Source organism: Lissotriton vulgaris, chromosome 3_1 (genome assembly GCF_964263255.1).
Source record: "Lissotriton vulgaris chromosome 3_1, aLisVul1.2, whole genome shotgun sequence".
NCBI lineage: Eukaryota > Metazoa > Chordata > Amphibia > Caudata > Salamandridae > Lissotriton > Lissotriton vulgaris.
Window position 1 is genome coordinate 1,134,853,209 of NC_141689.1, and position 288,358 is coordinate 1,135,141,566.

The window sequence follows — 288,358 nt, forward strand, 5'->3', positions numbered from 1 at the left end:
GGGGGCCCCTGGAAGTGCCAAGCCCCGGGCCGCTGCCGGTGTTACCACCCCCGCTTCCTCCTCTTCTCAATGACTGTCTGCCCTTGCCGGTTGGTGGTCGCCTCCAGTCCTTCCGCGCCCAGTGGTTGTCGGTTCCGGATGCCTGGGCGGTTCAGACTGTTTCGGAAGGTTGCTGGATAGAGTTTTCCTCTCCTCCTCCTCCGGGTTTTGTTCAGACTCCCTTGCCGCGTCTTCCTCTGCGCAGGGATGCTTTGTTGACAGGTGTAAGGCTCCTGTTGGAGAAGTGGGCTATTGTGGAGGTCCCCCCTCTGGAGAGGGGCAGGGGTTGCTTTTCTATCCTATTTCTTGTCTCAAAGAAGGACACTTCGGATCTTCGTCCTGTTCTGGATCTGAAGCGGGTCAATCGCTTCGTTGTCCACCGTCCGTTCAAGATGGTGACGCTCCAGTCCATCCTGCCTCTGGTCCTGCCAGGGGGCTTCCTGGCTTCCCTGGATCTCATGGATGCATATCTGCACGTTCCTGTACATCCGGAAGACCAGCGTTTTCTCCGATTTGCTGTGGGGGTCCTTCACTATCAGTTCCGGGTGCTCCCTTTCGGCCTTTCCTCGGCGCCCAGAGTGTTCACCAAGCTCTTGGCCCCTCTGGTGGGTATCCTTCATTCCAAGGGTCTTCTGGTTTTTCCATATCTGGATGACTGGTTGATTGTCTCTCCTTCTTTTTCGCAGGCTCTGTCGGATGTGGACCAGGTGTATCTTCTGCTGGGTTCCTTATCAACCACAGGTAGTCGTCCCTGGTGCCCTCCCAGTCCCTGAAGTTCCTGGGGGCTCTCTTCCGCATGGACTTGGACATGGTTTTTCTCTCACAGGAGCGCCAGTTGACTTTGTTTCTTCACCTTTCCTGGCTTCTGTCCCAATCCCAGGTGTCTGCCCCTCTCTGGTTGCGGAGTCAGGGGGAGATGGCTTCCACTCTGCATCTCCTTCCTTGGTCCAGGCTCCATCTGTACCCCCTGTTGCATCATGTCCTGTCGCACTGGGATCCTGCCTCCTTGGACTACGAGACTCTGATCCCCGTCACTCCGGGGATTCGGGCGGATCTCCAGTGGTGGTTGTCCCCTCTCTCTCTTTCCCGGGGGTTCGATCTCCTTCCTCCTCAGTCTGTGGTCGTGTTGTCCACGGATGCCAGTGCTTTGGGGTGGGGTGCCGTTCTGGGTGCCTCCAAGGCTCAGGGTCGGTGGTCCAGTTTTGAGTCCCTCCAGTTGTCGAACTGGAAGGAGTTGAGGGCAGTTTGGCTGGCTCTTCTTTGGTTCGCTCCTCTCCTTCGGGGTCGGGCGGTCTCTGTGCAGACGGACAATCAGGTGGTTTGTTCTTATGTGAATCACCAGGGGGGCATGTGTCGTGCTCTGTTTCTCCTGTCCCGGAAGATCGGCCTTTGGGCCGAGTCGAGTCTCTTGTCTCTGACGGCAGTCTATCTTCCGGGGAAGGAGAATGGGCCTGCGGATTCTTTGAGCAGGGTGTTCTCCTCCTCGGTGTCCCTTTGTCTGTCCCCGGATCTGTTCGACCTGATTGTCCTCCGGTTCCGCCTTCCTTGGCTGGATCTGTTTGCCTCGGAGGCATCCGCCCTTCTTCCTCAGTTTTGCAGCATAGTTACCTCTCCATTGGCGTGGGCTACCGATGCTTTCTCGATTCCTTGGTCGAGGGGTCTGCTGTTTGCCTTCCCTCCGTTTGCCTTAATTCCGAGGGTCCTCCGGAAGATTCGTTGGGATCGGGCGGAGGTTCTCCTGGTGGTTCCGGAATGGTCTCAGCAGTCTTGGTTTCCCCTTCTGCTGGCCTTCTCGATTTGCCCTCATTGGAGGTTTCCCCTGTCTCCCTCCCCGCTGCGGGCTCCTCTTCTCTGGGTTGCCTCCCTGCGTCGCCTCCGGCTGGGGGTTTGGCACTTGAAAGGTTAAGTTTGCTGGGTCTGGGTTGCTCGGTTGAGGTTGCCCGTTGTCTCCAGCTTTCTAGGCGTCCTTCCAACTTGAAGTCGTATGACTGTCACTGGAAGAATTTCTCCTCCTGGTGTCTTGTGAGGGGTCTCTCTTCTGCCTCCTGTGAGACTGTGAAGGTTTTGGACTTCTTGCAGGATGGTTTCATCTTGGGGCTTGCGGTTTCTTCCCTTCGGGCCCAGTGGGCTGCCATTCTTGCTTTCTGGGGTTCTTCTGTTTCCTCTGTATCCCCGTTGGTGGCTCGCCTTCTGCAGAGTTTCTTGCTTCAGCGTCCTGTCTCTTGTTCTCCTGTGCCTCCTTGGGATCTTCCCTTGGTTCTCCGGGCTTTGACGGGTCCTCTTTTCGAGCCTTTGGATTCCGTGGCCCTGAAATTCCTTTCTGCTAAGGTTATTTTCCTGGTGGCCATTACTTCTGGGCGGAGGGTTGGTGAGATTGGGGCGCTGATGGCTTCTCCTCCCTTCTTGCGCTTTTGCGATGATAAGGTCATTCTCCGCCCGAGTCAGTTCTTTCTTCCTAAGGTGGTGTCTTCCTTTCACTGTCAGGAGGATATTGTTCTCCCTGTATTTTTTCCGGCTCCAGTCTCTCCTGAGGAGGTGCTCCTCCATTCATTGGATGTGCTGCGGGCTCTCCGCATTTACTTGGAGCGTACGGCTGGCTTCAGGAAGGTTGATTCCCTGTTCGTCACCTATGGCCTCTCGGGGCTGGGGCTTCGTCCTTCCTTGTCCACTTTGTCTCGGTGGGTCAGGGGTGCTGTGGTTTCTGCTTACGACTCTGCCCACTGTCCTCTGCCTTCTTCTGTTCAGGGTCGGTCGACTCGTAGCGTGTCATCCTCCTGGGCCATGTTCAAGGGGGCCTCGTTGAGGGACATATGCAATGCTGCCACTTGGGCCTCTCCACATACTTTTGTTGCCCATTACCGGCTTCAGTTGGGGATGGCGGCCTCTGCTGCTTTTGGGGCTCGTGTCCTTTCTGCGGTGCATGATTTGTGAAATGTACTGTTTTCTTTTGATTAAAACTGGACCTGTTTTTTCTCGAAACTGTTTGGTCTGTTTTTATCTTACAATCACCGTGTGCTTGGGTATGGGCTCACATGTAAGGAATGGGACGGGGAGACAGGACGAGGAGGTAATGTCCGGTTACTCACCGGTAATATCCATTACTCCGAGTCCTGGTCTCCCCGTCCCATTCCTGAGCCCTTCCCTCACTCCCTGGTTTGGGTTTTCTTTGGGTGATTGTGTGTTTTTTTGTTCTGGTTTCTTTGGTATTCTCAGGATGTTTGGTTTCTGCACTTCCCCCTTTATAGTCACGTGAGGGTGACGTCATCCTAGGGGGAAGTGCAAACAGCTCAGCTAGGTAGGGGTTTCTGTAGTGCAGACTAGCTGCTCACATGTAAGGAATGGGACGGGGAGACCAGGACTCGGAGTAATGGATATTACTGGTGAGTAACCGGGCATTAAAGGTTAAGAAGGTAAACATTTAAACTGTTATAGTTGCTTCTTCCAGTCAATCCATCAATCAATAGAATCTTTATTTGATTCATTAAATACAGATCATAAAAGCACAAGCTCCAGTCGAAACAGAGCACGGGCACTGGCAGACTGACAGGGATTCCAGAGCCCGAATTTCAACCTGGGATTACATTTGTATGAGGTAGGGGTGACATCCGACCCCTCCAGTCCCGTCCCCCCAATGAAGCTAGGCCACTGTTAGCTGTATGTGAGTGTTGCAAACGCTGGCAGCTGCCTCGTTTGCCTAACTTTCAGGTTGCCTTCCTAACCACACGGTTCCTGTTTTCTTTCCCACCCCAGGCTCGTGGGACCGCGCCTTATTTTTGGCGGATGATTCATTCCCCATTGCGGGATACAACACGGACCACTGTGATCCTTACGGGGAATCTCCCTGCTGCCCAGAAGTGCTGACGCGCCAATTAACCAAAACCCCCAATGCGGGCCGAGTTATTTTCTGCCACGTTTTAACAGGTAAGCCTCTGGCTGCTGCCCGTGTAATTTCCATTATATGCATTTGCACGCTTCTCTTAATTATTGTTCGTCCATTTTCCCCAGTATCGTCCGGATCCTTGTGACTCGCCCACCTTCAGCCCTACCCTGGTACCGACTACAAGGCAACCCACCGTGGTTGGTAAGCCACCCTTCGTTATTGTGTGAGCCTTTCCACTCGCCTCGCTTGCATACAGCTTATACCTGTGGTTATACCTCCTTAGATGCCGTGCAATACCTCCTTATCTGGCCTCACGAGACTGCTTGAGTCCTTTTATCAGGTAGCTCGTTTTACCAAAGCTGTGTCAACTCCTTAGACCATCACTTGTTTAAGCCTTTCACTTGGTAGCTCGTTTCATACAAGCAGTGACAGCTCCTTAGACCTTCACTTTTATTATCACTGGTTGATCACCCATGCCGATATCTCTTAGTCCACTGTGCTTATTGTACCACTGCCACTGCCGCTGCCGATGCCCGCTCGTTCCACCTGCACTGCATTTCTTCGCGCATCATCGTGATGACTCGTGCACGCCGGTTCTATGCACATACTTTTGCATGTGACGATTGATGTTTGATGTTCCTTCATAGACACTCGCCGTATTCTCTGATGATTCCCACTTACATTACTGCGCATGTGGTTAGAACACTGTTTCCCTTGTGGAACTTTTAACTCACATTCACTGGATGTCACTTTCGATTTTTGCTGTAAATTCTCTCTTGATGAAATTTCCTTTTATATATTTTTCTATTCCTCCCTCCTTTTTCCTTAGGCTATTGTGTCCAAAACTCTTTAGGCATAATTCATGTTAAAGGGATCGAAACGCCGTCGACTTGTTGAAACACCATATATTTAAATGTATACCAAATGTGATATGCGTATAATGGTGTAATTGAATTTCTGTCATTTTCTCATTTTCAGAAATCGTTCACTCTTTGCCTAAAATCTCTCCTCTCTGTCTCTTTACTACCCTATCACTTTGCCAATTTGTAAGCGTGAGGGCACAGGCTTGTGTCTCACTCTTTTGAATGTAAGGTATTACTTTGATTACTTTATTTGATAGTAAAGATTTGTGATCCCTGTCCGGGTGGACAAATCACCTTACTTAATATGGGTCCATTGTGTCTATATTTATTTTTCCTTGAACTCATTTATGCATGGGACCACTGTTGCTTGAGAAAAGTGTTCACGTCCTAGCAGCGCCAGTTTTACTTTTAGGGCGGTGCGACTGGTGCAGCTGCACCTGGTACTGACCTTGGTTGGGGCGGGGGGGTGCTGCTTTTAGACATAATTTATGTTTTTTAAAATACTCTGCAGAGTTCCTTGTCTGACCAGTATTTTTCAGGTAACAATAAGCTTGTCAAGATAACCCTGGTGATCACTGTTCCTGCCGAAGAGAGATTGGAGATTTGTCTACTGGCAGTTTTGACTCAAAATTCAGGACGGTGAAGCTCTCTCTTGGACTGCTAACGCTGGGAGCAGGATTTTTTAACTAGGACCCTCGTCCACAACTTGCAGGACCCACTTCGCGGGTCCCGCTGCGCCATCAGGGACTTTGGGGCTGCAAGGATTGTGAGAACAACATCGACTCCAGGAACCCGCAGGGATGCGAGCAGTACAGCAGGGACTCAACTTCCCAGGAGTCCCTGCTCGCCACACCTGAGGCTGCTCTCCCTGACGGCAACGCCCCCGCCCCTTCATAACCCCGCTGGTGGAACCGGACTGCGGGAATCACTTCACGAGGACGGTGAAGCTCTCTCTTGGACTGCTAACGCTGGGAGCAGGATTTTTCACTAGGACCCTCACCCACAACTTGCAGGACCCGCTTCGCGGGTCCCGCTGCGCCATCAGGGACTTTGGGGCTGCAAGGATTGTGAGAACAACATCGACTCCAGGAACCCGCAGGGCTGCGAGCAGTACAGCAGGGACTCAACTTCCCAGGAGTCCCTGCTCGCCACACCTGAGGCTGCTCTCCCTGACGGCAACGCCCCCGCCCTAGGTGTACATAAGCAATAGAGGTCACCGCTGTGCGGAAGCGCGCGGGAGCGCCCGGGGCTAAGCCCGGGCAAAGGGCGGGCCCTCTAAGGCCCTCATAGGCCGGATAAGGCTGGGCTGGGCCTACCTTCTTTAGTTTGTCCCTTGAACATTGAATTAACATTTTTTTTGTTACATTTTCTTTTAAGTTTGCACCCATCACAGTTTGTTATGCCTTCCCCGGCCAGGGAGAGCACTCCTATGAAGTTGGGAGGGGTCAAAAATAGGACTCTAGATAATTATTTCCCCCGGGCCGCGGGAGAAAGGGACAAGGAAAGTACTTTGATCAAGCTCAGGGCGGAGCGTAGACGCTCTATAGAAAATCTGAAAAATAGGCCCCTTGGAGATAACTCTAGATCACTTAGTGAGGAGCCATCCCCATTGGATGATGTCCCCCTTCTGCTGAGGGACTGTACCAACAACCCGACTGAATCAACCACTAACTTAACCCCCTCTATTAGCCCAAGCAGTGTGACTATTGATCTAATCTCCCAGCCCCCACCGGCTATTAAAGCCAGGAAAGCTGAACCTAAGCCAACTTCTGTGCAAGGGGTATATGGGCCCCCACCTAACAAACGCAGGAGGAAGTCGAGGGGTGGCCAGGGAAAAACCAAAACAAAAATCCCCCACTCTGATTTTGGGAGGAAAACAAAACCCCCCCCACCCACTGAGAGGTTATTGGAAGATGCACACACAACACCTCCTGAAAAGGTTACCACTGTTACCGATTTGGCTGATGCCACGGTAAACATGCCACCAATGTCCCTCTCTCTGTTGTTCCGTTAGGAAATCTGGAATTTTTGCTTAGGTCACTATTATTGCCGATTAGCGAGAGTATTAAAAAGGTTGAGATTAGACTCACTATTCTGGAGGCTACATTAAGTAGTATGAAATCCTCGGTTGGCCCCCAGGGTAGATCTCTTGAGACTATTCCCTCTCCCATGGTCCCTCCCAACTCCTCCAACATGCCAGTCAGTCTAGCACCCCCCTTGGTGACCACTGTTGCTCCCCCCCCACAACCCCTTATGGCTAATTTAGCCCCAGCTCATCCACTAAATCTTAACAGGCCACCTTCACCTGTAGGCCTAGCTCCCCCTATGCCAAATACTGGCAGTATCGCTCCCCCACTCCCAGTGAAGCCTCCTCCTTGACCCCGTAGGCCCAATCTCCCCCCAGAGGCAAACGATCTCATGGTAATCATGGCCGGAGTTCCCCCACTTGAAGTGGGCGAAGGTGAGAACTTTTGCTCACTGAAAAGCAAGGTTATCAAGTGGCTGAATTGGAACAGACCCCTCCCGGCACACCTCAACAGTGAAATCATCATGGTGAGAAGGGTACCTTGGGTGGGTAAAACAAACAAATCTATAATAGGGGATTGTATCCTGGTGAGTTTTCGAGACGCTGGGACTGTTACTCGTATATGTCTAGGGAAGAATAGATCACTCGAATCAACAATTCAGACCCTACAAGTGTCGTTTTTCTTCCCCCCTACCCCTATGTATGCCAATCAAGCCCACGATAACTGGACGAGGGTCGCCCGGAGGGGTAGACACCACGATTTTAATGTTCGGCCAGTTTTTCATCGCCCGGTGTTACCCTTCCATGGCTTTAATCGATTTAGTTGCCTGAATGGACTTGAGGGGGTCGATTGACACATGGGCAGATATACCAATACAATGGGAAATGTATGTCCAGGAGCTGTAAATATAGGGGACCCAATATTGGAACCTGGGCAGCAAAGCCCGCTGGCACAACAAACTTCACCTGGTAGGGCTAGGGGGATTGAGGCAAACGAGCCCATGGTTACAGCTAACGAACCCACAATGGGAGGAAATGGGTTGGAACTGGGTCGGGTGGAGATTGTGGAACAAACTGGGCTCAATGGGGGAATAGAGCATGTCTATGACGCACTGAGAATCATTTCCTGGAACATAGCAGGCTTGGCAGCCAAATTTAATAATAAAGAGTGGCGCAATTATATTAGTAACTTTCACGTAATTAGACATGGGCTCTTGATAATAGTAATTTCCACATGCAGGGGTATAAATGTTTTTTTGTTCCGGCGCAAAAAACGAGATCGGGGAGAGCCATGGGAGGACTATCCATATATGTAGATCTAAACCTTCCGGGCAGCTGGTCCATTACGGACTGGAAATCTCATGCCATACAAGCAGTACGGTTTAACGGGAAGGGGCTAAGACTTACTGTTTTCAACATTTACAACAATGGGGCAGGGGGAGACCATACCTCATTTGTAGGAGAATTGGACGACAGATTGGGTCAGGAAATTATAGCTCGGAAAGAGGGACAGGTACCTGCTCTGCTGGTCATGGGAGACTTTAACTGTCACCTATGCTCGGCACTGGTGCCAATAGATGCAGAATGGTCTCATTGTCCCGTAGAGAAAGGGCCGCATTTCTCCCACACGCCGGATGGTTTAGCTTTTAGTAAACTCCTGCTTAATCACGACCTAGAGCACACTATTAATATGATGGGTGTGCAGAGGGATGGCAGCCTCCCACCAACATTCAAGGGTAGAGGATGCTGCTCTTTTATTGATTATATCTTAGTTTCTAGACTTTTAATAAGTAGAGTCATCAGCGTAGGGATAGAATGGAGCAGTTTTAGTGATCACAACCCCCTTGTATTGGGGTTGTTGCATCTGGCAGGTCCAAAAAGTAGATACCAAGGTACAATTACTGAGAAGTTAACAGACCAGGGAAGGAGACTAAGGTGGTGCAAAATAGATGGGGAAACCTTTTATAAATCCTTGATGGACTCTGGTAAACCCGCCATGGATGACTGTTTAGATATGGATGTTCAAGGTCCTAGGTTGCTCGAAGCCTTTGGCCAGATTGTTGACCTTATAGACGGTCTACTAAAAACTAGTGCGCCCATAAGGAACCACTGTAACCCACGTTGGTTCGATAGAGATTGCTCAAAGGCTTTGAGGGAGCTCAAAAGCAGCCTTAAAAACAAACCAAGAGATATCCTACAAATCGCTGTGTGTAGGAACAAATATAAGAGGGAGACTAAGAGGAGGAAATTAGCTCTACAGGGAGAAGCGTGGGCAGACCTAAGAGAAGCGGGGGAAAATAGGGACATGTCCGGGTTCTGGAGAATTATCAACCAACCAACTTTCCAGGAAAATAACACCCCGGAGATAGGATCAAATATCCTACCAGAACAGTGGGTCTCTCATTATAAGGGGCTGTACAACTATGAGCCAGGAACAACTGAAGAGCATGTAGAGACCTCACATCAGGGCACTACAGTAACGTTCACCATTAAGGAGATCACTGCTGGAATAGAGGGATTGACAAAAAATAAAGCCCCTGGCCCTGACGGGATCCCCCCTGATTTGTTTTTGAGCTGTGTAGAATTCTGGGCTCCCATAATGACTAGGGTCATAAATACTGCCATTACTTGTGGTCTGCCGCCGTCCTGGTCAAAGGCCATAATCGTCCCTATTTTTAAGAAGGGCAATAGGGAGGATCCCAAGTGTTATCGACCGATTTCCCTGATTGATGTGTCTGCCAAACTTCTGGGAAGGGCGATCCTCAATAGACTGTCCGAGTGGACCGAGGAAAATAACACCTTCTCGGACACTCAATATGGATTCAGGACGGGGAGGTCCACCAGTGATCAATGCTTGAACCTCTATATGCTGACTGCCAAATACACCTTGGCCAGCAATGAAGCCATCTATATGGGGTTCATGGATCTGGCAGCGGCATTCGATCATGTTAATAGGGAGAAACTTTGGGTCATGATGTCTCTCATGGGGATTGAGGTTGGCCTAATAATATTTTAAGGGAACTCCACAGTGATACCTCTGCTAAAGTCTGTTTTAATAGGGAGGGTGGGCTGACCGATTCATTTCCTTGCAAGAGTGGGGTACGGCAAGGCTGTATTCTTGCCCCATTTTTATTTTCCCTTCATATAAATAATTTGGAGCAGTTCTTGTTAAATCTAAAGACAGATTGCCCAAAGGTGGGGACGCGTCATATTCCTGTTCTGCTTTACGCAGACGACGCGGTCTTGCTCGCACGTACGCCTAGGAGCTTACATATTTTGATTGATGGATTTGTTAACCAAGCCGTAACCTTAGAGGCCCTTGGCTACAGGAACCTCTTCACCAACCCGGTAGCAATTGTACCCCAGCACAAGGTGTTAGTAAAAAAAGCTTTTTTAGATCAAAAAGCACTACAGAGAGCTGAGGCTGAAGGGCCCAAAAAGACAGTGAGGGCTCATAACTTGGTTAAGAGCATCGAGGGAATGGAGCCATATTTGTATCTCATGCATAATGCTCAGGACAGATTTCTGATGTGTCGCTTTAGATTAAATCTACTTCCACACTTATTGGCATCACCAGCAGGGTTTTTAACTACAACTGAGCAGAAGGGAACCTGCGGCTGCGACAACAGGTCTCCGCAGGATTCCCTTCACTTTGTACTCCTGTGCCCTTTTTACTCTATGCCCAGGCGTAGATTTTTAGTGAAAATTTTAAAACAAGCCAACCTGAAACATGCTAAAGAGGCCCTAACTTACCTACAGAAAGCATCCGACCCTTTAACATTGTGCTGCATAATGAATTTTATTAAAGTGGCGGTCCGATTAAGGGTAACCAGAGGAGAGGAATGATGCCTAAAAATTGTTATTAATCTTTTTTAAAGTGTCAAATCCCCTTTCCTTTTTTGCAAGGTGTATAAATAATTATTATAATTAGGATCCTGACAATGATTTAATGAATTTTTTAATCATGTATATATGTATGTGCTTTTATGGTGATTTTTAATCATCGAATAAAGAATCCTTGAATTGAATTGACTCAAAATTCAGTAATGCAGAGGGTTATTTTGCCTGCTCTGAAGACGGCGCACCTTGGGGATAACAGAATTGTATTATTATTATTTCTTTTTTTTATTGATTTTATGATGGTAACAACATAACATTTTGCAAATCCCTTGGGCATTTATCTAGTAAACCTCTCAGGTCATTCCCTGCAGATGTACACTTATCTGGTATCACTTAAAACATTTGCTCCTTTACCCACTGTTGTGCTATATAAAAATCCCCCTTCCTCTTTCCCTGTCATCCATTATCTATATATCATCACCATTCTCGGCTTGTGTGGGCTTGTCTAGTAAGTCCAGTCCATAATGTCGCATCCAGTTTCCCCAAACCTTTCGGAACTTGCCCGGGCAGTGTCTACTCTTGTATGCTACCCTTTCGACTCCCATGGATTGATCCATTCCTGTCTTCCATTCCTTTAGTGTAGGTGTGTCCTGTGGGCCCCAGTGTCGTGCTATATCTCTTTTCACAACCACTGTACCCAAGGAACTAAACAGTAGTTCTTGTCTCAGTATATCTACCTTGCTATTCATCCCTAATAAAAGGAATTTTGGATTTAGGGGAGGGGTGCCTGGATCACCCCACTTAGTTCTCGTGTGATCTTTTCCCAGTAGGTCTGTATCTTGGGGCAACCCCATAGTGTGTGGTAAGAAATCTCATCTCAGACAATTTGGATTACCCACCTATCCTATTCTGTGCAGTTTGTCCCTATAGTAGTAGATCCTATGCAGTATCTTATATTGGATAAGGCATAGTCGTGCCCTAATCGCCAGCTCTCCAGGGTGCATAAGAGCAGCCTCCCAATCGTTGTCTTCCATTTCCCCCACCTCAGCCTCCCATTTATCTCAGAGATTACCCAGGTTTTCCGGCATATTATTATTCAACAATTTATATGTGAGGGCTACTGCATTGTGGTAGAGTGGCGCTTGCAACAAGCGTCCTTCTAGTGGCGTATACTCTAGGCCACTTTTCAAAGGGTATGGGGCCATAGGCCAATTACTTGTGCCAGTTTACCTTGTAGCATGAGTGTCTACCATATACTTTGATGGTCTGAAAGATAGTGGGGGTCGTATTTTCAGGTTCTGTTATGTATAATAAGATATCATCTACATATAAAGGTATTTTTTCCTCGTTCGTATGTTCCTGTGTGATTATGAAGCCCTGAATTCTTTGGTGTTGTCGAATACGACGTACCAGTGTCTCCACCATCAATGCAAACAGCAGTGGAGACAGGGGCCACTCTTGCCTGGTTCCCCTGCCAATTGGGAATTCCTGGGATGTTTTACCCTTCACTCTCACTGTTGCCCTTCAGGAGTTATATAATAGGGCCACCCAGTTTCAAAATTTCGGTCCAAATCCGAATTTGATCAGGGTTGACTCCAGAAAAAGCCAGTGTACTGAGTCAAACGCCTTCTCAGCGTCTAATGATATGAATATGTGTGGGTTATCTCATATACTAGTCGCCATCATCCAGTTATGGGTTCTTCTAAGGTTCCATCTGGTTGCCCTACCTGGCATGAAGCCCGATAGATCACAGTGAATCAGTGATGTTATGACTTTACTTAATCTTGTGGCCAGTATTGTTGCAAGGACCTTCACTTCCACATTTAGAAGAGATATTGGGAGAAAAGACTCGCATCTATTTCTCATCTTACCCTCCTTGTGTATTGTCACAATTGAGGCCGGGGGGATGTCTGGTGGACTTTTCTGTTCGTCATATGCATTTTGCTAGAGGTTGAGCATATGGGTTCCCAAGAGATCTGCCCATCTCTGGTAGAGTTCAGCCTGCAAGCCGTTCGGGCCAAGGGTTCTCCCTGTGCTGAGTTTTATTATTGCTGACCTTTACCTCATGTAGGGACAGATCCTCTTCTAGGTCCTCTCTGTCTGTCCCTTCCAGAGACAGGGCCTGTATTCCTGAGAGGTAGTCCTCTATCTCCGGGGTGACAGACAAAGGTTTGGCCTTATAGAAGTCTTGATATAATGTGGCGAACGCCTCCACTATCAATCCGTCTGCTGTGTGTGTCTGTCCTTTGCCATCGAATATTGTTTTGACCCATCTACTCTCTATTGTTTTTTGCTTAGTCATGCTAACATTTTTCTGGCTTTGTCCCCGGTGTTGTATAGCCGGTGGAGGGTAGCGGTGTGCTGGTCTCTGGCCGCTTTATGTGCTAGATCTCTGTACTCCTGTCTAAGTGTCTCCAGTCACATGTTGAGCTGCAGATCTTGCTCTGTGATTGTCTGTTCTTCTAATGCCAGAAGCTGATGCTCTAGTATCTCTACCTGGTCGGCTTCCTTTTCCTTTTCCCATGCTATGCAATTTTGCGGCTTGCCCCGTAACACCACTTTATATGCCTCCCAGAGTGTGACACTCAACCCCACCGTTCCTTCATTCTCTTTAAAGAATATCTCAGTGTCAGCCCATAAGCCCCAAAAATAGTCTTGTTTTGAGGTCCCAGGCCGTGAGTATCCCTTGAGGATGCCTTTTTGGTTCTTTACCCCCAATCTTGAGCCATAGTGGTGATTTGTCGGACAGCCCTCTAGCTAGGTTGTCTATTTCTAGGACCTCTCGTACTTCTCACACTGGAATAAAAATACAATCTAGTCTTGAGTAGACCCTGTGTGCCCCAGAGAAGTATGAGTATTGTTTAGCCTGTGGTTTCTGTGCCCTCAATACATCCACCAGTCCCAGTGTTTTAACAAACCTGTGGGTGGAACTGCAAGAGGATTTACCTACTTTTAGTTAGTGTGTGTAGTATTCCCATTTAGAATGTTTTCTAGTATTGTTAAGTTTCCTCTGTCTGGCTACATTCCATTTGTGGGAGTTGGGCAGAGAGAGACACACTTCTGTGGACTGTGGATGTCTAAGCTGTTATCTACAATAAACTTACCTTTTTACTCAACCAATCTTCATTGTGATTACTTCACAATTTTGGCGACGTTTGGGATATTTTTTTTTTTAAAGAACAGCATTCACTTCTCTCCAATTATTTTAAATTTGGCATATTGATGACTTACAAAGGTATCCAGTGTGAAAAATCGTACCATGGACTTCTTCACTTGCCTGTAAACGGATTACAATTTGCTGTTTTCGACAGAATATCCACTATTTCATTGTGAGTACCTTTTGCGGATGTTTACGTGCATTCTATGCTGCTACATGTGTATCCAGCTTTTAACATAAACGAAGTTCGCCGTTTCCCTTAAGTGATAAAACTACTGGCGAAACCCAAGGGGAAGACTCAACAGGTTCAATTATTTTTTTAGATACTAAATCAGATAAAATTGATTTCAATTTTTCGCGATACGCTAAGGGTACATTCCTAACTCTGTGTCGTACAGGAACAGCACCCTCCTTAAGGACAATCGTGTGCTTGAAATTGACAAACTCACCCAAATTATCAGAGAAAATTATAGGGAATTTAGTTCTTATTTTACAAACAAACTCATCGTTCTCATGAGAAACAATGTAGACCGGAGGAGAAGCGTTGGGATCAAGCTTGATTCCCATTTCTTGCTGGTGGGGCCAACCCAGAATTGATGCTCCTTTGGTTGCAACATAAACCTTTCCCCTGGTTGTTCTGTCTTTAAAATTAAGGTCAGCCCACATGAATCCATCAAGATTAATTTTGTAACCTGAGTAACCACCAGGTTGTATATCAGGAGGAAAATGTTTTGTGGAATTCCAAAACTTATCAAAAATATTTCTGCCAATAATGCTGTACCAAGCACAAGAGTCAATCAACATAGACATTTCCTTCCCATTAACCAGAATTTTATTGCTGGGAAAACCCTTGCACTTGGTGTCGCCGACACACAACAAACTATTTATTTCTGAAACTTGTTCCTGATCTGCTTCAATATCCTCAAACGACACTAAATTTACCTTTTGGAAGGATCTGCACATTTTGTTAAAGTGACCAGATTTTTTACATTTGATGCAAATTTTATTCCAAGCGGGATATCCCTTGTAACTTCCAACATGGTCAGTACCCCCACATCTATAACAAACAGTTTGGGTTTTCTTAACAAATGGCTTATTTTCTTTAGCAAAACCTCCCTTTTTAAAAAAGGCAAAAGGAGGCTTTCTAGGATTAGAATAATCCTTTACAATGGCTACTTCATGGAATAATATCTTTGTTTTTAACAACCTGTCCTCTGATCTCACTGACAAAAATTTCTGATTGTTCAATTCCCTTAGCGATATTAAGTACTGCACTAAGAGAAGATTCTGTCCCCATCCACAAACGTTCCTGAATTTCTTTACTTTTGGTTTTCATCATAATTTGGTCTCTCAAAACTTGTTCGAAATTAATTGTTTCAAACGCACAAGAACTAGCTAAAGTGCGTAAAGCAGACATATAATTCTCAATCGACTCATCCTCTTTCCGAGCCCTCGAATAAGACTTAAACCTTTCCATGACCGTACTCATTTTTCTGCCAAACCTAATGCTCATTTGCTTAACAGTGACCTCAAAAACATTATTGTCACCACAACCATCTATAGGAGGAAGATTCGCTACCTCCTTTAAACCTGTCCCCCAGACAGTTTTTAAGCAGTGCCAACTTTCTTTTAGGGGAACAGCCATCCTCTTGTAAAACATCGACATACGCCAAAAACATTGGGTACCACAAATCCCATTCCATTTTTAGCTCACCAGCAATAGGTAGAAAGTGTGGAGGAGCAACAATATTGGACATGTTAATGGAAATACTACACACCTTCCCCCCTTAAAACAAAAAAAAATAATAAAATAAAATAAATAAAAGAATAAGTAAAATCAATGAACAAAATCCCATAATTTAACAGGAGAATGTCTGATGCGAGAACTTTTCCTTAAATTAACAACATTGCCAGAATCAACACAAACATCATCCAAACCACTGACATTGTCAAAAGAATCAGCATTCATGGAACCAGAATCCGACGTAACAAAATATGAGCCACCAGAGCCAAAGGAAACAGAAGTAGAAGCATCACTACCAAACGTGTCCAGCAAAGCCGCACAATTATCCTGATCGTCATAAGGTTTGGAAGAAACAGAGTGTGTGAGCAACTTAGGACATCCAGTTTTACATAAAGAAATGCGTCTAAAATTCCAAATCTTACCTCCTTCAACCTGTACAGCTTTACTAAACACTTCCACCACTTTGCATGGATCGGACCATTTAGCCCACCTTATTACCATAAACACCACCAAATTTAACACGAACCAAATAACCCACCTTAATTTTAGAACAACTGGTAGAAGACCCTTGGGACATTCCTCTCATTTTGCTCTTATACGCCACCACTTTATTTCTGACTTTTGAAGAGTCAAGCAAAGAATCATATGGGATTTTACTTTTAATCCACCAGGGTAACAATTTCGAACCTGGCTTCCTACCACGCAACAACTCAAAAGGGGATAAGCCAGTGACAGAATTGGGATAGGTACGATACAACAACAAAGTTGCAGGAAGAGACTTCTTCCAATCTAAACCACTTTTAATAGCAAGTTGAATAGACTCTTTAATGACTCGGTTAAAGCGTTCTATTTGACCAATGGCTTGAGGGTTATAATTACATGCTCTCTTATGAACAACCCCACACCTCTCAAGAAAAGAAACAAACTCTTTACTGATAAACTGAGGGCCATTATCAGAAACAATTTCTGCGGGAATGCCCTCCCTACAAAAAACCTCATCCAAAAATTCAATAACTTGCGCTGATCCAATTTTATCCATAAGCTTCAACTCAGGCCATTTAGAGAAATATCAATCAACACTAAAGCAAAAATATCCCTGTTGGGAGATAAATTGAGTGGACCAACAATATTAATACCAGGTTTTTCCATGGAGTTGAGACAAAATCAACAGGAGAAACACCTACAACCAAAGGCTTTGCCAATTTGTCACTATGGAAACAAGGAGGACATGACCTGACCTATTTGTCCATCATGCAATCAACTCCAGGCCACCAATAGAATTCCCTAATGCGCCTTTTGGTGCTAGACATACCCAAATGTCCCTCATGAGCCATAGATACAATTTTCTCTCTCAGTTTAAATGGAGGAACTATTTTGTCACCACGAGTTAAAAACCCTTGATCGAACATTAATTTTTCTCTTACTTTCCAAAAAGTAGATAAATCACCAGATAACTTACGTTCTTCAGGCCAGCCCAACTGCATAAACTTCACAATATCGGAAAAGATACTGTCATCACACATGACTGTTTTCCATTCAGTTTCAGAAATGACCTCAGAACTAACTTTGGAAGATTCACTATTAACATCTTCAATAGAAAACACTACATCCTTATCGGAATCAACAAAAGAAACATCAAAAGAATCTGACAACGGCAAACGGGACATACAATCAGCATGCACATTAAAACGTCCAGGAACATATTCAACTTCACATTGAAACTCTTGCAATTTTGCAGCCAAATGAGCCAAACGAGCAGTCAAAGTTTTCCCCCACCAGCAGCTAACATATTGGATTAAAGGTTTATGATCTGTTCTCAAGCGAAATTTGGTACCCCACAAAAATTGCCGAAAGAGTTGAACGGCCCAAGTACACGCCAGCAATTCCTTTTCGATGGTGGAATAATTATATTCAGCACCACGTAGAGTTATTGATGCATAGGAAACTACATATTCATTTCCTGAATTCTTCTGCATCAACCCAGACCCTAGACTGACATGGCTGGCGTCCACTGACACAATACAATCTTTGCCAACCTCAAAGGGCCTCAAGAATGAAGCGTTGATAATCTCCTTCTTGAGCGAATCAAAAGCAAGTTGTTGTTCATTGTTCCACACAAACTTTACATTTTTCTTCAATAAAGATCTCAAAGGATGAACCTTGGTGGTGTAATCTTGCACAAATTTGCTATAAAATTCTGTGAGGCCTAAAAATGACACAAATTGCTCCTTAGTAAGTGGAGCAGGAGCATTAGAAATACTCTTTATGTGGTTGAATTTAGGCTTAATACCTTGTGATGAAATTTCATGTCCCAAATATTCCACCTTATCACGTCTGAATTTACATTTAGAGAACTTCAGAGATAACCCTTTCTCTTGTACACGTTGGAGAACCTTCTCTAAATTCTTATTGTGATGTTCAAAGTCTTTCCCAAAGATCAGGATATCATCTTGGACAGCAATGGCACCATCACAGCCGTCTAGAACTTCCTTCATGAGTCTCTGAAAAACAGATGCTGCACTGGCTAAACCAAATGGCATGCTGCGATACTGAAACATACCCTCAGGTGTAATAAAGGTTGTTAGAAATTTGGATTCATTATGTAAAAGGACTTGGTGATAGGCACTGGCTAGATCTATTGTGGAGAACACACAAGCCCCAGAGAGTGTAGAAATTAATTTGTGAATGTGAGGTAAAGGGTGCCTATCAATCCAAATCTCCTTATTTAAACTGCAAAGGTTGACACATAAACGAAGTTCGCCGTTGCCCTTAAGTGATAAAACTACTGGCGAAACCCAAGGGGAAGACTCAACAGGTTCAATAATTTTTTTAGATACTAAATCAGATAAAATAGATTTAAATGTTTCGCGATACGCTAAGGGTAAATTCCTAACTCTGTGTCGTACAGGAACAGCACCCTCCTTAAGGACAATATTGTGCTTGAAATTGACAAACTCACCCAAATTATCAGAGAAAATTAAAGGGAATGGAGTTCTTATTTCACAAACAAACTCATCCTTCTCATGAGAAACAATGTAGACCGGAGGAGAAGCGTTGGGATCAAGCTTGATTCTCATTTCTTGCTGGTGAGGCCAACCCAGAATTGATGCTCCTTTGGTTGCAACATAAACCTTTCCTCTGGTTGTTCTGTCTTTAAATTTAAGGTCAGCCCACTTGAATCCATCAAGATTAATTTTGTAACCTGAGTAACCACCAGGTTGTATATCAGGAGGAAAAAGTTTTGTGGAATTCCAAAACCTATCAAAAATATTTCTGCCAATAATGCTGTACCAAGCACAAGAGTCAATCAACATAGAAATTTCCTTCCCATTAACCAGAATTTTATCGCTGGGAAAACTCTTGCACTTGGTGTCGCCGACACACAACAAACTATTTATTTCTGAAACTTGTTCCTGATCTGCTTCACTATCCTCAAACGATACTAAGTTTACCTTTTGGAAGGATCTGCACATTTTGTTAAAGTGACCAGATTTTTTACATTTGATGCAAATTTTATTCCAAGCGGGTTATCCCTTGTAACTTCCAACATGGTCAGTACCCCCACATCTATAACAAACAATTTGAGTTTTCTTAACAAATGGCTTATTTTCTTTAGCAAAACCTCCCTTTTTAGAAAAAGCAAAAGGAGGCTTTCTAGGATTAGAATAATCCTTTACAATGGCTACTTCAGGAATAATATCTTTGTTTTTAACAACCTGTCCTCTGATCTCACTGACAAAAATTTCTGATTGTTCAATTCCCTTAGCGATATTAAGTACTGCACTAAGAGAACATTCTGTCCCCATCCACAAACGTTCCTGATTTTTTTTACTTTTGTTTTTCATCATAATTTGATCACTCAAAACTTGTTCGAAATTAATTGTTTCAAACGCACAGGAACTAGCTAAAGTGCGTAAAGCAGCCACATAATTCTCAATAGACTCATCCTCTTTCTGAGCCCTCGAATACAACTTAAACCTTTCCATGACAGTATTAATTTTTTTGCCAACCCTAATGCTCATTTGCTTAACAGTGACCTCAAAAACATTAATGTCGCCAGAACCATCTATAGGAGGAAGATCCGCTAACTCCTTTCAACCTGACTCCCCCAGACAGTTTTTAAGCAGTGCCAACTTTCTTTTAGGGGAACAGCCATCCTCTTCTAAAACATCGAAATACGCCAAAAACATTGGGTACCACAAATCCCATTCCATTTTTGGCTCACCAGCAATAGGTAGAAAGTGTGGAGGAGCAACAATATTGGACATGTTAACATTTTAGATAAATTGACACTTTTCTGACCACTTTTTGGAAAGTAAGAGAAGAATTAATGTTTGATCAAGGGTTTTTAACTCGTGGTGACAAAATAGTTCCTCCATTTAAACTGAGAGAGAAAATTGTATCTATGGCTCATGAGGGGCATTTGGGTATGTCTAGCACCAAAAGGCGCATTAGGGAATTCTATTGGTGGCCTGGAGTTGATTGCATGGTGGACAAATGGGTCAGGTCATGTCCTCCTTGTTTCCATAGTGACAAATCGGCAAAGCCTTTGGTTGTAGGTGTTTCCCCTGTTGATTTTGTCTCAACTCCATGGAAAAAACTTAGTATTGATATTGTTGGTCCACTCAATTTATCTCCCAACAGGGATATTTTAGCTTTAGTCTTGATTGACTATTTCTCTAAATGGCCTGAGTTGAAGCTTGTGGATAAAATTGAATCAGCGCAAGCTATTGAATTTTTGGATGAGGTTTTTTGTCGGGAGGGAATTCCCGCAGAAATTGTTTCTGATAATGGCCCTCAGTTTATCAGTAAAGAGTTTGTTTCTTTTCTTGAGAGGTGTGGGGTTGTACATAAGAGAGTATCTAATTATAACCCTCAAGCCAATGGTCAAATAGATCGCTTTAACCGAGTCATTAAAGAGTCTATTCAACTTGCTATTAAAAGTGGTTTAGATTGGAAGAAGTCTCTTCCTGCAACTTTGTTGTTGTATCGTACCTCTCCCAATTCTGTCACTGGCTTATCCCCTTTTGAGTTGTTGCGTGGTAGGAAGCCAGGTTCGAAATTGTTACCCTGGTGGATTAAAAGTAAAATCCCATATGATTCTTTGCTTGACTCTTCAAAAGTTAGAAATAAAGTGGTGGCGTATCAGAGCAAAATGAGAGGAATTTCCCAAGGGTCTTCTACCAGTTGTTCTAAAATTAAGGTGGGTGATTTGGTTTGTGTTAAATTTGGTGGTGTTTATGGTAATAAGTGGGCTAAATGGTCTTATCCATGCAAAGTGGTGGAAGTGTTTAGTAAAGCTGTACAGGTTGAAGGAGGTAAGATTTGGAATTTTAGACGCATTTCTTTATGTAAAACTGGATGTCTTAAGTTGCTCACACACTCGGTTTCTTCCAAACCTTATGACGATCAGGATAATTGTGCGGCTTTGCTGGACACGTTTGGTAGTGATGCTTCTACTTCTGTTTCCTTTGGTTCTGGTGGTTCATCTTTTGTTACGTCGGATTCTGGTTCCATGAATGCTGATTCTTGTGAAAATGTCAGTGGTTTCGATGATGTTTGCGTTGATTCTGGCAATGTTGTTAATTTAAGGAAAAGCTCTCTCATCAAACATTCGGCAAAGCCTTTGGTTGTTGGTGTTTCTCCTGTTGATTTTGTCTCAACTACATGGAAAAAACTTGGTATTGATATTGTTGGTCCACTCAATTTAACTCCCAACAGGGATATTTTTCCTCTGCCCAACTCCCACATATGGAATGTAGCCAGACAGAGGAAACATAACAATACTAAAAACATTCTAAATGGGAATACTACACGCTCCATAGGCAGAAAATTGTTACTCTAAAATAAATGTTCTTCTTCCTTAATTCAACAAAATAACAGTTCGTTTCAACAAGTTCTTGTTCAACAAGTCCTTTTCTTCTTTTACTTTAAAGGTCACAGTTCATTTCCACATATATTTTAGACCAGCACATTCACAAACTCAAATCAGCCGATGCGTTTCGTCCTATGCAGACATCATCAGGGCTGAAATAAATAATAAGATAAAATATATCAACCAATTGCCGTCTTCTTGCCAGATTGACAAAGTTCAAAGAAAACTGATCCACAACAATTTATTCAATGAACATTTAAGATCCCCCTTTAAAGGTTCAATATTTCTTCCAAATTCCCACATTCTCATTCTACCTGCCTATATCCATTCTAGAAAGAGATGAACCAACCCTTTATCATGAAGACAGAGGACAAAAGCATAAACATTTTTTATCCCTTTCAATATCCGTGTTCACATACCTCCAGTAATTGATTTCTAATACTGTGTTCTTAATTCACTGTAACATGTTCTTTCAGTATTCCTATGATGCCAATATGTTCATTCTAAGTTTGGTGTACAGACATCTGCAGACCTAAAACAATAAAGCATCAATCATATAGTTGCCCAAGTTGTCTGACCAATGTAGCCCACTGATGAACATTTAAACATAATAAAGCTCACCTTAATTTTTATATTCTCTACTTTCGAAATTAAAAATTGTAGAGCCGAATACCTCGTGATAATAATCTCTATGTGACAAGATTCTGCAAAAATGGGACTTTTGCAAATGTCTTTGCTAATATATTGCAAATGAGGAAATACGGGTAACTAAATTCAAAAAACTAATCTTGAGCCTATTACAAAAGAGCAAAGAATAGGTGAGAGGAACTGGCTCATTTCACAAATAATATGACAGATTAGTCATCGAAAACTAACATATTTTTAGAGGTTATGATGATAAACTCTGTTTAAAGAGACTTCATTAAGATAGGTGCACCATACAAGGATTATAAGGAAGGAAAAAATAATCTTTATTGACACGCCTTCCTTCATTAATATTTCTTGCAGAATCTTTCCACATAGAGATTATTATCACGAGGTATTCAGCTCTACAATTTTTTATTTCGAAAGTAGAGAACATAAAAATGAAAGTGAGCTTCATTTTGTTTAAATGTTGATCAGTAGTCTACATTGGTCAGACAACTTGGGCAATTATATGATTGATGTTTTATTGTTTTAGGTCTACAGATGTCTGCACACCAAACTTAGAATGAACCTATTGGCATCATAAGAATACTGAAAGTAATGTTACAGTGGATTAGGAACGCAGTATTAGATATCAAATACTGGAGGTATGTGAACACGGATATTAAAAAGGGATAAAAAAAATGTATGCTTTGGTCCTCTGTCTTCATGATAAAGGGTTGGTTGATCTCTTTCTAGAATGGATATAGGCAGGTAGAACGAGAATGTGGGAATTTGCAAGAAATATTGAACCTTTAAAGGGGGTTCTTAAATGTTCAATGAATAAATTGTTGTGAATCAGTTTTCTTTGAACTTTGTCAATCTGGCAAGAAGACGGCAATTGGTTGATATATTTTGTCTTATTATTTATTTCAGCCCTGATGATGACCGCATAGGACGAAACGCGTCAGCTGATTTGAATTTGTGAATGTGCTGGTCTAAAATATATGTGGAAATGAACTGTGACCTTTAAAGTAAAAGTAGAAAAGGACTTGATGAACAAGAACTTGTTGAAAAAAACTGTGATTTTGTTGAATTAAAGAAGAAGAACATTTAATTTGGAATAAAAATGTTCTGCCTATCAACTGGTTATTGGAAAGATTCCAAATATTGGCAACATTTGTTTTCAGAGATTGTTAGGCGTTCCTCTTGAGTGTAATTGTTTATTTCATTGCAAGGTGGACCGAGGGCGGTGAACCACCAGGGTTGTAGCGCCTGTTCTTAAGTTGAAAGTTTACAACGTGTTTAGAATAATTAACTTGTGCACCCTAGTGCTAAGCCCTTACAACTGATTGATTCTGAATTGTGAATTGAATTTTAAATTGGAGGCCAAAAATTAGGATAGGTAATTAAGTGCATCAAACAGAATATACTATGGAAGATAAGTGGTCTGAAATTAATTTGGAAAAGCCCCAAACTTTCCATTAAAATAAACATTTTTGATTTATTTATATTTGTGTGTGAATGAAATAAAATATTTTTATAATTTTTGCATTTTTTTGATGAATGTTTTGTCTTGTTTTGCAATTCAAATCAAATAGGCTTAAGACAGGGATTTCGACTTCTAGTAATGACTACCCTTGGATCACCAGGATTCCTATAATGATACAGTGGGCTTTCCCGAGTTCCAGTAATGATAAAGTGAGGGTCAACAGAAGTCAAAAGGTTAGGAACCATTATCCTATACTGTGGTTGCAAATGCCTTTGCTAAATGGAACAGGATGTGGCTTAACGGCTAAGGCGGTTGACCTTAAATCTGGGGAACAGGGTTCAAGTCTCGGCAACAACGCTCAACATCCCCGTGATTCGGGCAAATCATTTTATCTCCTTGTGCCTAACAGAAATAAATGTGTCCTTATGTTACACAACTGGTGCTCATGCAAAGTGCTCTGATACCTTCGGGTCAAGTTCGTGCTAAATAAAACTCCTAAAAAAACAAGATTCTGCAAAAATGGGACTTTTTCAAATGTATTTGCTAATATATTGCAAATGAGGAAATAAGGGTAACTAATTTCAAATAACTAATCTTGAGCCTATTACTAAAGAGCAAAGAATAGGTGAGAGGAACTGGTAAATTTCACAAATAATATGACAGATTAGTCATCGAAAATCAACATATTTTTAAAGGCTATGATGATAAACTCTGTGTAAAGAGACTTCATTAAGATAGGAGCACCATACAAGGATTATAAGGAAGGGAAAAATAATCTTTATTGACACGACTTCCTTCATTATTATTTCTTGCAGAATCTTGTCACATAGAGATTATTATCACGAGGTATTCGGCTCTACAATTTTTAATTTCGAAAGTAGAGAACATAAAAATGAAGGTGAGCTTCATTTTGTTTAAATGTTGATCAGTAGTCTACATTGGTCAGACAACTTGGGCAATTATATGATTGATGTTTTATTGTTTTAGGTCTACAGATGTCTGTACACCAAACTTAGAATGAACCTATTTGCATCATAAGAATACTGAAAGTAATGTTACAGTGGATTAAGAACACAGTATTAGATATCAAATACTGGAAGTATGTGAACACGGATATTGAAAAGGATAAAACATGTTTATGCTTTTGTCTTCTGTCTTCATGATAAAGGGTTGGTTCATCTCTTTCTAGAATGGATATAGGCTGGTGGAATGAGAATGTGGGAATTTGCAAGAAATATTGAACCTTTAAAGGGAGATCTTAAATGTTCAATGGATAAATTGTTTTGTCTTGTTTTGCAATTCAAATTAAATATGCTTAAAACAGGGATTCCGGCTTCTAGTAATGACTCACCATTGGATCCCCAGGATTTCTATAACGATACAGTGGACTTCCCCGAGTTCCAGTAATGATAAAGTGAGGGTCAACAGAAGTGAAAAAGTTAGGAACCATTATCCTATACTGTGATTGCAATTGCCTTTGCTAAACGAAACAGGATGTGGCCTAACGGCTAGGGCGAATGACCTTAAATCTGGGGAGTTGGGTTTGAATCTCTGCAACGACGCTCAACATCCTGTGATTCGGTCAAATCATTTTATCTCCTTGTGCCTAACAAAAATGAATGTGTCCTTATGTAACACAACTGGTGCTCATGTAAAGTGCTCTGATACCTTCAGGTCAAGTTCGTGCTAAATAAAACTCATAAAAAAGTGAAAAATTGTGGCGCACCAGTGCAATCTAAGTAATCTGGCTCCCTAACCTTATTTAGTCCTACCAACAACTAAGAAATCTATCACAAATATTTAATTTTTATACTACATTAATAAATGGTAACAGAAACCTCCTGCAAGGTTGGCTTCAATTTTATCTGGCTGCCATTTTATTCATTAATTATTTATTGGGACGCACAAATTATTTGTACATGCAAACAATGGTGTAAGGTTAAACAGAAATGAAGTTTTACTTCTGAACAAGTTTACTCCTGTTTACAGAATGTTTAAAACAGGCTGCCATCCTCGTTCAAAGCAATGGAGAAGCGTAATTTTGGCTTCACCCTATCCTGTTTAATCAGGCCACATATTTGTTTACATATGCCTCATGTACTCTGTTGATGTAACATTATTAATGTAATGTAGTTCACTTGAATATTTACAAAAAGTGCATTTACTGTGTAATCTCAACATTTATATTAGTGTGCATATTAACCTTTTCTCTTCCAGTAATAATGAATTGCAGGGGAAGAAAAGAAATCTTGAATGTAGTTGCAAAGTTTTGTTGCTTGAAGATGGAAATTAATAAGACATGTGACTTGGGATTCTTGAAGGTTCTGTTGTAGGGACATTCTTTAGCTTGATTCAGATTCCCTTTAGACTCTGAGACTCTCTTGTGTAGCTTTATGCTATACAATATTCTTTACTTTTGAGAACTTTTAGGCTGACACCTCTTTATGCTTTGCTGACTTAAATAGGGATTCCTGATTTTTTGTTTAGAATAGGGCTTAATAGTTTTTTTAGACAACCTCATGTTTTGCCAGGAAGATGGATGCTTTCAATCTAATCACTAGACTTTTTTTCTCATTCTTTGCACACCAACTACAGAATTCCTCATTTGCTTTTTTGTTATTGAGGATAACGTTTGTAAGCCATTTCGGGTATCCCTTACTGATTCTGTATTTTTATATGATGTTCTGCACCTGATTTATATCAGCTTGGCTTTGAATTTGTAATGAATCCATTCCTAATCCAATCAATCCACTCTGAGTTTTACTGTGTGACCAAATGGATTACAAAGTACTTGGTAAATGGTAGTTGAACCAAGCTCCTTTTATTCCTCAGGCACTTATAACCTTCAATCGCAGGGGTTCAAGGGAAAAGAAGCCCAAACTATATGTATTGTGAGATGGTAGCAGAGGATGGTTAGGTTCTGAGATAGGGAGTTAAGAGACTTTTATATGAGAATAATTAAAATCTGAGTCCCGGAGCCCATTTTCGATTAGGGAGGATCGGTGGACTTCCAGTGGTCTGTGGCGTAGTGGTAACAGCGGAGGAGTGAGTTTTGATAGGGTTGTGCATGTATGGCTTATGCTTAGCTTACGGTGTCATAGTTGTTTGATGCTTGGCGGAAGTATCTTGAATGTTGTGTGAATTTGGTGTTTCATGGTAAGAAGTTGAAGTTGTTAATGGGCCCGATGTGGCCTAAGATTCCGGAATGATATTAAAGGTGCAGAAGACACTGTATTATAATCCTCTGCTAAGGTTTTGTGAGGCATGTCATGAGATGACGATGACAGTCCATTTGAGATAGGAACATTTATCTTTATGTGCGAGAGTGAGGGATGATTACTGTGGTAGACCCTTTGCTCAGAGGGAAACTTTATCGACTAGGGTGATTCCTCACAGGTTGAGGTTTTCATTCGATATGTAAGTCAGAGTAGATCGGAAAGCTTTGTCCCGAATTATTCCTTGTGTGATTGAATTCAGTTGAGTCCTTATTAAAGTAGACAATTGTTATTAATTGCTATTGTACTGTATTTGTACTGTATTTTTTTGGATGCGTATTGGTGAAGACAGTGTGTTTGTGAAAAGGATGAGCCACTGCAAGGAGTTATTTATCAAAAAGAGAGAGGGGGTTGGGACCAAGGAGCTTATAAAGGTCCAGTGTCCGTGCTCCTAATATTGATATTTAACCAACAAAGAGGACAAAGTTCCTGTGCCAGGGTGCAAAAAGTCACCCATGCATCGTGGTGCAAAATGTCACCCATACTTAAAAGATTGGAAGGAAAAGAAAAGAAAAAAAGAAAGGGATTCCAAGGTATAGAGGACCCAAAATTATGAGAAGGAAAGACACTTTATTTCCTCTGTTGCTCTCACACACCCCGAAGGGTGTCATGCTTCATCATCGGGCTTTGCTCCTCGTAGGGCCGGTGCTGCAATTCCCTACGGGTCCCCCGAAGGGTCACTTTATCGGAGATCTTTTAGAGGAATGCCAGATGGTGCATGCTGGTATGCGTTGAGTGGGTCAAGAGGAGGGTAATGAAAATTCGTGCCAGTGTGATAGATTAAAATTAATGTAAGGGTAAACATGCAACGATGTTTAAAAGTATACACTTGGTAGTCAATACTGCTAAAAATTATTGACCCAAAAGGCTTATTTTGTCTAGTTGTCAATTGTCAAGGTCAACATGTTTTGCGCTTCCGTTGCCCATAGATCATTAGCGCTTTGTCAGGAACATCAAGTAAAAAATATATAAAGTGCATGTGATTTAGTGAGTGTGAAAATTACCCTCTTATCTCAATCAGGGCGGAGTAGAACCTGTATACCCTTATCATGGTCACAGCTACTAGGTGGAAGCCACTCCTGAATGAAGCCTTGAAGTGATTTGGGGTTTCAACGCCGTGATGCTTGTCGCTGGGGGGCCTTGCCAACGATAATCCTCCTGGATTTCTTGAAAATGCTTGTTTCCAAGCAGTGTCTCGTTTGTAGCAGCTGAGCCCAATGTCAAGAGGGGGTCCGTGGTTAACCGGAGGAGTCAGAACCGGCTACTATATGGTGAAATACTCCGCTTTGCACTTGTTGCTGAAAGTATGAACAGGAGCACCGACCGAGGAGTGACATTGATGTGTTTGTGGAAAGGATGAGCCACTGCAAGGAGTGACATTGATGTGTTTGTGAAAAGGGTGAGCCACTGCAAGGAGTGGCATTGATGTCACAGTGTGCCGTGATGGGATTGATCGGTTAGTGGAAGGCTGTGCTGCTATTGGTTATCTACATCACAGAGTGCCAAGCTGTTATTGGCTGTTGGTCTGGAATGAGAATTATGAGTTAATTATCGGGCACTAATTTGAAATAAACAATTCTACTTGTGATTATAGATATTCTACTTGAAAAATGAAATGCTTTAATGTCATTCGAGGTTTGATTGGGGAAGTGCGACGATCCAGGTTAGGGAGGAAGAAGAAGCACCACCAAAGATACTGCAGGTCATTATATGGTGATAAATGCAGAGCTACACACTTGTATTTAGCTTAAAAAATGGCACAAGAATACTAAGACAGAAGGTGCACTGGCCTTGCCCTGCTATGGTCCATTTAATGTGAGATTCATTGAGAACTTGAGGAGGATTATATATGTAATGAAGCCTTAGCCCAGACCTACACAGTTTGAAGTCAATGCTTGGGCGCATGAGGCTCATGCCAGAGACAAAGAGAGGTATCAGAAAAGAGCTAGAAAGACAGTGCCCACTTATGTAGATGCAAGGTGGGAAGCAGAACAGAAGAAGTGGAGAATGGACATGATAGAGGGAGCTAATGTGTACCAGACATTGATCGGTGATAGGTTTGAGAAGGGTAGAAAGGAGAAGAAAAAGAGAGAGAGAGAGGAAATGAGGCAAAGGAAGCAGCTGAGGGAGGTAAAAACAGTGACAGTGTTACAAGTGATAGTTTCTTAGATGTGTTGTTGTCGGAGCGTCCAACTCCATACAATGAGGGGAGGTGGAAGTGCTAATTCTACAGAAAATTTTGGAATTACTGCTGCACCAGTAAATGTGAGTTCTCATGCAATGGGGGGTCACAACTGTGAATGTGAATCAAACCACAACGGGAGGGAGTTTGGGGATTTGTGCTCCTTGCCTGTCCGCAGCTTTGAATTTTCCTGATGCTCTCACAATCCCGGTCACAATTGGCCCTCTAGTCTCTATATATAATCCCCCCTTCACAGAGAGTGCAACACATAATTTGGCTGTTCCAACTGAGTCGAGAGTCCCAGAGAAGTCTCCTACAAGCTTGGATGTGAGATTTATTCCCTTGGTCCACATGAATGTGAGTTCCCCTTGTCGTGCAAGTGCCGCTCCAATGGGAAATCTAACCGGATTTGGAACTTTAAGGTCATTTTAGGGTTTGCCAAATTTAGATTCACTTATTCAGGAGCTACCCTTGATTATGCATAGTAACACTCTCAGAGAAGAACCAGTACCAAAGACTTCCGAGGTGCCACATAGACTAGATGCTCAGGAGCTAGACAAATTGCTGAAGGTTCTCAATATCACTTCAACTGACAGTGGAAGAACAGAAATAAGTCAAGCAACGATTAAGTCAACATTGAAAGTGAATTTGATAGATGTGGCTAAATTAAAACTTGAATTAGACTAAATGATGAATGGAAGTCTTGAATTGGCTTGAGTAGACATGTATAAGCAAAATTTGCTTCTGTTTATGAGCCAGGATGTTACTAGGAGAGCGAGACAAGCTCATGATAAATTATATGAAATAGCTCAGATATATAAAGTCGATTTGGAGCGGACAAAAGCTGTACAGAAGAGCCACCGGCTCTACTTTTACCATCAGGACTTAGAAAATATGAGAATACCAGGGTTGAAAATGCAAGTTCGGGAATTAATTCACATCGTCTAGATTTGGAGTGTGCTGGAGATAAGTGGGAGGTTGAAAGGTCAAAAAAGGAAAAGTCCCAAAAGGTCAATGGGGTGACCACCTACTTTCAGAGAGGAAGAAGTTGGAACTACAATTTTACGTTTACGAAAGGTACCTAGCGGAGTTTATGTTCATGCACACTGGAGTAGGAGTGATCTTGCATCATCCACTAATGAGTTCCCTAGGTTAAGAGAGAAACCTGTGGAATGGTACAAACATGTTGAGTGGTTTGTGAAAGTTTTGAAGGTGTTTGTGGACTGATTTGAATGCTCTATTTGATATTGTGCTTCCAAGTGATTTGTGGAAAGCATTTAAAATAGACACTGTGCTGCCTGAGAGAGAACCAGTGAGTGACCCTTTGACTAATGGTCCATCACCTATAGTAATGCGAAAGTACAACCAGGTGATGATATGGTTGAAGTCTAAAGTGTCATATTGACTGGGTAAAGATTGATCAAATGACCCAGGAACCCAAAGAGATGATTCATTCATATTATGACAGATTGCTGCAGCCATTCAAACAGTATAGTGGAATGGAAATATTAGAATCTAAGGACATTGGACACTTTGCGTCTAGGTTTGTGGCAGGATTAAGACCTGAGATTAGTATGATGATTCAACAGCATTTGATAAGTTGGCAGAATAGTTGGTTGATGAGATCTTGCGGTACGCTAAGTATTGCAATGATGAGATTGACATAAGGCAGAGGAAATTGAAAGAAAAGCTCATGGTAGCTCAAATGAAAGTTGCTCAGAGAGGAAGTAAAGGTCCGCCATGTGTTAGGAACACACACCCTATGCAAGGAGTGTACCTGCAGGGAGCTCCTGCCATGCAAGGTGCAGGCGGTTTTCAGTCACAAGATAGGGGTCGGAGTACCACAACAAGCTGCCAATGGTCCAAGATTTGTTTTGAATCAAGTTCTGAATGTGAATCACAGTTCTTTCCAGGATAAAATTGCTTACCAGCAATACCTCATTTTGGAGACCATTGAGAATTTTGGTTCAGATCAGGGGAGGAAGATTGCATGCTTGGCGCAGTCTTGGAAATTGACCAGAGTGGCCCATATGCAGATGGCGAGGTAAATGCCCACACTGTATCATTCTTGTTTTTTTCTGGTGCTACCCGTTCTACTGTGCAACAGTGAAAGTTCCAGACCTACCCTTCTCAGGAAGAACTATCCAAGTTTTTAGAGTTGCTAATCAAAAAATTAGGAATCCTTTACCTGAGGATGTGCCTGTGAGAATAGAATACTTTGAGGATAATCATCAGTTTGTGGAATTTAATTCAAGCCGGGTGAGTTTGTTAGGAGGTGACTTATTGTGCATGCTGAATGGCACCATTTACTGCACACTGAGTGGTGTGGCGTTTCAAACCCACGATGAGTATGTTGCCTTTAAAATCGTTAATCAAAATCTAGTTGTTGCATTGTACCCTATGATGACAAGTGAAGAATTACCCTTGGATCTTAGAGTACCGTGAGGTCCGAAGTTTGGAATTTTTTAGGAAAGAACATTGGACTCATTAAAGGAGTTGAGCCTGTCCATATAGAATTAAACCCAAATACAGAATATCGCATACCACATATAATCTGACCTCTGAAATGTTTGCCGAAATAACTCCAGTAATCAACACAATGATTCAACAAGGCATTTTGAAAGAGGTTATGTAGAGTCCATTTGGCTCACCCATCATGGGCCTGCAGAAACCTAGCAGTAGGTAACACATAGTGCAGGACCTTCACAGCATAAAAAAATAGTGTGATTTCTTGTTGTCTTGTGTTACCAAATCCTGTTGTGATATTGTTTCAAATTCCATGTGCGGCTGAGTGGTTCTCTGTCATTGATTTGTGTCAAGAGTTCTTCTCCATACCCTTTGCATGGGAACAGTTAGTTCCTCTTAGCATTGAGGCTCAGCAGTCGTGTTTTGGTGTGGTGCTTAGTCCCTCAATTTTCAATCAGATCCATAAAAAGAATTTGGAGACTTAGGTTATGCCCTGTGACTCCGTCCTGGTATAGCATATTGACGACCTGCTGGCTGTGTCAAGTACTCGGGAAGCTTGCAAAACTGGCACTTTTGCATTGTTGAACCAATTGCCTGAGAATGGACATAAAGTGTCCCCCAGCAAGCTGCAGTACTGTTTGAAAGAAGTCTTGTGTCTTTGTCATCATATTGAGAAGGACGTCAGAAAGGTGTTGCTGGAGAGAATCTAGACGATTTTGCAAATGAAATGAAGTATATTGTGCCCTATTTACAAGGAGGTGGCTTAACGTCGCCTTGTAGATAAGGCAAAACCCCTATCGCCCAAGGAACATCACTAAAAGTCACATTCCTGTGGCTCTAGGGCTTGTAAGTATGCCCCAAAAATCTTGAGAAAGCATGTCCATAAAAGAGCCTCCTAAGGCACAAAGCATCATCAAATGTTTTGCTGAAGCATTCAGTCTATCATCATTAAAGATGGCAATGCTAAGTTCCTTAGACATAGATAGCAGAGTGAGAATGGCTAAATTCTACTACTTTTTCAGCCTGGTCATGCCCTAATTTAAGTGAGGTGTTGAACTCTAAACTCCCTCCCAGTTGTAACTCTAAAAACGACCCTTTCAAACTTCCCCTTGCCTAGAGCCTTTATTACCCTCACTCCCCAAACTCTCTCTACTCCATTTCTGGTCCACATCATACCCTTTGGAGCAGAAGCGTGCCCTTAGCAGGCCCCATTCTGACCCAGTGCACCTGGTTCCCGGCAAAAAAAGCATAGATCCCTTGTCGATGCAGTCACTTTCTTCTTCAGAGGTCTTTATAGTATCTCTACGCTACCACTAAAGGCTGATGCACTATCATTGCCCAATGAATCGCTGCTTTCGACTCTTCTGTTCTTGGCTCTAAAGAAGGTTTACCCGCTGTCCCTTTTCTCACCATGAGTTTACATTTTACTATTTGAGGCTCCGAAAGGCTATCTAACCCACTAGTCACCTCTGTCTCTTTGTTGTTCTGTGTTTCATCTTGCTTTCCAAGGATGCCTTTCCCCCTCTGACAGTGATCTCAACTGATGGAACTGTTACTGCTAAGTAGATATAATCCTGATTGGGTTACGTTAATTATGTCACAATCTTTAAGGAACTCCATGATAGGCCAAAGAGCTATCCTCTTCTGGAGGGTTGGTGAATACAAATCTTGGTAAATAGTGATCAAGTGTCCCACGAACCTGAAGAAGTCATTCTTCCTTGCAGCTGCCCTAATTGTTCTTTTACTCGCTAAAGGTGTTTTCTGGTCATGATATCAGGAGGAAGCGAGTCCCATGGCAGTATTTCCGTTGACCTATTAGTTCTGTTCATGTTGTCCTCTACTGCAAGAAGAGAGTTAAACAGTTTGAACAAATAGCTTGTTGATATTGACCTCTGCCCCTTGAGGGACCCCTCTGATTCTCATATTATTACACCAGAAGCAGTGCTTTAAATGGACAGACAATTCTAATGGGAGACTACAAATATTCTCTCTTTAGAAATGCCTGTCCATTTAAAGCACTGCCAAGAGGCAGTTTTCAAGGTAGGTCTTTAAACGTTTCATGGCGGATTACATGTGGCTCTTAAAGGCAAATTGTTTCTTTCTCTAAGAAGCTTTGTTCTAGGGATCTATGGTCAATTGATTTATTTAGTGGAAAGGCCCTTTGGCCCAGCTTATTGACATCTCCTGTGACTTCTTGGAGATCTTTGTCTAACTCCAAACCTATTGCTGACAGTAAGTCCTTGGAATAGATGAACTAGAAAGACTTTGCAAACCTCAGGGTCATCCTCATTTGAATGATGTGTAGTAACCCATCGATCAATGGAGTGTTATTTTTCATTTTGTTTGTGGCTCATCTTTTAGGTCACGTTAGCATGCCAGAATTTCTTTTACAACTACTTCTTTATATTTTATGAACTAACCATCTTTATTGTAGTGGAGGTGTCCACCAGCCGCAGGCTCTGCTGAGCTTGAATTATGGACTGAGAGTTAAAATTTCTAAGGTTTATTTACCTCACGAGGTGGGGGTCCACTTTCAAAGCGCCTTTACTGGACCATGGAAGTCAATCACACTTTATGCAGTCTTGGGGCCTCACCTGCCGATAAGTAACAAGCTGGGTTATTACATCCTTTCTCTGTTTGAGGCAGCTGCATCACTACTCAGGCTAAAGATATTTTTCAAGAGCTCCTGGCGCCAGCCTGCATCCCTCCTCTCCGAATGGCATCTTTTGGGGCCCACTGTCTCCAACCACATGCAAATGGAACCAATGGGGAATCCGCGTGCCTCCCTACCCTCAGCTCTCCACAACATGCTAAGGCCACTCTGTCGTCTAGGGCTGACTTGCTCTCCTCACCTTGCACCTCACCGGCCAATCATAACAGTGCTTACTCACTTCCAGCAGTCGACAGAGCCGCTAACGGACTCCAATTTTTGTTCCCCAGGAGATTATCAGTAGATGCCCTCAGCTACATTCCTTTCAGCTCTGGAGTGCATATTAGGATGTTCCAGTCTATCACTCTGCCTTGAAGGGCCACAGTTCTGTTGACCGGAACTCTCATGTGCCATGCTCATCAGCTCACTGTCCCCAAAGAGAAGGACCATTCCTCAATCCCACTCATCATGTTCTTGAATCAAGGATGGTTTTCAGTTAGGCTTTTATCACCACAGGCCCCTTAGCCTTTGTCACCATCTTGGTGCGCTACAACTCTTTTGGCTGACATTCTCCGAGGTCTGAGTGCCACTTTGGCTTTTCTGAAGGTCCCAGAGTTACAAAAGACTACAGGGCTTATTTACAAGAGGCATGTTCTGATGCTGCAGTGGCGCAGGCCTCTCAACCATATCTGTGAGGCAACGCAAAGCCACCCTCCGTAGCTTTGCATGGACTCTTAGTTATGGAGTAAGGCAAGGCAGTGCAAAGAACTGTGTTGCCTTACTCTGTGTCAAGGAGGTGTTCTATGGGCGTTGTAGTGGGTGTTCCCAAGCAACACCTATGGATTTTGACACTGCACCATGTTTACAAAATTATATGAATCTGGGAAAGCGCCAAAACCTTATGCCTCCACAGAGCAGGTGTAATGAGGAGAGATGTTTTCATTTTGCCTCTTTTTTTCCCCTATTTCCATGTGTGCTGCATTCTGCAGCACACATGGAATGAGGAAAACGCCACCATGGATCAATCCTGCCAAAAATGCAAACAGCTTTGGGTGCCTGCTTTGGCACTAGGTACCAAATTGTGCGCCGGCGCTGACTGAAAGGACAGGAAAGCACTATATCTTGTAAATACAGTGCATTCCTGCCCTTTTAAATTGGCATAGGGCAGCGCAGCAAAAAGACTTGCGGTGCTGCCCTACGCCAATTTTTTGTAAATGAGGCCCTGAGTGACTGGGCCATTATTCCATCATTGCTTGGTCATCGGCATTCAGGGTTGCTTTGTGGAACCAGGCAAACTGCTGGACAGGAATCTAGGATGGGAGGTGGCCAACACAACTCCTACTCTTTTTCCGTCTTTGCCTCTCCCTTCCTAGGTTTATTTTTTGTCATTGGCAGTGGAGGTGAAGGCAAGGAGGAGGAATGGAGGGCAGCTTCAGAGGAAAAACAAAACCTATATATTGTGGCAATACATGCAGTAGGAGAAGGTGGCAAGAGAGACAGGATTTGTTTGTGTTATTCTTGTCTGTGAGCTGCCATTACAGAAGATAGTGGCAGTCAGGGGTTTACGTTATATCCAGCAAAGTGGCAAAAACACAATTGAGTCTTTAAGTATCTGTCAATAATATTGACCTGTAATTAACTAAAGAAATTAACTTCCACAGAATTATTATATTTTCTATCCCTTTAAATATTAATGGCAGGCACACAAGTTGTGGCAGTACACTGTGAACATAATGTGCTTGCTGAACAGGAGGCAAAACATTATTATTATTATGAACAGTAATATTACATTAACGTGAGGCAAAAAACAATAAGGAAATTATAAATTATATTGGAAGTGTAAACTAAATAGACTTCCAAAATGTGAATAGCAGACACTCAACTCGTTGAGCCTAAGTTGCTGATTAAGCAAACAATATGGGCCTGATTTAGGGTTTGGTAGGTGGGTAATGGCAGAAAGGTTGGCGTAGCACTCATCATCCGCCACCATGCCTTTACTCCGCCTGCCAAATTTAGAGATGTCCACTTCCCCACAAACATCTCTATACATTGACCTTTCAAACCTTTCCAAAGGTGAAATTAATGTTACTCTGTCTACAGAATCCTGGCCATACATTCACCCACCTCTGCATTGGGAGGGCGGACTGAGAGTTTGGCGGAGAGGGTACTCCATCGTTGTGACGAGTACCACCTCTCCCTAACTCTACATCAGCCGCTATGACTTTTCCAACAAACCACCTTGTACGACCTTGTTCTCTAAAATGAATGATAAAAAAACTGATAAACTAGAGATTTGGAAATGAGACACTAATAAATCATTATGCCCAGTAGCCATGGATCATTTTTATAGTCAAAGCAGGCTCTGCGGGGAAGAGCAGCATCCAACGAGCCCCTCGCTTCTCCCTGAGGCTATCCATTCTGAACACCTAAAAAAAAAAATTCTTGGGATTTACTTTCTCCCAGGTTCCATTCATGTGTATTGAATTGCGTCCCCACAAAGTAGCACTCCACTATATTTTTCTTCAATCCCACTAAAGACAGAGGGAAATTATATTTTCATTACTTTGTGATATAAAGAGTGACAATCAACATTGTAATAAAGGCAGATTAATCATCATTTGTGGTTGTTAGTCAAAGAAACTCCATTTTAGCATTCCAGATTCCAGAGCTTGTACGGGTGTTTTCAAAGACGGAGATTTCTGCCCAAAAACATGTGAAGCTAAAAAGGAGGAAAGCACATGTACATCCTGTGTGCTTCTAGCACACAACATCCTCGACAAACCACCTTGTCTAGGGCATGATAATTTTTTTTTTTAAAAAGTGCAATACGGTTGTAAAATGCTGTTGGCAGCTACCGGGATTCCAATAAGAGAGACCTGCAGTGGTCTCATGGGTATCGATAACCAAATGGACCACCAGGTTCTCCACTTGAGCATGTCATTATTAGTTTCAGAAAAATCTTGTATACTAAAGGTGTTCATTGGAGCTATGGGTTGAAAAAAACAGGTGTACCTGACAGAGTGGCATCTTAGGGTTTTGCACTTTAAAATGTTTTATGGATCTGAAGATGTTTGATGAGACACTGCAATAGAAGGTGCTTGAGAGTAAAATTAAAATATACATTGTTACCAAAACTGTACTTGAATGACTAGTACCACCTTTAATAAGTTGATGATGCAGTAAGAATGGCGGCAAAGTGAAAAGTAGCAGAAAACCTAGAATTGTACACAACATCATATCTAGCTATCATGGAAGGATATGAGTAATGTGCTGGAGGGCTGAGACCGCTCCATCGGTGGGGGCAGACCACAAGCCCCAAGTCTCCTCGCTACAGGAAGCCGCCGATAACTTCTTCTGCGCCCGGAGGGGCTGTTTAAATATCGAAAGGCAGCCCCGCACCACGGGTCGTGCTCGGCCGTGGCCTGGGCACAGACCAGGCCAAGAGGGAGCCCGTCTGCGTCAGTCAGCTGCCCGAAGAGGCTGGGCGGAGCCCACTCTCTTGGCTTTACTGCTCCTTCAGTCAAACCCCCACCTTCAAACATACTTGGCTCAGTGCCAACGACATTCCTTGCAGCAGGGGACATCAAAAGGTTCCACTGTAAGTAACTGTAATGTTGCTACCATGCACACAGCCTAGAAATCATGCCAGGACACTCTCCAGGGGATTATGGGTGTTTATTCCACCAAATAGCTTAATTAACTATATTTTATCAGGAGCGCCGGATCGGGCTTCTGACGCTCTCGCAATCCGCGCGCCAATCAGAAAACATGGCCGCCACCGGATATCCGCCCTGCGTCACTGCCGGGGCTTGCACCGCTAGACAGCTACACCACATCTCCCCCTTTTACACTTTATAACACAAAACAGTCTTACTTGCTCTCCATGTTGAACTCCTCAAACCTCCTGGGTAGCATGATCTTTCTACCCCTCCGAGTCTGCAAGTCTTGCTGGGTATTAGTGGGTGACAGTCTTGATCTTCCAGGACTAGGCCCAGCTTCACTACTTTCGCCACTTTCCTCTTCTTTCTCCAGTCTCTCCTGTATCCGGGTTCCTTGCACCTCTTCTCTCTCTCTCATCCAGGGTGATTCCCTTTGGGTGGTTATCTCCTTGCTTCCCGTCGAGGTCCTGGTTGCTCCTTCTGTCCGTGACGTACCTCTCTCTCTCTCCTGCTCAACGTCCCAGTTCTCCACACGATTACATTTTGCCATACGGTCTTGTGAACACACTCTGCCATCGCTGAGTAATGCAGATCTGGAGTACGGTTCCACGACTTTGAGTGGAGGGGTGAATTTGCTGTCCCCCTTCTTCCTCTGGATAGGTTGCTTTACTCTCACTCAATCTCCCTTTTCCAGGCTGGTTTCTTGAGTGTTGCGTCTTTTATTGTAATGTTCGGTATATATTGTCTGGGCTTTCTCTAGGTTCTTACGGACTACTGCTGGTGACCAGTGACTCTGGATTGTGAGGCGCTTCCAGGCGACATTGTCCTTAGTGAACGGCTCATGCCCTCTCAGTATTCTGAACGGGCTGTATCCCGTGGCTGTCGGTGTTATGCGGTATGCCCATATCAATCGTTTCAGCTCCTTCTCCCAGTGCTTCCCTTGACTGATGGCTGCTTGGATGGAGCCCATGATCACCCGATTAAACCTCTCCGCCAGTCCATTACATGCCAGGTGATAAACAGGAGTGTGTCTGACCACAATGCCATTTCGTTCCATGAACATGGCCCATTTTTTTGACGAGAATTGGGGTCCATTGTCGCTTAGTATTCCTTTGGGTATTCCTTCCCTTATGAAAATGTCCATTAGGAACGCCAGCACCGTATCTGTTTCGGTGTCTTCCGTTATATTTACTTCGGGCCATTTCGAGTATCGGTCTACTAGCATTGTGATGTATTTCTGCGTGCCTTGTAAGTCCAGGACAGGCCCTAGGATGTCAATCGCTATCTCCTCCCACTGATTCTCGGGGTATTCATGCAAGCCAAGGGGACGGCGTAATAGTCTCTGTGTTTTGTCAGCATTGCTGCAATGTTCGCATGTCCTTACATATCTTTCAATGTGCTTGTCCATTCCCGTCCACCAATAGTCTTTCTTCAACCTCCATTTTGTTTTGGCAATGCCTTGGTGCCCTTCGTGTCCTATGCTCAAGAGTTGTTCCATCAGGGAGTTTGGTGGTATCACTTTCTCGCCTCTCAAAAAGAAACATGGGTTGTCCCCAATCGATAATTCTTCCCGAACTTCCCAATGCTGCCTTAGTTCCTCGTCCAACATCCTCTTGTCTGGCCACCCTGTAGCCACATAGGATTTCACGGCGTCAAGCTTGTCGTCTTTGATATACTCTGCTTCCCACTCCTGGATGCTCATGGCTTTCACCGGGTTGGCTGTTGTTGCTACTACGAAATCTTCCCATTCATTCCTGCCTTGCTCCTCTGCGCTTTCCTTAGCCGCTGCACGACTCAAGAAGTCCGCCACTTTGTTCTTGTGTCCAGGCAGGTATTCCACATCAGATACATAGTCAAGTAGTCTCAATTTCATCTTCGCAATCTTTGGAGTTGTGCGCTCGTGGGCGCTCGACGTAAGCACTTTTATCAGCGGTTTGTGGTCGGTGCGTAACGTGAATCTTTCTCCCCACAAGAACTGCTGGAATCTCTCCATTGCCCACACGGCCGTCAGCATTTCCTTCTCGATGACGCTAAACTTTTGTTCATTGGGGGCCAACGCTCTTGATGCAAAACTAACCGTTGTGGTAGATCCTTCTTTAGATTGATGCGTGAGCACGGCACCCAATCCATGGTCACTGGCATCTGTGGTCAGTATCGCGAGCGCCCCTTGGTCGAACCCGTGTATGGGCACCGCTTCACAGACGCTCCGTTTCATCTCCTCGAACTCTTTCTGTTCCTCCTCAGCCCATCGGAACGCAGACTTGTCCTTTAGTATCTGTCGCATGTGGTGGGTTTTAGACGCGAAGTGTGGGACAAACTTTCCGTAGAACTCTGCCATTCCTAGGAAGGTTCTTATGTCTTCTTTACTTTCTGGAGTGGGGGCGTCCTTGATGGCACTTACATTCGCCGCCTTGGGTTCAATGCCTCGATTGCTTATCTCGTGCCCCAAGTATGTGACTTTGTTCACACCAAAATTACATTTCTCCCACTGGGCAGTGAGCCCATTTCGCTTCAGCGTGGTCAGCACATCTCTTAGCTTTCTATCATGGTCCTCTCACGATGTTCCCATTACCAAGATGTCGTCCTGAAAATATTGGATGCCATCCATTTTGTGGAAGAGTCGATACATCACTTTTTGGAACACTGCCGCTGCGGAGGCCAAACCAAACGGCATTCTCAAGAATTTGTAACACCCAAAGGGCGTGATGAACGACGTCAAGTGGTTGCAGGACCTGTGTAGCTCGATTTGGTGGTAGGCCGAAGTGAGGTCAATCGTGGAGAACCATTCCACCCCCTTGGTCTTTGCCAGCATCTCGTTTATTTTGGGGAGGGGGGATTTGTCCACCACTATGCATTTATTGAGTTCACGGAGGTCCACACATAATCTCACCTTCCCGTTCGGCTTCTGCGCCACCACCAATGGCGCCAACCACTCCGCGCTGTCAATTGCTTCTATCACTCCGTTCTCCTCCAACCTCTGCAGTTCTTCTTGCACGGCTGTCCTGATCCTGAATGGAATGTTGCGCACTTTATGACTTTGGGGCGTTGCTCCCTCCTTCAGACAAATCTTGTGCGTAAACTTCGTTAGGCGACTATGGTGCTTTTGAATACTTCTGGGAATTCCTCTTTCCAGCTCTTCGCTTCGTATATTCTGGCGTCCTCCGTTGCAGGTACTTGAGTGCGTTCCCCTGGGTTTAACTTTATCCCAAGGGCTCCTTGGTCTTTCCATCCCAGCACGGATGGCCCCTTCTCAGCGACATACAACTTTCCTCCTGTCGATCTGCCCTTGAAGGTAAATGCTAATGGACAATACCCCACCATGGATGGGTTCCCCGGTGTACGTTACAGGGTGAATGTCTGACGGTAGGAGTTGACGTCTGACTCTGGGTGTGAACTCTCTCTCCCATATGCTCCTCTGGATGATCGTGTAGGGTGACCCTGAATCGGCAATCATAGTCGTCTGCACTCCGCCTATTTCCACCTCGCATTTTGGTTTTTTGTCTGTGGCGCTTTCAATCTCTAATATCTGATATTCTATCATCAGAATCTCGCCGTCTTTTCTCCCGTCCACGTCTTCGTTCTCCTGGTTCGACTCTTGTGCTACGTACTTGACTTCGTTCCTTGACAGTTTCCTTCTGCACACTTTCTCGTAGTGCTCCACGAGACCGCAGAATGAGCACTTCGCTCCAAATGCTGGGTATCCTTTCTCAGTTGCTGCATGCGTGGTGCTCCCACACCTGTAGCACGAGTTCTTGCTCCAATTCCTTTGTCCTTGAGTCTTGTATACTTTCTGGTTCTGTCTTTTGTACGTGCGTGATCCTTGGTGTCCTGATTGTTGCTTGGCCTCTGTACCTCTTTTGTCTGCTACTCTGCATACAGCTGCATTTTGCGTGTTTTCTTGCTTCTCCGCTTCGGCACACCTTTTGGACATCTCCTCTTTCTTCACCAACGCCGCTACCTCCTTCAGGGGTACGTCACCATTTACCCACAGTTTTTCTTGGATAGACATGATGACTGGGTGCATGATTATTTGGTCGCGGATCAACTCTTCTTGCAGAACTCCAAACTTGCATGTGATTGCTAACTTCTGCAACGCCGCCACATATTCGTCCACTGTTTCCCCTCTGGTCTATTTTCTTTGAAAGAAATTGTACCTGTCGATGGCTGTGCAGACTACTGGTCTGTAATGGGCATCCAGATTCTCCAACGCGTGCTGGAACACTTGCGTATCTGTGGCTGGTCTCTCTGGTTTGACTAAGTTCATATATACTCTCTGGCCCGCTGGACCTAAGTTGTGCAGCAATATCTTCTTGCGCCGTACTTCCGTATACTCGTTTTCGCCTTCCTCCTCCAATGCCGAGAGGTAATTTAGGAAGTATTGCTTCCAGTCCTCCCAGGGCATCTCCGGTTCGCCCAACTTTGATAAGAACGGCACAGGGTTCGTTAATGCTGATGTTTGTGTGCACATGGTGGGGCCTCTGGTGCTACTGACCTCTTCCCCGTCTCTCTCTTCTGGGGTGGAAGTGCCTGGTAACGCCTCGCCTGGCTCTGTGTCCCCTGGTTTAGTCTGATCTCCCCCCTGCGCTTAGCTTCCGCTTTGGGGCTTCAGCGCAGCCGTCCCGAGGGTGGCTCAGTGCCCACGTGTCCCTCCGGTGCCTGTAACCCGCCTGTTGCAGGTTTCTGCTCTTTGGTAATTGTTGAGGGGTTGTCAGTGTTGCCTTCTATTGCCGCCTATCTCTGTCACGCTCCCGAGTGCCACAGTAGGTGCCTGGTGATGTTTCCTGGCTGGTGCTGCTCTTGTGGGTTCGGGCTGTAGGAGTAATCCCGTCACCTCGTCTCCATTGTAATGTTGCTACCATTCACACAGCCTAGAAATCATGACAGGACACTCTCCAGGAGATTATGGGTGTTTATTCCGCCAAATAGCTTAATTAACTATATTTTATCAGGAGCGCCAGGTCGGGCTTCTGACGCTCTCGTAATCCGCGCGCCAATCAGAAAACATGGCCGCCGCCGGATATCTGCCCTGCGTCACTGCCGGGGCTTGCGCCGCTAGACCGCTACACCACAGTAACTGTTCTATTGTGGTTGTTTATCCTCATTGGTGTGGTTCTGCAAGGTCTGCACCATTGCTGTTTTCAAGCCTGTTGTTCCAAACCACACAGTGATTATGGGGAAAAAGAAAGCCATGCTCGGCCCAAATCCCTCAACCATTGACTCCTCCTTGGCAAAAGCAGTGGCGGCCATATCAAAAGAAATCTTTACTTTCGATATTTTACACAGGTCCCTTCAGCGACCACAACACCTGGCTGGACTCTGGAGTTTGAGTGGGTGGGGTGCCAGATGGAACTTTCTCGCATGCCACCGGGAATATTATCTACAAAAGAACAGGGAAGGTGCCTACGCTGGTCACAGATAGACGCCAAGGCCTTTAATCGTTACCCTTTTCGAAGCCTGTCAGCAGGAGATATCAACCTACTTAGACCCTCTAGACTGTGGCGAAGAGATCTTAAGTTCTTTAGTCTCTATCACCCAATCAGTTGCTGGGCTATTAACGGTTCCCTAAACACCCTAAATGGTTTGACTCCTAGTGATCCCCGGACCTCTGCCTCCTGAAGAAAGCCCTGAATCAGACAGAAAGTGGGTGGCAAATTGCCGACGCACTTATAAGGGGGCTTTGAAAGATCGGAGACATTTGTTACAGAGACAGGCATGGGGCGAGCTATCTAAAGCCAGTGAGCTGAGGGATAGCACACTCCTCTGGCAGGTCATAAATAGACGCATTTTAAATGCCTGGCTCAGACTCAGTCGATGCCCAAGGTGTATTTAACCAATAAGTTAATTTGTCAATTAACCACCTGCCCGCTCATATATATACAGAGCTGCCTCCCCTAGCCATTCACCAGTGGGGGAGCAGCGAGGAAGGACCCTGGGAGCATCGTCAGGGATGCACCTTGATGCAGTATGGGGATGAATGGATGTGTGATTGAGTTACATAGTGGAACAAGCAACCACTATGAATAAGTGTGAATGCAACATTATGCATTTCTCTAACTTTTACACTTTTGATTCTTTCAAAAATGTAACCTGGCATTTAGAGTTTGACTACAGGGGTCCCTCTACCCCTCCATTCCCATGAGACATCCCTACACCTATAATAGGGTAAAAGTGTGAGCTGATCTCACAACTGTTTTACTATTAAGCATCATGTATGCAGTGACACGTGTGCTCACCACTTGCACTTTAAATGTATCAGGTGCATGTTGTTTATTTGTCTGATTCGTTTCTGAGCAGTATGAGTGTATGTTTAACTGTTTCACTTATGCTGTGATACCTCATTGTTTTTCAGGAGTTCTGAAAAAAGCCTTGGTAGAGTTCGACTAGAAGCCAGCCTACGCTAGTGCTTTTATCTTTGTCTGTTAGAAACTGGATAGGAGCCCTCTCTCTCACTCACGCCCTGATGAATGCCATGGACCCTCCTGGCTGTAGTGGCAGAAACATGTTGGCAACGCACATGGAGATGGGGTACTAGACCCCCTAGTCTCCACCATTACTTTTAATATCGAGCACACTCTGCACCATTAAAATTTCAAGCCTGACTGCATCGATTTTTAAACATCACTCATTCACTTTTTCAGCACAGCCGCCCACTTAGTTATAGAAGTGCCTCTCTGTCTCCAGGTGTAGGCCTGCCCTTTATCAAACGTGGTTTTTGAAGGGCGAGGACAGCCAATGATGAAGCATGACACCTGGTGGTATGTGAGGCCAGTCCGTGCATTTTTTTTAGATGTCCAGCACCACCTTGATCATCGGCAAATTGTGCCTTAACTTTTAATAAGAATCAGCCACTGAGTAAGGGTAGCTTCTTGTTGTATTACAGGTCATAAATAGACCCTCCTTTTCAGAGACAACAAGGCCCATGCTATGCCCTCACATCCCCCATGAACAGTGGGTTGACCACTTCGAAGGTATATACAACTTTGTCCACATCAAAGAGTCTTCCAATGTGAGAGAACTCAGCCCGGGCAAGACACTTGTTACTCTTTTCCTGGAGAAGTTTACATGGGCATTGAGGCATTGTCCCGGAACAAGGCACCTGGACCCGATGGGATGCCTCCGGATCTCTTTCAGGATTATATAAATGTCTGGGCCCAGGTCAGGACCATGGTACCAAACGCTGCAGCTAGGAAAGGGATGCCACCTTCTAGGTCAAAGGCCACTAGTACACCGATTTTTAAGAAGAGGAATAAGAACAATCCCCAATGTTACTTCCCCACATCCCTCATTGATCCCACAGTCAAGGTCTTGGGTCAGGTTTTACTGACGAGATTTACAAAATGGGTTGACACAAATCAAATCATTTCTAAGGTGCAGTTCGGTTTCCACCCGGGTAAATCAACCACTGAGCAATGCCTTAACCTCTATTTATTAGTGAATAAATAAACAGTAGCCCAAACTGATGCCATGTTTTGAGCTTCTATGAACCTCACGTACGCCTTTGACAGGATGAATTGAAAGAAATTGTGGGACCGACCTATTTCCCCAGGCGGCGAACCACCATTGTATCCTTGTTAATGAACCTTCATACCTTACAGAACATTTCAACTGCATTGGGGCGGGGGGGGGGGGGGGGGGGGTTAGGGGTCCGTCAAGGTTGCATTTTAGCCCCTTTTTAGGTCTTGCACCTGCGACGCATCGCAAAGCGATTTTGCAGCGAGGCCTATTATCGGCGGTTCTGCTTACAAGGAGCCAAGACAAGAGATGGGCACGCGCAGCCTGGCGGAATCGGATCAGGTCGCGCGCGCGTTCACCATCTCCTGTCTCCCTTTTAGCTCCTTGTAAGCAGACACACACAAGCTCACACACAGATGCACACACACGCACACACACGAGCGCACATACACGCACGCACACAGAGACACACACCACACCGCCCCCCCACCGCTGCCGCCGCGCGCGCACACACACACGAGCGCACACACATGAGTGCACAGAGACACACTCACCTCCCTCCTCCCCCCCTACAACTAAGCCCCACTCACCGCATCAGCGCCACTCCGGACTTCTGCAGCCTCCGCGGGGCTCTCCCTCGGGCATGGGAGCCCCGCGTCACCAGCACTACTTCTCTGGCCAGCCACTCCGTGGGTGCGGGCTTCTCGCAGAAGACGGAAGTCCCGCCCCACGACCGGTTTCGTTTTCGTCAGTGCTGTGCATGCACACGTCTTGTTATACTTATCAGGCTCTTTTCTACATCCTCTCCCCACTCTACCAGTGAATAATCAAACCCACTGAAACCGGAGATTGCACCAGCACTGGCAGTGAGGCCTCGGGAGTCTTTATCGTCTGGGCTTACGGATCCGGCAGACTGTCTTGCACAACTCCCCGTGCACAAGTATGACTGTATATCGGTTTTAAGCAAAATGACGAAAGGTGCAAGAGCACTGATCCCAAAGGTACTGTCACCAGGTCCATGTGAACTAGCGTTAATTAGGATTGCAAAGGGCAAGTGTGGGTACTGGCAGTAACGGGCACATGCATTAATAATGATGGCAAAGGACAAGTTGGTATTGGTAGTAACGGCGCTACCACTGGGAACATGGGCACATGCATTAATAATGATGGTATCGGCAAGTGGGTACTGGCAGCGCTGCCAGCAATACATAGCACACACAATCCCTGAAGCACTCACAAACGTGATTTAACTCCTGGGGGAAGAAGATAGGCTGCATTCATTCCACTTTTTTTTACATGTAAGAGACGGAACAAAAAACAGACCCAAAGTCTTGGAATAGTGCCACAGGAGAAGGAAAATGAGACATTCTGTAATGTGGTTATGGCTGGTCATGAGGACACTCGTATGAGTCAGACGATGTGGAACACGTGACAAGCGTTCTGAAGTGATCCTAAGCTGATCTTGCTTTTTGCTAAGCACTTTTAGTTTTGGATATTAGTCTACTGTGCAAAATATAAGAGCCTATAATGATGGCCTATTTTAATATAGTGTGTTGTGCCACAATTCTGCCATGTGTAAGCGCTTTGAATATTGCACATTACGGTTAGTCAGTACTCTGTCCCTATCAGAAGAGTTGGCTGTTATCATTTGTGTACTATTTCTGACTTACTCCTGAAATGTGATCACATAACAGCTTCTCATAACATAATATTTTTGAATTTGTGCTCTCAAGGTTAATTAAACGCCAAGCAAGTTCAACACATCAGTGTATAAAGGCTTAAAAAATGCAATAATATATGTGATAATTTCCTATATTTAACAGATGTCTGTCTTGCACTGAAAACTCACTTTGGAAGTAACAGTGCTGGATAGAGGCGCGTGACCAACAAATTAATAGGGAGACTGTGCCAACGGCTTGGCTCCAAGAACTGGTGCCCAAGCCAGGCCATGGAAATCGGTGGAATGTAAATCATGCAACAAACATGTGATAACCTCTTCAAAATTTAAGAAAGGGTATTTCTTTAACATGCAGGACGGTTTCACTTTAGTGCATCATATGATATCACCACAGTGAGAGGCATTTATTAATAGTAATAGTTTTTAAACATGAGCTTAAAACCGTTAACACGCCCGCCCTGTGCCTTGGCCTAACAAGAATGTCATAAGTGAACTAAGAGACAAGGTTGTTGTCATGTGACCCGTAGATGTGTGTCCTAGAATCTTACTATCTATGGAGCAATTCTATAATTTATTAAATCAAACACAAGAGACGTTTTTGTACATCACACATCCTGAACTCATGTATTTCAAGGTCCTCTCTCAAGTCGTGATAAAGAACAAGCACTGGCACTGCAAATAAGTCTTGCTTTTGTAACCTATTGGTTTTGCCAATGGTTTTTAGTTACTCTGCACAGTATCCAGGATGCTGTGCAGCGTGGCTAAAATTAAGTTTAAATAAACAAGCATTTGCAATGCAATAGGTCTCCCATTTACGTGAGTTTAAGCTATTGGCATTGTAAATGACAATGCCTTCTATTTATGTTTTAAAAACAAAAATAAAAGGCATTGTCATTTGCAATGTAAATAGCTCAAACTCATGTCAATGCGAGACCTATTGCGAAACCTATTGCATTGCAAATGCTTGTTTTATTTACCATCTATATTAATATCCTAGAAGCAGCCCTCTCTACATTTGAGTCTGACTGCCCCAGAGTTGGTAGGAAACGATTGCCAGTTTTATTATACGCTGAGTACACTGTACTTATGGCACGTACACACTTGGGCCTGCAGGTTTTAATCGATGGGTTATTTACCTTTATGGCCAGGTTGAACCTGATGGTCAATTTCACAAAATCGTACATTGAGGAAGTTGGCCCTCGGACAACTCGGTCTAAAACTTTTAAAGTAGGTTCCCACACCTTGGAGAAGGTCCCCGCTTTTTCCTACCTGGGAATCCTATTTGATACAAAACTTAATTGGAAACAATTGATGGAGGGAAAGTTGAGTGACATGAATAAATCAATAGGGGCCATTCATTGCCAACTATGCCCACAGATTGGGATCATGGTCACAAGGCGTGATTTTAAAGTTATACCACTCCATATGTATTGCCAAGGTTTTATACGGTAGTGAAGTTTGGGGTATACATCGGCTAATAAGTTACTGCTGGCTCAAAAGAAGTTCCTGAGACGAATCCTGAAGGTTCCTCAGAGCACCCCCTTGTTTACCGCACATGAAGAACTTGGAGCTAACTACATAGTTGACCTGCTGGCAGTGTGGCCCCTTTTGTGTTGGGTGAAGATATGGTCTAGGGAGGAAGCCGAGTTAAACTGTCTGATCATACCAGATTGCTTGTTACTAGACCATGCACTAAAAATCCCTTGGTTACGATATTTAAAAGAGCCTCTTTCTGTAATTGGAAGGGCAGATATTTGTCTTAAACCAGACTCAGTGAGGTCACAGGACCACAACACAGTAAAGGAGCTGTTTTCTAAACATGCTGCTGCTCATTGTGAAAACAACATGCTTTTGACACCAACTGTGAGCGGGCATGCCTTGCTGAAATCAGCACAGTGTATGGAGAACAGTCTCTCTATCCTCACAAAAGCTAGCAACAGGGTTTTATTAACTCCATCTAGATTTAATCAGCTTCACCATCTCCTGACGTCCCAACCTGGTTTTATTCGTTCAAATGTAAGCGGGCCCTGTGGCTGCGACTATAGGTCTCCACAGGATACCCTACACATTGTCCTCCTATATAAATATTTTAGTCACCCCAGAACACAATTTCTCTGGCCCTTTTTTAAAATGCATGAAGTTTAGGCAAGCCTGTGTAGCGCTCATGTACTTGCATTTTGTATCTAATGACCAAACTCTTTTTATAGTTATGAGTTTCTTGAAGGCTGTTATTAGGTCAAGATGCTCAAGACCTGAAAGATTGTCATCTGGACTATGCTCCTTTTGTACATTGTTTTTTATCAATAGGAGTTTTGCATTCTTCTCATTTTGCAGAAATGGATTTGTAATGAAGTATTTTATTGTATGTTTAGGTCTCGCAGAGAGACCTATTGCGGTGAAACCAGAAAGTTAAACCATCCAGATTGCGAGTGCGGATTTTCAACAGTTCACGTGAAATCACGTGACCACAAGCACGCGCATTTCTCCACCTCAAAGCCAGCCATCAGCCTCCCTCCCACAGGCTTCCCCAGCGTGCGCAGTGCGCGCTGGCTTCCCTTCTCCTCCCCCTAATTGCTTGTATTCACAGCCGCCAGGCCGTGAGCTACATCAAAGGGTTTGGCTCCCCGCCCCCTGCTTCACGGACGCTTCTCAGGCCATCTGTTGGTCAGCTTACTGAAGCGAGCAGATCCCCGGCACCAGCGCACTCACTGTGACACACTTACTGGACCGCAGATTTCTGCCCGTCATCACATCATCAGCCTCTCTCCCACAGGCAGCCATCTGTTTGTCCCCGAACCTCCCCCCTAGTTTCCTCGTTCTCTTTCTTCCTTTCCCCCACCCAGGCCCTCAGAAATCCACCCCCACACCGTCGAGTCCTTCCCCCTGCCGCACTCTGTGTCGCTTATTTCAGTTGTGCAGCTCTATGTGAAAAGGATTGTGTCAGCTAAGTGAGTTAAACGCTCGCCATCTGTACTGTAGTGGGTTGTGCGTTCACTTTCCAGAAAGGCCAACTCAGCCTCCCATCCTTCAAGGCAGCTAATTGATTATCATTCATTTTCGTAATTACATCTATTATTTACAGGGCTGACAGAAGACAAACACTGAGGTATGAAGCGCTATATCAACAAGTTGATATTAATGGAAAGAGCGTCCATTAGCCGAAGGGTTATCGCGAGTCTGTAGGCTACTGCAGCAGGTTTGATCTGGAGCAGATGGCAGCGCTCAGAAGGAATGCCTTGGCTGAGAGCAGCAGGCGCTGGGAGGCAGATACCAGTTGTCAGGAGCTGCTACAATCAAGACACGACAACAGTCACCACCAGGGATTCCAGAGAGTGGAATTTAAAACTGGTCATTGGAACAATTTTAAAACTATTCGTATGTCCGTGTGTGCAATCGAAAGCACACTATTATTGAATGTGCTGTATTCCTCATAGCGTGTTGTTACTCCTGATTTTTTGTTTTCGCCAGCAAACTGCGAATGTTCCTTGACATCTTGTGTATTGAGCCTTTCATTTGAGAAATATCTGCAACTATGTTTAAATATTTGAAAATACAAACATTACAAACTTTTTTGTGCGAGCGAAAGGACATTTCAAGGTATAGGGACAACTTTCATGCATGGTCTTTAAATGTCTAATTTTCCAGCAATGCTATATTTCTTGTACACTCAGGAGTCACTTTCAGAGCTGCTCTGTCGTCTATCTGATCGGCCGAGCCAGTCGTTCACAGCTCCCACAGTCCTGTGAGGACGTTTTCTGAGCCCAGGTCAGAAACCGCTTCTGTCACGGTCCTCATCGTTCTACCTCCGACCTCCTGGTCAATGGTATCTTTCTGTGCGGCTGGCACCACTCCCTCGTTGTATTACTCACGGAAGTGCGAGTTTGAATCCACTGTCATCATACTTTATTGGAATTCACGTACCTTTTGTCTTTGATAGTTTGCAGCTATTATCAAATAAGCCTTTTCACCGCCCCATTTACCAATGTGAGAACCATCTGACCATGCAACCACTGTGACTTCAAGCGCTCGATAGTATTCACAAAATTAAGATCAGGATCCCTATTGACTCTATTAGATACCTTCCATAACGTTTTGCCTGGCGTCATATTTCACTGCAGGTAGACTGTGTCCCTACATTGAAAGTTACCCTCAGTGGAAGCTGTTTCTACCTCCTCGCTTGGTCCATTGAAATTCTTCTGGCCAGCGCACCCATTTTTCAGCTTGATATACCTCTGTGGCTCTCCTGATGAAGGCACGTCCTGTGCTGAAACGCACGTAGAGAACTTTAACAGTTGTTACCATCTGCCACAATATATCAACTGTCCAGTTTTAATAACCTTTTTCTAGACTCTATTCCATGTATAACTGTTGTCTATGTATTTTTGTATGTCTATATTGTTTTGGACAAAGTGCTTACCGCTCGTAACTCATGGTAAATACGTTAAAACTGATGTATATGCACCTGTATGTAAATGTTTTGAATTTTTTGCTTTTTCATGTTTGAATTCTTTAGATAAACACAAATAAAGAAAAAATAATATGTTTTAAATAGTTGTTGATTGATTGCACTGAGCTTGGGTCATCCCCCATATCATGTTAAATAAATCAATATAATGCCACTGGTATTCACTGCCTAGGAAAGTGTTTGTCTTTGGTACTCCACAGAGTGCCAGAGAAATTCCTGAGATCCAGGACTGGTGTAGATGGGAGCTTGTCACCCAGAGGTAAAGGGACATCCTCTGGAAACTAAGCAAGGAGTGTGGTACTGCCTCCCTGGGGTAGACTACCTGTCCTGCAAAGAGAGGGCAACAGAAGGTATCACTGCAAGAAAAGACTGCCCAGAGGAGCGGCGATGCTGTGCCAGAGTGGACGGGAAATCCCAGAAGTGCCAACTAGTGTGTGAGTGATGCAAGAGCTGACCCAAGTGCTAAGTGTGGGTCTCCCTGTCTTGCTGACCACTGTTAACCATCTGTGCAGTGCACCTAAGAATGGGAGGGTGTGACACAGGGGCTGACCTGAGTGCTGGAGAAGATTTCCTTGTTTCTAAATGAATACTTAAACCGTAACTGGCAAGCTGTGTCAACCATGGGGAAGGAGAACACAAGAGAGTGCGACCAAGTTCACACCTTGCAAAGACTGCTTTCAACTCCAGTCAATCGTGTACTCATTCTGCCAGCGAGTGGAGGATTGCTTTAGACTAAGGATCACTGGCACCGGAGGATGGATTCTTTACTTGTTTGGTGGGGCGTTTGGTTTGGGCGTATTCCTTGCTAGCACCAGCAGCTGCACTCACTGACCAGTAACAGTCTGCACAGAGCTACTGAACAACTTCAGAGGATGGTGGGGATGTAGTACGCAGACGCCCAAATGAGGGCCTCCTGCCAAGGACCCACTGCATCCACATTCAAGTAACTCCAACACCCTTGAACACATGCGCACCAGACATTAGAACTTCTTGGATTTTCAGAAAAGCTACAGTGAGGGTTTCCAGTCACTGGGGCATTTAAGATCAGGTCTATGGGCCATCAACATAAATGTCTGCTTATGCTTATCAAGGTGAGCCTGCACATGTGAGATTATCATAAACCTGATATGCTTTTGCCTATTTTGTCTGTAGTATCTATTAAACACTCGGTGGTATTTGTATAATAACGAACTTCTCTTTTCTAAATAGAAAAATAAGTACTGGAATGGACAATCATTATTGCATGCTAGCTTGTAACTGCTGAGCTGTGAGTCTCTACCTCCCACACTACCGCCCTAAGAAGCCTTGGACTGCTAACCTCACTACTCTGAGGGTCATGTACGAAGCTTCATATCTGGTGTTCAATTTGCAGTTCCATAGTAGGTCAGGCTGATGGATAGCAGTAGTTAAGGGCCTCAAAAACCAGTGGCGGCTCGCATAGGGCGTGCTTCGGGGTGGTGAGGTGCGGCACGGGAGGGTCAGGGTGGGGGGGGGGGTAGTAAACTCGGACATACGACGGAACATAATAATTACTTCCCTCCGATTCGTCGTATATCCGAGTTTACTACCCCTGCCCCGCCTCACCACCCCGCAGCACGCCCTATGCGAGCCGCCACAGTCGCCCAAACAGGTTCTGACAAGAGGTAAATGATACACTGGAATATACATTTATATTATTTGTAGTCAACAGAATCTCATTAATAGAATTTAAAGGAGTGAAATCAATCAATGCTATTAAAAATATGGAGTGCTCTTCAGAAGGTCTAGAACTCCATATAAGCAAGGCCAATTTTAAGTCAACTTTACGTGGCTTAACAGAAAATGGCCTATACCTTCCTCTTTCTATCAAAGTAAACATGGACATAAATCCACTAAAATGCCAGGGATAGCAGAAGTGGCACCTTGCATCTCTTCATACAGGACTGACTCCTTGAGCCACCTGTCACCCCTCAATAGCCTTCTAAATGCTGCTGAAGCTCTGGTGGAAGCACAAAGAATAGAAACTGTACAAACTAATCAAGGGTATAAGAATGTTTTTTACTTTCTGTTCCTACCACTACCTTCATTGTCCTCAGATCAGGAGTAGCAAAGGCAGTGCCAGGGTACCAATGAGCAAGACAGACTTAGAAACTGGTACTCCCAGTTGACATATGTATAGTATCTGGTTTTGAGAATGTTCAAAATGTAAGTAAAAGCAATTGCAACCACACAGTAGAAAAACGTGCTGCCAGATTTTGGCATATCTTTTCCTTGGCTATTGGGCTAATGTGAGTAAATGACTTGACGCTGCCTTTCAAAGTGTTTTGCTTGTCACTGAGTTGTGGTTGAGGTAGAGGTGTCCATGGGTAGAAAGTTGGTAATATTTATCTCCTTGTGAGACTGGCAACAAATCATGGAAATGATTGCCCTCCGGAACCTGAAATGGGAGACATTGAAAGTAGGTTAGTATGATAGTTGATGGCAATGCAATCAGAATTAATTAACATCAAAAGGACAGATTTTCAGATAGAACATCGTTTGAGATAGGCTGAACACTTCCTGCTAGATTAAAGGTAGACCGCAATGATTTGATCAATAGATTAAAATTTACCGATTTGATTTTGCCGTTTGAAATATAGACATATATATTGCATATGCAGGTGAATACAAAGCACTACTAATGTAAAATTAAAGGTTTTGTGGTGTTATTTTTATATACTAAAAAGCACAGTTAAAATAAAGTTATGGTTCAGGCAGTGCAATCACTGCAACATTCATGTGAGAGAAAAAATCTAGAGCATTCGCTGACTTTAAAGTGACATCATGGTTCCAAAGCAAAACCTATGAAATTCACCAGTTATTGTCCACTATAACTCACGCACCCACCATGAAAACAATGACTAGCCCCCAAATGAACTGTTCCAGATCTCACAATAGGTATCGTCCCAGACTTTCGTTATCTGACTATTGTCTGGCATAAATATAATGTTCTAAATAGTGTTTACCAAAGTATTACCCAGCTGAAGTTAACATTAAAACATTTATATCCACTAGAATGATATTTTTAAAAAGAGATTCAGGCACGCTATTTATATCTTAAAGCAATACTCATAACATAATAACAACTATCCTAAGAAAGTTGTCATTGATAATGTCATCAATTAGGTCAATGTTAAGATAATATGTAAGGTCACCAGTAATGTAATTTTTGATGGAATCTGTCACATCATTTGAGATCAGATCACCTATGTGCCTGTTGTAGTTTTTATGTCATGTGGTTTGTGAGATTCATTTCGAGGGTATTTAAGTATTGTCACATTGAGCGTGTTTTATCAAGTGCATTTCACTTTTTCTTTCACCACATGAATGTTACGGTGTTTGCACTACCTGAACAATAACTTTATTTTAATTCTATTTATTCTGTGAATATTTTAGTCATTTTTTTCAAATTAAACATTAGAGGTGAGGTGGGATGAAGGGCCACAGGCGGTGCATCCATGCCATTTCACCAAACCCAGTTCCTTAGGTGTGAATGGAATGGTTGGACTCAGGAGCAGGCCTGCCACAAGACCCTGAACCCTCCAACCTCTGCAGTGCTTGGCAGGAGATAGACTCAAGGCCTGGCCTGCAGCCAAGTTCTCTGCACAACTATCCCGCCATCTTAACAGCTGTGCACAAGGCCTGGCCTGTGGCCACGCCCTGCCCCCAACTATCCAGTCTGTTTTTTTCAAGATTTATTTCAAATTTGTAAATTTTCAATTGCATGCTCACAAAACTGCATCTGTTTGGGGGCTCATTCTATATTAAAGTGGTCGTTTTGCACCATAATGATTGTTTTTTTTTTTGTATGCTCTTATATAGCGCTCGATCACCGGGGAGGTATCTCGGCGCTTGCCTTGGGAACCCGTCCTGGCTTTTCCCTGTGAGATAGCCCCTACAGGGCATCCCCAAGGTGAAAGCCAGGCATCCCGCCGCGGGGGGCCATTGTGGAGATTAAGCAAGCTTAATGCCCAGAGTTGCAGAGTGTGAACCCATGATTAGGTCAGGCACCGAAGCGAGAATTGTCGAGTCTGTGGACATTTGAGCTCAAGACCCTGCCGCGTCTGGAATTGAACCCTGGTCCCGGGTCTGACTTCTGCTTCAGGGTCTGCCTGCTCTAACCAGTGAGCCACACTTCTCCACTTCTCCACCTTTGCCTTTCTTCACCCACCCTCACTCTGTCGGTCTTCAATTCTTGATTACAACGATGCTTTATAAGTGAATTTACTTTTGTTTTTGTATTCATCACATTCACAGATTCACCAATAGTTATGAACTTGAGAAAATGTTATCAGTTTCTGTATAGAAAATGGAGGCAGCAACCCCTCAATTATTTCGGAATTCGTAAATTTACAGTTCAGTAAATGTGTTTTTCACTTTTTGCATTATTTCTAACAGTTATGTGTAATGACTACCTTCTTTTCTGACCAAGAACTCGTCATCAACTCTCCTCTTTTCTCATTCATTTCTTTCTAAAGTACAAAACTCGCAAATTTCACAATTTTGCCAAATCAAATGTGATTGACAGAACTCGTGCTCACAAACATCTTTACATTTCAAAACCTTAGATCTCTGCCCAGCATCATTTTCAAATGTATGTGTCAAAAGCTACTCAACAGATTCATAGCAACAGACATCTGTTTTGACCTCTTCTCCTAACTTGTTTATTCTTGAATGAAACAGAGCACATGAAAACTATCAGTAGCGGCCCATCACCTACCAAAGTGGTGAAACTGGCCTGGAGGAGGGATCTGTGTGTGAGGGGTGAGGGGGGTTCGGAAGCCAAAATAATAATAAAAAAAAATAACTTACCTGCTTGTCGTCGGCATCTGCTGTATCGCGCACTTTCATCTTCTAGGCACAGGCTTTCAGAATGCACTGCGGACAATCCTGATGCTGCATGAAAGCAGCGTCAGGATTGGCCTGAACGCTAGAACTTTGCGCTCCAAGGCAGACTGGGAGCCTGTCTTGTGCCTGCTTTCTACAGCTCCAGCAACACAGCTGGGGCTGGAGAAAGCTTTACAGTGCATGAGGGTTCGGCCGGCCTAAAATGGACAGCCAAACCCTCATGTACAGAGAAGGGACAAGGGAATGAACTACCACTTCCCTACCACAGTGTCATCTTCCTGGACCCACCCCCAAGACTCGTCAGAGTCCTGGGGGTGGGTCCAGATGGATTAAAATAAAGCAATAATAAAACAGGTTTAAAACCTTTTTAATAATATTTTATTTGCGGGTGGTAGCAGGGGGGCGGCGCTCCTCCGCCCTGATGGAGTGGCTGCAGCTAAAAACGATACTAGTTACGCTACATGAATGCTATATTTCAAACACATTCTTCAAATGGCACAAAACTTATAAGCAAACCAAAAACGTAATTTCAAAAGAACATGCGACTCAGCGATATCTACAATTTCTCTACAGTTAACAACATGAAAAGGCTGGCAGTGGGGAAACAAAGGGGGTTCTACAGGGCCTACTCTTGCCCCTGTACACTGGGATGAATGCAGAGGAGACCACGGTGTACCCCCATGTGAGCATGCACACCCAGTTCCTGCACAGCATGGACTAAACAGTTCATGCCGTGCAGGAACTTGCTTTGGCGTTCCCATTGCCGTGCCTTTCTCAAAGGCATCTGTATGGGAACACCAAAGAACACCCTGTCAGACCAGGAGAAAACTCCTAATAAGGCAGGTGGGTGGTGGTCTATTTTGGGGTGGAGGAGCAGGGAGGTAGCGTGCCGCCCCACTCCTGCACCGCCAAAGTCATAATCAGCTCCTACGTAATTTTTAAATGAAATATTAGAGGTTGCATGGAGGGCCACAGGCTGTGCATCCATGCTATTGCCCTACCCCAGGTCCTTGAGTGTGAATGGAAGGGTTGGACGCAGGAGCAGGACTCCACCAAGACCCCGACCCCAACAACTGTGCATACAACCCTTGCCATGCTTGGCAGATGTTGGACTCAAGGCCTGTCCTGCAGCAAAGTCCTCTGCATAAACATCCAGTTATATTAACAGTTGTGCTCAAGACCTGGCCTGTGGCCATACCCTACACACATTCATCTGTACATCCAACCAGGCCCTACCCAAACTATCCAGTCTGGTTTTTCATGATTTCTTTCAAATGTGTACATTTCTTGAAACTTCAATTGCATGCTCACAAAATTGTATTTGTTTGGGTGCTCATTCTATATTAAAGTGGTTATTTTGCACCCTAATTACTGACCTGTGCCATTCTTCACCCACCCTCACTCAGTCGTTCTTCAATTCTTGATTACAATGATGACTAATATGTGAATTTACTTTTGGTTTTGTATTCATGAAATTCGCAGATTCACAGAAATTTGCAAACTTTAGAAAATTTCACCGGTTTCTGTAAAGAAATGAAGACAGCAAACCCCAATTATTTTGAAATTTGTACATTTACGGTTCACTAGGGGGTCGATTCCGATTCGGGAAAAACCGCTCCGAATAGCCGTTCAGAGCGTTTTTCCCATACGAATCGTACCCTGCAATGTCTCCCGTACGTACGATGAAGTACAATTTGTACCAGGAGCTGTACTCCGTACGAATCATACAGACACCTTATGAATGAAATCCCTGTACGATTCTCCCTCGAAACCCGCCGTACGCGACATCCGTATGGTTCGTGGCTGGTTTTTCCGACCCAGCAAGTACGATTTGTGTCGGGTACGCACCGTACGACCCTTTTCCTACGAGAGCTGAAAACAGCAGTAAAAGCAGAGTTCGCCTCGAAACAGGTACGGAACGCCCCCCCCCCGGGTACGGTGCGTTACCCCCCATGATCGCAGGGGTATGGTGCGTACCCCTGCGATCAAGGGGTGTACGCACTGTACCCCGCGATCATAGGTTGTATGGACCGTACGTTGTGTATGTGATTGTGTGCTGTTCCGTACGAATCGCCCTTACCCGACGTGGGCCGTACGAATCGCGTCCTCATACCCCGTTCCGGATCGCACTCGTCGGGTCGTACAGCATGTGTACGAGTCGTACGGTTCACGGTTTCAGCCTTGCAGTACGTACGGATCGCGACGATTCGGACGGATTCACGAAATACGGATCGTACTGCGCGACTCGGACGGACGGGTACGATTCATGCGGAGAGGGCTCGGGATACGAATCGTACGGAGGTTTTTTTACCAGGATCGGAATCGACCCCTTGATGTTTTTTTCACATTTTTTTAGCATTATTTCCAATAGTTCTGTGGAAATGGCTACTTTTTTTGTGACCAAGAACTCGTCATCATCTCTCCTCTTTTCTCATTCTTTTTTTTCGAAAGTTCAAAACTCGCAAATTTCCTATTTAATTCCAAATGAAATGTGATTGACAGAACTCCTGCTCACAAAATTAACAGACAGAATATCTTCATGTTTTAAACCTTAGATCTCTCCCCAGCACATTTTTTCAAATGTATATCTCAAAAGCTACTCAACAGATTCCTAGCAACCTCTAAACATAACTCTTTCTGAACTCTTACATACCAAATCTTTTATGCATTAATTTCCATAGCAGAGACCAATGTTACTTCAATTAACTTCTTTATACTTGAATGAAACGGGGCATGAGAAACCTATGCTAGTTAGCGTGAATGCTATATTCACACACACATCATCAAATGGCACGAAAGTTTTAAGCAAAACAAAAAACTTAATTTCAATGGGAGATGTGGTTCAGGCTTGTCTACAATTTCTTTATAGTTAACGCTGCAATTAGATGTATGAGGGTCACAACCTGATTAGCAAGCTTTGGTACAATATTTGCTCCTACGTATCGCGGCAGACCCTTTTAGTCTTATTTTAGAATATTTTATTAGTTTGGTGTCCTCAGAACAGTCTCTAAACAGTATGTCTTTTAGTCAACATTTTCAAAATGCACGCAACAAAAGAAGCCATTTAACCCTATTTCTCACCAATTTTATCTAGTGAAACCACCTTCCAGAGAGGCAGGCTGACATGTCATGCTCATGTGCTCGTTTAAATATGGAGCTAGAATTAAGTCATATTCCAAGACTGCATTTGCTTGCTAATCCGGACAAGGTTAAATGAAGGTTGTTTCAGGAGGGGTAACCTGCATTAAATGGTTCTGTAGTTTACAACTTTCCCTTATTATATTATGAGGCTCTGGGAAACTTTATATTATGCAGCAGAGTCAACCAAAATACTATAACGACTATTTAAACTACCGAACATATAGCGCTATAAATTTGCATTATGACCTGCTTAGCATTTTTACGAAGTTAGAAAGCTATTTACCAGCGTCTTTACTATTTTTATCTTGAGAGGTTAATTTCGCTTACTAGTGTGACTGAGTCATCGTATGTTATATTGATTTGTATAGTGCACTAATCCCCCGAGAGAGTACCCACTGATCCTTTAAACAAATTCAGTAGGATCTTTGGTCAGGGTTTATAGCTAGTTCAGTGAATTTTTATAGTTAATTAATCATTTTTACATTTGAAGTAGGCGTTTTTCAATTATTTCCATGATGCCAGACTCTAAGAAAGGTCCTGTGATGTCATCAGGGACGTGGTGAGTCTTATATGTTATCATTGTTGCCAAACGTTAGGTGATGCAATTGACTTTAATGTCATCATAGATGCCAAACAGTTTGTAAGGTTACTTTTCTGAACCCTATGAATTTGTCTCACTATTTCTGTTTCTCTGACTTTGTCTCTGAATATTCCAGAAAATATTCAGAAGAAGTAATCAAACAGGTATGGACTGAGCTATACATCCAACCTGAAGTAAATTTATTATTACACTTATATTATCACTTAAGCCAAACACCAAAAAGGCATTTAATTTAATACAAGATTGTTGTTTATCCTGGTAGGATTCCTAAGCTACAAAAGGAAACTGACCTTTTCAGAAAAATGGAAGCTGCCATGTGTCTGTCACCTTGGATGCCCGATTAAACATTTCCTATGCTGCGTGTTTGGCCACATTTGTTTCTCCTGCATTTTGGGGATTGTGGACCGCCACCGAACTACAAACCCCAAGGGGCACAGCAATCTAGCGGCAGGAGCCGCGCAACGTCTTCGTGCCAGCCGGCGCCTAATGCTGCTGCAGGGCTCCAGCGGAGCGGGACGCCCAAATAAACATTTCCTGTGCTGCGTGTTTGGCCACATTTGTTTCTCCTGCATTTTGGGGGTTGTGGCCTGCAGCCGAACTACAAACCCCAGGGGGCACAGCAATCTCACGGCAGGAGCCGCGCACCGTCTTCACGCCAGCCGTCGCTTAAAGTTGCTGCAGGGCTCCCGAGGCGCGGGACGCCCAATTAAACATTTCCTGTGCTGTGTGTTTGGCCACATTTGTTTCTCCTGCATTTTGGGGGTTGAGGACTGCTACCCAACTAAAAACCCCAGGGGGCACAGCAATCTCACGGCAGGAGCCGCGCACCGTCTTCGCACCAGTCGGCGCTTGAAGATGCTGCAGGGCTCCCCCAGTGCGGGCGTGTGCGCTGGGCGAAGCCCGGGCCAAAGGCCGGCCCGTTTGAGCCCGTTAGAGACCGGATGAGGCCAGGCCGGGCCCCCCCTCTGACTATAGCGGTCTTCCATGTTAGTTTGATATTCATTTTTGTTGTTTCCGTGGGATACTAACATCTTGGGCTTCTTATTGTCACCGTACCCAGCTTGAAATGAATACTCGCGACGGAAAGAGTAGAACTGCACCATCTGGGGGAAGCGTGGCAGGGACTTTGGACCAATTCTTAATCAGGGCCAGTTCTGTCCTAGCCCATGAGATCACGTTGACTAAGCGTTGTCTATCTTTAGATATTTTGCAACCCAAACGATCATCATTGGGAGGTCTGACATCTGCTTGTACACCTGAACTTTGTTTGGCCACCGGCACTGATTCTTATGGTTTAGCTGGAGGTGCTAGTCAGACCTTGCACGTCCCGCTGGATTTTTCTGCAATAGCGGAGGTTCCAAAGAGCCCCTCTCCTGATGAATTGGACCGAGAAGGTACATCTAGTGGCACTTTACCACGTTTTGCTACAAGGTCTGTGCCCAAATCTAAAACTCAAATTAAGAAAACTATGGGACCAATTCCGGAGCCATCAACAAAGAGGAAGAGGGGAGGGGGACCGCAAAGGCTGAAAAGTGCAAAATTGCAGAAGACAAATAAGAATGGCAGGACAGTGACTATGACATGTCCACTGATAATAGAGCCGCAGCCCGCTACATTTATCCCTGGTACTTTGAACTCTGACTCACTGGATGTTCCCCCTGAAGCTTCTGAGGATTTATGGGTCAAAATGGGGGCTTTAATTGCGTCATCTATTTCCCCTATCTTTGATAGGTTAACACGAATTGAAGAAAGATTAATTAATTTTGAATTATGTGTTGTGCCTAATCTTCGTACTATTGAAGATTCTTTGACTAAAATTGGACGGCTAACTGAAATTCTGTGACTATTATTCTAATATTCGCACGAGATTTCTGGTACATTTACTGAGAGGAAGAGGTTTTTCTCAGGTTAGACCAGCGCAAGTTTTTTTACAGACATTGCGTAACCGAGGAGATATCTTTAGTATTGCATGTTTTCTCGTAGCTGATATGAGGCTAAAGAAGAAAAAAAATTGATGATGATTTCTCCCTAATTAAGATTTTTAAGGACTGTTGTAATTTTTTAAATGTTGGCAACTTGGATAAGTTGTTTTATTCTGTGAAACTGTTTTCAAACATTATGCCCAAATGAACTGTAATATTATTTTAAATATTATGTCAAAATGATTTGTAATATTGTCTGTTTGTTGTTTGTTTTTTGTACTTTTATGATTTTAATGAATCGAATAAAGTGGATTGACTGACTGTCTGACTGTCACCCCTTACCCTGAGTTAAGGGTATGTAGTTAAGGGTGTTAAGTGTCAGACGATCCTTTCAGAAAATCTCTCATTTACAGGTTTTTAAGTAAATCGATGCCTGAGCCCCAAAATCATTACACACATGTACTACTAGTATTTTACAACAATCTAATATTTATTATGTGTTTTTTGCCAAGAAATATTATGAGTAAAATTATTTCCTTAACTTAGTAAGAACTCAACAAACAAAATAGGTTAAGGACTGAACCCTAGAAACACACTAGTCCTATTTCATCTCACATCCCTACCCAAGTAATCTCATTCCTACCTAAGTAAATATTAGGTGATTTACAGCTTGACTAATTTAGCATATTTATGAGAGACATTTAAAGCCTCTGCATACCTTTATGGAATTAGTCCTGAAGTTGGCGACCAATCTCTCAGCATCTTTCTAGAAATTGGATTTGCCTTGCCCCGCCATAATCAGAGGCATTTTTAAGACTTCTTCATATTTTGTGGCCTATGGAACTTAACATGGAACATTAATAGACTAGGCAGAAAAAGAGGAGTGGCCCTGCAATAGTCATCCAGGCATGAGGTTGACATTGTGTTGCTCCTGGAGACTTACTTTACGGCTTCTGGCAAGTTCATACATCAGGTAGATATACACTGCCTTGGCTACACTTCAGGTTCACGGGGATTGACTATTTTTGACGAGCCACATAATTTCTCCTATTGAGGTCACATTTGGGTAAGGGAGGGAGGGAGGCATGCTGCAGCCTTGAGTATTTGAGGTGGAAGAAATGCTGTTGCTATTGATCAAGAAATATATATCCTACCCGGATTATAAGAAACAATGTTGAAAACTCTGGTCTTCCTTTTGCTTCACCTACTACAGGTAAATATGATTGTAAGGGGATCTTCTCATGATATTGGGTGACTTTCTTGACAGGCATATACCAGGATAGACTGATAGTCCTCTACCCACAAGTCTTGGGGAATTTACCTGGGTAAAAGGACCAAGTGACATTTGGAGGATCAGGAATGCCTCGCAGACATTCATCTTATATTGTTTGGGTGTACATTACTCTTATTCCAGAATTGAGTATGAATGGCCCACTTATTGATAGGGTCTGGCAAAAGGAATATCAGATTACTTCCCATTGATGATTAAAATGTGTTTCATGCATGAGCTTCTGGATGCTCTATTGATTGAGGAGATAACGATAAACCAGTAGAATATTGCAAATTGAACATCCATTCTGAGCCTAGTGGAATTACAATATTGGGAGCATATAAGCCTGTTGTGAGGGGCCTTTCCATTTCTCTGATAGTGCTTATGAAGAGATAAAGGAGGGAGAAGTGGCAGGCTTTGGTAGAAGAACTATTATAGATGGATCAGATGCATGTTGAGGGTCTGGATAACTAATAGCAAAGACACCTATAGCCAAAGCGGAGGAATATAAATTGTTATTCTTTGAAAAGGGTCAAACCTCAGCACACAATGAAAAGAGTTTGTAGTGCGGGACACAGCTGGTAAGCTGTTGGCATGGCTGTTGAAAACAGATAACACAAAAAGAAAGTGTCCAGTTCTGAAGGGAGGGGAAATAATGTTTTTCACCTTCCCAAAAACATACTATGGCCCTTTAGCAACTTGACTCCTTCAAAAATATTATAATTATAGGCAACATGGTAGTGAAACACAAGCCCTTACCCACCATAAGGTGGCATGCTTTATCATCGGGCTGTGCTCCTAGTTGGGCTGAAGCTGCAATGCCCAACGGGCTCTAGAAGGGGGCTCTTTGCCGGAGATCTTTTTTCAAGAAGCCAACAGAAGCCAGATCTCTCTCTAGCCTCAATGTTGTCAAGTAGATCAGCCAAAGGACGTGTGAAGAATGATTCAAAATGAACTAAAGATGCCCCCAGAAATATCACCTTTGATTTTTGGGAATCTTTGGTAAGGTTAAAAACAAGGTGTGACCTGTGTGGGTGTCAATGAGCCTAAAGGTCTAAAAATGGTTGATATGTGTCTTGCCTCAAATTATGTGATGTTTCCTTGACTTGGCCTTTGCACCAATAGTTGACCAAACATTCTTCGTACAGAGCCTTGTGTTGGAAAGAATTACTACAGATATGTTCTATATGGTGGGAGGGTGTCAATGAAGTGTCTTCCTCAATGGCTGCGATGTTGAAAACCTGGGAGAAGTTGACTAGGAAACCTGGGTGGAAAGGAAATATGGCACCAAAGATATCACTCGGGTTTTGAATGCTCTAAGAGAACCATCCCCCTTCAGGGGATTCCTAACCATTTTGGATAAAGTCCTTGGGAGATGGATGTGGTGGAGAGGGTCTGATGTCCATTGATCAATTGCAAACAGAACATGAAATACCTGGCTTACAGGGTTTCAAATATCTGCAATTCAAGCGTGCCCTAGCAGCAGACATTACGGAGGACCTGATGACCTGAGGTAGTCACTGGAGATTAATCTTCTGGATGCTAGTTTACAGTTGTGGCCCGTGGAGGGAGTTCCGTGGGGCGGAAAGGTGGGGGAGGGGCAGGGTGGGGGGGTAGTAAACACCGGAATATGGATGATTGCAGGTAAGTAAACAAATAAATGAAGAAAACGAATTTCGTTGCGCGCCCTGCATTGCATAATGCAGGGAGCAGAATGAGGACCCAATTGAGCAAAGCCACTGAAAAGAAGCCTTGGGTTTCACACATAAGATACAAATTAAGTAAAGCTACCATCTGACGCAGCTGAAACCCCTTCACAGAGCATGTTATATCACAGTCCTCCTAAAGAAACTTGAAAGGGTCTCTATGGAGTTGTTCTGTCCTTTAGAAGTTTTGCACAAGTGTGGTATGGGTACAAGAGACAGTGCCAGGATTTTCCTCTTCTATAAAGATGTACATGGTGTTGATTGGAAAATGAATGGATCAAATGGCCTCAAAATATCAGAGGCTAATTATTAATCAGGGTTTGATTACAGCAAAAAGGACACAGCATAGAAAGAGTGTAGTCTGCACTTACCGAGAATAATTGAAAAGCCCCAGCATATGACTTTGTGCATCGTAGCAGAGATTTTGACACATAAAGTTAGGAGTTGCTAAAATAAGCTTAACAAAATCTAAGAATTAAAGGCCGAATGTGCCGGATTTGCTAACAAATGACTGGCTACGGGCAAGTTGCGGGCAAAGGTATTTAAACTATGATTTGTATACTGCTCTTACCAATTAATACTTTAGCCAGAAGCAATCATAAACCAAGCCAAGCTCTGTTATCACTGTACTATCTGACAATTTTGGCAGATTATGTGATTGCAGCATGTGATCACGTCACACCAATACTAAAATCAGTACAATGACAATGCTAGTGGACCTTTCATGTATGAATATTTATTTGATTATACTGTGTATTGCTATACAAACCCCAATATAAAGTTTTATTTAAAAAGCGACTAGATGTTAGGAAGTACACAGAAGCTGCATTTCTTGTATTCTTCCATTTTCTCTGAAACAGAAACTTGCAAGATCCTTTACACTTAACAGGTACCATGAAATGTAAAATGCTGTAAAGAATGGTAAAATCCCTTTTCTACCTTGTTAATGTGAGCGGCAAAACATAAGTAACAAGTAAGGACATATAATTTGTACATTTGTGAAAAGCTGAGAGGCCCTCATTTGTGGTGAACAGGCCTGTACTGTACTCTAGACTCTAAACCAGTCATCCATCTCAATGCTCAAACAAAGACCATGTTAGCATACATCAAGGCTTGTGTTATTCATAACTTTACCCTAAACACATAATACAAGCCATCCCAGACATGTCAAGACAGATACTAAATAGGTGGTATTGACTCAGATGTTTTTATTCATTAAAATACTTACGGCCACATGCATCATTTTTGCCGTTTGCAATTTCTTAATTGCGAAAATGAAGGAATCGCAATTAAGAAATCGCAAACGGCTATGCACCAAGAAATCGCAATTTTTTTTGCGATTTCCTAAATTTCCTTAATTGCGATTCACAATTTGCGAATCGCAATTAAGGAATCCCTTCCCATTGATTCCTATGGGCCTAGAGGCCCATAGGAATGAATGGGAAGTCATTTTCAATTTGCGATTCGCATTTGCGAATCGCAAATTCAAAATGCTATTTCAAGGTTGCAGGGGGTGGTCCAAAGGACCCCCCCTGCACCCCTAAAATATAACTTTAAGTGCATTTTTCATACACACATGCCCCAAGGGCATGTGTGTGTGTAAAATGAAACATTCAAAAATGCACTTTTGTGCATTTTTGAAAGTTTTCGCAAATTACCATGAAGGTCAACTTCATGGTAATTTACCTCTCCCTATTTGCGAATTCACAAATTTAAAATGTTCATGCATTGCATTTAAGAAATCTCAAATTGCGATTTCTTAAATGCAATCGCAATTTTAGAAATCGCAACATGACTGCGATTTCTAAAATTGCGAAAAACATGATGCATCCCAATTTTGTCAATTGCATTCGCAAACGGCCGAAAATTGCGATTCGCACCGTTTGCGAATGCAATTGACAATGATGCATGTGCCCGTTAAAACTTAAGCCAATGATGCTCTCTGAAAAGTATATCTAACAGGTCCTGCATGTATGACATTCTGACAGACATGTAATGCTGCACACATTTCTATGCAACTGCACATATGTTATCCATCTCTAGTACAAGTTTCAAATGGTTATTGTACTCAAAACACCACCATACTTACTTTTTATTTGCAATGACATAAATACAGGGATTGTAGAACGTAGAGGATTTTGCAAACAGTGGTGCAATAATGGCCATTGCTGGTGTGATCTTCTTTGGGTCTCCGAAAGAAGCCCATAGGCATACAATGGAGTAGGGGGACCATGCCACGAGAAACATGACAATCATTACGACAGACATCTGTAAGATAGCAAGCACAAAAAAGTTATCTAATCGTACATTGCACGACTTTCTTTATTACTATAGTCAAAACATATATACCAGTCTGACTACTCTATATAAGGAACCACCTTTGTGGCCAAAGTTTGGGGTTGAAAGTGTACAAGTTCCATATTATGCCTTTGTGAACTGGGTGAAGGACCAAGAAAAATAAAATATATTTGTCTGCTTAAATTTTCAAATATATGATTCAAACCTGTATCAAAGTCACATCTTGCTTTCCTTCTATATTCATGGCTACAATTCTTTAGTGGGCATTCCTTCACAGTTCTATACTTTTAGTATATTGTAATTTCTATTATCAACAGTACATTTGGCCAACATAAAAATAAATCCATGCATTTTTATTTACAAAATCCAATACTGAATCGCATTGCTTTAAGTTGTTGTCATATGTTTTCTACTAACTCTTCATCACAAGATGTAGTTAATTCTGGAAACTCTAAATAAATAGCAAGGGAGCCCCTTCTCTTTTTCGAATATGTTACCACCATAACTTGGTGGTGTGTATCTTTTCAATGTTCTGCAAACGAATTACGGTCGCAAACATTGATACACTGTGAATTGTAATTTGGCAGGGAAGCCCTAAACACATCCCTTCAAATAGCTATTAGTTATACATGTCTAAACCCATTTTGCAATTCAGTAACCATTTACAGAACCGCAAAAAGGCTTTAGTGCATAACAAAAACCCATTTTGCTGTCACAAATCCGGTGATTTAGAGATTTGCAGGCTTTGTGAACCCAAAACAGCTTTTTTTTATCTGGCCCCTAGTTGCCCATAAGGGCAAGTGCAGACTTACAGGTTTACAACCCCTTAAAACAGCGGTTTATCCTGCTAGAAAAAGGATTTATGAGTGTAAAGTTACTTCTAGTAACTTTCACATTTTGGTGGAAATGCCTTATAGTAAACTATAGGTTAAAAAAAAGGTAAAACAAGTCTTAAAAGAATATTTAAAATATGCCAATGAAGAGTAAAAATTAATGTAAAATACATTCAAATAATTACTTTAACCGAGAATTGAAACATGTTAGTTATGTTAGTTAAATGTTTACTTATTATTTAAATTATATTTTTTAAATACCATCCTCACTAACGTTTTTACATTTAGTTATTATTTAGTGAATTTTAATCAAATGTAATTGTTTAAATACGTTTCATAAATTAGAATTTTTAGTAAACATTTAAGTTGTACTTTTTAAACAAAAATGTAAATATTAATGTATTTAATTTAAAAAATAAAATTGAAGATAACTTTTTCATTCATTCAAGAAACTTTATTTCGGTTGGTTACAACCATAAAAGCACATAGACAATAAAAAAGAATACAAATATTCCTTCATCGTGTTTAAAATTACATTTGAATGCTGACCAATGATAAAAATGCATCAATGCAACGAGAAATCACAATGGGAAAGCAGAATTTAAAATTAGTAAAATTATAAATTAAGTCTAAATATTATTAAAAGAAGGGTAAGATCACACGAGTACACAGTTCATTCCTGAAATTTACATGGTTAAATTAATACGGAAACATTATAGAGTTTAAATAATTAATTTCCTGCGTATCTGCCACATTGAGAATAGGAACTTTGCTACTGCAGCAACTATCACAGGACTAGTATCGGTTCTCAACATCCTATAGAAAATTAGATAGTTCCTGATGCCCAAGTTTTTGCACAGCTGGATGACCCACTTTTTACGAATCACAGCATATGTTGGACAAAAAAGTATAACATGAAGAGGGGATTCCTTCTCCTTCCTACAACCTGGGCATGGACGAGGTGAGCCTCCAGTCCACCTGTCAGTAAATGCATGTAGAGGCAATGTTCCATATCTAAATTGAAAAAACAGCTTCTTTGCTAGAGTAGGTTGTATAATATCTAATTCAGTCTCAAAGCCGTAGTGTGGTTTGAAATCGAGAAGCTCATGGGTTAGGCTTGGGGTTTTGGCGTCACAAAGTATTTTCGTTAGGTTATAATCTTTTAGTGTTAGGGCAAGTGATTTCTTAGAAGTGACTGAGCTAGATGCCTCGGGGCTCGTCCAGAGGTTTTCTAGCCCGATCGAAATAAAGGACCGCCTAACAAATGAGAGCCAAGGGATCTTATTGGCACCTAAAGAACCCAAAACCACTTTTAGTTCTTCCTTATAGATCGCCAGCTCGGGAGTACTCCATAGTCTCCTCCAAAACAGCAAAAGCTATGACGTCAGCAATTGGATAAATGTTTAGATCGAGCCTTAACGGCACAAGCGGCGTGTTTTTAGGGAGGAACGTAATCTGCCTAATAAAATTGTTTCCTGTATTAGTTAGTTCGTTTGCTGGAGTGTGGCCCCAGAGTTCCACCCCATAGAGGGACGAAGACCTTGCCTGGACGCTAAATATTTCAAGGGGGGCACTTATTGTTTTTACAACACATTTTATTTGTACTTTTAGAATGCCCCCAACAGCCTGCGTGAGTGTTAAATTTGCCTTGACTTTTTGGGGAGCCCACCCCATTTTGTCCTTCAGCGTTAAACCCAGATACTCAAAGATAGGGACCCTATCCAAGGGCATACCCTCCATCATGGGGTGGGGACAGTTGGCAGTATTGGCATTACAAGCCATATACTTAGTTTTATCAATATTGACCACCAGGTTCCTTTTTTTGCAGAAAATAGTAAACTGATTTAACACCCGCTGCATGCCCATTGGCGATTTAGAAAGCAGCAGGGTGTCGTCTGCAAACATAAGTGCAGGAAATCTCTAAGAGGCCAGTTTTGGGGAGTCGATATCTTTAGTGGCCAGTAGTTCGTCAATGAGCCCGTTAAGAAAGAGGGAAAAAAGGGTGGGGGCAAGAACACAGCCCTGTCGAACACCCTTTTCAACCGGAAACGGGCCCGTTAGTTGGCCATTCTTGCCATAGCGAACTCTGGCATATGTCCCTTCGTGGAGAAGTTTAAATTGGTAGCATAGGTACGGTGGAGCCCCCATTGATAGCAATATATTCCAAAGCTGGTTGCGATCCACCATATCAAATGCGGATTTTAAGTCCACAAAGGTCAAATATAGGCTACCCCCATCCAATACAATGTGTTTCCAGTGCAGGACCTGGAGCCTGAAGAGTTGATCAATGGTAGAAATTTTGGCCCTGAACCACGCTTGAAGCGGGGTCAGGATACTATTTTCATCAATCCAGTCCTGCAAACGCTGTAGGAGGATCCGAACAAAGATTTTCTGACTCATGTCAATAAGGCTGATGGGCCTATAATTGGACGGTTCGAGCGGGGAACCCTTTTTGTATATGGGAATTACCTCCGCACCCGTCCAGGTAGATGGTAACGGTGAACCCTGGAGGATAGCATTGAACAGTAAAGACAAATAAGGTGCCGAAACTGTCTGTTCATCTCTGAAAGAATCACCAGGGATCCGGTTTAACCATGGCGCTTTGTTCTGTTGGAGGCTCTTTAGTGCCATTTGAACCTCCACTAGCGTACAGGGAGGCGTACCCCAAGTTGGGTCCATGGTCAATAGGCTAGACGGGGGTTCGCTATTCTTGTTCGTGGTGGTAGAATATAGCTTCTTAAAATAAAGAGCCCAAGATTCTTCTGGAATGTTTGGGTCAATCGAGGATTTACCCTCCGGTTTCCCGATGTGAACGAGATTCCAGAAGGTCCTTGAATCTTTTGCGATGAGCGCAGCACTAATGGCTTGCCATCGTTCAGTTTCCCATTCTGATTTTGCTTTGAGAATAATTTTCTTGTATACTTGTCTGGCTTCAGAGACACATGTCTTATGGCCTTGCTTAAGGGCTTTAAGAAGTGCACTCTTGGCATCCCTACAGCCCCTGGTAAACCAGGGGTTTAAGTCCTCCTGCCTCTTATGCTTTGTGGGCGCTGATTTGTAAAAGGAATCCGCTAGGATTTCGATTAATTCTTTGTGGATACCACCAATATCGTTTGCCACGTCATTATCTATTGAATTTTCAAGTACGAGGTTTACCCTTTCAAGTTGGGGAAGTATACTCTGGTAGAGAGAGGCTATATTTTTTTGGGACGGCTTGATTGTTGCCCAACGGACTCGCCTCCCACCTTGCACCACTCTTAGATCACCATTTGTGTGTGTTACATCATCGTGGTCCTCATTCATCAACTGGAGATCTAAATTGATAGTCAGGGGATCGTGATTGCTCTCCGTGCGCCTAGTTATATAGAAGTCTAGGATCTTATGCCAAAATTCAAGACCAACCAAAAAGTAGTCAATCACGGAGGCAAGGCCCAGTCCCCTACAAGTCGGTTGCCCTGGGGAATCCCCACGAAATCGCCCGTTACAGGCCCTTAAAGAGAATGAGTAGGTAAGGGAGGTGAGCTGGAGGACCAGGGGGGTCCAGCCTTTGGCACAATACATACTCGGGGGTGGAATCGACCAAATTTCATCTTCATCTGAAGAAATAGAGGGGACGCCACTGAGGGGTTCGTAGTGACAATTAAAGTCACCTCCAATCAAGAGAATGATATCGCCTGGAAGAAGTTTAAATAGAGTGATTAGAGACTCTAGGGTCTGAGAAGTTCCACTGTGCCATACAGTCCGCAAGTAGATGTTGATCAGTGCAAATTTGGATAATTTCTTATGGGTCAGAAGGATACACATAAGATCTGGGCTGTTTGTATCAATTCTTTTTGCCGTGAATCCGAAGTGTAACCCCACCCAAATGCACAGCCCTCCTGATGGTTTCCCTTTTGGGCCCTTAATAGCTTGTTCCGCATAGGTAATATATCCGGTTCTATGAAGAGGGGTTAAAGCCCAAGTTTCCTGGAATAGGCAGATCCCATGAAGATCTATAAAGGCGCACCAATCAGGATTGTCTAAGTTGGTTTCTAGGCCCGCGATATTCCAGGAAATAACTTTCAATGGTTTTTCCCGAGACAACAGCATATTGCCCAGGTTTACCTGTGGTTTAGGGTGCTCAAGACCACCCCTGTGATTAAGAAGGGTGAGGTGTAAGGGTTTAGCGCACACGGTTAGGCCACCAGCAGAATGAGTGGTTAGTTGGCCCATAGGTCCCACATGGTGAATTGACCTAACCACATACTCGCTCGAATTGCGAGGCAAATTCTCCCCAGGGTACATGACTTCCAAAGTTGTTGGCTGGTAGTCTAATATCCCTGCGGACCCATCAATATTTTTTGACCTCTGCTGGGCTATAATGGGCTGAGAGCAGCACATAATAGGCACCCTTAGTCAGTCGACCTGATCTAAAACACTAAACCTATTGGTAACCGGAAACCCTAGAAAATGATTACTGCCCTTCCACTCCCATGAGCCCTCCTCATCATACCTGACATCGGATAGTTTGGTGGGTGAGAGACATTAGTGGTGGGTGAGAGACATTAGTGGTGGGGGATAGAAATAACTTAGCTTCATAGTTTTAATTTTGGAAGCTACACAATTAGGATTGCTCCTACAAACATGGTCCACCACCATGGGATTTTGAAAATTAATAAAAACACAGTCCCCGTCCACTTTTTTGGTTTTAGGGCCCACCCAACCAACCCTTCTGGCAAACAAGCTTTGTGATCGCACATTCCCTGGCAGTGGTATACAAGTGTTCAACTAATACATCACTTTGTTTTTAAGTTCTAAGTAGGATTCCGTTTGGTCAAGTGCCGATTTGGGGACCCCAGTTAGGACCACCACGGAAGGAGCGCTTTCTGGGGGGAGATCAATACACGGTGGTTCCAGAAGAAAGGGGGCCTTCTTAGGTCGATCCACAGACCTGTGATTTGCTGATGGAAGAGGTCGTGTGATTTCTGCTACTTTAGGTAAAGATTGTCCATGCAGCGCACCAGACGATTCGACATGGGTAACCGGTTGTGGAATTGGCGGTTTGGGGGGTAAAGGCTGAAGATTAGTTTGCGGGGCCCAACTGGATTAAGCTGTACTCGACCATGGACTACGATGGCTGCTATTTCCTTGGTGAGGTCAGTATTCTTAGCAGTTAAATCCTCCAGTTTTGTCAGCCTATTTTCAATTAGCATAAGCCTTCTCTCCAATGGTTGAATTATCCGAGAGATAGTCAAGGATAGTTTATCGAGCAACAGATCTACGTTCAAAGAGTTTGAAGGCAGGTCTTGGTGAGGTTGATCATGATTATTCAACACTGGTGCCACAAGATCTATTGGCACACCTGGCTCCACAATAGATACTTCAGTGTGACTGCTTGTTTTCTGCTGCTTAGGTTTTCTACCCCGAAGTGTGGCACCCACTCGTTTCCTTTTAGGGATGGCTCCTTCATTGCGTGCAGGAGAGACAGATGGGGTGGTTGTGTTTATAGTTCCTCCACCCCAATTTGTCTAGGTTAACCGTCCCGATGGGTGGATCAATCGTGATGGTTGCAGGGTGAAATTGGTTTATAGCTGGTCCTGCCATATCGGAATCTCGGCGAGGGTGGACCGGTGAGAGTACTTGAGCTAACTGGCCCAGTGAGGATCTTTTAAGAAATGCCGGATCCTGGGACAGACGCTTTTCTGAAACAGCTATCTCTCGTTCCATGATCGATGATGCTCTCACAATAAATTGGTCCAAAGTCCCAATGACGTGCCCTGTCGTGGTAGTAGGTTTCATAACTCTGCGGGCCGCCATTGGCCACAATCATAGATAACAGACGGGCTGGTAGTACTCACGGTTTGTGTAGGTCGAAAGAGGGTGGGCCCGGTCCGGTCTCTTCTGGGCTGTAACGGGCTAGAATTGGCCCGCACTTGGCCCGGGCTTTTCCCGGCACAATCCGCGCGCGATCTCACGACAAGGGGGCTGTTCCTGCTTATGAGCGCTTCCAGGCGCGACAATCACCGTGGCCGCGAGGGAGTCTGGGGGTTGTGGTCCCCCTCCATGCTGCGGCCGCTGAAGAATGGACGCTGCGGCGGCGGGAGGGAGACGGGCAGCGGCTGTGTCAGCAGGTAAGGGCAGGCAGCAAAGAAAGTCACAGGATGCCCCAAGAGTGCTCAGAAGACGTCCTTTATATTCAGACGCTTTAAAAATTGAGAAGGAGATTGGGACAGCCTTAATTGATCTGCGATGGAGGCCTGCTGCGCAACACGCTGCTTGCTTCTAACTTTTAACCATAGATGTCTAATTTAAAATTCTAAATAACTGATTTTATTTATCATTAATTCTTATAGAGTATTTTTTTTTCATTCTCTGCTGCCTTTATTTTTTAGTGTGTTGCAGTACCTGTGAGTGGTCATGTGTGGTGTTGGACTCACTCCAAGGCTAGGCTACAGTACATTTACATCTGTTTGTGCCCTTTTTAGCTCTAGAAACTTAAGAAGCTCAGTTTGTGAATAACAATGGGCTTGCTCTTTTTTGGATTAGTGTTTGTATTTCCATGTCCCTCCCCAAACCCAGCAGTGGCCTGTGCAGGTAAGAGCAGGGTGTGGTAGGGGGGATTCGACAGCTGACGAGGGAAAATTAATCATTTATTTAATTTTCTCTGGTAGTCTGTCGAATTTCCCCACACCGCTGCATCGCTCTTACCTGCACGGGCCACTCCTGCCTAAACCCCTCCATACTGGCACCTAAGTCCTCTTTACCCCTCCCTGAATGCCTACCATTTATTTCTATGTATTCTCCATTTTCCAGCTACTCACCAAGGTTCCTTTCACATTTATTACTGAACCTACATACCTCCACAAACGGAGACCTCTGCAACCAGGGCAGAGAACTCCTCCAAGATAAGAGAAGTAGAGGTCTCCGCATGTTTATGAGTAGTATTTGAAGTACTTGAGAAGTACCATTGTAATACTACTAAACATACTACACAGTGCAGTTTGTGAATAGACTCCAAGGGGTTGAATTTTTTTGCTCCAGTTTTAGCCAGTGGAATTCAGACCTTTTTCTATTTTGCACCTTGCGTAGATTCTGTGTTTCCTTCATTGGCAGTCCTACATATGCTGACTTACAATACTACAGTCTAGGTTAGTGGTGCTCAAAGTATGTCCTCAGAGCCACATGCTTCCCTGCTAATATGAACTTGCAGCCCCATGATGGGCAACAACGCATGGCTCCTGTTTAATTGGCATGAGCACTGAATTCAGAAGAATTTGGTGAAACAGTGGTGCCAACCTCACAGTGAAGGACTCCTTGTTTCAAGATTCAAAACTTTCTTACTGCACCATATTTTAGTGAGTGAACTATGAGACTGGATGTTCTCTCTCCCTAGTATCAAATCAAATAGTTGTTGGGTTACAGTCCTGTTTTCTTATCAGATTCTTAGTTCCAGTGTTTATGCCTGATTTGTTTTTCCTATCTCTGTTAAAAAAAAGGAACAAAGAAATAGCTCGAGAAGTGATTACCCAAGAGCATACAATTTGTCACAATAGGCAGATGAGATTAATACAAAATAAAATAGGCTATCTGGTTCCATAATTTCCATCTTGTTCATTACACAACAAGGGGCTTATTGACAAGCCCCTTTCGTCACTGCTGCGTCACTTTCAATATGGAAAAAAGTGACGTAAAGACGGTTCAAGGGGCATGTAAATAAGCCCCCAAATGTGATGTGAATGGCTTGGATAGTGAGACTTAGGGACTACTCTCACCAAAGAAAGGCCTCTGTGCTGTTCACAAGCAGCATATTTGGCAATGTGGCAAACCAAGGAGTAGACATTGAGTCTTAGTGCCATGGCAAAAACATTTCCAATGTCCCATGTCTAGTGGTGGAAGTTGAGTGTTTACGTTTATACATCTCAGTGAACTGCATACCTTGTTTGGGGGGGGGGTCTTTGTCAGTCTTTATAGCACTCGCTCCCTTAACTGAGCCTGTTTCTCAGCACCCCTAAAGTTGACAGATATTTGATGGCTGGTAGCTCCTCACGAAAATGGAGTACATATGACTCCCAGGGCTTCCTCACAACCCTGGCCGACACCCGTCCAGTCTTAAACCCCTCTGACAACATCGACGGAATAGAATACGACATTGGATCCTGTCTGAGGTCAGCCAGCGACCACTTTGCCCCCCTGATCAAATTCCCCCGCACTAGGCATCATAACTCCCACAGGTGGTTCTCTGATGACCTCAAGCACCACAAATTAAAAACCGCCAGCTAGAACGCATCTGGAGACGCGATTATTCCAACTCAGCCAAACAGTCTTATTTGGCTGCGCGCAGAGAATACAAAACTGCCATTAGCCTAGCCAAAATGGAACACTTCTCCAATAGGATCTCGTCGGCGGTCAACAAATCAAAGGAGGTGTTCAAAGTCATAAATGAACTTACCACAGACGACAGAACCCTCCCAGCCCAGACCCCTACTCAAGAGGCATGCGACACTCTCAACCTCTTCTTCGTGGAAAAGATCAAAAAAATAAAAACTCTATCCCTCCCCCTCCCCAGCCATACCCATCGGATACTTCCTCCAACAACCCCTTGACCCTCACTACCTTCTCTGCCCTGAATCCTATCTCATTAGCGGAACTCGCCACTCGTGTGAAATCTGGCTCCCCTAATGACTGCTGTCCTCCCTCTGTCTTGCGGAGTATCTGCCTCAACCTACCTGACTGTATTCTACCCTTACTGAATGGGTCACTCAGCAGTGGCATTGTCCCTAGCTCTTTCAAGGAGGCCATCCTAGTGCCCCTCCTCAAGAAACCTGGCGCCGACCCCGTGGAGCATTCAAATTTTCGGCCCATCTCCCTCCTCCCGTACTTCTAAAATAAATGGAGGCCTACGTCACCCGATGTCTGTCAAATTTTATCGAATCCTCCTGTCACCTCGAGCCCAATCAAGCCGGCTTCAGACCTGCCCACTCTACTGAGGCCGTCATTCTGGCAGTCCTGGACACACTCAGGAGCAACGCGGACGCGGGGTTCCCCCAAGTCCTCGTATTCCTGGACCTGTCGGCCGCGTTCGACACGGTGGACCATAACATCCTTCTCCACCGTGTCGGACAGACAGGCATCCAGGGTACCGCTCTTAAGTGGGTCGAGTCATTCCTGATTGGAAGTACACAGGCTGTCCGCCTGGGCCCCTACGCTGCTACAAAAACTCCCACGACCTGCGGAGTCACCCAGGGCTCCTCCCTTTCGCCGCTCCTGTTCAACCTATACCTCCGGCCCTTGATCCACTCTCTTCAGAAATGGGACATCATTGTCTACAACTATGCTGACGACTTACAGATTGTCCTCCCGCTCAACTCACCTCATGCCATCAATACGTTTCACGCAGTCATGATCCACATCCAACATTGGATGAACCAGAACCAACTGAAGCTAAACCCCGGGAAAACTGAGCTCCTCCTCCCTGGACTCAGCCATGCTCACTGGGGCCCACAGTTCCGGCGCTCGGAGCTAGGCTCCCCCCCCAGTCCCGGTCAAATCAGTGAAGAGTCTGGGAGTGATCATTGACTCTGAACTGTCCCTCAAAGCCCAAGTGGGTACGGTAATTTCATCCTGTATGTACCAGCTCCGGAAGATCCGCAAAGTTCGCCACTTACTTCCTCCCGCCGCACTTACCCAAGTTGTCATCTCACTCGTACTTTCCCGCCTGGGCTTTTCGAACTCCCTCTACTATGGCCTCCCACAATCCCTGCAACACCGCCTCCAGGTTGTCCAGAACCAAGCGGCCCGCCTAATTCATAAAACCCCCAGATGGCAATCGGCCAAACCTCTACTCCACAGCCTGCACTGGCTCCCAATAGACCAAAGGGCAGCTTTCAAGGTGGCCTGCCTCACATTCAAAGCCCTCCACTGCTCCGGCCCCGCGTTATTCAAATCTTTAATTACTCCTCACCGTCCAACACGCAACCTCCGATCAGCCCACCGTCATCTGCTAGTCACTCCTAAAGCTAAAACCAAGAAATTTGGCGGCCGCCGCTTCTCCCACCTGGCTCCCGGGCTTTGGAATCTTCTTCCTCTCTCCATCAAATCCACCCCTTCTTTCCTGAACTTCAGAAAATCGCTTAAAACCCACCTCTTCCCTCCCCTTGGTTAAAACTCCGCCACTCACGCTTCCCCCCTCACTCACTCTGTCCTAAAGCGCCAAGAAGCCTTCGGTGCAGCGCGCTCTATAAATTGCACTTAAGATAAGATAAGATAAGATAAGATAAGAAACTAAAGGCTTGAAGGGATTGTGAGGTCAAAGATTCTACTTCATTCCAATTCAATAATAAAGTTACGTACTGTGTGCACTTAACTCACCCAGGGTAGCGATAGCAAGCAGAAAAGGCTTACCTCAGAATGCCATAGAGGGATAGTGACTCAGATACAGTGTAACACTGTATTGTCAGCTCTATGACCCTTCTAGACACTAGGGGCTTGATTTAGAGGGTGCTACAGAATGAAACCTTCAAAATAACTTGATTACTCACTGACCACATGATGTACATGCTTTGCTTCCTTTATGCCCACTTTACTCCCCCCACACCCTCCTCCTTCCCAGCCCTGTTTGCATCAATGAGGCCCTCAGTCACACAACCAGCCATGCTTTTTTGCTCCTAGAAAAATGTTTGTGAGTACCCATGGTCTAGGTAGTACCACTTCCTGGACCAATAGGTAATTGTTCACAAAGGGCATATTTTAGTCAGGACATACAAGTGCAAATTGACGGACTTAACAATAGTCTGGCGGAGGAGAACGTAAAATGGGAGTCAAATAGGATCCTAGAGTTTGAAAATGCCATCCACTCTTGTTTTGAAGTGTGTAAGAGTAAGGAAGATTTAACCTTTTTCTAATGGCACATGTGCCATGGCCATCAACATATTGTCTTGGGACCAGCAACCGTGCTTGCAAAAATGGAAGTCTTCGTGAATCACCCATCAGGGTTTATTCAAAGGAGGTGTATTTTTAGAAGGACTAAAAATAATGAGTGAAAGGATAAGGCCTTTTTACATGTATATCTAGTCATTTATTTGTATTACACAAAAGATGCTAGAAACAAACCTGTTTTGTTCTGATGCAGCCAACAAACTTAATAGATATATTGAGGTGCATGGTTTGACAGGCAGATAAAAAGTGCAGTGAAATGTAAGTGAACAGATGTCATTCAAAAATACAGAAGAAATACAGCCCGCAGTCATTGCATACTTCTCTGATGGCATGTGTGGACAACAGACAAATAACATTTTACATGGAAACAGTAAAGATATTTTAATGAATCAGCAAAAAGCAGGAAATGTAGATAATTCTCGGCTGGCTGGCCTATTTGTGAAATGTTATCTTATTTGGCTCTTAAAACTGCTCAACACAAATAGTACAATCAAATTGAACCAAGAGTCAACCTGGGTAATTAGAATACAAAAACAAGGAGAGACAATCAGTTTGAACAAACTGCAAAACGAATGGATTAGTGTATACTTCTGAAAAACGTGTTCACTTTTTATGGCATTATTTCTTGCCAGTTGATCAAACTAATTCACCAGATGAACAATTGTGCATCGTCTGTTCTTGAAAAGTCTCAGGACCTGTAGTCTTACAACGGGTGATAGCTAGGTAGGTGACTTCATGGACTTCATGTCTGTTTCATCCAGTGGTTAATTTGTAAAATGAAAAGTGCCGGGGCTCTCCTCAGGAGGCAGCGCTAACAAGAGAAATGTGCTGGTGCAAACTGCCGCCTGACTAGAGCCGCAGAATTTATTATTCTGGAGAGGACTTGGCCAAATGGCTAGAACTGTCGATTTCAGAGCTGGGGAATCGGGTTAGAGTCTTGGCGGGCTCAACATCCTGTGATTCTGGGGAAAATCACATGCACTCCGAAAGAGTGCGTCCTTAACTGATGCTTTCAGCACTGTTGCTGAGGATTAGGTGCCGGTGCTAAACACTGGCTCAAATTAAGCACTTGTTTCGTCAATACTAAGCAATGGTCAGGATTTTTTCTACGGGTCAGTATAAGTTTCTCTTAGTTTAAAAAAACTGGCAGCGCTTTGTAAAGTGCTTCGGGTCCTAGCAAATGATAGGAATTGTACACATAATTCGTATAAATTAAAGGACCCTGATGACGTGAGTTATGGTTGAAGATAAAAGGCGTGAACATCCTTGGTGGTTATTATCTGACAGCTTATCTTTCTTGTTTTTATTTTTAATTTTTAAATCTTTCATTAAAATCGCATAAAATGTATAGAAAAAAGCAACAAGAAGGTGTCACACTAGTCATGGAAAAAATGCCTTACATTCAGTGTCAAGTGTTTTTTTTTCACCTTGCTTTGATATACTAAGACAACTGCCCATTTAAAAATATATCGTTTTATTCATTTAATCTATCTTAGAATACTGATTTACCCTGAGCAGGAGAGTAGTGAATAGGGGAAATCCAATGCGGAAAATGAAAAATTGGTGAAAAGAATGTCCTCTTCAAAGATGTTTCATACTCATATGTAGTGCATGTTTTGGCAACCACATTGGCCATATGCTCTTCAACCAGTTCACAACAATTTGCAACTTTCGTGTATCAATCAACAGTTAGGGCAGAAAAATTCCTCACATGGTGATATACGTGACCAGAGTGCCTAGCTGCAAAAATGTCTGGAACCATGTTGCTGGTCTTTGTTGCCTTAGGCAAACACAAATCGTGCCTGTGTGCCATGGCATATGCCTGTCTCATGGATTGTGGTCTTGTTGGACCAGGAGGGGGACCCAGAGCGATAACCTCATAGTGATGAACGGCTATGCCCAGATGCGGGTCCATTGCTTGCTGCGCCATTGGATTCAAGCTAGACTGGTTGATGAGGGGTGGTACCCCGAAACGGGTCCTAGAAAGTTTTTTTCCGGTCCAGAGAGGACCTGGCCTGGCAGTTCAGAATGGACAGTTCCCATGTAGAGCAGGGTCAAGACTGATTTGCATATGTCTGGTGGACCCAGTGAGCTAAAGAACCATGGTTTAAACCTAAATCTGTAACTTGGGGTGAGTGGTTGAAAAGTTTCAGCACTCCATCCATCATCGTGTTGTGTTTGCACGGCTACTGCGTTTGCAGGAGTTAAGTAGTATGGGTGCGGTAATGGTAGCATACTGTGTAGTGATCTGTAGACGTGAATAGGTCTTTTTACCTGTGTCACTGTAGTGGGGCCTACAGACTCACCAGATCTGCTGCTGTGTGCTTAACTCTCCCTTGGCCAACATCAAGTCAATGTGTAGTGATGTACAGTGCATGTGTGTGGTATGCATGCGCTTGTGTGTGAGCCTGTGAATGGTACAATATAAGGAAGATTCTGGGTTCCATTTTAGGAGACCGAGGGCTGCCTAGAGGAGCATGAGGAGGTAGAGGAACGCCCCAGACAGATTTTTGGATTGCTGCATTCCGGTGAGCTGGAATGGACACACACTGGAGGAAAAATAGCCAGGCTCTTCAGTGTACTTCAAAGGGCGCTCTTTGATTCACGGAAAGGTCAGTAGAAAGGGTCCTGGGTACACCTCAGAAAGGAGATGGGTCTAATAAGAGAATCATAAAGAGTATGACTGAGGCCCTGGGGTAACCTTTTGATACACATATCACTCTGACTGACATCCATGTGTGAATGTCTAGGTACTCCCATGGCCTGTGTTGTGGATCTATCAGCTTTGGTGTCACTCCTCCTGTGACAGACTGCTTTCTGGAGGAAGGGCAGGGAAAAGAGAGGGCACTTCAAAAGAAAGAAGACCCCAACACAGACTTCAAAGAGGCAGGCTCTAAATCACATTTGATGTCTGGAAATGGACCTTAAGAAGGGGGAGCTCGAGGCCACCAAAATTGTCAACAGACAAGCAGCCAGTTGAGCTTATTGAGGAGAAGAAGCGCTGACGGTATCTGCCTGTGACCAGGACTGAAGGCCTAGGCCTGGCAGTCATCCAGCTGGGTGAGGGAACATCACCCACGGAATTCAAGACTATCTGCCCCTGGACCACCAGCTTGCCAAAATCAGTGTGTTTGCCAAGACCAGTGTTCTGTGAGGAAGAGGAGAGCACTGGAGGGATCGAGGTCCAGTGGGGGCCGCTGCAACTTCCACCCCATGACGCTCTCAGAGACTCCAGCCATACAATCCATGCTGTTGCGGGTAAGACTAATGAAAGTGTCTGAAGGCCCCGGGGAAACTTGTCTGCCAGATAGCACTTCAGCGCTGGAACACTTATGACTTTAATCAGAGTCAGAGTGGGACCCCTGAGACTCAGACTACTAGTGGGGCTTAACCTGAGTGTTGCATTTAGTGAATGGGGAATAACCACTAGTGCTAGTGAGAGGGAAGTGGGACTCATGGATCTGTCTATTGAACATCAGTTGTTACACTAGAGACCTTCAACGGTCACATATAAAATTTGAAACGATTAGATGACATGTGCCGGAGGTCCGCATCAAAGAACAAGAGCCGTCGACGTTTCGACCCCTGGCCGTAGGCTACGTTAGGTCCTTTAACGGGGTCTTCATCAGGACAAGTGCAGGAGAGGGAAGGGGCAAGGTTGATGGGGGCGGTAATATCTGTGAAATTAAAACAATTGGTCAGATCACTATTTTTAAGATCTATTGAACGTCATCCTATTTGACAGAACTACACTACATTAACAAGAATTTACCATGGAGCCAGGACCCACTGGGCCTCTGAACGTTGGAAATTGAGTGAGACCAAACATTAGTCTCGGTCAGACTCGGCAATATAGATTCGCACATACACAGAGTTAAATTAAGAATGGAAAATTAAGAACGTAATCTTCATTATGAGGTTAACCTCAAGAGATATGTTCAGTTACTGAATTTAAAAACAAACAACTCCACTCACATGAGTTTTCAACCAATCAGCCGAATGGTGAAGATTTCTTGGGTTTCAATCCCAGTAGTCAAACAACACGGGGGATAGGGTGCAAATGAGTGTGCACCAACTGTGAATGAAAATAAGTTTAAGACTAATTCAGTGGGGTGCTGCTTGTAACAGTGACCCAAATAGGTGCTGGTCGAGCCATGCAGTTACTTACATTGGACGAGCAAACTTAAAAGCCACTAAGGGTCTTTCCACATGAAACTTTGTTCCTCGTCGGACTTCACAATGTAAGTGGTCGCTGTGAGAATGAAAAAAGGGGGCAAGTTGCAAAACGGCTACATGAAATTACTGGATTAATCAAAGGACATTCTTAACCACGGACATACCTCCAAAATGAGAATTAATCTGGGAGCCGATCTTCCTTAACTTTGATATTGGTCTATCTACGAGTCACATCAAAATACAGCGAGGGCAAGAATTGGTCTGCCGTTCCGTCAGTCTCCGTGAAGTTGAAACCTTTACGGGGAAAATCAGAAGGCTTACACCTCAGATACCCGAACAGTATCTGTCTCAGAGTTTGACAAAAAGAAAGGGTTATTCTACAGGGAACTTACAGGTCTCTCAGAAGGGCTGCTACCGTCAAATGGGCATCACTGCGGAGTCCGCATAGTTGCTTCGCGGAGTTAAGGCGGGAACCGTGGTTGACAGTTTCCGTGGGGATTAAATCCTACGGAGTGAAGAAAACCATCGGATGTCAATAATTGGGATTACTCACGTCGTGGTGTGACAGAGTATGAATCGCTCGGTGAGAGAGGGGCGCATAATACTTACAGGCACTGCAAGGTGCCGCTGCAATCAATGCTTGTCCGAGGCAACTCCGCAAGACAGCTATGCGGAGTTGGGGGCGGAGTCTGCATTTGACTGACTTGCAGGAAATGGAAGAGTTACTTAATGAATCACGGTCTCGGGAGGGTGTAGTTATTTTGGAAAACATGATATGCCTCTAAATAAATAAATCATACGTCCCCTAGGTTATGGTACCGATTAACACATAGTAATATTTAGAAATAGAATACAAGAGCTCGTGCACTTCTCTAACATGAGAGTGTAGACGAGCAACATCAGACATAGTATAGCAATAACATGATATCAACTCAAGCACTTCTCCAACATGAGAGTGTAGATGAGTCTATTCGAACGCATTAAATGTTATACAGTTCAATGTCTGACCTATGGTTGGATGTGGTCACCTAGTCTGTATCTACAACACTCAAATATTCAACCAAGTGCTGCCAACTGTGCCAGACTGCTATCCTGTTCATTAAGACCATTTTTTATCGAATCTAAAAGGGACATCCATTTTGATTCTCTTGTGTTGAGAGCTACCTGCAGGTTACCTCCTCTTTTCCCCAAAGATACTTTCTCAACGACCAGCCATCTTAGCTCTGACACCATATGTCCTGCCTTCTGCCAGTGTTCTACTAAGGGGGCGCCCAATACCTTGCATCGCAGTCTACTACAATGGGAAGAGATACGGGATTTGATCTTCTGTTGAGTTTGCCCAACATATACATGATTGCAAGGACATTGTACAATGTAGATCACACTACTAGAGTTGCAGTTCGTGTAATGTTTCAGGGTGTAGATACGTCCGCCATGGGTAAATGTCTTAGTCTGAATGGTGGTTTCACAAGCAGTGCAGGTGCCGCATCTGAAATGTCCCACCAGGGGAGGTAGGTTCCATAATGTTGTTAATGTGGGATGACTCTCTGGTTCCAGGTAGGAATGGACCACCATGTCACGTATATTTTTAGCCCTTTTGAAGGAGTGGAGGGGGAGATGTAGTTGTTTAATCTCGTCTGCTACCAGAGGCCAGTTCTTATTGATGATCTGTTTGACCTCATTGCTCCGTGTAGAAAAGGTTGTGACACAGATAATGCGGTCTAGCTCTGTTGGATTGGAGGGTTCAGGATTCAGAAGGCTTTCGCGTGGATTGTACCACGCCCTTTTCCTGGTACGTCTGACCATTCGCACTGGGTACCCTCGTGCGATGAGACGGTCGTTTAAGATCTCAGATTCCTTTATATACTTAGCTCGAGAGGATGATAGCACACTTACAAAAGCGAAAGAGGCCTTGGAGAGCTTGGAAGTCTCAATTAAAGAGTTTGATATCACAGCACAGACCAGACCAAGAAATTGGAGAAACTAGCCAGAGACCTGAAACTGTTTGACAAAAAGACTGTCTACCCTTACCTGCAACCTGACTATTATAAGCAGGATACCCAAGGACGCTTTTCCAACCACGGCCGCGGTGGATATAGAGGAAGGTGTAACTTTACAACTTTTTCCGACTCCTCTTACAGTTCGGGCAGTGACGGTGAAGCTGGTCCCAGTACCTCCTACAACTATCCACCTCCAGACCTAAGCTATCAACAGTACCCTCCACAATTCCAGCCTCATTTTTTAGATCAGGGCCGAGGACAATGGCGGCCCCCTCGAGGACGTGGCAACAACTGGGCGAGGGGACAGGCGAGAGGCCAGCAACAGAACTCCGGATGGGATGGCAACAGGGGCAAACCACAGAAACGGGTGACGTTCCGCCCCGAAGTGCATGGAGAAATCTCGACCAGGCGCAATACCTACAGGTGGTGAACTATACACCCACCACTAGACTGAATACACCCAGCACCAGCAGGCCCATCAACAATCCTGTGATTAATATCTCTAAGTATAAACTACAAAAAGAAGAGATCAAGGCTCTGAGTAAAGGCCTTTCTTATGTCCCTACGGCTCCAGCTAACAAATTTCTGCTTAAAACAGAACTATACAGATTCTTCAGAAAGATCAAATTAAGATACTGGTCAGACTGGTCATACTGGTCAGACGTGCGAATGGTCAGACGTGCCAGGAAAAGGGCGTGGTACAATCCACGCGAAAGCCTGCTGAATCCTGAACCCTCCAATCCAACAGAGCTAGACCGCATTATCTGTGTCACAACCTTTTCTACACGGAGCAATGAGGTCAAACAGATCATCAATAAGAACTGGCCTCTGGTAGCAGACGAGATTAAACAACTACATCTCCCCCTCCACTCCTTCAAAAGGGCTAAAAATATACGTGACATGGTGGTCCATTCCTACCTGGAACCAGAGAGTCATCCCACATTAACAACATTATGGAACCTACCTCCCCTGGTGGGACATTTCAGATGCGGCACCTGCACTGCTTGTGAAACCACCATTCAGACTAAGACATTTACCCATGGCGGACGTATCTACACCCTGAAACATTACACGAACTGCAACTCTAGTAGTGTGATCTACATTGTACAATGTCCTTGCAATCATGTATATGTTGGGCAAACTCAACAGAAGATCAAATCCCGTATCTCTTCCCATTGTAGTAGACTGCGATGCAAGGTATTGGGCGCCCCCTTAGTAGAACACTGGCAGAAGGCAGGACATATGGTGTCAGAGCTAAAATGGCTGGTCGTTGAGAAAGTATCTTTGGGGAAAAGAGGAGGTAACCTGCAGGTAGCTCTCAACACAAGAGAATCAAAATGGATGTCCCTTTTAGATTCGATAAAAAATGGTCTTAATGAACAGGATAGCAGTCTGGCACAGTTGGCAGCACTTGGTTGAATATTTGAGTGTTGTAGATACAGACTAGGTTACCGCATCCAACCATAGGTCAGACATTGAACTGTATAACATTTAATGCGTTCGAATAGACTCATCTACACTCTCATGTTGGAGAAGTGCTTGAGTTGATATCATGTTATTGCTATGCTATGTCTGATGTTGCTCGTCTACACTCTCATGTTAGAGAAGTGCACGAGCTCTTGTATTCTATTTCTAAATATTACTATGTGTTAATCGGTACCATAACCTAGGGGACGTATGATTTATTTATTTAGAGGCATATCATGTTTTCCAAAATAACTACACCCTCCCGAGACCGTGATTCATTAAGTAACTCTTCCATTTCCTGCAAGTCAGTCAAATGCAGACTCCGCCCCCAACTCCGCATAGCTGTCTTGCGGAGTTGCCTCGGACAAGCATTGATTGCAGCGGCACCTTGCAGTGCCTGTAAGTATTATGCGCCCCTCTCTCACCGAGCGATTCATACTCTGTCACACCACGACATGAGTAATCCCAATTATTGACATCCGATGGTTTTCTTCACTCCGTAGGATTTAATCCCCACTGAAACTGTCAACCACGGTTCCCGCCTTAACTCCGCGAAGCAACTATGCAGACTCCGCAGTGATGCCCATTTGACGGTAGCAGCCCTTCTGAGAGACCTGTAAGTTCCCTGTAGAATAACCCTTTCTTTTTGTCAAACTCTGAGACAGATACTGTTCGGGTATCTGAGGTGTAAGCCTTCTGATTTTCCCCGTAAAGGTTTCAACTTCACGGAGACTGACGGAACGGCAGACCAATTCTTGCCCTCGCTGTATTCTGATGTGACTCGTAGATAGACCGATATCAAAGTTAAGGAAGATCGGCTCCCAGATTAATTCTCATTTTGGAGGTATGTCCGTGGTTAAGAATGTCCTTTGATTAATCCAGTAATTTCATGTAGCCGTTTTGCAACTTGCCCCCTTTTTTCATTCTCACAGCGACCACTTACATTGTGAAGTCCGACGAGGAACAAAGTTTCATGTGGAAAGACCCTTAGTGGCTTTTAAGTTCGCTCGTCCAATGTAAGTAACTGCATGGCTCGACCAGCACCTATTTGGGTCACTGTTACAAGCAGCACCCGACTGAATTAGTCTTAAACTTATTTTCATTCACAGTTGGTGCACACTCATTTGCACCCTATCCCCCATGTTGTTTGACTACTGGGATTGAAACCCAAGAAATCTTCACCATTCGGCTGATTGGTTGAAAACTCATGTGAGTGGAGTTGTTTGTTTTTAAATTCAGTAACTGAACATATCTCTTGAGGTTAACCTCATAATGAAGATTACGTTCTTAATTTTCCATTCTTAATTTTCCTCTGTGTATGTGCGAATCTATATCGCCGAGTCTGACCGAGACTAATGTTTGGTCTCACTCAATTTCCAACGTTCAGAGGCCCAGTGGGTCCTGGCTCCATGGTAAATTCTTGTTAATGTAGTGTAGTTCTGTCAAATAGGATGACGTTCAATAGATCTTAAAAATAGTGAGCTGACCAATTGTTTTAATTTCACAGATATTACCGCCCCCATCAACCTTGCCCCTTCCCTCTCCTGCACTTGTCCTGATGAAGACCCCGTTAAAGGACCTAACGTAGCCTACGGCCAGGGGTCGAAACGTCGACGGCTCTTGTTCTTTGATGCGGACCTCCGGCACATGTCCTCTAATCATTTCAAATTTTATATGTGACCGTTGAAGGTCTCTAGTGTAACAACCTTCCAATGGATGCCTTAATTATTTAGGCTTTTGTGTTAGATCTGTTCTGATCCACATGTAAATATTGTTCATGATTGCTTTCATTTTGACTATGTCTACTTTTCTTTGACTTTACACTGCCCTGAGCACACTCCCCCTTCCTTCACTTTCCCCTCTCCCATTCTGGGGCTTTTCAAAAAGTGTTTAAAATGTACTGATAAATGGTTGATACCTGGTATTGTAAAATAAAGGACAATACCTTTCTCAATTTTTCTGATTGATGTTTATATAGTTGATAAAGTGTAAACAAGTGTTAGTGTTAGTGTGTGTAGAACATAACACGTTTCCCTTGCGGGGACCCCCTTCTTACACATACCATATAGCGCCCAGGTCCCCGCGACTGCATGGGTTCAACCCCCCTTTTTGTAACGTATTGAACATTAGTGGCCTGACCTCAGGGGGTTGTGTGTATTATTTGTGAATGCTTTATTTCACTTTGTGTTTGTATATAAATGCACATGTTTTCATAAAAACAAGTATTTGACTGGACAATCAATTACCTCATCTATTGAAAGCACTATCATTTAATCTAATATTGTGAGAAGCTGGCTTAGTATATGGTGCACACTTATGTAAGTGAGCACCCTGCACTAATCCAGACAACCCTTATGGTGATTTTAGTGGTCTTGGACAACCTTAGAAAGCTCTCTAAGTGATAGCTGTGGAGAGCAGCCTTCAGGCTGGGTCCAGAAGGAGTGTAAGGCAGTGCTGGAAGCCGGAGTCCCAGTCCTGCATCACTGTCATTAAGCATGGGCGGAAAATCCGTTACGCTCGCGGATTTTGCGGATTTTCGGTAAATTCGCAATCCGCGAACGCTCGCGAATTTACCGAAAATCCGCAAATTCGCACGTAGCGGATTTTTTTTTTCTTGGTGATACAATTTTGCGGCGCGCGGCATTTACTTACCATCATTCAGCGTTTGCCGAGTTATTTTTCGTGATATTTTGCGAGTGCTGCGCCATTTTGGATCTTGCTGCGGGATCCCGCTGGAATTTGGCAAGCGTGATTACGTAATCGCGGCTTGCCAACTTGCACAGCGAGATTTTGTCAACGTGAGTACGCCGTGATCACGTATCACGGTACTTCGCAATTGCGAGCTTGGAGATGCGGCGAGCAGCAACAATCTCGCACTCGCGAAAATACAAAATCTGCAATTCTGCACAAAAAATCCACCAGCAAGCAGCATAAACCTTCTGGAAATGAGGATTTTTATCTGAATAACTCCTCAGGTTGACATTTGCCTGCACTTTTTTTGCGAGGAGTCCATTTTGGGGAGGGGGGGGGGTGGGAGGAAGGAAGTGCCCCACAGTCTTCAACTTCCTGTTCCTGTCCAGCAGGCTCCTCCCAGTGCTTTGTCCATCTCCTGGTCACTTTTCATTTGGATCTGGAGCTGGAAGGATTACTTTTTGTGGATGCTGCTGGATATTTGGATTTGAGGCCTTTTTGACTTTCTTTGGATCACTTTTGGATTAGAAATTTCACAAGTAAGTTTGTTTGGGGCATTACAGTTGCTGCAACTACAATTTTGGAATTTAAACATCATGGAGGGGCTGGATGGCTTGGGATTGTGCTGATTTTTCTGTGATTTTTGTTTTTTTGGCATGTTGTGGCCTTTTCACCAGGGGTAGTGAGTGTTGCATGGGCCTAGTCTTTCTGTGGGTTTTCTTGAATTTAAACATCACGGAGGGGCTAGATGGCTTGGGATTGTGCTGATTTTTCTGTGATTTTCGTTTTTTTTGGCCTATTGTGGACAGGCCATGTGGTTGGGGGCCATTTTGAGTGCTGCTACAGGCCCTGGCCATGTGCTGTGAGGGAGGGGGCCATTTTGAATGCAGGCAGTGTTCTCAGGCCTGCATCCATTTTGCCTAGCTTTCATCCATTATGCCCAGGGGTAGTGAGTGGTGCATGGGCCTAGTCTTTCTGTGCGTTGTCTTGAATTTAAACATCATGGAGGGGCTGGATGGCTTGGGATTGTGCTGATTTTTCTGTGATTTTCGTTTTTTTGGCCTGTTGTGGCCTTTTCACCAGGGGTAGTGAGTGGTGCATGTGCCTAGTCTTTCTGTGGGTTGTCTTGAATTTAAACATCACGGAGGGGCTGGATGGCTTGGGATTGTGCTGATTTTTCTGTGATTTTCGTTTTTTTGGCCTGTTGTGGACAGGCCATGTGGTTGGGGGCCATTTTGAGTACTGCTACAGGCCCTGGCCATGTGCTGTGAGGGAGGGGGCCATTTTGAATGCAGGCAGTGTTCTCAGGCCTGCACCCATTTTGCCTAGCTTTCATCCATTATGCCCAGGGGTAGTGAGTGGTGCATGGGCCTAGTCTTTCTGTGGGTTGTCTTGAATTTAAACATCATGGAGGGGCTGGATGGCTTTGGATTGTGCTGATTTTTATGTGATGTTCGTTTTTTTGGCCTGTTGTGGACAGGCCTTGTGGTTGGGGGCCATTTTGAGTGCTGCTACAGGCCCTGGCCATGTGCTGGGAGGGAGGGGGCCATTTTGAATGCAGGCAGTGTTCTCAGGCCTGCACCCATTTTGCCTAGCTTTCATCTATTATGCCCAGGGGTAGTGAGTGGTGCATGGGCCTAGTCTTTCTGTGGGTTGTCTTGAATTTAAACATCATGGAGGGGCTGGATGGCTTGGGATTGTGCTGATTTTTCTGTGATTTTCGTTTTTTTGGCCTGTTGTGGACAGGCCATGTGGTTGGGGGCCATTTTGAGTGCTGCTACAGGCCCTGGCCATGTGCTGGGAGGGAGGGGGCCATTTTGAATGCAGGCAGTGTTCTCAGGCCTGCACCCATTTTGCCAAGCTTTCATCCATTATCCCCAGGGGTAGTGAGTGGTGCATGAGCCTAGTCTTTCTGTGGGTTGTCTTGAATTTAAACATCATGGAGGGGCTGGATGGCTTGGGATTGTGCTGATTTTTCTGTGATTTTCGTTTTTTTGGCCTGTTGTGGCCTTTTCACCAGGGGTAGTGAGTGGTGCATGGGCCTAGTCTTTCTGTGGGTTGTCTGGAATTTAAACATCACGGAGGGGCTGGATGGCTTGGGATTGTGCTGATTCTTCTGTGATTTTCGTTTTTTTGGCCTGTTGTGGACAGGCCATGTGGTTGGGGGCCATTTTGAGTGCTGCTACAGGCCCTGGCCATGTGCTGTGAGGGAGGGGGCCATTTTGAATGCAGGCAGTGTTCTCAGGCCTGCACCCATTTTGCCTAGCTTTCATCCATTATGCCCAGGGGTAGTGAGAGTGCATGGGCCTAGTCTTTTTGTGGGTTGTCTTGAATTTAAACATCATGGAGGGGCTGGATGGCTTGGGATTGTGCTGATTTTTCTGTGATTTTCGTTTTTTTGGCCTGTTGTGGCCTTTTCACCAGGGGTAGTGAGTGGTGCATGGGCCTAGTCTTTCTGTGGGTTGTCTTGAATTTAAACATCATGGAGGGGCTGGATGGCTTGGGATTGTGCTGATTTGTCTGTGATTTTCGTTTTTTTGGCCTGTTGTTGTGGCCTTATCACCAGGGGTAGTGACTAGTGAGTGTTGCATGGGCCTAGTCTTTCTGTGGGGCGTCTTGAATTTAAACATCATGGAGGGCATGGGATTGTGCTGATTTTTCTGTTTTTTTTCAATTTTTTTGGGGTGTATAACTGAACTGATGTTCCTCTGTCTTCCATTGCTTTTAGGTGCACAAGACTCAAGAAAACCACCAGTGCCAGGAAAAAGTCCTGCAGCGGTGTGTGTGTGCGACGTCACGTCTGGCCACAGACAACTCTGCAACTCGTGCAACTGCGGCCTGCTATTCTGACCTGCTCTGAAGAAGATGGCCCCAAAAAAAGTTCTCCGTAGCTCCTCTAGCAAGAAAGTTGCCAGTAAGGAGCAGAAGAAGCAAGTTACCAAGGAGGCTGGTGTGCCGGCCGCCGCGTTTTTTGGGAGTAAAAAAAAAAGTACGCCTGCAGCAGCAGCGGGATCTGCTTGGGACCAAGCTGGGAGCAGCACTCCCGCTCCATTGGGCTCAGTGCCTCCACAACCACCACCACGCCAACTTAAGTCAAAGCCCTTGAGTGCTGCAGAGGCAGTCAGTGTACTTCTTCAATCACCATCGACCAGTGATGTTGGCTCATCACAAGAAAGTAGCAGCAATGTCCCTGAATCAACACAGGTTGTTGTAACTCATCTGACAAGTGTTGAACAACCACAGCCGCAACAACAACCACATGTGCAAGTACAAGCCCAAGTACATGTGGAAGGAGAGGCAGCACAAGGAGATGCGCAAGCAGAGGTGCATGGAGGGTCACAAGTGCCCACAATAGTTGTTCCTCCCAAAGTAGGGGCACATCAGGAAATCGACAATCAAACCGAGGTATCATTTGAGGAAGCCACTCCTCCTGATGATCATTCATTGCCTTCCACATCCCTAGCAAGGAAAAGATCAAGGGGGGTGTCTACATCTTCTTCAAGCCCACCTCCTTCTGATGATCTGGATGAAGATTGGGAACCATCACGTCCGTCTGAGAGTGAGGCACACCATGATCTGACAAAGGTACCTAAGCGTAAAAGGAAGGTCGTCGAAAAACTCATAGCTATGGAGTGTGACGGATACTGCTGCTGATGAAGTCTCTCACGACGACGAGCCAGTCATCATAAAGGTCACTGCAGCCCCAGCCGGCATGCAGCAAAGAGACATTTTGAACCTAGCCTGAGAAGCTGCTGAGCGTGATGATGATGTCGACGAGGAGGCAATGGAAACACAACAATCATTGGAGTTAACTAGTACACCAACTCCTACCGCTTCCATATTTCTTCCTCGCAAGAAGGGACCTCCATCCACCTCGACCTCAATTAGTGGTGGAGAAAGTGCAAAACGTACTGAAGTTCGGCAATCCACATCCTCCACTTCATCTGGCATTAGCAGCAGGACCACCACCACCAGTATCGCCGCCTCCTCCGGCCCCCAAAGACATTTCAAGCCTGCAGTTTGGGACTTCTTTAGTGTTTGCCCAAAAAAGGAAAACGTAGCCATTTGTAAGCTTCGAGTTAGTCGTGGTAAGTTTAGTACCTACTATGGTACCGGAGGCCAGAGAGGTCATCTTAGGAGACAGCACGCTGTCCAATGGTTTGCGCACCTACAGGCGATCAAGGAAGCCCGAATTGCACGTAATGAAAACGTTGATGTTTCATCTGATGATGACGAGGAGGAAGAAGACGTGTCAAACACTTCACTTACACCCAGTACCCCTGTCAGCAGCACACCCCATCTGAGCCACACTAAGAGTGTGGGAGAGAGTGATACACCAATGTGAAAAAGTTCATCAGCGAGCGTAACTGGGTCGAAGATATCATCATCATCATCATCCCGTAAATCCTTGGTCCAGGGCAACATTAAAAAGATGTTGTTTACAGAAGCGCAGTATGAACGCAACCACCCACTGACGCGTCTGTACAACACTAAGATGGCTAAAATGCTAGCTCTGGACCTTCTCCCTTTTTCTTTTGTAGAAAGGGTTGGTTTTCTAGAATTAGTGGCAGCGCTCTGCCCTAAATGGAAGGTTCCTAGCCGGTTCTATTTTGCCCGAGTTGCGGTTCCAGCACTACATGAAGATGTTCTGGAGGTGATTGGGGCAGCTTTGCAGAAGAGTGCTGTTCACACTATACATCTGACAACAGACATGTGGACCAGTGGCACAGGCGCTGATTACATGTGCATCACTGCACACTGGGTCTCTTTTTCAGGGGTTAAAGCAAAGCTAAACGCAGGTGTTGACCCGGACCAAGTTTTTAAAGCTGCTCGGAAACATGCAACACTAGCCATGTTTGGTTTGGAGAAACGTCACACAGCAGAAAACATTTTGGATGTGTTTAACACAAAGGTCCTTGACTGGCTGTCCCCAAAAAAACGCCAGATTGGTTATGTTTCCACAGATAATGGCGCCATTGTGGTTAAGGCCATGGAGCTGGGTGAATATTTCAGAGTGCCGTGTTTGGCGCACTGTATAAACCTGGTTGTCAAAAATTCTTGAGTGATAAAGACAGTGCAGCGTACAGGGTAGTGGACACCTGCCGAAAAATGTGCAACCATTTCAGCCATTCTTTTAAGGCCCGGAAGCATCTGAGGAGCCTGCTATATGAACGTCGAATGCCAGTGAAAGCACTCATCCAGGAGGTGGCAACACGTTGGAACTCAACCTTTTACATGCTTGAGCGTCTGTATGAGCAGTATACGGTACTCGATCACTATTTCTTAACACAGGGTACAGCTCAGAAGGAGGACCTGAGGATGGGTGCGGCGCAATGGGACATAGTTAAAAGCCTGACACGCATGCTTCGTACCTTTTGAGTTCTTCACGCGTGCAGTCAGCAAGGAGGACTGTAATTTGGGAAAAGCTATCCCATTGTTGTACATGCTGTAGAACCAACTGAAGGAGGTGTGTTCTGTGTTTCAAAAAGATGAAAAAAACCAAGACCCTTTTGTTCTGGCGGAGAAATTATTAGAGCGCCTACAAGGTGATGAACGTCTTAAAATGATCCACTCAAACCAGCATTACATTTGTGCTACTATTCTGGATCCACGCTACAAAAAGGCGCTGGCAGGCCAAGCATTCTTTCCTTTTGCTGATGAAGATGTTACAAAGTACAAACAGTGGCTAGCCTCCTCAGCCAAGAGGTTTGAAAGAGAACAGCAGAAAATTGAAGGAAAAGGCAGTACATCAGCATCAGCAGGCCATCCCCAGTCAAAACAATCCACTTCTGCACCTGTGGCTGCGGCACAAGTGACCTCTCAACCGTTAAAGACACCGGCAACCGGATCATCTGCACCACCAGACGCAACAGTAACATTGGAGGCTGAAGAGGATTGGCTAGCTCGGCTTGGGTTTGGTTCTCAAAAGGTCACAGCAACAGCTAAGCAAAGTGGAGGAACCTTGGAGGAGCACCTTGAGTCGATGGTGAAGGACTATCTGAATGACTCAACAGAGGTCTATGTTAATGCTGACCCATTGGCGTATTGGCATGGGAAAAAATAATTGTGGCCACAGCTCTCCAACCTGGCTTTAAACTACTTGTCTTGCCCACTCGCAAGCGTGTCTTCTGAACGTGTTTTCAGTGCTGCTGGTGGCATTGTAACTTCCAAACGGAGCCGCCTCTCGCCCAAAAATGTGGAGAGGTTAACAATGATCAAGATGAATCAGCACCTCATACCACCAGATTACAGAGTACGAGAAAGCACTCCGGATGAAGACGAGGTGGACAGCAACATAGATGTGGGGAATTTCTTCTCTGTCAGGTGACACTGAGCTCACCCTGCCTGAATTCGCAGAGTATGATGACGAAGCCTTATTCTTATTCGTGGACCGTGACACCGAGCCCTGAAAATGAGACAATGAATCAATAACTTTCTTTTTCGTCCTTATTCACTTTTATTCCTGTGTGTCTGTCTTTCTTTGTTGTGCACAGTTAATATAATTCAAACTTTAAATGTAAATGTAAATGTGGCGTATTTGTATAGCGCGAACAGTGACCCGGAGGCATCCCGGCGCTTGTACTCCTACCACAAGGGAACCCCTCCTGGCTTTTCCTTGTGGGGTGTCCACTCCTGGGCATCCCATGGTGAAACCAGGCATCCCTTGTGTATCGGGGGCCTTTGTGGAGACTAAGCAAGCTATTGCCCAGAGTTGCAGCGTGGGACCCATGCTTAGAAATGGCACTGAGGCGAGAATATCCGGTCAGAGGAATTTAAGCCCGAAACCCGCCGAGGCGGGAATCGAACCCTGGTCCCTGGCCAGCATTCTGCATCAAGGTCTGCCGCTCTAAGCATTGAGCCACACTTCTCCACAATCACCTAATCACAAAAACAAGCCCATCAGCAGAACTGTCTTCACTTGTTTGCTTATTGATTTGAAGGTGCCGCAGTCTGCATTCCTCAGGTTCACAAGTTCAGAAGAACATGCTCCTCTATCCTCCTCCTCCAGACTCCTATTTCCATCAAAGCAGAGGGCTGGTTTACGCCCAATGAAGAAAGACTCAGCACTTGTGGGGGTGTTCTACTTCTTTGCGGGTGAGTTGGCGGCTCTGGGGCCATTGCTGGGAAGCTCTAATACCGGATAAAAGTGGTTTGGACCAAATCGGAGGCAGAATTTTTTTGGTGTTTTTGCTGACTTGCTTGCCTTTGAGGTGCTCTTTGGGGGGGTTCCGGCTGTTTGTGGGTGAGTTTCGGGGTCTGGGAGCACTGCTGGGACACTCTAATCTTGATTGCATTTGCTTTTCAGGAAATCCGTGGTGGTAAACCGGAGTTATGGCCTAGCTACACAGCGCGTTTGGACCGAAGGCCGAGAAATATTGTAAGTATGAGATTTTGCTTTTGGGCTGTTTGGGGGTGTTGTGCTTTTTGGCGGGTGGGTTGGCGGGTCTTGGGGCATTCCTGGGAAGGTCTAATACCGGATAGAAGTGGTTGGGACAAAATCCACGCGTTTTTTTTGGGTGCTATTTCTGACATTTTGCTCAATATAGCGTTTTCAGGGGCCTGTTTGGGGGGCTTCCTGGTGTTTGTGGGTGGGTTTCGGGATCTGGGAGCACTGCTGGCTATGGATACTTTACTTTGCAAGAGGTTTGAAGCAAATCCATGGTGGCAGAGGGGAGTTAGGGCCTAGCTGCAGAGCGCGCGCGAAGTGATTTGGGAAATTGGCAAAAAAATGACTAAGTCCCCATTTTTGTACTTTTGCTCTTTGGCTGTTTGGGGGTCTTCTACTCGTTTTCTCCTGGGTTGATGGCTCTGGGGCCATTGCTGGGAAGCTCTAATACCAGATAAAAGTGGTTTGGACCAAATCGGAGGCGGAATTTTTGTGTGTTTTTGCTGACTTGCTTGCCTTTGAGGAGCTCTTCCGGGGGTTCCGGCTGTTTGTGGGTGAGTTTAGGGGTCTGGGAGCACTGCTGGGATACTCTAATCTTGATTGCATTTGCTTTTCTGGAAATCCGTGGTGGTAAACCGGAGTTATGGCCTAGCTACACAGCGCATTTGGACCGAAGGCCGAGAAATATTGTAAGTATGAGATTTTGCTTTTGGGCTGTTTGGGGGTGTTGTGCTTTTTGGCGGGTGGGTTGGCGGGTCTTGGGGCATTCCTGGGAAGGTCTAATGCCGGATAGAAGTGGTTGGGACAAAATCCACGCGTTTTTTTGTGCTATTTCTGACATTTTGCTCACTGTAGCGTTTTCGGGGGCCTGTTTGGGGGGCTTCCTGGTGTTTGTGGGTGGGTTTCGGGGTCTTGGAGCACTGCTGGGACACTGTAATCTTGATTGCATTTGCTTTTCAGGAAATCGGTGGTGGTAAACCGGAGTTATGGCCTAGCTACACAGCGCGTTTGGACCGAAGGCCGAGAAATATTGTAAGTATGAGATTTTGCTTTTGGGCTGTTTGGGGGTGTTGTGCTTTTTGGCGGGTGGGTTGGCGGGTCTTGGGGCATTCCTGGGAAGGTCTAATACCGGATAAAAGTGGTTTGGACCAAATCGGAGGCAGAATTTTTTTTGTGTTTTTGCTGACTTGCTTGCCTTTGAGGTGCTCTTTGGGGGGGTTCCGGCTGTTTGTGGGTGAGTTTCGGGGTCTGGGAGCACTGCTGGGACACTCTAATCTTGATTGCATTTGCTTTTCAGGAAATCCGTGGTGGTAAACCGGAGTTATGGCCTAGCTACACAGCGCGTTTGGACCGAAGGCCGAGAAATATTGTAAGTATGAGATTTTGCTTTTGGGCTGTTTGGGGGTGTTGTGCTTTTTGGCGGGTGGGTTGGCGGGTCTTGGGGCATTCCTGGGAAGGTCTAATGCCGGATAGAAGTGGTTGGGACAAAATCCACGCGTTTTTTTGTGCTATTTCTGACATTTTGCTCAATGTAGCGTTTTCGGGGGCCTGTTTGGGGGGCTTCCTGGTGTTTGTGGGTGGGTTTCGGGGTCTTGGAGCACTGCTGGGACACTGTAATCTTGATTGCATTTGCTTTTCAGGAAATCGGTGGTGGTAAACCGGAGTTATGGCCTAGCTACACAGCGCGTTTGGACCGAAGGCCGAGAAATATTGTAAGTATGAGATTTTGCTTTTGGGCTGTTTGGGGGTGTTGTGCTTTTTGGCGGGTGGGTTGGCGGGTCTTGGGGCATTCCTGGGAAGGTCTAATACCGGATAGAAGTGGTTGGGACAAAATCCATAAGGAAAAGCCTTTTGGCACTTTTTGTAACTTAGGGTTCGTTAGGGTTAGCCCTAGCAGCAGGATTGCATGTGTTTTGGGGTGTTCTAGATTTTTGCAACTGAGTTCTGTGGTCTTAGAGCACTCGTGAGAATGTGTAATTTTGGTTGCAAGTCATTTGAAGAAAATCCATGGTGGGAAAGGGGGGATTTGGCATAGTTAAAGAAAGCCTCTGCCACTATTCTTAACTTATGGCTCGTTAGGGTTAGCAGTATTTCTATTGCATGTGTTTGGGTGGGGGGTTTTCGAGTCTTGGAGCGATGCTGGCTATGGATACCTTTGTTTGCTTGCAAGTGGTTTGAATACAATCCACGGTGGGTAAGGGGGTATTTGGGCCTACTTTTACTTTCAAAGTATGTTTTGTCACCAGTTTTCTGCTAGGCCTCGATTTTGAGATCTGATTGGGGGTCTTCTACATTTTTGCAACTGGCTTTAGTAAGGGTCTGGGTGGAAGCACTGCTGGGAAGGTCTAATTTTGCTCTAAAACACAGTTTACAGTACACCTAGCTTGAGGGGAAAGATCCGCTAAATTAATTCGCCCATACTTATTTATCCTTGAAAAGGTGACTCAGACAGAGTACGCACTTTCAAAAATGTTCTACTGTCTATTAGGAAAATCAAAGTGTGACTTTTTGCACTACACAGCGTACATACCTTATATTTATTTATCAGTGCTGTTTTTCGTTCAATAATTACAGGCCGGGTTTCAGTCTGCAATGGGGAAAAAAGGATGGAGTCAGGCTTCACATTAGCGAGCCGCAATTCAGCATCCGCCAGGCAGGCAGTGTACAGGGTGTCTTCTGGTCACCAACATTGATGGACGAAGCGTCAGCTGGAATGGAGGAGTGCCGCTAATAAGAGGAATTGTTTGCTGCATGCAACTTACTTACCAAATTCAACAGGACTACTACAACAATACAGATACAGTATCCATTATTTTATTCAATGTGTGTGTGTGACTGCATTTCTTGGATCTCTCTCTGCTTCTAAATTGATCCCTACAGCCATTCTATATGTTTTACTTCGGCTATTTTTTAACCTAATTTAATGTAGCCCTGTACTGTCGCATTCTGGCATTCACGGTTGTCGAAAGTACTACTTACTTTTCTGTAACAATGCATTCAGTAGTGCATGCACTTCCTTTATGTCATGTAAAAGATTTATGGTTAGCTTTGTAACTAAAAATTTCTTTATGTTCAATTATTGTTTGTCCATGCTGTGCTTTTTTTTTCCCTCAACAAAACCTACCCAAAAAGAAACCCCCATTCCTCTCCATTTTACAAACCCTAACCCTCTTCCCCCGGGTTGTGTGGTTTTGCTTGATGTGTGACTAACTGACATCAATAATTCCACACACTTGCTGGGGAGGATAAGGTCATAGCAACAGGCTGGTGAAGGAATCCGAGGATATATTCTAGACTTACTCAGCTTCAGTACTATTTCTTGTAGTATTAGCTAGGCATGGGCGGAAAATCCGTTCCGCTCGCGGATTTTGCGGATTTTCGGGAAATCCGCAATCCGCGAGATTTGCGAATTTCCCGCAAAATCCGCAAATCCGCGAGCAGCGGATTTTGCTCGCACTGCTCGCACTGTTCGCGTGAGTTCGCGCCCCGCGAATAAGTGCAAAATTGCAGAAATACGATCTTAGCAAAACTGAAAGTAACTACTTACCAGGTTCAAAAGTTCAGGCTCATCATTAGTAGCCATTTCCTGTAGTGCTTCCTGAGGGGCCCCTCCAGAGTTCAGTTGCCGGTTGAAACTATTATGTGACCCTGCTCTGAACCTCAGAATAGTTACACATATGCCACAAAGGTCCTGAATTACAGCTAAGGGAGACAAGCAGGAGCCAGGCTGGAAGTTAAAATCCATTAATCAGCCCCTAATTCATTATTGTCAGTTGGGGCAGGGCAGGTGTTGTAACTAATTTTGCAACAATGAAAGCACTTAGCAAGTGCAAAAGATCACTAATCAGGGCGCAATAAGGAAGCAGGTGCCAGCTAAAAAAATATTCTGTGACACATTAATCAGCCCCAAATTAATTCAGGTCACTTGAGGCAGGGAAGGTGTGCTTTGCTTTGCCGAAAATAATGTACACTGGACAACCAGAGGGTGTGGTGATGAAACAGAGGGTGGCATGGGTGGGCCAGAGGGTGGCATGAGTAGTCAGAGAGTGGCAGTGGTGACAGAGAGTGGCAGTGATGAAGAAGAGTGTCCCAAACAGGCTGGACACGTAGAAACAACAAGTTCGCGAAACTTGCGACCCGACAGGTAAGTTCGCAATTTGCGAAAGTGTACAAAACCCTCGCGAACTGGCAGAAACACGGGCGAACACAAAAAAAAAAAAATCCGCAAATTCGCGGGAATTCGCGGATTTTGCGGATTGCGAATCCGCAAATCCGCAAAATTCGCGAACGCGAGATCCGCAAAATTCGCTCATGCTTAGTATTAGCCAATGTCAAAGAAATCCTACGCAAGTACAAGTTATACTATAAATACTTTACCATTTGTTAGGCTACATTGTGGCACTGTTGTAGTCTAGTGAACTGTCACCTGCTATATTCTCTATCGTACCGTTGTAATGCTACAGTAAGGACAAACCAGGTTTCATTTTCTTTTTTTCCATAGCCATGCAACTGCCACTGTGTCACACCACTAGTACCACCACAAGAAGGAGGAAATTTCAGCCGCCCTGGATTGCAACCTTAATCGCCATTTTCCGTGGAGCCAGCCCTGGGCCTAGCCCTACTTTCAAACAGAAATTACAGGTAAGATAAGCGTTTGGTTGGAGGTAGTATAATGGAGTATTAGGAGAGACGAGAGATTGACGGTAGTACTACTAAAGTCCTAGGACTATTCAGGAAAACAAACTTACTGTTAAACCCCCACCCACCAGACTCAAAAGCAGTAAAAAACAGGTATGGTCAGATAAAGTTTCAAAAAGTATATCTTTATAGCCCTAACAAAATAATCTCCCGCAAGACCCTCCCTAACCCCAACGATTGTCCTTCAAAAGTCCCATAAAACCCAACTCCCAATTCCCACCCCCCAAAAGTCTCTAAAAAAGGGGCAAGGGACACTATGGCAGGGTGCTGTTGACTTTAGCAGCCAGGGCATCATGCTCCTTGCGGAGGGAGGCATGTTCGAAGCGGAGGACCTCCACCAAGTTCTTATAGTTCAGGACCTCCTGCTCCAGGTAGGACAGTCTGAGGGATAAGCGGCGCCGGCGTGCCTTGCAAATCCTGTGGGGGGGGCAGCTGCTGTCTTTGCTGCTCGGCGGTGGCGTTTGGCTTTGGTAGCCCGGCTCCGTACCGCTGGAGCACTGCGCTGGCTGGCAGCCCGCACGGAGGAGGATGCAGCTGTCCCAGTGGACGTTGTTGTATTACCAGACTGCGTCTCCTCCTCCTCCAGGGCCACCAGCCGCCGATATTCAGCGACAGTGGCATCCAGCCTCCGTTGCCGGGCCATTCGAGCCAGCTCCTTCCTCCTTGATGGTCTCTTGGATTTGGAAGGAGCAACTACATGAAGAAAGAAAGACATAGTCTGTAACCAATGCTCCTTAAGATTAACACAAAATGATTGAGCAGAAAGTTGTCACAGTACAAGTAGCAAATTGAAAGCGCAGTACATAACTATTGAGGACAGTAGTATCTATGTAACCTCCGACTTCTTCATCCTTGCTCTAACATTAGTGGGAGTTTAAGGAACAAATTCTACGAGCACTATGGAGTTCCATTACAGTCGACTATGACAGTACACCAGTCTTATTCTTCTTCTTCTCTCTTGTTTAGGAAAATTGGTACGTTATCTTATGCAAGCCGGCATAATGCCAGCGCAGTGAACTTGCACCCGAGAAAAACAGACGCACACCATGGTGAGTGAGACAGACTTGCGTTACTGTACCGGTCCAGTACATGCAGGTGGTGAAGCTCTTACTTTTCTATTACGGGTGGCACTGAGAATACTCTGTTAAAAGGGCTACTGCTTAATTAATTTAGCTTTCACCCTACAGTGCAAATGAGTATTAGAAAAGGAAAATGAAGAAGCTAAATAATCTGATTATCTATCACTTCACATGGGATGTATTTGATGGCATATGGGATGACTTTAGGTGCTTTGCTTATTATTGAGTGAACAGTGATACACCCACACATGAATGACGTACTACTACTAAACAAAAGTTATTAAGAGAGGTAGGGAGTGTCCACCGTAATAACCGGATATATGCTGTGCTTGCAGTTGCAATACAAACTACTGCTACTATTCATGGTAGTATTTGGAAAAAAATTACAACTTCTTTTCCTTGCCTTTCCTACACTGGAACGGACGTGCGGGTGCGGTGTTACATGCTCTTCAAAGTAACACTTAGTTCATCCAGTGACCGTCTACTCTCTCTAGATACACATATGCTATCTAAGAGTCAGATAGTACCATGAATGATCCAGGCATCCATCCATTCAAAGTATATGCACACATACAGTTTCTGTTTCACCCACCCAGGCTGTTCTCCTTCCACCCATCCTTGCTTCATCATTCACCCAGCCATGCACCATACCATATTCTTTCCTTCCCAGCCACCTCGGGACCATTCAAACACATATCATTCTTCTTTGCCAGTCATCATTACATTTCTCGTCCTTCCACACTTACTTACACTCTTCTTTCGCTTTTCGTTCATCCCATCCATCAAGTTCATCTCAGATCTGATTCTGATTCTTCTAGCCAAAAACTTCACAGCTAAGTCGAAGTACATTTAGAGGAGGCTACTACCTGGTTGATTTATAATACACCCGTGCAGAAAGCACACTCTGCAGTCTTCAATCTCAATGAGTAAGGAATATATAGCTTACCTCTGCCCGCCACCACCGTGTCATACCCCACAGAATTTTCCGGCACTTGCACCGCCTCCTCCCCAGAGTTGTCCTCCTCGTCCAATGCCACCACCACCTCCGCGCTGGCCCCGCCTCCAGATGTTCCACCTACAAAGTACATTTAATAATGTTAGAATACACCACTCACTACTATATAATATTTGGTCTAGGAGGAAGAAAGAAATGTGAAAAAAACAGTACATAATTTAATAATTTGTGACTGTCTACTATAAAGTAAAAATGTCCCTTTTTCCAGGGAAGGCTGTTGTCTTGCTGCACTTTTTGGCACAACTGATGATTGCTTTCTTTTTATTTTTAACACAAACCACTTTTACTCCTAACAGACAGAAGCTTGACTTCTAAGAACACGAGCAGGATCAAGTTCAAACCAGGTGGGAGCTCGGCTCGACCACAAGAAATGTGTCCAATTAATCAACAGCACTAAGCACTTTTCCATTTTCAGTTAAACGTTTACTTTTATGACAAACTTGATTTTAATAAATGTGTTTACTTTTAATAAAGCTTTTAAACTTAAATAGACTCTGTGGTTTTTGGTCCTCCAGACTAGAGTGGATGAACTAAAGGTTTTGCAATTTTTGCAAGCATGAGTCCGTGCCTCTGACATCATTGGGGAATAATCATAATCATCGTTGACTTTGGGAGCTAAATGACTCTGCCACACTATCTAGTCATTAAGGAGATTGGGGGTTCAACTACAAAGTCTGTTATCACTGAGGTATGTGGAAAGTCTAACAGCACCTATTATAATTGATAAGCTAAGCAATGCATGATTTAGTGTCCATAGTTCTGTTTGTGCAGATTTGTCCCTGCAACAGTAGTAGAATGGATTGTCCTCCTATCCAAACCAAAAGTAAAGTAGTATCTTATTCTTTCTTGGTGGTCCTGGTCATTCACCTTTTTATTGTTGGCAATTGTCAAAGCATAAACATTTAGAAGACTTGAAAAGACATTATGAACAATCCCAGAGGACTGCACTCTGTGCATAGAGCTATTGCTGACTAGAATGGGAGTCCAATGGAATTGCCAAATGTGCAATCTTACAGCCTGATTCATGTAGGTAAATTGCACTCGCAAAGGGCCAGATTCTCAGAATCTGGCCCTTAGCGAGTGCGATTTTTGCATTTGGTATTCATGATACCAAATGCAAAAATCGCTATGTAAGAATTCGCATATTTGCGTGGAATGGCATTTAAGGAATCTCTAATAGAGATTCCTCAAATGCTATTCATGATACACAACAAAATTGCGATTTTGGACTTTTGGGGCCGCTATTTACCGACAGGTCAGACCTGTCGGTAAATAGCAAAAACTCAGAAAAATGCTTTTAAAAGCATCATTCAAAGTTGCATGTAGCACACACACATGTCCTTTGGACATGTGTGTGCGCAACACCTGTCCAAAAGTGCATTTTAGGGGTGCTACAGGGCGTCCTTTGGACACCCCTGGCACCCTTAAAATCGCTATCTCAGTTGTGAGTAGCAAATTGCTACTCGCAAATCCCCATTCATTCCAATGGGCCTCTTGGCCCATAGGAATGATTGGGGAGTATTTGCGAGTAGCAAATTGCTACTCGCAAATAAAGAACATGTAGGAATCGCTATTTAAGTAGCAATTCCTACATGAATGCCGTTTTGCGTGTCCTCAATAGCGATTCGCTATGATTCGCTATTAGGGACACGCAAAACGGCATGTACATGAATCAGGCTGTTAGTTAGCTACACAGACAGACTAATAAGAATAATCTAGTATTACCACACGGAGTCATAGTCGAGGCAGGATAAGAATTTAGATCCAGTCTACTACAAGAATATCAAAGACGATTTAGAAAAAATCGAATGAGAAACGCTGGGGAAAATAAGTACTCTATATTAAAATTAAAACTTACTGGGGCCAGCAAAGAAGCCCTCGCCTGCCCGATCCTGGCCTGCATCCTCAACAGCACCCTCCTCCTCCTCCTGTGTCCTCCTCTTGCCCCTGGGGGAAGCTGATGTACAACATGAAAGAAAGAAAAACAGAAAACATGGATGATATTTGTCAACCAAATCAAACATTTCAAAAGAACTAACAAAATATTTTGGCGAAATAGCAAATAGACAACTATTCAACGGGATATATTATTGACCAATCTCATGTGGTCTACTACGTTATTAGTATTGCTTGATTAGGGGACCGTCGAATTGTAAACTTCTTATGTAACTCACTACACAAAGTACTAAAAGGTTTGCCTAGGATTGGCAGGCAGCAGTCCGCAGCACACGAAGTGACAGCCAAAGTCCACCGTGATTGCACATCAGCGACAACACTAAAGTTTCCTACTACATTAACCAGTCATTAAAATACTCAAACTATCAATCCACCACCACTATTTCTTCTTATCCCCATGTGTACAAAGGAAGGACTGGACTTGAGTCTGTAGGGGCTGATTTAGAAGCCCCTTGCGGCTCTTTTGCTCCATTGTTGCCTGCCTTTTGTGACGCAGCGGCAGCACAAAAGAGGCACAATGGTGCGGCGTATATTAACAACGTGACGCATATGGGAGATGCATCACGTTGTAAAGCCCTGCGCCATCAGGGGACGTTCCTGGGCAGGAACGCATCCTAAAAGTGGCTGAGGGAAATCTACAAGATTTCAATCACTCACTTTAACGACAATGATGCGTGACTCAAACCCTGCGCCTGCTTGAAGCAGACGTACGGCTTGATGCAGCTTTGGGGAGATAGGGCACCCCAGAGCATTGATGGAGCTGCGCCATCATTACGACGCAACCCCAGCAATGCGCCGCCCTTACGGCACAGATGCGTAACGCTTTGGTGACGTTTTGGGCCCATGGTGCGCCGCATTGTAAATACGGCGCACCATGGGTGATAGTGGCGTGGCGCACAATTACTGGCGCATCCCTGCTACTTTGCAGGGATGCGCCGGTAATTAAACATCTGAACCTTAGTGTGTAGCATTACGCAGTTCTTTAAACTACACTCATACATAATTTCACTGGCCAATGAAATGAACACAAAATCGGAAACAAATAAGAAGGAGAGCAGTGCACCTGAAATGCACAGAAGATTTTGAAATATAATATACCTACAATGTAATGAGGAGAAATATTGCTCTTGGTAAAAAAAAAAAATGCAATATAATAACACAGCAGGAGAAAACAGAGTAGTAAAGAAATAGCTACTACTACTACTCACCAAGCCCGGGGATCTCAAGGCCAAGCAGGTCGAGCAGATCTCGTTCACGGGTCAGGACATCCGTCCAGCGGTGGGTGGCCTGGCTGTAGGTGCGCCGGACCCGAGAGTGGTGGTACATGGCCCGGCACACCTTATCCCACCGCTTCCGGTGATCCCGCATCCCGTACCCGCCTCCGATCTTGCCGCCTGCCATTATGGTCCTGGGGAGGTGGCGCTGTACATAGAGCAGTAGTGCGCCCACCTCCTCCGGGCTGAAAATCTCCCGGGGTGCGACTGTCTCCCCCCTCAAACACCCGCACGGGAGCCGGGCACGGGGTGCGGGACCCTTCCCCTTCTCGGGATGCTTCCCGGCTCCCTTCACCATGGTCTGGGCGGAAAGGAATAAAGAAAATAGAATAGGGAAGAGAGGAAAAGAGTTTAAAAAAGTAGTTTAAAATTAACAAAAAGTAGCAGTAAACACAAAAATATAGGGCTAGAAAAATAGAGGGGTAGATAATAAGTAAAATAGATCAAAATAAACTTCAAACAAGCAAAGGATGGCACAGATTTAGAGAGGATACAAGAAGCATGCCCAGAACCATAGCAATGAATGAGAAACAAGATGGCCGCGCCCGTTCACGACCGCGCGGGTAAGTTCGCGCGAGATGTTCCTCGCGAACACTCGCGAAATTGTACTTGCGAGTCGCACACTTTGCGAGATTACACTTCGCGCCCGGAAACGGAAATACGTCATGCAAACAAGATGGCCGCGCCCTTGAACGACCGCGAGGGTACCTTCGCGCCTTGCGCTACAAGCGGCTCGCGAAAACGCACAAAACCTTGCGAACTAACACGCCGCAAAAAAAGAAATCGCATATTCGCACAAATTCGCGGCTTCCGAATCTGATCTCGCGCGTGTTCGCGCCCCGCGAATCCCGCGAAATTGCAGAAAAACGAGTTTTGCAAAACTGAAAGCAATCGGCAGGTGCAAGAGTTCAAACTCATCATTAGTAACAATTCACTGTAGTGCTTCCTGACTGGGGCCCCTCCAGAGTTCAGTTGCTAGTTTCAACAATTGTATGACCCTGCTCTGACCCTCACAGCAGGCTCATAGAATAGCTAGAAGTAGGCCACAAAGGTCCTGGAAAAAAAATTGCACTGCAACAGAAAGCAAATTACTGATAAGGAAGCAGGTGCCAGACCTGGAATTCTAAAACAGTGACACATTAATAAACTAACCCCAAAGTAATTCATGTCAGTTGAAGCAGGGCAGGTGTGCTTGCTTTTCCCCCCCCATCATCTACAGTGATGATGAACCAGAGGGTGGCATTGATGTAACAGAGGGTGGCATGGGTCAAAGAGAGGGTGGCAGTGGTGAAACAGAGGGTGCTGGGAGGCTGTGATGATGAACCAGACGTAGAAACAACATAGTCGCGACCGTTGCGAGCCGACAAGTAAGTTCGCAATTGCGAACTAGTACCAAATCCTTGCGAACTGGCAGAAACCCTTGCGAACACAAAAAAAAATCAGCAAATTCGTGAGAATTCACGGATTTTGCGGATTGTGAGTTCGCAAATTCGCAAAATTCGCGAACGCCAGATTCGCAAAATTCGCCCATGCTTAACTGTCATCAAATGCGAGACCCGGTACTCCTCACTCAACGTTAGACCAAGTAAGGACACCGCTTGAGATAGCCCTGCTCACCGCCGTAGTAGCTTGGCACGAGCAGCCAGGCCTATCTCCAAGGCAGGAGTGTACGGTATGTGCAACCACACTCACTACAACCTACTTGTGCCACCACAAATGGACTCCACACGAGCTTGATAAAACAAGTATAAACTCTATATAAAAAGATATACAATCAGACCACACGATATAAAAGCCAACATATAATAAAGGGTAATATTCGTTCCGGCTGCTGGTAGGTTCATGTCCCAACCATCACTTTCAAAATGCTATGCTGGTCGCAATGCTAGAATCACACACGTTGCAATGGACAAACAATAGTACACTGCGTAATGATACAATCCTGTGCTGGGCAAAGGAGAAATAATGCAATGAGTAAGGATACACGCCGGTACCTTGTTATGGGAGACATAATGCAATGCGTACCGCTACAAACATGTACTCTGCAATGAAGGAATAATACAATGCGTCACACCCCAATCACGTACTTTGCAATGAAGACATAATGCAATGCGCACCGCTACAATCATGTACTTTGCAATTAAGGAACAATGCAATGCGTAACTACAATCATGTACTTTGCAATGAAGAAATAATGCAATGCGGGCCGCTACAATCATGTACTTTACAATGGAGAATTAATGCGATGCGTAGCGCTACAATCGTGTACTTCGTTATGCAGAAATAATGTCAGGCGTCATAAGACAGTCCGGCAGTTTGTTAGCAGCAATATTGGCAATGTGTAGTACGACAATCAGCCTCTTCGATAACAGTTGTCCCCCACACGTATCAACGATGACATAAAGTACAGCTTCTCACTCTGGCCCCAGTACTGCCACTCCTTTGGTCAGTACGGGCCCAATCTGAACCGAAGCAAAGGCTCACGTCACCAGAAGGACTGAGAGGCCGAGAGAGTGTCCCTCTGAGCTAGCACCCCACTCAGGTAGTGATCCACGTTACCTGGGGGCGCGATCCCACTCTTCTCTCCTCCTTCAGTGAACTGGGCCTTCCGTGCAGAACTTTCTCAATGGGCCTCAGCGGCTCGGCCTGGCAGCTTAGCTCCTCCGGGGCTGCCGGTCCAGGCCGCAACTGTTAGTAAGGTCTCAGGCGGCCACAGGGCACACATACCCTACACCACTGAAATTACGTTACTCCGGGTGCACGTACACCACAGCACCCTCCGGGTCTCCTATGGCACAAAGCCACACGCACAACTCTGATGGGACTTCACGTCGACTCCGAGTACACGTTCACCAGGCACTCCTTCCTGCGGTATCAGTTGGCACCAAGACACGCACACAGCGCTGCAGAGACTCACTTTCTTCCGGTGCACAAGATGATCAGCCGATCACCTCCACAGTCCCAGATTGCACCAAAGCACTCACACTGCTTCACTGAGACTTACTCCAACTCCAGTGCCCCAATATCCAGGCGCTTTTCACCAACGCCTTCGGCCACACCACGACACGCTCACTGTGTCTGAGCCTCCCTTCTCCTCCGGTGCACTCAATGACAGGCGCTCTTCACCAGCGCCTCCGGTGCACCCCGACACACACCCTGCTCGTCCGAGACTCTCTCCACTTCCGAATCACACGTTGACCAGACGCTCCTCATCAACGTCTCCTGTGAAGCACGACACACACCCTGCATGTCCAAGACTCCCTTCACCTCCGATGCACACGCTGACCAGTCACTCTAGAGCCTGCAGTGCACCACTACACGCACCCTGCACGTCTGAGTCTCACTTCACCTCCGTTGCACACGCTGACCAGGCGATCATCACCAATGCCATCGTTGCACCACGACATGCACCCAGCGGGTTCGAGGCTCACTTCACCTTCGATGCACACGTTGACCAGGCGCTCTTCACCAATCCCTCCTGTGCACCACAACACACACCCAGCGCGCACAAGACTCACTTCACCTTCGATGCACACATTGACCAGGCGCCCTTCACCAACGCCTCCTGTTCACCACGACACATACCCAGCGTGTCCGAGTCTCACTTCTCCGTGTGTCCAAGATCACAGGGCACACCTTCCGAGGGTCTCAAGCTGCCACAACACATGCCCACCGCGTCACTTAAAACTTCTACGGAAACATTTATGTTCCTGTATTTCCAAACAGGGAGCCAGCTCACCTCGGGCCCTTAGGGGAACAAGAGACAGTACTAAGCACAGCCTTCTTCAAGCAGGGGGACCCAGCGCACACAGCACAGTCCCAACAGCCTCTTCCTTGGTTAAAACAGCAAACTGCAGACCAGCCCCAGATCACGAAGCAAGGATTGGTCCTTCCCAGCAGTCTCTTCAGTTGTTCCTTCCTTAGCAGAGGTTCCTCTTGACCACGAAATGGATCCAAGCCTTTTCAGTCTCAATCCATTTATATTCCAACATTCAGGGGCCTCAGCTCTCATACTTATACCCCTTAATGTCTTTGAAGTTCGTTGTGCTCAGGGGACCCTGAACCCTGCCTAAATCAGTTCTGGGTGTCTCCCTCCCAGTGTCACCTTTCTCCCTTTGATACTTGGGTCTGTATCCTTAATCACTCAGCAGGAGATGGTTCAATTGATTTATAGCAGCAGCCCAGGCCTTTTCACCTCCCGGGTTTATTCTCACCCTACTCTCCAGTTGCAGGGCAGCCTAGTGCCATCTCTACCCCTCCCTGGGTCAAGACCTCTCCCAGCTCCTCTCACCTCTCCGATCCAGACAGTCAATCCACATTCAGCAGAGACACACAGAAATGCTTAAAGCACAAAACTCAGCCACTTTCTAAAAGTGTGGTTTCTGAACACACAGTGACAAAACCTCTTTCATAGAAAGATGTGTTATGAAACTGTGAGTTCATACATACTAAACTTCACCTCTCCATTTTAAACCTGTGGGATACTAGGCTAACAAACACAATACCCAGCCTCCCCCATTTTGTCCTATGGGCAGGATGGCCTTTAACCAGTGAAAAACTAAGCAGAGTGTTTTTCACTTTCAGGACATAACCCATACCTCAGTATATGTCCTGCCTTTTACTTACACTGCACCCTGCCCACGTGCTACCCGAGACCTATTACAGGGGTGCCCACTGTGTACGCAAAAGGGAAAGTAAGGCCTGACAGGAGATTGCACTTGTCAGGACAACATGCTAACTTAGTAAACTGCGCGCAGGCCCTAGACTGCAGGCCTGAGTTATCTTCTCCGCGCACCTTTGGATTACTAGCCCTGGCACACACAGTGCACATCACTAGGGACTTTACTAGAAAGACAAACATACCAATTATGGCCAACCAATTACCATTACACTTTACACAGGGAACACTTGTACTTTGACAATGATCAGCAGTGGCAAAGAACCCAAAGCATTTAAATGAGCAACTCTGTCAGGAAAACGGTTTAGGGGGAAAGCAAAAAGTTTGAGGAATTTTAGCCAAAAAGGCCAAGTCCTACAAGCAGCTTGTTTTACCAAAAAATAATCTTATAAGTACGGTGTAAGAGAAAAAGAAATACACAGTGTATTTAGAAAAATACGTATTTATTATAAGACACTCACTTACACATACAGATATCTCGTAGCCTGAGATATACACAAATTACATAATACTTTTCAATAAAAACAGGTTAGTAGCACAAATACACAGTGGTCACCAGGGGGAGACCAAACCATATACTAGAATAGTGGTATGCAAACCACTTCTCGAGTCATGACTATACCCAGAAGACGTAGAAGTGCAGAGGACCCAAGGACCCACCCAAGGAACCACACTGAGGCTGTGTGCAGAGTGGGAACACAACCGCGGGCTCAATACAACTCAATGGGTAAGCCACGGTTGCAATTTTAAAGAAGAAGGAACCTTCCCAGTGGACCCTGAAAAAACCCCTTGTAAGTCGGGTGCATAGGTGTGAAGTGGCGTCGAAAACAGCCGTCAAACTCAATGAATGTCTTCAGGATGATGCCGCTGCTGGAGAAGTTGAAAGTGTCCGGTGGAACCCAAAGGTGGATTTAAGTCGAGAAGAACCTGAAAGCAGAGGGGACAGAGTCTATGCCACCCTAGAATGACCAGGACGCACAGAAGACGAATGTCCACCAGTGTTGAGTGCAGCAGGAGAGGAGACAATGACCTTGGAGCTGCAACTGTGTGGACCAGGTGACACTGTTGAAGACCAGGAGCTGTTCATGAGCTGTCCCATGTTGGATATCGAGAGTTGAGGGGTCGGTGTCCCTCGGTAGCTCGAACAAGCCTTGGCAACTGCAAAGAATGTGGAAATCGAAGACGGTGCAGTGTCGGGACCAGCAAGATCCAGGTGACTCACCACAAGCAGCGGAGTCAGGGCAGGTCTGAGCAATCAGGGGAGCCTGCAAAAATCAAAGGAGACCCTCAGGAGGGCCCACAGCAGGAGTCTTCCTAGTTGCAGCCTTGAAGCCCAGAGCAAAGTCCAGCTCTGTCCAGAGTGCCCAGACGGCCAAAGAAGAAGTGGTGTTTTGAAATGAATCTTGTCCCATGACGAATCTAGGGACCCACTCTCAGGTAAGCCCTTACGTGCCCTAAGGAAAGGGTTGAGACGATTCATGGTTCCTCTCATGGGAGGGGGTGAGCAGTGAGGAAGACACTCCCATGTTTGCACCAGAGTGGGAGCCAACAGCTCCCTGAGCTGGTTTGAATTGACCTATGCAAGGAGAAGACCAAATCTGCCCCTCAAGCAGACTAAGTGATGCTGGCAAGCACTCCCACCCAGCCCCAAAACAGTAACCCTATCTGGGAGGCGCTCACACCTCCCTGTGACAGGATACCTATTGTTCTGACTATCCCTGCTCGAGCTTGGCTCAGTAGCAGGAGGGCAGAATCGTTTCTCTGGTCTGCAGCACCTATGAAGTGCTGTCCGGGCCCAGAAGACTGGTACTGGGAGCCCTGAGGGTATGATTCCAACATGTTTGATACCAAACATGACAGGGTTTGTGTAGTATTCTGTGTTTGTGCCTCTCTGGCACTGGTAGTTGGAACCCTGAGTGTTGGGAGTTCTGAAGCTGGGAGCGAAATGCTGACAGTTGGTCAGTTGGACGCTGCACTTTGTTCCTGTCGCTGTGCTGCTCTTGAGCTGAATAAAGCTATACTCAAGCTCCCTGTGTCTGTGAACCTTCCTTGACACTACAGAAATGATGGCGACGATGCTCAAGAGCATGATACGGACCTGCAGTCTCACCTCGTAAATATTGCTGTCTCGAGTGTGAAGGTCGGAGTTTCTCAGCGCCGGCGTGGAGGAGGAATCGCAGTTTGGGCGAGGAGCTGAACCCCACGAGAGGAATCTGTCCAGAGCGGACCTCACCACGACGGACACTGCCAGATAAGTGTTCCGTTTTGTTTTCCTCGATCTGCGCGTCTATCTGAAGGGCGGAGATCTGCTGTGCAACGGTCGTGGTTGGCGCTGAGTGGAGCGTGTGGTTGGCAGCGTTAGCCACGTTGCTCACGTCCTGTCGGCCATTTTGAGCAGAGTCTTCATTTCGTCTATGACGTCTGTGGTTGGCAACGCGGGACCATGCACGCTGCGGCCATTTTGACTACACCAATTATACGTGGTTGGCAAACCTACATATACTGTTGTGCGCTACATGCTGTGGGGCAAGGATCAAATAAAAAACGCTCTCCTCCATAACGCTTTGCTGTTACTCGAACAGCGGGGACAATCCAAGGAAAATAAATAATGAAAAACGAGCATTTAATGCTGCATTCAGCTTTGCTTCATTACTAGCCAGCAACCAGTGTTTCATCCAGAAAAACGAGTATTTAATGCTGCATTCAGTTTTGCTACGTTACTAGCCAGCACCAGCAATCTGGTTCTCAGAACGTTCATAGTTAACATTGTTCTTCCAATTGGCACAGCGACATCACAAAACTTTTTTTTTCTTTTTTTTTCCTTTTCACTCATTTTTCTTTTCTCGCCATGCAGTCAGTTTCGCCTCCACCTCCTTTCCTGGAGACACCAGGGAATCCACCGATAATTTGGAGGAAGTGGTTTGACGCTTTCGAGACCTATCTAGGTGCCATAGGCGCTTCTAGATATCGCGCAGAAAGGAAGAAGTGTCTTCTGTTGCATTCTTTGGGTTTCGAAGGGAGGGAAATCTTTAAACACTTACCTCCTATTGCGAGAAACAACGAAGATGATATCGATGAGTATGTAGAGACAAGGATGAAATTGGAATTGAGGTTTGACGTAAAACCAAGTCTCGTTGTGATCAGACATAAGTTTTTCAAAAGGGGCCAACTCCCAGGCGAAGATGTGGAAACCTATGTTTCCATTCTGAGACAATTGAGTGCAGAGTGCGAGTTTGAAGGATTCAGAGAACAATTGATTAGGGATCAGTACATCTGCAAGTGCACTGACAAGTCGATCCAACAGAAATTGCTTACGTTAGGGAATCCTACTCTGGAAGAAATGATCCGCACAGCCAAAAGCATTGAATTATCGAAGAAAGAGGTTAAAGAACTTGAAGGAAAGAACGAAGAGGCAGTCTCCATTGTGAGGTCCAAGGAGAACAGAGAAACCAGAACTAGTCCTGGGCAACAACCTTTTGAGAAGAACTTTCCTCCCAATCCACAACGCAACGAAAGAAATTTGTTTCCTAGGCGTGACATTTGTTATAGATGTGGGAATCTTTCCCATAATAAGGATAATAAGTTCTGTCCGGCTAGGAATGCTACTTGTCGCACTTGTGGGAAGTATGGTCATTTTGCAAAAATTTGCCAAAATCCCAGGCAGGGAAATTTGAGTTTCGTCAATAGGTCTCAGAGTCAAGTTAACGCTACTGGGGTAGGAAGTGTTGCAGAATGCCATGAAAACACCAGCAGGGGGAAAGATCCCATTAATACCATCCAAGATGACCTTAGGGATATGGTTGTTGTGGTTCGTGAGGGGGAGAATCCCATTGATGTGCCTACCAAAGTCGACAAAGACATGGTCATAGTTGTGCGTGATGATGGTGTCATTGTTGGAGATCCTTCGGATTGTGTTGACCCTTATGAAAATTTTGGTGTAGGTGATAAAATAATTTCTTTATTAATGGATTCAGGTGCTAGGGTCACTATGATCACCCAAGAGCTATTTAATGTGACTTGGCCAGGAAGAAAACTAGAACCTCCCGACAGAGCTCCTGTATCCTTTGAGGGGCGCAGAATAGCATTGGATGGGTATTTTGAGGATGTTATTCAGTTCAGGGGGAGGAAGATTTTTGGGAAAATTTATGTGGCTATCAAGGGTCTCAACATTTTGGGTTGGTTCCATGGCGGATTGTTTCGGTTGATCTTAAGACCAGGTGCCAAAGAACAGGTTGGGATGGAAGAGGATGATTATATTTTAGGGAGTTTAGCAGTTGTAGAAACTGATGACTATGTTGTGGGTTTGGCTATTAAGTTTCCTTCTGTTTTCAGTAAGGAGCTAGGAACTATTAAAGATTTCAAACACGAAATCAGAGTTAAGGAGGGAGCCATTCCTGTTAAGCATAAAGTCAGGGGTGTCCCTTTTAGTGTCAGAGAGAGTCTTGAAAAGGAACTTATGGATTTGTGCAAAAAGGGAATTATCGAACCTATCGAGTCATCGTTGTGGTTGTCTCCCCTTGTTGTTGCTAGGAAAAGGAATGGAGATTTGCATGTCTGTGTCGACTTACGCAGCCTTAACAGAAACATCTGGGTTGACTCGCACCCTTTACCTAAGATCACCGATTTACTGTCTCTTACCAGGGGTGCTAGATGGTTCACCAAGTTGGATCTAGCATCTGCATATCACCAGGTGGTGTTGAGCGAGTCCTCTAGGCATTTAACTGCTTTCGTTTCGCCTTTTGGCAGCTTCCAATACTGTAGGATGCCTTTTGGTCTTGCCTCTGCGGCAGCTGTTTTTCAGAGGTTAATGAGTCAAATGTTCAAGGACACTCCAGGAGTAATCGTTTTCCAAGACGATGTCTTAATTTTTGGGCAAAGCAAAGGGGAACATGATGTTTCTTTAAATCAAGTGTTAGGCATTATGCAGAGTAAAGGCGTTGTCCTTAAGAGAGAGAAATGCGTTTTCCTCAAAGAGAAAATGGAATTCCTTGGTCATGTAGTCTCATACAATGGGGTTGAACCACATCCAGGTTTAGTAAAGGCAATTGTTGATGCCTCTCCTCCCCTGGATAAATCTGGTTTAAAATCCTTTATAGGTTTGAGTGAGTTTTACTCTAGATTCATCAAAGACTACGCGTCTAGAATTCAACCTTTAACCAACATGCTCAAGAAAAATGTACCTTTTGTGTGGAATGAGAACTGTGATGAAATTTTTCATTGGATCAAGTCCCAGCTTGTGAGTGACAGTGTTCTTAGAGCTTTTGACCCCAATAAGGAATGTGTGGTGACTGTTGATGCAAGCGGGTTTGGTCTAGGGGCTGTGCTCACCCAGAAGAATGGTCAGGTTGACAACACCATAGCGTATGCGTCAAGAGTTTTGCGTGGGGGGGAGGAGCCAAGATGGCAGACGGGACGGACGTGTGAGCTCCCGGCTCCGCAAGCCGTCTGCTTTGTAGCACTATCCTGTCCTTAATCCTGTCTCACACCGTGTTGAATCGATGGAAAGAATGCCCAGATGCTGACTGCTCTCCTTTGGGGCCTCCGCCGTCTGATTTGGAGCGGAACTCGCTGAGTTCGCCGACCCCCGGAGCTGCCCGGGTAGCTGTGCCGATCGTCACCGCAGGACAACGCAGGACCTAGCCGGCAGAGGAGCGGGGGAGGAGCCGTTGACCACGGGAGCATGGCGACTTCTGACATGGCCACCGCATATCTCTCCCGGGGCAGAGTGACTCCCCTTTGCTGAGGTGCGTGTCTTTATGCAATTATTGCCCTCCACGCGGCGCTTCCCCCCGCTCCGCTACCCACCGCCTGGACAATCACCATCTTGGGGCGATTCCCGACTGCTACACGCCCGCATTGATGAACGCGGCGAGGCGATTCTCGATCTGGGTGAACCCCTTGATGTGGGCTGCATTTTCACTAGAGGTCTAAACGCTTGCTCTTTGTGTAGCGAGATCGCCCCCCTCTCCTTCTTGCAGACTCTCTGAGGGGCAACAATGGCGCTCGTCCCTAGGGACGAAGAGAAGGCTGCTCCACCATTCCCGTCGCGCGCTGCCCTGCCTGCGTCCGGACTGGAGGCGGACCCCGGGGCAGCGCCGCTCGCAGCGGATCGGCTGCTATCTCGGAACACTCCGACATATGGGGATATCCTGAACGCCCTTGTGGACATGGGGACAACATGGCGGCGGAACGTCCAAGAACTAATGGAGAAGATCGAGGGAGCTTCCTCTGGTGTAACGCGACCGGGGCCGTCTGACCCCCTGCTGCCCCCAACGTTTTCTGGCATGGTTACAAAGTTGCAGCATGAGAGGGCTGAGGTGCGCAGTGTCCCTGGCAACAATGTTGATGATCTTCTTCTCGGTGTAGATCTCGATACAGTGTTGCCCCCCACTTTGAGAACAGCGACTCTGTCCCCACAAGGGCTCTGCTCATCGATCTTCCAGTCCCTGACCCCCCCTAAGTTACTCGCCTCCGGTGCCGTTTCCCTACAGTGGTGGTGTGTGTGTTGTCTGGGACTGGAGGGGGTGTTCAACAGACTTGCTGCCGGACTTGGTGGTGACCGGGGACGCTCTTCTCCGCCTCCTTTGCTCCCTCCTGGTCTAGAGCGGCCATTTTGCTCTATTGTTCTACCCGGGGAGTGCTCGCAGCGATGGCCAGCCCTGGCGGGGCTTTGCCGTTCAGGACAGGGCTGAAGATGTTTCCTCGATGGTTTCGCTCGGACGGATGGTGGAGACCCGGACTGAACTGTATTTTGATATGCTGTCTGTATTGAACGTGCTCCTCTTTCCCCACTTTAGTTCATACTTTTTAGGTCCTGCTCTCTATTTTTGTTGTGGGGTTGAGGCTTCTGTGCTGACCTGTGCCTTTAGATATGGCTGATTAGACCCTTTCTTGGCTGTGATCCTTTTGACCCTATTGATGCACGGTGTGGGAGTTGCACATGGCTGTGTGAGAACGGGAGACCTGATTTGGAAGGAGACTCCGGCCCTCCCCCGGGGTTAGGTTTTTTGGGAGGATTAGATTAGAATTTTCTTCTCTGGCTCCCTATATTAAGGTGGCATTATATCTTTTTCCTTTTTCTTTCTCTTACTATTCTACTATATTTCGGGTTTATGGGGCGACAGACGCGCTGCTGGGGGGGGTAGGCCGTAGCCTTCGCATGCGTGTAGGGTGGGGGTTGCGGGATGGGTATTTTGTTTCTTTCTGTTCCTATGGTGCCTTGTTTTTTCCTTCCAATTTATTTCTTCTTTCTTCTCTCTTGGGTCCGTGTAGCCGTTACTGTTGGGTGGGTGGCGGCGGCTGCTGTTAGGGCCTTGGGGCTAATATCCTGGTAATATATATCCTGACCGCCATTCTGCCTAGTGGGATATATCTCCTGAGTTGCGGGGCTGTATATGCCTTTGTTGATATCACTACTTCACGTCTTCATAGACCCTGCTCTTTCTTTTTGCTTATGTTTTTCATCTTTTATTAAAATGGAATAGTTGGACATTATTGCTTGCAATGAAAACTTTAAAATTAACCTTCACAACTCCTGAGACGCGACAGTAAGGTCCCTATCATGTACCTGCTTATTACTTCCTGATTATATTGTTATACTGTCGTTTCACCGTCTTGTATGTATGTGTGCTCAACAGTATTTGTGGCCGGCCTGAAGGTTGTGGGCCACTATTTGTACTTCTCTGAATGCACAAATAAAGGTTTTCAAAAATTAAATAAAAAAAAAAAAAGAGTTTTGCGTGGTGCAGAAATCAATTTCTCGGTCATCGAGAAAGAGTTGTTGGCCTGCTGGTGGGCAGTCAGGAAGTTCAATTCTTTTCTCTGGGGAAGTCATTTCACCATACGCACGGATCATAGTCCTTTGGTCTCAATTTTGTCTGGTGAAAAGATTAAGGAGCACACCCCTAGGATTGCCAGATTGTCGACAAAGCTACTTCAGTATAATTTTGACATTGCCTATTTGCCAGGAGCAAAAAATGTCAGGGCAGACTACTTCTCACGTTTTCCCATCTCTGGTAACGACTCTGAGGTTGAGAGGGAAGACGATCAGGAGGATTGTTTTGTAGCGGCGCTAGACTTAGAGGGCATGTGTGCTGTGAATGAAACTGAATGGAGAGGAGAATTGGCAAAGGATGTTGTTCTTACTCGTGTCATTAAATATTTGAAGTCCGGTTGGCCGAGGGAGAAGTATGTCTCTGGACCGTTTCAGACGTATGTTAAGGTTGCCGATGAGCTCACTGTAGAGGATGGAATCCTTTTGTGATGTGGTAGGCTGATTCCTCCGGAGAGTTTGAGGGAACGGCTTATGGATGGTGCGCATGAGGGTCACTTAGGGAAAACTTTCACCAAACGCAGGTTGCGTGATGTATTTTGGTGGCCACAAATGGATGCGTGTGTGGATTCAATGATTGATGGTTGTGTTATATGCAATCATTCCGACAAAAGTCTTAAAGTGAGGACGCACCCCATGGAACCGATTCAACTTCCAGAAAGAGCTTGGGAAAAAATTGGAGTTGACCTAGTCGGTCCTTTTAACCTCTTACCCCCCTCCTCACGATTCGCAATCGTGGCCATTGATTATTATTCTAAATGGCCTGAGGTTCGGTTCATCAATGAGCCTTCCTCGGCGAATGTAATTCTTTTCCTGAAAGATATTTTTCTCAGAGAGGGTTTTCCTTCATCTGTCATGACCGACAATGGAGTACAATTTGTTAGTTCTGATTTCGAGTGTTTTCTCAGACAATGTGGCGTTTCTCACAAGAAGAGTTCTTTATACCATCCCCAGGCCAATGGTCTTGTCGAGAGGATGAACCGTGTGTTGAATAACTGTGTGCAGTGGGCCATTGCCAGTAAATGTGTGCTCGAGAATGCTGTTCGCTCCATGTTATGGTTCTACCGCACCACCGCACATTCTTCCACTGGTTTCTCCCCATTCGAACTTTTAAGAGGGAGGAAACCGTCGACTAAGATTTGTCCAGGTTGGATGTCCAAGTGGGTCAAGATGAATGTCATAGATGGCATTGATGGTTTTGTAAGGTAAAATGTTATCCGAGCACAGACTAGGCAGAAAAGTCAATTTGATGAGAGGAAAAAGGTGGTGTCTCATAGCTTCTGTGCTGGTGATGTTGTTCGCATTAAGAATCCTGTTTATGTCACCAAAGGCAGGAGTAAATTCTCTGAACCGGTTGTTGTCAACAAGGTGTGTGGCAATGCTGTGCGAGTTAACAACAACCATTGGTGGAATGTCTGTAAGGTTGTCAAAGTTAAAAATGCCTCCTCTGAAACCACCAACTCTGGCAACAATTGTAAAGATAATTTGTCGCCCACACTTCGCAGGAGTTTGAGAGTACCCAGGATTCCTGCCAGGTTCAGATAGTTCAACTTTTCTTCCTTGCCATGCTATGTTTAGCGTTTACCTCATTTTGTGTTTTGTCTTGTTTTCTTTCTTTTGTTTCTCCCTTGCTTCTCAGTCTTCTCTGTATTTTTCTTTATTCTTTTCTTCTTTTCCTTTTGTTGCAGAAATGAGGATAATGTAGTATTCTGTGTTTGTGCCTCTCTGGCACTGGTAGTTGGAACCCTGAGTGTTGGGAGTTCTGAAGCTGGGAGCGGAATGCTGACAGTTGGTCAGTTGGACGCTGCACTTTGTTCCTGTCGCTGTGCTGCTCTTGAGCTGAATAAAGCTATACTCAAGCTCCCTGTGTCTGTGAACCTTCCTTGACACTACAGTTTGTTACAGTTTAGAGATGGTCATCACATAATGACGCAAGGCCACTCTATGTATCGTAATGGCTGATGCACTTACAACCCAGGAGAATGGACTCCGAAAGTTGTAGGTGTCCCTCACACTTAGATCCGAGCACCCTGCCTTCAGGATTGAAAGGCCTGCTCTAGGGGTGACTTATAGGTTTTAAGTGCAATAACATTAGATATAGGGAAACCTATATCTTTCAGAAGTGGTGTTAGCACCAGCTTACACAGGCTGCAATGGCAGGACTGTAGTTACAGTTTGAGTGGTCCTCCATGGTTGGCATAACACATGTTTCAGTCCATGGGGGACCCTTGGCGAACCTATGCCCTGGGTACTTCAGTACCATATACTATGGACTGACAAGGGTACACCAGTGTCCAATCTGGGATGTACCCAAGTAATTACCATACCAATTTAGGGGAGAAAGCACAGAGACTGGGGTCCTGATTAGCAGAATCACAGTCAGACTAGTCGGGAACAGCATAGCACAAGGCAAAAAGTGGGAGTAACCATAAAAGCAGCTCCTACTGTCCTACACATATCATTGCCAATATTTAGACAAATGAAAGTTTTTATGACTTTTAAAACTATTACTCAATCATTATGTTCCAAATATTGAAATACTTCATTATTTATTATTTGAATGCTCTGTTTATTAAACTTCTTTTAATAGCATCTCTCATTTTTGTCACTTACTAAAGGTATATTGTAACTATTGTCATATTTTATGCAATTTTACTGTATCATTTTATAGCAGCTACATCATTTTCGACTACAGGCGTATGTTATGAGCCTCTACTATGTAAAACATTACTTTTGTATTATGTCAAATTCAGTTCCATGTTGGACCCTACTCAAGACTTACTCAACAGAAAACACAACAGTGCATATATTGAAATTCAATAGTTTTCGTGCCTCAGTGGTGACTGTTTCACAAGAACTGTTTACAGGATGCACTACACAAGAGAGTTTTCCTCAGGCAAGCATGGGTGGAGACACAGCTCTTACCTAACTCAACGATGCCCACAAATGAACACAAAAGAAATACCAATGTAAAAGAATATGTGAATATAAGCATGTGAAACTCAGTGGCATTCAGAGTCGGAGATCGACTCAGAAGCCACTACGCCCCAAGGGCCGTAAAAGCTGCTGCATGCTCCACTGAGTGCTCAGGGGTCTGCACTGCTGTCTGCCCACCACCTGTACTCCATCCAGCATCTCTGGAGGCCTGCATTGTAGTGCACTATGGTGGGTGGAGATGGAATCCTTTGCCTGTGGGTGCTCACTACTTGCCAAGGCAAACTCCCAAGTAACAAGTGAACATGCTGTGACTCCCATTGCCTGCCACTTACAATACTGAATGACTGGCCTGTGGACAGATCCAAACAGTGAATGACATTGATAATCAAACCAATGTCAGAAATAGTTGGTCCTATTGCTCACTGTATGTATATTCTCCTGTGTGCTGAACCAAACTGAGATTAAAACTTCAAATAAGCAATCAGGGCCGGCTCTAGGGTGGTACGACTGGTGCCACCGCACCGGGTGCTAACTTCACACGGGGCGCCTGTTTGCTAGTTTATATTGTGCTTAAAAGCACCTGCTGCCATGTTCCTGGCCTCCAGCAATTTTCAGGCAACAATTAAAATGTCAAGTAAACACCCAGAGTTTTGTCTCGTAGAAGTTTTGACTCGTGGAAGTTTTGATTCATGGTAAGGTAGCACAGAGGGTTAATATGCCTGCTGCAAAGAACAAGTACCATGCAGATCACAAAGTGAATATAATGTAAACAGGTCAGTGGGTTACTGCTTTTGTCAGAGACTTCCTTTTGTTAGTTGTAGTTCACAGTGAGCTTTTAATTGTCATCACAGAAGTGCGTGCATACTTCAAGGTATAGATTAGAACGCATGGATGTTTTCCACCAGACTTTTATTATTCAAATGTTGCAAAAAGGTTTACTTTGGATACAAAGCAGTTCTTGTTAATAAAGAGAGCCCCAATCCATTGTGTTAGATTTTAAATTCAGCGTTTGTGTTTCTCCAGACCAAGTACTCTTCAACTATACTGTCTACCTGTATGGATGACGTGCGAATCGACCCCTTGTTGTCCTCTGAGTTATGTAACATTTCATATACACTGATTTACACACCTACGATTGATTTTCTCTGTGTAATGTGTGTGTTATGTAAAGTGATCTGACACCCTTCACTTTTATGAGTGACATTATAAAATGAATTAAATGCATCTGAGAGAGAGTGGTTATGGAGACTGTTAAAGGGTGGTAGGGAGGGAACCATGGCGGATGTCGTCATTGGGGGCGCCCAAAAACATTGTCGCACTGGGCGCCACCAGTGCTAAAGCTTGCCCTGTGAGCAATAGCTGAAGGGGATTGACCCAAAGCCACTCTATGTATTATTTTCTGTATTCATTTTATTCATTACAAAAGTCTGCTAGACTGCTAAATCTGCCTTCAGGGCAGAACTAAGGATATTTGTGCTCATCAATTGATGTAAATGTTAGTACAAATTGTGCTACACTGGCGCACAATTGAGCAGTATCAGTGCAATTTCATAAGTTGGAGTCTCTCTTTTTTATATTGCCATGAACCAGCAAGGCAACATTAGCTAAGATTATATTACAAGTTATTCTTATTAATATACACTAATTTCTACACTATGGCATTTTACTTACTAGGTCGGAGAAGTAAGAGACCACATGTTGGCATTTATCTAACCTAGTACAATGGACATACGTTTAACTACCATAACTAAACAGCTCACTTCCACAGCATCCTGGGTCCGCAGCATGCATATAGGTGTCCTGCATGCATGCCTCATTGTATGTGGGCATACACATTTGCTGTGATAAATGCACAAGTATACTTCAGCAGTCAAGACTTTACAAAACGAACCCAGAAAAATGCAAGAGTAGTAGTTTATACATTTTTGATGAGTGTGTTTATTTTATATTTATTTTGAAACTAAATTTTACCAGCGTCATGAAGAGCACAAAGAAGTCTGCCAAGGTATTGAGAAGTGTCTCTTTTCTATAGGAAATAGTTTTTAGGTCTCGCATACCAGACAGTTCAAGCTGCCTGGTTGTGAAAGGCCTATTGTGAACTTACAATGGCTTACAGCCCACCCAGTGCTTACCATTGGTTGGCTTTATTGTCACTCATTTGCTTGCTTCTTATTCAATTGCTTTCCTTCGCCTTCTTGTGTTAGTCCCTCGCCTGGAGCATAGCATCTTTACCAAACTTTTGACTGGTGGACTTATATCCGTCTCCTGTTCACTTTCAGGCAACTACTTTTCACTTTTTATGTTTAGCCTGGGCAGCGCATGCGCTGCTCTGGGGCATGCTGTATTGGAATATGGAATAGAAGCTCCGCCCACTCTCTGCCCATTTTTTTCATTGACTTGTGTCATTGACCTTCGTAAATGCTGGCTTCTGATTCGTTCATAGGCTCGTTAGTCCCTCCTCAGTACCGCCTTGTCTTCATTTGTAAACTCCCATGAGGACTGGCCCTTTTACTTCCCTTGTTACACAGTACATCTTTTTTAGTCAGTAAGCACTATTTTCTTTAATGAGTTTCTCCTACTGCAGGCACAACATGCTTTCCTGCGACATTGAGTGCGCAATGCGTGCACAGTCCAGGACAATGGTAGCCTTTTCTTTGAATAGGTCTCGCATTTACAAGACATTGTCATCGCTCTCCCACATGTTGTCTCAGTCTCTCCTCTCTGAGGCCGGAATAGGAAGCAGCCAAGCTCCCTCCCCTAAGCCAATCACAATGATTCAATGCAACGTTGTGAATGGTCTGAGCGCCATGGATCAGCATACAGCCAGGGAATGGGGGCCTGGGCATATTCTCCACGCAGGCTGTAATGCATCCTGCATGGAGAACATGAAAAGTGCATGTGACTGTTTTGGGCGGCCCCAGAGGGCCGGCCAAACGGTCACTGCACACTTGGAGTGGACAAACCACTCTTCCCCTGCTCTGAGAGGAGAGCAGGCCCCCCACCCCCGCCACAAAAAGCTGCATAGCAGGAACAAATACAATGACAATAACCTTGATTTATTATCATTGTATTTGTTCTTTCTTTCACTGCTTTGCAGCAGTGGGGCGACACTCCTCCCCCTTAGTGGAGGAGCCGCCACTGCCTCTTAGTGCTTTATACAGACTGCAGTCTGCAGTTGTGATGCACGTAAGAAGAGTTTTTGCTGGGGGAAATGAATTCCCCAAGCACAGCTGGTGAGTTTATGGAGTTTGGAGGGTGTGGGTTATCCTTATGGAAGCATTTCGAAAGGGTGGGTGAGTTTTGTGACTTTCCAATCTTACATATATCGAGTGGGCCATCTCTGATTGACAAGTCTCAGAGGTGATAAGGTTCTTACAGCCTTCTGCCTAGCATGTGTTAGCTGATGTTGCTGGTCGTAAGTTCACTTCAGGTGGACCTTTTGGAGTTAGCAGGCATTGTATTCATACAATAGCTATGTGTAGCTGGAAAGACTAACGTATTATGCTGGTTCTACTAGATGTTGTAGTCCACAAGATAAGGATCCTGGCAATGGTTTAACATCTAACCATGTTGACAGGTGTTATGCGATCCTTACTCTGCGTTGAAAAATACTTATAGGCTGTTCCTTGTGGTTCTGAGTGTCAGTTGCTACCATACAATGGTGAGGTCCTATCCAGTGTCCCAGAATGACCAATTTCTGTGCGGGAGTCCCCAAAATTCTAGCTGAGGTTTGGAATTTTAAGTCATGTGTGCTGTCTGTGTGGGGCATTATTCACTTTATTAGTGCAACTTTGTTAGTGTAACTCTCAAGGCGATTACAGTCTACTGTACAAAATGTCAGTTGTCTAGGAGGCAGGGCACTGTCTGTGTAGAGGAGAGGAGCATTTAAGGATTCCAGTTCAGCTCTGAGTTCTGGTTTTCCAAAACTGATTGGAGGATTCTTGAGCAGGTCAGTTTAAGTGGAAGTTAACATGTCTTATGAGGGGACTGATGCAGTTTTCAATAAAATTGGATCTACTTACATTGTTTTTCTATTATAGAATATGATTTTAACAGTTATTTTATTATACAGAATGATTCAGGATTAAAAGCTAAATTACCTCATGAGAATGAAACAGCCCTTTCTCACCAGGCGTAAAAGGGATCAACATGATCGGTATATTAACAAGGAAAAGGTGTATGTTGAAAATGTCTGTACAGCAGCTGAAATTTTTCTGTATTTCTTTTTATAAATCTATTGACATTTTGTGAATTTGGTTTATTAGAATATTTACCAACCATCACTTATATTAAAAGGTCCACGAAACAGGACAAATGTAAGGAATTAATATTTTATGAAATTTCCCCAAGATCAATATTTCAGAAAAGGTGTATGGTTAAGTGTTGCAGTTCAATCGTCTTTATTAGAGAGAAATTAGCAAAAAATAAGGATGTTCCTCTAGCAATTGTACAGTTGCAGCCCGTCCTCTGCCAAAGTGGAGAAGCATGCTGAAGTGGAGGAGGGAAGCGGGAGGTGGGGAGACTTTGAGTACAAATAAATAAATAAATAAACAAAGACTTACCTTAATGTTGCCGCCACTGCCTCCCACGCAGAGGGCTTTCTTGCTTCTGGCTCTGGGGCGCAGGTATCCAGCTTGCCCTGCGGCCAATCCTGAGCCTGCTCTTGCATGAGAACAGCTTGAGGATTGGCCTGAGCGTAGGCAACTTGCGCTCCCAGACAGACTGGGAGCCTGTGCCTGCTCTCTCCAGCCCCAGCAGTGCAGCTGGGGCTGGAGAGAGCTTCATTGCGCATGAGGGCTTTTGCCGGCCTGAGACGGCCAGCCAAAACCACATGCGAAATGAAGGGAGTGTCCACCACTCCCCCACCAGCGGGGTCATCCCTTGGACCCGCCCACAAAACTGTTCAGAGTCCTGGGGGCGGGTCCAGGGGATTAAAATAAAATGATAATAAAACGAGTTTAAAACCCGTTTTATTATCTTTTAATTTACTGGTGGTGGCAAGGGGGTAGCGCTAATCCGCCCTAATGGAGCGGCCGCCGCAGCATTTGTACCTGGACAACAGATGCATACTCTACTGGCAACAGAATAAAAGTTCCAGTTTTTAAAAATATATAGTGGAACATATTAATTAGCATACGTCATACTACCTTTGTGACATCTAACTGGTCTGACCAATCCATGTTGATGCTCTGAAGGCTGCTGCTGCTATGAGTGTACTGCTTCATTGCCTTTGAAACTTTGTAATAACAGTAAAACATAACCGACAGAGGCCCAATAAAGTTAACAGCAACCACGCTCATTGTGTATGAGACAAAAGACCTGTGAATAAAACCAAAAGGAATGATTATAACATAGAACATATATTTCAAGAAACTTTTATTTGCTGCAGTATTTAGTTTCAACACAATAGCTTACGTTAGTGGAGCTTCACAGGCCTGACATACACAGAGGTAGCCTCCCTGATGGAATTGGCAGAAACACAGAAGTAACCCTGAAAAGTATTGTTAACTTCAGGTGAGGGTGCCCTGTTTCCAAGTATATTATGGTTTTAAAAGCACCTGCAGCCGCGTTCTTTGCCTCCTGCAATTTCGAAGCAACAAGATAAATCCGGTGACTAATGTTCTTCTTGGAGAGAGATCGGAGTTTTGCCAAGTGAACATTTTGACTCATCGTAAGGTAGCACAGAAGGTTATTGCGCCTGCTGCAAACAGCGTGTACTATGCAGGTCACAAAGTGCATATAATGTAAATAGGTCAGTGGGTTACTGCTTTTGCCAGAGAGATCCTTTTGTTACTTTCAATGTATAAGTTAAAATCCTAATATACAGCAGTGAACTATTACCTGTCATCAAAGAGCTGCATGCAAGCTGCAAGGAATAGATTAAAGCTTATGATTTTTTCGCCAGTCTTTTCATTATCCTAATGTCACAAAAAGGCTTAATTTGGGTAGAAATCAATTCTTATTAGTAAAGACAACCCTCAGCCATGGTGGTACTTTTCAAATTCAGAGTTTATGCGTCTCCAGACCAAGCACTTTTAAACTATTCTGTTTACCAGTAGGAATGACATGTGACTCTTAGACCATGTAGTCCTCTATCTTATGTAACATTTCCTAAACACTGAGTTACACACGTATGATTGATTGTCTCTGTGTAATGTGAGTGTAAGATGTAAAGTGCTGTGACACCCTACACTGGTATGAGTGGCGCTATCAAACAAATTAAGTGCATCTGATGGAGAGTGGTTTGGAGACTTGAGGTGCACTGTTAAAGGGTGTTAGTGAGGGAATCCATGACGGAGGTGGTCACTGGAGGGCGCCAACAAACGGTGTCGCACCGGGCACCACTGGTGTTAAAGCTGGCCTTGCACACTCATTTACAGAATGGAACCTGCAGTACTGTATAGGCCGCAAGCGCACAATGCCCTAAAAATGATTGAGCCCAAATCATTGGCCCCATCTCCTTCTACCTCACCCAACCAGCATTGTCTCTATTAGCCCCGACCGATGCAGCTTCCAGGACACACACCATTCTTTAACTGAGGTGTACAGGCCTGCTCTGAAAATGGGACCACAATGACAGCCTCAAACAAAGTATTGTGCAGGTCATCCAGAGGCTTAAGTGCATACAAACGTATGGGAACTGTGAGTCTGTGTGCAATGGGGACAGGATCAGAAACGTGGCTAAAAAAGTACATATCATTCTACAACTATTTTGCTGGCCTTTAACCTTCAGGTAAATACATCTAAAATATAAACTACACACCTTTAAATAAAAAAATTAATGCAAGTAGAATAAATTGGTGAGAAATGCATTATTTTATGTTATTGAATTTGAGTGGTTTAATGGATCCCTGCAGATGTCTGTGTGTGTAACCAGACAATCTAAGAACTGAATACTGGTTGGTGCGTCAGAGAATAATGGTGTGTATTTGTAGTGCTTTGAGGACCCAGCCTGCGACAGAAAGTCATTATTTTAAATTTGCATTGCACTTAGAATACAATAGGTTGCTGCAAAACGTGCAAAGAGATTTAGATTAAGATAAAAAAAAGTTTGTTAAAAATATATAGTTTTGGTAGTAGACCGTACCTAGTACATAAACTCTTTTTATGCTTTCCATTAGAAGTACACACTGCATAACTCAGCTGATACGCGTACATTGCTTCTCGTGCCTTATTATATTTCTTTCTCTATGCCTAATCATCCCACTTGCAAGGTGCCCATAAAAGACATGGGCACCGATTGGGTACTGTGAGGAGCGGAATTCCACGGTGGAATTATGAGTTGTGAAACCATGACTTAATTCTACAAATTTCTCCTGTAAGATTTTACCAGCAAAACTGAGGAAATTGATTAGGATAAAATGTTATGATATAAAAGCAAAATATCCAGTAATGAGTGTGGTAAATGGTGACTTCACATGTTAGGCTACATTCTAAGATGGGGAACTCAGGAGAAGTTAATTAAGTTATGCATTGATTACCACCAGGGTAGCAGCAATTACCGAGTGCACTAATTAGCAGCAGAATTCTACATCACTGGGAACCATGGCCTTATTCTAAAAATCTCTCTTGGTGCTTTTGCATGATGCTATCTATACAGGTACATAGCTTACACTAAATTAGTCTCAGTTTGGAGTCACCAAGCCCGCCTAGCATGCCCATTTTATCAGTTATAACTTCATAGCTTCTGATAGCCCAGATGATTTATTTAGAGTCAGGATGATAACATCTTTATCCATGGTTGTTAAATCTGCTTTTACCTTTCATCCTTTAACATTATCTTTTATTGGCATCAGCATATACAACAAATCAATTGTAGTATAGACATTTCTCAGCATTTAGCCATGCATAATCAGGTACTAAGGTATGAGATTCACAGTAGTACCCTTTTATCTTCATTAGAAATCAGGCTTGGACCACAGGGCAGAACCTAACTATAGGCTTATCTGTCTTTTGCCAGCAGTCACTAACATTGGAGAGAACGGGGAATGAGAAGGGGCTACGTTATGCGTTAGCATTAATGTTTATAACTGTTTAGTTATTGATGCATGTGCTACAGAACTATGCCATGTTTGTGTATTCTAGCGACATACTCATGTATAACAGGTCATACAGGTCAAATATGGCTTCAAATACTAATAAAATATGTTTTGAAGAAAAAAATTGGTAAAAACTTCTTGAAGAGCACCAATTACTAAATGCTATCTGGATGAAAATAAAGACCTGGCTTAAGCACTGAGACTGCCCCTGTGACCCTGTACTGAATGACGTCAGACAAGATTACAATGTCATTTCCACCTGCCTCATCCTGCTGTTGCAGTTTTGTCTCCTGCTATCTCCAAATGAGGATCTTGAAAAAATATCTTTGAGCTTGTGTTGTTAATCTTACCATCATTTCTTTCTATATTGATCTATGCCAATGCTTGCCATGTGGGCATTGCTTTGCCCATAGAGCCTATTAGAAATCAGGCCTCATGCTGCTTATGTGTTTGCTTCCACATCTATATGATCCCTTTGTTTCTTACTCTTCCCTCCTGAGATGACTCCCTGGACTCTGTGGTAGGTGGGGGTGAGTGAGGAGCATATTCCCTCTATTTTTTTGCTTCCTCTATTTGGAATGCACTCCATCTTGGCCTAAGGAAAACAGAGGAAGGCTCTTAAAATGTATATGTTTTATTGATTATCTTCATATCTCTTCTGATGTGTTAATTCAGCCCAGCGCTAACAGGCCTTTGGGCATCTGTCGCCCTTTATAAGTAATATCTCAACTCATATATTGCATGTACAGGTTTCCAATGTATTTAGTCGGTGAACTGAGACACTAAACACATGGCTGGTGGGTATTTTAAAATACATTAAGCAGAAAGGATGGATTGTGGCTCTTGTCCTTTGGTGATAGAGCATTGTCAAGGATAGCGCAGGTGTCATATTGGTAGACTGAGAGATAACTCAGCTATACGAAGCCTGAACATCTAACTTATGCCTAATCCGAGTCATACCTCTGCCGCCTAAAGCAAATGCCTCTATGATCAGTTTCTTAAAGTGCATTATGATACAGATGTAAAATTTCTTTAACATATGCCTTGTGTGATTTTTCTCTGTAATGGTGTCTATGCAGAGGCAGTACACCTGCACTTCCCTTGTGTAAGCATTGCACCTCTGTGTCCTTCCCTTTTTAAACTAGTGAGGTTTTGCAGCAAAATGCATGGGAAAACTTATTCTGCTCTCAAGCTAAGAATGGGACTGTCAAAAGTAGCATAACTCTGATATTATGTATTGTAGATTACCAATGGAAAATAATTGCAAAATGAAAACACTGCTGTGTGCACTAATTGTTTCTGTGCTCAATAATAAGCTGGCAACCATGCTGTTTGCCTGGTGTCTCTCTTGTGCCCCAATCAAGGTTGTCCCTCTCTTTACACAGGCCAGGAAAGTGCTATAATTAGCAGAGATACTTAGGAACAACCATTGTAGAGAATATGGTCATTCTTCTGAAAGGAATTTTGTAGAATTCATAATGTACAGTTCCCTTGCAGGATTTAAAAACAACATTGCTATTTTAGTGTATTTGACACTTTATATGCTGGGACTTCAGAAAAGATGGGACTGAAGGAATGGTTGCTGTTATCACATATGCGATTAAGAGACACCATTTCTGTTCCTGTCGGGGTGACCTCTTTGCAGGTCATTGCCCATCAGCGACACATTAGGTGCCCGATGTATGACCATTTAAAATTGCGACTCACAAATTGCGCTTGATTGCGAGTCCCAATTTGCGAGTCGCAATTTCAAATGTACAAAGTGTCTGAGACACTGATTGCGATTCCCAATGGGGTCGAAAAATGCGAGCCTCATGAATATTAATGAGGCACTTGCAATTTGCGACCCCATTGGGAATGGCTGGCCCTCCCTGGGATAGTGGCCTGCTGGGCTCAGCAGATCTCCATATCTGGGACTGCTTTTAAATAAAGCAGTTTTTTTTAAATGCAGCCTGTTTTCCTTAAAGTTAAATGGGATGCATTATTTGCAAATCGCAAAATAGTGATAGTACATGGCCCAGAGGAAAACTGCATGTGTAAACGTTTCGCAAACCTGTTTGCGCATACAATTTCCCGTCGTACATCTGGCCTTAGATGTGTTATGGAACTTGAAGGAATGCTTGAATCTTTTCCATGCTAGAAAACATTTCTGCAAGGTTATTTAAAGACACCTAGCTTTTTTTGCCTGGACTATAGCTCAGTCATTTCATGTGAGAACTGATAAATGTTGGGTGCTAACAACAACTGTTTTACTTTGATTTAGAATAGCTCTGATTCCTGGCACAGCAATTTTCCGTCGTACATCTGGCCCTAGAAGTGTTTTGGAACTTGAAGGAATGCTTGAGTCTTTTCCATGCTAGAAAACATTTTTGTAAGGTTATTTAAAGACACCTATTTTTTTTTGCCTAGACTATAGCTCAGTCATTTTATGTGAGAACTGCTAAATGTTGGGTGCTAACAACTGTTTTATTTTGATTTAGAATAGCTCTGATTCCTGGCACAGTAATTAACAGGCATCAATATTGCCAACTGATTTTTACTCACATATTCAATCTCAGGAGAAATTGAAGATGCATTATGAATCAAACTCACTTGCCAGTGACACATCATGAAATCCGATATGTTAAACCAGTTAACTTTACAATCTGAGACAAGTACATGGCATGGCCTCCAACCAGCATATGTTCCAAAGTCCCAATGAGCAGACTGAAAATGATCCTTTCTTCTACAGTCAAGCAAGAGCGCCTTTCTGAAGATGCATTTAATATATTAAATGAGCTCATTGTCATTTCACTGAAGGAATTTTCAGAGAATGGTCAAAAAGGGTCCTCTTTCTTGACCTAACTTTCCAATAGCTGGTTGTAAATTGTTTTGTATTGAAATCAATTGCATCTACCTTTTAGTTATCAAGCAACTCATTTTCCTTCATAAAGATCTTTGTCTTTGTTATAACCATATTAAGTTTAACCAATATGTTTAAAATGCGCAATTTTTGGGAGCATGGCAAGGCATCATGGCCGATCGGACTTGACTACGATTGGCTCCGTCCCAAGCCCCATAAATCTTATGGCCTGAGGCAATTTCCAGTGTCCCCCGACAGCCTCACAGACAACCAGGCGTGGGGGAAATTTTGAGCAGCAGATAAGGAAGCCCAGACGTACCCATGGAGCCAGCTGAGGCCAAATAACGGACCGAGACTGCCCCGGGGAGTTTCAGAACATGGCGACTTTTCCCGTCTAAAGAGCTGTGGCACTGAGCGAATGAAGCCCGGAGGTCAGACTGAGGCGCCTACCTTAATAAGAGCCCCTGTATGTCTTCTTGAGTGCTCTCACTCAGTGCAGCGAAACAGACGAGCAGTGTGCAGCCAGCGGGAGGTCTACGCGTCCCCTCCGGGCTCCGCACTGCAAAGAAAATGGCGGGCTGGCGGACTGGGCCCCGCAGACCTGAGGTGAGAGTGCGAGGGGCCTCAGCTGCCGATCTTGGAGCCACTGCTGAAGTGAAATCGATCTGGTGGGGATAGTGGAGACCCTGAGAGAGATGCCTGGGCTCCCTCGAGGACGCTGAGTGAGCGGGATATCTGGAGATCCTTCTGTGGACAGGATGGCTGAGGAGGGAAAAGGGCGGCTGCATCGAGATCATGGAGTGAGGCAGGAATCTCCTCAACAATACCCACCTTATTTCGCTTGAGGGAGAGCGCATCAGCAGGAGGGCCTCCCGAGCAGACTGGAGTCACTAGTACGGCTGGGGCCCTAAGTGGTTCAAACACGGCTCACCTGGCCCCCTAGACGATGAGGTGCCTGACTCTGCAATGGCTGCCGAAATTGAGGCTTGAGTTGTGCTGCTCCCGAGAGCTGAAGAGAAACTGGCCTATACCTTCAAATGATTTATTGTGAGTACCTGGCATAAGGAAAGTACAGAGACGGGGTCCTGGGGCCAAATCCTAGGTGAGGCTATGATCATTGGCTGCCTGACCCTAACATTGCCGCCATCGACTTAGGTCTCTAAACAAAGTGCTCAAACTGCACTATCAGCACTACGCTGTAGGCCCCCTCCCCACTACTTGTCAGTTGGAGAGCGTGCTTAAAGTGGGCACCGACAGAGGAGGAAGCCTTCTCACAATGCTCCACCATTAAAGTATGAGCTGACCTCACCGGGGTGGCCCAGATAACTGGCCCCAGGAATATACCTGCAAGGTCTAGCAGCAGGAAACAAAGGCCTTTGGGTGACCGAAGAGAGCACGACCAGGTTCTGAGTGACAACCGGAGGCGGCCAGGGGCTGGCCCAGTTCAGCTTCCATCTATGCCACCGAAGAAGACACCCAACAACAAGACCTCAAACTACTTTGTTGCAACAGGAGCGGGGCCTCTCAGTGACAAAACGTCGCAAACCACAGGAGCAATGGCGCTCACCAGGGAGGACCTGCTTGCTTCCCTCCTAGAATTTAAAAAGGAGCTTCAAGCAGACATTAAATCCTACATGGGGCGGAAATGAGATAGAAGATGACGTCCTTGCAGGCAGATGTAGACTCGGTCGGCACCAGAAAGATGGACCTCGAGGCAAAGGTACAGGAATTGACAGATCGCATGCAACCATTGGAAGTGTATTCCGCGGACATGAGGGGACAGCTGCGCGCCACGTTGCTCAAATGTGAGGACCTAGAGAATAGGTCCCGTCGGGACAACATCCGAGTTCGTGGCCCTGAGGAAGACAGCGAGGGACCGGATCTGGAGGCTTTTATGGTGGGTCTCTTTTCCTCGGTGGTGGGAGAGGGAGGCCCCGAAAGTCAGCTGGAAAGAGTGCACAGCATGGGGCCACGCCTGTCTGGGGCGAGCAGGAGGCCACGAGAAATCCTAGCAAAGTTCAGCTCCTCTAGAACCGAAGAACTGGTCCTACAAAAAGCTCAAGATATAAATAAAGTCTCTTTTCAGAACGTTAAGTTTGTCCTCTACGAAGATGTGGCGCAGGCCACGCTTACCCGCCGTCAGCAATTCCGCCCAATTACCGAATGCCTGAGGAAGAAGAAGGTCAGGTACAGATGGACCTACCCATTTGGGATCACTTTCCAATTGGAAAATAAGCAGGTGCACTGCACCGAGTTGACGGAAGCAGCGGCCATCCTGAGGATCACGGCTCCGGTTCCTGCTGGTGCGGCAACCTCGGGAGCCATTGGCGGGGAAATGCAGCAAGAACAAACGGGGGCGAACAGTGGAGAAGAGTGGGCCACAAGAATAACAAAACTTCGGACTGAGCATCGTGACCAGTGGACCCTGAGACCAAGCTTTCTCCAACAGTCAGATCACTCCGCCCCCCCTTCCTACCCCATGAGGGCGAACAGATATTAATATAGAGAGATGGACGGAGCAAAGGACTTGCAACTCACAAATCTGTGGGACAAACAGAGTATTGGACTGTGTGAGTGGCACTAAGTGTGAGGCTTGAACCCCCTGAGGCTGCAGTGGCAAGCCTTACTTGCTGTGAGGGGACTGCGGAGCGACTCGTCTTTGCGGGGCTAAGGAGATCCCGGTGGGAGGGTGGCTGGAGCAGAGGACTTGTATTCTCCTGAACACTGGTGATGCAGATGGGTCTCACAATCTTGAATAACTCATGCCGGGGTGTTAAGGTAAATGTTACTCATCAGTGGGTTGCTTAAGTTTGCAAATATAATGCCTTAATTGATATTGTTTTGGGGGCTGGGGGAACGGGAATGGTTAGGTTCCACGAGTTTGACCTGGTAAGGACGTTCCCCTCTAGGAGGGGGATTCTCCACACTCAATCATATTGTTTGTTCTGGTTTGTTAATTTAGTTTGATGTCATGGTGCCTTTTTAGGTCTCGCCTATGCAGCGTGCATGCGCTGCATAGGAGGGGACCTCATGTAATTGACTCGCTTTTTGGGGCAAAAACGTGCACGTGTTGCACTGCTTTCAATGGCAACGCATGCACATTTGGAGATTCCCTTGCAGGAGCAAGATTTCAAACCATTAACAGATGGTTCCTGCTCGCTCTCGCAAGGGAAACAGCCGCAGGCCCCCTCCTCTCTCCCCTCCCACTGCTGCCTCCTCCTTTTTTTTTCACTTTCAGCGCGAGGCGTGCGCGCATGTTTATATTGTTTTTGGACGGGAGGAGATTCCAGCTGACTAGTTTGTGCAGAGACCCTCGTGAGGGGGGAAAGGTCCTTTTCAAATATCGATGACTGTCACGACTTTAACCTGGAATACCCGGGGTTTAAATTTCCCTAATAAGCGACAACGCCTTTGGAAATATTTGCTCGATCATAATGTCCAAGTGACGGCCCTCCAGGAGAAACACCTCAAGAAATCGGAGGAACATCGTTTGCACCACAAAAATTATCCTCTTATATTTAGATCCTCTCACGGTCCAAACAAAAAGGGGTGGCGCTACTATTCAATGAGGGGGTCCCGTTTCAAGCACAAGACACTAAGGCTGACAAAGCAGGGAGTTACGTGATGGTTCAGGGCGAACTAAGGGGCAGACTATGCCTGTTTGAAGTTCTTTATGCACCAAACACGGGCCAACAGGACGATATTCTTTCCTTCTCTATGGCTTTGGAGAACTTTGCGCAGGGAGACATACTGCTCTTGGGAAACTTCAAACTCGTCTGGGACCAGGGGTTGGACATGACACTCACAGAGGAAATCGGGAGGGGTCTTTGGCAAAGCACTCAAGTCACAACTCCAGCTTATGCGATTGACGGATGCTTAGAGAGACAAGAATCCCACTGTTCGTGATTACTCTTTCTTCTCCCACTCCCAAAGAACATACTCCTACATCGAGCACATCTTTTTGAGTCAGTCTCTGCTCCCCTTGATGCTGCAAACACATGTCCACCTGATATGTCTCTCTGATCATGCTACCCTAGAGTTGCCACTCACCTGGCCGAACCCACGTCCAAAGCATGCGTGCTGATATTTCCCCAACTTCATCTGCAGGGATAGACTTTGAAGCGATGACCTCAGGAAATCTATTAAGCATTTCTTTGGGCAGAATGACCGGGAGACTACTTCCCATACCAATACCGGGGACACTCTCAAAGCGGTAGTACGGGGTAAATGCATCGAACTGGCCACTACCCTGAATACACAGCAGCAGGAGGAGGGCCTCATGCTAGAACGAGACTTACAGTCTGTAGAGCAGGCACATAAGGCCAGCCCCTCGGTCCAGGAAATGAGAAAAGTAACAGCTCTCAAAGGGAAGCTACAGACCATATATACTAATAGGGCGGAAAAAATCATCTTACGCCTCCAGGCTATGGGGTACGAGGGTGGGAACAAAGTGGGATCTCTGCTCGCATGCCAACTCAGGGCTAAACAGGAAAGGGGGCACATAAAACTTATAGTAGATGACGCTGGCGTCTCAAACAAGACAGAAGAGGGGAAGGCACAGGCCTTTGAGAAATTTTACTGTACTCCTTATACTTCTGAACTCCCGGGGGCACAAGTTCAGAGGGAGTACTTGGATCCCTTGGACCTCCCCCAAGTCTTGGCTACTACCAATGAAGAGCTGGCAAAACCCATAAACTCAGAAGAAGTGTAGAAAGCAATTGAAGCGCTTAAACTCCAGAAAGCACCAGGGCCAGATGGTTTCTCGGCACACTTTTATTGTACCTTCACTCCGGAACTGGTCCTCTTTTTAATTACTCTTTTTAATATCATTGCCTCAACACAGCAGGTCACTCCCTCCATGGGTGAAGCGATGGTGGCAATGATCCCCAAGCATGGTAAGGACCCCACAGCCTGTTCCTCCTATCACCCCATTGCCCTTCTGGGTTTAGACGCATAGATTTTCTCCAAGATCCTGGCCACTCGCCTTGAATGCGTGCTCCCTGGCCTTATTGACCCAGAAAAATCAGCTTTATTAAGTGGCTTCAGACTCATGATAATTTGTGGCGCATCATTCATACAATAGAGAAGGCCCGGAAGAAAAACATCCCAGAGGCTCTTCTCTTGATAGACACGGAAAAAGCATTTGCCCACGTAGAGTGGACCTTTTGATTTCAGGTGCTCCAGCGCATTGGTTTTGATGAAACGTTTTTAGGGATAATTTGCGCCAATTATCACTCTCCTAGCTCCCCTGTCCTGGTCAATGGCTCTGCTTCCCCCATTTAGCGTGGCACCCGAGACGCAACAGGGATGTCCATTATCCCCCCATCTTTCGCCCTAAGCATTGAACCCCTGGCACATAAACTTAGGGGAAACCCAGACATTCGGGGTATACGGTTTGGCACAGACGACCATAAGATAACACTCTTTACCAAGGATGTGCTTCTCCCAGTTACAGAACCACTGACCTCTCTCCCGACTATCCAAGAGGAGCTTATGATTTTTGAGCGGGTGGCAAGGTTTAAGATTAATCTGGCCAAGTCCTCTTTACTCAATTTGTCCCTATCCAAAGAGGAGTGGGGGCGAGTGGAGGGATTGTCACCCTTTAGTTGCACGCCTAAGGAGATTACCTCTCTGGGAGCTCCTCACCTTTCGAGAACATAGGAAACGATTTGCGTTAACTGCCAAAGAAGAGTACCATTACTTACAGCTTAAACATTGGGTGCAGCAACCCCTGGTGCAGCTGGCCGACAACAGGGACTTGCTCCCCATAGATAAATGTGCCCAATCAGGGTCCACTTCCAGGAGTTGCATCTCCTTTCTATATGTTCTCGTACAAGCCCTGAGCCCAGGGTCGATGCCACGCTATAAACGCTTTCGGGATGCACATCTTTATACCCCTTTGGTGGAAAAGGAGTGGGAGCATTTAAGTAAAGAGGTAGTGAAATTGAATCGCTCGATGTACCTAAGGGAGGCACACTATAAGCATATATATGATTGATACCTATGTCCTCAGAAACTACATAGGATCTTTCCAACTACCTCCAATAGGTGCTGGAGGGGATGCGAACTGCTGGGCGACTTCCACCCTATCTGGTGGGACTGTCCCTCCATTCAGGCGTTTTGGAAGGACATTTTATCCCAAATTAAACTCTAAATTCTTGGGTACCCATTACCTATGTCCCTGGAACATACTTTGCTGTGGGTGAGAGACCCAACCCTGAAATGCCAAACACAATGCGATAGGTCAGTCATGTGGCTTTGTCTGGGGGCAGCAAAAATAGCAGTGGCCACAGTGTGGAAAAAACAATAGGCACCATCTTCAATGGCATGCGAGGCTGTGTAGGGCATTGACGTTGGAGAGCATGGCCAACATAGTGAACGATGCCAGAAAAGGCTTTGAATATATATAGTGCCCGCTGGTGAGCTACCTGTCGGAGGGGCTCCCACTGACGGCTTGCTCCCCACGCCTTAGGACCCTTAATCTGTTCCATATCTAAAACCCACTGCAGTACAGTAGGAATCCCCATTATTATTTGCACCAAGACATCACTGTTTTTGGTAGGTTTTCCTTTTCATTTTTAGGTTTGCTAAGTTTACTTTTCAAGTTACTCTCTCTGGAGGTGGAATGGAACGACGGGTGCGGGATACTTCATGCAACAGTTAAGAAGGTGATGATTATAAGTTTTCTATGCCATGGACCTTGTGACTAAGCTGTAAATTACAGGTGAGTTCTGTAACTCTGGGCTTATAATGACAATTGTTGCGTGTGTATTGAATCTCTATATCAATCTCAGTGGAAAATTCAAATAAACAGAATTTGATATTAAATGCGCAATTTATCACTCGGCTTTCTTGTATTGGCTCTAAGACTAGCCCCACTCCATATTTGAAGTGTTAGCACTCCTTCTTTCATTAATCTGTAAGCTTCTGCTTCCTCCCCCTTCCAAAAAAATAAGTTCAGGTCTAATCGCAGCCCTGATTGGCCTTATCATGATGTGCTGCACTGGCTCAGAGCTGAGCATTGTTTTACGCACCGTCAGTATGTATAGTGTATTTACTTACCCACAATTTCTTCGAGTAAGGTCGCGATTTTCAGTCAGTAGAGTTGAGAAACAGTCAGTAAGGTTCGCCTCTTTTTGCTTTCAGCTGCACTGTCTAATATAAATCTCTAATACAGAGCGGCTTTAATTATTTCACTTCATACTCGCAGGTGCATAAAAAAAGTGCTCGGCTCTACACTGGGTCAGCGCAGCTCATCTTGATAAGGCCCCTTAACGTAATTAATTATAAGGCCCCTTAACGTAATTAATTAAAACAGTACTGATGAACAGAAACAAACAACAAATGCACAAGTTTAAGAACCAGGGGGCATATTATCAAGGGCCTTATCTCTGCTTTTTTTGCTTTGAAAGCCAAAAAAGCGGAGATATTATTTTCACCCTATTACCAAGCAGTGCTAACATGCATTAGCGCATGTTAGCAGCCTTGTTATCGACTTCTCGCTTTTTATCTCTAATGAGATGCAAAGTGGGCATTTTGTGTCCAAATAACACAGAAAATGTTGCTAACTGCACTTCTCAGAATTATCAAGCAGGCCCAAGACACCCATAGCGATACAAAAAAGGCGAGCTAAGCGTGGTTATCACCTTAACCTAACGTCTGAAAAATGTCAGACTTAGCTATATTGAATGTCTGACTAATTATCGACAGACAGAATATCGATATACAAAAACATCGCAACACAAATATCGAGGGACAAAATATCGGGATGCTATCTTTAAAAAGGTAAGTACCAAAATATCGGAAAAAAAATATCGAATGTAAAAAATATCGTTTTTTGTAAAATATTGTTACATTTTAATTAAAAATATTATATTAACAAAATAATAATTATGAATGTAATAAACATCTTAAAAAAATATAATATATTATAAAATATTAACAATTAATGTAAAAAAAGAATTATTAATACATTTATAATACATAGTATATTTTTCATTAATAATAACTCTAAATTAATTATTTTAATAACTTATAAATATATAAAAATATAATAATATGAATATAAATGTATATACATACAATAGTAATATAAATTACAATTAATAACAACATAAAAGTACTAAAAAATACATACATTACATATATATAAATAATTTTATAAACATAATTTACTTTTATAAATAACAATTAATAACAACATAAAAGTAATAATAATAAAATTATAAACATAGATAGTGTATGAGTACAAGTTACTATTCCAACTCCAGAGAGCGCAACAGTAGGGAGAGTGTTGGATAGCGTAGGGGTTAAAATTACTATTCCCACTCCAGAGAGTGCAACAGTATGGAAAGTGTTGGATAGCGTAGGGGTAATAATTACTATTCCAACTCCAGAGAGTGCAACAGTAGGGAAAGTGTTGGATAGCGTAGGGGTAAAAATTACTATTCCCACTCCAGAGAGTGCAACAGTAGGGAAAGTGTTGGATAGCGTAGGGGTAAAAATTACTATTCCCACTCCAGAGAGTGCAACAGTAGGGAAAGTGTTGGATAGCGTAGGGGTAAAAATGACTATTCCCACTCCAGAGAGTGCAACAGTAGGGAAAGTGTTGGATAGCATAGGGGTAAAAATTACTATTCCCACTCCAGAGAGTGCAACAGTAGGGAAAGTGGTGGATAGCGTAGGGGTAAAAATTACTATTCCCACTCCAATGAGTGCAACAGTAGGGAAAGTGTTGGATAGAGTAGGGGTAAAAATTACTATTCCCACTCCAGAGAGTGCAACAGTAGGGAAAGTGGTGGATAGCGTAGGGGTCAAAATTACTATTCCCACGCCAGAGAGTGCAACAGTAGGGAAAGTGTTGGATAGCGTAAGAGTTAAAATAACATACTTATAAATAAAAAATAACATTTATTATTCAATAAATAAACTATTACATAAATAATTACCAATTAATTAAAATTAATGACCAATTAATTAAAAATATTTAATAACTCCTACTAATTAATACTTAATTTAACATAATTAAATTACTTCCCACCGTATTCCCCTATAAACCCACAACCCGCTACATAACATATTTATCAATTAATCTATTAATTATAAATTATTACCAATTAATTAAAATTAATTACCACTTATTTAAATTTAATTATTCATTCCTACTAATTAATACTTATTTTAACATAATTAAATTACTTCCCACCCTATTCCCCTATAAACCCACAACCCGCTACATAACATATTTATCAATTAATCTATTAATTAAAAAATTATTACCAATTAATTAAAATTAATTACCAATTAATTAAATTTAATTATTCATTCCTACTAATTAATACTTATTTTAACATAATTAAATTACTTCCCACCCTATTCCCCTATAAACCCACAACCCGCTACATAACATATTTATCAATTAATCTATTAATTAAAAATTATTAACAATTAATTAAAATTAATTACCAATTAATTAAAATTAATTATTCATTCCTACTAATTAATACTTATTTTAACATAATTAAATTACTTCCCACCCTATTCCCCTATAAACCCACAACCCGCTACTGAACTAAAATGCTAAATTTAATTAAATTACAGAAATAAATACTTAAAAACATATTATATACATTATAATATACAAACAAATTATTATAAATTGGATATCAGTAACATCGAAATTATTTACATCGATATTACTACACATCGATATATTTAACTTCTATATTACTGATATCGATATTAAATAGTGTCGATATTACGTACCTTCGATATTGTGTTACATCGATATTTAAACTTCGATATAATTGTATATCGATATTTAAATTTCGATATTATGTCTGTGTACCAGCTATATTCATAAAGGGAGGTGGATTCTGAGGCTAAGTCCACATCTCCCTATTACCAAGGATTCCCTTATCGCCACATTTGTATAGCTGGATTTCCAGCGATGACCCCTTATTTCGCTGCTATTGCTGGATTTGTTATCGCTGTGGAGATAAATGTTGATGATAACGCGTTATCTCAGCGATTTAATCCCGCGATAGCCAGCGATAAAAAAAATAGCGCTAATCACGCTCAGCGATATTATCACTCAGCTTTCTTGTATTGGCTCTAAGACTAGCCACATTCCATATTCGCCAAAGGGGTATCCAGATGTGCATCCCGAAAGCGTTTATAGCGTGGCATCGACCTGGGGCTCAGGGCTTGTACGAGAACATATAGAAAGGAGATTTATCGCTCTGTGTTGATAATATGCCCCAAAGTACTGTAGGCCACATCATGACGATCTGCGCAGACTCAGTCAGAGCCGAATTCCAGTGTTTTGGCGTCAAAGGTGTCTAAGGTTCATTCATGTAACTCTGAATTTCTCCAAGGTAAGTGCAGGAGCTTTAGACAGAACACGTCAGAAACAGAGACAGGCAAACTATGCTCAAAGTTTTCCGACTTGTTCTGTCTAAAGTTCATGTATTAACTTTGAGAAATTCTGAAGGAAATGTATGGACTTCTAATCAGATCTTAAGAAACAAACAAAGGTGCTCATGATACAGACCCCTATGTACAAAGCATTTTGAGCACATAACAAGAATTTGAAACCAGTAAATACCCACTTTTCACATAAAATTTAGATAAAAAAACTTCACCATCTTGATCCACAGGTTGAGGATCAGTTGAATTTTACATGTGCAAAGTGTACATGTTCATGTGAAAATTGCACCATTAAGTGCAATTTCTGCATTTGCAAATTTAGGGGGATATGTAAAAGGGAAGTGGCGGAGTGAGGCGTTAGCCTTCCTGGCTTAACACCTCTCTCAGCCACTTCAGAAACGCAGGGCTGCATCATATTTACAAGAATATGGTGCAGCCCTGCGTTTCCCCCTGCGCTGGAGCTACACTAAGCAGCCTAGCGCCAGCGCAGGCACCTTGCCCCAATGCTTAATGCAACACACATAGAAGTTGCAAAACGGCATTTAAAAAAAAATATTGTCCATCTGCAGGAAGGGGGATCTTCCTGTACATAAACAATCACTGGGCTTTTGCTATTTTTATGTGTGCTGCACAACGCGGCACACATGAAAACAGCAAAAAAGAGGAGAAATGAAACATCTCTCCTCGTTGCGCCAAGGTAAGACCAGGTTTTCCCTGGTCCTAATTCTGGTACTGCCTCCTATTTACGCCTCCCTTGTAAATAGGGGGCAGCGCCAGAATCAGTGGGTGTTGTGGTGGAATTCCCACCACAACACCCATTGCCCTCCCCTTTTACTCTGAGCATAGCGTGAAAGGGGGCCTTATTTAAAAGGCAGCGCTAAGCCACGTTAAGTGGCTTAGCACTGCCTTGTAAATAAGGCAAAGCTCCTAACGCCACAGGAAAGTCCTAAAAAGTGACATTCCCGTGGCGATAGGGCCTTGTAAATATGCCCCTTAGTGTTAGTGGCAGTGTTATCCGATCTTCTGACTGACCCTGCTTGCAAATGTAGGAGAGCATGAGAGGTTACCCTTTTGCAGGTGAATTTTGACCCTGGAAACATAAATGTTCCTCCTACTTCTATGCATTTCCAATATGAGAATGAGGCAAGAAAATCCACGTTTTCTGGGCGGTTAGGGAAAGGGATGTTATCACTATGGACACACATTTTATCACTGTGGACACAAACTACACGTACAATGTACAAGATTATGGCTCTGCACCCTTCTAGTAAAACAATTTTACATATGTTTTTAGATAATAAACATTATGCAGTGTTGATCACAGGTTTGAGTATTCTCATTCGTTTTCCCAAAGCGAAGCCAAACACAAGTTCTGGAAGTTTAAAACTTGATCTTTATTCAATTTTCAATCAGATAGCCAAAGCGTTTCGTCGATCGACGAACCAGATGACGACATGATTGACGACACGCATATATTTGCGATTACACTTTTTGCAGTATCGACTGAAATCCGTAAAGCTGATTTTCTACATTGCCAAAAACTGATAGGCAATTTTTAAAACCATCGGTTTTGAACCGATTACCGACAGGCACATGCATCTTGAAATAATATCAAAATGTTTAATGCCCTGAAGAAGTCCGGTAACGGACGAATCGCGTTGGCTATCTGATTGATAATTGAATAAAGATCAAGTTTTAAACTTCCAGAACTTGTGTTTGGCTTCGCTTTGGGAAAATAAATGAGAATACTCAAACATGTGATCAACACTGTATAATGTTTATTATCTAAAAACATATGTAAAATTGTTTTACTAGAAGGGTGCGGAGCCATAATCTTGTGTATTGAACTAGAAGAGACAATGAGAGCTTTTCTCATCTAATCTTCATGGGGCATAGGGGATTGTGTCTCAGGCTATCGGCACCTTCGCTTTATTCTTCAGTAACTGAAGGGGACGTTAGACTGGTGCGGGAATCAGTGCTTTGATCCCCTTTTCTTTTTAGTAACACGTACAATGTAGTAATGCAAATTTTCTCATAGATTTTACTAAAACATGCAATTCTGCATGTGACAAGTTTACACTTTGGAGCACTTAAGGAACTCTACAATTCATTGAGAACTCTCAGGGTTGTGCGAGGATTACATGGAAGTACATAATTACAGGAGTATTCCTACAGCATCCAAAGTTCGGCATTAGGGATGGACTGAAACGGAAAATATTTGAGTCTTGATTTTTCACAGGGTTTACGACAGCAAAATGGCTTTTTGTTAAGTACAAAACCCATTTTGACATTCTGCAAGAAGCTAAACAAATCGCAAAATGTGTTTCGATACCGATAACAAATCACTATTTTGAAGGGAAGTGTTTAGGGCATCCCTTCCAAGTAGTGGTTCGTAATGAAATGTATCAATGTTTTGTGTCCGAAATTCGGTCGAAAATCTGTGAAACGTTAGTAACTTCCAGGTCTCATTTGTAATGGGGAAGGGGTCTCAAGGAACCCCTTCACCTTTGTGACTGTATAACAAATTGTTTTGGAGTAGACAGTGGTCGAGGAAAACGCTGCTAACTCCTAAGCAAACTTTTTTTTGCTACAATTTCTTTCTTAAATGCAGACCAGTTTTCTTGAAGGAAAATGGACTGTATTATAAAAAATTAACTCTATTGAAATGCAATCACAGAAATGGTGGTTTGCTGACCCCAGTAGTCCACCATCCCCGTGATTGCATCCAATCATAGTTTTTACTAATGGGAATTTCATGCATCCGGCCCATGGTTTAATAACGATAGACACAAACAGTAGTTAAAAACATCATAGAAATGTAATCTGTCAGGCGAAGAGGAATATCCCTCACAGCAAAGCATGCCAGGACTGATTTGGACTAGAACATTCTAGAATATGGTTAAAGCAGAAGGCTTACGATTCATGCAGCATTTTTGCTGGATACATGGATAGTGTCAGTGCGCCCCCTAAGAGCAGCCCACTGAAGGGAGGGAAAGGAGGTCCCATGAACCCCCCAGACATCCCCTTGCAGGCAGGTGCAGTCAATCATTGTACCCGCATACAAGGGGATCTCTACTCCCCCTTAAAAGTGCAGGCGGGTTACCTCCTGCACTGTGAAAACACAGAGTGGCTTCAAAGCAGCCCCTTCATTTTTCACATTAATGTGCTGTCCCCAGGGCAGCGCAACTTCGCGACTGCCCTCGGGCCAATGCATTTATCAGAATATGTCGTATTTTCCTTGTTTGCAGTGGGTTCACCATTTATAAGGTGCCCCTGGCGCAAACAAGGAAAATGCGCTGTAAGTATGATACGGCCCAAGGTCTGGGAAGATGAGCTTGAGTTTATCCATTGTGTAGAGCGCACTTCTTGTGACATGATTCACATGAGCGATCAAGAAAAGATTTTGCCAAAAATAACAGAGTTTTTGCCACATTAATAAAATATCGCAAAGACCTGGCGTTTTCTTCAGACATATCTCCGATGAACAAACCGTATGTAATTATGCCGCTCTATATGCTGAATACTGAAACCACATGCAAGTTTTAATAGGCATGTCTCTGTCCTACTTGTAACAAAGTGTCCATTTCCAAGGAGCTGAAAATCTTCCTTCCATCCATCACATAACTTTTACTGCTACATAACCAGGTTTGGGCATATTTCTAAGAGGAAATCTACCTCTGAAGTCCAATCCCATCTTCACTTCTAGAAATGATTGGAGACTCATCTTTTCTAGCATCCTTTTTTGGAGCTCCACGGCCTGGATACTTCTACTACACTCCTACAGTTTCTGCGTCACAGAACACAAGAAGGACTATAATTATGTCTCCCTTACTAACTTTCGTTTCACACAGACCCAAAACCAACACTATGGTTAAGGCTCTCTTGCAATCTCAACTTCATTTCATCTGGTGATCTTCCAGTGTTCTTGCACGAGTTCTCACAACGGTTTTTACTGAAGCAATGAAAACCTTGGCTACCCCACCAACTTGGCCGAAGAGGCCACTCAGACCAATCACGAACCTGCTGTCATGCTTGTGACAACAGTATCGTGATTGGCTTAGGGGAGCCTGTGTGCTGCTGGGAGTCGGAAAGAGATGAGGATGGTGGGGAAGCTGCAAGTAATCAGGTAAGGGATAGTTTTTATTTTTGTTATCCTCCCCCCACCCCTCCTTCCCATTCCGTAGCAACCGCCACTCACGTTTGGACTGACGCCAATCATCAATTGGCAAAATGATAAGTCCTTCTTTATCAGGAATCATGGAGTATTCGTGGTATAGGAAGTAATCTCCTCACTGGCATATGGTCAATTTTCCTAAATTTTTCAAGGAAGTATAACTGAATAGTTTTCAGTCTCTGCAGGCGGCATTTGCGGTAGGGAGGACGGTGGCAGTGTCTCCCCGACCCGCTGACGCCCAGGTGTAGAGCAATAGACTTACGCTGCATATGATTTTTAAATGTGACTGAAAACTGTAAATTTGATTTCTGAAATAATTTTAATAGCGCCGTGTTTTAAAAAACGTGTATAGTCATTGCTGATTGTTAGCAGCGCTACACGCTACAAGGTAATATTAGCACATACACACTTTACCTAGCCTGAGCTCGATCTCCTGTCCTGCCCGCCCCGGTCCGACTCGGCAACCAGTGCCGTTGAGCGGAGGGCGGGTCAGGCAGAGCCAGGTCACTTCCGCAATCACAGAGCGGGTAGCGCTCTAGTTGCTGCACGTTGGGAGGTATTTAGGCAGCGAGGAGCAGGCGGCATTTGCGGTAGGGAGGACGGTGGCAGTGTCTCCCCGACCCGCTGACGCCCAGGTGTAGAGCAATAGACTTACGCTGCATATGATTTTTAAATGTGACTGAAAATTGTAAATTTGATTTCTGAAATAATTTTAATAGCGCCGTGTTTTAAAAAACGTGTATAGTCATTGCTGATTGTTAGCAGCGCTACACGCTACAAGGTAATATTAGCACATACACACTTTACCTAGCCTGAGCTCGATCTCCTGTCCTGCCCGCCCCGGTCCGATTCGGCAACCAGTGCCGTTGAGCGGAGGGCGGGTCAGGCAGAGCCAGGTCACTTCCGCAATCACAGAGCGGGTAGCGCTCTAGTTGCTGCACGTTGGGAGGTATTTAGCCCCCTCGTCACAGCAAGTGCGCAGCGGTCGCGCGCAGCGAAGCGCCTGAGACGCGCCAAAGAGAAGCCCGTCTGCGCCCGTCCGCGACTGGACGTGGCTAGGGGCTATGGCATTATCGCCTGGGGATACCATGGTTTCTAGGCTGGTATATTCCTCTCATACATTACGGTATTTACGCCCTAATTTGTTATCACTTAAATGTACCCCATCATTTCACTGTCTCCCTGAAGGGCCGTTCTCGTGTAGGTCCTGCCATACACAATTTTTGACGCAAAACGTTTCTCTCCAACAATGTTCTGATAACATCCCGACTACTCCGACTCTTGGAGGAAACAACTTACTGTGTAATGTTAGATCCTTAGTCAAGCATGCTACTGAGGTTTGGGATCTTATTTCAACCTACAAAGCAGATATGTGTTTCTTAACTGAAACCTGGCTTAAACCTCACACCACCCCCGCTATTACCCTTGGCATACCGGTGGGTTATAAGATCGTTAGATTGGATAGACCTAAAAAAATTGGTGGAGCCAAATATAGTAGGAAAGGAGCTTTGGTTTATCGCCCTCCTGGCCCTTTAAAAAATATGTCTAAATTGTTAGTGGAAGCACTAGCACCACATATAAGCCCAGATAAAGACTTTTTATTACTTGGGGATTTTAATATTCATAGTGAGGAAGAAAATAACAGTGAGGTACAATCCTTCATGACCGATATTTCTCTTCTGGGACTAAAACAATACAATAGTGGACCCACACATCAAGCAGGACACACTTTGGACATGGTAATAACCAACTTCCCTGGTATTGAATGCAATGTACCCAAACAATATCACTGGACAGACCACTTCATGCTTGAGTTCTTTATGCCAATAAATGATCCCCGATCCATCCCACATGTCCATATCCCATCTAAACGTAGGCAGTGGCATAAAATCACTAACATCACCTTTGAACAAAAATATCTTCCCCCCCCTGTTGTATGTACAGATGACATAAATAGTTCCCTTTCTAAGTGGGATTTAGCAATCAGTGATGTAGTACAACAAATTGCCCCGATAAAGATTTTTAAAACGAGCCTTGCCAGGAAACATGAGGTCTGGTATTCGGAGGAATTGCGCAGTCTTAAACGTATGGCTAGAAAGTCCGAAAAGACATGGAGAAAATCTCATCTGGAAGGAGATAAAGCCAACTACAAGAGGGCTCTTAATACCTATCACAAAGCCATACGATCTGCTCGCAAGAACCATATCACCGCTCAGTTAGAGGCAGCTGGTAATGATTCAAAAACCCTGTACCAGATTGTCAATACATTTCTGAAGCCCATAGCTTGCGAAAGTGCAGACATGGCCTCACAACATCTTTGTGATAGTATATCGAGTTTCTTTACTGAAAAAATCGATGCCATCTATAAGAAAATAGAGACATCTAATACTGACAAAAGCAGCCAAGATAATTCTGCTTTGGTGCAGATAGCATCTACTAAATCTACGAATTCTCACTCCTTTAATGATTTTCCGGAAATATCACTGAGTGAGGTCCAAAGACTATTCACGGATATTAAAAGTGGAAGCCCGACGGACTTGCTTCCAGCCAGACTTATGGGTCCACTAGGAAGTACTCTGGGCCCTGACGTTCAGAGGCTAGTGAACCTCTCACTTACATCTGGAGTAGTCCCACAATGCTTGAAAAAAGCTCTTGTTAGACCTATCAGGAAGAATACATCACTTCCCTGGACCAATCTGTCTAATCTTAGACCCATTTCCCTGCTGCCATTCTTAGGGAAAATCATCGAAAAGCATACCAATAAACATCTATCCACCTATCTGGAACAATCTGGCAGCCTTGATCCATCACAGTCAGGTTTCAGGCCAAAATACAGTACTGAAACGGCCTTGCTGTCGATAACAGACGATCTTCGGCTGTACCAGGACAAAGGTTATTCTGTTGTCCTGGTGCTGCTAGATTTATCGGCAGCGTTCGATACCATTTCCCATAACATCCTTATCGAACGCCTGTCTGGGAGTGGAATCGGCGGTACAGCACTGGAATGGATCAGAAGCTTTCTCTCCAACCGCACCCAATCTGTCACCATGGGTGACTTTAGGTCGGAGGAGGTTAACATCACCAAGGGGGTCCCGCAGGGTTCATGCCTGAGCCCGACCCTATTTAACACCTATGTGGCCCCCTTGGCAGATGTAACCAGAGCTTTTGGATTCCATCCAGTGTCTTACGCTGATGATACGCAGCTGCTCTTCCCTTTTAAACATCTTACACCGGAGATAATACAATCTTTCTCCGATGGGATGAAGGCAGTTGCAAGGTGGATGTCCTCCAATTTGCTCCAATGCAACGTTGGAAAAACGGAGGTGATGCTTTTCGGGGAAGCGAAGGTCCAATGGTCTCCTGACTGGTGGCCTCTTGATTTGGGCCCAGTTCCTGAGCCCAAAACAATAATCAAGAATCTGGGAGTCAGATTGGAACCGGAGCTGACCATGAAACATCATGTCATCACTACTGTAGGATCATGTTTCCACGTAATAGGTCTCCTCCGTAGGATTTTTCCTTTCCTCCCTGACTCCTACAGGAAAACCTTAGTTCAGGCTCTTGTTATCAGCCGTCTTGATTATTGCAATGGTCTCCTGGCAGGAGCTAACGAAGAGGTTCTGGACCGCCTGCAGGTGGTACAAAATACAGCAGCTAGGTTGGTGCTTAATGCACCTCCCAGGTCCCCTTCTAAACCATTACTGCATAAACTACACTGGTTGCCAATACGGCAACGAGTGAAGTTTAAGACTTGCTGTATTATCCATAAAGGCCTTAATGAATTGGGGCCAGAGTATCTGGCCAATAAATTTGTTCCATACGCTCCTACCCGTACCCTTAGGTCCAGTGAACAGCTGCTGTTAAGCATTCCTAAGATAACCAAATCTAGGTTAGGGGGTAGGGCTTTGTCCGTGGTAGGTCCTAACCTCTGGAACTCTCTCCCACTCTCTTTAAAACAATGTCGGAATCACCTTAAATTCAGAAAATGTCTGAAAACCTTTTTGTTTAGCTCATTTTAACATCTATCCTGTTGGATCTTAATAGTCCTTCTGACACAATTTCTAATCCTTGTGGCTTCCTCTCAGGTTCTCTACCAGGTGTCACCAGCGCGGAGATACTCCTACGGGAGTTTATTCACAGCGCTTTATAAACCTGCAAATAAATAAATAAATAAATTATAGGAATCTCTTCAGATATCCTGCAGGAACGCATCCTTCCTCCAGTCTTAATGGTTAAGCGAATGATTAAACATGCAAATAAGTGAAATTTAACTCTGAAATAATTCTTGTCAGCATAAGGTACTGTTTATTTTCTGAGATGTAGGAAGATACACTATACCTGATAAATGTGAAATGCTACTTAAGAATTGGTCACTCAACAGGACATAATTACTCCTTTAGGTGAGAATCCGATTTTTAATTTATTTTTCAATTCTCAGATACCTTGCTTTTTGTCAGAAATAAAAGTCTTCCTTATACTCTAAGTGCTGCATGTTCTGGACAATGTTTCACCTACACTGAAGCAGGAACTGGGGGGTAGTATTAGGCACTTTTGTTTGCAAATTGGTTCAGTTGTCTTCCTCCTATTTAATGTTGGCCTGTCCTAAATTCAAACACTGTAAAACTATCTTCAGAGTTTGTTATAACCCAGCAAGCATGAGTGAATGGGGCTCCTGTGCTCCCAACTTCTGTCCTTGATATTTTGATAGGCTAATTTAGTTCCCATGCTAATTTCCTCCACCGACATGACAACATATTGGACGCAAATCAATTGATTTTGCTTAATGCCCTTAAAAGAATTATGACCATCTCTATAAAGACTGCAATGTTCAAAGTATATATAGATTTCCCTGTCCTATTTTTTTTTTACATGATTGTGTCAAGAAAACGCTTGGTTACAGCATGGCAGGATTCTGGCCACCCACCATTCGAGCAGTGGCATTCTGATATTGTGCTGCCCAGATTCCTAAACCCCCCTGTAGAGCTTCCTTAACCAATTCTTGTTCACAGCTGCAACAATGACATTCAGGATATTACATTTGAAAAAAGGGCTATTCTAACAAACTCAACATATTTTCTCCCAGCAAGCCAGACAACCCAATTTGCACTGTATGAATCATGTGTTTAAGTAGTATGTATATATTTTCATTACTTACGCATCATTTTTCCTCCAGTTTATTGTGCAAGTAGCGCCGGTGGGATCTGGGGCATAGCTGGACCAACCTAATATAGGCATTAGGGCCCAGAAGAAGGCATTTATCCAGGCTGCGAGGATCAGAGCTGCATAGTTGGAACTAGTCATTCTTCTTCCTGTTGTCAAGGAAAAACATATCAGGTGACGTACTCCTTTCTTTACTACATTACAATGATTCTCTTGGATGTTATGTTATTTTCTGATTTCCAGTGAAGGATGCAGTCATGATGTCTATGTGTCTCACCTTGGCATCCCATGCTCCTGCTCACTGACTGAACCTTCCACCTATTGGAATGGGGGAGAGGATGTGACCTAACGACTAGAGCGGTCGACCTCGAAGCGGGAGAACCAGGTTTGAGCCTCGGCAGGGACTCTCAACATCCTTAATCTCCTATAGTCTAACAAAAATAAATGCGCGCGTCTGTAATGCAACTGGTGCTCATGTAAAACGCTCAGATACATTCGGGTCGAGTTTGAAGTATTTAAAACTCCTAAAACTATAGCAAATGTTTTACAAGAGAGCAGTCCTAGGGGAATTCTTTTGAAGTGAATGTAGTTAGGTGCTGCATAAAGTGCCTAATTTAGAATATTTTCACTATCTTGTCCAGCATTACTTTTTTACAATTTTCGTGACGAGGATGGGACACAGGAAGGCAGTTGATTGAAACTAAAACTACACAGTGCAAGTCATCAAGATCCCCGAAAAAGTATCCTGTTACAAAGGAACATCAGTTCTGTTGGATAATGGAGAGATATTAAATGTTTTAAAAGTTTCTCTGTATCAAAGAGACATGTGTCAGAAAAGAGAGAAAGAATACCCCCATTCATGGGAGCAAAACTAAACAGGTAATGTTTATGAGGAAGGAAACAGGCAGGGTTTAAGCGCCGGCACTTAATTGTCAACACCGGCGCTTATGATGGTCTGCCAAATTGTGGCAACTGTGTATTTAATTTACAGACGAGCACAACAAAAGTTGTTTGACAATTCAATATAACCTAAAACTGACATATCTGCCTCCAAGCCAATCTTATACCCTTGGGAGGCTGGAATAGCCTGAATTGCCACACTTTCAGGAGTGTAATAGTTAGTAAGTGTGTAGGTACTGTCATTTTTATACTCACACCCAGAAGGGACAAGAGATTACGCCTTCTCTCGCTCTCCGGAGAGGTCTATATTACTCACACAACGAGAAGGGCACGAACATTAGACTAAATCAGACTAAGCATAGAGAGGGGAAAGAAACAGAAAAGAGGGAAAAGCAGAAGACTGACCAACTATGTTCCTGGCCATAACAACCAAACTGGTAAACACAAAAGGGAATAACTTTGGGAAAACCCTACGGTTTTTTTTAATTGCCCTCATCCTCTAGTCTAGATAGTGGCATGCTTCGTCATAGGGCCACCAGCACACCGTGGCACAAACCAACGCTCCGGGTGGAGCGATAATATTTTCAAAAAGGATTATAAATATTTCAAATTAGGGATCCCAAGTGCAAAAAAAATGAAAACTGTGTAAGAGGGTACTTGCCTATTTTTTATTATAGGCCCCACTTGGCAGGATTAAAAACTCATAGTGAACGGGCATATATGAGAATCAATGACTCCATTACCCTGTCTGCTGTACCAACATGTTTCAGCCTATGTTTAGCCCAACAGGGTCAAAGGCCTTCCTCAGGATACAGATCCCTTGTAGTTTGTAACACTCCCTCCTAGTCAATCCCTATAAATTAGGGAGGGTGTATGTAGCCATACTAGCCCTTAGTAGACACACTTCAAATGTCGTACCCGAGTTTCATTGATCGTAGTCTAAACCCGGGGATAGAGTGGGAACATCGCCCTGCAGTCACACTTTTGTCAAGGTGCAATGTGGCCGTATGTGCCACTCTGCTCCCTCCACTGCTGCTTTTCCCTCTTTTCTGTTTTTTTCGCCTATGTTTAGTCTGATTTAGTCTTATGTTTGTGTCTTTCTCGTGGTGTGTGTAATATTGGTACAGTCATTGGCAGCACTGATGGGCAATGGGTGGTGCAAGCTGCAGTGGCCTCCTGATAAGGGCCCCGGTACTTATTTCTTCACAAATTAAGTACTGGAAACACGTAACATTTGCGTGGAAGGAAACAGAGCACATTTTCAAGAGAAGACTAAGCAAGAAACCTGAAAATGGAGGACAAGGTCCAGGGTGGATATTCAGTGATAGAGACCTATGCTGGTGCGTAAGCCACCTGAAATGTGGAATGACTATCTTTGTCATTGATTGTTATACATAACATTTATCTTTATGTCTATTTTTCTTATTTTACTGTGTGTGGTTATGATGTGGAATGTGTAGAGATGTCTTCTAAAATCTTGATGATCTTGTACTCTTACTAGGCAACGCACGCGCACTCTCTCTCTATGTGACCATTCTATCCACATGATTAGAGTGGTCACAGGGACTGTTACTAAAAATACTCTTCTGAGGAGGTATTGAGCCCACATCTCTTAATGTTATATATTTCCATGCTCTTTGTTTCTTGTCCAGCATTGATTCACTACAGACATTCGAGAATGGTATTCAAGTTTTGGGGCGAGAAGACTGCTCGTGAAGTTGCAAGTCACTGACAGGCGTGCTGACGAGGTTGACGAGGTGGGGCGTGGCTAGCCGCGGTGAGCCGAGCAGGCTGAGCGAGCAGGGGAGCAAGCGGAGTCGCCTCCTAGATTCCGGGCTCAAAATTGGAACTGCCGCGGTCTCGGCGGCCGCTGGCCCGAGGACGGAGCGGTATAAAACGGTGGCAGAAGCAACCAACCAACCAAGTAAGTTGAGGGGAGGTGAGCAGCGGTGCAGCACAGCCATGGGTAGGCAGAGCCAAGCCCCGGCTTAGCTCGGTTTGACTGCACTCCCCCCCGGTTTGCATGGTGTTCGCTTGGTTTGCTTGGTCTTCAAGCCCCATACCGCTCGAATCTGTCCTTTGGGGGCCTCTGCTACCGTCGCCGCAGAGGGTCGTAGTGGGCATCGCCCCAAGCCCCGGTTGACGCAAAGGGCTCCTGGTCCAGCTTCAGCGCTGCCTAGCTCTGCTCTGCGTGTTCGCCCCCGCGGCAGTCAACTCCCCGCGGTCGCCTAGGGTGCTCTCGGTGTCTCCTACAGCTCCTCAGCTTTGGCATCACCCCCCCTGCACTCCTTTCCCCCTCCCCATCATCTCCCTTTGCCTGCGGACTCCTGGTCGGCGCCCCCACCTATCAGAGACCGGGCCGTGAGGGGTCACGCACTCATCCCCTCCACGTGGCTGAGCTTTCACACCGGTGGGGGGGACGTGCCTCTACACCAAGCACGGTCGATCAGTCTCTGGTGTGGTTGGTCCCGGTGACGGGTGGCTACAGGCAGGGGGCCGGGAGGGAAAAGTAAGGAGGGGGTTGCCTAACGCACGCCACAATAACGCTACAATAATACAATAACAGCAACAGCAACAGTGATAGCGCACGACACGTGACATTCGGAGATCTGACATCCCCGACACGACACAAATCATTCAAGCTAAGACCAGAAAATTCGCCAAGGTGTCACTAGGGGATATTAGGGGTCCCTATACCCCAACGTCCCTCAAGTGCGCACAACCGAGTCAAGAGTCAGCAGAAACCCCCAAGTGCAGCCCCACTGCATTTGACCCCCCACCAGTGGCCCTCTGCTATCCGACCATTCAATAGAAGCAATGAGATTGGGGAGAGTAAAAAAAACTACTACCGCAACAAAAAGGAAGAAGTCAAAACTGGCGGGAACTCATGACGACCCCCCCCCGGACCATTCACATGAGCCCTCGGACCCCCCCGGATCCTCCAAAGCCTTCAAACTCACCCTCATGCGGAAAGCAACACCCTAGTAACACCTGCAAGTTATTTTCCCACTCACTAACTTCAAATGGACTAAAACTGCAGTCCATATCGGACTACTTTAAAAAAGCCCCGGTCATGTTAAAGCCCACCTCTCTTCTTCAACCCATGGAGGCCAGCAGTCCCTGTACCACAGGACAACCGGCAAAGCCAAGCACGCAAATACCGCAAATGCTGTTTACAACAACAACCAAAACGCCTGCTTCGGCCACGGTAGTCTTCATCTTCGGGTCTGCAGCTAATGACCAGACAACATCCCGGGAGGGCTGCGGGAGGATGACTGAAGATCCACCACCAATTGACCAACCCTTATCGAGTCAGTCTCATCGACCATACGTCCCCAACAAACAAGAGACAGGCTGTTCCCAACCGTCCTTAGTGATTCCAACCCACGACTAACACCCCTTAGCATTGCAGGCAGCGACCCCACCATTACCGTCACCTCAACACGCCGATGCACCAAAGGTGGTAACTCCAGTATCTCATCGTCAATTAATCTTCCCACAAATTCACGCTCCAAGCCACCAGATCTCCAACAACGACACAATTAACTCCTCCTCATCACACACCCTCAGTCCTCCAAAGGGAAGCCCGGTTCTGACCAGCTACCAGCAATGCATACTTTCACCACTAACAGCAATAATAACCCCATCAAAATCACCCAAAAAACCCGATTTGAATGATCAACTCCTAGCGGACCTATCCTTCTTTTTTAAAAACCAGCAAAACACTCCAAACCTTACAACGCAAGCGACCCAGCATCAAGAAGCCCCCATAACATCGAGCATTTGGCCTCAATTACTTCAAACATTCCAACTGACAGTTACAGCCCTAAATTACCACTCTGACAAACTAGACATGCAGGTCGACCTACTGAACACTCTAGCAGTATTCACAGCAGGTATCGACACTAAACTGGACAAACTGAACTCCTTAATTATAGGTGCACAGTCATCCTCAAAATTAGTACAGTTTGTTGTTGCTCACCCATTATCGACTCACTCTCTTCACTACCAGATTTTCTACCCACTGTAATAAATGAGGTTAAGCTGCTGAAGGATGCCGGCCCACCTAAAACCCTCTATAAAGAACCGCAAACCCCCACAAACCTGTGCTCAGATTTAGACATTCCTTCGACACCTATTGCAACTGCGACTCAGGCAAGTGGGGAACAAGATCCCCAAACAGTCCAGAGCAATAATCAAGTAAAACTCCCTCAATTGCGACTCCCCCCAAGGACACCAGCGTCGAACGCAGTATCGGCCGCACATGGGCAAATACATCACACCAGCCCTATCGCAGCAGGGCTGCTTGTTAGCCCAGCCGCTCCTGTATTTACCAACTCCGAACAGCTGCTTGCTCCCGCGCCACCCCGCACCAAAAGAGAGCACAAACATCAGCAAAAACAAAGAAACAAACTAAAAGTAAACCAATCATCCGTACCCCCGAAATTATTTCCCGTTTTTCTAATGGCATCCAAAAGGGAAGTCACAGATGTCCCATCGCCACTTCCAACCCCTAACAATGTTAGCCTCAGTCACCCAAAAGGGGCCCCACTCTCAAGTTTTTTTCAAAATCCCTCTAATTGTGGTTATGATTCAAACATGACATCTGCACAAACTGTGGCATCCGCCCAAATAGTGGGATCAGAGCCACATCTGCTATAGAAAAACCAAGGCCCACACTCAACGAACCCTCCTCTATGAGCACAACAGGCATGGCACCACAACCCCATCCAGCCCCTCAACTCCTCCCGTCTGGGCAGGAAAAGTTCAACTTTGAAATAATCCCTTCAAAAACAATTCTCAATCATAAGCCAACCCATTTATTAAATAGTCAGACCTTGAGGCTAGGGTCGTGTTTTCATCACCTCCTATCCCAATGAGGACAAGATACAGCCCCCTCAGCCGATAAAGCCACCCATTCAAATCAAAGCCCAAGCCTAAAGGGGATTAAAAACGAATCAAAACACACCTCTATTTCATTAGTCCCCGAATATAAATCAAAGGGGAGGCATCCCGGGTTTTGCAGCACTATCATCGGACGACATTAACTCAATTGAATTCCTCCCCCCAAGAGGTACACAACCATCCGAGGCAACCCTGGTGTCACTCAGATCATCCTCCTGGGCAGGAGTGTTTTTGGACCATAAGGTTACCTTCCGGGACTGGGGCATCAGAATCTACCCCTATTCCACTCCAGGCTACCCCACAGTGTTACTAACTCAGCCAGGCACCGGAACAAAAGTTGACAGCCTCTCAGCCGGACCTAAAACCAGGCCCTATTCAATTCTAAAAAATGCGTTAGGAACCACAGAACCACAGTTAATCTTCCCAACTGGGGAACTTGGCCCCAACAATATTCAAGGATGGGGATGGCTTCCGGCTGCCCTGTCCAGCGGAAAAACAGACTGACCACAGGAAGCCCTCCAAGCGGTTAAAAACCAAAAAACATTGGCAAAACCAAGCTCCCTAAAATCCCGACCAGCAACTGCCATAAGCATCCAGGCAGACTCCACCTTCACATTGTGTTCATGGAACATCAGCGGCCTTCAGCAGAAGCTAAACAACCTAGAGACACACTCCTTCATATACCGACACGCACTAATAGCCCTGCAAGAAACGTGGGCCACACAAAGCTGTCCAATCACCGGTTTTATTGAACTATGGAAACCAGGAATTAGAAACTGCCGCTACGGCCACCCAAAAGGGGGACTGTCAGTTTATGTCGCAAACAACCTAAAAGGTCCGATTGTGCCACTAAGCTTTGAGGAAGATTGGTTACTTGGCGTTAAAATCAACTCATGGTATAAGCAACGTTCGCTCCTATTTCTCAATGTTTATATCAACCCAAGCACACGCACAAAAAAGGGCCATCTGGCACGTCTATCAACAATCATGAGCGATCTTGCCAGGGACTACCCCGACTCGGACTGCATTGTTTCAGGGGATTTGAACACCAACCTGTTCCAGGGCAACCCTGCAGAATTTGATGAGCTTCCTCCATGTATTCAACCGGAGGTACCATCACAAACCAAGCCCCTAAACCAAGTTCACTGTGCCTTGGGAGAACTCTGCGTGCTCCAATTTTACAGCGCCGGATATTTGGTAGTGAACGGAAGATCACTGGAAGACACCCCTCCAAAATGGACCTGGACAAATTGGCATAAGCATTCCTACCTGGATTATACCATTTGCAACTCAGCCTTGCTCCAGCATCTGGCCAGCTTTAGCATCCAAGTGCGACTAGAAAGCGACCACCGCCCACAGGTTATCACCCTTAACATAAAGCCAGAGTACCATGCATCTGCTCCAACCACCTGCACAGGAATTCACATTGAAACCCTGAAGCGCTTAAGATGGAGTGAAGATATAAGCCCCAACATCTTGAAGGCAAGCAAAGCTCTCATTAAAGGCGGAATAGACCAGATGGCCTCCCCGATCGTTGCATGGACAATGCTTTGCTCACAACTGGTCACACTTTTTCCCGCTAAACAGCACCAGCACAAAGCCACTTCTATCTGGCAGTTTTCACTTTCAACTCACTCAAGGGCATTGAAGAAAACCAGGAACAATGCCTTGCGGGCGCTTAAAAAATCCCCAGGAAACAACGAGCTCAGGCACCTGTATAAATCAGCGCAAAAATCATTCAGAATGGTCACACAAAAAGACAAACGAGCACATCAAAATCAATTCTGGGCCAAATTAATATGGGAAAGCAAAAAACGCAATACAAGGAAATTTTGGGCCTTAATCAACTGCTCTAATATGGGGCCATCAAACCATGGGTCAGCAAATATACAAGAATCAGACTGGGTCTCTTTTCTGTCCGTCCACTTTAGGTCCCCGGAGAGCACAGAGCCACAGGAATCCACGCCCACCTAGAGGCAGAAGTCTCCCCAAATAACAGCATGTGCAAGAACACAAATGGCGTGGTCTCAAGCAACAAAGATATCCAGATCACTCAAGAAATGGTTGCCAAGGCTGTGTCAAAAGAAAGATCAGACGGGGCCCCGGACCCAAATGGCTTACCTCAGAGTCTGTTCAAATTAAACACAGCTCTTTGGTCGGGGCACATAACCAACCTTTTCATCTTCGCACTAAGAACTTCAACTGTTCCGGACTCCTGGCGTGGTGCAATTATTCACCCAATCCATGAATCAGGCTCCCTTGCCACTCCGAGCAATTACAGATTAATTGCTCTCCTAGACATCGAGGCCAAGCATCATGTGGGAATTCTTTTGAAGGAACTGAGGGCATGGGCCGAGCTGCATGAACGGATTCCAATGAACCAAACCGGCTTTACTGCCAACTCTGGGACTATGACCAATTTGTTTACACTGTCTATAATTATCGACAAAACCCTCTCATCTTCCAGGACTGTGTACTGTTGTTTTGTTGACTTTAAAGCTGCGTTTGACCGGGTCCCAAGGGCAGCACTATGGGAAAAACTAAAAAAATGGGGGATCCCGGAAAAACTTCTGGAGGCGATAATCCAACTGTACTCACACACATGGGTCCAGGTGAAGTTGGGGTCTGGCACGCATTTCTCGCGGAAAATCATGACAACTAGAGGTGTCAAACAGGGATGCGTTCTAGCCCCCCTTCTTTTTAACCTGTTCAAAGCAGACCTGTCGGTAGTACTTGACGAAACAAATAGTCACCCCCCTAAGGTTGGAGGCCTAGCAATAAGCAACCTTCTTTACACATACGATCTGGTCCTTTTTAGCCTTACCCGGGTTGGGCTTCAAAGGCTTCTGGATAAGCTATATAGCTATACAATTAAGAATCAACTTGAGGTAAATTTAAAGAAAACACAAGTAGTGGCATTTGGAAGGAAACGCAATGGTGGTGGTGAATGGTCATATAATAACAAAAGTCTAACAACAGGACGTACATATAAATACCTAGGGGTCCATTTTGACTCAAGGGGTAATTTCTCCAAACAACGCGAAGAGATCGCAGTAAAAGCTACGATCTTACAGGTTACCCTATCTAAGCTCGCAAAAGAGCTGTCTGGTCCAACACTATCATTCCTATTGGAAATTCTGAGAGCAAAGATTGGGCCTACCTTAGCTTACGGCATTGAGATATTTAGGGGTAAACTAAACATAACCTTAAACCAGCTTGTGACAAAATCTATAAAAAAAGTCCTCCATCTGCCCAAATCCGCCTCCGCTGCCCAGACCAGGCTAGAACTGGGCCTATTAAATAAGGAGGCCTCTAACATCGGCACATACCTAAATTTCTGTCACAAACTCAGGAATGCAAACATAGGCTCCCTAGAGGCTTTAGTCTGGTCAGAGATCAGTCAGAAAAACCCAGGGGGGTTCGTATGGCCGCCTTTTCACAGATTCTATCCGCGAAATGTTGGCGGGCGACCTATGGGCCCTCAACCCAAGCATGACTGCTTTTAAAACCTGTATTAAAAAAAGCATAAGAATGAGTTCTCTCATTATTGATAAAGCCCACCTCTGCAAACGCAGTCATGCATGGTCAGTCATGAACTCCTATGGGCGGTTATCCCCTGCTACCTACCTCTCCTGTACTTATTCACTGCACTTAAAACGCAGTTTTCTGGCCATCAGAATGGGGGTCTGGCGATTCCTAAAAGATCTGCCCCATGGCGGCACACCACAGAAGATTTAACATGCAGAGGTTGCGGCAAGACAGCCGAAACACTGGAGCACGTGGTTTGCTATGTCCCGCCCTCATGCCCCAACGTAGACGTAATCTCAAAGCAGAATGGAAAAGGCTGGGGGTTCGGACCTGCAGACAGGCAATAATTACATCCTTGAACCCTGAAAATACAGCACTAAACATTGCCTTTACAACACTGGCGTAGCTAGGGGGGCGGGGGGCGGTCCGCCCCAGGCGGCACCATTTTTGAGGCGGCCGCGGCAGCCTTTATAATTTATTTATTTGGGATTGGTACGAAAGAACAGTGTCCCCACTCCCCAAATAAATTATAAAGCCGGCCGCGCTCCAGCCTGCACTCCGACCTTCTGCTTTTCGTTAAACTGCAGGCTGCACCTACGGGCGGCAGGCACCAGACTTAACTTGCGGCCAGCAGCAGCACAGTTAGTAATCAGTTAAATCTGTGCGCTTGCCCGAGGCCACGCAGTGGCCATCAGGAGGGCGGGCTCTTAGTCACGGTGGGCTGCCCCCGCCCACCTTGTGACCAGCCACTCATCCCCTGGGCAGGCTTAGCCCAGTAGCAGGGAGGCGGGTCACTGTCGCACGTCCGGGGCGGCTGGGAGGTGCCTCAGAGGGTTTATTATCCCCTTGCACCTTCGTGGAGGCCTCTTTGCCGCTCCGGACGTCGCGATTCCGCTTCGGGACACTCTTTTGCTTCTTGTTGCCGTTGGATCACCCTTGTGACGCGTCGTACCGGGTCTGGCGTCGGTTTTGTTCCGGTGAGTGTGGGCATTGTAGCCATAGGTTTCCTCTCCCCTCTCCTGCCTCTGGCTCCGTGTGGGAGTCGGGTCGTTTGGGTTTGGTTAGGCAGGAGTTGGGGTCGGCGTGGTCCGCGAAACCTCCACATTGAGGGGGTGGTGCTGTGCGGCAGAGGAATGAGTGGCATCGAGCTTGGGGGACTGGGTCACGTTTGTGTAGCGCGGGCACTGCTGTCTGTAAGGAGTGTGGCGGCGGAGTGTGTCCCCTCCCCCCCCCTCCCCCGTGGCCATTTTGAGGAGGCCCGTCGGAGCTCAGGGGCAGTTGCGCGAAGCTGTTGTACCGCCAGGGCTGGGTCATTGTATTCTCGAGCGGGTTGGTGAATTAACTTTGCATGCCTATTGTTCCGGTTCGTGTACCACTATTTGAATGGTGGGGGTCGGGGCTGCCGTGTCCAAGGCCTGCCTGTGGCCGCTTCGTTTCCCTTACAGTCCAGACCGGAGTTAGGCTAAATAATACTTATGGTGTTGACGTGCGCATACATTGCGCCTAGGAAGTTACTCTAGGTTTGGTTTCCGCTCTTTCTTCTAGAACGGGTACATAGCTGCCGTAGGTCTACCAGCCGATTTCGCAATCACTAGGATGTGTCGCGTTGTCTCGTGCCGCGCAATGCTTGCAGTCACTTGGGTGCGCCTACGCCATCTGTTAGGATGCCTCCTCGGGTATCTGCCATGCGTGGGACCCCGCAAGGCGATTAATTTATCTTTTAATCTCATTAATTGATCAGAGTAGAGCGTTCAGCCGGTGGAGCTTTCCTCAACAGAAAACTGCCTGGGGCCTGTTTCAGGATATGTAGTGTGCGCTGTGAGCGGATCGTTTTCAGTTTTGTGTACTCTGATTAACCAGCACGAGGGACCAAATAGATATTTGATCAAACGGAAATTTCATTTATTATGTTGAGGCCTGGCCGTGTCTGCCGCTGCATAGCGCTTTGCTTTTATTTAAGTTGTTACTTCTCCCTGGTAAGGATTTAGAAGGGTGAGGTGACCATTCAGTCGTTTTTGAATTTACGACTGTAGGAGAGTAGGGTCTGCAATCCTATGATCACCCAGATTTTTTGCTTTTGTTTCACTGGTTTACGACTTTCTCGGGCTGTGGGCCTGCCAATCAGACCCACAGCCTAGCTGTTCTCTCGCTAAATTGATGCGTGTACCTTAGGTGCATTACCCAATTGGGACTGGGCCACCTTGTCAGACCCTGTAACTCAGGGCATCGGTGTACCCAGGGCCTACCAGGGGCTGAAGCATGTATTATGCCACCCCTGGATGGCCATCTAAATCTGACACAACTGGCTGCGCGACAGCTGGGGCAACGTGGCGTACTCGCCCGTTGCTGTAGGTATAGTATCCCTATATCTAACCCTAAAATGGACACCCGAGTTCCTATCAGTCACTCCTATGGCAGGCCTTGACAATCCTGAAGGCAGAGTGCGTGGAATCGTGTGAATTGGGCTCTGGCACGAGCCGAGCCCGGTTGCAGCTTGCGGAACCAAGACCCAATGGCTGTTCCATGATAACGCGTACCAGATTGGTAACTTCGGTATCGCGTTATCAAGACATGTCGAGTAAGGTGTCATACGAATCGGGATGCTGACCCCTCACCAATGCTGGCGACGAGGTTAGCATTCCGCCCTTCTAGAGGGACACGACATGTACGTAACTGTGAACCCCGGTTAAAGTTAACTGAAGCCTCAGCTCCACAAAATGGATGCTGCCACCACAGACACGAGTCTGACCTCCTGCTGCTGGGAGTCCTTCCAGCGAGGAGAGCTTGGACAAAGGGTTTCCTGTCCGGGGCGGTGTTCGCACCATCCCAGACAGGGTTTTGTGTATCCTGGGTAGGCAGGGCTTTACAAGAAGGTGACTGCGGAGTGGCACCCCGGTGCTCACTACGCATCTGCCGGCCAGAACCAGTTCCAGGGGCGCCAGCCCTTGACCTGGGGAAAGTCCGGCAGGGGAGAGGGGTGTAACTACCCCCCTTCCTGGTCCCACCCCTAGGGCAGGACCTAGTCATGTACCCACCCCTTTCTTTAGGATAAAGGCAGGAGCGGGACCCTTCCAAATTAGATCATCTTTGAATCAAGAACTACTTTCTACGAAAGGACATTCAAGACTCTTCTCAAGATTTCTCCCTTGTGACTAAGGAGTAGTCACCCTGCATCCGCAGGCACCATCTAAGAACTCTGCGGTTTGCTGCAAGTCCTTCCTCAGGAATCCGACTGCCCAGCTCGACGAGAACCGGCTTCCCTGGCACCTCTGACCTCTACCCACATCGTCAGCTCAGCTGAGATTTGTGGGTGCGACGAGACCTCGAGGGACCGGCCATCATCAAAACCTGCACGCTTTCTTAACCAGCACAACCACCGAAGGAATCCTCTGGTGAGTGCTCTGGGGTCCGAGAAGCCCCGACCCTGAGCAGCTCCAGCACCGAAGTGCAGTCTCCCAGCATCTCCACGATCTGCGTGGGGCCCTTCTGCTTTGCTGTTCAGCACGTTGTCCGATCACTAGCCGTTGGCTTGTGACCCTTTGACGACGAACGACAACCAACGTTGCTGGTCTGGTTGCTCCAGACTGGCCTTTGCTCCCTTCTGCGAGAGGAGCACCCCGGACCCTCCTGGTCCACTCAAGACGCCATTTTAGGCCAACCACGTGGCCCTGAAATCTGCCAAGGCTTGTTGCCCCAATCCTGGGCCCAGCGACGCCGACAGCATCAACCTTCGTGGGACAGCTCGCACCTCCCTCCTGGTCGCCGACAACGCCTCCTGGTCCGTGAGACTGCTGAGCCTCGCGTCTCCCACTCACCTAGCCGAGGTGACGATCATCCGGTGCCCTCCTGGTACCCTCTAACTACTGGCTAGTAGTACGAACTTGGTCCCCTCTGCTTTCAGGTGCCATCTCTCTCTGATCCAGGCTTGGATCTCTACGAACTATTCTCCACTGGTCGCCGGCCAGCAACTCCTTCCTTCCGGCTCCTGGCTCGTCAGCGAAGACCCCCAACGCCTGTAAGACTTGTGCAGCCGCAGCCCTTGTGGCTAGGTAACTCCGGCATTTCGGTGCCCGCATAGCCTCCTTACTTAAGGGTCCCGAGTCCCTCGCTTCCGACTTGCCTTATCGGGTCCGCCCGAGACCACTAAACTTTCCGTGCCCTCGGGCACTCGTATTAATTGTGCACTTGAAGTATTTTCTTAAGAGTTTCGTTGTGTGCTTAGTACCCTGTCCTCATAAAGAGTACAGGGCTGTTGTGATTCTAATAAATACACTGTTTATTTTCATAACACTTGTGTGGTGTCCCTTCACTTGGTGTTCAAAGGGTATGTGATGGTATAACAGCTGGCTTAACACGCCCTCTAGAGTTTAGCCCGAAGACTGCTCGTATCCACGCTACTAGGATAGCTGGTCTAAGGTTGACTTACAACCAATCACCATAAGGGTCGTTTGGACCGATGCATAGTGGTCGCTAGAATAGTGAACACTGCATATCGGGCCAACTTCTCACATTGGTGAGCAGCGGTTGGGATTTGAGCATGCTGTTGTTTTACCACGCGTATCCTAAGAATATCTTGTGAAAGATCGCATAAGTACTTCAGGTACATATAACTTAGCTTAGAATACTCTGAGTTCTACTGAACCAGCTGTTGTAGCTCCTCAAGGCTTAGCACACCTTGGCTGCAACTCTTAGCAAGGGATCAGTAGGTAAACATATAGTGTAGGTAGGTGCATCACTTACACCACACTAGAAGCAGCATGTCAGACAAAGGAGGAAACTCTGAGTCTCCCCTTGTGTCAGTCGACCTTCCACAGGTCACTTCCAGATATGCTGCACTTAGCTTCCAAGAGATGCGACAAATCTGTACATCTCGGAAGCTAAAACAGGGTCCAAACCCTACCATTCCATTTCTGATTGGTCTCTTGGAGACTTATGATGCTAGGAGGGCCGGTAACACCGACCCTTCTCATCCAGAAGGGAATATGCCCCCCCTCGAGGGAACCCGAAGTGACCCTGACCTTATCCATCTCTCCGCAGAAGGTGAAGAGGAGGATGAGGAGCCAGAGACATCTGGGGACGAGGCAGACAAAGGTCCAGTAATAGTTAGCCAGCTAACTAGGGACAACTTAAGCCGGCACGAGAATGGTACTAGGAGACCCCTGGGGCCCCTCTCGGGCCAGCTTAACATTGGGAATGGACGAGTTAGGTCTCTGTCGAGAGGCTCTAATAGATCCGTTCGAACCAATGGCTCTCGAGGCTCTTCTCGAAGAGGGATGACATCCCCTCAGAGGAGAGTGTACGAAGCGAAGGAGCGGGAAGTCAATCTGCGGATCGAAAGGGAAGAACTTGCCCTAGCCAAAGAAAGACTCGCCTTTGCTAGAGAGCAAGAATTGAGTGGGACAAACCCCACTGGTGGCAGCATTCCCCCACGGGAAAACAGGAGTTTAGACACTAGACACCTGAGTAAGATAGTGCCCCCCTTTAAGCAAGGGGATGACATCCACAAATGGATTACTGCTTTGGAGCGGGCCTGTACTGTACAGTGCGTCCCCCAGAGTCAGTGGGCAGCTATCTTGTGGCTCTCCTTTGAAGGTAAAGGTAGAGATAAGCTCCTCACTACTAGAGCTGAGGACGCTAACGATTACCAGGTCCTAAAAAACACACTGATTGATGGGTTCGGCCTAACCACTGAGCAGTACAGGTTGCTGTTCAGGGATACCCAGAAAACTCAGTCTCAGGACTGGTCTGATTTTGTCGATTGTGCCACTAAGGCTTTGGAGGGCTGGTTGCTGGGCAGTAAGGTTACTGATTACACAGGATTGTATAATTTGATCATGCGAGAACAGATTTTAAACAATTGTCAGAACCAGTTGTTGCATCAGCACCTTGTCGACTCGGATCTGACCTCTCCCCAAGAATTGGGAAAGAAGGCAGACAGATGGGTCAGAACAAGGGTTAAGCAAAACCAGGGCCAGAACCAGGGCGGTCAGAAGAAAGCAGACCAGAAGGGTAAAGATTCGAAAGGGGAACAAAATGACCAGAAGTCTTCGACAGGTCCCCAACAACCCAAAGAGGGGGGGGGTCAGGCTTCCCAGAAAAAGAAGAATCAAGAAGGCCAATCGAAAAGGTGGTGCCAATACTGTAAAAGTAAAACTCACTGGTTTAGTGACTGCACCAAGAAAGGAGGGCAGACTCCTGCTACTGCAGCCCCTAAGGCACCTGTGCCCCCTAGTACAGCCAGCAGTAGTAGTGCGCCTCCCAAGGGACTAGTAGGGTTAACCTTGGGTTCTGAGGGGTGTGACAACTTAGTTGGCACACTCACTCAGGCTGTCCTTGTCTGTACAGGGGACGTGGATATATCCCCTGATGTCAGTCCCAATACTTTGGGCAAATACCGACAGACGCCTTTGATCAATGGAAGAATGGCTCAGGCCTATAGGGACACTTGTGCCAGCGTCACCATGGTGACGCCTAACTTTGTGGACCCTGGACAGATCATGCCAGGTACAGATTTCCTGGTGACCAATGCCAGCAACGTCACTACCAGTCATAGTATGCCGATTGTTGCTTTCTCCTGGGGAGGGGTAAATGGCCAGAAAAAGGTTGTTGTTAGTTCAGACCTCCCAGTGGATTGTTTGTTGGGCAATGATTTGGAGTCATCGCAATGGTCAGAAGTGGAGCACCGGACTCACATGGAAATGTTAGGCTTGCCAGCGCATGTGCTTGCTGTGACTAGGTCACAGGTCAGACGATGCCCCACTGAACCGGTGCTGGATCCTGGAACAACGGACCAGACACCTCCCAAGAAGAAGAGCAGTCGGGTTAAGGCATCGCCTTCCCCCTTGCCCCAGGTCGAGGATCAAGTCTCAGAGGAGGCTGACCTCCAGGAATTGCGGGAAACTGAACCTAAAGAACTCGAACTTGATCAAGTTGAGTTTCTGGGCTCAGGGGGACCCACACGAGAAGACCTGGGGAAGGACCAGTTAGACTGCCCTTCCCTTGAACCCCTCAGAACACAGGCTGCTGCTGAGGCTGCTGGGAACGCCACAGGTACCCACAAGGTATACTGGGAGGATGGACTCCAGTACACTGAGGCAAGAGACCCCAAGCCTGGCATGACCAGGAGGCTGGTTATCCCCTTGTCTCAGCGTGGTTTCCTTCATACCTTGGCCCACGAGATTCCCTTAGCAGGACACTTAGGCCAGACGAAGACGTGGGACAGGCTTGTCTCGCACTTTCACTGGCCTCACATGAACGAAGATACCAAGGAGTTTTGTCGCTCCTGTGTCACTTGCCAAGCCAGTGGTAAGTCAGGTGGCACGACAAAGGCCCCCCTTATACCAATGCCTGTGGTGGGGGTGCCATTTGAACGTGTGGGGATTGACATTGTCGGTCCAATGGAACCCCAAACAGCATCAGGGCACAAGTTTATACTGGTGGTAGTGGATCATGCCACCAGGTATCCTGAAGCTATTCCCGTTAGGACCACGACAGCACCTGTTGTGGCAAGAGCCCTAGTTGGAGTGTTCTCCAGAGTGGGCTTCCCTAAGGAGGTTGTCTCTGACAGAGGTGCAAACTTCATGTCGAGCTACTTGACTGCTATGTGGAAGGAATGTGGTGTCAACTACAAGTTCACCACACCCTATCATCCACAATGCAATGGGCTTGTTGAGCGGTTCAACAGGACCCTAAAAGGGATGATTCATGGACTACCTGAAAAGCTCCGGCGTAGATGGGACGTCCTGATTCCCTGCCTTTTATTCGCTTATAGAGAAGTCCCACAGAAGGGGGTTGGCTACAGCCCTTTTGAACTTTTGTACGGGCATCCTGTAAGAGGACCCCTGTGTTTGGTGAAGGAAGGATGGGAGAGACCTCTCAAAAAGCCTGCAACCAGCATAGTGGACTATGTGCTTGGTCTCCGCTCGCTGATGGCTGAGTACATGGAAAAGGCATCTGAAAACCTTAAGGCCAGCCAAGAACTCCAAAAAGCTTGGCATGACCAAAAGGCTGTCCTGACTGTTTACCAGCCTGGACAGAAGGTGTGGGTGTTGGAGCCAGTGGCCCCAGCAGCACTCAAGGACAAATGGTCCGGGCCCTACACCATCCTGGAGAAAAAGGGAGAGGTCACCTACCTGGTGGACCTTGAAACTCCCAGGAGCCCCCACAGGGTGCTCCATGTCAACAGGCTCAAGGCATATTTATTTATTGAACTTATATTGCACACAGCTACCCGCAATGGGTTTCCCGGCGCCAGGGACAGACTGGAGAAGAAAAACAAGCAATTGCGGAAGAGAAGAGAGCAGAACCGACGGACTTTAGAACAGAAAAGTTTTCAATTTTTTTCGGAACACAAGAAGATTAGTTTCTGTTTTTAGCGCCAATGGAAGAGCATTCCACATCTTAGGTCCTAAATATGCGAATGAACGGCCTCCCATTTTTGCCAGTCGGATTCTAGGAATCACGAGTTTGCCGCAATTGGATGACCTAAGAGAGCGGCCAGGCTGATATGGCTGGGCAAGATTGTGAAGGTAAGTGGGGGCAGAACTCTGACAAATCTTAAATAAGAAACACAGAGTTTTAAAGACCACGCGATCAGAAATTTGTCGACATATGTCGACAGGAAGGACATGAGCTTGCTCATGGCCATAGATGAGGGACAGGAGGAAGAGAGTGACCCTCTCCCAGACCTGCTCACTCAGAATCCTGACGATGGATCGGTAGACGGTGTTGTCTTTTGTGGCAGCCTCTCCGAACATCAACAGGAGGATTGTAAACAGGTTCTTCAATCCTTCCGGCATATGTTCTCTCTAACACCCAGTCAGACCAATTGGTGTACCCATGAGGTTGACACTGGTGACAGCTTGCCCGTCAAGAGTAAAATCTACAGGCAGCCCGATCACGTTAGAGACTGCATCAAAAGTGAAGTGCAGAAAATGTTGGAGTTGGGAGTCATTGAGCCCTCGGATAGCCCTTGGGCTAGTCCCGTAGTTCTAGTGCCGAAGCCTCACACCCAGGGTGGTAAGAAAGAGATGAGGTTCTGCGTAGACTACAGGGGTCTCAATGCAGTCACTAAGACTGATGCCCACCCAATACCAAGGGCGGATGAGCTTATAGATAGATTGGCTTCTGCCAACTACTTAAGTACATTCGACCTGACAGCTGGGTATTGGCAAATCAGGTTAGCTGAGGACGCCAAGCCTAAGACAGCATTTTCTACCCCTGGTGGGCATTATCAGTTCGTGGTGATGCCCTTTGGTTTGAAAAATGCACCTGCCACCTTCCAACGGTTGGTGAATCACGTTCTCACTGGGCTGGACGACTTCTGTGCGGCGTATCTTGACGATATAGCTGTCTTTAGCTCCACCTGGGAGGATCACCTGGTCCACCTGCGGAAAGTGTTAGAGGCTCTGCAAGCAGCAGGTCTCACTATCAAGGCTACCAAGTGCCAGATAGGGCAGACACAGGTTGTATACTTGGGCCACCTCGTCGGTGGAGGCCAAGTTCAACCACTGGAGAGCAAGATACAGTCAATCAGGGACTGGGCTCCTCCAACCACCCAGACTCAGGTTCAAGCTTTCTTGGGCCTGACTGGTTACTACCGGAAGTTTGTCAGAAATTACGGATCGATTGTGACTCCGCTTAATGAACTGACAAGTAAGAAAATGCCAAAAAAGGTTCAGTGGACAGCGAGCTGTCAAAAAGCATTTGATGACCTAAAACAGGCCATGTGCACGGCACCTATCCTCAAGAGTCCAGACTACTCCAAACCATTCATTGTCCAAACAGATGCTTCTGAGTTGGGTGTGGGAGCTGTTCTATCTCAACTGAATTTTGATGGTAATGACCAGCCCATTGCTTTTATAAGCAGACGGCTGACCCCCAGAGAGAAAAATTGGCCAGCTATAGAGAGGGAGGCCTTCGCTGTGGTGTGGGCCCTGAAGAAACTGAGGCCATACTTGTTTGGCACTCATTTCAAGATTCAGACCGACCATAAGCCCCTCCTATGGCTAAATCAGATGAAGGGTGAAAACCCCAAACTGCTTAGGTGGTCCATTTCCCTACAGGGGATGGACTTCACAGTGGAGCATAGACCTGGCACTGATCATGGCAATGCAGATGGGCTCTCCAGGTATTTCCACTTAGAGCAAGAAGACTCACCTGGTCAAGGTTAGTTTATTGTCCCAACGTTTGGGGGGGGGGGGTCATGTAGGAGAGTAGGGTCTGCAATCCTATGATCACCCAGATTTTTTGCTTTTGTTTCACTGGTTTATGACTTTCTCGGGCTGTGGGCCTGCCAATTAGACCCACAGCCTAGCTGTTCTCTCGCTAAATTGATGCGTGTACCTTAGGTGCATTACCCAATTGGGACTGGGCCACCTTGTCAGACCCTGTAACTCAGGGCATCGGTGTACCCAGGGCCTACCAGGGGCTGAAGCATGTATTATGCCACCCCTGGATGGCCATCTAAATCTGACACAACTGGCTGCGCGACAGCTGGGGCAACGTGGCGTACTCGCCCGTTGCTGTAGGTATAGTATCCCTATATCTAGCCCTAAAATGGACACCCGAGTTCCTATCAGTCACTCCTATGGCAGGCCTTGACAATCCTGAAGGCAGAGTGCGTGGAATCGTGTGAATTGGGCTCTGGCACGAGCCGAGCCCGGTTGCAGCTTGCGGAACCAAGACCCAATGGCTGTTCCATGATAACGCGTACCAGATGGGTAACTTCGGTATCGCGTTATCAAGACATGTCGAGTAAGGTGTCATACGAATCGGGATGCTGACCCCTCACCAATGCTGGCGACGAGGTTAGCATTCCGCCCTTCTAGAGGGACACAACATGTACGTAACTGTGAACCCCGGTTAAAGTTAACTGAAGCCTCAGCTCCACAAAATGGATGCTGCCACCACAGACACGAGTCTGACCTCCTGCTGCTGGGAGTCCTTCCAGCGAGGAGAGCTTGGACAAAGGGTTTCCTGTCCGGGGCGGTGTTCGCACCATCCCAGACAGGGTTTTGTGTATCCTGGGTAGGCAGGGCTTTACAAGAAGGTGACTGCGGAGTGGCACCCCGGTGCTCACTACGCATCTGCCGGCTAGAACCAGTTCCAGGGGCGCCAGCCCTTGACCTGGGGAAAGTCCGGCAGGGGAGAGGGGTGTAACTACCCCCTTCCTGGTCCCACCCCTAGGGCAGGACCTAGTCATGTACCCACCCCTTTCTTTAGGATAAAGGCAGGAGCGGGACCCTTCCAAATTAGATCATCTTTGAATCAAGAACTACTTTCTACGAAAGGACATTCAAGACTCTTCTCAAGATTTCTCCCTTGTGACTAAGGAGTAGTCACCCTGCATCTGCAGGCACCATCTAAGAACTCTGCGGTTTGCTGCAAGTCCTTCCTCAGGAATCCGACTGCCCAGCTCGACGAGAACCGGCTTCCCTGGCACCTCTGACCTCTACCCACATCGTCAGCTCAGCTGAGATCTGTGGGTGCGACGAGACCTCGAGGGACCGGCCATCATCAAAACCTGCACGCTTTCTTAACCAGCACAACCACCGAAGGAATCCTCTGGTGAGTGCTCTGGGGTCCGAGAAGCCCCGACCCTGAGCAGCTCCAGCACCTCCACGATCTGCGTGGGGCCCTTCTGCTTTGCTGTTCAGCACGTTGTCCGATCACTAGCCGTTGGCTTGTGACCCTTTGACGACGAACGACAACCAACGTTGCTGGTCTGGTTGCTCCAGACTGGCCTTTGCTCCCTTCTGCGAGAGGAGCACCCCGGACCCTCCTGGTCCACTCAAGACGCCATTTTAGGCCAACCACGTGGCCCTGAAATCTGCCAAGGCTTGTTGCCCCAATCCTGGGCCCAGCGACGCCGACAGCATCAACCTTCGTGGGACAGCTCGCACCTCCCTCCTGGTCGCCGACAACGCCTCCTGGTCCGTGAGACTGCTGAGCCTCGCGTCTCCCACTCACCTAGCCGAGGTGACGATCATGCGGTGCCCTCCTGGTACCCTCTAACTACTGGCTAGTAGTACGAACTTGGTCCCCTCTGCTTTCAGGTGCCATCTCTCTCTGATCCAGGCTTGGATCTCTACGAACTATTCTCCACTGGTCGCCGGCCAGCAACTCCTTCCTTCGGCTCCTGGCTCGTCAGCGAAGACCCCCGACGCCTGTAAGACTTGTGCAGCCGCAGCCCTTGTGGCTAGGTAACTCCGGCATTTCGGTGCCCGCATAGCCTCCTTACTTAAGGGTCCCGAGTCCCTCGCTTCCGACTTGCCTTATCGGGTCCGCCCGAGACCACTAAACTTTCCGTGCCCTCGGGCACTCGGGCACTCGTATTAATTGTGCACTTGAAGTATTTTCTTAAGAGTTTCGTTGTGTGCTTAGTACCCTGTCCTCATAAAGAGTACAGGGCTGTTGCGATTCTAATAAATACACTGTTTATTTTCATAACACTTGTGTGGTGTCCCTTCACTTGGTGTTCAAGGGGTATGTGATGGTATAACAGCTGGCTTAACACGCCCTCTAGAGTTTAGCCCGAAGACTGCTCGTATCCACGCTACTAGGATAGCTGGTCTAAGGTTGACTTACAACCAATCACCATAAGGGTCGTTTGGACCGATGCATAGTGGTCGCTAGAATAGTGAACACTGCATATCGGGCCAACTTCTCACACCGACCAGCTGGTAAGAACTGTTGCACACTTGGGAGTTTACTTAAGACGGCATGTTTGAAGTGTGCATTTGTAATGCGATGATTGCACAGAGTCTTTGGTCGCCTGTATTAAGACTCGCTGCAGGCGGATTATGATTATACTAATTCACTATGTATGCCTCCTGAGCTTATTGGCTGGTTGGTATATCCTCAGTCTGCTGGTAACACATGCCGATTGCGGCAAATTTTAGGGGCAGTAGGTCCCATTAGGTCCGGCGCACGTGGGTATTGGCGTCCGGATCCGGCGATTCCCAGGGGCATTAGATTGCGAGAGGTTCCGCTCATGTGGGTTTAGCGCCTGGTGCAGCCAGTTAGCTTTGGCATAGGCATTGCAAGGGGTTTGTTTGACTTTGTGAAGGAGGAGGAGCTTAGTGTTTGAATGGCTCGGGGGTAGAGGCGCACCTTAGCAGGGTGCTGGTTCTTCGAAGTCGCCTCTGGTCGCCATCTTGGCCACAGGGGCGGGGACTGTCTGGCCCGCCCCAGGAACTGCGTAGTGCAATGTGGCTGCTTGTATTTACCGATCGTACTCGTGCCATTTATGAAGTAGACCTCTGCTAAGCACTGCTTGCTGGTCCGTACAGCGGTACACCATGCAAGCGCCCAGTACTGTGAAACTATCTATGAGGTATGCGCAGTCTAATGTACGTGCCATTTATGAAGTAGACCTCTGTTATGCACTGCTTGCTGGTCCGTACAGCGGGACATCATTCAAGCGCCCAGTACTGTGTAGCTATCTATGAGGTATGCGCAGTTTTATGTACGTGCCATTTATGAAGTAGACCTCTATTAAGCACTGCTTGCCGGTCCGTACAGCGGTACACCATTCTAGCGCCCAGTACTATGAAGCTATCTATGAGGTATGCGCAGTTTAATGTACGGCGAATTAAAGAAATGCCAGCACGCTCCGCGACGTGTACTTTAGGCAGATTGTCGGATCTCGCGTAGGGTCAATTCACGAGGGGACTCCACGCTGTCCCGCCCCGTGCCAGAAACGGGTTTGGACTAGGCGCCATCGGTATCGTAATATGTAATTCTTCCACCCGATCTGGGGTGAGTATGCGGCCTATCGGTCGACCTCGGAGCTGGGGAAACAGGTTCGAGTCTAGGGTTGCAGGCTCACTCGTTCGTCTGCGATTCTGGGCAAATCATTATAATACATTGAAGGTGTCCTTGTGTAACGTTCGGGAGCTCTTGTTAAACGCTCCTACACCAAATTAAATAATTTGTTAAAGAAAGATCGATTACTTCAGAATTTAGATCTTGCGGGGGATTATCCGCTCTCCGCAGGACTGTTTTTAATTGTCATGTTGCATACGATTACATACACCCCCATAAGTGATTTGCTTCTTATACAATATACTGCTTGCAAATAGCTGCGGTTAGGAGTAAGATTGGCTTTGGTATAGGACGCAATGCATGGCCTTCGAGGCTGGTGTATCTTGGTTGTCAGTTGGGACGAAGTTTCACTTGTGCTGTAAATCATATAGTGTTATGATTGATATAGTTATAGATCGAGAATACACTTTGCCCTCCAACTATACAGTCATTTCAACTGCATCCAAGGCGGACAGCATTGACATGTGTCCGGTTAGCGTCCATGCATCTTAACGCGGTTAGGAGGCATGGTGGCACAAGTAGGCCCAGTAGGCGCAGAAGCGACGCGGCCGGGCCCCTGCTTGTCCCTTAGCACCCGCCCCTCATGTTGCTTGGGTGGCAGGCAATAGCTGCAGCGGGCAGCCATGTGCGTGACCGGAATGATGAGAGTCATTCTCACCGCGGGCTTTGCGATGCATGCCCTCTGTGTACCACGTCGCGGTAACTGGTCGGGCAGCTTTCCATTTAGTTAAGAAAGACCGAGCTAGGTCACCAGCGATTTTGTACCTATTACCGTGGGCCGCAATGCACTCGCTCGGGCTCCACGGGGGCAGGTGTATCAGCCCGTGTCCTACATTTGCGTATGCGCCCTAGGCTGCTGGAACACCACTTCTTTATCTCTAACTCTCTGCTACTTGGTCTCATCTATGCCAATCTGCTCCTGTTGGGGAGCACGGCATAGTGTGAATTGACGTAAATGTGCAACAGCCTGTCCCACTGGTATCTTGCCAGAAGTTGCCCGACCATTACACTCCAATTGTGGCATTTAGGTGGCAATTGATATGCCCACGATCATATTATACAAGATTTATTGGATTTCTTCCAGCTTCATCAGGAGTTTTACAGAACAGTTTCGCTGTCGGCGATGGAGGGTGCGAGTGGTACTGTTTAGACTTACATTGAAAGCGACCCTTTCTTCGATCCCTGGTTCTAGTTCTAATAATCTATTACTTTAAGTCTCTATGTCCTATCCTGTACCCTGAATATTGTCATACCCTCCAGCTTTACGTATTATTAGTTCGATCCTCCTATTTCGAGCCCACGTGCTAGGAGTGCACTAGCTCGGCTCTCTTGCTTACCATTGCTATACTCTCCCAATTTGTACGATAGATAGGTTGGTCGATGGCATCATATTCTTGCAGCAAGTTTTTCGCATCTGGAGCATAGGTCAATTCAGAAATGGGTGAGATACTCCGGGTCGGTATCCTCATCTTTGTACTACACACCAGCAATCCCTCGTTTCAAAGTGTTGAGGTCCTGATAGGTATGATAGGCCCAGCGCTCCTTCATGTATATATGCTCTGGTGACCATCAGTATACATGGCGGACTTCCGGCCCAGCAAGAGAATTATCCTGAGTTCTCTTTCCAGCTGTTGCATCACTCCTTGAGTAACTTCATATTGGGAGTCTGCTTTGGACCTTCTTCTTCAGGTATTTTCAGTGGCAGTGCAGGCTCAGGCTGAGGTTCAAATGTATTTACTTGTATTATGGTTCCTCCCATTCCAGAGTAGGGTGTCGGGGCACTTTACACCACTGGTGGGGGGTAGGCACTGCCAAGCTGGGCGTTCTGTACAGTCACTTGAGGATTCGGATACCCTGCACCCACCATTCCAAAGTCCACCAGCTTAGACCGCGGTGGCGAGCTATGTACAGACCTGTTTCCATGAGCATACATCAGGAGTATGTTTAGGGGCCCTTACAGGAGGAAGGGTCTGGTATGCGCGCTGCATGAGTATACTATGTGCAGGTAGTGGGGTGTTCTAAGAGAGAAGTGAAGTGCGCAGTTTCGGTAGTGGCCCAGGCGCATAGAGTGCGTAACATGCTGCTTAACAGGTTGTTGGGGCGGACTTCCATTCCAACGGTACTCATTGGGAGGACCTCCCTGAGCCAGGGAATATTTTAAGATCACTTGATAAGAGGCTCCTTTCGAACAATAGCAAGGGCATGTCATTTCGGAGGAAAGGTAACAGTTCAGCAGTCATCCTGACGTACTCTTAGACTAAGTAATTTAGTTTCCTCCTGTCCCGCTTATTTGTGAATGTAGGTGGTCGACCTGCTTCTAAGTCACGGTCATCTCACTTGACCTTGGTTGGGTGTGGCAGTTAGGGCTTTGTCCCTTCGCAGGAACTCACATTTATGTGGGGGGACAGGCCATTAAGTGCATGGGCGGGACTCCGATCATCGTTATCCCAAATAAGATAGTGCTGTGACGGGCAGTACAGTAGGTATGTATACCTCTTCAGTTATTCATTTATTTGCTGTGCGGAAATTTGTATTGGCACCTTATTATCTTACACATTACAGCTTTGCTGCCGTGCTTTTCCTATGGCGCTCGATTGGGGAGGGCCCTCACATCTGTGTTCCTATCTGACTGTTTGTCATGGTAGGTCTGGCTGTATGGAAGACAGTCTAGGACGTGCCAAAGTAGGATTATTAGCAAGCTCTAGGCCCAGGCTTAAACTAATGGGAAGATCCCCTGGCACATATCTCCTCCTGGGGCCTTACCATGAGGGATAGCTAGTCCTGTTATCTGTACAAGCCTGGGACCGGCACTGGGTTAATTTAAGTATGTAGACCTCCACAGTGTGGAATTAGGGTGCAATAGGTGCGAATTTCCTGTCACTTTTCATGTATTTCACTCTGGGTTTCTATCTTACTGTTCGTCAAGGCAAGGTTGGCCTGTAGGGTAGTCAGTCTAGGTTGTGCCTAAGTAGGATTATTTGCATGTTCTAGACCCACCCCTAACTTATAGGAATATCCCCTGGCGCCTTATATCCCCGGGGGCCTCAACCAAGAGGGTTGGCTAGTCCTGTTATGTTTATATCCTGGGACCCGTACTGTGTTAAATTGCCTTTGAGTAGGAAAGGTCACAGGACAATTGTCATTTCACCCCTTCCATAATACTGCGGTTGTCTGTCTGTCATCCAAGGCTCTGGAATCAGTAGGCAGCCCACCCGCTGCGCCATCAGTCCGGGAGCTCCTGATGCCTCCAAGCAGAAGGTAGGGTCAGCAACCTGCAGTGTTACTCCCACCTCATGCCTAAGTGGAGCAACTGGTGTAACCACAGCCTGAGTCTGGACTGTTATAACCCCCAATAAGTGGCCCCCCTAGAAGCCTCTATCACATTCCTGTGGGGGGGTCGTAAGTCAGCCTTGGAGACAAGTCATCCTTGAGGTGGCTTGGTATTGCAGCCTTTTGGCAAACTAAGCGTCATGTGATTCCGGCAGTTTCTTTGGCAATCCTGTATACTCAGGTATATTGCATGTAGTTCACCTCGCAAGTTTTTTCCAATATATGCTTGCGCTCTCCATCAGACTTCTGTATCTTCTTGAGTTTAGTCGCACAAGCGTAAACATAGCAGTTACAGTTGATTGCAGTACTGCGCTTCGGCTGAAGTCGTACATCATTGGGTTTGTTTGCTGATGCTTGTGGGAAGTTGTGTAGTGTGTCTCAGTGACATGCGCGTTTTCCCCTGTTTTATAATTTGTGTGGGATACCAGCGGGGGAGGCTCCCCATCTCCTGGTTCCTTGCCAGGGGTATGACCTCACGTACCTGGGATAGTCTACACTTTTGCTGTAGAGGGATTTACACGGGTGGATATGCTGATTAGCGTCAGAGATGCATTCGTTTCTCAGCGGGTCTCCATGCAGGTCAGGTGCTTAAGGGGCAATTGGTCTCAATACAGCTACCACTTGGTGGTGGTCGTAAGTCTACCTACAGACTAGCCAACTTATTGGTTGCAGGGCCGTAGCTGCTTCCAGACTAAACACATGAGTGCGGTGATGCATGCAGTAATTCTGGTTATATCCCATATAACTTTGCCCTAGTTATGTAGTCTATTCTGTAGTGACCCCCCCTAACCCCTCTGTGCTCTTTGAGGATAGCAGCACAAGCGTGTCAAGTGGGCACACCTTCTGGTTGACGGTGTAGAGGTCGGCTTACACAGTAGTGGTAACTTCACCTGGGTGTAGTCCCCTGACGCTTTGTGTGAGGTCTTTTCTGGTATTATGGCCTCTAGAACCGGGGATGGTTACTCTATTGGGGAAGGTTTGGTCCCAGTGGGATCTACAGATTAGTGGCAGAGGGGCCTTTTATTCCTTCCGGCATGTTAGATTCATGTCAGGAGCTATGGTCTCCTCGAGGTGGAAAGGGTCCCCGCTATTGTCGTTGGGTCTTGTTCATTGGACTGACGAGAAGTTCTGCGGAGCTAAGGTTAGGCCGGGGATCCTTTGTGGCTGATGGTGTTCATCACGCCTATGGGCTTGCCCTGTTCCTCCTCTATCTGAAGGAAGCTATTCTGTGCGAAGGTTGCAGGTAGAAAGTAGTAGCAGTGGTGGGGGGGCCCGTGCGGCAGCGGGAACCACCGCACGGGCTGTGGCGGAGTTACTGGGCGATCCGGAAGAAGAGAGGTGCAAACACTGTACTGCAGCGGGCACATAGGGGTGCCAGAGCATAACCTCAGAGCCTAACCTGTAACCTCATGGGAGGTGCAGGAACTCGTGTCGGCGCCCCAGTAGTCCTTCGGGCGGTTGTGGGCCTGTGCAGCCGGGGATTTGCCTAGTCACGCCCTGCAAGGGGCGTGTGTAGTATAATTATAATAATTATAATAAGTGTGCAGCAGTTGGGTGGTTCGCCACTGTGCTGTTTGGCTCAACAGGCGGGCAGGTGGTGAGAATGCGGCCTGCCCTTGGATCGCCCGTAAGTTAACCCACCATCATTACATATGTTGTATGTAATAAACCTGCAGCAAATTTTTCCCAAACTTAACACTTGTGTCTGTGTGTTATTTGCGGGTTTGGGCATCACGGGGCGGGGGGTACTGTGGCCCTGATGTGACTATGCGCTTGCCCGAGGCCACGCAGTGGCCATCAGGAGGGCGGGCTCTTAGTCACGGTGGGCTGCCCCCGCCCACCTTGTGACCAGCCACTCATCCCCTGGGCAGGCTTAGCCCAGTAGCAAGGAGGCGGGTCACTGTCGCACGTCCGGGGCGGCTGGGAGGTGCCTCAGAGGGTTTATTATCCCCTTGCACCTTCGTGGAGGCCTCTTTGCCGCTCCGGACGTCGCGATTCCACTTCGGGACACTCTTTTCCCACCCTTCCTCGAACCCAGAGTGTCTGCATGAGGGGGGCTCCGGGGGGAGCTTTAATGTGTTCCTTTTTTCGTTGCAGGCGGAGTTACTGGGCGATCCGGAAGAAGAGAGGTGCAAACACTGTACTGCACTGGGCACATAGGGGTGCCAGAGCATAACCTCAGAGCCTAACCTGTAACCTCATGGGAGGTGCAGGAACTCGTGTCGGCGCCCCAGTAGTTCTTCGGGCGGTTGTGGGCCTGTGCAGCCGGGGGTTTGCCTAGTCACGCCCTGCAAGGGGCGTGTGTAGTATAATTATAATAATTATAATAAGTGTGCAGCAGTTGGGTGGTTCGCCACTTTGCTGTTTGGCTCAACAGGCGGGCAGGTGGCGAGAATGCGGCCTGCCCTTGGATCACCCGTAAGTTAACCCACCATTATTACATATGTTGTATGTAATAAACCTGCAGCAAATTTTTCCCAAACTTAACACTTGTGTCTGTGTGTTATTTGCGGGTTTGGGCATCACGGGGGCGGGGGGTGCTGTGGCCCTGATGTGACTATGCTCTCAGTTCAGTGCAGTGCTACAAAGTAATGTTACCATCTGCCCTGCTGCCAGTGCCTGCACGGCGGGCTCAGGCTGTCACTGACTCTGACCGCCCAATTACCGAGACCCGGGCGGGGCCTGCCCTCAGCAAGTCATTGCGTTTTTGGCGCCTTGGGTAAGGGGGGGGGGGAGACGGGACGGGGGGATGATCGGATGTTGCCCCACGAGGCTCCTGGAACAGGATGGACAGGCAGGAGCAACAACACCGCAAAGTTCACTGCCGCAACTGTGGGCAATTTAAATCAAGTGCGACCACCGCTAATAACGTAGGTCTGACATTTTGTAAATTATGCTCTGGCTGACTCCAATGTTTATTTCGCCCAGCAATGCCGGCCGAGACACGAGACTCAAATTAGAGGACGCGGTGGACGCGGTGCTGCACACGGCGCAGAAATGTGCGCCAGTTTATGACATGTTCTAAATGTTTTAACTCTGGCAAGAGTAAGCTCGCCGGTGCTTGCACCGCCAGTAGTATTTGGTCTGTGCCTGCTGCCTTTCAAGTGGGTACCTCCGTCGAGGCTGCTGGACAGACTGTGGTTGGTGCCTGCAGCCTGTAAGGATCATGCTGCGTGACTCGAGACCAGGTGCGGCTGCTAGAGACCATCCGCAATCCATAGAGTGTGTTACAGATAGCATTACAGCACATTGTTCAGTGCACTGCTGCCGTGGTGTTGAATTTGTGGTGAAATTCTAATTAAAACTATGTTTACTTGAATATATCTGTGAGGCAGGTTTCGTCTCCATTTGCAGACAGGACTTCGCTAGGGCGAGAAACCGGCTTGCAGTTATGTTTTTTAAGTTACGTTTGGCAGCCCACCCGCTGCTGCTCGTACTTCCACCAGTGCCTCCCCTCTCGTCATGATGCCTCATGACTTAAGTGGCTGCTGGAGACTCGTTGTCGTAGCCGTGGCTCACAGTAACTTCACAGTAACTTCCAGTAATATCCGACCTTTGCTTTTTGGAAATATGTTTACTTTTGCAGCGTCAGCCTGTGTGTAACTCACTCCCCTAAGGCTGAGCTGACAGTGACTGGGGCCGGCTGACGGAGACTCGTCACGGCCGTGGTTCACAATAACTGACACTCAGGTCTTCTCATCCTTCTTGTGCTGCAGGCCTTGCCTGTTTGTTTTCTGCCAAATGCACAATTTCATGAGCGACCCAGGACTGCCACGAGTCATGAAAGGAGTTATAAATTAGGATTCGGACATTCTGGAGACTTGCTTGGGCTGGCGGTTAAATCTGTAGAAGAGCCAGGCATTCACTGTCAAGACTCCACTGAGCGTATGGTATGCCTGCATTTCCACCCCAGGTAAGATGCTTGTTTGCAGCCATCTGACAGTACGTGTTTTTTAACCAGTTGTATGTACATTTTAAAAAGGTAAAAAATGTTAAGAACCGTAGCAACCTATTAGCATAAAATATAAAATATCACCTTCTGGTGGCTCATCCTTTACACATAGAAGTGGTCACAATCTTCTTCAAACTCACAGCTGTGCTCAACCTCTGCTACGTAAAAATGATTGTGTACAATTAAACAATCAAACCGGGGTTGTTGGTACACTTCTTATGAACTGAGAAAATCAGGGTTCACACACTTCTATAATCACATTGGTTTCTCTTCAGACACAAAGGTAGGAGAAGGTCAAGGGAAGTAAAGAATGAGACATTGGAGTGTGGACATGAGGGAGAGAGAGAAACAAAACGAGGAACGACCGGAGTGAGTGGCAAGGAGGGGGAGACTATAAGAGTGCGAGACTGGGTATTAACAGTGAAGGCTCCCAGGTTCAACTTGTGACTCCTCTGTGGTTCACAGGATCAGGTCTGATAGGCAACTGTTTGATGGTTTCAGGCTATTGCAGTTCCTTCAAGTCCCCTTTAAACCACCACCTGTAATTAAACAGTGTAATTCACTCGCAATAAGTGTCACTCATAAGCCTTGAAATGTCACACATAAACGCACTGCACACTTGGAGTTGTCACACATAAGCCAACCAACCTTGGCAGCTATGCCCCCCTTCCCGTCCACCCCAGCCTCAGAGTCAGACTCCAGGACCGTCAATCAGTTGTAGAAGGTGGAGAGATGCACAAGGAGGAGCCATAAAAATATATTTGCCTTTGCTTTGTTACAATATGGGCCGCAGATAGATCATGCAGTCTGTGTGTTCTCTTTGGTACTGCCAGTCACCAGTGTATTCAACTGTGTAGCCTTTGACCGTGTCATGTATGTGCATGTAACTTGCATGATCAAGGTAACTATTAGCAGCAATACTATGTGTCTTTCGTACATCTTTCAAGTGCTCACCGTCCTTTTTCCCGAACCCCCCCCCCCCCTCCCCCAAGGGGCGGCAATCTGAGGGATAGCCCCGGGCGCCACAAACTCTAGCTATGCCCCTGCTTTACAATCTACATACGGCACGCATACCGCATCCTCACGCTAAAGGCGGTAGGACCAGTATACCCCCCGCTCCCCTGTCTAGCTGTCTAACTTAAGCTGTATTTCAACCTTAATTTAAAAAAATAAAAAATCGTTTACAACCAGTCGCATTTTATCATACTGGTCGTCACTGTTCAGCGACCTATTTTATTTGGACTGCGCTTTTGCACAATTAGTGTCAATTTTATGAATTGTCTGGTTTTCATGAGTTGTAAGTCGGCAACTGTTAGCATAGCAAACCCCTTTGTTCTAATGCAAAGTGTTATTGTCGTCTAGCATATAAAGGCTTAATTTTTAACGTGCTACAGAAACTGAGTAACACGATGCGGACGTCTCTTACAGATTAATTGCCGCAAAACATACTTTGACATTTCTTATAACATTGTGTTAACTTGTGGTTTTATTGTGAAATGCTTTTAAGGATATTTTTCTTTTATCCAAATAAAGATTTTCTTCTTCTTCTTCTTCTACAGACATTCCACTTTAAAAGAACCCAGGGTCAATCTGTATAGCATGTGAGTTCAATGACTGACAAAACAGAGGACTTCAAGACTTTTAGATGGTCCCTGCTGTCATTAAGCTCTCCAGATATCTGTACAGCCTCCACATCTGCTGATCAAGATGTCTGTAAAAGTCTCAGAGTCAATTGTCCATTCTCAAGCAGGCTGACTTTAGAGGCAATGGCAGGCTCTATCTTAGTTTGGGAGGAACTGCATGTTCCATCTTGGATTGGGACACCAAAGCAGGTGCCTTCAGGGCAGCACGCTTTACAATGCAAAACTGAGTGGAAATTGGAAAATCCATCTTGAATTTGGAGACAATGTAAGGTTGCATTAGGGATCCAGATGTCAACTATTTTGGCATTGTTCCTTCTTTGTTCCCATCTACTCAACCTTAGCTGCAATCGCCAGTGCCACAGGGTGTTCCAGATCCTTCAATGTCTGCTAAGGGAGAACCCCTGCGTTGAGAGAGATAGAGATTGATAGCATGGTTTTTGTCCACGGCAGCAACTTGCAAGTCTGCCAAATCTGGAACTTAACACTGATCCTCCTTTGTTCTCGTCTCAGAGAACAGAGGTTGTTCTGAGTGTAATTTCCCTCTGGCTTTTAGAAATGTGAGTTGTTAAATCATCAGACTAATTGCCAATGCTTGGCTGGGTTGGTGCATTGTATCAGGGACTGTTCACCAGTCACACTTTAGCAGAACCTGAGTGAATATCTCATCCCCTGCTGATTCTTCCCTTGCTCTCTCTCATCACTTGGTCCCTCGGAGCTTAGTGGCATAGCTAGTTCGGTCTGGCTATGCCTACCCACTGCCTCTCGATAACCTAGGATAAGTGGTGGCTGGTATAGCGTCTTCCCCAGCCTGGGAGCAGGGCCGGTCCTAGGCATGGGCGGTATGGGCAGCTGCCCAGGGCCTCGCGCTCAGGGGGCCCCGCCGCCGGCCCAAGAAATGAATCCATATTTTCCAAACGCAGGGGGCCCTACCTACCCGACAATGGGCAAATCAAACATTGAGTTCTGAGCCAATGTTTGTACAGCGAGCAGGTACTGTGCGCGAAGGTGCCTGGCTGAAAAGATATGCACAGATAGTACTCTTGTTATTTCAGTCTCTTGAAGGTCTGTTCTTCACGCCTGGCCGTGTTCAAACTCCTGTTAATGGGTTACGTCACGTTCACGTGTTAAAGGCTTTCACATCTCCTCACTCTGGTATCAGCATCCTGAGCGTGCCGCCTCGGCTTCCGTCCTGAACTTGGCTGAACTGGGGTCTGCCATTCTGCAGAACGCCCATGTGGCAGTACGGACACTAGCTGGCACCTCCACCCTGTACGACGTGGGCAGTCGTTACAACTGTGCCTGCTTCCAGGATTGCCTGCAATGGTTACAAGTGGCCTGGCCATGCTAGAGGAAATTGTGCCACGTGAAACAAGTGATGTGTGACTGAAAAAGTGCGAGAAATCTCACGTACAAACGTATGCTGAGATGAAAACATTAACATTCGAACGTCTAGATGTCTTTATGAAACATGGGTACCTGTACAGGTAATTAACCCTTTGTGCCCATCATCTGCTAGTTAGTCTCCACCCAGTAGCACTACACAGGGCCAAGAAGTCTGGCTCCACACCAGATGTTTGGGATAATCAATGAATAAGTAAATGATTTCAAATTACCTTCGTTGGTTGCAATGATGGCCCTGGACATTATTTTGGCCAGATCCCCCCCCCCCCCCCGCTCTGCAGTGACGGTGTGGTGACGCTGCGCAGCATGCACGCCGTACGTGCTCCCTGGCCAGGAGAGGAGAGCAGGGTGTGCGGTGTGCAGTCGGGACTTGGACGGTTTTGGCCGCGTTTTACTAAGGTAAGAAAGACCTGCAGCAGCAGACAGACAGTGCTGAGTGAGGTTGACGAGGGCAGAGCTGAATGCTGACTGTCCTCAAGAGGTCTGCAGAGAGACATGTGCACTGTCATGCAGGGGAACCCAGTAGTTGTGTAATAGTGCCACTGGGAAAAGAAAGGTAGACAGCAATGTACTTAATTCAGACACTCGATAGTCGAAAATGTAGGTACAATCAGGAAAAGTCATTGGCATTGACTCCAATGCAATTTATGCCAGCGACAGAAATCCTGTTTACATGACTCAGAGGGTGAGAGCTGGTTAGGAGGAGGAATCCGTGTCTGTTACTGCTTTGCTTAACCTGAGGAACATGGAGCAAAACGTTGTACAGCCTGTGCTCCATGCATGCCCCCGTGCATGCTGGAATATTCTACTGTACATGATTTTCAAGCCAAAAGTGAGCAGCATAAACAAACAGCACTGCAGCCCCTTTTTAAAGAAACAGTGGGTTAAATCATTTACACATATAATACGTACACATATGCGGTTCTTTGAGAAAACAGCGTGCACACTTGGCATAGCCATGACGTAGTAAGGCACAACAATATCTGAGACAGCAATGTAATTGCCTTTGACTGGCAAAGGATAGGACCTTGCTAAGCACCCAGAAGCAGTGCACTAAGCCAGTATCATAAAATTAATGTCTATTCTTATGCATGCCTGCCACGGTTTCATTGGACTTAGTGTGACATTTCTACGTTTTCATGGTGATTATGTGTCTTAGGTGTGAGATTATGTGTGATCTTTCAAACGAGTAGCACTAATCAGTCATGTCCATTTAAGTAAGTTAATTTCACACGTCAGCCCTTTTTGTGCATTGCATACCTGTCATCTACAGTGGTTAAAAATGGCAGAAGTGCAGCATAAAGCCCTCTTAAAAAGAATATTAGTACTTTACTGCGGGAATCATTTTACATAGTACATTATGCACCATTCACAATAAAACACACATTTTTCATTGATACACAGGGTCCCTTATGATTACCTGAAAGGAATACTGTGTGCAGACAACCTTTGGTAATAAAAGATAACAAAGGGGGGAGGTAGAGTATCGAGATAGGATTCTCACTCCACGGGCACTGGTAATTAAACAAGAAGAATCCTACTCAGAGTGCACACCTCAGGGATGGGGGACACTCAGTGTTGTGAAAAATACCCCTCACACACCAACAGGCCCCTTGGTGTCATGCTTCATCATTGGGGTCTTCGCATCCCGCTAGAGGGATGCGGCGTGCTACGACCAGCGACTACGCGGGAGCACTGTAGAGGTTGACTATGTGTGGTGTGTGTTAGGTGCAAGTGAAATGAAATGAAATGAAAAATTCCACTTGTATAGCGCATAACCACCCGGAGGCCTCGCAGCGCTTTAGACTGAATTGGTGTGTCGGGCTACTGGGTGAAAATTAGTACGCCTTTGAAAACAAGTAGGTTTTTAAATCTCTCCTAAATGACATTCGGTTGCTGTTTTGTCTGAGAGTTAGGGGCAGGGAGTTCCATAATTTCGCCGCTGTATGAGTGAAGGAGCGTCCACCCCAACGGGCTTTCTTGACTTTTGCCATAGCTGCCAAATGCAATGAGGCCGAGCGCAGGGCTCTGGATGGTGAGTAAGGCCGCACTAGAGGGCGCAGGACTGCCGGGCCAGTTTGATGGAGAGATTTGTGCAAAATGCACATGGCCTTAAACTGTGTCCTGGCAGCCACTGGAAGCCAGTGGAGTTCCTTTAAAGCATTCCTCGCTGATTGCCAGCGGGGGATGTTGAACAATAGTCGGGCGGCACAGTTTTGGGTGACTTGAAGTTTTTTCGTCACTGCTACCGGGGCTCCGGATATAAAACGTTTCCATAATCCAGGCGAGAGAGTATCAGGGCCTGGACCATGACCCTTCTTGCCTGGAGTGGAAGTAGGGGGAGCACTTTACGGAGCATTTTCATTAGCCCCATACAAGTAGAGGCAGTTTTGGTGGCTTGAACTGAAAAATCCAGCGCTCTATCAAGCCAGATTCCCAGGCTCTTTATCTGGTCCTTAGGAGGAGGGGGGACACCGAGGCATAAAGGCCAGCTAGAAGCTAAGGAAGTAGGGGAGGGATTACCTAGCATCATGATCTCAGTCTTCTCCCCGTTGAGTTTGAGGTGGGAGAGTTGCATCCACCTAGCAACAGCCTCCAGACAAGGGCCCAAGGTGTTAGACGAACCCTCATTGTGGTCCAAAGAGACCACAAGTTGGGTATCGTCTGCGTAGGTGACAATCCGCACACCAAAAGGGAGGACTATCTTCTCTAGAGCCTGCATATAGACATTAAAAAGTGTGGGGCTCAAGGAGGAACCCTGCGGAACCCCACAGCTAAGTGGATGCTTTGATGATGCCACCTCACCCTCAAACACCTGAAAAAAACGTTCCTCCATGAAGGAAGTCAGCCAGGTCAAGGCCGCGCCCGACACCCCCATGCCATTCAAACGATGTAGTAGTGTGGCATGGTTAACAGTGTCGAACGCGGCACTGAGGTCAAGAAGTATAATGGCTGTTTTTCCTCCCTGGTCCATTATAGCTCTAGCTGCCTCTGTCACTGCCAGAAGGGCAGTTTCCGTACCATGCTGGGGACGAAATCCCGTCTGGGAGACCTGTAGAAGATTATTGGACTCCAAATAGTCCCCTAGAATTTTATTGATGTATCTCTCCAACAATTTGCTCATCCATGGAAGCAGTGAGATAGGGCGGAAATTGGACAGATTGTTCTGGTCCAAATTCGGCTTTTTCAGCAGTGCCCTTACCATCGCGCACTTCCATGTGGCAGGGACAGAGTTGGAGGTAATAGAGGTGTTGAGGGCCTCTAAAATGAACGGGCGGATAGTGTCAATCACTTTTACTAAGGTCTGAGGAGGGGCTGGGTCGTTTGGGGATCCTGAGGTGACTTTATGAACCAATACATCTAGAGTATTGGGATCCAAGAGTGGAAAAGCGACCAATGAACAAGATACGGGCAGGTCATGTGATGGGGTATTGGAAAATGTGAGTGAAGGGTGTGGTGAGGATTAAAAAGTACCTGGCTAGTGGGTACTGTGAAAAAACTTTATTTGAGACCCCTAGCTAAAGAAGTGCAAAGTGAGGTCAGTTGTCTTTATTATGGACACTACCACACCAGAGGTAGTGTCCATAATAAAGACAACTGACCTCACTTTGCACTTCTTTTTAATAGCACCAGCTAGGGGTCTCGAATAAAGTTTTTTCACAGAACCCACTAGCCAGGTACTTTAACTAAGATCAAAAGTTCTGCGATGTCACTTTCTGTGATGTCACTTCTTGCGACGCAATATGCAATTAGAGGGGCCTCACATCTTCCCTTTCGCCCGGGGCCTCAGAAGGCCTAGGACCGGCACTGCCTGGGAGTATGTAACAGACCACGCCACACGCAGAGCTCTGGTTTGCACGTCTTCATTCTTCAGCATACAACGCACTGCATCACAAACTTTATTAACCACACCCAACGTAATACTTGTAAGGAGTCTGCCGAGGACCACAAGGAGCTTCGTACACACAGTAGAGAAAAGACAAAATCCTTTGGACTCGGTGCAAAGAAATTGTTACATTCAGTCAAACAGCATTTTCATTCCAACTAGTATCCATTCACCCATCCATCATGTACACATTTAGCCAGATTGTACCATGTAATTCCCAAAAAGAGTCAATAACCCTAAAGATACCAAAAAATATAATCAATTTATTATGAAAATGTTTTCTTTTTTTTTTCATTAAAAACAATTTTAAAAGCAAAGGGTAACACAAACCCTATATATCATAAACAAAGTACATAATACATAGTATTGTAGATTTAACAAAAGTCACAAAAAATCAATAAGCAATCACATGTTAAAATACAGTTCATTAAAATGCATAAAAAAAGCAAACTTGAAGGGAGTACATAGCATAGACAGATTCAATTTGTCTTTACTTTGCTACACATCTGTTTTCCACCAATAATTTTTGGCACGGATCCTGGTATCAGCTACTCAATGACCCACGCCTGATTACAGATTGTGTATGTGATCAGCGTCGACGCGTTTCGATGGTGGTTCTTGTTAGATCATCTTTCTCAAGACCCAACAGTATTTACTCTCTTGTTTCTAGAATACGTTTGTCTTTTTTTTTTATAAAATCACTTTTACAACCACCTCCAATGGGCCGTTGTAGCCATCTTAGTACTAGTAAGAAGGTGTAAAGTACTCTTGTATATACCCTGTATAGTATGTTCGAAGATACTGCAAAGAGATCTGAAAATGTTTTAGACACAAACTATATTCGTACCATGTACTGGGTAGTAAATAATTTAAAAACCTCTCATGGAGTCTCCGGTATACCTTATCTGTGATCTCAACCTTGAACCACAATGTTTATAAATGGGTGAAGTCCGGGGATCCTTCTTCCTTCGTGCAGGTTGGGTCACTGCTATTGATGGGTAACTAGTTCCAAATGGGATGTACTTATTAAGAACCCTTTTAAACATTGGGATCTGGGAGAAGGCGTCCTGCGTTCCATGTGCTCTACGTCCTCGAACAGCTTAGGACACAGCAGCTGGTATCCTTCACCTTCAGCTGAAGTTCTTGGATATCTTGGTGACAGATACACAGAGATTGGCATGCTGCTGCCCAGTGCATAGATGAGAGCACTCTGGGTTCCCTCAGGTTTTTGTGCTATGCTGATGATCTCCTTCTCAATGACCTCCGTGGACTTGGTCACTGAAGCTCAGTGTATTGCTTATGCTTTCAGCTAGCTGTAACCAGAGAGGAATTACTTGATCTTTGTTTGATACTCGGAGCATTTGCTCCACACAGGTGGTGTTGATTTTGGTTGGGAAGTACCCTCCTTGATGTATGCCAATTGTATATCTTCTTCAATAAAGGTACCATACTCAGTGGGTTTCTTACCCTTCTATTAGTGGGTGTACACGAAGTGTAGAATAATTTCTTTTCTTGTCTGAGTAGTCTCGGATAGATGTGAGATGAGGACTTTTTCTAGAAAGCTTCTTCGATATTGTTAGCACATTGACTGATTTTACTGCATATTTTTTCAGGTATTCCCTGTCTAACTTCTCTTTGATTTGCATCTGAGCACCTTTGTGAATCAAACGTTTACAGATCTTTCAGGACAGGGTATAAACTAAAGAAGAAGGCTAGCTTCTTGTAATGTGTTCCCCTGATCAATGCCAGTTTGCTTCCTCAAACTGAAGAACTAACTAAAACGATTATCAGAGCAAAAATGATGTGTGAATTATATAATTGCAATTGAGCAGGCCTGAAGCAGCTTGCAAACCTTGAATGTTATGTTATGTTAGGGGTTTGGTAAAGCGCAACAGCTGCCCCAGCAAAGAGGCGTCCCTGCGCTGCTAGATCAAAGAGACAGGTACTCAAGGTAAGCCAGATGTAGACAACAGCCTATGATGATGAGAGGAGGAGAGTTTTAATGGCTTTCCGAAAAGCCAACAGGTTCTCTATTCCACGGATGTGGGCCGGCAGGAGCGCCCTCCCATGCGGCATAGTTTGGTTCGTGGTACATTCACCAGGTGTTGTCCCAGCGAGCGCAGGCTACGGCGGGGGAACGTACCAGGTCAACAATGGGAGCAGTAAGACCGGTCTCCCGGTTTTAAGAATCTTAAACGCCATGACGAGGGCTTTAAATTTAATCCGAGAGGCAATCGGGAGCCAATGGAGTCTTCCAATCGTTGCTCTGACAGGGCATCTGCGAGGAAGCCCAATCAGAGTTCTCGCTGCCAGGTTTTGAACCCGTTGGAGTCGCAGTACCTCAGCTTTGTTAGCACCCAGGAGCAATACGCTGGCATAGTCCAAACGAGAGATAATCATGGCTTGAACAATAAGCTGACGTACTGTTGGCTCAAAATACTTCAGGATAGGTTTTAAGCCTCTCAGCAGGCCCACACAGGTAGCTGCCACTCTCTTTGTGTGGGTCTGAAAGCTAAGTGAGGAGTCCATCCACACTCCCAAGTTCTTAACTAGGGGCTTTGGCGTTGGCATCGTGCCCAACGAAGCCATCCACCAATGCTCATTCCAGAGGGCAGTGTTTTTCCCTGCAATCCTTGAGATCCAGTGAACAAGGTCTTTTACAAGTTCCAAGAGCCAGAAAGACCAGACAAGGTGGAAGAGCTCTGTCCATTGCCGGACCAAGATTGTGGAACAGCCTTCCTCTCTCTTTGAGACTCTGTCAGGAGTATCTCCTATTTAGGAAACAGTTAAAAACCTTCTTATTTCCTAATTAATCAATGCCATCTGCCTACCTATTGTTACAAGCTGGAAAGGTTCTCAAAGGCGCGGAGATACTCCTACGGGAGATGATCCTAGCGCGATATAAACCCGCAAATAAATAAATAAATAAACAAGCAAGATCTCTGTTTTGCTAGCATTGAGCTGTAAACAATTGCCTGCCATCCACTGGGCGAGAGCTGCCATACCATCTCTAAACCTAGTAGCTGATGTAGATGGCCCTTCAGCTAGGGTATGACACCAGCGCTAAGTCCCACTCTTTTGCCACAACTGCCAGAGGTTGCACATACAGATTGAACAAAGATGGACTGAGTGCAGAGCCTTGCGGAACCCCCTGGCCAATAGAGTGAGACTGAGAGATGTATGGCGGTGCCGAAACCCGAAAGGATCTCTCCTCTAGGATAGACCCAAACCACTCTAAGGCAGATCCCGTAATCCCTACCGCTTCCAGCAGGTGCAGAAGAATGTCATGTGAGACAGTGTCAAAGGCAGCGCTGAGGTCTAACAGGATTAGCGCTGCACTCTGCCCGGCATCAAGGATCATCTTTAAGTGTTCCGTAGAGGCAAGAAGAGCGGACTCCGCACTATGGCCGGGCCTGAACCCGCTTTGCGACGGATCCAGAATGTCCTTTTGGCTCATATACAGAGATAGAACATTATTCACATGAGCCTCCGCAATCTTGGCCACCCACGGGAGGAGGGAGATTGGCCCAAAATGTTCTGGTTTTGACGGATCCAGAGAGGGCTTCTTAATAATGGGGGATACCCATGCCTGTTTCCAAGCCCTAGGGACTATAGATGTGGAAAAGGATAGGTTATGTATGGCGCCGATCGACTGTTGGAAGTGCACCAGGGACTCCATAAATTGAGCCGGCCTCATAGGGTCCGATGGAGATCCCGCTTTCACTTTCCTGCATAATTTAGCTAACTCTTCCCCAGAGATCTCTGGGATAGTTGCTAAGGTGGAGCCGCCAACCCTAGTATCAACAAAAACAGATGGACTGGGAAGGTGCTGCGGAAAGGTCTTATAGATTTTTTGCACCTTTTCAACAAAGAAGATAGCTAGTTCTTCGCACTGCTGTGCAGAGGATAGATTAGATATTCTACATCTAGAGTTCTTTAGCTCTTGCACAATTTTAAAAATGCATTTAGTAGGATTAGGGCTAGTTTTTATTTCCTCTGCATAGAATGTAGCACGTGCAGAGCAGATCGCTTTATGATACAGCTTCATTTTAGCCAAATAGATTACTTTATCTTCCTCTTTATATTCCCTTCTCCATGTCCGCTCAGCTCTCTTGCATTGCTTCCTCAATGCTCTCAGAGCCTCACCGTACCATGGATTAGAGATGGACCTGCGCCCCTTAGTCCATTTGACTGGAATGAGAGCCTCCAGGCCTCTTACAATCCAGTCACAGAAGGCAGAGTACACCAACTCTGGATCAGCCAAGCCCTCCAGGGAAAACGTCCCTAGGAAAGCATGAAAATCCTTAAGTTTGAGTTTATGCCAGGGCCTTTTCAAGACCCTCTTCACCTCCTCCTTCGAGAAAGGCTCAGGAATCTCCATAGTGACTCTGACCAAAAAGTGGTCAGTCCAACCCATAGGTTTAGGCAAATCCCCTTTCACTTGCGGAATATTAGAGAGCACTGGGTCCAAGATACGGCCGGCCAAGTGCATACCAACACTAATCAGCGGATCTAACTGTAGGGCGGCCAGGTCAGCCAGCAAGTTGCGGATAGTGGGATCCTGGATCTGATCAAAATGGAGATTCAGATCCCCCAAGATTGTAAAGTTGGCCGATCCCACCACTAGCGAGTTAGCTGCTTCTAGCAGGGCCTCAATAAACTTCGAGGCAGGCCCCGGTGGGCGGTAGATATACAGTCCTGAGAGTGTGAACTGTGCACTAATAGCAATCTTAAAACGGGCACATTCACTGCCACATAGATCTTCCTTGATAAAGGAACAGGGGTATTGATCTTTATAAATTACTGCAATACTACGGCCTCTGGTATCCCGATTTAGCGTCTCGATCAGATATCCTGCGGGGAGCGTAAGATTCACTATTCCTGTCATATCATATCATCATCTCGTAGCCAGGTTTCACAAATAAAGAACACATCAGGGGATTCTTCAGCAATGAGTGTCTGTACTTCCAGATGATGTTTGGCCAGCGATCTAACATTTAATTGGAAAACCGTAACCTGTACGTGAGTCTCCAGTCCCCTGGCAAGTCTCACTCGACCAGGTACTGGGGCAGCAAAGTTACAAACCATACAGGTCAAACCTGTCACCCCTAGTTGTTTTGGCAGTGTCCCACACCTCTCCTCACCTGGGTTCAGAGTTAAAAGTACCTCTCTGTCGTAAGCAAGTGGCTCCGGCAGCACTCGACCAGGGGGACTGGCGAGAGGCGATGACGGGCACAGACGGGCTTGCCTTTGGCGCGCCGCCTGCGTGCCCGCTGCGCCCGCCCGCTGCGCGGACGTTTGATGGTGGCCATAAGTAGGGGAGAGAGGGGGGCGGGCAGCTCTAAACAACTAGACCGTCACCCCAAACTGGTCTAAAAATGGCGCCTAGGCCCGCGTGAGTCCCTGAACAGCTCCTAGTCGGCTGCAGGGTTCGCGGTGTTAGTGCGGGAGGGAGTAAACACCGCGTGGGGTAAATGCAGGGCAAAACAGTAATAGAATTTTAAAAGCACACAATATTTGTAATACCATGTGTGGAGGGTGATATCAGAATAAGAGAACCCAGAAAGAAAATAGTTCTGCCTCTCATGTCAGAGCATTGTGAGGGTATTTTAAGAGTAATAGGAGAAACTGATAAATATTGTAAAATATTTTTAAAAAATTCTGCCTTTGGTACTTTCCCATTAATGTTAAATAGAGAGATTGGGTTCATCAAAAGAGTAGAAATATTGGAGAAAGACATACAGAGAAAGAGAGAGTGGGAGGCAGGAAAAAATAAATGGAGTATTCCAATGCCTTACTTGTGAATTACATCTTTATCAAATCTTTATTCTGCCACGAGTGGCCATAAAAGTACATATAAACTTTGATAACATTCATTGCATATATAGAAAATCCATACAACTTGCATTTTGCAGTGCAAAGCCCGCTCACATTTCATCCTTATCTCGTAAATATTTAAAAAGAAAACACTGACAAAAGAATTAAGAACACCCACAAAGCCAATAACAATATTCAGTAGGAAAATAGCAGTAAAAATCCAGAACAATCCTTAAAACATCAAAGAGTTGCGCAGGGAAAGTGCATCCTACTTCTGTGCAAACCTCAAGGGAACCTTATTGCATCAAATATAGCAATATTGCTCAGCACTTATTAAAATGATGCTTCCTTAATAACGGCAGCAGATACAGTTAAGTCAAGGGAAGATAAAATCCACAAAAAAAGACAAAGTGTAGCAGAGTCTTTGGAGATATCTCATTGTATGGCCATGTGCGAATATCGGAAGCAACAAACTGGCCTTGTGGAAAGCAAAGTAAACCACCTAGTTCAGCCGAGCCTAAACAGGGACAGCAGTGTGCGCATCCCCAAGGTAGATGGAATAAGGCAGTAATGCCTGGCTGAGGGCTTCTCTGTGCGCCCTTCTAGAGGAAAGAAGACACTACCTGATCCTCCTTGATCCTCCCTCTATCCTTTTTACAAATATCAGAGGGTTTCTCATAAAGGGATGGGCAGCCTAGGGCCAATGTCTCTTAGATATATTTAAGCGAGGGTATCCTGTTCCCATGGACACATGATAAACAGTTCAAAACTATTTCTCTATTCAGGGTAGCTTCCTCCTAGAACCATATAGAACACCACAGCAGGAGGGGGTGCCAGATTTGTTTGGTCCTCGTACTCCAGACCCAATTCTTGGTGTATGTTAAAGGGCGAAGTGGATACACCCTGAAAAGGTGGCGATACAGCCTATGTTCTAGCAGTTGGGCCTTACTGACATCTCGATATTCAAAAACCCCTGCACCATAAGTAGGTATGGGCAGACATTCCCTCTTGTATATTTCAAGCAAGAAGAGAATAGGCTTGTTGCCGATTGATGAGCCGAGGGAAATAATTGTGCCAGTCGCACGCAGAAGGCGATTCTTTCTGTCATTGACACACGGAGTCCAAGTACAGACATTGTCGTATATTATCCCAAGATATGGGAACTGGGTCACTATCTCAATAATCCCACCCTATCAATTACATTAGAGACCATCCGTTGATCTAGAACTTGAACAATGAGGACTAGTGTCAATGAGAAAGTCAGAAACTCCCTTTGCATCCACAATTGGCCATAGTCATGCGCAACCGCATAACCATATTGGCTGTCAGTGAATATGGTTACTTTCCAATTTTTCCCAAATTTACAGGCCTTTGCCAGGGCAACCAATTCGGCTACTTGTGCAGACTTGACTCCAGGCATATAGGATGCTTCTACTGGACCTCCCAAGGTACACACTGCGTAGGCAGCGCTTAAACCTCCTTCCTCATGTCTCATGCATGAGCCATCGACAAATAGCTCATAATCTGACTCAATTAAGGGCTCCTCTCTTATATCTGGTCTTGGTTTAGTGCTATATTCAGTCAGATCAATGCAGTCATGCTCAACCTAATGCAGATATTTGTTAAAACTAATAAAACTTGGTTATTAAAAAAATATGAAAAACACAAACCTCTACAAAATACCAGGGCCACTACAAGCTAATTGCCTGAACAGGGGAGTACAGTGGTGATGGACCAAAACAACAAAGGTGAAAGGAATCAGAACAGCAGGTACGAACTCCTCATTTCAAGAGAAACCTATAACAAATGGATGTTTCCAGACAAAGAATCTTAGTCCTACTCCACGTAAGTTACTTGAAGCTGAGTCAATGTCTCTGTGTGCGAGACCCCACTCGCAAGTACTGTTGCAAATTGGCAGCTATTAGGTTAGCATTCGCTGAAGCTACGCGAGTTTTCATTGTTATGTTGACCGGTTTTCGGAGGCCATTTCATATTCACGGCCTCCATGTTGAGTATCTACACTACCTCGTGGTCACCATGCTCTTTGTCCTACCTCCTCGCCAGTTGACCGCATGGTCTGCCCTGCAACAGGCTATATTTAGTCCATGGTCAAGGTCCGCACATGCGCAATCGAACCACATCTGTTATTAATCGATCACTGTTGAGAGATGTTTCCCCAAACTGGTCAAGTTGTTAAACTCCTCCCATATGTTGGATGTGTTCCAAAAATGTCCTTATATGTACGTAAAATCGTCTTATGTGTGTGCCAACTATTTTTCAAACCCCTGTGTGGGTATAAAAGGACCATGTGCCTTCTGTGCGGGGTGATACTTCTTGCATTACCGAAGGGTGTTGTTTGAATGTACCACCACCCCATGGGGTCTTAATAAACTTATGTTTTGTATTCCAGTTTCCGTGCCAACTTCTATTCTATGGTAATGAGAGTTACTTGCGGTGTACTTAGGCTCACTGAAACTCAATACAACAGTACCACAACAACTGTTCTTCCAGTGCCTCCATACAAGTGCTCCTTCTGATGGTGGCCTGTTCTCACTTTCTGTAGCAAATGAGGGGATACGCTCAGTTTGAATATCAGGTACACAGAGGGGTCTCTGGGATGAGGGTTGATTTTATAGCTTTCATCCTCTGTTGTGTCCCTGTCACCCGAATAATCAGCAAACTAGCCAACATAGACTATAGGCTCATCACGTCACCCTACTGCCTCAAAACGCAGCAAAGTTTTCTAGGTAACTTTTTGTTGCATGCTACAATAGAAAACTACCCATATAAATGCACTGCTCTTGTTACAGCACACGTGCACACATGCAATTATTAACAATTATTATTAACAAACGTTTGTAAAGCACATCGTTTACCTTGCAGGTATCATGCTAACATATAACCTGAAATGGTATATAACCTCCTGACTTTGCAGCAGTTTTCCTCAATGTCGCATCCTTCCGTCTCTTATTTTGGAAACAGCCAGGTTTTTAGGCTCTAGGCCTAAATCTGAGCAGGTTTCCCTTTGCTCTCAAATGAGCTGGTAGCTTGTTCCATAACTGAGCTTGCTTGAACCTGAAAGGATCTTCCACCTGACCTTACTTTCTTAAACCTTGGCGCACATACCAGGTTTGCTGAGGAGGATCATAAACACCTTGCAGGCTGATAAGGCCTAAATTTTCTTTGTAGTAGCAAAGGACGTGAACCATTGACAGCTTTATAGACTATGCATACTGCCTTAAAGACAATTCTCACGGGCAACCAGTGAAGCGCCCTCAAGGTGCTTGAGGCTGAATCCTGTTTTGATTTATTCAGGTCAAGCTTAGCTGCCAGAATTTGTATCCTGCTTAGTCTCTTGACTAGGTAGTCTGGTGCCCCTAATAATGGGGAGTTGCAGTAATCAATTCTGCTTACCACGGTGCAGTGCATCACTAGCTTCCAGGATGGGTGTGGTAGTAATGGAACAATTTTCTTTAGATTCCTCAGGATACCAAAACAGATAGCCACCAATTTATTAACATGCTTCTCCATAGATAGGTATTCATCCGACATTACTACCAGATTCCCTGCCATCTGAGCAGTCTCAAGATTTTTAAAGCTATTCCATGGCCAGAAATTATGTGGGAGCAAGGATGGCATCCTAAAAGGGGCGCAACACAGGATAGGATTTCAGTTTTGTTTTTGTTAAACTTAAGCGAGTTTCTCCTTAGCCAATCTGCCATCGCTTTTAAACACGCACGCAGTCTATCTGGCTCTGGTTGTTGTTCTCCAGAGACAGGATTAGCTGTGTATCATCTGCTTAGTTAATGAACGAAATACCAAAAGATTTTAATAAAGTCAGGAGTGGGCTTAAATAAGCATGAAAGAGGATGGGACTTAGAGCTGATCCCTGGGGTACTCCGTGTCTAGAGTCCTTGAACTTGAGCAGAATGGAGGGGGTGAGTGAAATTGCTTGAAATTGCTAGTACCCGTTTTAAATCAAAGTAGCATATAGTGTTAATATGTCTCCTGCAAAGCACATTATGCAACACAAAGATGACAGATTTTTATTTTATTTTATATAAATGGGTAAGTCGGTTACCGTTTTTAACACAAAGATCCTTTTGTTACTTGCAGTTCATAAATTGTAATCCTTCTAATATAGCACAGTGATCTATGATGGGCATGTGCCTACTACATCCTTGTGACACTCACTTTCTTATGTAACACATCCTGTACACTGATTTACACACATATATGATTTGTCAATGTATAATGTGTACATGTGATGTAAAGTGCTCTTACACCCTTCATTTGGATGAGTGGTGCTATAAAGCTATAAAAGAACTAAAACAAAATACTGGTATTTAGAATGTTAGTTGAGTAGATACTGGAACAGATCAACACATTTGACATTCTTACAGTGCATGCATATGTCTTATATACAAGGATTGAGCAAAGTAAAAAGCATGCCTCTCTTAACTATCTGTGAAGTGATAAGCTATGTGCCTTTGTTTTCCCTCCATTGCATCTAGGTGTGAGGCTCCCAATAGCTTCCAGCCAGGATACTCCAACAAAAGGAGGCCTGACAGCCCCTAAACGCCAGCCTTTGTTATGGGCCATGCTGGAATCTCATAAACCTCCTCGCTGACTGAGCATTGCTGCTCCTAAAGATAGAAGACAACATACAGGCCGTGCTAAATGTGTCCCGTTGTCTAGAAATGGCACGGCACAAGTTTATAATAATAATAATTCCTATTTCTAAAGCGCAAACATATCACCCCTTAGGGCAGGGGTATTCAAACTGTGGGGCGCGACCCCCAGGGGCGCCGTGGAGTGATAGGAAGTGGGTTGCGCATTCCCTTCACACTTCTGCCAAGGCCCTTAGCTTTAGCCCCCTCCTCCCCCGTCGTTGTGTGTCTCAGCCCGGGCTGCTGCAGTGCAGCTGGAGCTGCTGGGGGCTCGGCTGGGCAGTGTCTGGAGTCTTATCTCGGCACAGCCCGAGTTTTTCACAGGTCATTAAAGACCATTAGCATATTTACATACCTTTGTAAACTGGTTACATAGACTTCAGGGTTTTTTCTAGTTCCAGTACCCCCTGGGCCCCCACTCTGCCTATTCCATACATTTGCATTTTACATTTACTGGGGTAGTGTGAGAATGCATTTCATGAAAAGGAATATAAAGTAGGGTTGCCAAAAGAAAATGCCAGCCCTGTGTTGCTTAAAGGGCCTGCAAAGACGTCCTCTTGACACTAAATGGAGTTATAAAGAAAAAAATGTATTAATATGTTATGTGACTTTTCTGTCTTTGTTCCCTTTAATTATCAGTCATTGAGGCAACCCTAGAACACAATTAAAAGGGCTTTCTATTTATATTTTCTTTTCTAAGTATGCACAGATTAGTTCTGAAAATACAGCTTTAGGTGACTGCTTAATTTTGTACCATTTGGGACATCAAAAGAATGAGCTGGCAACCCTAATCATAGGACTGGGTGCGGGACATCAGTGATAGGGGAAGAGAGGGAGTACTGGGGTGGGTGCTGAGTAGTGATTAATTTGTAATAAAACATGTGTCAAGGCCCTCACCAGTAGGCCACTGCAACTTTAACCACCCACCGATTGCCTTGCTTGCCCGGCCAATGACCATACCTATGCAACTACGAACCATAACACTTGTACAACCGACAAAACTATAAGAATGGCATGGGTGTCAGGAGTTTATCATTTTGAATGTATATTGAATTAATAAACAGCTGTTCTGCTCATCTCTAAATTACACAGATTAGACAGAGCCACCATGAGGTAGACTCTCAAAGTGCCAGTGTGCACAATTAGGTGCCAGTGCCAAGCACCGGTAACCACCTGCTCAAATTAGGCACTGGTGCTGAGGTAACAGGAGAGAGGGGCGTTGGTTCAAGAAGGTGTGAAAGAACAAAGGTGTGGCAGATGAATGGGGGACTGAACAGGTGTAAGATACAAATAGACACAAATTTGAATGGAGAGACTTGAGGTGAATGAGAAGTGCTGAGGGGCACGGGAGGTGACAGGGCCAGAGAGGCCATGCGATTAATGCGAGAGACTCTTAGAGATGAGGGCAGTGAAAAGACAGAATGGCAGAAGGTGGTTAAAGGTGAAGTGAGAGGTTGAATGGGGAGAGTTTAGCAATTGTAAAAAGGGGTGATAGAAGTGGACTGCAAATTGAGAGAGGGATCCGGGATTAGGAGAGGTGAGAGGAAAGCGGTATAGGTAACTGCTTAACTTTGCACAAGACCGCCAGGGTTTTAAGGGACCCCTGCTGGTCCCGGCCAGGGTCAGGTGAGCTTCTAATGTGGTAGCACATATTCCTGTGGAGTTGAAGGCCCATCACAAAGGTTAAATAGACATCTTTCTGATGTTAATTGCTGTATTTTGGTTATAAACTGGTACTGATGGGGTGAAATTGTTTCTCAGTATTACTGTGTGTAAAAATAATGTAGCAATGCTAACCCAAAATACGCGGCATCACACAACATTATTTAAAAAAAATTCCCACACAATTTGGTCAAGCCTGTTGTGTAATTTGGTCGTCACCTGCCTCATAATTCCAGTAGCCCTGCCTACAGGTTTAGAAATTTGTCAGGAGGGGGTCCTTATGCTTGAAAATGTTGAATGGGGGGGGTCTCGGCATCCTAAAGTTTGAAGACCTCTGATTTAGGGTTTCAAGGCGCTAGGGACCGTTGGGGAGATAAAGTGAGCTAATGCCCAGAGTCACAGGATGCTAAGCTCTGCTGAGTTGCCGCTGGCAATAGAACGGTGAGTCCTGTGCTCCGGAGTCAGTCGCTCTGGCCGCTGCACCACACCTCTCCCTCCTAGCATATTTCAATGGGTCCCAACCTCTTGGAAGGGCAGACAGCGTCCACCTTGTGAATAAGGTGGGTAGACGGCGTCAACGCACGTCTACCCTCGACTTGTGCCCTGGCTATACCCCTTCCAGACATGGAGAGTGGAATCAGGCAACCAGGTCAGTGCCCCTAACAGGATGACATGGTCTGGCAGTCCAAGCAAGGACCCCATGTTTTGGTGTCGCTTCACTGTTGATGTGGAGGACCCCTCCAATACCATCTTAACTAGGAAGCCTTTTCCGAGCACTGCTATCTGATACCCCAATGACAGGCTGGTGAATACTCAAGAGAAGGGGAGAAGGAAGGGAGAGAGAGAGGGAGAGAGAGAAAAAAAGATGCAAGAGAAAACATGAATACATGCTGGCAAGATTTAAAATGGTGTTCTTTCTCGCGGCACAGGAATTTCAGGAAGCTTGTTTTCAAGTGATATTTAATATATCACAAAGACACTGCTCCACCAAATATAAAAAAATAATATACTGATCATTCTATTATTTTGAGCCAAATGCACTATTTTCTTGTTGTCAAGCTCAAGATTTTCTAGTGTGGAGAAATATTTCTTGATGTTCAAGCTTGCGGTTCCCTGATTGCTCAAAAATGGTTTAGTTTGCATTGTACCAAGAAACACTGACAACAAACATAATGTTATTTTATGATATTCATAGGCTTGTCAAGATTCCATGGAAGCTTACCTATATCCGGCCTGCAGATAGTTAGGTAGCGATCAATCGCTACCACAGTCAGTAAGCCAATACTTGCCATTCCAAAAAATATGTTTAAGCCAGCATAAATCTGAAAATAAAAGAAACACATAATGTTAGTGGCAGTTCTACGCAAATACATAGGATTTTCATTCATTGGTGTGTTCCTTCAATTAACTATTCACTGTTAAGCATGGAATTATCACTCCAAGTCTCTCTCAGTGCTACCTTGTTTAGAACTATTTGCATTTATATAGCCCTTACTACCGCTGAAAAAGCGTCAAAGCGCTTTTTGGCAAGGAGCACGCTACTCCGGAACCTAAAAAGGATTAGTGGTGAATTAGTATAGGGAATTGCAAAATTAATTTGAGCGGTGCACATGTGAGTGTGTTAGTTGAATTGAAAAGAATAGTGGGGGATAGAAGAAGGAAGGGTTTAGAAAGTGTTTATTTGGAGATCATAGCAGTAAGAGGAGGCTTGGGATGAGTAAAGGAGAGATGTAGGGGGAAGAGTCTCAAGAAGTGGGTTAGGTAGAAAGATGAGGTCTAGGAGGGATTCAGGAAAGAAGGGCTTAGAAAGGCTTGTTTGGGAGATCAGAATAGTAAAAGAGGTATAGTGCTTCAAATAGATTTTCAGTCATGAAAGTGGTTGTTTAGCTACCGGTGGAGTCTCTTCAAACCATTTTGTGGATTTATGCTCAGAGGGTGACTGGCAAAAGTGGAGTACACCTCTAATGGCCACTGGTAACAAGCCATATACCCTTCGTACTGCACCAGGAGATCGTCACCTAGCTATCGTCTGACACAAACGATGTGTCCGAAATATTGTTAACCCCTTTGCACTTTACAATAGAAATCTACACCCAATGGATGATATTTTTAGAAACGATATTTAGGCCTCACAATCTAAGTAAGACAATATTTCTGTTATCGATATTCTTATATACAACCCTTAGCTGTGGATTATGGGCTACCTAAAACATTCAAAATTTCCAAAAAAAAGACACTATTGTGCCAGATTTCATTCTACACACACATTTTACAGTAATTGCAGCACTAACCCCTCTATGGAAAATGTACTGGTATATTTTGTGCAACCAGAACCTCTGGCAAGCTATTTGCAGTATAAGCCATATTTCTTTTTAATTAGGAACTCATAAAATAGACACACTTCAACATACAATTTTTATTTTGTGCAGAAGTTAGGGTGACCAACCGTCTGTAACTTTCACAGACTGCCCATAAATTGGGCCTCTTGTCCATGAAGAATTCTTTCACGGATGCCTTTTGTCCATAATTTCGAACGTTGCTCCCTGAAAGCAGTATGAGAGTCATGTAACTCTCACTGAAGGGGTCAGCTCACGCTCCTGCTGTGATCAGTGGCCTGCAGCAGCCCCTCCCCGACCTGGCAAAGGCTGCTCTGTAAATTGTAAATTGATACTTGTATAGCGCACTACTCACCCGCAAGGGTCTCAAGGCGCTTGTACGAATACCGCTGTGGAACCCATCCTGGCTTTCCCTGTGAGGCGTCCACTCCTGGGCACCCCCAAGGTGGAGGCCAGGCATCCTTAGCGTTGTGGGGTCCGTTGTGGAGATTAAGCAAGCTATTGCCCAGAGTTGCAGAGTGGGACTCCATGATTGGAATAGGCACCGAGGCGAGAATTAACAGGTCCGCAGAAATTGAGCCCAAGACCCGCCGAGGCGGGGAATTGAACCCCTGGTCCCGGGCTAGACCTCTGCATCAGGGTCTGCTGCTCTAATCATTGAGCCACACTTCTCCACTTCTGATCATCCCAATATCATTCTGCATGTCGGCCTAATTATCACATACAGAATGATAATGTGCCAGTGACAGCATTTGCTGAGCCTCCGCCTGCCAGAGCCCAGGGCATTGAGAAACTGCTTTTGTTTATGGGCTCCCGTCACCGCACCAGGGGCCATGCTCTGGGGGGGTGGAGGTTTCATTTTGGTACAGGTTACCCAGGTGCATCCAATATGCAAACACAGGTATTTAAGTTTCACTACGGCACACAACCAATGCAGTGCAAGGTTCTCTCAAACTAATATAAACATGTTTTGGCTTGTACTGGTTGTTTATTTATGTAATATTACAAGACCTCCTCTGATGTGTCTGTAAAATGTACCTTCTGTCCTGAGTTTTTGTCCTGAATATTGACCTTCGGTCCTGAATGTTTGTCCTAAATTTTGACCCTTTGTCTTGAATTTGGACGCTCACTGTTCTGAATTTGCACCATGCCAGTTGGTCACCCTAGCAGAATTGTAACTCTTTTTACATGGTGGGTACTTCAAACTCAAAGTTACAAACTACGTGCTTTTCGCTGCTCAGTGTTTGTCGGGAGATATTCATGCATGTTCAACATTTTGCCAGTCTTCAATTTTACCATGTTGTTGTTTTTGCAGCTTTTATTGCTCTGTTGTTGTATTAACAAGAAACCCTTTTTAGTGCCATTCGGTCAATGTCTTTCTCACTCAAGTGTTTGGTGCTTTATATCAAGCAAATGCCTACAGCAAAACCATTAATACAAAAATTTTAAATATTTCTGCAAATTTTGAGCTCATCTCTCTTCTTTCCAGCGTCTAGATGAAGTAAGTAATCTCAATTCGGTGAAGCTTGATAAAAAGGGTTTTATTGATACACAAACCGCCCCTACACGAAAACGTCTTTTTCTTCCAAGATCTTAGCAGCATCTGACAAACCGGCCACTGCTAGAACCGTAGAACCTAATATTACTTAATTTGAGCCAGTGGTTTCCAGTGCTCGACAAGGCACTAAATTGTGGGCCCCAGCAGTTCATTGCGGCACCGGGACTTAATTGCCGGAGCCTGCACTTATGACAACTGCCACATGGTGGTGCTGTTTATGAAATTTAAAGATGAGCAGAAAACAGTTTAGTGACCTCGACCAGTCTGAATTGTCACACTTATAGCAGTGTGATTGTTAGTAGTTGGGTTTGTACAGTGGCAATGTGTGGTGCAAACTGTATTATCCTCCTGACGAGGGCCCGGCACTTATTTTTTTACAAATTAAGCATTGACCTTCCTACCTGACATTATAAAGTACAACACTTACAAAACTAGACCTTATCTAACTGCAATATCACAGCTTTAATAAGAAGAATATAATATAGTGACCCACTTTCTGACAGGTTCTCACCATTGAGGTAGTGCAGATAGCACATTGCTGCTCCCTGTGCTGTGTGACCTCAGCTTAAGAAATTCGTAGTGTTAATGACTTCCTTCCACACCACCCACCATCCAATCCTTCTTCAATGCCTCGATGAATTCAGGGTCCAGACTGGCAATCCTGGTACCTGGCCGGAATTAATCAGTCATCATTTCCCAGTAGGGATGAATAACAAAGAACGGTTAGGAAGGGTTTCCGAGAGGGACACCATATCTCCCATGCCCCACTTTAATTATCACCTAAGAGGAGGGCCACTGAAATTATGTGGCAAGGGAAGACCAAATTAAGTGTCAGAGTTGACTAAATTATGCGGCAAGAAAAGACAAATTATGCGGGATTACGCAGCACATTTTCTGGTATCATTAGCTCATTATTTTGAAATTTTTACTTATGGTAACACTGTCTGGACAAAGATTTCACCTAATTATACCTGTTTAACAATCAATTTCAATAATAAGCAAATGAAAGATGAAGCCTTCCAAAGCAAGGGGTCACATGTCACAGTTTTAGTAACTTTTGATCCATATGAGCTGAAAACATGTTTTTTGCAAAAATCTGGAGAATATGCAGTAGTTGGCGGATTGTGTGGGGAATCTGTAATTGAGCAAGAAATGCTGCAGCCGTAGAATCACTTAATTCCTGTAGTCCTGCCTAAGAGCGCTGGCTGATGGATGTGAAATCAGGGCTGTCTTTAGCGCTGGTGGTGCCCAGTGCTACAATCTTTTTTGGCACCCTTCCGCTCCCCTACGTCCTCCTCCTCGGATTGCCTCACTACCACCCAGCAAAAGTGCCCCTCAGCTCACCATAGCCTCTCTCACATACACTTAATTAGTTTTAAAGTGCAGGTAAATGCTGGCTTCACTAATCCACTCAGCTATCCACATAAAATCCAGATCTGTTCTTTGCAGCAGGTATATCAATCCTCTGTGCTACTTTATGGGGGGTCAAAACTGCCACTGGCAAAACTTCAATCTCTCTCTAAGCAGGAACATAATCACAAGAGTTATCTTGAAATTTTTATTGCTGCCTGAAAGCTGAACTCACAAGAAACTCTGCAGCAGGTGCTTTTTATCCATAAATCATTGTTAAACACAGCACCCCTCCTGATGTTGGTGCCCACCTTCCAGATCATTTATCACTGACAGCCGGAACTATTAAATAGTCTTTATTTTAAATACTTTTTCTATTTCAATAGTCATTTTTGAAGAATTATCTTTACACAATTATGTACAAAAAATTACAACACAACCATATTTCTTAATGAAAACGAAAAAACAAAAATTCGACAATGTAGACTCATCTCATCAATCACATTCGCACAACTTCACTCACCCACAGACTTCCTACCACAATGGTGACATATCACACATATATGCAACTCATACAAACACCTTTGGTCTCCTTTCACCTTTGTCACTTTCGTGGAACAAAGTAACACACCTAACAACATACACTTTTGACTACCAATCTTTGTGCATTTAACCCAAATTGAAAAAACTTTCAATTTCAACACAACTTTACAAAATACACAACAACATTGACATTGAATAGAATGATTGTTTGGGAATGAACAACGCCAGGTCTACGCGTTTCAAACCCTCTGCAATGTTGTGTTCTCCTCAGGACCAAACCGTACATTTTTTTAAAACTCGAGATCTACTAATCTCCAATAAACGACTGATGCAGGTTTTTTTCCTAAAGAACAAAGTTGGGCGTGTCTCAAATCACAATGGTCAGCGCGGCTAGGTGGCAACATTTACGTGAAAAAAGTGCCAGTTGGTGACGGTTATACGTTCCGACCGAAAGCTGTAACCGAAAATGTGGTAATGCCGGTGGTGAAAAATTCACAGGCAAGAATTACGTGAAACCGCATGATACATGCACTAGCAGAAAAGGCCAGAATGCTGGAAGAAATGGTCGCAGCGTGATTGTTGAAAGTGACAGAAACTCCTAAAGACCCGAAGAAAAAAACACAAGCAGCAGGAGCATTGAAGTTCTGATAAATTACTACCACAGAATCACCTTGAAAGAAAGGTAACAGCAGAGACACTACCACCAAGTCTGAGAGACATTCCAAAGCTTCTTTAACTGAAGACTTATAACTGGTAACAGCGTCCTACAAAATGAAAACACACCAGCCCTGAGGAAGACCTTCTTTTATTACCCAGGTCCAAATACGAAGGTCGAAACGGTCGGCATACCCTTCACTTAATTCCCTACACTGCACATGGCCAAGAGTATCACTTGAACTTTTGAAAAAAAGAGTGTTAAGAAATTGATCAGGTGAACTAATTAACAGTGGTTTAATCACCACCAAGATATCCAAAAGTGTCCTCTGACCTTTATTTCACTTTTATGCACCATCTATAGATTGTAAAGATACAGTATCGAGGAGAAGTAGGGAATATCCCGGTACAGGAGTAACAAGCAGTAGGACTTGTTGTCAATGTGTAAAAGTTTTTGATTTATGCACTGTATATAGTCTTTGCACTTTGTTTTGTATTGTTGTACTGATATGCAAAAGACAAAAATATGTACCATATTTGAAGTATACTTATCAAAAACAAAAGAAAAAAATAATTAATCATGGAGTAAAGACCATATGTAAATGGATGTTTGTAGTACATATTGATTATTTAACAAGGAGATTAATTGATGATTTGCTTGTTGACCCACGCACTAGAACAAGTACGAGGAATTGAGTTCATTAGTGGAACGGTCCAGTAGGGATAAGTTTCTCCCTCCTTTTGAAAGAACGTTGAAAATTCATGGTCCTAGAGGTACTCTATTATACTTAACTAACAGAAAAGGCAACATCGAAAGTGCCGAGGATGAATACCATGTTTGTGCTAAAATTAATAGTAACTGGTGGTTATGGTGAAACGCAAACAAAGCTGCCGCTGATGAAAACAGTGTACAGTGAGCGCTTAGCTTCATGGTAGTATACTTTAGTGCCGGTTAACTATCTAAAACGCCGTGCTGAAGTTTAATAATTTACACGCTCAAGTAAAGAGCTTAATCGCTTGCGGGCTCAAGTGAAGAGTTTACCTGGATCCCGCCGGCTACGGCGAAACAAAGCATGGGAGTTAGTTGGTCCCGTAATTGCGTGTTCACGTTATAACGTAATTAAGGTGCCTTAGAGACGCGGTGATAAGTGGTGTTAAGAAACAGTTGTGTGCAATAAAGTTAGAAAACAGAATGAAGAAAAGGAAAAAGGGTTTACATAGTGTTGGAAATGGAACCAAGATATAGCATAGATAATCCAAATAACATATTAGACTGTACAGAACATGATACATAATAAAAGACAAAATCACAAATGTGTAGATGATGATTTAACAAGGGTATAAGCCCTTATGAAGTCTGAAAGCAAAACGTTTATATACTACACAAGCTGTTAAACCAAACTGTGGTGAATTAAAGGGCAAAATCACAAATAATGGAAATGATGTTAAAATTGCTTGAGTTGTGCATCATACAAAAAAGCAGCTGAAAGACAAATACACAAAACCACTCATCGGTCAAGTTAAAACAAGCATTGGCCGAGCGGCCATGAAAGTGATGAGGCAGTGAGACCGTCAAAGTTAAAGTGATCGCGGGCTATCCTGTGAGCGTTGCTCTTAATGAGCCATGACAAGAGAGAAAAGCCAGATGGCGACTCTGCTCGTAACTGTGCGCATAACTGCATGCTCTAGGCCAAACAAAAAGCTGTGGTTGACTTTTTAAAGCCCACTCACTAGATGTCTCGCCAGAGCAACGCATGAGCTGGCTCAGGCGAGACCTAAAAAAGGATTCCGTTCAAGGCACCACCTAATCCATCATGGGTTTAAGAATCAAGATCACTTTTCCTGCAAGAATTCAAGAAATACTAGTGTGATTTTACTCTTCTTTCCTTCTTCATACTTCTAAAAGTTAGGGTCAAGTTAGTGCCAGCTTCACTGTACATAATGCTTAATTAAAATAATAAAAATAGAAGGTGTGTGCAAGTGTGTGTCTATATAAATGCAGGAGCTGAAAGTTATTCTTATGATCCCACTGCTGGGGCTGCCGAATGCGGGTGTAGTCAAAATACAGGGCTGCCTAGTCTTGATTCCACCCTACACTTCTTGTCTCATTATCTCAAAATTGCAGGTTCTTCCTCTTCCTGCTTCATTTGTTTGTCATTGTTCTCCTTCTCTCTCTACCTCCTGGGTTCTGCCTTTTCTGATTCTCTCTTTCTTTTGATCTGATGTTAAAAATAGGTCCCGGTCCCCAAAAATGATGCCATTGTAAAGTTCCACTTCACAGCTGCACTAACACTCAATTTCACGAATGCCTAACAAGTGTTTATTTCGCAGGTATGCTTTTAGCAAAGGAGGAGCCAGAGATCCTACTTGAAAATGGAGTGCACCATATCCGATGTTATGCTAACGTTAAAATTCAATTCAATTAGTCTGAATTTCTTTTTATGAACACTGGCTTGTATTCGGTGCATTTTTATTTTCAGTGGGCTTTGCTCAAAATAAACCTTTTGATAACAAGGCTTAGCAATGACGACGAGTGCCCTGCAATAGTCAAAGTGCAATTGATACACTAGTGATCAGCTATGGATGTGTTTCCTCAAAGAAGATTATCGCTGGATCTGGGCAACAAACTGGTGGCCGACCTACAGCTTTGTATTTATAGAAACAGGTTATATACCTCTCAAAGAAGGAAGAAGAACTGAAGCAACAAAGGAATTGTAAGTTGAGTTCAGAAGTGATTAATGGAGAATCTATTTACATTCTATCAGTGGTAAATTTGTGAAAAAATAAGTGCAAGGGCTCTTGTTAGGAGGCCACTGCAGCTTGCACCACCCATTGACCCTACCAGCTGAGCTCTGCCCATGACAGTACCTACACAACCACTAACCACCACACTCCTACAAGTGTGACAATTCAGACTATTCAAGGCTCCCAAAGCTGTAAGAATGGCTTGGGTGGCAGGTAATCCTCATCCTAAATGTAGATTGAATTAATAAACAGCTGTTCTTGTGCTCAACACTAAATTAGACAAACAGTGCTACCATGTGGCAAACTGTTATAAATGCTTGTGTTAACAATTAAGGGCCAGATGTACGAAATCACGTGTTTGTGATTTCCTATTAGCAAATTTTAGCGATTCACAACAGTGTGTTTGACACTGTTAGCGATTCGCAGGAACTCGCAATGGACCTGCCTTATCAATATTCATGAGGCAGGTCGCAATTTGTCACCCCTTGTGAATGGCTACAGTCACAGGGATGGTGGCCTGCTAAGGTCAGCAATCGTGTCTGTGATTGCTCTTTAAATCAAGCAATATTTTTTTTGTAATGCAGCCTGTTTTCCTTAAAGGAAAAAGTGATGCACTTAATTGAAAAGCTGTCTCTTCATTTTGTAAGAGTAGACAGTGATTCGTGGGGCTACTGCCTGCTCTTAAAAAATGTTGGTGCCCTCATTCACAAAGGGGAAGGGGTCCCTTCCTGTATGCAAATGGGTTACCACAACTTGAAGTTGGTGGTAAATGCAAGTGCTTTGCGTCCTCATTCGCGTTCACAAAACATTTCTACATACCAGTGCTATCTGGTATTAGGAAGGGGCGCCCCAAACACGCCCCTTCCTAATGCTGAGTCGAAAAAGCAAAATGCGATTCGGTAACAAGTTACTAAGTCGCATTTTGCCTTCTGTACATGGCAAAAAGCATTTTACCGGTCACAAGCGACCAGTAAAATGCTTCATACATCTGGTCCTAAGTGCGGGATCCCAGCACCAGAAAATATAGACTCAAATTAAGCACTGCATTCTAGTCCCCTTCTTTACATTGCGACTAACAGTATTTCAATTGGTTCAAAGTAGAATGGTAGCAACAGATTTGTATAGATTAGTAAAATGAATGACTAAAACACGGGCACAAGGTATTTCAGCCATAGAAGAACAATTCTGAGAGTCGAGGTGTTGAATACTTACATTTGATTGAAGCTTTCAAATTGAAGGAGGTACCCGTCATGTGCTATATAGAACTGGCCACAAAAGCTAAATGGAATTACAGCTAATGGAGAATGCATGGGCACCATTCAAACAGAACTGTGATATACTCGACTCTGGCTCACCAACACTAGATGCAGCAGGCTTCTGAAGTGAGGCCCATGTTTCCAAGCCCTGATCAATCATAGGTTTACACAGGGATTGGAATCATATGTTCAGTGGTAACTGCTGCATCCCCTGTAATTTTCCCAAGGTAAATGTCAGCAGGTCAAACTTGCCAACATTTACAGGGTGGAAATGTCTGATTAACTGCATACAGATTTTGGTGCGGAAAACACCAACATGTGCAAGTTGTTCCCCATTTGGATGGAGACAATTTTGATAGCTGTTATCTTCCAAACCTCATAAATCCCGATCTCGAGGTATCAGTTTTTCTCAGGTGCAATGAATAACTCATTCCTCGTGGGTCCTTTCATAATATGAGTCTTAGTGTTGCATAGGTGTGACCTAAAGCATTCAAATCCCTCACTTACCTGGCATCCTGCATGTCCAAATTTCCAGCTTCCATGCAGGTCTGATGCCGCAGACATTGGGTATCCAATGCCACTGACTCCAATGTCAGTAAACGCCAGGTTAATAATGATCGCATTTGTCGCCGTGCGGAGTTCCTTATACTTCACAAAGATGCCAAGCACAATTATATTGCTAAGAAGACTTATCACTCCTATAAAGACACAAGCACACAACTTAAACTGTGGCAATTTTCATTTTAATGTTATTACAGTCAAATGAATATGGGGCAAGTAAGACATGATAGCCCTCACTCAACATGACAAATTCACCTTGACTTGAGTATTTATGCATTGTATTGTACTCCATTTTGTCTCTCTTTCTCATCAAACTAAAGTTTATTTAGTGTTATATGACAATGATCTATGGGCGTCTATAACAGTAAAAAGAAACAACACTCCAACTGGGTCCCAGAAGCAGGGCACTTCCCATAACTTGACTCATGCATGAAACATTTCAGATACAGTGACATCTACCATCCTATTAAAACAAACGAAGCAGTCATACAAACACATGGCAATGGAAAGGGCGGCCTTTAAGTAACTAAAAAACAACTACAGCAGTACAATAAAATCAGCAGGCAAGTGAGGAGCAGTGGTCATAATGAACAAGAGTCAGAAAGCACACTACATGGCTGATTCTATGTGTTTTCCAAGATCTACAAAGAGAACAACCTAGAATCCCCAGGCATATCTTCTTTATGTACGCTAACTGAAGTGGTATCAAAAGAAAATTTCTGTATTAGCTTTCCATATGTGGCCAACAGGCCTACACACTAATCTCGCTTTACTGGTGTTCAAACGTGACTTTCAGCAGGTCAAACTTTCCAACATTTACAGGGTGGAAATGTCTGATTAAGAACAGTGCATACAGATTTTGGTGCGGAAAACACTAAAATGTAGTGTTGAAGAGAGTCCTTTGTCTTCAATCAAATGTTATGATGCAAAAAAAATTTTAATGTATGATTTTTAAACGGTATAACAATTGTTTTAGTTTGAGTAAAATTAGAATAGGAATTACCATATGTATTAGAGTAGGATCAATTTTGAACATATGTTTAAAAGAAATGTGATGTTATAAATGTGATTATAATGATTTTAATTTTATGTCAATAACATTTTTGAGAGACATAAGAAATTCCAGTGTTTGTGCAGAAATAACTATCCGAGTCAAATTTGACCACTAGTAAAGTGAGATTAGTGTGTAGGCCTTTTGGTCGCAAATGGAAAGTCACGTTTGAACACCAGTAAAGCGAGATTAGTGTGTAGGCCTGTTGGCCACATATGGAAAGCTAATACAGAAAGGAATTTCTTTTGATACTGTTTGATACCCAGTCCTTTCTGGTTCTCTGAGAAACTCTCTTTTTGAAAGAAAGGTACGCTAACTGAAAACATATCTTGCTAGATAGAACAAAACCGAAACCATTTGTAAGAAACACTGCCTAAGCTACATTCAGGACATCAATTATGTACTAAACAAACTGAATGCTTTCTGCCCCCTTTCAACAGGTGTATTTACTGACAGCCATGGACGTGGTGTCCCTGTACCCCAACATTTCACACAAAGATGGGATGAAGGCTTGCAAAATGCTCTTGGAACTCAGAACCTTCTTGAATATTATGTAGCCGAGTGCATAGAACTGTCAGGACGTGGGGCTGAAAGTGCTTATTACTGTCATGTTGCATTTGTGCGCGAGGAACCACTACCTAGAGATCCTCTATGTAGAGTGCATTCCATCAATGGAAAGGACTGATGTCAGCACAGAAGGTGGATCCTGAGTGGACTGAGAACAGGCCATGTGGTAGAGCATCAGCAGTGAAGTATGTTTCCCAGCAAGTTACAGACTCACTCTCATTGACAGAGTGGCTCTCTGTGATATTCATGTATAACTTTCTATGTGGTGTTTGGGGTCTCGCTAGAAAAGTGTGCTATAATGTTGCTGCAGCTGGTTCTCGCTATGGGTGTTGGTTTCCAAGGGTGAAGGCTTCTAGATTTTGGATTATGGACATTTTGACTTTGAGAGAAGTATTCTAAAGTTGTGTATGAGTGGAAAACAAACTTTGAGCTATTGTATGCCTTTTTTTGAACTCTGAATACTGAGGCTATATGTTCTACTAATATTCCTGTGACAAAACAGGACTAATGGCCTGGTTTCAAGTTTGGCGGATGGGTTACTCCATCTCAAACATGACGGATATCCCACATGCTGTATTACAAGTACCATTTGATATCATTCACTTGTAATGCATCAGATGGGATACCTGTCATGCTTATGACTAACACTTCTGCCAAACTCTAAATCTGGTCCTAAATCTAAAGAGATATCTCATATGTATAAAAATGTTAATGCATGACTGTATACAGTATTAGAGAACCTGTTCTGGCAGTTTGGACTGGGTAGTTCCTACTGGAGCATGGTCAAGACTGGTTTGCATATAGCTGGGTCCAAACTGAGGTGGCATAGTGGGCATAAGAACAATGGGCCTGAATGCTACCCTGAGGGATTGCCAGTGGTTAGACAAATTGCAAACATGTCTCCTGTCACTTTTTCTGTATTTGATGTACCGCCCCAAATGGAAAGGGTATGCCCAGACCTGGGTCCCATGCTCACTGTACCACTGAAACCAGGCTACACCCGACTTATGGGCTCCAATCAGAGCGATACCGGTCTTGGGTTGTTTGTGTTACGGTCCATGGAGGACCTGTTCTGGCAGTTCAGGTTGAACTGTTCCTTCTGGAGCATGGTCAAGGCTGATTTGCATATGGCTGGGTCCAGACTGAAGTTGCATGGTGGCCAAAAGAACAATAGGTTGAAATGCCACCCTGAGCGATTGCCAGTGGTGAGACAAATTGCAAGCATTTCTCCTGTTACTTTTTGTGGGTTTGATATACTGAGATATTACCAAGGCATATTACTTCACAATTACGATTATGTTCACTGTTCCACTCGCAAATTACTTAGGTTGCCTCTTTGCCTTGTAGTCTACAATAACTGCCAGTCTCCCTTCACCCCAGATAGGACAATGCAGAGTGTTGAGTCTTTTCTCTCTTATACCATTCTCCTTCCAAAGCTTCTACTAGTGGTTCTCGTGTTCTAATACATGCGGTCATTGGTAGAGCTGGTGAGAAATGAAAAAGAATATCCCTTCCGTGGGATCTTGCACACAAGGTTAGTGGAAACCCCAAAAGAGTTCACCTTGATCCAAAACTATTTCACAATCAGAAATTATAGATATTCAATTTACTGGCAGCCCCATGGGGATCACGTTGCAGGTTGTGAACCTCTTCATAGTCCAACCAGAGAGTGATTCATTTCCACCGGTGACTACGGACCATTATGATACTCGTGCTTCATTGATGATATTCTTCGGATTCAGACTTTTGGAGAAGAGGACCTCGTACTTTTCCATGTGCGATTTAATGTCTTTTCCCCAACTTTCGAATTTAAACTTGCCTACAGTCCAGGATGTGTACATTTCATGGATCCCATTCCACCACTCTCACAATAAAAGACAACTGGTTACATCTCCATTATAAAACAAACCATCAGATTGAGCAAGCGCTTTGCATGCCGCAACATTTAGACAAGCATTATGATACAGCCAGATATGTTCAGACACATCATAGAAGGAAGAAAACATGAGTGCTTTGAGATCTAATTACATAAACCATGTGTAAAACCACAGAATTTTTCGGGGCAGCCTACAAAGCGAAAGAATTCTAAGCTTGGTCCCACCAGCCAGGGAGTTACAACCTTTTCTGTAGCAAGATGAAGAACTGGGAGAGTTATTCCAAGGCATGCTCCTATTTGCATTTTGACAGCCGTCCAACTAATTATTATATAAAACTAAGGGGCAGATTTACACTGCCCTTGAAACACTTTTGCGCCGCTGTTGCGTCATTTTTTGTGACACATCGGCGGCGTAAACAATGCATCAGGTTGCGCCACCTTTTAAAGCCCTGCGTGACATTATACTTGTGTCAGGTATAATGAATGTAGGGTGGGCGTTCCCACACATGAAAGCCTCATAGAAGAGACTCTGTGAAATCCACTTCTAGGACTCCACTGCGTCAAAAACTTACGTCTGTTCGGAGCAGGCGTAAGGAGTGATGCAGTGTAATAAGTATAGGCCTGCCCAAGCATTGCTGGAGTTGTCTCATGCTTGCGACACAACTCAAGCAACGCGCGACTTTTGCGCCGACAGATGCATCCGAATTTCCGACGGATCTGTCAATCCTTGTGAAATGGTGCGCTGTATAGTAAGTACGATTCAGAAAAGGGGGTGGTGATGGACAGAGTCTTCTGAATTAAGCAGAATACTCGTACCCAGTCAACAGATCAGGGCTTGATCCATCACCGTTTTTTAGCTCACTGCACCATCCCAGCTCAGAACCTGGCTACATGCAAATTAGTCTGTCCCTGTCCCAGTGCATCATGGGAACAGGGCAAACCAAACTACCAAGCCAATTCTTTTACTGGGAAGGAAACAAGCTTCCGGGGACCGGTTTCTGGCATTACAGCCGTCATCGGCCCAGCTTGCTTGAATCCTGATGGTGCAATGAGCAAGGGACTCACATCTGAGTATACCCTTCCACGCTTATGGTGGACAAAACGATTCAGAAAAGGGGGTGGTGATGGACAGAGTCTTCTGAATTAAGCAGAATACTCCTACCCAGTCAACATATCAGGGCTTGATCCATCACCGTTTTTTAGCTCACTGCACCATCCCAGCTCAGAACCTGGCTACATTCAAATTAGTCTGTCCCTGTCCCAGTGCATCATGGGAACAGGGCAAACCAAACTACCAAGCCAATTCTTTTACTGGGAAGGAAACAAGCTTCCGGGGACCGGTTTCTGGCATTACAGCCGTCATCGGCCCGGCTTGCTTGAATCCTGATGGTGCAATGAGCAAGGGACTCACATCTGAGTATACCCTTCCACGCTTATGGTGGACAAAACGATTCAGAAAAGGGGGTGGTGATGGACAGAGTCTTCTGAATTAAGCAGAATACTCCTACCCAGTCAACAGATCAGGGCTTGATCCATCACCGTTTTTAGCTCACTGCACCATCCCAGCTCAGAACCTGGCTACATGCAAATTAGTCTGTCCCTGTCCCAGTGCATCATGGGAACAGGGCAAACCAAACTACCAAGCCAATTATTTTACTGGGAAGGAAACAAGCTTCCGGGGACCGGTTTCTGGCATTACAGCCGTCATCAGCCCGGCTTGCTTGAATCCTGATGGTGCAATGAGCAAGGGACTCACATCTGAGTATACCCTTCCACGCTTATGTGGACAAAACGATTCAGAAAAGGGGGTGGTGATGGACAGAGTCTTCTGAATTAAGCAGAATACTCCTACCCAGTCAACAGATCAGGGCTTGATCCATCACCGTTTTTTAGCTCACTGCACCATCCCAGCTCAGAACCTGGCAACATGCAAATTAGTCTGTCCCTGTCCCAGTGCATCATGGGAACAGGGCAAACCAAACTACCAAGCCAATTCTTTTACTGGGAAGGAAACAAGCTTCCGGGGACCGGTTTCTGGCATTACAGCCGTCATCGGCCCGGCTTGCTTGAATCCTGATGGTGCAATGAGCAAGGGACTCACATCTGAGTATACCCTTCCACGCTTATGGTGGACAAACCGATTCAGAAAAGGGGGTGGTGATGGACAGAGTCTTCTGAATTAAGCAGAATACTCCTACCCAGTCAACAGATCAGGGCTTGATCCATCACCGTTTTTTAGCTCACTGCACCATCCCAGCTCAGAACCTGGCTACATGCAAATTAGTCTGTCCCTGTCCCGGTGCATCACGGGAACAGGGCAAACCAAACTACCAAGCCAATTCTTTTCCTGGGAAGGAAACAAGCTTCCGGGGACCAGTTCCTGGCATTACAGCCGTCATCGGCCCGGCTTGCTTGAATCCCGATGGTGCAATGAGCAAGGGACTCACATCTGAGTATACCCTTCCACGCTTATGGTGGACAAAACGATTCAGAAAAGGGGGTGGTGATGGACAGAGTCTTCTGAATTAAGCAGAATACTCCTACCCAGTCAACAGATCAGGGCTTGATCCATCACGGTTTTTAGCTCACTGCACCATCCCAGCTCAGAACCTGGCTACATGCAAATTAGTCTGTCCCTGTCCCAGTGCATCATGGGAACAGGGCAAACCAAACTACCAAGCCAATTATTTTACTGGGAAGGAAACAAGCTTCCGGGGACCGGTTTCTGGCATTACAGCCGTCATCAGCCCGGCTTGCTTGAATCCTGATGGTGCAATGAGCAAGGGACTCACATCTGAGTATACCCTTCCACGCTTATGGTGGACAAAACGATTCAGAAAAGGGGGTGGTGATGGACAGAGTCTTCTGAATTAAGCAGAATACTCCTACCCAGTCAACAGATCAGGGCTTGATCCATCACCGTTTTTTAGCTCACTGCACCATCCCAGCTCAGAACCTGGCTACATGCAAATTAGTCTGTCCCTGTCCCAGTGCATCATGGGAACAGGGCAAACCAAACTACCAAGCCAATTCTTTTACTGGGAAGGAAACAAGCTTCCGGGGACCGGTTTCTGGCATTACAGCCGTCATCGGCCCAGCTTGCTTGAATCCTGATGGTGCAATGAGCAAGGGACTCACATCTGAGTATACCCTTCCACGCTTATGGTGGACAAAACGATTCAGAAAAGGGGGTGGTGATGGACAGAGTCTTCTGAATTAAGCAGAATACTCCTACCCAGTCAACATATCAGGGCTTGATCCATCACCGTTTTTTAGCTCACTGCACCATCCCAGCTCAGAACCTGGCTACATTCAAATTAGTCTGTCCCTGTCCCAGTGCCTCATGGGAACAGGGCAAACCAAACTACCAAGCCAATTCTTTGACTGGGAAGGAAACAAGCTTCCGGGGACCGGTTTCTGGCATTACAGCCGTCATCGGCCCGGCTTGCTTGAATCCTGATGGTGCAATGAGCAAGGGACTCACATCTGAGTATACCCTTCCACGCTTATGGTGGACAAAACGATTCAGAAAAGGGGGTGGTGATGGACAGAGTCTTCTGAATTAAGCAGAATACTCCTACCCAGTCAACAGATCAGGGCTTGATCCATCACCGTTTTTAGCTCACTGCACCATCCCAGCTCAGAACCTGGCTACATGCAAATTAGTCTGTCCCTGTCCCAGTGCATCATGGGAACAGGGCAAACCAAACTACCAAGCCAATTATTTTACTGGGAAGGAAACAAGCTTCCGGGGACCGGTTTCTGGCATTACAGCCGTCATCAGCCCGGCTTGCTTGAATCCTGATGGTGCAATGAGCAAGGGACTCACATCTGAGTATACCCTTCCACGCTTATGTGGACAAAATGATTCAGAAAAGGGGGTGGTGATGGACAGAGTCTTCTGAATTAAGCAGAATACTCCTACCCAGTCAACAGATCAGGGCTTGATCCATCACCGTTTTTTAGCTCACTGCACCATCCCAGCTCAGAACCTGGCAACATGCAAATTAGTCTGTCCCTGTCCCAGTGCATCATGGGAACAGGGCAAACCAAACTACCAAGCCAATTCTTTTACTGGGAAGGAAACAAGCTTCCGGGGACCGGTTTCTGGCATTACAGCCGTCATCGGCCCGGCTTGCTTGAATCCTGATGGTGCAATGAGCAAGGGACTCACATCTGAGTATACCCTTCCACGCTTATGGTGGACAAACCGATTCAGAAAAGGGGGTGGTGATGGACAGAGTCTTCTGAATTAAGCAGAATACTCCTACCCAGTCAACAGATCAGGGCTTGATCCATCACCGTTTTTTAGCTCACTGCACCATCCCAGCTCAGAACCTGGCTACATGCAAATTAGTCTGTCCCTGTCCCGGTGCATCACGGGAACAGGGCAAACCAAACTACCAAGCCAATTCTTTTCCTGGGAAGGAAACAAGCTTCCGGGGACCAGTTCCTGGCATTACAGCCGTCATCGGCCCGGCTTGCTTGAATCCCGATGGTGCAATGAGCAAGGGACTCACATCTGAGTATACCCTTCCACGCTTATGGTGGACAAAACGATTCAGAAAAGGGGGTGGTGATGGACAGAGTCTTCTGAATTAAGCAGAATACTCCTACCCAGTCAACAGATCAGGGCTTGATCCATCACGGTTTTTAGCTCACTGCACCATCCCAGCTCAGAACCTGGCTACATGCAAATTAGTCTGTCCCTGTCCCAGTGCATCATGGGAACAGGGCAAACCAAACTACCAAGCCAATTATTTTACTGGGAAGGAAACAAGCTTCCGGGGACCGGTTTCTGGCATTACAGCCGTCATCAGCCCGGCTTGCTTGAATCCTGATGGTGCAATGAGCAAGGGACTCACATCTGAGTATACCCTTCCACGCTTATGGTGGACAAAACGATTCAGAAAAGGGGGTGGTGATGGACAGAGTCTTCTGAATTAAGCAGAATACTCCTACCCAGTCAACAGATCAGGGCTTGATCCATCACCGTTTTTTAGCTCACTGCACCATCCCAGCTCAGAACCTGGCTACATGCAAATTAGTCTGTCCCTGTCCCAGTGCATCATGGGAACAGGGCAAACCAAACTACCAAGGCAATTCTTTTACTGAGAAGGAAACAAGCTTCCGGGGACCGGTTTCTGGCATTACAGCCGTCATCGGCCCGGCTTGCTTGAATCCTGATGGTGCAATGAGCAAGGGACTCACATCTGAGTATACCCTTCCACGCTTATGGTGGACAAACCGATTCAGAAAAGGGGGTGGTGATGGACAGAGTCTTCTGAATTAAGCAGAATACTCCTACCCAGTCAACAGATCAGGGCTTGATCCATCACCGTTTTTTAGCTCCCTGCACCATCCCAGCTCAGAACCTGGCTACATGCAAATTAGTCTGTCCCTGTCCCAGTGCATCACGGGAACAGGGCAAACCAAACTACCAAGCCAATTCTTTTACTGGGAAGGAAACAAGCTTCCGGGGACCAGTTTCTGGCATTACAGCCGTCATCGGCCCGGCTTGCTTGAATCCCGATGGTGCAATGAGCAAGGGACTCACATCTGAGTATACCCTTCCACGCTTATGGTGGACAAAACGATTCAGAAAAGGGGGTGGTGATGGACAGAGTCTTCTGAATTAAGCAGAATACTCCTACCCAGTCAACAGATCAGGGCTTGATCCATCACCGTTGTTTAGCTCACTGCACCATCCCAGCTCAGAACCTGGCTACATGCAAATTAGTCTGTCCCTGTCCCAGTGCATCATGGGAACAGGGCAAACTAAACTGCCAAGCCAATTCTTTTACTGGGAAGGAAACAAGCTTCCGGGGACCGGTTTCTGGCATTACAGCCGTCATCGGCCCGGCTTGCTTGAATCCTGATGGTGCAATGAGCAAGGGACTCACATCTGAGTATACCCTTCCACGCTTGTGGTGGACAAAACGATTCAGAAAAGGGTGTGGGGATGGACAGAGACTTCTGAATTAAGCAGAATACTCCTACCCAGTCAACAGATCAGGGCTTGATCCATCACCAGGGACAGACTAATTTGCATATAGCCAGGTTCTGAGCTGGGATGGTGCAGTGAGCTAAATAACGGTGATGGATCAAGCCCTGATCTTTGGACTGGGTAAGAGTGGTCTGCTTAATTCAGACACTCTGTTCATCACCACCCCCTTTTCTGAATCGTTTTTGGCCACTATAGGTGTGGCAGGGTATACTCAGACATGAGTCCCTTGCTCACTGCACCATCAGGATTCAAGCAAGCCGGGCCGACGACGGCTGAAATGCCAGAAACCGGTCCCCGGAAGCTGGTCTCCTTTCTGGTGAAGAATTGGCTTGGTAGTTTGGTCTGCCCTGTTCCCTTGATGCACTGGGCCAGGGACAGACTAATTTGCATATAGCCAGGTTCTGAGCTGGGATGGTGCAGTGAGCTAAATAACGGTGATGGATCAAGCCCTGATCTTTGGACTGGGTAAGCGTGGTCTGCTTAATTCAGACACTCTGTTCATCACCACCCCCTTTTCTGAATCGTTTTTGGCCACTATAGGTGTGGCAGGGTATACTCAGACATGAGTCCCTTGCTCACTGCGTCATCAGGATTCAAGCAAGCCGGGCCGACGACGGCTGAAATGCCAGAAACTGGTCCCCGGAAGCTTGTCTCCTTTCTGGTGAAGAATTGGCTTGGTAGTTTGGTCTGCCCTGTTCCCATGATGCACTGGGCCAGGGACAGACTAATTTGCATATAGCCAGGTTCTGAGCTGGGATGGTGCAGTGAGCTAAATAACGGTGATGGATCAAGCCCTGATCTTTGGACTGGGTAAGAGTGGTCTGCTTAATTCAGACACTCTGTTCATCACCACCCCCTTTTCTGAATCGTATAGTAAGTACAGCGCATCCATGGTGGCGCAAGGGTTTCTTTGCCCAGCGCAAGGAAACTGACGCATCTCTGCTCTAACGCAGAGATGCGTCCGTTTCTTCTAAATAAGCCCCTAATTATTTGCCCATACCATGGAGAATGGAACTGCACCAGTGCAAAATCAAGAAGTGTCAAATCTGCCTTTGTATTCACACTTCTGACATAATCATGTGGGGGAAGGCTACAAAATAAAAAGGATGTTCATCTGTTCCCACCAATAATGTGGTATACTCAAACATGTGTATGAAGTGCTCAAGTAATCACCAGCTAAGCCCTTCAGATGAAAATGAATATCTCCCAGCACAGCGCTAAGACTTCAGACAATTTTGTGTCTGGGCATTTTTCAGGACCCAGCCTCAGCATCTAAGATTTAAAGATTGCAGTACTCAACGGTAACTCTGAAAAACAGAGAAAGGACGTCTGGTGAACGCAAGTGCACTAAATTTTGAGAGCGGGTGTGAACGAGCAGTGCAGCTTTTCAATTCACTTTCCCAACTGACAACTTTTTACCCCTCCACTCTACTCCTACTAATCTTGGGTTGTAACATTCTGGGCTGATATCTCTCCCCCTCCTGTCTAAGGCACCTCTTTTATATGTGACTGACTTCCTCCCAGACTCATTAGGCCCAACCTTAAAATGCAACTGACTGCACCCGCACCCTACTAGCAATTCACGACTTATGATCCGACATCTGTGTAACCCTGAACAGCCTCTAGACTGCCAGCTCCATACATTCCACCTTACCGTGTGAGTGACCCCACCACAGCCCCATCAAACTTCAATAATCAAAGGAGAAACATGTGTCTGACTGTGCCTAGAAACAATTCACGCTTAGGGTCAGTGACCTGAAAAATACCTGGCTCTGTCTCAGACTGATCCAGTTTTGGTGACACCAGTAAGGTGTGTGACCTGCAGCACCCCAAATCGTCTGCCCTTGCCGGCGCATTGACCTTCTAGCTAAGTTTGTTGTATCCAAACACAAAATTGCACCCCAGGAGCACTTAACTATCATATGATTGATTTGGCCCCAACCCCACTGGCCACCCACAGATGCCGCCTTTTAAAATGAGATGTGCTGCGCTCACAGCCCACCAGCCTCAAGTGGACAGAAGTCATATAACACTAACTCTGCCCTAGTCGCCCCTGCCATCTAGAGGCATCATCGTGACAGGTCATTGACTCTACCTATATGCACCAGCTCCTTGCAGCAGGAGACAGTCTGGACATTTATACGACTGTTCATTGGGGCCTTTTGCATACAAGCAACACACATATGGTCCTGGTATGTGGAGCTCTGAAGTGAGCCCAGCATATAAGACTTTCCCCAAACCTACCTACCTTTCAAAGGCACCAATCTGGCATGACTGATTCCACCTAGCCCAGCAGCCCTTGCAAAAGCAGCCAGACAAGTCATCGCCCCGTGTCTACCCAACCCCCCAACTCATGACCAAGCATGTACTTTGTAGAGCTATCTAGAGAAAGTCTTTGGAGCTTAAAAAGGATACTGTGGATTGCAGAAGGGGCTCAAAGAAATGCTGAAAAATACATTTCAACCACTAGATTGCACATGGTGATCAATGTAATGCTGGAAAATATACAGTCTAGTTTAACTTTTGGATTGTGCGTGGAACCCCAATTTGACTCCAAAAGACTAAAGATTTGACCATCTCAACGGAATAGGATGGACTCGTCTCTGATCATATGAAATGCATGGTTGTAGCATCACACTATGCCTGCCTCACTCAAAGAAATGTGGGCTCCCGCAAATCAAACAGACAGTATGTCAAGGGAAGGAAATCTTCCCTGTAGCTGGTGCTGCTAGCATCAAAAGGCTTCAGCTGAATTTGAACCTGCTTGATGAAGCAATGCCTGTTGCAAAATGTTGAAAATAAATGATTTTGTAAGCCAACTTAGGGTATCAATTTTTACAGAATACTTTCTTGGGTACAGTACACAGAACATGAACACACCCTCTCTCTGTACCTCTCTCTCCATCATGTTTTCTCTACTATGCATGGGAGTATACAGTTTGCATCGCAAATCAGAAGTGTACACCCAAACAACTAAAAGAACCACTCTAAGCAGGTACACCGCATAATCAGAGCAATCATTTCCTGAGGCATCACACAGCAGCAAATCTGGATCACCAGCTGATGTCATGTAATTCCTAGGACCCCCCAGGACCTGCGCGTTTTGGATGACCTAAACTGAGGGCTTGGTGTGCAGACAGACGCAGGACAACCCCACAGGATGAGTCAGCTGTTTGACCAGCTAGCTCTATGGTGCCACTACCACCCCCTGTATTCTACAGTGGTATGTGCAGTTTCTGGCAACCACTGAACATGACAACCACGATTCCTCAGGTATCGTGGAAAACAATACGGAATCTTTCGCTCAATCACTTGTACTTACTTTTCTCAGAATATACATAGAATGATGATTCGAACAGTTTCAATAATTATTTATTGGTCAAGCATCAGTCTAGTGTGAAACATATTCACTGCGACAATAAAAAGACAGGAGCAGACAAATGTGATCGCTAGCACCAATATCGTAAAAAGTAGATACATTTCTACCATAGTGCTAATAAGATGAACACAAACAGATTATATAAACCAATAGCATTGGTGTACTCCTACAATGCGTAGCACACCTACATGTACCTAACCTAGATATGTAGGTGAAGCATGTGTATGTAAATGCTAGGATAGATCCTAATTGAGCCAAGAATCCCCCGGGGAAGTACTAGTCCCTCACCTGTTGGTTCTGACTGAAAGACCCAGTCTCTGCGTCGAGGATGGCACCCCGCAAGGGATGTCAGGTCTCTGCCTGTCGAAGGATCAGCCTGCAGAGTGTCGGTGAAGTCCGAAGGAATTCTCCTCTGTCTTGTAAGGGAGAGTGAGGGTCTTTTATACCAAAGTGGTCACTCCAGGATTTCTTCTAGAATTGATGTTTTGAAAACATTCACTAATCCTTTGCTAATACTTTTCTAAACAAAAACACTCATGCACAGCTGGTTGTTGGCCATGGATGAAAATCATGGTGACCCTTATGCAGAAAAAATCTGCCATGCCTGGGGACATGTTTATGTACGTCAGGTACAGGCATTAAGATAGGGTACCGAGAGCCTTGTGTTGAAGAGACAGAAGTAAGCTACTAGGTAAAAGGTCACCTGTGTAAGACTGTTATGTCATGTGGTTGGGACAAAATGTATGTAATTGGTATGTACATGATAGGACAATCCTAAAGGACATGACACTGACCCATGTCCGGAGGTTATTTTTGAAGAAATCCTACCTATCAAGCCTATCGCAAAAGCAGCACATATGATGTCCGAGGCCTCTCTTACATTGGGTATCACGCCAAAGGCGGTCAAATGCTCATTTACAAATCTTCTTTTAAAGAAACTTGGTCTGTGTGTTATTGATCTACAAGTCAAAAGCAAACAGAAGCAACATCATTAAAGTAATCGTAAAGGTAGCACACAGGTTGATATCACTGGCCTGTGAATATAAACTTGTGCAAAATAATTTTCAGCCTTTTTTCCAGACAGAGGCCACGTAGTAAAACCGAGGAAAGTCAATTCACCTAGATCACTCCTCAACTGTTAGGTGCCTAAAAGGTCACATGTCTGAATCTCTTTCAGAGGCCCGCGGGGCAGGCAAGGTTTACTGGGTCCCACAATGGTGGTTGGGGTCTTTTACTCCTGCTGTCCTGAGGCCCAGCCTACTACGAGCTCTGTGGAACTGGCCAAGTACTATCCTGAAGCACTTGACTATCAGTGTTTGAGTGTGTCCAGCAGTCCAAGGCTTTCAACTGGGAGATAGAGTGCCAGTGTTGATGTAAACACACAACCCTGCATGCCCTTCAGCAATCCCGATAATGGTGGGAGACGGGTGACGCAGCACAATACCTGACTCGAAAACGCTGCACGTTGTAGTTTCCTCTATGGGAGTGGCTGCCCTGGGGAAAGACACCAGCCACAGACCCTGAAACCAGAAGCACTTGACACGCACTATTGGGGCCAACAAAGCATCACACACCCCACAATGCTCTGAGGAACATACAACAAGAAGTAGGCAATCACAGATCCCCAATTAGCACGCTGCTGCCGGACCCTCAAGGGGTAGGGTTCCATGGCAGAGGTGCTTCCCGGTAATCTTTTGCTGCACCTAGATTACAAAAACAGGGGGGCAGCCAACAGCCCCTGGAGCGCACATGTGGGGGCACAAGAACTGCGGTAGACAGGCAGGCCAGCATCAGGGTTTCTTTAGCAAAGTGGCCATCCTTCCCACTTCAGCAGGCAACAGGTCAGCACAACAAAGTGAGTAGTTCCAATGGGAGTCTCTTCTGGCAGCCCAGCAGCCCTCTGGCAATGTGCAGCATATAAAACCAGCAGCATCTGGTTACAAATCCCAAGCAGTGTCTGGTTAGACTAGAGTCAGGGAGCAGCTGGCAGCAGGGCAACACGCAGAAAAGCAATCCAGTGAGTCCTTTAGGCCAACCAACAATTAGCAGGCAGCAGGGCAACAGCAGAAGAGGAGTCCAGATGGGTCCTTCAACCAGCGCAGCAGTCCTTTTGACAGAGGCTCAGTTTCAGATCCAAATGTGATTCAACAAACATGGGGTCAGAGCCCCTAAACTTATATGCAAGAATGTCTTTCATTTAGGGGGGGACTTCACAAGAACCTTTAGAAGTGCACCACAATCACTTTCCACCCAGACCTGGCTCCAGACATCAACAGGGGGTAAATCAGCCCTTTGTGTGAGGGCAGGCCACAGCCTCTACAAACGTAATGTGTCTGCCCTCCCCCTCCCAGCCCAGGAAGACCATCAATATGCAAATGTAATCCCTGTCACACCCAACCCTTTGTGTGTGATGGCTGTCTAGAAAGTATGCACAAAGTGTAGCTGTCATCCAGCCCAAGACGTGGATTGGAGTCAGGCTGCAAAGCACAAAGAGTCAAAAGCACACTTTCTAAAAGTGACATTTCTAAAATAGTAATCTAAAATCTAACTACACCAGTAAGCAGGTTTTATCACTACCATTCTAAACATACCAAACATGGCAACTCTACTCCTTTCAGATTAGGAATTACCACCTAAACACATATACGGGAATTCTCAATGCTAGCCTAAGAGAGGAGTAGGACTCACAGTAGTGAGAAACAAAATAGGCTGTTTGTCACTACCAGAACATGTCATACAATAAAGACACAAGCCCTACCTTTTACTTACACAGCACCCTGCTCACAGGGCTACCTAGGGCCTACCTTAGGGGTGACCTATATGTAGTAAGAGGGGAGTTTAAGGCTTTGACAAGTAGTTTTAAATGCCAAGTCAAAGAGGCAGTAAACTGAGGATGTGGGCCCTGAAGTGGCAGGCCTGAGACAGGTTGGAAAGGCTACTTCAGTGGGTGGCGCAATCAGTGCTGCAGGCCCACTAACATCATTTCAATTACAGGCCCTGGGTATATGGGACTTACATGAAAATCAAATAGGTGTAAACTAATCATACCATGTTTGGAGGAGAGTGCATAATCAATTGAGCACTGATTAGCACTGGTAAAGTGCCCAGAGTCCTAAAGCCAACAAAACGTAGGTCAGAAAAATAGGCAGAGGAAAGCAAAAAAAGTTTGGGGATAACCCTGCAAAAATGGCAAGGACCAACAGGGGCAAAAGCTAGCTAATTTGAGAACTTGATTTAAATTGTACCTCTTTTAACTTCCTAACCCATCTGGCATCATCTTGATGACCAGGACTTAGAGATATTTTGTGATGAGTGCCTTATAAAAGTGCTGTTAGATGATGATGATAATAATAATAGTAAAAATAGACTTAATGATAGTAGTAGTAATAATATTAATAAACCAACCACTGGAACATTGGCTTTAAATCAGTGCTCATATATCTTAAATGAATCAATCAGAGCAGTTATAGATCTGCAGATGATTTTTGCAGCTGGAAACCACAGGGCACCTTTGGCTCTTCAGTTGTAGGTGATTAAACATTGTAGTGTAGTTCCTATTTTCCCTATAGGCCCTGCGCATTGGAATAACAAACAGCCGTGTACACGTAGAAGTGCAGTCTTCCAGGTCTCTACTGACTATGCTAAACTTAATTGGGTTTGTACCAACTAGCTCACAGGTTACTGGAAACTTTCTTGACTGAATAGGAAGTGATCAGCTCCCCTGGCTCAGACAAGAAGGGATTCAGTTTTCCAACAACCGCATAAACATGACAATTTTGCTCCTTAGAATAAGAGTCAATCTCTAGAGTCGTGTGAAACAATAGACAGCTATTTCACTCAGTCAGTTGTGCAGATTACTTTCACCATCATGCAGAGAATAGAGAGACGGGCGTTTTCAATAAAAGGTATTATTTATTGAACAGTCTTTCTTCTCATGCAAGAGAAATGAATTGCCACAATTGCAAGACTTGTTATTCTAAAAAGTGCGTACAGTAAAAGGAGGATTGCGAAATAATACTGTAAAAGCATTGATATGGTTTCTTAGCCATAAAATGGTTAAAATGAATAAAATATATACATTCATATATACATTTGACTAACGTACTCAACTGGTGCTTCTAAATACGCCTACCCCAGTGTACCTGACCTAAGCCTAATACTTGGGAATGAGTAAGTAAGTAGCAGTTTAAGTTAAGTTGGTTTTGCCAAGGGTTTGCTTCAAGAATTCTCTCTAAGAGTTTAGTCAACACTGTACCTCTGGAATAGAATGTTGGAGGTCTTGTATCTCCTCTCAGGACTCGATATCCCAGTTACCCGCAAGGGTAGGCTGGAAACGCCGGAGCTGGATTTTCTCAGCAGTAGAAAAGACAGCGTCTTTCTCAGCGCGTCAAGGAGGAGGAGGTGCAGCGTCTGTGGGCTTCTCGCATCTGCTGGGCTCTGCAAGGGACAGCTGTTCTGCTCCTGTATCCTCTATCACCACCGCTGTGTTTGCTTAAGGATACGTTGGTATTATTTATACCTGGAAGGTGCCTTGTTTGACGTAAGTTTTTGGACATAAGACGTCAATAAAGATGCCACTAAGAACCGGTCGTTCTTACAGTGCTCATTAGAGTTCTATTACTAATCAAAACATAGCAAGCGGGATTTCCCAGGTTGCTGGGGGTTTTATCTGTTGAAAGAACTCGGTGTGTAATCTAGGAATCTTAGATAGTGGCTTCTGCTGTGCCATATACTGTAATGAGCAGCAGAGACGAGTTTCTGAAATATGGCTCTGATCGTTTATGCCATTATAGGGGTATGGATTGATTATAGCCTTATAGGGGCATAAGGTCATAATATTGATCGGGGTCCTAGATAGAACACGACAACATGTACCTGCTTTTTAAATATTTTTGGCAGGTTCTCGGATGCCTAGACTCAAACTCACTGAATTGTCCCACTTTTTGCCACCGCCACCGAGATATTAGGATGCAGATTCAAAGTATTTGATCGATTGTGGCAATCTGTCGGACATCTTTGTTTTACTGTTGAGCCCAGTAGGCAAAGTCATAGTAAGAAAACTGAGACTTGAAGTTTCCAGGAACCCTCAATAACTTTGGGAGGTGTGTACCTTTTCCCACTTGATATCTTTGCAATTGAAAACTATAGGGAAAAAAGACACAACCAGGACTAGACATTGAGCAGATGTATCAATGCTATGTTCTACTCTTTTCCAAACATACCGTTGCCTCAGTCAGTAAGCTTTGACTAACTGGTTGTCCTTGCTACTCTTGGAGAGTAAAATATACAAAGATAGCAACTTATTTATGAAAATGGAATGTATTCATACATGATGTACACTGGTAAACAACAATACTCACTGCGATCAGTGTCCAGTAATCACCTACTGTTTCAGGACAGAGATAAAAGGCCCTGACAACAAGTGGGCCAGGTGAATTTCAATATGCGTGGTGACTTTATATGCGTAGCTCTCTACACTGCACTGATCAAAATGCCATGAAATGCACAGAAAAATTGATGGGGTAATCACCCTCACAGTTTTCTCCAGGCCAAATACGACAGGAGAAATGTGCCAGCAAATCACTGAGACCTACAGATTGAAGAGCAAAAAGTTCCAAAACCTACATGTTATTTACCATTATTACAGGGAAATTTACAATTGGCAATATTTAGGTCACCCAATAAATAACAATTCCCAGGGCATTACTACTTATCAGGTTCAATAAATATTGCAACAAATACCGGGACGCTCATAATGAGGGCCTTTACGGCCTCATTTAGATTTTGCCAGATGCATGATATTTGCTGAAACGTGGCAGACATCCCATGCTCCAAACTCAGAGTTGCCCTACTCTACTTGGGAAGCACCCAGAGTTGCCCTACTCTACTTGGGAAGCACCCAGAGTTGCCCTACTCTACTTGGGAAGCACCATATTTCCAAAGGTGGAGCCTCCACTCACTCCACCCATGAAAACCTTTGGCCGTTGGGTTGTCTGCCACTAGGTCATAGGTCAATGTATGACAGTATATCCACTCAATTGAAGGCGATCATCCCACTATACATTTTTCCTCCTTTGGAGGGCCAAGAAACACCCAGTAAGACCAAGCAGTATAACAAAAAATGGCCCGACCTGCTGGAAGAAAACTCTCCATGTGGCAGGAACACTTTTTTTTGGGGTGTTCAATAATAAACTTCCACTTTGGGAGTTTGATTTAGAAAAACAAGAAACTTTGCTTGAGTGGACACATTACTTAAGTATCCAAAAAGTAATAGATGGAATTCTTGCATTAATCTCCGCCACTGGTAATTACTCGGGCCACGTCCCAATCCATTATTATTTTGCACACTATGTTGCCTCAGTTTGGACCTAGCTGTATGCCATTTATTCTGAACCCTGGACCAATGGGAAAAGTCCAGCCCAAGCTGCCAAGCCACATCCTCCCTGCACTGCAACACAAGCAACACAAGAATGGTTACTCCCTTGTTATGGGCTCATCAGCTCTGATTAGCTTGGTTCCAGTGACCTAGTGTGCACGGGACACACGTCTAGGCATACCCATCCAAATTATTTATTAATTCATTGAGTGTTATTTCCCAAACTATACCCGAAGGTATCAGCGCTTTACAGAGATGTCCCAGCAGCAGTAACATGAGCTGCATTTGTAGTAAATAAAAATACATAGTGACACTATATAAAAATAGAATACAATATATGGTAGGATATATGGACAAATAGTTTAGAGGTAGTAAGGTCGGGTATTACATAATTGGGGAAAAGTGAATGCACAGAGCTGGCACAGCAACAATTACATGAGTTACAGATGGAATAAACGAAAATACATAGTAACAGTATAGAAAACTTAGGGCAACATACTAAAGAATGCAAAAAGTGATGGATCGAATGCTGGAATTAATCTTAGACACTGATAATTACTCGGGCAGGATCCCAACCCGTTATTATTTTGCACACCATGCCACCTACGTTTGGACCCAGCCATATACAAATCAGTCTCGACCTGCTCAAATGGGAACGGTCCAGCATGAACTGCCAATCCAGGTCCTGTCTGAACTGGAACACGAGCAACCCTGAAACTGGTCAGTCTTGTTATGGGCTTAGGAGCGGGTATAGCTTGGTTCCACTGACAGTGGGTACAGGACCCACATCTGGGCATACCCGTCCTGCCTAAGGCGACATACTAAAATATATTAAAAAGTGATGAATGGAATGTTTTAAATAAACTCAGCCGCTGGTAATTATTTGGGCCACATCCCAATCCATTGTTATTTTGCACATCATGCCACCTCCGTTTGGATCCAGCTATATGCAAATCACTCTCAACCCTTCTCCAGTGGGAGCAGTCCAGCCCGAACTGCCAAGCCAGGTCTTACCTGAACCAAAACAGAAGCAACCCAGGACCGGTATTCCCCTTGTTATGGACTCATCAGCTAGGTACAGCTTGGTTTACCTGCAACTAAATTCCTGCTCTTGTTAGTGACTTTGTCCTACAACATCTTCCTTGCATCACATCTCCATCAGAGCCATGCGTCCATCACACTCGCCTCGCCTCTAATCACACCAACGCCTTCTTATAAATGTTTAAACCTTAAATGTACAGTAAGCATTGTCTTAATCCAAGACTGTTAACTTGCAAATACACATTGTTGTTTTCATATGGTATGAAGGAAACCTTCCACAAACCCCTTAGTTTTATGTTCTTAATTGTGTAATTATGTTTATTTAAAAACCAATACAAATATTCAAGTTGAGAAAGTCATTCTTTATGATGTTTCGATTTCTTTATTTTTAGTTTACAATTACCAGAAAGCGCAAGTCAACAGTTCTCTATGCACATGTGTAGTTATGGAATGGTCGTAAGAGAAAATCAATTAAAGTATGTCTCAAACTTAATACAGTTATTAAGTACACTGTATGTCCAGGTAACATTCTGTGAAGGCACAACTTATAAAGAAATTAAATATGTTTAGCTAGTTCTGTTAATAATTGTAATACTCATAAACGTCTGTATGTAGTCACCATTCTATGGGACGAATAGCATGCTGGGGGTCAAGCGTATGGGATTGCTGTTCACTTGTCCAAGTGCTATGTAATATCTTCATGTTATGATTATAGTGTTTCCCTATAACTTAAAGCCATGTGGATAGTGATAGCAGCATTCTCACCGTTTCGCATATCAGCAAGGGCCGGCGATAATGATCGCTAAGCGCACTTAGCGCTAGGATAATTATCACCGGCCAACTCAGAATTTTATCGCAGAGATAGCGTGCTATCAGCAACACTTATCTCCAAACCGATAAAATTCAGAGTGCACGCTGCCAACTGTGCGATTATCACTGGAAATCCAGCGATAATCGCACAACTTTTGGTGATAGCTTGCTGATAGGGCTACACATACTTAGCCATGATATCCACCTTCCATAGGATATCATGGCTAAGTCAGTTTCAAAGCAGGCGTAAGGAAAGTAGCGATAACAGAGGTTAACGCTACTTTTCTTGTCGCTATGCTTCTTTGCGTGAGACTTGATAATAGGAGAAATGTCGCTTAGCGGCATTTCTCCCGTTATCTTGGGAAGGAATGCCCACTTTGCATCTCATTAGAGATGCAAAGCTGGGCGTTAAGGGAAAGGGCGAAGAAGCATGGATTCACGCGTTAGCGTGTCCTTGTTAATAGGGCGTTAAAATTATCCCCGCTTTTCGTCCGAAAACGGACGCTAAAGCAGTGATAATTTTAACTCTGGCCCTTGCTGATATGCCCCAAAGTGCACACAAGTATCAGATTAGTAACAAAAGCCAAAAAAAGAGCCAACACATAGCAACGGATGTTACTTGCTGTCAATTGAAGCAAGATTACAACTCAAATCATGAGGTGCAAGTCACAAGGATTTTGCTGGGAGTAGGCGTGCCCAATGCCTGTAGTACCCCTAGTTTACTACTGAATTTCAGGAGTAAACGAAGAGTACGAGTCGCACATGAGAAGTCACAGCAAAATCTATACAAATCGGACCCTGGTGCAACGAGTGCAAATACACACTTGTCTACCTGCATAACTCCAAAACAAACTTATCATCTCAAAGGAAGCGCACAAGACCCATAAATAAATCATATGCGGCATTGGACAACCCAGGACTGAAAATCTAAAACAGCGAGCCAAGCTTTTTTCTTTGCATGTCCCGAGGTTATGGAATCTTCCATGCTCCCATGACATGGTGCTACGCAGAAGGGACTCAAAACGCACCTGTCGGAAACCTTTGTCACTTTCAGCCTCCCAGCCCCTCATCTTTACATGGCAAGCTCCAAGCTGCCAGCCTCGCCGTATTTCTGTGCTATGTGCACTAATAAAAGGCTACACTGCCACAGAATAAAGAGCTTTCTCTTTAGTCAACTTTTGCTTTGGGTGTGGGTGGGGGGGGGGGGGGGCATAGTTTTTAAATGAGCACAACGTTGTCAGCTATTCTTCTTGTTAATGAAAATTTGCACTGACTAGGTCCAAAAAAATTAAATTACAATTTCTACTACCTGTATCTCTCTAATACACATTTCACGACATCTTGCATGTATTTCTTATTTCCAACCACCCTACCACAGATACACAACTCCCATCTTCAGAGCAGGCCAGTAACTGCAGAGACCGCTGTACCTGCTGTTATTAAGTAGGCTGCTACGATGTTGTGTTCGGCTTGAGAAAATACGGAGTGAATGTGTCCGTCGTTGTCCGTGGACGAGTTGGACGATTCATTTCCAAAAGATTCGGGCGGGAAAGGCGTTAGGGTGCCGTCCATCACTAGCCCTTTGGGGATAAAACCACGTAACCACGTCTTCCACGGTACTCTGCCTGAAAAAAGTTGAGCACAAAGCTACTATTGAAAGAAAATACGAGGTGGGGCGAAGAGAACGAGAGAGTGTTCGCTGGAGGGGCGCACAAAGGCGCTTACGCGTTCCCAGGGCCTGCAGACAGCAGCTTGTTAGTGAAACAAAGGCCGGCACAGAGCTCTACGCACTTCCAGAGAGACGCAGAGGTTGCAGGCCTAGTACCAAAGAGATTAGCTGTCACATGCCCTGCTGATTCTGCACGCTAAGAAACTTCAAGATACATCAGCTGGAGTTTTGCAGGTTTTTTCATTCACAACAACTTTTATTGAATTTCTTGCCACACCAGGGCCCCTGGGGACCACATATACATATGGCGACATTGGCCTACATCAGCGTGATGTCACAGTTTAATGATGTAAAAAGAAATTAGTTCAACACACTGCGATAAAACTTGTCTGAGTCACTTGCTTCATTCCCAGGCGGCGGCCCACACACCCGAATGTTAGGCTATACAGCATGTCGTGCATCTCGACTATATGACCGAACCTCTACATCAGAGGTCTTCAAACTTTTGAAGGTTGAGCCCCCCCAGTTGAATTTTTTTTAAATGTCGGCCCCCCCGCCCACCTGACAGAAATTTCTGGAATCTGGTACACTACATAATCGACCACCACCTGCATATCCCGGGCCATATCCCGCAAATAATGTTCAAAACAATGCGTGTCTCCTCCTTCTCCATGAATTCCCTCACTACCACTCACCAACAATGCACCTCATCTCTCTATGGCACCTTTCTGGTAAACATATCATTTTTTTATAGTGCTACTCTTATTTTCATCATACTCAGGGACATATGTACAACCCCACGTGGTGGCGATAGGGGCATTGCCCTATTTACAAGGCAGAGTTAAGCCACTTAACTTGGTTTAACACTGCTTTGTAAATAAGGCCCCCTTTCATGCTATGCTTAGCGTGAAAGGGTGGGCAGTAGTTGTTGCGGTGGGCGTTCCACTGCAACAGGCACTGATTTTGATGCTGTGCCCTATTTACAAGGGCAGCGTTAAATTGAGGCAGCGTTAAAATTAAGAGGAGGGGAACCCTGGTCTTAAGCTGGTGAAACTAGGAGAAATGCATTATTTCTCCTCATTTTTGCTCCATCCATGTGTGCTGCCTTGTGCAGCACACATAGAAAAAGCAAAATGCTTTGTATTTGTAATCTTAAAAAAAAAAAAAAAGAGTGATTTCCGTGTGTGCTGCATTAAGCAGCACACATGGAAGTGTGACAAATGGCATTTAAAGATTGTTTATGTACAGGAAGGTCCCCCTTCTGTACATAAACAATCTTTCCCCTGCATGCAGACACCCTTGCAGTATGGTGCAATGGTGTCTGCATTGGCGCTACACCACTAAGTGTAGCGCCAGCGCAGGGGAAACGCAAGGCTGCACCATATTGTTGTAAATAGGGTGCAGCTTTCCGTTTCTGAAGTGGCAGAGAGAGGCCTTAACCCATGACTGCTAACGCCTCACTCCGCAACTTCCTTGAACTTATGCCCCTCAGTTCTTTGATCTGCATGGTACACCTTCTTTGTAGCAGGCACATTAACCCTCTGTGCTCGGAGGGTGGCAGGAATGCTCATGTGAGTGCACTGTGAGGTATGCAACAGTGTGAAAGTAGGGTAAGTGGAGTGACTGCAGGGTAAGTGAGGTGACCATATAAATTTGGGTGTGCATGTTAGTGCAGAGCGGGACTAATGAATGCATGGTTAGTGATGGGCTTGTTTAAGTGAGATTGCAGATTGAGCAGTGAGGGGGACAGGTGAGTGAAGTGTCACATGAGTGCAGGGTGGGTAGTGTGCTTGTGTGGCTGCAGGTTGAGGTACAGGGAAAAGCGCGCAAGTGCATTGTGAGAGAAGAGTGATCACTGAATGCAGGTGAATAGTGTGAGTGCACTGGGGTCAGTGTGAGGTAATTGTGATCGCTGTGAGTGCAGAGTGAGCATGAAAGTGAAGGGCGAGAATGAGGAGTGAGTGCAATTATGAGTGACATTTCAACAACTATGAGTTACACCTTCTCGCGTGCAAAATCAAGCAAAGAGGAGAAGGGAAACATATAAATATCAGAAATTACACCCATTTAAGCAACGAGAAACTGTAAAAACATCTTAAAATGGTGCAAAGCACCAGAAATGGAAGGCAAACAGTCCGCTGATTTTGGGACTCAACAGTCAGCCCACCGCAGGGCACTGGGCAAGCCTCAGAAGAGTGAAGACTAGATGCCAAGTTTTGAGATTACCTATATGAGACATTTTCATGGTTTCAGTGTACTTGTCACATTCTTCTACTAAATTCGTGATACTGAGTGACACTTTCTCACAAGTAAAACTAAGGAATTAAGTCCAAGTAAAGAGCTAAAGTGTTGTATGTGTGAACATCTAATCAATACCCTTCACATGCATTTCTACCTCGGAAACACTCATACGAATGGGGATAATAAATGTGCAAGCACGTTGAATTTATGATCTTGGTAGTGACATCTACAGAATGTAAACATTCTCCTCCTTTTATTTGGGTTGAAATGTGTGTTCAGTGCCCAGTTTCTATGTACATAAATCACACGTGCTAAGGGTTTTTGGACATTGTTGCTACCTGCCATCCTTTTTTTTTTCTGTTTAATATGGCCCACTTCAGAAATCAATATGAACCCTCTGCGCTACTTTATTAGCGAGAAAACTGCCACTAAACTAAATGCTGATCTCTGCCACAAAAAACATTATTCACTAGAATTATCTTGGCATTTGTATTGTCTGAAAACGTCTGGAAAACAAGGAATTCAGCCTCACTGTCCGGTGGTTTTAAACCCATGTTATTTATACAAAAGTACAAGTTCCACAAGTAAAAAAAAAACTATCTCTGTGTGAAAAGTAACTTACAGGTATCATCAAACCTCATAAAATACAGTTTGCGAATATACAGCATGACTCGTACACATACACATACACGTTCCGACTTTCCAGCAGGGATGAACCCTTTGCGATAGATAGTAAATCATATCGAGCCAACTGCCAGTACACGAAAACTTTGACATTAACATAAACATTTATAGGACTCAAAGGGCTTCAGCTTCTCCTCCCCCCCTCTCCCATTGTGTTTGTCTGCCCGGGCTGAGACACCCTCCCGGGCGGGCACACAGCGCCACCCGAGCACTTCACAGTCTTTTAAAGACCGTTCACTTGTTCACGAGGCTTTGATGGTTTTCACCCCTTATAGGGCCCCTGCCGCTCCACTCTGCCGTTTGCTTGAAGAATCAGACCCCTGACATTTGACTCTAGGACGGTGCCCCTCTGCCTGCTGTGAAGTAGAATTGAGGACAAAGGTGAGATTCTAAGGTGGAGTGCGCGCAACCCCCCCTGAGACGGTGTCGCGCCCCCCTATGGGGGCGCACCCCACAGATTGAAGAACGCTGCTCTACATCAATAGGTTGAGCCATCAACGATTGAGGTTCCAGGGGAAGGCGCACGTAACCTTCCGAACGCTTCCAAATTCTTGGATGTTTCTGAGGAAACTCTCACCCCCTGGCTTGGAAGACTGGCACCTCCAGCCTCATGCAGAAGTCCACACCTCTCTTCCAGACACCCACTAGGGGCTGCGTATCTGCCCTCCATTATCTAGCTGCCAGACGAGTGTAAGGCCTAGGAATAAGAGGTGGGCCCTGTATCTGTTGCCCCTGATCCCTTCCGTAGTGTTCAATAAAGTAAATCTGGGAGATTTTGAGAGATCCCACCACAGGAGCCCAAAAAGGCATGCAATTATGCCATTCCAAAACCTATCTAGAGCAACACAGGTCCATACAGTATGCAAGAAAGTGGCTTCGGATTGCCACAATGCACACATATCAAGGATACTTCCAACCCGGCCCTCAAAAGCCTGTGTTGAGTGTAGTAGCCCTGTGCAAGTTTTTAAATTGTATCAATGGCAAGCATGCCGAGATCGCTGCCTCTCTGGGGGACTCCAAGGCTTCCGCCTAGTCATCGTTATTGATGTGTCCAAGTCCGACTGCCGTATGCCATGCCGTCCTGAAAGACTGATATATGTTCGAGATTTTAAGATCACCTAGGTACCCCATCAGAGGTTTGCCTTCTAGTGGATCAAAATCGGGGATTGTCGTGAGATTGGTTATGTATGGCAGTAATGCATGGTGGAACTGTAGGTATTTGTAGAATTGGCTATGGGGCATAGTGTAATTCCTGAAATGACTTAAGAGTGTGGCCATGAATAATATCGCTCAGGGAAGAAATTCCAATCTGATCCCAGCCCGAAAGCCCTGTAGATCTGCTAGTTGAGGGGGAAGTCTATTGCGCCATAGCAGGGTCTCACGCGTAAGGCAATCCCACCATCCCATCCAGTGCAGAGAATGACACCACACTAGTATCACAGCCCTTGTGGGGGGGACAGCCCAAACATCTGATCTATTATATAGGTATGCGTATAAGGTGGGGTCCCATTACAGCCAGCATTCAACGGCAAAGGCTGGGTCATCCCCCGAACCATAAAACCAATCATTGAGCACTTGGCGGTGCGAAGCCGCATGATCGGCTGCTGCGTTGCCCCTTCAATATGTAGAGTCAAAGTACGTTCCTAGTGCCATCCGAGATGCTCCACCCCCCATAAGAATTGGCCCAGCAAATCATTAACATGTCAGGAACATGATAGAGAAATCAGGTTGGGGTGATTTTGCAGATGGTAGAGTAGGCGAGGAAGATACCATTTTAATGGCAGAAAGCCTGTACAGGGACAGCTGCAATCCCGACTAGAATCTAATCTCGGCCAGACCCTGTCTATCGTTGGACCAAAATTACACTCTCAGGACACATCTTGTTTAGCCGACAAAAAGACTCCCAGATACCTCAAGCCCTCTGTAGTCTGTGACAGATCCATCGGCTATTGGCAAGTGTCCCCCTCAACGGCCTTATCGTAGATTTGCTGGTGTTCATATATAGGCCAGACATTTCACCAAAGATCTCCATGATCTGCAGAATCCTGGGACCTGAACTATGGGGGTCGGTGAGAAAGAGGTGGCCATCATCCGAATATAAGGCGGTTAGAGATTTACGTCATCCGATTGAAGCCCCGGATCAAGGCATCTATGCGGGCCCACACGGCTAGTGGCTCAATTACGAGCACAAACAAGAGTAGACAGGGGACAGCCCTGCCGAGTGCCGCGTCCAATGGGGAACAGGGGAGATACCCGCACATAAGCTGTCAAATCGGTGTAGAGTAGTCAAATATATGTCAGAATCGTTGACCTAAATTCAGGGGATTTAAAAGTATCAAGAGATATGTCAAGCTAACTGAATCAAACGCCTTGTCTATGTCTGCTAGCAACAGGACCGCCGGCCTGTCTAAGCGATCGACAGGCGCTATCGGATTGTGGGCCTGTCTAATATTGTGACTCATTGCCATGCCTGATCTGGGTGAACCAGATCCAACAAATGGGGCAACTGCCTGTTGGCAAGGGCTTTTGCAGCAGTTTCGCTTCTATGTTCAAGAGGGCTATCAGGTGGTAAGATGCGTGATGTTCTGGAGGCCTTTTAGTTGCAAAAATACAACAATTTCAGCATGCCTCCAGTCTGGGGCATGCATGTAGCCTGGACCTCCGCTTAGATAGCTGCGGAGTAAGGCGGGCCTAGTTGAGACATGTATGCTTTATAAACAGTGGCGGCTGGTGACATTTGAAAGTGGTAGGGCGTAACAGTTCGGGATGAGTGCCCGATGGCGAGGGAGCGTAGCGAACGAGGCTGACCGTCGTAAGAAAATCACATGGAGCTTCAGCCTCAGGTCGCTCCTGCTCCTTCTCTGCCCTCAAAGCTCCTGGTGATGGAGGACTATTCTAAAGGTAGGCCTAGTTTTAACAAGTGAAGCTAGCAGATTTTTCAAACGGACTCAATACCTTTGTCAAAACGGAAAAGCCATCTGACAAAGCCATAAATGGTGGATGGTTTTATATGCGGGGCCACTGAAATTATGCAGCAACGGAGCACCAATTTATAAGATAAATTATGAGGCTAAGCACAGTAAGTTACGGGTATGATGTAGCAGTCTCTTATTGACATTTCAACAACTGTTAGAAGTGTCTGGGCAACACTGTGCACATTATTACCATCTGAGCATCTCAATATAGCAATATCCAATTGAAAGGTGATGGGTTAAACTTTACAAAAGAAAGAGTTGCCAGTGCCTAAGTTTTACATGTAGCTGAGCTCGTACATGTAAACTTCTGAAATGAAAAATAAAATTTATGTTCTTGACTTTTTGCCCTTTTGCCCTAGGCCAATCAAGGGTTAAACAGGCCAATTGCTGAGAGAGGCACAGAGAGCCTTTCAAATGGAGATGCCAGCGTCCCACTAGTAACGGGCTGACATCAATACTCCTGAGATGGGCCCAGTGCAGGGGATAAAAAGATGTTGTCCAGAACGTCATGAGCATGAAGTCCACCAGTGATTGGGTACATATTTAGCACGTAGAAGCAATCTAAAGCTTCTCCCCCTTTTGCAACGTCCACCACCCCCAACACCCGCCAAACCCCTCAGTGGTGCCAAATAGGAAATACTCGACCTTAAGACTCGCAAGATGTAAAAACCTCTAAGGCACGTGCTCTACTCACACTAGATGAGTTACATATAATGAAACAGAGCCTGTCCTCGGCTTCTGTAGCATAACCATCACGACCTAGGGCAGTGATAGCAGCATCATGAACTTGGAAATCAGTCAAATTTGAAGATGAACTTACTTTCCCTCAACCAGAACCAGGGTACAGGAATTTGCAGCTGCAGCATTTTCTGCATAATTGTTGGGTTGCTGCATTCGCCACTACTAATATTCAGTTTTAACACAAAAATCGTTGCAATAAAGTTACTAAAACTCTGCCACACATATTGCGGTGCAGTAGCTGGTCCTTTTCTGATCATGACAGGAGGTCACCTTTCTCTTGCCAATTGCCATATTTAGATGTTAAATTAACAATAATGATGTTTAACTCCCCCCCTCCCCCTCCAGTGAAGATATTATAAAAAAGACAAAAACGTGAATTAATGTCACAGAATTCCAATGGAAGGAAGAGGAAATGTCAATAAAGAAGCAGTTTGTACCACAGACGAAAGTGTAAGACTAAACAAGAGAAACAACAAGAGAAGGAAGGAGAAGGATAATAAATTGCTTATAAAACATGAGAAATAGACAGGACTTAAAAGAAAGGGAAGATTAGAAGGACCCACGAGGCTTGAACACTGAACGCAGATCAGAACAAACTCATCTTGCAAACAAACGAACATGAGGCGACCGAAATACTAAAGACTCAACCCGGGCAAAGCTCCACCTAGTCGGCCTCCCCTCCAAAACATGAGCCCTACCAGCCTCGGCTCCAGGTTCTCATTAGAACAATTCTGCCTTCACTCATCTAGCTACAGTCGCGGCCGGCATTACGGGCGGGGGGGGGGATTGGAAATGGGGTCGCACTTGTGACGACCTGAGGGGATGAGGGGGGAGGCGAGAGGGGTTTCGAAACAACAAATACATTTAAAATAAATAAAATAGTAAACTTACCGTCTGGAGACTCCGTCCTGACTCCCGCCGTCCTCGTTTTCAAGTCCTGCAGCACGTCATCAGGAAGGCAGCGCGGCAGGCAGCCTCCCTCTCCACTGCCGCATTTTTGATTGGTGCGGCCGACTGCCCCAGGCTACGTCATTTTCTCTCTGTATGCTGCTGCTGCAGCATACAGAGAGAACAGGGAGAGTGAGTGGGTGGTGTTACTCGAGGGCAGGGGGGAGTGGCTTGGGGGAGTGGCTTTCCCACTGTTGTTAATACTGTCTGTTTGGGCGGCCTCAGGCTGCCCAAACAGTCAGTATTAACAACAGTGGGCAAGCCACTCCCCCAAGCCACTCCCCCCTGCCCTCGAGTAACACCACCCACTCTAAAACAGGAAGTTCTGCTTTCTCGCCGTGCGAGAAGGCAGAAACAATCGGAGTTATATTACGGCAATAACTACACTACCATTTGTTTCTGCCTTCTCGCACGGCGAGAAAGCAGGGGGGGCGGTGCCCAAACGCCCCCATGGAGGAACCGCCACTGTTTATAAAATTCATTTGGGAATCCATTAGGACCGGGCAGCTTCCTGACTATAGCTCCGAAAGCAGCAGTCGTCAATTCTTCCAGTGTTAGAGGGGCCTCTAAGGACTCCAGAGCCTCTGCCGGCAGGGCTTTCAGGGGCATATCCTCGAAGAATTTCTCAACCTGGGAGGCACTCAATACCTCTCTCTGAGTATATAGGGCCTGAATGAAATTGGCTAAGCTGCTCACTAGCGTAGCCAGATCAGTGAGCGCCACACAGTTTATATTGCAATCCCTAGGAAGTTGGGCCAGCATCACTGCCTGTCGACACAGTCTGTGCAGGAGCCTCCCCGAATTGTCAGCCTATTGGTAGATCAACTCTGGGAATCCAGCCATGCGCATTGTGCCTCCTCCATCAGTTCCCACTGGTATTGCTGTTTGGTAAGATACAATTGCAGTAGTGCTATTCCCCTCACTGCCCTCCCTTCCTGCCTCTCCAGTTCAATAATGCGGGCTTTCAATTATCTTAAATTGTGTCTGCGTCTCCTATGCTCCACTGCACAGAAACTGGTATCGACACCCCGGAGGGTGGGCTTCTTAGCCTCCCACAGCATGTCTACGGAAGGGGGCATTGCCACATTGAGAGCTAAGTATTCATTGAAGGTCTTATGGATATGGGCCAGATAAGAATGATTTTGTAGATGCCATGGGGAGAGCCTCCATTGGAAAGGGGGCCGGCGCCGGCCAACTAGGAGCCAGATGGCTATCTGGGAGTGATCCGAGGGCCATGGGGGAGTGATACGAGGGCCATCAGGGAGTGATACGAGGGCCATCGGGGAGTGATACGAGGGCCATCGGGGAGTGATCCAAAAACCCTCAGGGTACCATCAACAGCAGCTATTTCATTGTGGGCCAGTCTGATATTGTGACGTATTGCCCTGCCTGAGCTGGGTGCTTTGGCCACAAGAAAGGACTGACGATGCTGCACTATTTTGGTGTAATTGGTAATCTCATTATTCAATGAGACATACAGGAGCTCAAGCCTGGGACCATGCCTGCTCAAGGATGACGTTGCAGTCATGGAAGTTCAGGAGTCTGGCAATAATAGGCCGCTGTCTGCCGCCCTGAGGCGGCCGCTGAAGCAGGGCTCTATGTGCGTGTTCAATTATGAAGCAGGGAGACAAGGGGATCCATGATGCAAGCCAGCCAGTCAACAATTTGCCCATGCCCTCTCCTTCACAGTTTTCAGGAAAGCTCAGAAGCCGAGGTTGTTCCTGTGGACTTGTCTTCTGCATTCTCCACTCGTGCAGCGAGACCTTTAGCAAACGTTTCGAGTGTGGAGACCCTTGTCTGGAGTGTAGAAACGTGTCTTCTAAGCCAGACCCTGGTCTCAGCTTCGACTATGTGTTCCATTGCATTGCTAAGGTCTTGGCGCATTAATGTCACATGAGAGCCTACAGCGCCAATTTTGGCATCCAGCATATCTCTAGACTACGTAATCGCGGCGAGCAAAGCAGCGTTATCGGGTAGGGTGCTGGTGCCTCCCCCGGTGTCTGCATGTTGGTCTCCTGCCCCAGTGAAACGGTCCATCGTGCTTTGTTTTGACAGATTCCTCGAGGGCTTATCTTTAATCATGGCGAGGGGGCAATGCTCAACGAAGGATGGCTCAAGACCAACTGAGCAACTCTTCCCACCAGGTAGGGCTGAACACTGTACCGGCGTTTACCAGAATCCTGGCCTCCAAGCACATGTGCAGCTGCTGGTCTTAGCTACCCTCAGAATAAATGTTTATTAATTCTTAATTCTTCAGCTGCAATGTGGTATAGGCAGGGGAGGGCCCCCCCCAGCCTCAAGCCGCACCGGGACCTAGCCCGGCTGCCTCGTCGCATGAGAGTATGCCCCTCCTCCCCTAGCGGACGCCTCGCCTCGGTAAGCTGTTTCTGGCCATAGGCTCTCCAGCAAGCATGGAGAGGGTCTCTTCAAGCACGCACTTGGGTCTCCACAGTCTACTAGCCGGGCCACAAGCACACGATCACGCAGCCTGCTGAACTCCAACATCTGTCGCACCTAGACTGGATGCGGTCTAGCCAGGGCCAGGCAACTCATTCTCACACCTCCATCGGGACACGCAGCTGCCACAGGCCCAGGATGACACTAGCTCAGCGCTGCCTCTGTCTCCCGTCACAGCTGTCGCGGCCGCCCAAGAGCTTCTCCGGCACTGCGCAGTCCACTTCCCTTCCGGTACACAGCGTGGTCCGGCAAAGTCCACAGTTTGACACCGGGGGACCGAGTCGTCACCACCAGCCGATGGGTTGCGTACCACCACCACCAAGACCACGCTCGCCAGCAACACATCCTCTTCTGTCACCCACTGAGGCATTCTAGGCGCACGAGGCCTGCAGCACTCCCCAACACGGCTGCGATCCTGGCCCAGATGTCCCCGTGAAGCAAAGTTTGGCACCACGGATCTGCCTTGGGCATCACCCCATGATCTGAAAATAGGTGAGAACGCCGGGACCAACCTCGGCCGCAGATATCTGGTAGGATGAGGAAAGATGTTGAGACAGGCTGACGGAGCTTGCCTAAAGCGTGTTCACCATGTTGGACTGCTAGGCCACGCCCATGAATTTTGCAGTTTTAAAAACAGCCAGGGAAGCAATTTTTTTTTTAAAGTAGCTCCTATGGAGGCAAACGAACTCAAAAGTCTAAAAAATCATATCAGCCTTTTTGTTTTTGGGATAATATTGTATCTTTCACATCTTTAAGGGAATATAAGTACTTTCTCTCCCGATGACGATTGTTGTAGCATGTTTGTTTAGGAATGGTAATGAGGATCATAATTTAGCATGCCTTTCATCCAGGCAAATGAAGAAATTACCCTTTGTGTGAGAGAACGTTTCTCTCTCTAAATAAGATAAAGGTCATCTGTGCTAAAAACAGTGCAGGCACCAGGAGTAACGTGTGTCTGATCACATGTACATGTACACACAAACTAACTGCCGGGAATGGAAGGAGTATTTTCAACAATGCATTGCTGAGGGTGTGGCTTGGCGCCAGACAAGATGGTCGCACATTAGAGGAGCTCCGTAGTCCTCTTGTCCTAGCCATCAATTAATCCGGCACTATTACTCATGAAATACATCAGATCTGTTGTTCCGTTCCTAGAGACACAGATGGCTTGAAATCCGGGCATTCATGATCAAGGGAAGTAATCAGGATGGCGGAAACGAGAGGTGCGGCCTTGCGGGATCGAGATGCCTCAGCCTCGATTTGTGAGCTTAACTACGCAAACCATCAAGCTGCCTGCGATCTACGGAGCCCTCAGTGGTGGATACCGAGACGGCATCCAAGCGACGATCTGGGACGTGAGACTGGAAAATCTCCTGAGTTATGGGAACTCTCGAGAAGTGACAAGTCAAATAATAGCAGGGCACGACCGAGCAAGAGGGAGCCAGGCCACTCCCCGGGCTGAACATTCTGGAAGAGGAGGCGGCAGAGGTGCAGCGCGACTTTCCCGTGAGGTGAAACAGTGACGTGCCGCAATAGGGGAGCACCGGATAATGACCGGATAGAAAGGAGGTGGCGAGCGTAAGTAGGCAGAGCTGGAGACGGAGAGAACGGTGACATACGCAGCAAGGGATTGAGGACGGGAAGCAAATTTGATTAGGATAGCAGGGGCTGAGGGAAGGAAAGTCAGGCGGCCAATTAGGAAAGAGCAGAAGAAGAGAAGCCATGTTGGTAGAGAAGATCAGCAGACAACTTGAGCACAAAACCAGCGGCTTGGAACACTGGCTTGGTGAAAGACTAACTCGAAACCCAAAGAGACTTAGCAGGATACACTCAACTGGGTGCTCAGGCTGCCCGCTCCTGGAAAACTAAAGACGAGGGAGTTAGAAGTAACTACATGGTCTCAAAGAGAATCTGCGCCTTATAACTGAGATACCCTCTTGGAGAACCTCGACAGGCCATAATGGGAACGATTCCCCAGAGCAGGCGGCAAACTGTTTCCAGGTGGGCCAGAGGGCATAACAAGACCTCCAGCCGCGATGTCCAAGGGACTCACGGATTTGCTCCAAACCGAATTGGACAAATATGTAATCCAGAAATTGGCAGACATGGATGCAGAAACCAAAAGAAGCACTGCAACGGGATTGGAACAGAAAAATACGAACCTACGCTTAAAGACATAATGGACACAATAGCGGGAGTACCCACGTCGCTGGAACATAGGATGAACTCTATAACGATTAAAGTGACTCATCAGAGCAGATTTACACAATATGAGGGAAAAATTCTAAAAATATGGAAACCATCACCAGTGACCTCACTTGCAACACCAAATAAATGCAACAAGAAATCAAGGAACTCAGTCCGCGAGCAAAATGGCAGAGAGCAAGCTAAATGATTATGAAGGGAGGTCTCGCCTGTATAATGTTCATTTTATTGGGGTCCCTGAAGGCACGGAAGGACCCGCTGTGGACCTCTTTGTTGAAGACCTCATTAAGAACCATCTGAAGCTGAAAAGTCTGTCAAAAACTTTTACAGTGGAAAGGGTGCGTAGGATCCCTGGAGGAAGACCAAAACCGGGAGCTCCCGGAGACCGTTGCTGGCAAGCTTCCTTAATTTCAGAGATGCGGACAATATTTTACAAACCGCTCGAACTACACCCTCAGTCAAGTATGAGAATAGTGAAACATCCTTGTTCCCAGATTTTACGATCAAAGTCCAGAGACAAAGACCCTCTTTCTTACGAATCAAGAAACAACTAAGAGACAAGGGTCTCCCATATTCGATGCTGTTCCCTGCAAAACTCCGTGTTGAGGCAGAGGGAAGGCCCTGGTTCTTCGATTCTCCTGAGTCAGCAGCAAACTGGTTGGAGGGGTGGAGACCAGCGAAAGGGGGCAACTCGAGGGGAAGAACATCCCCCAGCAAAGCATTCGACTTCCAGTGAGAATACAGCATAACTTGCCAACTACAAGAATTCTGAGGCATGAAGCAAGGACCCAGGGGCCAACTGAGAGAAATGCCTGCTTTCGGAACGTGGAAGACTATTAACGCTAAGTGACTAACAATAATGATGTGGTGTTTTAGGGCTCGACCTCTGCCAATGCGCAAGCATTGCAGATGTCGACACATATTGGAGCTTATCCAGATCTTAACTAAACCGGCGATTTGATGCTGTGCACGTGAAAAAGCGTGTGCACAGCATCAAAGCCACCAGCTCCCTCCACAAGCTTACCCCAGCGTGCGATCTGGAATTTCTCCTCCCCTAATTATTCACTGCCCACGGCCGGCCGGCACATCAAAGGCTGCTGCTTCCCATGCGTCTCGTCACCCTTACTCTCCCCTATTCTTCCCTTCTTGCCTCTCCCCGCCAGGGTTTCTTAGCTAACAGACTTACCTTATCAGGTGGAATGTGTTCACCCGTGGCAATGCAGACACTTTCGGGAGTTTTTCGTTCTTATCTCTCTCAAAGCTACAGTCATGTTTATCGAAACAGATATGTACATTGCTCAAGATTCTTTTAATTTGAAAATAGAGGCGTGGCTTTGATGTTGCCTACCTGAACAAGGTTCAATTCTTGTTTCAATAATAGTGTGCGTAATTCCTTTTAATATGTTCTGCATTAAGTCTACCAGGTGCGTCTACCAGGCTGTTCAGTCACGCCAACAAAGTAATGAAAACTCTTCTGTTTTACTGATTTTAACAGATAGGCACAGAGAGTTAATTATCAGGCTATGTGTATTTTAAAATATGAAAAACAATGTCAAATATGTATTTTTGTATTATTCATAATGCTTTACTTGAAGAATGGCATGTGGGGTGGGGGTGAAAAAAGGCGTAGGGGAAGATTTACAAGCCCCTTGCGCCACTTTTGTGTCACTTTTCCGATGTTAAAAGTGATGCAAAAGTGGCGCAAGGGACTTGTAAATCTGCCCGTAGTGTTTTTCTAAAGAAGCTTAAATAGGTTTTGACATCCACGTGTGTTTGTATTACAATGCTAATGTTTTGTTAGGAATAGTTTTCATTATGTTACGGACAGCTACTTATAGTGCCACAACCCATCAAACATCCCAGTATGACTGTGCATGGATTGCTTAGATAAATTTGGAAATAAACAAGTTTCAGCTTCATTTTTTTTCAAAACATAAAGTAAAAAAATGTATATGGCTAAATGCAGAAGGAAATATAAATGGCGCTATGCAAATATAATTATTCCACATTAAAAAAACAAAAAGTAAGAAACATCGTCATTGTCTACGCCAACAGCTCTAACTTTAACAAATGCGAGACCTATTGCGAACCCTATTTCTGCCTAATATTTTCTAACTAGTAAGCTTTCTTTCTGCGTGCATTTCAAGCATGGTGGCAAGTTGCATACTTTTATCTTGAAACAATGAGTGTGGGATGCAACCGATGCACCCACCACACAGCTCCACCGAGGCACCCACCACACAGCTCCACCGAGGCACCCACCACACAGCTCCACCGAGGCACCCACCACACAGCTCCACCGACACAGCTCCACCGATGCACCCACCACACAGCTCCACTGATGCACCCACCACAGAGTTCCACCGATGCACCCACCACAGAGCTCCACCGATGCACCCACCACAGAGCTCCACCGATGCACCCACTACAGAGCTCCACCGATGCACCCACCACAGAGCTCCACCGATGCACCCACCACAGAGCTCCACCGATGCACCACCAAACACCTCCACCGACGCACCCACCACACAGCTCCACCGATGCACCCACCACACAGCTCCACCGATGCACCCACCACACAGCTCCAACGATGCACCCACCACACAGCTCCACAGATGCACCCACCACACAGCTCCACCGATGCACCCACCACACAGCTCCACCCATCACCCAGCTCCACCGATGCACCCACCACACAGCTCCACCGATGCACCCACCACACAGCTCCACCGATGCCCCCACGACACAGCTCCACCGATGCACCCACCACACAGCTCCACCGACACGGCTCCACAGATGCACCCATCACACAGCTCCACTGATGCACCCACCACACAGCTCCACTGATGCACCCACCACCCAGCTCCACCGAGGCACCCACCACACAGCTCCACCGATGCACCCACCACACAGCTCCACCGATGCACCCACCACACAGCTCCACCGATACACCCACCACACAGCTCCACCGATGCACCCACCACACAGCTCCACCGATGCACCCACCACACAGCTCCACTGATGCACCCACCAAACAGCTCCACTGATGCACCCACCACACAGCTCCACAGATGCACCCACCACACAGCTCCACAGATGCATCCACCACACAGCTCCACAGATGCACCCACCACCCAGCTCCACAGATGCACCCACCACCCAGCTCCACAGATGCACCCACCACACAGATGCACCCACCACCCAGCTCCACCGATGCACCCACCACACAGCTCCACCGTGGGCACCCACCACACAGCTCCACCGATGCACCCACCACACAGCTCCACTGATGCACCCACCACACAGCTCCACTGATGCACCCACCACCCAGCTCCACTGATGCACCCACCACACAGCTCCACTGATGCACCCACCACACAGCTCCACTGATGCACCCACCACCCAGCTCCACTGATGCACCCACCACACAGCTCCACTGATGCACCCACCACACAGCTCCACCGATGCACCCACCACACAGCTCCACCGATACACCCACCACACAGCTCCACCGATGCACCCACCACACAGCTCCACCGATGCACCCACCACACAGCTCCACTGATGCACCCACCAAACAGCTCCACTGATGCACCCACCACACAGCTCCACAGATGCACCCACCACACAGCTCCACAGATGCATCCACCACACAGCTCCACAGATGCACCCACCACCCAGCTCCACAGATGCACCCACCACCCAGCTCCACAGATGCACCCACCACACAGATGCACCCACCACCCAGCTCCACCGATGCACCCACCACACAGCTCCACCGTGGGCACCCACCACACAGCTCCACCGATGCACCCACCACACAGCTCCACTGATGCACCCACCACACAGCTCCACTGATGCACCCACCACCCAGCTCCACTGATGCACCCACCACACAGCTCCACTGATGCACCCACCACACAGCTCCACTGATGCACCCACCACCCAGCTCCACTGATGCACCCACCACACAGCTCCACTGATGCACCCACCACACAGCTCCACTGATGCACCCACCACACACCTCCACTGATGCACCCACCACACAGCTCCACTGATGCACCCACCACCCAGCTCCACTGATGCAACCACAGCACAGCTCCACTGACACAGCTCCACAGATGCGCCCACCACGCAGCTTTACCGATGCACCCACCACACAGCTCCGCCGAGGCACCCACCACACAGCTCAACCGAGGCACCCACCACACAGCTGAACCGATGCACCCACCACACAGCTCTACCGATGCACCCACCACACAGCTCCACTGATGCACCAACTAAGCTCCACCGATGCACCCACCACACAGCTCCACCAATGCACCCACTAAGCTCCACCGATGCACCCACCACCCAGCTCCACCGATGCACCCACCACCCAGCTCCACCGATGCACCCACCACACAGCTCCACTGATGCACCCACCACCCAGCTCCACCGATGCACCCACCACACAGCTCCACCTACACAGCTCCACCGATGCACCCAGCGCCACCGATGCACCCACCACACAGCTCCACCGACACAGCTTCACCGATGCACCCACCACACAGCTCCACCGATGCACCCACCACACAGCTCCACCGACACAGCTCCACCGATGCACCCACCACACAGCTCCCCCGAGGCACCCACCACATAGCTCTACCAATGCACCCACCACACAGCTCCGCCGAGGCACCCACCACACAGCTCCGCCGAGGTACCCACCACATAGCTCAAACGATGCACCCACCACACAGCTCTACCGATGCACCCACCACACAGCTCTACCGATGCACCCACCACACAGCTCCACCGATGCACCAACTAAGCTCCACCGATGCACCCACCACACAGCTCCACCAATGCACCCACTAAGCTCCACCGATGCACCCACCACCCAGCTCCACCGATGCACCCACCACCCAGCTCCACCGATGCACCCACCACACAGCTCCACTGATGAACCCACCACCCAGCTCCACCGATGCACCCACCACACAGCTCCACCTACAGAGCTCCACTGATGCACCCAGCGCCACCGATGCACCCACCACACAGCTCTACCGACACAGCTTCACCGATGCACCCACCACACAGCTCCACCGATGCACCCACAACACAGCTCCACTGACACAGCTCCACCGATGCACCCATCACACAGCTCCACCGATGCACCCACCACACAGCTCCACCGATGCACCCACCACACAGCTCCACCTACACAGCTCCACCGATACACCCACCACACAGCTCCACCGATGCACCCACAACACAGCTCCACAGCTCTACCGATGCACCCACCACACAGCTCCACTGACACAGCTCCACCGATGCACCCACCACACAGCTCCACCGATGCACCCACCACACAGCTCCACCAATGCACCCACCACACAGCTCCACAGCTCCACCGATGCACCCACCACACAGCTCCACTGACACAGCTCCACCGATGCACCCACCAAACAGCTCCACTGATGCACCCACCACACAGCTCCACAGATGCACCCACCACACAGCTCCACAGATGCACCCACCACACAGCTCCACAGATGCACCCACCACCCAGCTCCACAGATGCACCCACCACCCAGCTCCACAGATGCACCCACCACACAGATGCACCCACCACCCAGCTCCACCGATGCACCCACCACACAGCTCCACCGTGGGCACCCACCACACAGCTCCACCGATGCACCCACCACACAGCTCCACTGATGCACCCACCACACAGCTCCACTGATGCACCCACCACCCAGCTCCACTGATGCACCCACCACACAGCTCCACTGATGCACCCACCACACACCTCCACTGATGCACCCACCACCCAGCTCCACTGATGCACCTACCACACAGCTCCACTGATGCACCCACCACACACCTCCACTGATGCACCCACCACCCAGCTCCACTGATGCACCCACCACCCAGCTCCACAGATGCACCCACCACCCAGCTCCACAGATGCACCCACCACACAGATGCACCCACCACCCAGCTCCACCGATGCACCCACCACACAGCTCCACCGTGGGCACCCACCACACAGCTCCACCGATGCACCCACCACACAGCTCCACTGATGCACCAACCACACAGCTCCACTGATGCACCCACCACCCAGCTCCACTGATGCACCAACCACACAGCTCCACTGATGCACCCACCACACACCTCCACTGATGGACCCACCACCCAGCTCCACTGATGCACCCACCACCCAGCTCCACTGATGCACCCACCACACTGCTCCACTGATGCACCCACCACACACCTCCACTGATGCACCCACCACACAGCTCCACTGATGCACCCACCACCCAGCTCCACTGATGCAACCACCGCACAGCTCCACTGACACAGCTCCACAGATGCGCCCACCACACAGCTTTACCGATGCACCCACCACACAGCTCCGCCGAGGCACCCACCACATAGCTCTACCAATGCACCCACCACACAGCTCCGCCGAGGCACCCACCACACAGCTCCGCCGAGGCACCCACCACACAGCTCAACCGAGGCACCCACCACACAGCTCAACCGATGCACCCACCACACAGCTCTACCGATGCACCCACCACACAGCTCCACTGATGCACCAACTAAGCTCCACCGATGCACCCACCACACAGCTCCACCAATGCACCCACTAAGCTCCACCGATGCACCCACCACCCAGCTCCACCGATGCACCCACCACCCAGCTCCACCGATGCACCCACCACACAGCTCCACTGATGCACCCACCACCCAGCTCCACCGATGCACCCACCACACAGCTCCACCTACACAGCTCCACCGATGCACCCAGCGCCACCGATGCACCCACCACACAGCTCCACCGACACAGCTTCACCGATGCACCCACCACACAGCTCCACCGATGCACCCACCACACAGCTCCACCGACACAGCTCCACCGATGCACCCACCACACAACTCCCCCGAGGCACCCACCACATAGCTCTACCAATGCACCCACCACACAGCTCCGCCGAGGCACCCACCACACAGCTCCGCCGAGGCACCCACCACACAGCTCAACCGATGCACCCACCACACAGCTCTACCGATGCACCCACCACACAGCTCCACCGATGCACCAACTAAGCTCCACCGATGCACCCACCGATGCACCCACCACACAGCTCCACCAATGCACCCACTAAGCTCCACCGATGCACCCACCACCCAGCTCCACCGATGCACCCACCACCCATCTCCACCGATGCACCCACCACACAGCTTCACTGATGCACACACCACCCAGCTCCACCGATGCACCCACCACACAGATCCACCTACACAGCTCCACTGATGCACCCAGCGCCACCGATGCACCCACCACACAGCTCTACCGACACAGCTTCACCGATGCACCCACCACACAGCTCCACCAATGCACCCACCACACAGCTCCACCGACACAGCTCCACCGATGCACCCATCACACAGCTCCACCGATGCACCCACCACACAGCTCCACCGATGCACCCACCACACAGCTCCACCTACACAGCTCCACCGATACACCCACCACACAGCTCCACCGATGCACCCACCACACAGCTCCACAGCTCCACCGATGCACCCACCACACAGCTCCACCGACACAGCTCCACCGATGCACCCACCACACAGCTCCACTGATGCACCCACCACACAGCTCCACCAATGCACCCACCACACAGCTCCACAGCTCCACCGATGCACCCACCACACAGCTCCACTGACACAGCTCCACCGATGCACCCACCACACAGCTCCACCGATGCACCCACCACACAGCTCCACCGATGCACCCACCACACAGCTCCACCGATGCACCCACCACACAGCTCCACCAATGCACCCACCACACAGCTCCACCAATGCACCCACCACACAGCTCCAGCTACACAGCTCCACCGATGCACCCCACCGATGCACCCACCACACAGCTCCACCGATGCACCCACCACACAGCTCCACCGATGCACCCACCACACAGCTCCACCGATGCACCCACCACACAGCTCCACCGATGCACCCACCACACAGCTCCACCGATGCAGCCACCACACAGCTCCACGGACACAGCTCCACTGATGCACCCACCACACAGCTCCACCGACACAGCTCCACCGATGCACCTACCACACAGCTCCACCGATGCACCCACCACACAGCTCCACCGAGGCACCCACCATACAGCTCCACCAAGGCACCCACCATACAGCTCCACCGATGCACCCACCACACAGCTCCACCGAGGCACCCACCACACAGCTCCACCGAGGCACCCACCACACAGCTCCACCGATGCAGCCACCACACAGCTCCACGCACACAGCTCCACCGATGCACCCACCACACAGCTCCACCGACACAGCTCCACCGATGCATCCACCACACAGCTCCACCGACACAGCTCCACCGATGCACCCACCACACAGCTCCACCGATGCACCCACCACACAGCTCCACCGAGGCACCCACCATACAGCTCCACCGATGCACCCACCACACAGCTCCACTGAGGCACCCACCACACAGCTTCACCGAGGCACCCACCACACAGCTCCACAGATGCACCCACCACTGAAACCACTACTGCCACGTGGCTTAGTCATGGATTGATTACATTACCATTTCCCTTATACAAATTTACTAATTGTATGCGGTATATTGCTATAGGATGATATGAACCACTAGGCAATGCATTCCTCCATGAGGCATGGTCATTACCATACACATACAGATGTCTGAAGGATGGAAAAGAGGTGAATCTTAATGGTGAGGAATGCACACAGTCACCTGACCATTCATTAATATGCAGACACATTCAGTTACACGGTTCTTGTAATCAGGACCGGCCAAATTTAGCATGTGTTTTAAAAGGCACGCCAGTTTCAGCAGTAGTTCCCACATTTACATTATTGACTAATGGTAGTTATTTGCTTTTAAACAACGAAGTATGTTGTGGGTTATTAATTGGTGTGGCTTATGTGGTAACTGTATCAGAGCGTGTGGTGTGTTGCAAGAATGTTCTATACCCACCCACGCATGGGTCTTCAGATGTCTCCATCTGGCCACGGATTCCAACCTTGGAAGCGAAGTTCAATGGTTTAAGCAGAATAAGGGCCCTTTTGTCTTAAAAACAAGTGACCCTGAGTTCGGCCCGGGAAAATTATGTCCTTCACATAGCTAACACACGCACAGAGGTGCAGGCACTTTTAAATACTGACTTGCCGTTTCATTTCTGTGAGCTGGTGCACCAGATCTTTAATGCATCTTCCACGACTGGGCTCGCACATTTTTTTAAATTGGTTAGCAGTGGCCTCGTGACTACATTTGAAAAAGTTTTTGGTATCATTCCCACGTTTTTCCATTCTATTTTTTCGAGTTTGTTTGGTGGACTACCTGTTTTACTGGCTGTGGCTGCGGGCATTTTGTTGTTGTTTTTCTTTATAAAACATGGATGCCCATCCTGCGCAAGAAGCCGTTCAACGCCTCCTGACACTGTGCCGTAATCGGATGCTCAATTACTATGGAACATTGCCGCTTGCAGCATTAAGCACGGCTTATAGATTGTCATTTCGGTTCACCGACTTCACGTGTGTCCAACCTGTGTTTCACTGCCTGAGCTGCGAGTTCGATTGGGCCATTGATTTGTGTCTATGCTTGAGGACTGCTCCTGACGTCGATTTTGATCAGCTAATGCGTCCCGTAGTGGCTCACGAGCTGATTTGTTCTGGCGAAAGAGTTATGGCCTTGGCAGCGATAAATGGAGTACTGGGCCAATGGGAGATCTCTGCAGCGGCGCATGCCTTTCTGACACACAGCGTTCTGGTGAACCCACCGAGTTGTCCTCTGACGTTACAGGAGGATCCGATGCTGGAGGAGCACGTATGCTCTTTCCCATTGCTGAATTGGATTGCTGAACTATTTTCGGATGATGGCAGTGATTTCATACTGGAGGCTGTTGCAACTTTCTTTGCATATACTGTCCAATCGTGAGATGCCTGGGAGGATTGCTTTGTTATGAAATATGACTTTCCCCTTGCTGAATTGGAGGGATGGACTGTGTTCAGATGATGGAGAGTTCAATCATGTGATGTCGCTGAGAATAACGTCAATGTGGCACATGACTTTGGATATCGGATAAGTGCCTTCTTTTTTCTCTTACAGACATTTAAATTAATGCGACCTGGTCCTACATTTCATATTTTTGAGACCTGGCGGATAACTTTTGGTTCGAAAGTTTTGTTTTTATTTTTAAATTTGAGGCCGCTGTAGGCATTCATACATATTCATTCATACATATTTTTTTTAGCTTATTTTAGCTCAAGATTATTGAACTTTGCTTTCATTTTATGTATCTGATTTAGTATTGCCTTTTCCCTTATGTTTGACGGTGCTCGGATCAATGGGGGGGTGTCATATGGATACTTCGTTACATATATTGCGTTAAGTTAGCATGAGTGTATTACATGTTTAAACAGCCATTTTTCCTTCGGCTTCAGTTTTGCACACGACACCTACTTGTTGTTGTCGCTTTCACCCTAGAAGCGGTGATGTGATTTATTTGAGAATAATATGTTATTACTATGCTATCAGCTTTGCCTGGTACACTTGGTACAACTGTCTGCACACTGAGAGCTGCACACTCTAAGAATAACCTAACACAAGGTTGCTGGGAGGCCTGATCCTCGCACCACATTAGACATAACACAAATAATGTTGATGCCAACATTTTGGGCTCTACGCGGGTTTAAGATAGAGTTACAGGGAATGAACGTAGACACTTGGTGCTGCGCATGAAGAGAGCTGGTAGCTGTTGATGTGATCTACTCCTACTGACATTTAGAGGTATGGGTCCGCCCTGCTAAAGCCCGAATAAGACCTTCTTAGATATAAAATAATATGCTAAATAGGGTGCGCGAAATATAGGTGATATAGATTTCTATAGATTTTGCATTGTAACATGCTATCACCTTTTGCTTACTATGGATTAGTTACTATGCTGCTAACTCTGATTTTTATAATCTGCATTTTGGTATTATACAAGATACTGCGGTTGAGAACCTTGCATTGAATAATAAATATTTCAAACTTGCACGTGTGTTCTTTGACTCTCAGTTTTGGTTTGAAATGATTATATAACGAAAGAGTGTTCATGTGTTCCACGATTCCTGAGGTATTCTAAAGATCATGTTCTGGTTTGTCTAAGACATGGATCATTTCATAATGATCCATGAGACACTGTAGCTAGCTAGGTAAGGGGATTTCTGACACTGAGATGAGTTTTGGATCATCCTAACTCACTGAGGTTCTAGATCTCTATGCACAGTTCTGTGGGAGAACGGAAACCCTGCTACAACAGCTCCACCGAAGCACCCACCACACAGCTCCACCGATGCACCCACCACACAGCTCCACCGATGCACCCACCACACAGCTCCACCGATGCACCCACCACACAGCTCCACCTATGCACCCACCACACAGCTCCACCGATGCACCCACCACACAGCTCCACCGATGCACCCACTAAGCTCCACCGATGCACACACCACTCAGCGCAACCACAGCATCACTCAGCACCACCCAGCATCACTCAGCGCAACCACAGCATCACTCAGCGCAACCACAGCATCACTCAGCGCAACCACAGCATCACTCAGCGCAACCACAGCATCACTCAGCGCAACCACAACATCACTCAGCGCAACCACAGCATCACTCAGCGCAACCACAGCATCACTCAGCGCAACCACAGCATCACTCAGCGCAACCACAGCATCACTCAGCTCAACCACAGCATCACTCAGCACAACCACAGCATCACTGGTTCAAATATGTTCTTTCAATGTTTCAAACTGTTCTCAAGCTTTCACGCTTTATTACAAATCACAAAAAGATGTTAATATTACACTTCTGTTCTTGGATTTTCGTCACAATAAAAAACACTGAACATAATCTTCACAAACGTTTTTTTCAAAAGTTTAAGCTATTGCCATTACAAATGAAATACATTATTTAAGTATTAATTATTTAAAAAAATTAAAAGCCATTGTTATTTGTAATATCAATACATCTAAGTCACGTAAATACAAAACATGTTGCATTACAAATGCTATAGGTGTCACATTTGCGAAAGTTATAACTATTGGCATTGTAAATGACAAAGCTATTAATTTAGCTATTTTTAAAAAGTAATACATAAATTTAAAAAAATTCATTTATAAGACCAATAGCTCAAACTTTCCTAATGCGAGCCCTATTGCATTTCCAATGCTTGTTTTTATGTGGGTCTGTACCTACTAAAATGCATCAGATGGCAGGGACGGAGTAATTGTTCCACCCCCTCATAATCTACAATAGTTCAGGGGTAGGGCGAGAGGCACTCTGCATAGTTGGCGTTATGGGCAGTTCTAAGCTCAGAGTGCATGGATGGGGTAGTTATGTAGCATTCGCATTAGTTCATATGTTAGATGACAAAACAATGCAGGGCATCAATAGGAGTGGGAAGTACACAGGGTTTGAGGTGGTTCCCCCTGGGCCCTTGCCAGACGACATATACAGCTAGCAGTAGTTCCAACTGCCTTACCATTGAGGGAACTGCCACATCTGTAGGGAAACCAAACAACCATTATTGCGGGTACGGCAACAGATAAATGGCTGAGACTTCTCTCATAGAATGTCAATGGACTTGGGGATAAGTTAAAAAGAGGAATATTGCTGCAGTTCATTGAAAGACATTCCCCTGAGGTGGTTTTGCTACAGGAGACACACCTAATTGGAAACACATGCAAGGCACTAGCGAGATGGGGTTAACTTATCACCTGGCAGCACACTTGGGATTCACCACGGGTTCCAGGGGGGTGGGAATCATGAAGAGAAGATCCTTCCCAATGGCGATCAAGCATAACTGGACTGACATGCAGGGCAGATATGTGGCAGTCTCAGGGAGATGGGAGGGTGCGGCCTTAACCATAGTGTCCATGTATGTTCCGCCTGGTTTGCATGAGTCTGCTTTTAGAGACCTAGGTAGGATAATGTTGGCTTTCACTGAGGGTCAGTTGTTGATAGGAGGAGGGTTCAATGCTGTTGTGTAGGGACAATGCGACCGGCATCCCTCGAGGTCTAAGGTCCCCACAACTTCACTTCCCCAACTTTCTGGATGCTATGGGATTGGTACATGCATGGCATGTCCATCACCCTAGTGAGACAATTCACATTTCATTTAGGGGCCCTCGATAGTCTCTCAAAAATAGATTACATACTTACCCCAGCAGACTAGGCTGGGTGCATTACTGCAGTCCGGCATTTGGTCCGAGGTATCTCTGACCACTCCCCGATATGGGTCCAAGTGACGGTGGGGGAGGGACAGGTGGGAAGAATAGCACTGATAAATCCCTGGCTTCTCCAAATCCCTGCAGTAAAAGAGAAAATAACTCCAGAGATACAGCATTATTTCCAAGAACATGGGGGTTCAGTGGGATCAGCTCAGACACTCTGGGAGACCTTCAAGACTATGGTGCAAGGACAGGTAATCTCTCAAATCGCAGGGGCAAATAAAAGAAAGAAATGCAGACCTAGATAGGCTAGAAAATGAACTTCTGAAGTTGGAAGGTGAGGCAACAAGAACTGGGGTGAAAATGCAAAGCATGGACTGAACTGAAAAGGGAGGAATATAGGTACCTAACTACCGAAATGGCCAAAACACTAAGTAGAGACAAACTTGGCACAATATAAAAGTTAGGAGATAAGGCAGGGAATTTGCTGGCATGGCTTGATAAACAATATCACTCAAACTGATTAGTCACCGAACTTGTAGCAGAGACAGGAGAAAATCTGAGTGACCCACAGGAAATAACAGACAAATTTGCCAATTACTATAAACAAATATGTTCATCTCACACCACCTAGTCAGAGGCAGAATCGAGGGCCCTACTGTCAGACATATCACTCCAGAAACTATCAGATGAGGATAGGTCACTATTAGACAGTGACATATCTAGTGAAGAAGTGGTACATTCAATTAGGAGCATTCAATCAGGTAAGGCGATGGGTCCCAACGGCCTACCGATTGAACTGTATAAGTTATCGCCCAATAAAATGCCCCCTTATCTTAAAGGCATATATGAGGAGAGACATGAAGTGGGCAAATTACCCAAGGACCAGAGAATTGCCACCCTGGTGGTAATTCATAAAGACAGATAACCTAAAAGGGTATGTTCTGCATATCAACCCTTTTCGCTGCTTAACCCAGAGGTCACAATTCTCGCAAAATTGCTGGCCACCCGCTTGGTCCAGGTTATATCAAAACTATTGCACCCTGACCAATCGGGCTTTATGTCTACCAGAAACACGTCCTTAAACCTCCTTTGACTGCACAGAGTAATGGACACACTGAGAGAAGATGTAGTGGTGGTATCCTTGGATGCCACCTTGGCATTTGATACGATTAAATGGCCCTAACTCTTTGCGGTCCTGGGAAAACTTGGATTCGGTCCTAACTTCATGGGATGGATGCAACTCTTATATACTGGCCTGCTAGCGCAGGGGATAGTGAACAACGAAATATCAGCAGTGTTTCTTCTACAAAGAGGGACGAGGCAGGGTTGTCCTCTGTCTCCGTTGCTTTTTGTATTAAAGTTGGAGCCTGTTACATCTTGGATCCGAAAAGACCCTATAATAAGAGGTCTGAGATGGTCAGAAGATTGGGAGGACCGCATCTCCCTCTATGCTGATGATATACTGTTGTATTGGCAGCACCCAAGATGTCATTAAATAGGGTCCTCAATATATTTACTAACTTTGGCAAATACTCAGATATTCGATTATTGGAGAAAATCTGTGATCTAAGTACTGAATGGAAAGTTTCCACCCTTGCCCAGGGGTTGTATAGTTAAGGAAGCCCTAAACGGTTTTAAGCACATATTCCAAAGGGAGACACACCTCTAGAGTCTTCTCCACTGGAAGACAAAATCCTTGATGAATATAGGCCTAAAAAGCAATCTATCTGACATACCAAAAAGAGTGCACCACCCCGTCATCTCAGAGTGCCAAGGGGTTTGGTATTCACTGAGCCTCTCGAGTGGGACTGCAGTGCAGGATTGAGGACTGGTCCACATGCGGAGATCCATCCAGGGTCTTTGTATTACCTCAACAGAACTTAGTGCGCATCCATATGTGGCAAGACAATCTCTGGCACTACAACTCCCATAATGCGCTGCACAGAACTCAGAGGAGCAGCCCATCCAAGGGCGTGCAATGGCCAATGGAACATTATTTAAATGAGAGGGAGTGACTGGAACGTGCACGCATTTCTTCCGCCAAAGCCTCTGAGGAAGAAGTATAAATTTTAAAAGGCGTCCGGCATTTATGACGGAACAGCTGTTTAAAGAATCGACATGACGGATGGCGTTCGTACCTAATAAAGGCTTGCAGCCTAGCACTGGTGCCCGAGTGCTTCTTATTTGTTGGTCAACCAAGGAGCTGGAATCTACACGCGGCTGCCCTGCTGTGAAGTGTGCACCACTCGTCATCTCAGAGTGCTACGGGGTTTGGTATCCACCGAGACTCTCGAGTTGGGCAGCAGTGCAGGATTGAGGATGGGTCCGCATGCAGAGGCCCATCCAGGGCCTTTGTATTACCTCAACAGAAATTAGTGCGCATCCATCTGCGGCAAGACATTCTCCGGTACTACACTCCCATAATGCGCTGCACAGTACTCATTGGAGCAGCCCATCCTAGGGCGTACAAAGGAACATTATTTAAATGAGAGGGAGTGACCGGAACGCGCACACATCTCTTCCACCAAAGCCTCTGAGGAAGAAGTATAGACTTTGAAACACGCCAGCATTTATGACGGAACAGCTGTTTAAAGAATCGGCATAACGCATGGCGTCCCTACCTAATAAAGGCTTGCAGCCTAGCACTGGTGCCCGAGTGCTTCGTATTTGTTGGGCAATCAAGGAGCTATATTTCTATATCCAACGGAAAATCAGGTATGGGCCACAGCATGCTTGGATAGAGAAGTGCTATACTGCAGAACATTCTTATTTGTTGGGCAACCAGGGAGCTGGAAAAAAAAATAAGAAAAAAAAAATATATATATATATATATATATCATTTGGGGATGTGAATGTACACCGGGAAGCGGACATTGTATGAAGTAATTACACACTTGGTGTTCTCTTCAAATTCCATGGTGTTATGTTTGCCATCATTCAGGCTCCTGGCCTCTTGTGCAGGACTCGGATACATCGTTGCGATTTTCTTTCATTCAGATGTTAGCCAATACTAACTTCCCCAGTTTATCCTGATAAATTAGAATCCTGATGGTCTCGTGTTTATTTTAATTTGCCCAACGGATTGGAAAAATGCCTCTGTTTTATCATGTGTGTAATACTTGCAGCAAACCAGTATGCATTTACATTCTGAATGTGTATTTTTTTTATTTTACATAGCGAGCTTTATGGTCTAGGGGGATTGGCGCCACCATCAGGAATTAGCAAAAGATTAATTTCCTCCCCAAATAGACCGGTGATTATATTTTCCTGGATTGCTGTTTCCAAACGTAATATGCTGAGTGAAATATAACGAAGCCTGGCGATTCATTTTGATGCCATGTGTTGTTCAAATCCACGTCCTGTTGTCCAATAGGACAATTCTGTGTGTGTGTGAGTCTAGGGAAATCTAGTACGGATTTGGCAGCAATATGCAGCTGGTGTTTGATATGCTATTTGTGCATAGACAACCAGAAACCATTGAAAGACATAAAAAAACATAAAATATTTCTTATATAGGGTGACACTAATATAAACTAATGCAAATACAAATTAAATTCTGGTAGAAAAAGATACAAGTTTATTCTTTTGGTATAAATTAAAACATGTCGTAAAATTAAAAACAGCAGTAAAAACAATCATGAGTATCAATGAACACAATGTTATACATAAAAACAAAAACCATTTGGGTACATACCATCAAGAATCGAAGATTTAAGTCGACGCGGCGTTTCGGTTTTCTTTATAAGACACCTTCTTCAGGACCGATTCTTAGGACTCATTTCTTTCTGTTATAGTCCACTTTTGTCAATGTCAGTGGAAAAAGTTAGCCCCAGTCTTATACGATCTGTTGGCATCGAGTCAATACATTTCTGAGGTAGATTATCTTTTTTCTTTAGATGACCGGCCTTCCACACTGTGCGAGGGAGCCAACGTTATGTTCTTTAGTATAGAAATACCAATTGTTATGGTTGCAAACCGCTGTAGTAGGTTGCACCTTTTTTTCGGGATATGCCCAGGAAGTTCTGAGAATTGTCCTCCTGTTTCAGTTTTCTTATCCCACCGTGCTCGTTATTAATTGATACGGCCTCCCTGCTCCTCTTCACAGCGTCGCCCGTTCGAGGAGCAGGGAGGCCGTATCAATTAATAACGAGCACGGTGGGATAAGAAAACTGAAACAGGAGGACAATTCTCAGAACTTCCTGGGCATATCCCGAAAAAAAGGTGCAACCTACTGCAGCGGTTTGCAACCATAACAATTGGTATTTCTATACTAAAGAACATAACAGTGGCTCCCTCGCACAGTGTGGAAGGCCTGTCATCTAAAGAAAAAAGATAATCTACCTCAGAAATGTATTGACTCGATGCCAACAGATCGTATAAGACTGGGGCTAACTTTTTCCACTGACATTGACAAAAGTGGACTATAACAGAAAGAAATGAGTCCTAAGAATCGGTCCTGAAGAAGGTGTCTTATAAAGAAAACCGAAACGCCGCGTCGACTTAAATCTTCGATTCTTGATGTTATGTACCCAAATGGTTTTTGTTTTTATGTATAACATTGTGTTCATTGATACTCATGATTGTTTTTACTGCTGTTTTTAATTTTACGACATGTTTTAATTTATACCAAAAGAATAAACTTGTATCTTTTTCTACCAGAATTTAATTTGTATTCGCACTAGTTTATATTAGTGTCACCCTATATAAGAAATATTTTATGTTTTTTTATGTCTTTCAATGGTTTCTGATTGTCTATGCACAAATAGCATATCAAACACCAGCTGCAAATTGCTGCCAAATCCGTACTAGATTGCCCTAGACTAACACATATGCAGAATTGTCCTATTGGACAACAGGTCCTGTGGATCTGCAAACGTGGGACATCCTATATTTCTTACACTTATTCCCCCTAGTCCCTGACAACTACCTAGAGGGGGCCTCCTCAATAACGTCCTTGTTCAAATCCACTACACTGTGTGTTTTATAAGCATTAAGGCATCTCATATGTTTACCAGCTACTTGTCTCCAAATTTAATGTCAGGAGTAAGCTTCTACAGTAGTAGAAATGTTTTTCAGTTACGTGTTTACAGTGCAACAGTATTTCTTTTATGTCTATTAGGGTTTTTAAAGGGGAAGGGCTATATATACCTTTAAAATACAGGGCGCCAACCAGATTGATAAAGGCTTCTGCGAAGCCGAAACGCGTCTCTTTAGCCATGGGGTCGTGTGAGGCCTGAATTAATAAAGAAAGCCATACCTGACATCTTCGAGTACGTGCCTTCTTTGCTGGAGTGGGATGGAGTATGTATGTATATATATATATATATATATATATATATATATATATATATATATATATATATATATATATATATATATATATATATATATATATATACATATTTTACCTACTGGCGGGCGCCAGTAGGTATATATAGTTAGGACCTAGTTACCATAGGAAATTCCGAACATTCTATTGGGAATAACTTTGGCGCCGATTGAGGGATCTGCCTGTAATTTTCCTTAAATTTGCCTCGCTGCGCTCCGCTCCTTCCCTGAAAGTTTCGAGGGGATAGCGGGGGCCGCGAAAAAAGGGGGGTCCCAAAACGTGTTTTCCCCATGTTAATTTCCATAGGGACATTCTGACAAGGCTACAGCTCGAACGGCTGAACGGAATTATACCACATTTGGCAAAATGGTAGGGACTGGTATGCAGCAGTACCTTTTGTATGTTTGGTGTAAATCCCTCCAGTAATTCTTGAGAAAATTGAATTTGAAATTTTTCAAATGGCATTTTCTATGGCACCTTTAGACACGGCTACAGCCCGAACGGCTGAACGGAATTACACCAAACTTGGCAAAATGGTAGGGACAGGTATGCAGTAGTGCCTTTTCTATAATTGGTGAAAATCCCTCCAGTAGTTGATGAGAAAATGAATTTGAGCAAATTAAATATCTATATGCGCTCAACATTCTATTGGGAATAACTTTGGTGCCGATTGAGGAATCTGTGTGTAATTGTCCAGAATTTTGGCCAGCTTTGCTCCGCTCCTTCCCTGAAAGTTTCGGTGGGATTCGTCAAGCGGGGGCCGAAAGGGGGTCCCAAAACGTGTTTTCCCCTTGTTAATTTCCATAGGGACCTTTAGACACGGCTACAGCCCGAACGGCTGAATGGAATTACACCAAACTTGGAAAAACGGTTGGGCCTGGTATGCAGATGTGCCCTTGCTATGTTTGGTGAAAATCCCTCCAGTAGTTCTTGAGAAAATTGAATTTGAAATTTTTCAAATTGCATTTACTATGGTACCTTTAGACACGGCTACAGTCCGAACGGCTGAACGGAATTACACCAAACTTGGCAAAATGGTAGGGACAGGTATGCAGTAGTGCCTTTTCTATATTTGGTGAAAATCCCTCCTGTAGTTGTTGAGAAAATTGAATTTGATCAAATTATATATCTATATGCGCTCACTGTACGCGCACCGTACGCGAGCGAGTTTCTGATTGGCTGGCAGTCGACTGTCAACATTCCAAACTGTTCAAACCAGGAAGTGTTGGCCACCATCCATTTTTTCAGGAGAACTGAGGCACAAAAGAGCCCAAAACAAGAGTGGAAAACACGAAAAGGGGGCAGGGTAGAGACCCCCCAACCCTCTAGCCCTTCTAAGGGGGTCCCAAAAGGACCCCCAAGGGCAAAATAAATAAATAATAATAATAAAATCGCGGGGTACGCGCACCGTACGCGTAGGGTACACGTACGGTGCGCGTACCCCGCGATTTAAAAAAATAATATTTTTTTTGCACTTGGTGGTCCTTCTAGGACCCCCTGAGAAGGGCTAGGGGGTCAGGGGGCCTCAACCCTGCCCCCTTTTCGCTTTTTCCACTCTTGTTTTGTGCTCTCTTGTGCCTCACTTCTCCTGAGTAACAAGATGGCTGCTCAGGTGGTCCCAGAAGGATAATAACATATATAAACAGTTATCCGCTAATAGAATTAGCATTTACAAAACCTTTGAAATTTATTGAAAAAAAATATAGGTTTCACGCCTGATATAGTTAGGAATTCGCATTTAAAAAACCTTGCAAATTCACTGAAAAAAACATAGGTTTTAAGCCTTATATAGTTAGGAATTAGGTTTTAAAAAACCTTGCAAATTCACTTAAAAAAACATAGGTTTCAGGACTTATATAGTTAGGAATTAGCATTTTAAAAAACCTTGCAAATTCACTTAAAAAACCATAGGTTTCAGGCCTTATATAGTTAGGAATTAGCATTTTAAAAACCTTGCAAATTCACTTAAACAAACATAGGTTTCAGGCCTTATATAGTTAGGAATTAGAATTAAAAAAAACATTGAAATTGCTCCTATATAGTTAGTTACTAACTAATTATATTTCGCGCACCCGCAATCCATTGTTGATGATGTCACATATTATATCATTCATGACATGGTCAGTGACATCACTGATGACATCTCAAATGACATCAGTGATGACATCACTGATGACATCTCATTTGACATCACTGATGATATCATTCATGTGATAATACGATGCACCTCCTCACACTCTAATATAACCTTTGATACACCCAGTGTTAAATACAGACTACCATTCTTGAAACCATTGACACACCAATACCAGTTACTACATACACACTCACTGATTCCTAGGTCTGCACACACATTCACTCATTCACCCATAGAATCACTCATACATACAGTCACTCATCAATACAACACTATCATATGCACTCATACACCTATACAGACACTCACACACTGCCACTCATCCATGGAGTTACTCACACACCTAGTCAGTCATGCAAAGAATCAATCACACTTCCATTTCCTCAACTATACAGTTATACACACAACACCTTACTTATTCAAACATATACTAACACATACTTACTCTCTTATACAATCACTGATAAAAGTACACAATGATCCATATAGCCACTCGCACATTCACTGGCTCTCATGTATAGTCATTTATATATGCCAACTATCACATACACTATGTTTTACATATGTACTTACTTGCACATGTAGCACTGAGATATCCATTCACTCACCAACACACCCATGCACACAGTCAACCGCCCATATAGCTGTTTCCACATGCACTCTTGAACTCATTCACCTAGTGAATCAACTGCTCACACATCTATGCACAGAGTCACACACCTCCCAGCCACCCACACACACACACTCAGTCTCCCATTCAAATACTTGGGCAACCAATAAATAACCCATATAGCCACTCATATAGCTACTGATCAACACATGCAGCAGCTTACACAACAACAGACATACTGATGCACACATTCAGACAGTTTGGTCACTAACCCATGCATTTAGTACGACACATTTAATCACTCACTCATACAGTCAGTCACGCACCTACTAAATCCTTCATCCAGACACCTATACATCCACCCATTCTTCAAAATGTAAAACATATTTAAACTTTATAGAAACACACAGTCACTGGATGATGTCATCAGTGATGTCATCAGTGATGTCAAATGAGATGTCATCAGTGATGTCATCAGTGATGTCATTTGAGATGTCATCAGTGATGTCACTGACCATGTCATAAATGATGTAATATGTGACATCATCAGCAATGGATTGCGGGTGCGCGAAATATAGTTAGTACAACTAACTATATAGGAGCAATTTCAATGGTTTTTTAAATGCTAATTCCTAACTATATAAGGCCTGAAACCTATGGTTTTTTAAGTGAATATATATATATATATATATATATATATATATATATGTATATATATATATATATATATATATATATATATATATATATATATCTATCAGTAACTTCCTTCCAAAAAGAACGAAGCAGGACCCGGAGGGGAACAGGTAGGTAGACTTTATTGTTCAGACAGCAGTTGTGGTAGTGGCAAATGCATTTCGGCAAGGACTGCCTTCTTCAGTGCCCGACACCCGATGCACGTCTTGTGATGTTCGTGAGCTCCTGCTGCCTCAAGATGACTAGCGTAGGTCCGCCCTCCCCTCAGTCAATGCTGCGCACCTTTAGAAGTTCGTGGGTAAGTCCAGAACTTCAACTCCCAGGATGTCAAATGATGAGTGCGCCCTGGGCCTGTGCAATGGAGAAAGTGCGGAATGGAATGTCCACGGCAGCACCTGTGAGCAGGGCGAAATGACGGCAACAGCCGCCCTCCAAACAACGAGTCCGCCCTCTGGTCCCCTTGCTCCGCCGCAGCCCCTAGAATCAGCGAGTCCGTGTAGCAGGGACAAGAATGCGGGGAGCATAGTGCCCGAACAGAGGTGAGATTCCTCAACTGCTCGGGGCCCCCTGAAGCAGAGGCGGATGCTGGATATTCTATCCCTGGAACGTGTAAATGCCGTGAAGCGATGCCAGCAAGATCCAGACTCATTGTGTGGCGGGGGTTCCTGTAATGTGCGACTGGCAAGCACATAATATGTAGCAGTAACTTCCTCTCAAATAGAACGAAGCAGGACCCGGAGGGGTACAGGTAGGTAGACTTTATTGTTCAGACAGCAGTTGTGGTGGCGGCAAATGTATTTCGGCAAGGACTGCCTTCTTCAGTGCCCGACACCCAATGCACGTCTTGTGATGTTCGTGAGCTCCTGCTGCCTCAAGATGACTGGCGTAGGTCCGCCCCTTTGCTCAGTCAATGCTGCGCACCTGTAGAAGTTTGTGGGTAAATCCAGAACTTCAACTCCCAGGATGCCAAATGATGAGTGCGCCCTGGGCCGGTGTAATGGGGAAAGTGTGGAATGGAATGTCCACGGCGGCACCTGTGAGCAGGGCGAAATGATGGCAACAGCCGCCCTCCAAACAACGAGTCCGCCCTCTGGTCCCCTCGCTATATATATATTTGAGAAATCGTCATTCACAACCGCTTCCTTACCAAGATGCAGAATAACGAAAGAGCAGATCCACCATATCCGTGCTTATTTCAGTGCTTTATTCGTGCAAAGTTTTCAGCCCGCAATCCGCCATGACGCGTTTCGCCTCCACCAACGAGGCTTGATCACATTTAATCACTCACTCATACAGTCAGTCACGCACCTACTAAATCCTTCATCCAGACACTTATACATCCACTCATTCTTCAATATGTAAAACATATTTAAACTTTACAGAAACACACAGTCACTGGATGATGTCATCAGTGATGTCATCAGTGATGTCAAATGAGATGTCATCAGTGATGTCATCAGTGATGTCAAATGAGATGTCATCAGTGATGTCAAATGAGATGTCATCAGTGATGTCATCAGTGATGTAACTGACCATGTCATGAATGATGTAATATGTGACATCATCAGCAATGGATTGCGGGTGCGCGGAATATAGTTAGTACAACTAATTATATAGGAGCAATTTCAAAGGTTTTTTAAATGCTAATTCCTAACTATTTAAGGCCTGAAACCTTTGGTTTTTTAAGTGAATATATATTTATATATATGACTCCACCAACGGTTCTCCTCGGGCAGGCATGGCGCTCTTTGTAGGAGGTGCGTAGCTTCACGGCAGAACCACGCCGTTACACATTAATCCAACATCTTCCTCAACGAAAGAAAGGGTGCCGCACACCAACAGCGGAGCCTTTGTAGCTTTATTGTAAATTATGAATGCTCTCTGTATCCCGGCAGTCCTAACATGTTTCGCTCGACCTTCGAGCTTTATCAAAGGTGCGCCGTGAGTCCATGTCCTTACAGCTAGTGGCAACCACACTTTCATCAATTATCAATTTGACACGCCCCCAATGGCTGCTGAGACTCCTGGTCTTTGTAGTCTGTAATGGTTACCAATTGATTTACAAGCTGCAAGGTAATTTTTTCTTTTTCTTTTTCCAATGTCTATCACAAAGGGTCCGTTGTGCCACTGTTAGCCCATTTTCAAAGCTTCCTGTGGTCCAATACCAAAGTCGGTCTTTGGCGTTCACCGCACTGCCCTTTACGTTTCCGTGACTCCACCAACGGTTCTCCTCGGGCAGGCATGGCGCTCTTTGTAGGAGGTGCGTAGCTTCGCGGCAGAACAACGCCGTTACACATTAATCCAACATCTTCCTCAACGAAAGAAAGTGATAGACATTGGAAGTGTAGTGACCGAAACGCGTCATGCTGGCGATTCCGTGTGAATAAACCACCTTTGAATTCACTTTTTGCGCTGTGGAGTGGTCTGTACCTGTGGGTTCCGTTGGTTGCTGATTGGATTTCTTGTCCATTTTGGAGTAACGGAGCAGGACTGTGAACCGTATATATATATATATATATATATATATATATATATATATATATATATATATACATATACATATATATACACACACACACTTTAGCTCTGTTTAGGACTTGTTTTAATTAAGCTTAGTAAATTTATATTGAAAAAAAGCAATGCATTGTTCACTTGCAGCTATGGACGATAGTGTGCTGTATGGCAGATGAATACAAGAATATTTATATTTATTTTTTCAGAACGGAAAAGATCTTGCGAATTGTAACTCATCATAAATGTATGAAGACAATTGTTTATATATGAGGTGAGGCTTTAGCGGTATTCCTAGTTTTGTACCTATGATAACGCCTTCCCAACAATACAAAACAACATTTGAACCATCTTTTTAAATACCTGTGGAATTTTATTAACTTTACCTTAAAAAAGTCCAGCAGCACTGGAATTATACGGAAAATAATTATTCTGAAGAATTATGGGGAAAATTACACTTTTCCAAGATATTATGGGCCTGGAGGTAGAACAGCAAATTTGTTTTCTAGGACTTGAGAAAATCAAATGTGCGACTTGCAGTCACATTTTTGACAACACACATGCCGACCTGTCATCTTTCTCAGAGAAAAATACTGGCCATTTCTGTTTCTGCAATCACTAGGTACTGATATGAGAATAACAATGTGTAAAATCCTCTTCATTATTTTTTTTTATTTTGTTTTTTTTAAAACCGATTTTATTTGATAGATTGCACATATATTGTAGCACCCCGCACTCCGGAGTAAGCTGCCAGTCATTACAAGGCATAAATGAAGTAGCAATTTTTACATCATTTTGTCAGGCAACCATATCAAACTTAATAACGTTAATTCCCCCCCTCCCTCCCTAACACCCCCCGGTCACACAACACCATCTCCCCTATTCGGCAAATCAGTTCTCGGTCCAGAATTTACATACATCCTCTAACATGACTCGTTATTCAGTCTCCACAGTGGCCTCCAGCTCCACCGGAGATTCCAGCCTTAAGCCCCTATAATCAGCCCACCTCTTCCATATCCTATAGTGTTTACGGGGGCAGCCACGGGCCATAAAGATCAGCTGCTCTAGTCCCATGCAGAAATCTAACCCCTTCTTCCATACCGGAACAGAGTGGGCTCGAGGGTCTTTCCATGCTTTAGCAATATCTCTTTTGGAGAGGGTCAGGCATAATAACAACAGATGCCTCTTATATCTGTTCCCCTCCACCTCAACCATAACATGCAGCAAACCTAATCGCGCTGTGCGTGGGAGTTCCCACCCCAGGATCTCTGACAGACAATCCCACACCCCTTTCCAGAATCTGGCCAGTGAGCTACAACTCCACACCGTGTGAATCAACGTCCCCACTTCCCTCTCACATCTAAGACAATTCGGGAATGCAATGAGGCCTGCCCGCCACAATTTCTCCCTAGTATAATAAATTCTATGCAAGTATTTGAATTGGATAAGCCGCAGGCGCATTGCTATGGCTGCACTTCTAGGGGCCTCCAGTGCCTCTCGCCAATCTTCCTCCTCCAGCACCCCAACATCCCCCTCCCATGACTCTCTGAGCTTCTGCAATGTTGTGGAGCAGTGTGTGACTAGTGTCTGATAGATTCGAGATATCTTTTTGTCACCTAAGTCCCCCATGAAGACTTCGCTTCCAATGGGCTAAACTCCGTGAGGGAATCCAGACCGTCCATGCTCGGTGCAATGGCATGACGGAACTGTAGGTATTGAAAGAATTGGGACCGGGGCATGCCATACTCCGCTCGGAGATCCTGGAAGGATTTAAGTGTTGTACCCGACATTACATCTCCCAGTCTTGAAATCCCTATATTATCCCATCCCCTGAACCCCCGGAGGGACTCCAGAGCAGGAAGGCGTCCATTATTCCACAGCGGGGTTTCCTCAGTCAACGTGCCCCACCATCCCATGCGATGCAGCGTCCGTCTCCAAGCCTGGAATACCAGTTGAGTAGCCGGCGGCAGCCTCCTTCGAAGCCGTGCCGCGTACAGTATCTCATGTACGGAATTAGAGCCCATCAGGTGTAGTTCCAAGGCATAGGCTGGGTCGCCCCTATCCCCGTACCACCACTCATTCAGAACCAGGAGATGGGAGGCCTGATAATAGGAGAGGATATCTGAGGTCGCTAAACCACCACACTACGTTGAGAGAAAACATGTCCGCAATGCCACCCTCACCACACCTCCCGCCCAAAGAAATTGCCCCAGCGCTGAATTTACTTGGCGGAACCACTGGGGTGATATTGGATATGGATGGTTTTGTAATTGATATAGCAATCAGGGGAGTGCCACCATTTTAAAAATGGCTGATCTGCCATAGATAGTAAGGGGCATACGTGACCATGTCTTCATTTCAGTCCGGACCCGATCCCAGACCAGCAACAAATTGCGCTCCCAGGAGATCGCTGGGATCTCTGAGATAAACACTCCCAGATATTTAAATCCCCCGATTGCTACCTGTAACGTGGAAGCCCATTCCCCCTCTCCGGATCGCTCTCCGAGCACCCACAGAGACGATTTACGGGGGTTCAGGTACAGGCCTGAGGTTTCGCCAAAGATCTGCATTATCTCAAGTATACGGGCCCCGATCTGTTAAGATTGGTAAGAAAAAATAAGACATCGTCCGCATATAGGGCAATTCTATCAGACGAACCCATCTCCCACTCGATGCCACTAAGCTGGGCATCCATACGTACCCAAGCCGCCAGTGGCTCCATTGGCAGGGCGAACAGGTATGGCAAAAGAGGGCAGCACTGCCTAGTGCCTCGCCCGATTGCAAATTTAGAGGATATGGCGCCTGCCACTCTAACCGAGGCTGTCAAGTCCGCGTATAATAATCTAAGGTAGGACAGGAAACAAGGCCCTAGGTTAAGCCGGGGTAGTAACGCAAACAGGTAAACTCAACTCAGTAAGTCGAAGGCCCTATCAATATCCGCTAGGAGAAATGCCGCCTGCACCCCGGACTCTTGAACCGCCGCCATTGCCACATGAGCCCTACGAATGTTATGTCTAGTAGCTTTATGTGGCATGAACCCAGCCTGATCTGGATGGACGAGTCCCGCAATGTAGGGCAGGAGACGATTAGCTAGCGCTTTGGCTAGTATTTTTGCCTCAACATTCAGTAGAGATATAGGCCTGTAAGAAGCATGTTGCTCCAGAGGTCTGCCCGGCTTCTGAAACACTACCACTTCCGCATGTCACCAGTCCGCAGGGAGACAGCCTCGTTCCCGTGCCTCCTCTAGTGCCGCCCTGTAGGCCGCACCAAGGCGGAGGTGATATTTCTTGTAGAACTCGCTTGGAAACCCATTGGGTCCCGGAGCCTTTCCTGTATTATGTTCTCCCAGGACCCTTCCCAACTCTTCCGCCGTTAACGGGAGCTCGAGGCCCTCATGCACCTCGTCCGACACCCCCCGTGGCGGCATGTCTGCTATGAACTTGTCTACCATCTCCGCCGGGAGGCATTCGTTCGGGCATACTGGTCCGCGTAATAGAGTGTAAAACTCTCCGCCAGCACCTTCGGGTCTGTGATCGGGTCTCCAGCGGCATCTAGAAGCCCCGGCAAAGTCTGAGCCTGGAACGTGCCCTGGCAAAGTCAATGTAGCATCGTTCCTGACTTGTCCCCCCACTGACAAATCCTGCTGCGCGTCGCCAGCCATGCCTGACTTGCCTCCTCTAAGAGCAGGGACAAGTAAGATTGCTGTGCCAGGAGGAGTTGCCCCACCATCTGACTTTCTCCACCTACACTACAACGACGCTCTAGGGTCTCTATGTCCGCCGTGGCGCGTATTAAGTCTGCCTTGCACTGTTGGCGCGCAGCCGCGCACCACGCAATGTCCACTCCCCGTAGAGTGGGCTTCATGGCTTCCCACACCGTCCCGGCAGCTGTGACCGATCCAACATTCTCTACCAAGAATTGGGTAATGGCCTCCTCCATGTGTTTCTGGTAGTCTTCGTTGTGAAGGTGCCATGTGGATAGGCGCCACCGAAATGGCTGCCTCCCCCTACCCAGCAGTAACTCGATACTTGCAGGGGAGTGGTCCGATAGCCCCGCGGCAAAATAGCCGCCGATCTTATCCTACCAATAGCTGCTCATGGGACAAAGATATAATCCAACCTAGAGAAGGAGTTATGGACTGCAGAAATGTACGTGTATTCCCGCTTAAGTGCGTGTAGATACCGCCATGTGTCCACCCAATCCAAGTTCCTAACCATGTCCCCTAATTTAGTAGCTGCTGTCGGCGCCCGCCCACCTCCGGGCCTACATCTATCCACCAACCCATCCATAACATTATTCCAATCCCCCCCCCACCACCGCTGATGTCTCAGGAATGTCAGCCCAGAGCGCAAAGAACCTCTCAACTAAGGACCACTGCAAAGGAGGTGGAGCATAAATACTACCTAATACCAGGGTCTCCTCCCCAATTCTACCCCTGATAAATATGTACCTGCCCTGTGGATCGACCCATTGAGTGGCGTGGACATAGGAGAGTCTGCGGTGCACTAATATGGCCACCCCCCGGGAGCCTCTAACAAAACGTGCATGATAAACCTGCTGATAGCCAAAGCGCTGCAAGCAAAGTGTTTTGTTACCCAATAAATGTGTTTCTTGTAGGAGTAGTATGTAAGCTCGCTCGCGTTTGGCCTGTCGCAGTACAGCACCCCTCTTAATTTTGTCTAGCATGCCCGCACATTCCAGCTGAAGATTCGGAGGGATGCTCCGGGACCCTTCACTCTAGCCTCCGCACTTGCCATTGGTGAACCAGTAGAGGAAGTGCCCCTGTGTTGGGCCCTATAGATGTATGCAAAGAACACAAGACGTCTTCATTGTTGTGTGACCTTACCCCAACTGACCCTCTGTATGAAACAAAAAACTGCCCCTCCCCCAACTCCCGGTTCCCATCCCCATACCTCAAGAACACAGAAGTATCTATTGCGGTGTAGGTAGCCTTAGGCCCACAACATAGGACCTGAGCCCGACCCCACCAATGGATCCCCCCACGCTACCCGTAGTTCAGCCTCCCCCCCAACAAGTACCAACTAGGGGAAGAACCCGCCCCCACATCCCCCCCACCCCGCTAGCCTCGAATAATATCTGCATCAAATAGTCAGAGTTCCTGTAGTCCAAACTCTCCACCAGAGCACCGCTAACCTGGCCCCTGCAGAGATGTCGGGTGCATTGTACTCCTTAATTATGGCTAGGGTCCCCTTGCCTATGAGACTTACAGTCAGGGATCTACTATTGGAGGATCAGCAGCACCCCTTGAATCCCCCTCCACGAGTTGGAGCGCCTTCGGGACCTGGAACGCCAGTTCCCCTTGCTCCGTGACCCCCGGGCAGTTTGCGACTGTGTTCCACTCTGCAAAGCGTCGGAGGCCAGGCCAGGCGGGGTATGTACTCGCACTTTCAATGTCTCATCGGTCCATTGAAAGACCTCTTCCAGAGAGTCAAAAAAGTGGGTGGGAGACTGGAACACCGTTCTCAGACGAGCCGGATAAAGCAGAGCATATGAGAGTTTAAGGTCCCGCAGACGCGCTTTTGCTGCCATAAATGATTGCTGTTGTTGTTGCACCATCTTTGAATAGTCAGGGAAAATAAGGATCCACTGATTTTCATAGAGGAGAGGTTTTTTCAACCGTGCCTGTTGTAAAATAGTGTCGTGGTCATGATAGTTCAACAGTTTGACAATGACCGGTCGGGGGCGGGACCCAAACGGTGGCTTCTGAACAAGAGCCCTGTGTGCCCGTTCTATTACAAAACAGTTTGATAGAGAGTCCGGGGGAAGCCAACTCTCCAGCCGTTGCATCAGGAATTTCTCCATGTTGCCCTTCTCGCAGCCCTCCGGGAGCCCAACAAGGCGCAAATTATTCCGCCGAGCCCGCCCTTCCGCGTCCTCTGCCCGGAGTGCTAGATTCTTCTGTACACTCTCCATGTTGGCAACCTTGCGCTTCAGGGTCGCCACATCATCCTCCACTCCCGAGAGTTTTCTTTCGTCTTTGGTGATGCGGGCTACAGCATTGCGCAAGCCTTGACGTAGCAGGGTAACATCCGCTCCCACAGCCCCAATTTTCGCGTCCTGTGTATCCCGGGATTGGGTTATAGCCGCTAACAGTGTTGCATTGTCTGGCCCCGGGTTTGGAGGGCCTCCCGCTGCCCCCTTCATTCGGCTCAGTATATTTGTCAATGGGCCCATGCTTCGTGGTGCACCCTCCGCTCCCACCTCGCGTCATTTTGGGCGGCACTTTGGGACACTCACCAACAGTTCAGAAGGTCCGTCAACCGGCGCCCACTCTGCTCTCCTTTGGATCCTTCAGCGTTTGTATAGACCCCTCTGTGACGGTATTCGTGGTCCGGCTCCTGCGGGCAGGGCTGCCACCTAGTTCAAAGGCCCAACACCTTTCGCCTCACCCCTCCACAGTAGGGGCTGTCACTGCTCTCTTGGGTCCCTTCCAGGATCTTACTGTCTCCAGGCTAGGTGCGCCTGTCCCGTCCATTAAATCCAGTTCCTAGGCGCCCAGGTTTGGCCCGCACCACGAGGCTCGGCGTTGGGGATCGCAACCCCGCAGGTCAACAACTCAGGGACCGCCATCTCCCATGCAGGCCATTCATGACGGACATGTGTCCCGTATATTCAGGCTGGCACCCACCTCTCATAGCACTTTTGTCGCTGCCAGTGTCCCTTCTGGTCCAGGGTACCCCGGGCCCCTACAGGTGGATAAGATGTCCCTTAGTTCTGGCTCATCATCGGGCCGCAGCCCACCACAACAGCACACTTTGGGGGTGTCAGGCTTTTCCCCCAATCTTGCGCACCCCTGCTCACCAACTGCCGAAGAGGGACGATCTGCCCCTGTGCCCTCGCAGGCGGTCGCTCCCTTCACGCTGCTCTGCCCCTCGCCTGCCCGCTGCCCTAGTTGCTGCCTGGCCGCTACCTGTTCGCTGCTGACCTCCGCTCACCTCCTCCGCTGCCCTCCGCATCAGGCTCGCCTTCTGCCCGCAGCCTGCCGCCTCTGCCCCCGCTCCTCTCCGGCCCCGCTGCCCCGGTCACCTCCGTGATTCCCGCCGCCGCTGACCCGTAGCTCCGCCTCCCCTCCACTCCCATTGGTCCTCCCGCCTCCCCGCTGACCCTCCCTCCCGGCTCCAACTTATGACGCCTCCTCAGCGACCGCGCAGCGGACGCGCGCAGCGGGAGCGCCGATTGAGCGCCGAAGGTGCGCCAAAGGTAAGCCCGTCTGCGCCCGTCCGTGCCCGGACCGCGCCCAGTGCCAGGACCCCTGGCCCCCGCCGTCACCAGCCCACCCGCCGGACCTACGACGCCACCGAACTCAACGCCCTCAACGCCGGCCGACTCAAGGGCTGTTACCGAGCCAACCCGAGACGCACCCACGGACCCTTCTGCTGCAACGCCTGCAAGTTCACCTGCATCCGGACCTGCACCACTCCAGCAGTGCTCAAGACCTCGACGAGCAACAGCAGCAACCACCTGAAGTGCATCCTGCTCAACACCCGCTCCGTCCACAGACACGCCGTCGAGCTCTGGAACCTGCTCGACACAACGTCACCAGACGTCGCATTCCTCACGGAAACCTGAATGAACGCCTCTTCAGCGCCCGACATCGCCATCCCCATCCCAGACGGCTACAAGATCATCCAAAGGGACCGCATTAACCACACCGGAGGAGGCATCGCCATCGTCCACAGGAACACCATCCGCATCACGACCAACACCGACGACACCCTCGCTACCGCCGAGCACCTGAACTTTCAGGTCCACATCAACCCCAAGACCACCCTCAGAGGCACCCTCATCTACAGACCCCCGGGACAACGCACACAATTCAGCGAAGACATCGCCGACTTCATCAGCCCGCACTCCCTCTGCTCCGCTGACTACATCCTCCTCGGCGACCTCAACTTCCACCTGGAGAACAACAACGACCGCAACACCACCACCCTGCTGGATAACCTCGCCAACCTGGGACTCAAGCAACTGGTGACCACCCCCACCCACTACGCCGGACACACACTCGACCCCGTCTTCTCATCCAGCAAGCACATCGCCTTCAGCCACGCCACCGGACTCCACTGGACGGACCACAGCTGCGTCCACTTCAGCTTCGCAAGGACCACGATCCACCACCACCAGCAACAGGCTGCACGCAGGAGCTGGAACAAGATCACAGCCGACCAGCTCGCGTCCTCCCTGGGCATGAACCCTCCCACTAGCACAACGAACCCTAGCCAGGTGGCCACCGACCTCACGAAGTGGATCAGCGACTGCGCAGACGAGCTCGCCCCCCTGAGGACCCCGCCCGGCAGACCCTGTAGCAAGAAAGCCCCATGGTTCACCGACGAACTCAAGAGCTCCAAGAAGAACTGCCGAGCCCTCGAGAGAACCTGGCGCAGAGACCCAACACCGGACAACATGACTGCCCTCAAGCTCGCCACCCGAAAACACCACCAACTCATCCGCGCCACCAAGAAAACTGCATTCAAGGAACGACTGGACAACAACGCTCACAACAGCAAAGAACTCTTCAACATCGTCAAAGAGCTCTCCAACCCCAACGTCGGAAACAACGACATCACCCCTTCGCAAGACCTCTGCAACTTCCTCGCCTCCTACTTCCACAACAAGATCGCGGACATACACAACAGCTTCAGCACTCAACCGACGAACACCACGACCGAACCACCACCCCCCACCACCACCTTCCGCGCCTGGACTCCGATCAGCACCGAAGACACCATCCGCACGATGAACTCCATCCACTCCGGATCTCCGACCGACCCCTGCCCTCACCACGTCTTCAACAAGGCCGACGCTGTCATCGCACCCCACCTGCGGGACATCATCAACACATCCTTCGACACCGCTTCCTTCCCGGAGAGCTGGAAGCACACCGAACTCAGCGCTCTACTCAAGAAGCCATTGGCTGACCCCACCGACCTCAAAAACTACCGCCCCATCTCGCTGCTCCCGTTTCCTGCAAAAGTCATCGAGAAGACCGTCAACAAGCAGCTGGCCGCCTTCCACGAGACAAACGGATCCCTCGACCCCTCGCAGTCTGGCTTCCGGGCCAACCACAGCACCGAGACCGCCCTGATCGCAGTCACCGATGACATCCGAGCGCTGCTCGACAACGGAGAATCAGCGGCCCTCATCCTCCTCGACCTCTCCGCGGCCTTCGACACTGTCTGCCATCGTACCCTAGTACAACGCCTCAGCAACGTCGGAGTCCAGGAGAAGGCACTGAAGTGGATCATCTCCTTCATCGCCGCAAGGACACAGAGAGTCTGCCTCCCTCCGTTCAGATCTGAAGCCACCGAAGTCATCTGCGGCGTCCCTCAAGGCTCCTCGCTCAGTCCAACCCTCTTCAACATCTACATGTGCCCCCTCGCAGACATCGCACGCCAGCACAACCTCAACATCATCTCCTACGCCGATGACACCCAGCTGATCCTCTCCCTTACCAACGACCCCGCCACCGCCAGAGCCAACCTTCACGAAGGGATGAAAGAGGTAGCCGAATGGATGAAGAACAGCCGCCTGAAACTGAACTCAGATAAGACGGAAGTCCTCATCCTGGGATCCTCACCCGCCTCTTGGGACGACTCCTGGTGGCCCCCCGCCCTAGGCAGCGCACCCAAACCAACAGACCACGCACGCAACCTGGGCTTCATCCTGGACTCCTCCCTCTCCATGACCAGACAAGTCTACGCCGTCTCCTTGTCGTGCTTCAACATCCTGCGCATGCTACGTAAGATCTTCCGGTGGATCCCCACCGAGACCAGGAAGACGGTCACCCAGGCCCTCGTCACCAGCCGTCTGGACTACGGCAACACCCTCTACGCCGGAACCACCGCCAAACTCCAGAAGAGACTCCAGCGGATCCAGAACGCCTCAGCACGACTCATCCTGGACATCCCCCGCCGCAGCCACATCTCCGGACACCTGAGAGACCTGCACTGGCTCCCGGTCAACAAGAGAATCACCTTCCGTCTCCTCACCCACGCACACAAAGCCCTACACAGAAAAGGCCCAGGATACCTCAACAGCCGCCTCAACTTCTACGCTCCCAAACGCCAGCTTCAATCGACCAGCCACGCCCTCGCCGCCGTCCCCCGCATCCGTAGAGCCACCACAGGGGGACGGTCCTTCTCCTACCTCGCTGCCAAGACATGGAACTCCCTCCCCACCCACCTCCGCCTGACCCAGTACCACCTCGCCTTCAGGAAGCAACTCAAGACCTGGTTGTTCGAGCAGTAGCAGTTCCCCCTCCCCCAGCGCCTTGAGACCCTCTGGGTAAGTAGTGTGCTATATAAATGCGATGATTGATTGATCCCCTACAAGGCCCTGCCCCGCAAGGATACCTTCCCCGGGCAGCTCCAAACTGTGGTCCCCGACTTCACGGCCTACCTCTGGGCCTGCACAACGTCTGGGTGGCAATACCGCTGTCTGGGAAGGATCACGCCGCACTGTGGCCGCCCACGCACCTCATGAGCTCTCCGGGGAGGCCTGGGGCACCCGCCAGCAATGGTCGAGTAGCGCCGGCCCACCCGCTGCTGTCCTTACTCGGCGGCCACTTTTCGTGCGTCCGGTCCGGGGGGCACGAAAATCAAGGCCCGGCTTCTGCGATGTGGACCAGGCCTCAAACCGCAGCTCCTCTCCGCGGACCTTCCGGGCGCCCCGCGGTCTGCAAATGGCACCGGAGTCTCACTCGGCGATCCGGATGCAAGTGCCGCGCTTCAGGACTGCAAAGCGGCGTGGGCAACAGGATAAATCGTCAGGTAAGTGGCGGGCGGAACGGAGCTACACTAAGCTGTGTCCGCCATGCTGGCCCACTTAGCCACGCCCCCTTCATTATGTTTTTAACACTGGAATTCTGCCTCTATTTGCTTTAAAAAGGCTTTAGGAACAGCATAGACAGCATATTGATGGTTTTTCACCTTGCATTTATTGCGTTCAGTTTAAATTTGAAAGGGGGAAAAATATCAAATTTAACAGACATTTTTTAATGTCTTCTGGCATGAAAGAACAAGTTATATACCTTCAGTAACAATATATCTGTAAGAGACAGATATTAGTTATAGATTCCTTACCTTAGAATTACCCCCATCCGTCAGACTGGATCTGGAGACTTTTTTTTATAGCCGTACCCCTGCACGTCAGTAGGTGGCGTCTGTCCACTCTGTGTTCGTCGGTGTGGTGATCGCCAGGATGACGCAGTGGGATCTACTTAGACGTTGCCCTTGCGTGCTGACATCAGGTTATTACATGACATTCCACGCCAAAAGCGCAGAGCCATACTGACCACTGGTGCACAAAACTAAGGCCCTGAAATAGAGTCCCTTACCCTAGAAGTCAGTTCGCAGAACGGGGATGAAGGGAGGGGCAGTAAAGAATCTATAACTAATATATGTGTCTTACAGATATATTGTTACACAAGAGACTATTAGTTACAGATTCCTTAACATAGAATAGATTCCCCAGCAATACCAACCCGGTCTGTGGGTCGGCAAACTGAGTTCACACCAGAAAGTCCTGGAGAACTGAACGGCCAAAGAAGCTGTCTCACCGGACTTGGCTGTCCATGCAGTAGTGTTTTGTAAACGTGTGCATGGATGCCAATGTGGCTGCCTGGCAGATGTCACAGAGGGGAACTCTACATCCCAAAGCAGTAGTGGCTGCCGTAGCCCTGGTGGAATGGCACGCAGTCCTACTGGAGGTTCCTTCTTTGCCAAGGAATAACAAATTTTGATGCAAAGAACGACCCACCGAGAGATGGAGCATTTTAACGCGGCCCGACCTTTCTTGGCACCCACAAAGCCAAGAAAGAGCTGGTCAATCACCTGGAATGGTTTTGTGTGATCCAGACAAAAAGAAAGCACACGTTTTGGATCCAGATGGTGGAGCCTCTCTTCCTCCTTTGAAGGATGAGGTGCGGGAAGAAGGTGGGCAAAGTGATGGTCTGTCCAATGTGGAAAGAGGTAAACACTTTGGGAGAAAAGAAGGTCGAGTTCAAAGGACAACCTTGTCTGGATGAACAGCAAGGAAAGGAGGCTTTGAAGACATAGCCTGAAGCTCACTCACCCTGCGAGCAGAGGTGATGGCAATCAGAAAAGCAGTTTTTGTTTCAAAACTGGTTTATTGAAAGAACAAATCAAAAAAACAATCAAGCAAACCATGAGAAAAGAGAAAATGGAAAGAAGGAAAAGAAGTGGAGAGGAACAGAAAAAGGGAGAGGGAGGAGAGGGGCGCAGCATAAACAATGCCAAAAAACAGGAGAGAAAAGAAAGGTCGGCAAATGAAAACACAAGAGAAAGACATGCTTCGTTACAAAGCTGTCATTGAAAAAGTACAGTACTCTGGGAGGGAAAAGGCAGTTAAACTGCAAGGTGGGTCTAGATGGTGACGAGTCCTGTTATGGGGGTTAGGCTGTGGGAAGTGTAGACAAGGTGCATGAGATACCCCACAACAAGGAAACAGTTTATAAAGTCAAGAGTCTGAGAGGACAATTATGTAGTGGCTCGAAAGGAGCACACATAAGGTAAGTCAAGACCAGATTCAAGTCCCACTGGGGCATTACGAAAGGAATTGGAGGAAAGAGGTGAGTAATGCCCTTAAGAAATACAATAGGGGACTTGAAAAGTGAAGGCTGATCAGGAAGCCAAAGAAAGGGTGAATACTATAGCCCTTAAGGGTGCGCAGAGCAGAGCCCTGCTGGGCCAAAGAGAGGAGGAACAAAAGAACCTCAGAAAGAGGAGAAGAAAGGGGATCCAAAGCCTTTCCTGTGCACCATTCCACAACAAATTTTCATCTACCCGCGTATACCATTTTAGTGGAGGGATGCCTGGCTGCTAAGATAACATTACAGACTTCGGGAGCAAGGTCGAAAGCTGTCAACTGTCACTGCTCAATCTCCATGCATGGAGGTGGAGGCTGGACAGGTTCGGGTGGAGGACAGTCCCCTGTTGCTGCGACAGAAGATCCTACTGAAGAGGCAGTCTGATCGGAGGATTGATGGCCATGTGCAAGAGCTGGGGATACCAGACTCTTCGTTCCCAATCCGGAGCCACAAGAATGACTTGGGTCCGGTCGTGCTAGATCTTCTTCAGCACTCTGGGCAGAAGTTGCATAGGAGTAAAGGGGTATAGAAGACTAACTCCACTCGCGACAAAAAGCGTTGCAGAGCGAGTGCCGCCTTGGAAATTACAACGAGCAGAACTGTTGGAATTGCGAGTTTTCTTCGGTGGCAAATAAATCTACCCAAGGCTCTCCCAACTGCTGGAAGAGACCTTGCACCACCTGAGAGTAAAGACGCCATTCGTGATCAATCGTGCACCTGCGGCTGAGTTCGTCCCCCCTGGCGTTCAGTGAACCTGCCAGGTGTTGAACCCCCAGAGATATGCCCTGATGTTCCAGTCATGTCCACAGGTGGAGAGCCTCTTGACATAGGGCCCACGACCCCACCCTGCCCTGTTCATTGCAGTACCACATGGTGGGGTGTTGTCCATGAACACCTGCACTACTCTTCCATGAATAGAAGGAAGGAATGCTTTCAGTGCAAGACAAATCGCCCGGACCTCCAGAAGGTTGATGTGGAGCCCGAACTCCGCCGGAGACCAGAGGCCTCTGATCTCCACCTCTCCCATGTGGCTGCTCCACCCCAGGAGTGACGCATCTGTCTCCACTGTGAACTCTGGTTGGGGAAGGGAGAGGGATCTGCCGGTAACCCAATCCTGGTTCGTTAGCCACCACTGTAATTGGTGTGCAGTGCCCTTCGAAATCTGGACAAAATCGGAAAGATTCCCCATATGCTGTGCCCACTGGAACTTCAGGTCCCACTGCAGAGCACGCATATGCCACCTGCCATGATTCACCAGGTTGCAGGGGGCCATGAGTCCCAGCAGCCCGAGGGTCATTCTGACCGAATCCCCGGATAGAGGCTGAAAGAAAATAGCCATAATATCCCGGATTCGCTGTTCGGTAGGATAAGCCAGAAACTGCATTGTATCCAGAACCTCCCCCATGAAAATCAGCTTCTGAGAGGGAATCAGGTGTGACTTCGGCACGTTGATAGTGAACCCCAGCGAATGCAGGAGGTCCGCCGTAGTCTGGAGGTGGGAGACAACAGCCTTGGGCAAAAGTCGCATTTGATGCTGAAATGAGCATGCACTTTTGGTGTCCCATTTCTTGGAGCACAGTCACACTCCTTCAGACTTGCGTTAGCAGGTAATCGAACAGATTAAAAGTCCAAACAGGAGTGGTGATATTGCCAGAATGCTTGACCAAGCTGAATGCCGATGGATGTTCCGCTGTGATAGCATTAATAAGGGACTGAATAGTCTTGAAGAATGTACGGCTGTACTCTTCAATTAGACCAATGGGAATACTGAATCCCATGACACTGACTTAGTAACTTGGAACGTTAAAAAATTCACTGCTTGGTATATAATATTGTTGTTGAGTATGATCTGTTTTTATTTGTATGGAATCTTATATGAAAATATGTACAGGTTCTATTTTTTTATTTGCAATTTAGCAGTTCAGTGATCTTTAAAACTTTTTAATATTCAAAATTGAATACCTGCTATTATGACGATTTGGATGATATGTACTAACTTTGCACATGGATTGATAGTATCATGTAGAAAGGAATTGTTTGGCCTTAATGTGACTATGAGTTTGTTTTACCACATGTATACATTTTATTATGATATTGCATATGATTGTAGTAAGTGAATTTATTCTTTTGTGTATGACCTGTAAACATCTATGTCGCTGTGCACATCGATTTCTCTCCTTCCTTATTTTGCTGTCTTATTTTGTTGTCATTTTCTGAGATAGCAATAGAACTTGTTGATGGATTCAGTTTTTTTTTTTAACAATTCTTTTCATTAATACAAAGCATCAGTGAAAATTCACAGTACAGAGGAATATTGTCATATCAGATATAGCATTTAGTGGGTACAGGAACCAAGAATACACAAGATATCAGAAATTTTACGAGGATGGGGGTACATCAAAAACAGCATCACTGGGTGGCACACAGATCTCTCCTCTATATCTATTCCAAGGACCCCATATCAAAGTCCACTTTCGAGGACAGCCTCTTGCATTGAAAACAGTCTTCTCCCTGAACATACTCCAGTCTAAGTCATTTTTCCATCCCTCAAGGGTGGGAGGCTGTTCGGCACCCCACAGTTGGGCAATGTTCCTTTTCGCTATCATGAAGCCTAAAGTGGCCCACTGTGTCTATGCTGAGTTTAGGTCTGTAGGTTCGGCACAGACGCGCCAGACAAGAGACAGAGGCAGCAAGTTTGTTAAAGGAGCACCTGGCAAAGGGCTCCCCTGATTGTCACATCGGCATTTTAAAAACGTATTTTCACTTGTGTAAACGCTATGTTTTAAAAAAAAAAAAATAACCTCGTATGCCTGATCTATTTTTAGAAAATACCACTGTCAAATAACTGTCACTCACCCCATTGCGTGCA

General features: G+C 45.9%; 1 protein-coding gene across 1 annotated transcript; it reads right to left on the reverse strand.

The window, feature by feature from the left end:
* Window positions 1-53,385: 53,385 nt before the first annotated feature.
* Window positions 53,386-235,981, reverse strand: RRH (retinal pigment epithelium-derived rhodopsin homolog). The gene is made up of 7 exons (XM_086963136.1): window positions 235,812-235,981; window positions 213,221-213,411; window positions 203,494-203,593; window positions 152,746-152,899; window positions 127,255-127,426; window positions 66,963-67,141; window positions 53,386-53,783 (listed from the first exon to the last, which is right to left on the reverse strand). Exons 1-7 carry the CDS (start codon window positions 235,951-235,953, stop codon window positions 53,678-53,680), a joined length of 1,044 nt encoding a protein of 347 aa, XP_086819262.1. The 5' UTR covers window positions 235,954-235,981; the 3' UTR covers window positions 53,386-53,677.
* Between the last annotated feature and the right edge of the window lie 52,377 nt (window positions 235,982-288,358).

What these genes read in the sequence shown, in the direction of transcription:
- RRH (XM_086963136.1), bottom strand. Translation starts at nt 235,953, where the DNA reads ATGGACGGCACCCTAACGCCTTTCCCGCCCGAATCTTTTGGAAATGAA. An exon ending in AGCCTACTTAATAACAGCAG is followed by an intron (nt 213,412 to 235,811) that starts GTACAGCGGTCT and finishes GTGTCTTTATAG; the next exon opens with GAGTGATAAGTCTTCTTAGC. An exon ending in TTGGACATGCAGGATGCCAG is followed by an intron (nt 203,594 to 213,220) that starts GTAAGTGAGGGA and finishes TTTTATTTTCAG; the next exon opens with ATTTATGCTGGCTTAAACAT.